Consider the following 245,300-nt stretch of genomic DNA (forward strand, 5'->3'; position numbering starts at 1 on the left):
ATCACCTACATCTCACAATGTAGTCTTTCCTGCAATTGCTTATAACAAAGAATAACAAGAGGGAGGGGAATCAATTCAGCAAAACTAATTAAAATAATGGACACACTGTTCAATACCCCCAGTCCTCTACCTCTGCAAAGAAGCACAAGTAGGTGCAGGAAGGGGCATTTTAAAGAACCACTGAACACATTAGCTGCTCACAGTGCTTACAGTCAGTTTCCCATAGGGGTGAATCATAGGACTATATATATATATATATATATATATATATATATATATATAAAATTACATGATCTTTTTTAAACTACTTCCCTATGACGTAGTGGCAAGAGCACTAGGAGCTAGTTTGGGAGCTAGAGTACCCAGGTTTGAATTCTGGCTCTGTGTGATCTTGGGAAAGCTGCTTAATTTCTCTTCCTTAGTTTTGTCATCTGTAAAGCTAGGGGTTTAGAATAGATGTCTTAGCAATACCGTTTACCTCTAAGATTCTGGGAAACCTCCTCAAATTTATATAGAGGGTAATGCGGCTATGATGTGATTCAGGATGATATATGTATCTCAAATTGATAACGAATATGAAAACAAAAGAATGAGTTATACTGTTCAATATTTATATGTGACCCACACTAAATATTTTGATTTTCAGTATGAAATTATTTCTTTGTCTATGATGTGATCCTATGAAATGTATGACTCTTTCTTTTAAAAAAAATTTTTTTTTTAATTTTTGCAGGGCAATGAGGGTTAAGTGACTTGCCCAGGGTCACACAGCTAGTAAGTGTCAAGTATCTGAGGCTGGATTTGAACTCAGGTCCTCCTGAATCCAGGACCAGTGCTTTATCCACTGTGCCACTTAGCTGTCCCCATGACTCTTTTTCTTAATTGTATAATTTTTAAAAAAAGGAATGAGAGGCAAAAAAAACCTTTTCTGGAGGCAGGAGAGGCATTAAGAATGGAGAATGAATGAAAATAATCCTTTAAAAAATCTTTTAGAGATAATATATTCTCTGTGTGTGTGTGTCTCTGTCTCTCTCTCCCCTTCTCTCTGAAAATGGAAGGAGAAAGTGTTCCTGCTTCCTGATAGAACACTAAGCTTGGAAGTGCCCCAGGATTCTTAGCTCACTCATCATGCTGCTTCAAAGCTGCTGCTGTGGCAGTCACAAAGGATCCCAGGGTATGTTTCTTAAACAGAAGTGCTGCTCCAACTGAAAAGTATTTGTATGTTTGTGGTCAACACTTTTGTTCTCTGTACAAACCCACACAAACCAAAGATTCTCTTATTAGCTGCCAGGCTGGGTGTTACCCCCTGCTTGACAGTACTCCCCGCTTTTTCTGAAAAATTCCCTCAGATCTCAAGACCAACTTGTTCTGATCTCTACCCCAGCCTTGATCTTCCCTCCTCTATCACTTATTTCCTTACATTCCCTTCTTTTCAAATAATGTCATTCTTGTTGTGACATAGTGATTCTTCATTCACCACCCTCTTCTTTCAAGCACAGGCTTCACATCAAGATATACATATAAAATTTCAGTATACTGGTTTCCAAAAAAGACAAAAATTTCCCAGCCAAGTAACTATATTTTTGTTAATGTTCTCATGACCTAATATTAAGGAATGAGAGTAAGCAAACAATTATTTTTAGCATGAACAGTGACAAAAACCAATTTTGAATAGAAGTGATAAGACAGATGTAACATTAGGAAAGAAATAGGCCCATATTATGTGAAAATCCTAAAATATCATTTAATGGGTGTGCTTGCAGTGGAAAAAAAAAGGATCAGTTAAGACCTGCAAGTTGGTTTAAAAAAAATGTAGACTGTGTACTCTACACCATAATAAAAACACAAAGTATGTAAATCTTACAGCAGCTGATTATACAGGAATACATGATGCACCTGGGTTTTAAAAAATCAACACCTTCTGAACACATGTTTTTCTGTACTGTATCAATGGGATTGCTGACATTAGCTGAACAAACTAAGACCAGGAAAAATAGAAATCGCAGAAAGAGTCTCTTTCATTTGCACGTACTAGATTTCTAGACATCTACATCAATTAAAATAATCATTACTTTGAAAATAAATCAAACTCCATTATTTGCATTTTGGTTCAGTCATAACAAGGCAGAACATAGGACTAAGATCATGTTCCTATAGTAATCTATTTCTTATTAATATAGGTGAGTGTTGTTTTCGGCTTCCTATGTGTGATGAGTAATCTCAATTCACAATTCATAAAGAATATTATTGTTCAGTAACTTTTTAGTATGTCTGCCTCTTTGTGACCCCATGGACCACACTGTCCATGGAGTTTTCTTGGCAAAGATACCAGACTCATTTAACATTTCCTTCTCCAGTTGATTAAGGCCAACAGAGATTAAATGACTTGCCTAGGGTCACAGTAAATGTCTGAGGCTGGAATTGAACTCAGATCTTCCTGACTCCAGGCCCAGCACTCTATTCACTAGCTGCCTTCTTCATAAAGAGTAGTTGCATTGAAATCAGAGAACAGTATGAAGACAAGTGAATGTTATAATATGTGGGGAGTTATTAAAAGGGAAAGACATCTGAAAGGTAATGTTCACTAGTTTGCCCCACTGCAGAATTATGTTACAAGGTTGAGGCATAGAGACAATTTGAGATTTAAAAAAATGTTTATTCAATTCAATCATTGGAATCAAATCTAGTCATGATTATATTTTCAAATTTTAAAAATGAAAAATACAATTTAGGCAAAACTCTTCAGTTTTTCTACACTGCCAATTCTACCTCCTTGAAAGGACTAAAAAAATTTCAGTTTTTCCCACAATGAAGCCTTAATTGCAAAGTATAATTCACTACTCCATGAAAGAACATGGCTTAACTACACCCTTCCCTTCCTGCATGCAATTAACTGTATGCTTATAAATAGCATTTCTACTGAATGGATATTGAAACTCACCTTATAAAATCCTCAGCAGTAGAGCATTTCTTGTTGCTAAGGGACTATGACATTATTCCATGATGCAAAAACAGGAGCATTATATAACCTGTCCAAATGCTCAGCAATGGTCAGAATTTTAAAACCTTAAGAGCAAACAGTTCTAGTCTACACAGGGGCAGGAGCCTTAGCATTTTCCTTTATAGCTACTAGCTTGGTCTGAAGATGGCATCAAAGAAACATTAAATAAATCACATAACAACTCATCAGCTGAGTGAGAGCTTAGTCATCTCCTGTAAGATAAGATTAATCACAGAACACTTCAGGTAACATATTTACCCTCTCCCCTAGCCTTGGGTCATCTCAGAACTCATCTGGGACAATTAGGGAAGAGGTGTTGGGCCCTAATTTTTTTTTTTTGCCTTATCCTTGCCTGGGCTGCTTGACTGTCCACAGGGTTTGACTGATATGGAAGTCACCACCCTATTCCTTTTGTTAAAATGAAAGATCACTGTGCCTCACTATCAGTTCTGTGTCTATGCTCTGCAGTCTCCTGACACTGTCCTTTTAACTACTTAAGTAACCTAAGCATCTCTGAGCCTTGCCATCCACCCCACTGCTACTTCCCCATCTGCCTAGAAGCTGTTCTTTTATTTCCTGTCTCCATCACCTAGTGGCGGTCACAACTTCCTTGAGAGCAGGGACTGTCCAACTTTTTCTCTTTGTATCTTCAGCACTTAGTAAGCTCTTAAATGCTTTTTGATTCATACTTCTCATCCCCAAATTACCTTCAACTGACAACAGTCTGCTGTCACTGCAGCCATAACCAAATGATTTAGACCACTATTCTAAGCCTGACCCTCTTTGATAGCCTGGTTTGAGGAAGTGGGCTGACAGTTCACACTGAGTCAGAAAAACTTTGGGTCATATCTTTTTTCCCCAACATTCAATGATTCAACCTCAATTGTGTCCAAATAATTGTGTTTAAAACATAAAAAGAAACAAGACTGTCCAGATGCAACTTGAAACACTATAATTTAACTGTAGTATGAAAGCCCCAAATCCAAATATGTGCATCTTTTTTGTATGATGTCACGTCAATGTTCATAAATGCCCTTTCAATTCCTTCTTTGAAAACAACTTTAAAAGTTTCAGAACAAGTTTACTTGCATTAAGAAATGTAAGTGCTAGGGGCAGCTAGGTGGCGCAGTGGATAGAGCACCAGCCCTGGATTCAGGAGGACCTGAGTTCAAATATGACCTCAGACACTTGACACTTACTAGCTGTGTGACCCTGGGCAAGTCACTTAACCCCAATTGCCTCACCAAAATAAATAAACAAACAAACAAACAAATAAATAAATAAATAAAATGAAGCACTTTGATTTAAAAAAAATAAATTAAATGCTAGCTGGGACTCACTAATTACAAACTATATATTTTTCTGTCTATCAGATTATTTCATGATGGAATCTGGGCCTTTTTGGACCTATTCATATTCCATAAAGTGCATTGTTTCATAGCTTTAATTACGAATAGTACAGCAATGCATGTGCAAAAACTACCGACTTTCAAAGGTAACTGATATGCAGCAGAAACTTACCCTTGACTCAGTACTGTTTCTAGGGTCGGTTATTTCAGCCCCTATTAAAGGACACGGGGAAAGAGATTGATTGATACAGTTTCTACACTGTAAGTAGCTGGTTAAGGAACATTCCTTCATATTCCAGATGGCATTTAAAGATAAACCTGTCTCCATTCCTATAAAAGGTAAAAAAACACACAAACCTTTCAGAAATTCTGGACTGCCTTTAAAATACCAGACTCAACATCTCAGTTTCACAACTTAAAACTCTAGTTGGAAAGCCTTTAAAATATTAATGCTGAGTAATGTGTTAGTAGTAGATAAAATGGAGATTTAAAAATAATTTTAATAAAGAAATAATCAAAACTACAAGAATAAACTCATTGTTTCATGTTTTAAAAAACTTCCTTTATATAAAATTGAGAACACTATTGTGAAAATTCTCCATTTTACATAATTATCCAAAGCTACCTCTTTATTCTAGGTTTATATCAATTGAATGTGAAGAAATTCTATTGTAAAAAGTGGCTATAAAATAGACATTTCTTTTGCTATCATTTGGATTTCCTTCAATAGACCACAATCTTTCAGCACCCCTCTGTTTCCAAGAGGATATTTCTCTCTTTTCTTTTCTTTTTTTTTTTTTTTTTTGAGGCAATTGGGGTCAAGTGACTTGCCCAGGGTCACACAGCTAGTAAGTGTCAAGTGTCTGAGGTCACATTTGAACTCAGGTCTTCCTGACTCCAGGGCCAGTGCTCTATCCACTGCGCCACCTAGCTGCCCCCCAAGAGGATGTTTTTCAAAGAAACATCATTAACTCTCGCTTCAGGGTACTGAAATAGCAAAACAACTTGGTACAATATCCTATCTCAAAGGACATTATCTCCTTTCTGTCACATGTAAATTAGTAATAATAAGTCTTATGACTTCAAACAAGAGGCAGTAAGTCACAGAAAATAGAAAGCTGTCCTGGAAATTAGGAAGACCTGAGTTTAAGATCTGCCTCTGGGGCAGCCAGGTGGTGCAGTGGATAAAGCACTGGCCCTGGATTCAGGAGGACCTGAGTTCAAATCCGGCCTCAGACACTTGACACTTACTAGCTGTGTGACCCTAGGCAAGTCACTTAACCCCAATTGCCTCACCAAAAACAAACCAAAAAAAAAACCCCAACAACAACAACTACAACAAAAAACCACACACACACACACACACACACACACACACACACACACACACACACCCCAAAACAAAACAAACAAACAAAAAGATCTGCCTCTGAGACACACTAGCTATGTGGCCTGGACAAGTCACTTAAAACTCTCAGCAGCCCAGGCAACTCTATAAGGCTCTGAATTTCAGAAAAGGCTCTGATCTACATTAGGAAAGGGAGTTTCTCATTAGGAGATTTCTACATGGACAAAAACACAAAGTCTTGTCCAAAGCAGATTACAAAGATGCCCCCTAAAGGCCAGAAAGCTCTCCCATTTCTCTTTTCCCCCCCATTTTTAAAAATTAGGAAAACCAATTCTCTAATCCTAAATTGGTGAGAACAACCATCTTTGTTTTGTGGCTGCCTTTTGTGTAAAAGTGAGCAGTTCTCAGATTCTCCAGTGGAGGAAGTAGAAGCAACTAGGAGTGAAGAACATTGATGAATGATTTCTAAAGAAGTGTTGATGAAAGTGAAGAATGGTACTACACAATACCAAAAAAATTGTTACAAACAGACAGAGAGAACAGGTGTTGGAGGGCAACTGCAAGACTATGGAGAGAAGACTGTCTCTGGAAACCTGGGTTAGAGTTTTGGCTCAGCTACTGTGTGATCTTATACAAGTCAGTTAACCTTTCTGGTTCTGAGTCCTCCAAGGAGTGCTAGAGAGCAGCCTTGGAAGCAGAAATACCTGGGTTCAAGTCCTGACTCTACCACATACTAGTTCATGACTGTCCATACAAGTCATTTAAAATTTCAGTCCCAGGCAATGTGTGCAAGTTACAGAAAAAACTGCTGATCTTTACTGGTAGAAGAACTTGGAGTTCCCTACACACAAGCCTGGACAAAATTTTTAGCATCCAAGTTAGACTCTTGAAGCTCTCTTCTTCCCTCACTTCCTATAGGGTCAAATTCATTTTTTGTCTAAAGGATAATTTTTACTGCATGTTATGAGAGAGCAAGATGTGATTTTTAAAAATGCTAGATAAGCATCTCAGAAAAATTAACCACATGGCAACCTGTTGTAAGGTTTTGGTTATATTTTGGAAAAGGAAAAAGATTATGTGTTACAATAGGACCCCTATTTAAAGACCTAGTTATTCAGAACCTTATTTCTTCACCATCTTCCATCATATTACTGTCAGACACTAGAGTAAGTTGAGTCAGCCACTGGTGTAGTATAAAAAACATTGGCTTTGTTGTTGAGTTGTTTCACAACTCCATTTAGGGTTTTCTTGGCAAAGATACTGGAATGGTTTGGCATTCCCCTCTCCAGATCATTTTACAGATGAGAAAACTGAAGCCAACAGGTTTAAGTGACCTGCCCAGGATCACCCAGCTAGTATCTGAGGTCACATGTGAACTCAAGAAGATAAGTCTTCCTGGATCCAGGCCTGGCCCTCTATCCACTGTGCCACCTAGCTGTCCATTGGCTTTATTTCCATATTTTTCAGGTCTTGGATATAAAAATATGACAAAAAAGATTTTTAGACCACTGACATAAAAAAAGGTGATGAAAAAAAGAACCACATCCAGAGAGCCATGTGGTCATTCAATAATGTTTTGTTTGTTTGTTTGTTTGTTTGTTTGTTTGTTTGTTTTGGTGAGGCAATTGGGATTAAGTGACTTGCCCAGGGTCACACAGCTAGTAAGTGTCAAGTGTCTGAGGCTGAATTTGAACTCAGGTCCTCCTGACTCCAGGGCCCATGCTCTATTCACTGCACCACCTAGCTGTCCCATTCAATAATGTTACCTTTATTCTTCACTGTAGTCTGAAAAACTGTTAGGGTGGTTTTTAAGTGGCTAAGAGCAGCACTATCACTGATGACATAGAGTATATTTTCGTCTTCTGACCTGCCATCTAATTCATTGGAACACTGACAAATGGATTCTATGACACTGACTTCAACATTTAGGAAGAGTCTCCGGATTTTTGTCAGTTCAGCATTTCTGGAAAACGCTTTTTTCAGAATTCCTAAGAACAAAATAAATTTAAAGAGATTAAAAAAAAAGATGTCACATTGTTTCTAAATTTACAAGATTTAAGTAACGTGATTTTTTTCCTTTTTTACTCATAAACCATTTTTTTTTTTACAGAATCACAGAATTTAAGTGCTAGGAGGGACCCTTAGAGGCACTCCAGACTCACTTCTACCTGAACAAGAATTCCCTCTAAAACATAGTTGACAAGGGCTCAGTCAGCCTTTCCTTGGAAACCTCATGTGGAGTAGAATTCATTACCTCCTGAGGCAGCCCAGTCCACTTCTGAAAGACTCTAATTCTTTGAAAGTTTCCCCTTATATCAAACATAAGCCTAACCTTTGCAACTTTCAGTGTCCTTAGTTCTACTTTCTGTAATGAGAGAGAGCCAACCTAATCTTCCACATAGCAGTTCTTCAAAAACCTGAGGACAGTGATCAGGTCTCTCCTAAGTCTTCTTTAGACTAAACACCCAAGTCCCTTCGACTGAGCTTCAAAGGCATGGGCCCTTCACCATACTTATTGCCTACCTCTGGGGCACACTCCAACCAATCAATGGCCTTCCTAAAATGTAACAGTCAATGCTACAGATGTGATCTGAAGAGGACAAAGTACAGACGGCCTATCTATCATCTATCTTTTATCTATCTTTTATACTCCTGAAAGCTATGTCTCTTGAAGTGAGGTCTAAGATCGCAGCAGCTTTTTTGGCTGCAATATCAAATGCTGACTCTTGTGAAGCTTCAAGTCTACAAAAACTCCCAGAACTTTTTCAGGCAAGATGCTGTATAACTGTGTCCCCCATTCTGTACTTGTGACATTGAAATTCTGAACATATGTCAGCCATTTATTCCTACTGAATTCAATCTTAATCAGTTGAGCCTCATATTCTGTTCTGTCAAGATCTCTTTCTCCCTTGTTATTCGGTCTGTTGGCTATCCCTCCCAACTTTGTGTTATTTGCAAAATTGATAATCATATCATTTATGCCTTCATCCAAGCATTGGATAAACTGTTATAGTTCATCACTATAACCATGTGAGATCGATAATGGAATGAATGGCAATAAGTAGCTCACATGGGTTTTGGCTAATGTGTAAGTCTGACCATGCCACAGTCACCCTTCCCACCACCCCTGGCCTCCCCATTCAGTGTCTCCTTAGAACCTCCAGGATCAAATACAAAATCCTCTGGTTGGCTTTTAAAACCAACCATTACCTGGCCCCTTTGGACCTTTCTAATCCTATTACACCTCATTCCCCTTCATATAATCTGCCATGCAATGGTAGTGGCCTCCTTCCTTGCTTTACCTCAAAGATCCCCCACAACATTCCATCAGCTGATTGTATTTTAGGGGCTATTCCTCCTGCCTGAAATGATCTCTTCTTGTCCCCATTTCCAGGCTTTCTTCAAGTCTCAGCTAAAATGTCATCTTCTATAAATAGGAAGCCTTTCCCGATCTCCCTTAATGCTAATATCTTCTGTCTGGTGATTATCCCCAGTTTATTCTATCTACCTTGTTCAGACATAGTTGTTTGTGAGCTCCTCGAGAGCAGGACTGTCTTTGGCTTTTCTTTGTATCCTCTGTCATCCAATCTCTCTGCATCTCAGTTTCTTCATATATGAAATAGTACCTAACTTCATCACAAATTGTAAATTTGGAATCCTTAGATATTAAAATAACTAGAGGAAGGCCACTCAGGGTATTGGGTCAGTTTTTATGAAGGATTTATGAGGAGAGATGGATGAGAATCACAGAGAATAAGAGGATATGAAGGGGTTGCAATTTGTACATAGTGTCTACATAGTGTCTACACTATGAAAACTTCATCTCCACAGGGTTGGTCACCAGGTCAGTAGTTCCTGAAGCAACCCTATCAAGGCACAGATGGGTGTTGGGGAAGGTGTATCCAAATTGAAGAAATCACAAATTGCTAAAGTAACTCAGACCCAAGGCAGAGCTAATTATAGAAGCAGCTCAACAGAAAGAGTCCCTGGTAATGAGGTTTTTTTTCTGCTCTTGAAATCTAATGTTTATTCTCATCATATCTATTTATGTAAATATAACTCATTCAAATTGGTTGACTTATTTCTTGATGTATTACCTTCATGTAAACAAATGGAAACATTCCTTCCTGAGATCTCTCTCTCTCTCTCTCTCTCTCTCTCTCTCTCTCTCTCTCTCTCTAAAGGAAGGTACAGACTTGGGTCATGTAATGAACTTGACCCAAGGTTAAATTCATGATGATAAGACTCTGTCACTACTGGTAACATCTATCTCAAGGCTCTTAGGTTGAGCTGGGTGCCAGAGGCTTAGGAAAAAACTGGTCCTACTAAGAGCTGTTAATAGGCTTCATTATTTTGTATATTCAAAGCCAGTTCTTTTGACTCAAAATCCAGTTCTCTTTCCACTCTCCCATGAAAGGAATGTGGGACGTGCCTGTACTCTCATCCTTGTGCCCTTGGAGAGGGAGTGGTATAACTTCTCAGCCTGAGAGATGGCAGTGGTGGAGAGGGAACCATGGGGTTCGGATGGTGGGATGGGATAATCCCATCCTCCTAGATAGAAAAGGGGGGAAAGGCATTCTCAGGGCAGCATGATCCTAGGATCCAGCCTCCTTTACAAATAGCATTCCTGGGAAGCACACCTATCTAGCACTCCTACCACTCCCTCCTCCTCCCCAGTAGTTGGATTTGGAGCAAGGGAATAAAGTTATAATACAGGGAAACAAAAGGCTGAGGCTGCCCTCAACTCTTGTCATATTTTTGTTAATTTCCCTTGTGGGGAAGTCTAAGCCATCAGGGTAGAACTATAAGGCTTGAGTTCTGAATGTGTGTCTAGAATGAGAAACACAACAGAATGTTAGAGGGTTGCCCCTCTCAGTACTCCGTTTCTTTTCCTTCGCAAAGGGTGATGTGTTGAGTGTGGAGGATCATGGGGTCTGGGGAAAGGCAGGACACAGTAGAGAGAGAATGGTATTGATTATCTAAGTGCTACTTTGAGTCCTTCATGTGTTTTCTGCATATTCTGTGGCATGGAAGAAAGAAAGGCTATTCTGTGCCTGCTGTACATTGTTAGCTTAAGTGTTTGTATGGGAGCTGGAGATCATTTTACATATGTCTATGGAGATCTGTATATGAGCCAAAATGAGAGGCAACTTTGGGTGGGGGTAGGAGAAGTCAAAGAGAGAGTGATTTGGGGGGGAGGCCCCCAAAATTGAAGGGAATCTACCTGAGACGACAACTTGGGGCACCCAACCATGTGTTATTTCAAACGTAGCCTCTTTGAACTTCCCCTTCCTCCCTCTCACTCTATTAGTGGAGGCACAGAGTATGCAGAAAAACAAGATTAATTTGAACTACAATATTAAAGTATATTAAAACAAGTGATGCAGTAGAGTGGAAAGAGCCCTGGATAGGGAAGTCAGAAGACCTGGGTTTGGCTTCCAGTTTTACAGTAAGTAGCTGTATAACCCAGGGTGACATATTTCACCTTACTGGCCCAGTTTCTTCATCTGTAAAATGAGAAGTTGGGCTGGATGAGAATTTCTAAGGTCCTTTCCAGTTCCAAAGCTCAAGGATTATTTTAACAGAAATGAATATGCCAAAATAGCATCTGAATAATAGTCACTATTATTTTAATAGTAGTGTAATGGAAAAAGCATGAAGTCACTTGTCAGAAGAACTTGGTTCTGGTTCTAGCTTTGTCACTAATTAGTAATCTTGTCTTAGGCAAACCACAGCACTTTGCACACAGTAGGAACTTAATGTTGGATTTGAATTGCTTAACTTATGTGTAACCTAGAAAGAGACTTTCCCTCTTTTCTGTTCCAACTTCAACTTCCCCTTTGATTCTAGTTGTTTATATTTCAGCTTCAAAGCATGCTTTAAGATGCTTTATTATAAGAACAATATGTGGATTCTGAAATTTTTCCCCAACCTCCTTTAGACCTTGCTTCTGCTCCCCCTTAAGCTACTGCCCTATCATTCTCCATCCTCTCCACTACCACACTTCTTGAAATGAGTCTTCTTTACTGCCTTCGTTTCCTTATCATCCATCTCCTCCTTAATGTGCTATAACTTTACTTGTCACCTACACCATTCTACTGAAATTGCTCTTACTCATAGCCAAATCCAAGGGCGTTTTCTGTTCTCCTCCTCTCCAACTTCTGTTATTCCACTGCATAAATTCTTTGAGCCCTCCTGCCTTGGCCTCTGTGGTAGCACCTTTCCAGTTCTCCTACCCTCTGGTTGCTCTTCTTCCTCTTAGGCCTTGGCAGGGGTGTTCCTACACGTTTTTTTCTGTACAAGCCTCCTGATTTCTTGTCTGTCTCTAACTACTCTTCAATCACCAACCCAAATGCCACTTTCTCCATGAAGCCTTTCCTTCATACTAGTTATCTCTGTGCGTGTTGTCTTTCCATACTAGACTAAGAACTTCTTTGTATGCTGCCAGTAATTTTCCCTAAGTGTGAATCCGACCATATCACTTCCCTTACTCAATAAACTCCAGTGGCCTGAATCAAATGTCTCTAGGATAAAATATAAACTCCTCTGTTTGACTTTTATAGCCTTTCACAACGTGGCCCCATTCCAGCCTCATTATACATTTCTCCTTTTCCTGCAATCTATGGTCCAGACAAATTGGCATTTTCTCATTTCCTCACCCATGTTCCTTCCTCCTCACCTCTGCCTCATAGTATCTCTTACTTTCTTCAGGACTCAGCACAAGTACCACCTTCTACACAAAGCCTTTTCTGAGGAATGAAAGAAGAATAATTAAGCACTTAACACTGTGCTAAGTGCTGGGGGATACCATGAGCAGAGCCAAACTGTGCCTGCTCACAAGGCAATAGGGGAAAGGCCACACAAGTAACACAGAAAGGCCTTTAGGGTTCAGTGGTAAAGCGGATGGCAATGCATGTCCTTTAATGTCTCATTTCCATAAATAAAACCGTATCTGTTTGTAAAGCTGAACCGTCTGGTGGTGCCAAGTACTTGGTGGAGAGAACATTCTTTTCTCGCATTCAAAAGCTGTGGTTGTGGAGGAGGCCAGAGCTGCAGCACCTGCAGATGCCCAATCTCACTCCTCCCTCAGCTGCTAGCAACCTCCCTTCCTAGCTACCTTTTATTTAATTAGCTTATGTTTATTTTTATCTATTCTGTATATACTTATGTATGTATATGTCTCCTCTGACAAACTCCCTGAAAGCTGGGAGTGTTTCATTTTTGGTCTCTGTATGCCCGGTGCCTAGCACAGAGTAGGTACTTAGCAGAAGGGAGCAAAGTGGGTCCTGGATGTGTTTTGGATGCCAAAGTACAAATGTTAATTAGGAAAGCACAAAACAAGTTTTTGCACAGATCCTACCTTCCACTTTGGGTAATAATTCTGCTCCACAAGCAATGCAGCAAAGTCCTGACTTGCAAGACTGGTTAATTGTGTCCTTTCACAACAGACAAGAGTAAGGAAGATGTTAACTTCAGAAAATGTTTAACATCTAAATATAAAGATGATAACATTTGTGAAAAAAATAAGCCCCAGGAAAGTGATATTCTAACCAAAATTAATATTAAAGTTATATTTAAGGAATTCATCCTGCTGGAAGCAATAGCAAATCTGAATCAATATTTAATACAGGTGTTCTTAACTTGGAGTCTATGGACCTTTTTTCTGTTTTGTTTGTGAGGCATTTGGGGTTAAGTGACTTGCCCAAGGTCACACAGCTAGTAAATGTCAAGTGTCTGAGGCTGGATTTGAACTCAGGTCCTCCTGAATCCAGGACCGGTGCTCTATCCACTGCGCCACCTAGCTGCCCCCGAGTCTATGAACTTTTAAAACATATTTTTGATAACTATTTCAATATAAATGGTTTCTTTTGTAATCTTATATACTTTATTTTATGTATTTAAAAACATTATTCTGAGAAATACAGATTTCACCAGACTGACAAAGAGTTCCAGGACACAAGGACAGTTATGAACCCCTGATTTGAATGCCTTTAAAGCTCATATTGCACCTAGACGGGATAAGGAGTTATCTTAATTTATATAAATTATAGGCTAGTTGTATAATTTGGTACTTTATGAAGGAAGATCTAAGACTTTAACTGCAATCAGAATATGAGCTTTGAATACTAAGTGGTATGACTGAAAAATAATCATATAGATCACTACATATGAGATCTGTCTCATTACATTATAGTCACACTGAGCTGGCCAGAGAACTAGGAAGGTCTGGGGTTCAAATTCTGCTTCTGACACATACTGGCTATGTGACCCTGGGCAAATCATTTAGCCTCTCAGTGCCTTGGGAAACTTTCCAAGAATATAAATTGCAGAGAAGGTGCTGACCTACATTGGTATGTGGCATTCTTTTTTCTAATGAAATCAAAGGTGCGGTCCCTATCTCTATTTAAAAAAAAAAAAAAAGGAAGGCAAAGACAAAAATTAATAGGAACAGGAACTGGACTTCTGATGTCAATGATAAAGAGAATTCCTACCAATGTGAGTATAGTGGAAAGATCAAAGGATATGGCAACAGGAAATCTGGTCTGAAGTCAAGCTCTGCTGCCCATGAACTGGTGGCCTCTCTGACCATCAGTTTCCTCATCTATAAAATGGGAACAAGCATCCTTTCTACCTCACAGAGTTGTACTGAAGATTAAATGTATTGTTTTATAACTGTCATAAACATAAACATAAGCTATTATCAAATAATAATGTATATATGTAAAATGTATATAAAGTATATAAGATATGTTTTTATATATAGTTATGTTTAAAATTAATAGTAGCTAAAATGTATATATGGCTTTAAATTTTGCAGGAGAGCTAGGTGGGCGTGGAGTCAGGAAGATTCATCTTGAGTTCAAATCTGGCTTCAGACATTCAGACACAGCAAGACCCTGGGCTATTCTCATTTTCTAACTGATGAAACTGAGGCCTACTTTGGAGAAATATGGCCCAAGGCCACATAGGTAGTTAGTAGCAGAACCCAAGTCTCCAGAATCCCAGCACTTTTTATAAATTCCATGGTGGAGGCAGCAGTAACAACATCTTTATCATCATCATCCCAAATGCATGTCTACCTGTTTAAATACTTTATTCTAGGGGCAATTAGGTGGCTAGTGGATAAAGCACTGGCCCTGGATTCAGGAGGGCCTGAGTTAAAATCTGACCTCAGACACTTGACACGTACTAGCTATGTGATCCTGCGCAAGTCACTTAACCCTCATTGCCCTGAAAACAAAACAAAAACAAAAAACAACAACTTTATTCTACCTATGACTAATATGCTTGGCATTTTAATCCATATCAATTTCAATGTGAAATGATTTCCCATTTGAGCAAAAAGTAACATTCAGTTAGGTTAAGACTTAACCAAAATCTGAGAGAACACTTTTTAAAAATGAAGATCAAGGCCATTTTAGTACTTTATTGTAAAGGGCATTCTGATTATTCCTTACTGACAAGAGCATTTATTCTGATAAACATTCCCCTCGTTGTTTTTTTTTTATCCAACCACAGTTTTTATTATTTTGCAAATGCCCTACCTTGCCTCATGATTTTTCTTGTTTTTAATAATAACAACAACAACAAAATAAACAGATAAAGGACCACGATCATTAGGAAAATGGAATTCAGAAAATCTCTGAGTAGTCTCTGTTAGGCTTCTTTGTTGAGACCTTTGGGAAGACTTAGTGTCATGCAACAGCTTTCTGAGAAACTGATCTAGGTCAACATTCACTTTCAAAGGTTAAGCTTCTGGGAACCACAAGTTTCTCTCAGTCCTTTCCCCTTCCAAATTCATTGGAATCTGACTATAACAGTTTGTTACAGAGAGGAATTCGGTATAAGGTAGATTGTCTTGGACTCCATCCAAGAGGGTTTAGTTACTGAAAGCACCTCATTATTAGGTGGTCTCACCAATAAGGTGATCCACTGGCATAAACTCCATGGATGTTATAACAAGGCTTCATTGTAGTTAACACAGGAAGTCAAGCAGCTAATGGTTCTATCAAAAGAAATTTTAAGAAACAAATTTCTTTTGGTAGAGAAAAATCTTATGTGATAGAGGATCATGTGCCTAGATCCATCGCCTAAATATCCATTCCCCACAATATTGCTCTTCGCTGGTTTTCTGATTGTTCAGCTCTCATTTGATAATATATTTGGGATCCTTTTGAGGATTTATCTTCTGACAAGTACTTTTCCTATAGGGACATACATTTAACCACACTTAGAAAATTATAATGGTTAAATGTAATTAGAGGACAAGAAATAAAAAGAAGAAATCCATGCAGGGTTAGGTAAACTTTCTGCTTAAACAAAAGATATTTGAAGTAGGTAGCTGAACATAATTGGAGAATAAAAGCGTGCTAATCAAGTATATGAAGAAAGCCATTACTCTGATGGATTAAATGGGCATATGATAAATAACTCTCTTAAATCATCATATACTTAACAACTTCAATCTGACGAAATGTCTTCATAATGTTTTCTCAAGGACTGAATATTTTGAGTGTTTTATTGCAGGAAAATACCATGTTAGAACCATGCTGTTAGAGAAGCCTTATAATAATAATGTCTTATGGATTAAGGGGCAAGTCTAGAATACAATTCTTAGGGAGGATTTAAAAAAGAAAGCTTCATTCTGATGACAATTAAAAACAAAAACAAACAAACCCAAAATAATCAAATATATTTAGTAGGAACAAAACGAAAAGAACAGTTATTTATTTTAGACACACATCCTAAGAAATTTGGTATAATGTTTTACCCTAAGATTCCAACACTAAAACATCTAACCTTTACTCTACAATTGTACCTTCCTTCCATGAATGAAGCCCTTTCTCCAATGGATAGCTTTCCGGGTTCTTTTTCTGTATGTTCTAAATACTTTTGGGCCTTAAATAAATTCAGGATCAGATGGTTACTTTACACATAATGAGCATATAGAGTGCAAGTTATCTGAAAAACAACTAGTTTATCTTATATACCCCCATATCACCCTAAAATAAATCAGCCTGCCTTCCAACTGCTATAATTTGCAAACAGTTTACAAAGCAATTAGTTATCTTCATTGAAAGCTATTCTTTCTCTTATAAGTTAGGTAGCATTTGCTTTCTTGGTGCTATTCAAAGAGTAAAAGAACACCCTTTACTAGTATACTTGGCTACCTGCTTTATTTTAGTGAATTTTTCAGTTTTAATCTTTCTCTATAGAAGATGGCAAGAAGAAATCATCAGGACCATACCCAAAAAGCCTATGTTCACCAGTATAAACTGTATATCCCTGATAATAATTCTTATATAAGATATTGTTATAACATAGATAGATATTTATGTAACATACACATAAGATATCTTATTTAAGCATTTGGAGACCTAAAAATTGTACCTTAAACTATAAAAACTAACTTCCCCAACCCCTACATCCCACCCCACGCCCCGAAAGGGCAGCAACTTAAATAGTAGAAATAGCTCCAAGAGGTATCCTGATAAAGGAGCTCCATGGTTTATCAATACTTAGAATTTTTTTGTTAATTACATTTCACAAGAACTATTACAACTTGCCAGATTGTAGAGCAATGAAAAATACATAGGGACCAAGTGAGATTCATGATTGTTGCTTTTATTTGACATGGAACACCAAATAACAGGCTGATTATTAAGAAATAGAAGCAGGTCTTTAAGCAAAGCCAGCGTGATCACAGATCTAGATCTGTGTTGGAAGGCACCTCAAAGGTCATCTTGTCCAATCCATTCATTTTATAGATGAAGGTGAGGGCCAGAGATGATAGGTACCTATCTGAAGATAACTCACATATAGTTATTATGTAGCAGAACTGGGATTTGAATTTAGGAACCAAAACTTTCAAGTTTAGTGCTCTTTTCACTGTACACAGTCTATTTCACTTTCCTCAATGTTTATTTTGTTAGAGTTGCATGCAAGTCAGATTCTTGTTATTTAAATCATGTTTTAAATGTTCACTTTTAAAGGAACCCTGTGTAATTCTATTTGAAAGTTGAGAATCCTTCAGAATGCCAAATAATCTGAGACTAATTTAGCAATTTGGAAAGTCCATATATTTCATGTATCTAGTAAGTGATACATAAGTGAGGGCATGCAAAGAGTAGTAAGGCCTCTTCTGGATCTAAGTTCTAGGACCCTATGAATAGTGATGGCATTTTTACAAGCATGCTACAAATGCCCTTCATTGTGATCTCCATGCAGCACTGGACTTGGTCAGCTGGCTTGGGTTCTCATCCCAGCTCAGCTAGGAAGTGAACCTGGATCACATCCCTGGGCCTTTCTTTCTTCCTCTGTAAAGGAAGGAGTTGGTACTAGTTGACTTTCAGAGTCCCTTCTCTCTCTAATTTCTATGACTTTATGATCATTATAAGGCATTACTACAAAGCAATGTGATTGTTTTTCAGTAAGGACACCTGCATTATATTTCCAAAAGACTGCTGTCCCAGCTAAAAGAGTCATTTTAGGGGCCAGTACATAAAATGGTTCTCAGAAGATCTTTGTTGCTACAGATGTAGTTAGAAATCCTCTTTTGGAACTACCTTAATAGCCCATGGACACATCCACCTGAATATTGTCTAAGATGGCAGATTTTCACCTTTGGGGGAAAAAAGCCTCAAAACATTCAATCAGCTGTTAAAGGAAATCAGTGATTAAAGTTAAGTAATATTGCTTGGGGTCAAGAATGAGCACTGCTTCTAATTTAATGGGATGGATTTTGTGTATCTCATAAACTGGCCCAAAGGCTAGAAGAGGAGATCCAGCAAATTTTGAGCAAAAGCAGAATTATTGGGATAAGAGAATAGCAAACCATAGGGCCTGTTCTGACTGGGATGGGATTAATGTAGATTTTATGTTTGAGTATATTTGTTTTTTAAGAAGAATCTGTCAAAATCCAATTCAAATTGATTACTAGCAGAACATCATCAGAATATGGTATTTTTTGCACCCAGTAAGCACTTAATAAGTGCCTGCTGAACTGAATGTTACAGTTAGAAAAAACCGTAGAGATAAAGGAGTTCAAATTCCTCATTTTACAAATGGGGAAACAGGTTCAAAGAGAAGTGACTTGTGCTTGAATTTTTCAAAGCTTTTCATATATTAAATTATTCGGCAGAGTAGAAAGGTTACAGGGTTTTGAATCAGTGGACCTATGTGCAAATCTCATCTCTGCTATTTACTTCCTACGTGACCTAGGGCAAGCCACTTGACTTTTCTATGTCTCAGGGTACTCATCCGTAAAATTACAGAATTGAATTGGATTGGATCTATGAACCCATGATTACAAAAATTACTTTCAATCTATTGTTTATAGTCAATTGTTCACTGATAAATATAAGGAAAAGACAGGGTATCAAGAGGAATCATTTTGGGAATCCAAAACCTTTAATTGGTGAACAATAAAACTAAATCTCTTTAATTAAACTATGTTTAAAACTGTTATGCATAATTTCCTATTACTTGATAAGAAGTCTACTGGTTTCTTGTTCTATAAGATATTAGAAAACACAAATGTGGTCTGAAAGGCACATTTGTGGTGGGATATAGTGGTGGGAAAAAAGCCAGTAGATTTGGAACCAAAAGTTCTAAATCCCAGTTCTAGTACTTAATGCTTGTGTGGTATTGTGTTGATCACTTAAGGCTGTTAGTCTTCAGTTCCTCATCTTTAAAATGAGGGGGCCTGGACCAGATGATCTTTAAGGTTATGACACAGTTTAAATCTTATGATCAGCATCTGTCTGGTGAAAGAATATTTCCTAGAAAAAAGTCAGTGTGTTTTCAGAATGATGATAAAACAAACCATATTTTTCAAAAATTATTTTTGATGAGGAATAAATGTTCATTCATGGACTTTTTTGGACTGTATTTTTGGACTATTGCAAATGAGTGCAGCAATAAGTAAAAGACTATTATGTTCATCTGGCCACAAGGGGGCACATTTCAATTGTACCTTTATCTTTAGGCTCATTTTTCAGCCTGCCTGAATGTGTTAGGGTTGAAAATTAAGAGGTCATTTGACTGTCTATGACTTTACAGAAGTTTGTTTACAAATTCTGTTGGTTAAAAAACAAAACAAAACAAATTCTATTGATTTCAGCTTATCATACAAAAATAATAAAATAAATTTCAATTAAAAATATGTGCAGTACCTTAACTGCTATTTTAAATTTATCACAAGCTGGCAAAAGAATTTGATATGAACTTTAAACAGAGAAGGAACTGCTCTAGGAAATACTAGATTATTATTACATGATGTGTGGTAAAACTTAACAAGTAAATCAGGACTGACATCCATGATAGAGGTATGTTTTGAACTTTATATGTAAATTTGAAATAAGAGGAGGGGATTTTATGAGATTTCAGTGCTAAAGTAAAATTGGAGGAAACCTAAGAAAGTCCATCTATTTTTTACCATGTTAAATGTGGAATCTATTTTGACAACAAAGATTTTCTAGAAAAAACTATTTTGTGTGCATCACCTCAAAAAACAAACTAGAGAATAGCATAATATGCACTTTCAAATAGAAAATAACAGTTTATAAATAAAAATCAGATGCTATTTTAACAGTGATGAAAACAGATTGAAAATGAGGCTGCCTACTGTTTTTTAGAAGCATCTATATCACTTATCAGAGGTAGAGTAATCATTTAATCTGAAGTTTGGTCCAGAAACCTTAAACAACATGGTGGTTATGTGCTGATGTTACCTATGGTTTCCATTTCCTGAGTTCTTTCCAGCTCCCGTTCATGTATATTAGTTGCCTTTACATTATTACTAATGTCTTCAACTTTACGTTCTTCATTTTGCATGATTCTATTCAACCTCACATCTGTGTAATCTGAACCCATTTTTTGGGTACTATCAATTTCCAAAAGGTTTTCTGCTATAACATAATTTGAATTCTCAGTCCTTTGATTTATTCCATCAGTTGCAAGTAGCTGTTCATTTTCCTCTGCATCTGATTCTATGTCATCATAAAGTTCTGGTGTGAAATAGATAGATTCATCTTCTTCCATTGTTTCATTATCTATGTTTACATTGGAAAATTCAGCTTCTCCATGTATAGCACTCAGGTCAATGTCTTGATCCAGGGCTTCTTCAGGAAAGAGCACCAGCTCAGCAGGATCATTTTTACTAACAGAATTGGTCCTTTCTGTCGAAGAGATAGTTTCTGATTTGGGGCTTGGTCTCAGTGGCATGTTTCCTGACAGGGATGAGGACTGGCCTCTACTAGTGAGAGACAGACCAATTGTACTTTCCCTCTTTTCCTTTTTGGAAGGGGAAGTATCAAAGTCATGGTTCTCTGAAAATCTGTGCACAGGTGTGGAAGTCAGTGACTTAGGGGTAAAATATTTCTTCATAGAGTTAGATTTGGGACAGCCATTCCTTTCTGTTTGTTTACTGAAGGTTGGACTTGTGGATCTTGACATAAAAATTTTTTCCCTCTTCATTTTCTGGGGAGAATCTTCCAATAATAATGAATCATCTATGAACATTAAGAAAAAAAGATTATTTTAATTTCTTCCCTTTGCTTATACTGACCATTACTATATTAAGATGATCACATTTTATACACAGATAATTAAAAGCTACATAGTAAATGGAAAATCACAGGCAGATAACATTAAAGACCAGCTATTCATCTTATAGAGATCCTGAGAAAGGAAGTGACCTGCCTAATTTCACAGTTTATGACTTTAAGAGTCAGGGCTGTCTCCTGACCACAATCCAGTGTTTTCTATTTGGGATAGAAGTAAAATGTACAAAATAAATATCCTAATTTACAGCTTGTTAATAAACTATATTAACAAAAATAAAGATTACACAAATAACTATAATACAAGGCAGAATTTGGGATGCCCAAAGTAGAGATAAATAGAATCATAAAATTTAAGCTGGAAAGCACCTTAAAGATTATCTAGTCCAATCCTTTCACTTTTCAGAGGAAGAAACAGTGGCCCAGAGGCTAAGTGACTTTTCCAAGGTCATATACATAGTAAGTGGCAAAGCTGAGATTTAAACTCAAGTCCTATGACTAGAAGTTCAGTGTTCTTTCCAATATACTAAACTGTTCACCACATAAAGTGTTATGAGAAATTTGAAGAAGGAAAGATCAGGGAAGGCTTCAAGGAGGAAGAAAAATCCTGAAGGAAGAGAAGTGCTTCAATAGACAGAAATGGTGGAGAGTGGGGAGAGGAAGTACTCCTCCTGTGTATAGAGTAAAGGCACAAAGACAGGAGAAGGCAGGTAGATTAAACAGTATAGTTTGGCTGAAATACAGAATACATAAAGGATATGATAACTTCAAGGTGGAAAGGCAGGTTGGAGCCAAATTATAGAAGTCTTTGAATGTTGGGAAGAGCGATACACTATATTTGGAAGATAATGGGTAGTCCCTGAAGACTTCTTTAAAGAGTTAAGTGATCAAAGTAGGAAGATTACTTAGGTACGATGGGAAGGATGGATAAAAGACTAGGTAGGAGGCTACTGCTATAGTCTGGGCAAAGGGTACCAAGGGCCTAAAATGGGGTAGTTGTAGTGGCAATGGAAAGGAAGGACAGAAGGGAAGGACTTAAGAACATCGGTTAAGAACCACGATACAGAACATGCTTCCAATGATAAGTCCCAGTTTTTGTTTTGTTTTTTTTTTACTTAATGACTTTAAGGTATTATTTTTGGCAAATGGAACAAATAACAACTCAGATTCTTTGTATCACAGAATTTTAGAGTTGGTAGAGATCTCAGTGGTTATCTAGTCTAACCGTACCCAGAAATGAATCTTCCTCACCTCCCACTCCCCCAGATCATACCCAATAAGTCATTCAGCCTCAGTCTGATGATCTCTAATAAAGCACTGCCCATTATCTCCTTTGGTAGGCCATTCCACTTGTGAACAACTCTAATTGCTAGGAAGTTTTCTTTTTCCTGATATCAAGTCTGAATTTGTTTCTTTACAATATCTACCCACAATTCCTGTTTCTGAACTCTGGGATCCAATGGAATAAGTCCAATCCCTTTTTCACATGAGAGCCCTTCAAATACTTGAAAATAGTTCTCAAATTCTGAGTCTTCTCTTTCCAGGCTAAGCATCTCCAGTGCCTTCAATTGATCCTCAGATAATAAGGGCACTCAAGATCCTTTAATGTCCTGTTTACTCTTCTCTAGATACTCTCTAGTTTATCTAATATCCTTCCTAAACTGTGACACTGATAATTGAACACAATACTACAGCTATGGTCTGACCAGGGCAGAGGACAATGCAATGATCATCTCTTTGTTCTGAGGCCCTACATCACATTTTGGTGAGGTGTGGCATATAATTTTACACTAATGATTTATAATAAACTTGCAGTCCACTAAAATCCTTGTATCTTTTTTTAGATAAGCTGCTGTCTAATCAGCCACTCTCTTATTAATATGAAATAGATGCTTCTCTTAAGAATTAGCAGTGTTCTAGAGTGTAAAAAACTCTTGGACTCAGGGTTAGAAGACTTGATTTGACTCTTGACTCTATCAGGTACTAGCTGTGTGACCTTAAGGCAAGACTCTTAATCTCTCAGGGCCTCAGTTTTTTGATTTATAAAATGAAAGAGGGGCAGCTAGGTGGCACAGTGGATAGAGCACCCGCCCTGGAGTCAAGAGTACCTGACTTCAAATCCAGCCTCAGACGTTTGACACTTACTAACTGTGTGACCCTGGGCAAGTCACTTAACCCCAATTGCCACACACACACACACACACACACACACACACACACACACAAAAGAAAGAGTTAGACTAGGTGAGCTCCAAGCTCTAATGCTGTGATTCCTCCATGACACATACTTTTACTCTTGGCTGTGATTATGTGATGATGATCACTTGGGTGATTATGTAGATTGAACTCCATAGCCATCGTTGCAGGAGCTTGAAGTTCCTGGACAAAAGGTTTCCTTTCATCTTCTTCAAGAACATTCTGTGACAGGTGAATTGTTGATTCCAATAAAGATGTCGAGGACTCATCCTTTAAACAGGCCACTTCTTGTACAAACTCATTACTATTTGGGGATGACACATCAATGACTTTTTGATGCTTTTTAGAAAATGCAGCCAAGGATTCCAGTGCACTTTCAAAGGTTGCATGGTGCTTAATCTGTTGACGAACCCATTTGGAAAGTCCTAGGAAAAAGCAAACCCAGGTAGGATAACCATGTTACAATATCAAATTATTTAGATGCCTTGATTATACTTTCAGAAAGAATATGAAATGAACTCTCAATTCTTTTAAAATAGCATGTTTTGCTTCATAGAAATTCAAAATGTTTTATTTATTATACAGATAAAGGTTGCTTCATATTACATAGAGAAACTGAGAGTGGAGAGAGGGAGGGAGGAGGCCAACAATGTCTCCCACTCCAAGTAAATAAATTCAGTTTACTATTATTGTTGTTGTTGCTGTTGCTATTCATGATAATGAACATTTATATAGTGATTTAATGTTTACAAAACATTTTACATGTGCTATTTCATTTTATCCTCATATAAACCCTGTAAAACAAGTGTTATGATAATCTCCATTGTATATATGAGGAAACTGAGGCTGGGATAAGTTGTGAATTATCCAGAATCATGTAGTTACTAAGTAGTTGAAGCAGGATTTGAACTTAGGACTTGCTATATCTAAGTCCAATACTATATCCATTGTATCACCTATCTTATTCATAGAGATCAACCCAAGATTCCATATTTTCATTAGTTTTGTCACTAATTTTCTTCCAAATACAATTGGACACCTTAATAATTCTGTAGGAATGTCAAAATTAACATAGCTTTATGGACCAACCATTTTATATCAAAAATTTCTGCTGAGTTTGGTTAGTTTGGGGAGAATTTGGCCAGTGCTATAAGCAAATCCCTGCAATAAACCTGGATGCAGATTTTCACAAGAAAGGTTTAACAAGGTGATGTTTCACATAGAATTGGCTGCTAGGATTTGTAAAAAGGGCAGCAATACTGGTTTCAGGGTGATTCTTTTGAAAATCCAGGGGAATATTAAACCAATATTACTAAAAGATGGTCTACCTATATATTATTCCATGTCCTTGGGCTTCAAATTTTCCTTCGACTTTTTTCTTGCTTTAGCTTTTCTATCAATGCTTAATGTGCTATGAAAATTGAACTCGGACATCAATTAGCCAGGATACAGAATGTGTTTCATGGAAGCGAGGTGGCTCAGTAAATAAAGTGCTGGCTCCAGAGCCAGAAAGATCTGAGGTCAAATCTGGCCTGAGACACTTAATAGTTGTGTGACCCCAGGTAAATCACTTAACCTCTGTTTGCTTCAATTTCCTCAACTGTAAAATGGGGTTGATAATAGTACCCACTTCACAGGGTTGCTATGAAGATCAAATGAGATAGCGTTTTATAAAGTGCTTAACAGTATCTAGCACATAGGTGTTGTTTGGTTATTCAGTTATGTCTGACTCTATGTGATCCTATGGACTTTTGTTCATGGGGTTTTCTTGGCAAAGACACTAGGGTGGTTTACAATTTCCTTCTCCAATGTGTACCTATTTTTACAGATGAGGAACTGAGGCAAATAGGGGATAAGTGACTTGCCCAGAGTCACACAGCCTGTAAGTGTCTGAGGCTGCATTTGAACTCAGATCTCAACTCCAAGTCCACTGTACCACCTAGCTGCCTTTAGCACACAGTAAGCACTATATAAATGCTAGCTATTATTATTATTATTATCACCATGCTGGCATTCCTGAAAAATGAAAGAAAACAAAGATGGTGTTACACAGTAGAAAAGTAAATCTCCAGTTCTGCCTACTACACTAGAAATTCAATTTTGGGGGGTGGGGTGGGCAATGAGGGTTAAGTGACTTGCCCAAGGTCACATAGCTAGTACGTGTCAAGTGTCTGAATCTGGATTTGAACTCAGGTCCTCCTGACTCCAGGGCTGGTGCTCTATCCACTGTGCCACCTAGCTGCCCCCTGCCTACTACACTAGAAATCTGTTAGTCATTATCATTTGTGCTACCTTGAGTAAATAATAACCTTTTAGCATCAGTTTCCTCATCTGTAAAAAGCAGCAGGGCTAGGGAATGTTGGACTAGAGGACCTCTCAGATCCCTGAGAGCTCTCAATCTGTGCATGTATAACCCTATTAACATCTGAAAGTTTTTCAATAGGCTTTCTCTGTCTGAGAAAGGTTAAAAAAATATTTTCAGAGATAATATAAAATGTTGCAATTCAATTTTCCTTATGAAAAACCTAAGCCATGTGCTAAAAACTTAAGTTGATCTTGAATTTTAAATAAAGAAATTTGCAAGGCTAACAATGAGTTTCCTTTCTGTATAGTTTATGTTTTTCCTTACGGAAAGAATTGCAATGCAGAAACATTTTAAGTTCTTCCAACTTAAATGTATTTGAATATTAAAGGTGTTTCTTCAGTTCTAGCTTTCTATGAGCAGAGCTGGTCTTCTGCTTTGTATAAAGCTCTTGTTTACTATTACAAATATGAAAGAATCTGAGCTCCACCTGCTGACGAGATATTGGTATTTAACAGCTATTTATCTGCCTTTAGTTATATATTCCTCAGCCCTAAATTAAAAGCTATTGCTTTTTAAATCATCGCTGGCAACAACCTAATACAAAAAAAATTCAACTTTAATATTGATAGTTAAATTTTTTTGTCAATCTGAATGTTTATTAAAAATACTCTGATTACACTGTTGGTAGACCTGTATGCCTGTCCAACCATATCGGAAAGCAATTAGAATTATGTTTTTTTTGAAAAAAAGTGATCTGAATGTCCTTTGACCCAGAGATTCTACTGCTAGGCATGTACTTCCAAGGAGGTCAAACAGAAATGAAATCTTCATATTTACCAAAATATCCATTGTAGCACTTTTATGGTACTAGAAATAAAGTAGGTCTCCATTGACTGGGGACTAGTTAAACAAATTGTAGCACATGAATGTAATGAATTATTTTACTGTGAGAAGCAATGAATATGAAGAATTCAGAGAGAGTTGTTAAGACTTATTTGAACTGATTCAGAGTGAAGTAAGAAAAATCAGGAAAACACAACTATGACAATGTAAGCAGAAAGACTAATAAAATTAAATTGAGATCTGTGCAATTAGATGACCATACTTGGGATCATGGAAAAGTCAAGAAAAGACACCTCTGTCTCTTTCCTACAGAGGTCAGGGACAGGACTATGGGTGGAGAATATCCTGTATATACTATCAGATGGGGTTGATATTGGCTGATTTTGTTGAACTTTTTTCCCTTTTTTCTTTTTTCAAATCTTTGTTACAATGGAAGGCCCTTGGGGTGGGGTGGTTATATTTTTGAGTTATATTAGAAATGGATTATATTTGGAAAGGGTTATATCTGAAAATGAATGATTTGAAAGGAGATAACAATAAACATTTTTTAACATTCTATGACTGATGTTTGGGGGCAACTAAGTGGCGAAGTTTATATAGCACACTGGGCCTAGAGTCAGGAAGACTCATCTTCATGAATTCAAATCCAGCCTCAGACTAGCTAACTAGTGATGTGACCCTGTTTGCCTCCATTTACTCAACTGTAAAATGAGCTGGAGAAGAAAATGGCAAGTCACACTCCAACATCTCTGCCAAGAAAACCCCAAATGGAGTCATGAAGCGTCAGACACAACCAAAAACTGACTGAATAATATGACTGATGTTGGGCAGCTAGGTGATGCAGTGGATAGAACACCAGGCTTGGGGTCAGGAAGATCTGAGTTCAAATCTAGCTTCATATACTTACTAGCTGTGTGACCCTGGGCAAGTCACATAACTCTGTTTGTCTCAGTTTCCTCATCTGTCAAATGAGCTGGAGAAGGAAATGTAAATTACTCCAGTATCTTTGCCAAGAAAACCCCAATGAAAATGTCTATGTAGAATTGGACAAGACTAAATGACTGAACAACAACAAAAATAATGACTGATGTGTGGAAAAAGAAAAATTTAGGTCTACACTTACAATTACAAATATGAAATAAGCTTAAAACTTGGTATCTTGATAACAATAACAGAATAAGTCTAAAGTGAAATTTTAAGTTTTAATGGCAATAAAGTACCAAAATTAATTAAGTACCAAATTTATTAAGTACCAAAGTATTTCCCTCATCCTTGTTCATACTCTACTTGTATCTTTTTTTTTTTTTTAAGTGAGGCAATTGGGGTTAAGTGACTTGCCCAGGGTCACACAGCTAGTAAGTGTTAAGTGTCTGAGGCCAGATTTGAACTCAGGTACTCCTGACTCCAGGGCTGGTGCTCTATCCACTGTGCCATCTAGCTGCCCCTCTACTTGTATCTTTTTAGCATTAAGTTGAATGAGATTATGTGGGTAGTACATTGGGAAGATGAATTTAATAACCTGAACTAAAGCAAAAACACAAATTATCTACTTTCTCTACCATGCAGCTCTACTGGGCAAGGTGGGGAGGCAATTGGGATTAAGTTACTTGCCCAGGGTCACAGAGCTAGTAAGTGTCTGAGGCCACATATGGACTTAGGTCTTCCTGCCTCTTGAGTCACTGTACCACCTATCTGCTCCTGTGTAGCCCCTATTCTCCAAAAAAATAACCCACAACCAACCAAACAAACCTTGTCTTCCATTCAACTACACCCCGCCTCCTGTTCATATATAGCACCTTTTTTTTCTTTTTAAAGTATAGTTATACGTCACTTAGCCAGAGGCCACCTTGCAACTTTATTATCCAGAATGTACTGTAAATCACAGAAAAGAGCACAAATCTTCCTTGAGCAGACAAAATATGTCACAGTCTGTGCCCATGTATTTTATCCAAAGACCCCTCAGATCATTACTTGTTTTATACACAATTTTAACAGATCCTTTTATCTGTTTCCTATCCCATAAGTAGATTAGGCAAATTAGGAGGAGAAGGTGGTAGAAGCAGGCACAGTATCAACAGTAAGAAGTGACAGCTAACAGTTTGACAGCACATAAGTATATTTAAGAACTAAAAGACATGATAACGGCCTGTAATGGTCAATATTTCTCGGTAACTTCAGAAGGCCTCCGATATCTCAGCAAATCATAATAACTGATGTTTACAATTGTGGTAGGAACTGTGTTTTCTGAGAGCCCCAAGTGTAAGACATTGGGGGCCACGACAAAGGAGGGGCTGCTGAGGCTTCTGCCTTCATTCAGTCTCAGTCTCTTCCCCTACTTTTCCCTTTCTCCTCTTTCATCTTACTTTTCTTCTGCTTTGGAAGCTCTGACCCATCAATGGCCTGTATCTAGGGCATAGCTTTTGGCTGGTAACTTAATGGGGTACCCAATATGCTTCTTTACTTCCTGACTTTTAAAAGAGGCCTAGTCCAGGGAGGAATTGTTTTGGAGGTATCCCTGAGCTCCAACTGTTTGAAAGGACCTTCTTCCTGGCTTCCTGACCCAGTGACTGTGTACACTGAGGAGAATAGCATTTTTATATCCTTTTTAATTAAAGGTTGTATGCTTTTAATTGTGTGTGATTACAAAAATTGTTTTTGTTGCATTTTATGCTCCATGAGTATGCCTCATTGCATTTTAACCCTGGAGTCTAAATTGCTGGACTGGCCTAAGGTTAGACCTGAGTCATTTAAAAAAAGGTTAAATTATGTTTAGTATACTGTGTTTAAGAAGTTTGCAAAGGATGTAATATATCTAAGAAACAGTTCCATAAAAATATTTAAAATAGAAAAAGTTTTGTCACTTAAAGAAGCAAGCCTCAATTGTAGGGAAAACTCACCAGTTTGGGACCTATCAGTCCCCTATAAGTTTATCAAATCTCAGATCCTGAAAAGCTGCAGAGGGATGACTTGACTTAAGGTGTACTGAAGAGTAGTTAATAGTTTCTTCACAAAGATGTTTTCAAAAATAGATGATGCTTAAAAGACTGAATTTTAAAACAAAATATATAACATTTTTATATTTGATCTGGGATTTCCAACCCCAAGAAATGTTTGTTTAAATAGATACCACTAAATAACAAAGATTATTATTAATTCCATTATACTGTCAACTGAGCATCTTACCAGCTATATATCGATCTGGGTTGCTCCTAAACCGATCATCAACTAAAATAAGAGCTCCCCAATCATTTTTATGCCGAATACACCTATAAGAAAATGGTGAAAAAGAAAATATTTAAGTTAAATTATATGATGAAACAAAATAAAAATTTTAGTTCAGTAACTAGAAGCATGGAGATGGTCTGAACTTGTCAATTACATATCCCTATAATGGAAACTGAATATTAGGAGAGGGATGTAAAAGTTACCCAGAAAGATAGTTATCAGATAAACTTATTTTAAAAACAAAACAAAACAAATCTGCTTATTCTGGCAGTTCCTGATATCATCACTAAGATAAGTGAAAGTTTCTTTGCATACAAGAGAATGAAATTATTAGGGATTTTTTCCCTACAAAACTACACTCTTCAATTCCACAATTTAAAAAAAAATCTGTATATTTATGTAAATTATTTTAAATAATATTTATGTTTACATGAAGTCTAGCCTGCCTGTCTGTCGGTCATAAAATTATGGGTTTCTAGGTCTAGAGATGGTGGAGACTGCAGAAACCCCTCTTTCAACATGCTTTACAGAACATGAACCTGAAGTTTCTAGAGAGGCCAAGATGAGCCAGCCAGAATGCTGTGAAAAATCTAAAATCTTGGTTTAGCCAGCAAGAAGGTGATTAGCCTAACTGTGAGTGTCATATAGTGGGATGGAGATTTTCAAGAAGTTGTTGGATCACTACTTATTAGAGATATGGTAGAGAAGATTGGTGTTCAGGTAAAGGTTGAAGTCAATCATCTCTGTGATTCAGTCCAAGGTCATGAGAGTAGTCGTTCCTTAACTAGACTTCTTTACTTTGAATAATTTTGATGTTTTATGTTTATTCTGTATATTTCTGTTTTTTCTTCAATTACTATACTTGTATAGAATATAAAATGTAAAATTTTAAAACAATTCCTGATTATTGTAGCATTAAAATCAGTTTTATTTTAACCTCTAATAGGAAAATGAAGTTTGGCCTAATTTTACATGGCAACATTTTGATTGAGCAGAAAATTGTTCCAGGAAAGGAATGATCTAAAAGAACTTTATGATATAACATTGGTTAATCCTTTAAACAATACAAATCCTTTTTTAAAAACAAATTTCAACCCTTCCTAAAAGATTATGGTAAATATACTAGTATACTTTCCTTCCTTAAAAAGTACTGTGCACTGAATGTTAATTGATCTTTCTTTTCTGATGACTCAGCATTTTGCCAACCGTAAGTTCTCAAGGTTATGCTCCTGAACATCAATTCTTATTATGTAATGCTAATGCTACATATATAGATGGCATAGAAGACTGGGTTGCACCTAAACAAATCCCAAGATATATTTTCGAATATATTTTTATGTATGTGTATTTTTGTTATATTTTAATGTATATTTTTAAAAGAAATAGCTTCATCCTTTTAAGTATATATTTTTTTAAATGTATAGCTGATCAACTTTGTAGACCATATGATATTGTTATTTTTATATAAAATTACTTATTAAATCAAAGAATTTCTTCTATCCTCCCTAAGATTTTTCCTGGCCACTTTTTTTCTCTCCTTGCTACTTGTTTCCCTCTTGTAGCTTTTCTAGAAAACCCTGCCAACATGTTCCTACTCCACCTGCCATTTTTCTGCCCCTTCCATAACCATCTCCTGTGATCTGGTACTGTCAGGACTCATTTTTTATAGCTCCTTGCTTGGTCTGACCAACCAATGTACTTTCTGTAGCTTCACTGAATGTTTTTTGAATTTGCCCCTCAAATACCACACATTAACATTACTGGGGGGTGAGGGGGGGGGGGTGGAGAGAGATACCATCCTCCTGGTCACCCAGACTCTACATAACCAATCTGGTGCCAAGTCTTGCTGTTTCTGCCTCTACAACCTATTTAAAGTATGACTCCTTTTGTCTGATCATTCAGCCATTACTCTCCTGGACTATTCAGCACTATTGGTTTGTCTCTCCCCACCTTAAGTCATTCTCTCTCTACTTAACTGGCAAGGTGATTTTCTTAGAATACGCATCTGACCATGGCACCTTCCCCTTTCTTGGATTCAAATTTCTGTAGGTCCATTACCTCCAAAATTAAATAGAAAATCTTCTATGTAAAGCCCTTCACAAATTGGCTCCTTCCCCCCTTTCTAATCTTCTCACACTTTATTCTTTTCCATGTACTCAATATCCAGTGACAGTGGCCTTCTTGCTATTATTCTCAAACAACTCTCCAGCTCCCAGCTCTACACATTTTCACTGGCTATCCCCTCTGCCTTGAATTCTCTCCCTCCTCTGTGCCATGGTTTCCTTCAAGACTCGGCTACAATGCTACCTTCTGCACAAAGCTTTTTTTGATTCCCATCTCCCTCACCACCACTCCCGCCAATGCCAGAGCCTTCTCTGCTGAGTTTAGCTTCCAGTTACACTGTATATATTTTGTATGCTTTGTACATTGTTGTTCCCATTAGAATGTGAGTTCCTTGAGGGCAGAGACTATGGTTTTACCTTTCTTTGTATCCCTAGTGCTGACTCTAGAGCCTGGCACATATGAAGTGCTTAATGAATATTTTTACTGACTTTGTTACTGACTTTGTTTTTTTTCCAGTAATGTCAGCTTTCTAAAACTTTTATACTACAAAATATTAATTGGGTTCTAAGATATTAAGGTTTTATTGTATCTATTTATTATAAGGTGCAGAGCAATATGACTAGTTTTCAAAATAGTCTTAGTGATAGATAGTTCATCATTATATACCTTATATTTCATAATCCCACTTACCTGCCGAGTGCCTGGTTCAGGGCCCTATAAGCTTGAATTTCATACCACTGGCGGCCAGGTAAAAGACCTCTGTCTTTTGAATGCTGGTCATTGTATTTTCTCTTTAATTCAACCTAAAGGTAGGATAGCATATGTTGTTGTTATTTCATTATTACTTTGTTTTACTTTGTAAAAAAGGCTAAAAGGGATAAATAAACCGGTTAGTCTTTAAATTGGTAGGTATAATTTCTAGTTTTCTCAGGGTCTTATTATGGGCATGTATCTCATAATTTAGATCCAGCTATCCACCCTTTTTTAATGTTATAAATGTCAATCAGTGAAAAGTAATATATTAAAACACTGCACTGTATCTCAGGGACACCAAAGTTTCCCAGTTCATCTGCCCTAAAAATGTATCAACCCCTTAAATGTGAACTTTTTTTAAAAAACCACCATTGTTATAAATACACTATCCTAAGTGATTTTTTTTGTTTTCTTTTTGCATATTCTGCCTCTCTAAAAAGATTATATGCTCTCAGCAGTCAAAAACAACATCTTATTCATTTTGTTATTATCACAGAACATTTTGCATGATCAGGATTTGTTGGACTGCATTCTAAATGAGAAATTGTGACTGGCAGTACTTTTAAAAATCTGTAATAAATCACCCATCCTTTCAGGAATTCAAATGTAAGAAAATAAAAAGTGGCCTTAAAAAAGCATGAAACATCTATTCTAAGAATGGTATCTCTAATTATTATTCTCTTCAAATGTATCTAAAGACAGTGACATACCTATGCTTTCTTAGAGGATTTTTTCCCTTAATTTTAATTAAGAATAACATGGAAATGTTTCTCTTCAAATTTACTATGCAATAGTAGGAGTAATAACCAAAAAAAATAGGCTCCACAGACACCTGGCAATTTATTCATGCCCTAAGTTTCCTTAAAAGGCAAATTGAATCGTTCTTAAGATAGCTTAGTCCAGGGGAATTAGGTTTGAACAACAATTTATTGACAATTTCCCTGTCATCTAACTCATAAAAACCCAACACACAAGTAATCAAAACTCAAACTTGATGGATTCCCCACTGCTGAGAGTCTGCTCTGGTTGGATGTTCCCCTGTGAGGACATGGCCTAAAAGGTGGGGGAGAAAGGGAGCTGTGTACAAATGAACTTATTCCGTATTCTTGCTGAGTATCCTTTCCATACTATTGCTGAGTGAACATCCTTTGTTAAATATTATATGGGCTACAAGTATCTCATCTCATTCCAATCCCTAGCTAGAATAACTAGACTGGCCTGAGGCAGGCTTAGCTCCAAACACTTGACATAACTCCCAGGATTGGCCTAGAATGACCTCATGGTGGGAGTGGGGAAAGAATGATGTGAAGGACACAGCTTGGCCCAGCCCTAAAGGTCAAGCTAGGAGATATAAATTGTTCATTTCAGGGGTTTATTGGCCCCTAAAAGGGGAAGATCCTGCAAATGAAAATTAAACTAAATAATTAGACTCTTACAACCCCAAGAAAAGAGGAGTTGGATTTGTTACAAGGCATAAGATATTATGAAACTTTTTTTATTGGCTACAGAAGATGGGTTCTCCAAGCTTGCTCTGCAAGCTGCCCTGACCTTCAACAAGATGCCAATTATAAGCCTCCATAACAAATATCTGCTTGGTCTGTAAACATTGTAGGGTCACTGTGGCACCCAGGCAGACTGAACCCAGATGAAAAATCAACCACATTTTAGAGAGATGTGTTTTTCCACACTAGAATAACAAGGCAATCTAATAAGAAAAAGGCAAAGAATGCAACTGCAATAAATCATTGGTAATATATACACTGAATGCTTTGAGGGAAGGAGAAGTGATTTAAACAAAGACACTATGAAATTCAAGCAGAATTGGTTTCACTACTAAGAGGAAAAGTAATATCTGATCAGAACATATGGCATACTACATATCTGAAATGGACACAGGCATCATCTAAATATTGCACAATACTCTACTTTGATTTTCAATTCAATAAGCATTTATTAAGCACTTACTATGTGCCAAGTACTGTGTTCCTTCCAGATCAGTACAAGCCTCAGCTAACAAAATAACTTGTGATATAGGGTTTTGTGGACTATGAAACATACAAAGCCATAGCCATAAAGAAATAAAGAATTGTGCCTTTTCCACCTGACTTAGACTATTCCATTTAAACTGATGAAAAATTCTATATACAATAAGAAAACTCCTTAATACAGATTTAACTGTTAGTAGTAAATAATAATTTACAATAAGTTACACTAAGTCACAATCTACGAGCCCACATTGGGTCTGCAGGAGTGATAATTCAATTTAGGTCTACATGGCATATTTGAAAAGTTGTCAAATGTAATGTTTAAATTACAAATTGAGATAATTTTATGGGATAAATTCATTCAGTTTTCACATGTTATCCATGCAATATAGTAATGAACTCTAGGTGAAAGTTATAGAAGAAGTTACTATAATTGCTTGCCTCACTTAAATAAAATAGCAAAACTGAAATTTTTTAGATGCAGGCCCAAACACAAACATGATTAATTTGTAGTTAGGTTTTAAATATTAACAGACAAAATTAGTAATGTAAGGAGGAACCTATCTAGTTGTTGTTGTTTGTTGTTCAGTTGATTTCAGTTGGGTCCCACTCTTCCTGACCCCATTTGGGATTTTCTTGGCAAAGGTATTGTGATTTGCCATTTCCTTAAGGCTTCAGCTCATTTTACAGATGAACAAACTGAGGCAAATAGGGTTAAATGACTTGCCCAGAGTCACACAGCTAGAAAGTGTCTGAGGTCAGATTTGAATTCTTATCTTTCTGACTTCAGATTCTCAGACCTAGTATTCAATCTACTGTACCACCTAGATGCCCCAAACACAGCTAGTACTTGCAACATTTAAAAAAATGTTTGGATAGATTAAACTCAAGTAACTAAATTTGTAATGCAGGGGTGTTCATTTAAACTCCATGCAATGGAATTTATTTTAAATGAACCACTATAATTCCCAGGATTCTATCAATGAGCAAGTGAATTAAGATGTAAGTTACTGCTGTGTGACCCTGAGCAAGTCACTTAACCCTCATTGCCCTGAAAAAAAAAAAAAAGATGTAAGTTACTTTGCCTTTAAAAGACTTACAATCTAGTTGGTGAGATAAAAAATATATAAATCCGGGCAGCAAGGTGGTGCAGTAGATAAAGCACTGGCCCTGGATTCAGGAGGACCTGAGTTCAAATCCAACCTCAGACACTTGACACTTACTAGCTGTGTAACCATGGGCAAGTCGCTTAACCCCCATTGCCCTACCCCCTCAAAAAAACATAAATCAATGAGTTGTTTTTGTTGTTATTTATCCTTCATTCTCGAAGAGGACCATGACATCGGGGAGGTATTGTCATAACTTGCAGTGAATTGGATTTAAGTGAGGGAGGGCTGTGCAAGGTCACTAAACTCACTCTCTCCTCCAGAGCCATCTGAGTTCAGTGGCAAGATATACATCAGGACAAATGGAGACGAACTCAGATGTTTTAGGCAATCAGGGTTAAATGACTTGCCCAGGGTCACATAGCTACTAAGTGTCAAGTGTATGAGGCCAGATTTGAATACATGTCCTCCTGACTCTAGGGCCAGTGCTCTATCCTTGAAACCACCTAGCTGCCTCAAATCAATGAGTAAAACAGCAATGAAGACTAAGTGCCAAGGGGGTAACTTATATACTTATGCAAATCTCAATCTCTCTCTCTCTCTCTCTCTCTCTCTCTATATATATATATATATATATATATATATATATATATATATATATATATATATATATATATGTATATTTTAATAATTTTGTGTGGTAATGGGATTGGTTCATTCCTGGAGATCCAATTTGCTGGGTCTTACAATAGGGATGGACATGAAGAGCATGAATGTCACTGTTAAGTCAGTGACAGCAAAGGATTCAGATTATAATTAGACATAGTGACCTCCACAAATGAGGTGACAAGTATTGTGAAGTAAACAAAGATGCTATCTTGTTTTTTCTCACAAAGTTAGATTTTGGTGGTGAAAGTAGGTGCTTAATGTTTGTTTTATTTAAGTGGAGTGAAGAAAAGTGACTGTGTGGCTAAGTGAACTCAGTCATAACTAAGTAGTACACAGTGCACAGAATGCTGAACCTGGAGTCAGGCAGACCTGAGTTCAAATTCAGCCTCAGCTACTTACTAGTTGTGTGTCCCTAGGCCAATCACTTAACCTCCATCTGTCTCAGTTTCCTCTTCATCTGTAAAATGGTGACAATAATAGCACCTATCTCACAAGACTGTTGTGAGAATCAAATAAAATAGCATATGTAAACATTATGCAAACCTTAAAATGCTATATGAGTGCTAGTTATTATTACTGTTGTTGTTGTTATATAGGGGAAGGTCAAGTAATGAAGATATTAAATCCAGGACAAGTGAGTGAACAATGATGTGCCTTACTTTCTCTATTTTTAAAATAGGAAGAATTATTACTCCTGCAAATAAGTGTCAGAAAGGTCACAAAGTTAAAATAACTAGAAAGTTTTTAATGTCAAAATGCCACACAAAATATTGATTAATAATGACAATATTAATAATATTAATAACAGCTCATTACAGATACTATGTTTACCCACAAGCAACCTCTGAGTAAAACCATGGCTGCCTGAAGATACAGACCTTGCTTATCACACCGGATCATCCCCCAAAATCAGACTAATTATAGATGCAAAAGAATTGCTTCCTTGCAAAATTTTTCCAGTTTTGATGTGAATCACTGGAATCAATTGTTTTTAATAAGACACAAAACTACTAAAGAAAAAAGAAAAGAACGTCAATGTTCTTTGGCACAGTATTAACCTTTTTAAACTGACAACCAAAAGAACATGCTTCAAGAGAGAAAACAGAAGGCTCCTAACTGCTTCTGACAGGTAACTTTCAACTTGAATTTGGGCAAGAAATGTTATATTATATTCTTATGCCCTTTAAAAACAGTCTGTCAAATTTCCCAGTTCAAACTTTGTAACTAGAAAATCAATTTACTTTGATTTCATAGATCTAAAATTTGTGTAGTCACAAGTCAACTGCTCAATGAAGAAACATGTCCCCTTAAGTGCTATTGAGAGCTTCCATGCAATACCGTGCAAATGCTAAATGATAAGGTGCTTTAGAAAACAAAACAAAACAAATCTCTAAACTACATATAAAATAGAGAATATACATGAATGAGTACTCAGCAATAAAGCAATATGGGAATGTTAAGAGATTAGAGACTATATGTGTATGAGTGTGTGTGTGTTATGTATGAGTTTAGGAAAAATTCTACTGCATTTGCAAAATCTCATATGTTGAATTTCAGTTGTTTTGAAGACATTCCCTAATTTCATCTTACAATGTAATTTAGGTGGTTTCTCAAATGAGATTTTTCTTGCAGGAATCTGGTATCAATAGGCCTTTGGCCAATGGTAGCTTAAGGGTTTTCAAAGGTTCCTGCCATTCTGATGGACTAGGTATGACACTACTATACGTAAGTCACTTTACCTTTAATCAATGTTAATGCTTAAAGTATATGATTATAAAGTAGCCAGAGATTATATAGCAGTTGCTGGAACAAATAATGGGAATTTACATTTTCCCAGTCTTTCCTTTTACTTTAGACTATAATCCCCTGTTCCTAACTGACTATATTCTGCTTCTTGAACATTTTCAAATACCTTTTTGTAAATCAGACTCCATTAAACCCCATGTTGGAGTGGAGAAACCTCTGTCTGGGTTCTCAAAGGCTATGTCAGTAGAGCACACTCTCTAATAGGCCCACTGACTCTGGAAAAGGGTTAGTGATTGGGGTGGTGACAAAGCAGTCTAACTAAAGCGCGAGGTTCCTTAGTAGACTGGCCAAGAGGTAAGTTTTGTTTTGATTTGGTTTTTGGCTACAGTAACTCATGAAGACTATCTCAAAAAGAAATATTTTAAAGTAATGAAAAAAATTTTCATTATTACAAAAACAATGGAATAATTTAAAATAAAGTGAAAAATACTCTAGTTATCCTTAAGGGTCATGTTTCCACTATAGAGAACAGATGAGTTGAGTCCCTTGAAGGTTAGACAGAAGCCTCATGGTTAGACTAGGTAAGGTGAAAGGCCAGTACATCTCATTTTATGGAAACAGAATCCATTTCATTGTCTAACTATGCTATATCAGGCATCAAAATCCACGCCCAATTCAAAATGGCATGTTGCATATGTGAAAAAGCCAGTTTCTCCTGCAAGCGAATCTTTTAAATGTGCAGTAAACCATAGGCTATAAGGGATTAGTTAAAATGTCAAAAGACAGCCTTTTACTTTTACCTGCTCATCCTTAAAAATATATTCTTAGCTATCAGGCATGCTTTCCAGACAAATACCTTCAGCAGGCAGAAGCAGAAGGCCCATGGCAAGGTCTGCCATATTGTAGCTGTCAGAGAAATTAGTCTTTGATCTGTCTGGGAGGTCACAGTCACATTTACATTAGCTACATAGTCTAACAACATCATACCTGTTACCCACCACTTCTTTTAATGCTTAATGAGACAGACATTCTCTACTGTGGGAAGTTAACTGTGAATGTTTCTTCTAAGTTCTGACAGAAAGTAAACACCATAAACTTTATCTGACTGCAGTTTGGAAAGATGACCTTTTAGAACAGTTAGTATTACATTTCAAATATACTTGATAAGTCCTGTCCAAAATAAAGGGTTATTTTTAATTATAACTCTACAGAAGGGGTTTAACCCCAAAATAAAACTACTGAGGATTTTTGGAAGGGTATTGGAATAGCCAGGGAGGAATAAGGATTAAGTGATGCATTCTTTCCTAAAATTGTTTTCCTTCTGATAGCCAGTTAAATGTTGATGAGAGGTGAAAAGTAAACTGAATTTGGTGGTCTCTAGACAGCAGTGAAAACGTGTCCACATCTAAAGTCCACACGATTGACATGAGCAAAAGTGAAGCCCTGAGAAGAGCAAAAGTCGGACAAGTCAGTGTAGACAGCAAAAATGAGGGCAAAGCCGTCAAGATATAAATTAAGAGATTTCGGGTTCCATGGAGTAGAGTAGAAATAATGCCAAATCTGAAGTTAAAATAAAGGGATTCAAATCCTTCTGCTGGGGGGCGGCTAGGTGGTGCAGTGGATAAAGCACCGGCCCTGGATTCAGGAGTACCTGAGTTCAAATCCAGCCTCAGACACTTAACACTTACTAGCTGTGTGACCCTGGCAAGTCACTTAACCCCCATTGCCCTGCAGAAAAAAATAAAAAACAAATCCTTCTGCTGGCTCATATTCTCAATAGGATCTCAGACAAATCACTTAAATCTCTCCAGATCTCAGTTTCTTCATTTGTAAAATGAGGGAGATGGGCTAGATGACCTTTAAAGTCCCTTCCAGCTATAAATATATGAGTTATGAGGCATAATTTAGCCAGTAACATTATTCAGGTCACACAAAAAATCTTCTGGAACTTAAATGTATTATCTATGGACAGGGAGCAATCATAGTAACTAACATCACAGCTGTAATGGGTAGAATGAGAGAAATAACTCTAATGGACTAGGACAGATATAATGTCAACAAATTTCACTAACATCACAATTCCTACGTTGGACCTTTTCAACTTGGTCACAAGCAACACTTTTATGCCCAATAGTAGCTGTGTACAAGAGCCGTCTTTTATACATTTAATTAATAGCTTCTAAAGAGAAACAAATGGTGTGACAAATACAAGCTAGAACTATAAACCCATCACTTCATTTTATGAGCCACCTCATCATGAAAGACAATAGATTTTGTCCTCGTTCATATAAATATGCAATATGATTTCAGTAATAAATGCCTTCCTGTAAAGCTGCCACATAACCAGCATAATGCTATCATTCTTTAATCATAAGCAAGACTTTAAGACAAGAGTTCAATGCTCCAAATAAGACAAAAAACAAATCAGTTAAACCTACCAATTAAAAGTATTAAGAAAACTTTGCTTCAGTAAAAATAAACACATTGTCTAGCAGACACTCATGAAGAACAGTTTTATCTTTCGCCAAAGTACAGGGCCTGAAACCCAAACATTTATAGCAACCCCAAACTGGAAGACAGAGAACGTGCATTAGGAGCATTTATTGCTTCATATCGCCATAGTGTAAACACATTTATCAGTGCAACTATCACAATATAAATTCCAATGGTTAGAGGCATAACTCAGTACAAGAGCTTATATGTGGAATAATTTAAATAGATAAAAAGAATATGACTGGTTTTATTCCATCTGGCATATTTTCAAGATTTCTCAGGCACCACTTTAACCAAATACAGTACAATATTTTGCTAAAATGGAAAAAAAAACCACCTTGGGTTTCTGCCAAGAGTTAACAAGCCAGGCTCCCTTTTAAATAAAAAAGCACTTCAGGAACGGTTTTTCAATTGTTACTTACTTTCTCTGTTAGATTAGGCCCTGACTTATGATACTATGACCGGCATATTGCAGCAGAATATTGCAGGCCAAGGAGTGACATTACTACACAGCTCATGTGTACACAGGCTGCTTTGGATGAAAAGCAGCCTCTGCAAGAAAAATGAGCAGAATAAACTTTATTCTGTATCTCTATGGTGCTGAGTTAGCAAAAAAAAAAATCCAGTTCAAGGACTAGAATAAAATACTATCCCCTCAAAAGAAGCATCTCCAATTCTGAACATGGTCAATCTCAACTAATAGGCAATTATAGTTATTTGGAACACAGCTACTGCCCAACATTATTTATTTGTTGCCAAGAAACAAAAAGCTTCAGAATAAATGCTTTTTTATTACATTAGTAGAAAAGCTCCTCTCTCCTCTTATTCCCTTTATTAGTATCATTTTTAGTAATATTAAAAATAGTTTATTTATAGAGTACTCTGGTTACAAAGCACTTCATATACATTAATTCATTTGATGAGGTAGGTAGAAAAAAAAAGCATTAACAATTGAAAAAAACATTAAGATGTCTTTAGAGCAAAAGATCCAACAGAATTAAACATTTAAAATCAAAAGAAGAAAATGTGATGGGAAGTTGATACTATAAGAATATGCATTAAACACTGTTTTCAGCATGCTCACTCTGCAAAGTGTCAAGTAAAAAGCATATGCAAACACTGTGGTAACTTAATCAGATTATCCAGGATAAAATAGGGATGGTCCAGGATCCACATGAACTTTAATATATTCTCATAACTCCAACTTCACACACATGTTGATATCCACACTATATATAATCTGTATGGGCTGAGTGGTCCTCAGAACATCCCTCCTATTTGTCCCTTTCTCTCTACTTACAAAGCAACCAGCCTAGTTCAGGTCCTAATTATTTCTTGCCATATTCAAATCACATTGTTTTCATGAAAAATATCTATTATATATTCATATAATATGCAATAATGATTTCAGTAATAAATGCCTTTCTGTAAAGCTGCCACATAAAGCAGTAAAATGCTATCATTTAGGCAAGACTTTAAGACAAGAGTTTTTGTAACATTAATACAAAAAATAAAAATCATTTAAGATATTAATTCACCTTCATCTTAAATTTCTCATTGGTCTTCCCATTTCCAACTCATTTCCATATAGCTGCCAAATTGCTATTCCTAAAGCAGAGATGAAGATAAAATACACACTTCCCCGTTTGGTATTTAAAGCCTTTCACACTCTGACTTGAACCTATCTTTCCAGACTTATTTCACATTACTCCCCTTACAGACTCTAAGCTCCATCTAAACTGAACTACCTGCTGTTCTCTATACAAAACATTCTATCTCCTGACTCCTTAGTTTTCCGTGATCTTTCTCTCCTTGCCCAGAATACCCTCTCTCCTCCTCTTGGCTCCCAAGAATTTCTAGCACTAGTCAAGGGTCAACTCAAGCATTATCTCGTACACAAGGCCTTTTCTAATTCCCCCAGCCATTAGTGATTCCCCCTCCTCCCCAAACTACTTTGTATTTTCTTTTGTATATTTTGCACTTACTAATCTGTGTACATAATTTTCCCTAGTAAAACATAGGCTGCCCCTCAAGGGTAGGAACAATTTTTATTTTTATAGCAAAAACGTAATACTCACTGAATTTAGGTGATGGTAATTTCACCTCTATTTCTTTCTTTTCTTTTCTTTTTTTTTTTTGCAGGGCAATGAGGATTAAGTGACTTGCCTAGGGTCACACAGCTAGTTAAGTGTCAAGTATCTGAATCCAGATTCAAACTCAGCTCCTCCTGAATCCAGGACTGGTGCTTTATCCACTATGTCACCTAGTTGCCCCCCACCTCTATACTTCTAAATCCAACCCATTCTATGTCAGTGTCAGTGGCTACTTAGAGGTTGGCCACAGATCTTGACATCCTTTCAAATAGAGTTCTGTGTTTGGGCAGTTAAGGTCTACAGACTTAACTTTGTAAAGGAGGCCTGCTGGTTAGGGCAGCTCATCTCATAAGCAGTCCGTCTAGTACAAAGATAAAAACCCTTTCTGAAAGAGCTTTTGCCATGCTGATTGATATGTATATGTGACGCTGAATAACCTATAAAATCAGTTTCAAGGTATCTCATGCAAAGGTTGCTTTTTTACACCAGTGAGTGTGCTGAAAGTCTATCCAGTGTATCCAGAGAATCTTATTTTAATAATTTTGAAACCTGACTTTTTCTATGTGACTTGTGTATAGTGATCTTATATTTACTGAGAAATATACTAAGTCCATACCACAAAGAGGGCCAGGATTTAGAGTTCTTTCTGTGTTAGTATTATTGGTATCCATTAGATTGTGAGCTCCTTGAGGGGCAAGGGTTGCCTTTTGCTTCTTTTTGTATCCCCAGTGCTCAGCACAGTGCCTGGCTTATAGTAGGCACTTAATAAATGTTTACTGACTAGTTAGCGACTGACAAGTATATTTATGACATGTATTCTAAGTAAGTACACTCGCCTTCAAAAATACCAGCCTTCTAATCACTTCTTTGTAGAGGTGGCTGCCTCTCAGCTTGCTATCTCCCAAGGTTTTTGTTTTGCTTTTAAAGCATTAGATACTGCTGTGGTCCTGGACTCAGGTCATTCTAGTAGTTCAGGATAAAGACTGGAACAAAATAAAACACTTCTAGGCCATTTAATGGTTAACAAAAAGAAGTTTACTTAGCAGGAACCTGAAAAGGATACCTCTCTACATGCAGCATGCTCTATTTTTTGTTTTTTTAGTGAGGCAATTGGGGTTAAGTGACTTGCCCAGGGTCACACAGCTAATAAGTATTAAGTGTCTGAGGCCGGATTTGAGCTCAGGTACTCCTGACTACAGGGCCAGTACTCTATCCTCTGCGCCAGCTAGCTGCCCCACAGCATGCTCTATTGATTCATTTGTGTATAGCTTTCCTACCTTTGTATCGGCTATGTGGGCATGCTGGTTAGATGCCTGAGAGAGGAGCTACTGACTCCTTGTGCTCTGGCTTTTGAACCTACACCACCAGGAAGCCAAGTCAGTGGACTGAGCCTTAGTTCCCTGGGCCATCTAAGTCTCAAGGATGGTTTCAATATCTTTTAAGTAAAAACTAGCCTAGCTTGCATGGGATACAGCCTTAGGATATTTATTGCTCCTTCCATAGTAGCATATATAGAGTTAGAAAATTAAGTACAGTTATCTCAGGTAATGAATCTATCACCCACTAGGAGCTTCAATATCATTCTATTAAAATATTTCCCCCTTTGGGCCTCTACTTGCTAAGCATGTGTACCAGCTCTTGAACAAGTTTTTCCATACAGACAAATTACCAAAAGGAAATTATCTCAGGGAAGAAAGACAGACAAAGCTATAATGAAGTCATGAAGAATTAGAAGAAGGAGGCAATTTTAGGAGAGAGTACAAAGGAGAAAGGCTAGGGTACCCAGTGTGGGGATATGAAATAAGTCACTGGAAACACTGTTTTTTCGTAACTCCCCAAATGAGATTATGTCTCCCTTGCCATTTAGATTTCTGTTATTTCCAAAAGCATCTTTCCAGCTGCAGTTAAAAAAATACCTCATACAAGGGCATCTTTTCCCTTCAACTATGTAATCTCGGAGCATTATTGTTGTAGAGCACTTAATTCACCCCCAAAGCAATTCAACCCTTCGTCCCAATGACAAAGAGTAAGAAAAGGCTTATGTAAGTCACAACCCCTGAACACTCTCAGTGATGTCAACTATAGCTTGTGGTATCTTGGAGAACTTGAAGCTTTATAGTTTGACAAATCATGTAGCACATTCACCCCAGGCCCATCTACTCATCTCAGCCTTGTAGGCTTTAAGGAACTCTGAACAAGTGGCTTGATTAAAATCTAATACAACCAAAACCTTCCTCGGAAGAAAACATTCAATCTCTTTCCAGTGAAGCAGAAATTAAAAAAAAAAAATCAAACCATTTCCCTTGAGGTACTAAGCTGCTGCATCTGCTCAGTGTGACAGTGTCTAAGGTGAAGTGGTGAGTGTCAGTCATCCTTACAAGTCCTCAGGGTGATAGCTTCATTTTTAAAGGCTTCAACTTATTTTGACAGGAGAGTAAAAACCTAAAGGTCACCATTACTTGCTAACGACAAGATAAATGCAAGAAAATTGCTTTGGAAATTCTTCTAAAACAGAAATGCAACCCAGAAAAAGTAAAAAAGTAGTTTTGGTTTGTTGCAATATTTATCTGACAACTTAACTAAATAACAAATTCCAGCAGATACAGCTCCCTAAAGCTAGTCTAACACAGTAACAGTCTTAAGTCAACAGCAAAAAAAGTCAACTGTACATACATCTTTTTTGAACTTAGAGCATTGGCAGTTATTCCCTCCCAATCACAGTCTACAAGTCTGAAGATTTATATTTCAGGGGAATAATTAGTACAGTAAGGTAGAAGATGAATTACAATAGCATTTTCTATGGATTCTTTACTAAGGGGAACAAGGACCTGAGACCAATGCTTTGGTATCTGTAATTTTTCACTGTCCAGGGTCAATATATAACTTGTCAGCCCAGGTAGTTTAACGAAAGTTAAGCTACTTTTAAATGTTAAAGTCACAAAACATGCTTGGAATCTGTTTTTAATAACATCCTTGGCAAAGCTGTTCATAAAAAAAGGGATCCAGCTGAAAAAATAACTTTGGTGCTCTGAGGAGATAAAAAGGCTTAAAAGATAAAAATAACAATAATAATACTTCACCTAGGTATATAATAGCACTTTATAGTTTATAAAGTGCTTTCATATATATTATTTCATTAGATCTTCCGAACCAGTGGTCTCCAAAGTGGAGTACAGGCACCCTACCATATGTGCACGATGACCCCTTGGGATGAGGGAAGAACATGCTAGAACTTCAATGTATATTAATTTTCATCTGAATACTTTAAAAATATAGAAACAGAATTTTCATTCCTGTCTTTAAAAATTCCAAAGAGCTTTACTGAGTTTTAAACTCATTTATTAAAAGATATAACCCAACATTTCAGTAGTTTGTAAGAAGAACTATTTGATATCAGGAAAGATGGAAATTTATGATGTAAATGTCAACAAAAACCTTTACAGAATTGGTGGATGGGGCACTGAAAAATAAGCAGCCAATGATATACTTCTTCCACTTTGATCAAAGCAGCTTTGCAAAATTTTTTATTCATTTCTGACAGTATCAAAATAAACTGAACTTAGAACCAGACCTTCTGATCACTGAATCACAAAGCATTAAACCAAGATTTTTGAAAATAAAGAAGTAATTCAATTACATCATTTACTAAAAAGTATCATTAACAAAAATTTTAGTGAGAACAAAAAGGGCTTTGTATCATTAATAAAATAAAATGTTATTTAAATATGATTTAATCTTTATCTCATTCTTTTAAAATTTATATTTGTTGTGGTTTGTAATGTACAGAATAAATTAATTTACATTAAATAATGTACAGTAGCACTATATATGACATAAACATAGAGAGGACTAGGTGCTTGAATTTTTTTTTTTACTTATAGGGGTACTCAATAAAAAAGTTTAGAGAACAGTGCCTTAATTAAAACCTTCAAGATAGGAAGGTGACAAAGAAGATTCTAATTAGACCCCTATTTTGCCCCAATCAGTATTAATCAGTTTAGTGTGATTCCTTAGGGGTAATGATTGTTAGCAATTATTAGTGATATACTCATCTAGTATTCACTTAGTCAGTTTAGTCAAATAATATTAATAAGAATAATATGTATTAGTGCATATTTTACATATCTTATATAGGGATAATTAGATGAGACAGATTCTTTATTATAGTAGGCCTCAAACTTTAAAACCTATGAATTCACTGTTCACCACTTACTTCCAAGTTACAAAGTTCACTTGCTTAACCACAAGATTCCTAATAACCAAACTCAGCATGGGTGGGATGTCTTGGCATAATACAGAAAGTCCCCCAACTTATTTTTGTACCTCCGGACCACCCTCTCTTGCCCAGCATGAGGAGAGGCCTATATTATGACCACTTAGGCAATGGAGATGACCCTTGCCTTGTCCATCCTGTGACCACCCATGCTGATGCAATATCTCTGGACCTCCTGGAAGGTCAAACGCAAGGTCTATCAACCAATGAGAACCTGTATTTTACTTTGCCTCTTATGAGTATCTGGGTACCACGCCCTATAAAAGTAATGCCCTGGAGAAAGAGAGCATCAAAGATTGTGAGGAAGATCTGAGGTCCATGTCATTAGAGAGAGCCAGAGATCGTTTAATAAACTGCTAATGGTTCAGAGCTCTGCCTCAGTGATTTTTCTTGCAGACTGGATGGAAACACAACCCCCAAAAAAGTCCGAATCTACTCTAACTTAGTAAGAAAAGTTGTTTTATTAGGCTTTTTATGAGACTACTACTAGTACATACTTATTAATGTTGTCTTGATGTAATAATGCCCTGTATTTCAGTTCTCATTAATTTTCTCATGAATATTCACATTAGCAAGTGCTGTCAAAGCAGCAAGAGTAATGAAGGAACAATTTGGTTTCCCTTAAAAAGAAATCTCAGCCTAATTGACTTGGGAATTCAAATGCTGCCAAAACCATCATCTGACAATATTTTGACACCCTGAGGCCCAGGTTTCATCTGTAGTGTATCTTATTAGCACTGTAAGCCCTTTGGGGTAGGAGCCTTGTTGTTTAGGCAGTTTATATAATGGCACACCACCGACAGGGCTCAATAAATTTACCTAAGTGTCCTTTTTCTAGGGAAGTCTGGCTTTCTATAAAGCCAGAAGCTAATGCAACAAAGCTGAAATAGAGGCCTGTGTTTTTCAACCATGAGAAAAGTAAAAGAAACCATTTGGGAGAGACAACAAAAATCAAACAGTCAAGCATTTTTTGAGGTAAGAAGTTTTCTAAATGTAAAAAGGTAATAAATTTGCAAAAGAAATCTAAAATTGGATGTTTTCTTCAGCAGCAGTAGAGCTAATCTGCTTCTTAAGTTCTCATTTCACTGATTTTTCAAGGAGAAGTCAAGAAAAAGACAGTTTTGCAACTTATTAGTATCCACAGAACTATAAACAGGATATTCTCCTAAAGGGAAAATGAGATGCAAAGCTATGGATCAGTGTAATTTTTTCCCCTGCTTAAGTTTTAATTACTGCAAGGATCCTTCTAGCCCCTCAGTACAACTAGCAAGTTCTATAATAAATTCAACATACAAGTTCAACATGTTTGGGGTTTATATTGTGTCAGCCACATGCCTCGATTTTTGTGATTTTCTCATCAGTGGGGTAAAGAAACATCAACCTCGGAGCTGAAATATTTATATAGACCGCTAAACTATGCTAAGGCCAAGAGATGAAAAGCAAATTGAAAATATAAAATGATGTGTCCCGTCATGGCTCACAAATCATGTACATGGCACCAATTTGAGAGGTGCCTGCCTGAAATATGAAGGGGAAGGCTTTTGTAGTTAATAGTTAGATCATACTGACTGGCTAAGGGATTTATTTTAGATGTTCATTTAAAAGGGCAGCCTTGTTACCACTATAATCTTAATTGCTTAGAAAAATCTAGGTTTTTAAGGTTTTGCTTTTCTTTTTATATTTATTCATGTAAAAGGGTTCAGTTCTTCACCTTTTTTTTGCCATTGCCCCCTCTACCCCTGAAGGGAGAGAGAAAAAACAGCATGCATGCACGCGCACGCACGCACACACACACACACACACACACACACACACACACAACTTTGGGTTAGTGCAAAGTTTTCTTTTTAACTCTTATACGATTAAGTATGTTCTACTATAGAATGATCAGAAGCATCTGGGAAAGGTGGAAGTGAAAAAATCCTCTCTGGGAAAGTTCACTTAATGCCTGCACTTCAGAGCTGCCCATTATCAACATTTCATAGTGAGTTTCTTTCTTTTCAGGTCCCTGAGGTAAGAGCAGTAAATTATGACTTGAACTAAACAAGTCACACTTGGCTCCAAAATCAAATTTTCCTACCTCTATTTTCTGGTCCCCAAGGTGGGCAGAGGAAATCCTGGTCACAGCCAAAGAAGTCATATTTTTGGCTCTCAAATACATTTTCCTGCTTCTCTAATAGCCAAGTCCTACTATTGAGAATACCAAAGCCTTCTGTTAGTGCTTTAAAATTTTCTTTTCATTTTTGCTTCTACCTCCTGAGTTTTCAAAGTTAGGAAGAGATCTTTTTTTGGACCATAAAATTGGTGCCACTGCCCCCTTAGTTTCTACATCTCTAATTTTTCTAACATATTTAGTGGCCAATAGTAGTTGTCTTTACTATGAATTCAAGTTAAAAAGAAGAAAATGTTTCACTGGTGGTCTTTTTCATTTCTACTATCAATAGAGATTGGATCTAGAACTTTGATGAACTTAGTATAAGGAACTCTCAGGTGAGGAAACACCCTCCCCCAATGACCCTTTCCTTTGACTTAGAGTCTTAGAGAACTGGGAGGTTAAGTGACTTGTCTAGAGTCCCACAGCAAGTATGTATTAGAGGAGAAACTTGAAACTGGCTCCTCCTGACTTCAAGGCCAGCTTCTTATCCAATATACCATGCTGCATCTCCATTATGATTAAACAAAATAGCTATGTTAAAATAAATTCCACACATTATTATACCATAGCTTTAATTTAGGGGGAAAATGAAATATGCAAGTCACTAGGCTATAATGATTTCAGTTTGGTTTTATCTGAAATCATCGAATTTAAGATTCACAGACTGAGAGATCATCTGCTAATTTTGCTAATGAGGAAACCGAGACTGTATTTATTTTAAATACTTCACAAATATTTGTTTGACATATCTTACAAAAAAAAAAACATGATAGGAAAGGAGGTTTCACTCACCCTTATCCAACTCCATTTGTATTTATAGTCTTATAACATACAAATTAACAACTCATCAAGACATCTTTTACCAAAATTCTATTCTAATTTCTCATTATGGCACAGTGGTAATCCTGAGGTCTCAAAGGCTATGCCAAGAGAATGAAAATTCTGACTGTGATTATCTGGACTTGCTAGGAAGCCTGTGAATACAGAGAGGGCAATGAAGTATATATCTGTGCCCAAGGAAGAATCCAAATCAATTAAAAAATAAAAGCAAACAACCAATTCTTAAAGTTACTAAGTTTCAGAGAACGTTTACACCTGCATTATTAGGAGTTTCCTATACCAATGAAATCACAGGTTCAATTCCTATCCCTATAAAAAGTTGAAAAAAATAATTTCAATCAAGAGAGAATGCTCCAAAGTGTGAGGATCCAGAAAAGCCTTCTGTAGGGAATGTCATCTCCTGTAGACTAGAGATTCTGAGAGGCATAGGTGCCCTCCAGGCTGGAGGTGTGATGATGCACGGTTAGGAAATGGAAGGCAGTGTATGGGGAACAACTTGACTATTGATCAGTTTGGCTAGAGTAGAGAGTATATGAAGGGGACCAATATGAAATAGGCCTGTAAAGGAAGAGGTGAGCATGATTATGATGGACTTTAAATGCCATGCTGAAGATTTTGTATTTTACCACAGAGATAATAAGGAGTCACTGAAGCTTTTGAGTAGGGAAGTGACATGGTCAGATCCATGTTTTAGGAACATCAGTCTGGCTGCTGAGTGGAGGAGAGATCAGAGAAGAGAGAGGAGAGGGAGACCAACTGGAAGACTATGACAATGGTTCAAGCAAGAGGTGAGGTTGGCCTGAAATAGGGTGGTGTCCTTGTGACTGAGAAAAGGAGAACACGTGCAAGATCTTATAGAGGTAGAAGTGACAAGATCTGACAACTGCTTATGGGAGGAGGGAGAAGAGTCTAAGGCTGCAAATCTTTCAATGGATGGAGAGTGGTGCCATTAATAGAAATGGGAGGGGTGGGTGGAGGAAATATAAACAATTTTCTTTTGGAAGTGTCAAGTTTAAGGTGTGTATAGTATATTTAGCTGGAGAGGACCAGAAGATTGTAGATAATGTAGGATGGGAGAACAGGAGAGAAATTAGAGCTGAATACATGGATTTGATATAGACTTGTGATCTCTTTATAGAGATGACAGTTGAACCCATGGGCACTGATATGATCATCAGGAGAGAGTAAAGATGTGTAAGTTAAAGGCTGTAAGACAGATCCTTGAGGGAAGCACTTTAGAGGATGAGAACATGATGATCTAGCAGAGAAGACTGAGAAGGAATGGTCACACAGGCAGGAGAAGAACCAAGAAATAACAATGTCATGGAAACCAGAGGAGAGAGTCTCCAAGAGGAAGAGAGTGGGCAACAGTGTCAAGAGCCACATAAAGGTCAAGCGGAACAAGAACTGAGAAAAAGCTGAAGAGTATAACAATTAATCACCAGTAATCTTGGAGAAAACAAAGTCAGTCAAGTGGCAGGGTCAGAAACTAGATTTCAAGGGGTTGAGAAACTAGTGGGAGATGAGGAAACAGAACTAAATTCAAGAAGCCTCATTACCAGAAAGGTTGGGCAAAAAACTGGAAATTCTTTGAATAAAGGTCAAACAACGGATTGTATGTATATCTGCTGTCTAAAGAAGAACCAATGTAAGTTCAGAGGAGTTCATCACCAGGGAGTTGGCTACCAGATGATGAACTTTTTCAGCCACTGTAACTTATAAGAACAATCTACTAAGGTATAGAGAGAGGAGTTGCATTCACAGATCAAGTACCCACATTGATGATATAATGGATCATTGAAAAAGCACAGTTATCCCTTTCACATTGTGGGGGTTAAGGGCATTGAGCCCTCGAAATCTGGAAAGTCTGCATAACATTTTTTGGCCCTCCTTTTATACTAGAGAAGTTTGAATTTTTTCTTTTTTTTTTCCCCACAGGGTATTTATAGTACCTTACTGTAAAAGTTGGGTTGGTGTTATATAATACTATACATATATTTTGTGCATTTTTGAGTTTTTAAACTTTTTTCTTCTTTCATCTGTTGGTCTTTGTGTGTCATCTACAGCTTCCACAAAACTCCCCACCACCACCCCCATGAGGATATATTGAAACTGAGACAGGGAAAGTCACGATGTGGAAGAAATAACTATGCCATTACCGTGTGATAGTAATTAAATATGCAGTATTGTCTTAGTCAGATTGTTTTCATACCTGTTTTGTCCTCCTGCTTGTGATTAGGAGCTGTGTCTTATACATCGGAACTTCAGTAAATTACTCTTCAAGGAATAATGTCAGATGTGTTAAAAAGAGAATTTTAAAATACTTTCCCCCAGTTTAAAGTAAATGATGCTGATCCTCCTACCAAATTTGCAAGGTCTTTTCAACTTAATTCAACAGACTTTTATTGACTATCTACTATGTTCAGGCAGGCAGGCATTCCGTAATGTCTTCCCACAGCTCATCTGCCATTACTCACCTGCCTCTTTGTTGCCTATAGCACCTAATATTTCCTTTAAGCCTCACGATAACTTTGGGAGGAAAACTGCAAATATTATCCTCATTTTAGAGATGAGACAATTGAGATCCAGAGAGACAACGTACTCAAAGTCATACAGCTATGAGTGGCAAATGCAAGATTAGCACCTAGGTAACCTGACTCTAAATCCTGTGCCCTTTCCATCATGCCACATTGTTGCACCTGCTACTGCTCCGACCACCACAAAATGCTAAAAAAGGATTTATCCAAAATCCAAACAATAAGAACGCTCGAACGATCAAAAGCGTTAGGGACATAGTGATAACTGATGTTCCTAACAATGGCTCCTAACATCATTCATCTGAAACGCTCTCACCACAGTTATTAATGATCACTTCACTGCCGTATCTAAAACCTTGTTCTCAGTCCTCACCCTTCTTGACCTCTCTGCAGCCTTTCCCATTGTTGATCCCCCTTTTCTTCTTGATATTCTCTTCCCTCTAGGTTTTCATGATGCTGTTCTCTCTTCATCCTCCTTCCACCTATCTGAGCACTCTGTCTCCTTTGCCAGATCTTCATCCAGGTCATGTCCACTAATTATGGATGGTGCCCAAGGCTGTGTCCTGAACCTTCTTCTCTTCTCCTGCTATGCTGTTTCACTTAGTTTCAATTATCATCTCTGCACATGACCCTAAGATCTACTTGTCCAGTTCAAACCTCTCTCCTTACCTTCAGTCTCATACCTCCAGCTGCCTTTTAGACATCTCAAACTAGATATCCCAAAGACATCTAAAAGTGAGCTCATCTTTCCCTTAAAGCTTTCCCCTTCCTAACTTCCCTATTCCTATTGAGGGTACCAGCATGCTTCCAGTCACGTAGGTTTGCAACCCAAGTGTTGCATTCTTCATTCTCTTGCATCACCCACATCCAATCAGTGGTCAAGTCATGTCATTTTTACCTTTGTACCATCTCTCCTCTGTTACTGTCACCATCCTGGTGCAGGTCTTTGCTACCTCATGCCTAAACTACTGAAACTGCCTGATGACTGGTCCCCTCTCTCCACTCCAGTCCATCATCTACTTACCTACCAAACTGATCTTCCTAAAATGCAGACCTGACTATATAGCATTTCTCCATTTAGTGGCTCCCTCTTACCTCCAATCAAATAGAAAATCTTCTCTTTGGTTTTCAAATACTTTCATAACCTGGTCCCTTCCTACCTACCTGTCTTCCTACCCTTTACTCCCCTCTACATGCTCTTTGATCCAGTAAGAATGGCCTCCCTCCTGGCTGTTCTAGGACGACTGGCCTCCTGGCTGTTCCTTGTACACAACATTCCATCTCCCAGCTCTGAGCGTTTTTCCTGGCTATATCCCATGATTGGAACACTATCCCTCCTCATCTCCACCTCTTAGCCTCCCTGGCTTCCTTCAAGTCTCAGTTGAAGTCTCACCTTCTGGTAGAAGTCTTTCCCAGTCCTCCTTAATTTTAAAAGCTTCTCTCTGAGATTATCCCCCATTTATCTTATATATACATAGTTATCTTGTTTGTACATAGTTGTTTTCTTGTGGTCTCCCGCATTAGATTGTGAGCTTCTTGACAGAAGAACTTTTTTGCCTCGAATCCCTAGCACTTAGCATGGTATCTGGAATATAGTAGGTGTTTAATAAATGCTAAATGATTGACCAAGAGGGATTAAAGTATCCCAAGGTTTCTTCTCAATTATAAAGGCATTGAATTATTACTTTTTTTTTTTTTTGGTGAGGCAATTGGGGTTAAGTGACTTGCCCAGGGTCACACAGCTAGTAAGTGTTAAGTGTCTGAGGCCAGATTTGAACTCAGGTCCTCCTGAATCCAGGGCTGGTGCTCTATCTACTGCGCCACCTAGCTGCCCTGAAATATTACTTGTAAATGCTTCAAAAATTTATATTCCGTCATTCCTATAAAACAGTGTAAACAGAGCACCCTAAGTCATTATGGATTAATTAAAGTTTACCACGGCAGCCAAATAGAGGATGAGGCATACATAGAAATTAATTAATTTAGCAAGGCTCCTGATACTATCTTATGCAACACAGTTATTGAGAGACTTTCTGAAAGGGCATAGCAGTAGACTAGCCAAAGATTTCAGCTAAGCCAGAATATAGATGTGGTGGTGAGCCTGGTCATACACTGGTTTTAGAAGCAACTAGCAGACCAATGGAGCAGTGTCAAGACAAACTGGCAGCACCCAGTGGACAAAGTCTGAAGAAGATCATGAGACCAAGGTCAGCAGAAGTACAGTGGCAGAGTACAGTGTTCCCAGGTATTTCCTCAATTCACTCATAGGGGAGTACTCCCATTAGGCTGCCTACAGAAGGATGAACCAACTCAGATCAGAAATAGATCAGGTCAAAGCTTATAGGCTAATAAGTAATGAGATCAGACCCATGTGTAGCTGTTGCACAGCTACAGGGAAACCAAAGAAGGAAGGAAGGAAGGGAAGAAATAAACAAAAACGAAGGGCAAAAGAGAACAAGAAAGAGAAAGGAAAAAAAGGAAAAGAAAAAGAGGTATCAGTTGGCTGCCCTATGGCTCCATTCACCATCTCTGTGACTTCCTAGATGAAAACATCCTTCCCTAGACATGACATATTATTTCTTTCCAGTAAAATATAAGCTCATTGAGGCCAGGAATTATTCCTCTTTTGTATTTGTATTACTAGTTCTTGGTATAGTGCCTGTAACACAGTAAGTTCTTGATAAATGCTTTTTTATTCATTCATAGAAAAACATAGTTTGGCTAGAACAATGAAGTAAGATGAGGAAGTGATTTGCTACTGGTATGATGTCAAATGGAAGGAAGTATCAAGTAGAGTTCTACATGCTTCTGTTCTTTTGGGTAGTGGACAACCTATCACACCAGGAAATCCCAAACCCCAATCCAAATTATTAGACAGCTTTAGAGCATGTGAATTTCCAGTGAGGAAAAATATAAATTAAACCTTTAATTCCTTTAAATAACACAACCCCGAAGGGGGTGTTTTATTTCATAAAAATATCTATAACTCTGGAAAAAAAATTACCCTTCTCTAAAGATAACAATTACACCTCTTCTGATAAATCTAGAAGCTGGATTTCCCATTACAGGGTCATATCGGTATAGTCAACAGGAGCACCCAGAAATAAATCAGTTACACATGCACATTTCATGGCTCTACTTAAAATAAGCTGGTTTGTAATAAGGTTTATGAGATGGGAGAGTGCATCATGTAGGCAAACCAGTTAAAAGTAAGGAAATTTTCCCTTTATATCATGTAATGATATCTCATTTATCCAGCATTGCTGGAACCACTTTTAAAAATATCTGTTTTGATGGAAATTTTTCTGAAATGGATTATACACCAGTCCCTTTTAGCTCTAAATGTCTCTGGGTAGTTTCATTAATTTTATCTGCTGCTACTAGTCTCCTCCTTTTAGCAAATTCCACCATTCCTCCTCCATATCTCACAATTTCTAATCAGCTGTACAGTGTAATCAACAAAGAACCAAAGGCTGCCAAAGGTAACCAGAGAACTAAGCTTATTAAATCAATAATCTTAATTTTCTTTACAATCAAAAATTAATAGGCTCTGACCTAAGAGTGGGCCTATTCCTCTCCTGCAAGTTAATGCACAGACTTTGTGAGAACAATTTTCCTGGCCTATTCAGGGACCCCCTTTTAATTCCACAAACATTTATCGTCTATTATGTGCCAAGTATTATGTTAGGCACTTGAGATAGGGACTAGACCTGTGATTTCACTGGGAAAGGGAACTCCTGGATGAGAAAAATCCCTCTACCAATTCAGGTTGGCACCTACTCTGAAACTTATAGTATCAGAGTTGCCTAAAGTGGAGGTATTAAACTCAAGTAGAAATGGGGGGCACTAATCCAGATCCCTGCAGGCCATGTATTAGCTTAGTATTACAATGTAATACTATTTATGTTTTATTGCATTCTTGTTTATTTTGTTAAATACTTAAATTTGGTTTGAAAGCACTCAGGAGTATTGCCTGTGCTATTGGTTGTTACATGTGTAGAGAAAGGTAAATAAAAAGTAATTTGAGGAAGGGACAAACAGGGAAGAAGGCTTTTGAGAAGAAGTGACATGAGAGTTGAGCCTTGAAGAAAGGTGAGGATTCTAAGAGGTGAAGAAGATAAAGAGGGAGTGCATTTAGAGCATAGAGGCTGGCATGTGTGAATGTAGTGTGGTGGGAAATGGTATACTGATTTCAGGAGCATCTAGCAGGCCTGTCTGGCCAGAAAGTAGAATTTGTGAAAGGGAGTAATGTGAAATAGGGCTAGAAAGAAAAGTTACCTCATCAGTATACTCTGTCCCTCTGATTGGAAAGAGGAGCCCTGAGCTCCAAAACCTCCATTTGAAGAGGGAGCTCAGTCCAGCCATCTCTTCATTTCCTACACTCCCACTGTACCCCCTCCAATATATTTTTTATCCCCAGTGCTCGGCACAGTGCCTGGCACATAGTAGACACTTGATAAATATTTCCTGAAGTGAAAAATACAGTGAAGAATGTGGGAAAGATCAAGAAAAACTCCATAAGAGATCTGAGAAAGGAGGGAACCCTTTTAGTTGGAGGAATTAGGGAAGACCTAATAAAGGAAACAGTTCCTGAGCTGGATCTTGAAGGAAAAGAAGGATTTCAGGGATAGGGATTTAGAAGGAGTTTCCTCCTCCAAGGGAGGAACTCGCCAAGTGCACAGACCTGGAAAAGGGAAAGAAAGGATGGGGGATAACAAGGCCTATTTACCTAAAGCATGAAGCTCATGAGAGAGTTGTACAAAATAAAGCTAGAAGGGTAGGTGGGAATTGGACTTCAGAGGATTGTGAATGACAGGGCAATTCATTTCTCAGTCCCAATTTGAAGTCAAAAAGCCATTAAAACATCTCCCCTCACCATGGCCCACCCTGGTGGCAAAAAAAAAAAAAAAAAAGATTGAACTTGTTGAGCTAGCAGCAGCAACAGCAATGACGCCTTCCTATAAAGCCTAATTCAATGTTTACAACAAACTTGTATGAAATACATACACTGTTACTTGTTTTCTCAGCTATAAAGTGGGGATAATTATCATAGCATCTACCATAAAGGTTTGCTACAAGGATCAAATGAAATACCATGTTTATAGCATTTTGCAAACTTGTCCGTGCTATAGAAATAAAGGTTATTGTTGCTGCTCTTACAGTGTGTAGAGAGAACTCTGCTATGAGCCTGGGGAGACAAAAAGTTTAGATTAAACATGGTCCCTGCCTCCATGGAGCTTACAGGCATGTTTGTAAGTTAGCTGTCCCCCAGGGTGGAGGGGACATCTGCTCACACACATGTATGTATAGGAACAAGGCACAGTATCGGTCTGTAACTCATATGTACAGTACAAGGGTTGTCTTCTATGGTGCCCTATGTTGTCGATCAGCATACTGCCCAGGGTATCTTTCCCTTCTATGCTTTGATGAAAATCTCTGGCTCTTTAGGGCTTCCTCAGTGCAGGGGAGCATGGGGCCGCCATGTTCCTCAGGCTCACTATGGGTTCCCAGTTCTGTTCGAAGTACAGGGGAATCCATAACTATTTGCACAGCTTAAAGCCTTATCCCTATCTGGACTAACAGCCACCCATAATACTGGTCTGTACTTTCACATGACCCAATCCAAGCAGGCAGCAACACTTACTGAATAAACAGCAAGCTCCTATTGTTGGGAATGTCAAAAGAAATGTTTAATATTTTGGAGCTCACAACTCAAATGGAGAGGCAGAACACACATAAGAGAAAAACCAATACTCATAAAGAAAAATATAAAGAGAAATCCCTAGGAAGAAAAATGATCCTCCCCACCCAGATGATTTTTCAAGGCTACCCATCCAAAGCCTGACTTGAAATTATTGATCTTATTTCACCCCCACCCCCATCCTGTAAAATAAATGAATGAGGCAAAGGATGTGTATAGAAAAAATATATGTTCATATATTTGTATGGTCTCTTTACAGTTTATCAGTGGTTAAGTAAAAATATATCATGCCTTTCCCCATTTGTCACTTGAATGCATGGTATATACATGAGATGATCTCTGATTTAAACCCAACTAGCAAACAAAATAAGACAAAAATAAAAATGCACATTAACTTCCATTCCTAATGTGCAACAGGCTTTTAATAATTATTAATGAAAGCTATATAGATTACTGGCAAAAAATGTGGCCTCCCAGGGGCAGCTAGGTGGCACAGTGGATAGAGTACCAGCCCTGGAGTCAGGAGTACCTGAGTTCAAATCCAGCCTCAGACACTTGACATTTACTAGCTGTGTGATCCTGAGCAAGTCACTTAACCCCAATTGCCTCACTTAAAAAAAAAAAGTGGTTTCCCTATCCTAAACTGTGAATGAAAAACCACTTTCAAATAGGACAAATTTCTAAAATGATTATATGACAAAGAAATTTATTGTTATTGTTGTTGTTGTTGAGTCACTTCAGGCATATCTGACTCTTCATGACCCAATATGGAGTTTTCTTGGCAAACAGTGCTCTGCCATTTCCTTTCTCCAACTCATTTTACAGATGAGGAAATTGAGGCAAATAGGGTTAATTGACTTGCCCTGGGAGTGAGGTCAGATTTGAACACAGGATGATGAATCTTCCTGACTCTGGGCCCTTACTCTATCCACTGCGCTACCCAGCTGCCCCAAAGATATCTATCTATCTACACACAGATATATATATATATGTGTGTGTGTATATGTCTATATATTTTTTCCCAAAGAAATTTACAGAAATTTAAAATTTTTTTAAATTTAGGCTATTTAAAACACTACTCACTTAGGTAGGTTCTTCAGTGAACAGAAATGAGAGGGGAAGATTATAAACAAAATCTATAATTTGCTTCAAAGAAGGCTAACTCTTTTTATAACAAGTAAAACATATAAGAGTGTTGATAGCTTACCTGAAGATCTTTCACATTTGGAAATGGGATCCCTATTGTTATGACAGCACGGGCATTCTCATCTGAGAAATCCAAACCTTCACTCACTTTACCTCGGCAAACTGCTACAAGGAGGGCACCATCTTAAAGCAAAAGGGAGTAATTATTTAAAAGAAATATATGTGGGATCTTTCCATTCCTACAACTTCTAAAACCAAATATCTTCAGAATTAGAGTAGCAAAAAAGTGTTAATTTAAAATAATAGGCCATTATGATGATGTATTGCAGAGTTTTAAAGTATTTAAGGTATTTTGTCTTTAAAACTTATAGAACAGCTCTGCTTGGATCTATTTAACAAGTTATCAAAGTCTGGGGAAAAAAGGGGAAAAAATAGGAAAAGTGAGTGACTCCATGACCATCTTCTTGAAAAACCTAACCAATGCAAAAGAGTTTAACCTCAGAAAGGACAAAAGAGCACAGTAACCACCTCAGCCAACAGTCATCCTATTTGCCAAATGGAAAGTTCCAACAGCCAAAGGCAACACTGGCTTAGAGTAGGAGATGATCTATCAAATTTATGAAGCTAGAACATTTACGAAGCAGTACCACCTCACTCCTCTACTTGGATGGATTTGTGAACTTACTGCTCTGTGTATTGTCTACAGCAGAGCAAACAACAAATCAACACTACAGGGAGTTCTCTTGATTAGCTGAAGGTACTCGGTTAGATTTCCTGGTGTTATATAGGTATCATCTCATGGGTCCCCTTTCCTCTTTGGGTTCCACTCCTGACTCTCTGAACTGTCTCTATTTTGCCACAGAAACCTCCTGCCCCTGGATTTTTCTCCCTGAATTATGCCCCTTCCTCTGATTGACCAGTTTCTCCCAGAACCTCCATTTTAAGGAAGGTGTCCAGGCCAGCTATGCCTTCATTCCTCCCTGAGCTCCATTCCTGAGTCTCTGGACTCCCTCTACTGTATATACAAACACTTTCTTCTCCCCTTCCCTCTGTCCTTTCCAGATTCCACTTGTGTTTTGTCTTCCCCTATTAGAATGAATGTTCCCCGAGGATAAGGACTGTTTTTCTTTCTGCTTCTATTTGTCTTTCCAGGATTTAGCACTGCACCTGGTACATAGTAAGGATGTAAAAAATGCTTGTTGACTTGTTATTGTCAAGTTATTTGTTGAATATAAATACAGTGGAGTATTTGGGCATGTTATTCTTATTTTTACCTCACAACCAACCTACCTCTTTTTCTATCTGTACAATCTTTTACATCATTTTTTTGGGGTGTAGAATTCCTTGTTAAAATGCTACAGACTACTCACATCCAACATAAACTTCTATTGTCCTTTAAATGACCTGCCCTTTATTTTTTCTATAGAATTCCATGTTTCACAGCCATACGGCCATACCAGATTTCCAGGAGACTATTTATATTTTTTTAATGGGCCTTTATTTCAGCCTGGGGTCAGTGAATGTATTTCATCATTCCTCCAATGAAATAAAGCATCTTCTTATATGTAAATGTAAAGAAAAACTTCCTGACAGAATTATCCAAAATGGAACAGGATGTTTGGGAAGTTACAGGGTTACTGCTTTCCCCTTATGGGAGGTTTTTAAGCAAAGTTAGATGACTACTTGTTGGGAATGTTGAGATGGGTAATATTATTCAGGTATGGATTGGCCTTGATAAACCTCTAAAGTCCTTTCCAACTCTGAGATTGCAATTTTCATCTAATTCCGGGTGTGGTTCACTATCCATTCATAGTGCCTAAGACAAATGTGCTGGTAGACCAGTTCTATGGGGCCAAATATCCTACTGTATATCACAGTACAGAAAATATGCATTTTTCACCCACTTGGTCTTTTCCCATGTGAAGTATTAAGCCAGTTCTTTTGAGGGATCAGAGATCTCACTTACAATGTGTTATAATGTTCTACAATTTTATGAAAATATGAGAACATGGGCTTTTGCAGATGATTTTCCATATAGAACACATTTTCATCATCATTCAATTTACTGAGAGATGAGAGAACATAAAGTCCAATATGATTATTGATTTGAATATAAAACAAAGTCTTGTAGGCTCTAATTATAAAAAGTATTTCCCATATGAATATCAAAATCATACAAAACTCTATGACAGTTTTGTCATGCAAAGCTCTATAATAGTTGAGATTGTAGCAATAGCTTTGGCCAATGATCTCCTGAGCACTGACACAGAGTAAAGCATTAAACAGGGAGACATGTTCAAATAAGAAGTTCATCAATATTATAAAAGACATCTTATGTAAATTTCAAGGCAAAGGATTCTGTATTAATGGCAAGGTTCTCTAAACACTCCTAAGCACAGATGATATATTAATTGCATAGAACCCTAGAATGTCACAACCCTCCTTCTGTGAAATCCACGGAATGCAAAAGAGATTGGCATGATCATACACATTGCAAAAACAAAGAGGATGAAAAAATATTCACTGCTCAAACTATGACATGTTAAATAAATAAACAATACATTAAATTAGCCCATCATTTCTTGCTACTACAAAAGCCCATCTCTCTCAAATTACTGTTCAAGAGATGCTATATATGGCTGTGAGTCATGGAACATGGAATATTACATGGAAATTACAAGTAATATAAAGACAATGGAAAAAAGGCTGCAGATTTTTTACCAATGAAGACTATGCTATACAAAAGTGGCAAAAAGACACTATCAAGGATATTGTACAGTTAGAAAAGAGGTAGGCTGGTTACATAGTGAGTGCATTCTTCAGTTTTGTTTTTGAACAAGGGTTACATGATACATGAACGTAAGGTCCATAACTTTATCAGAACCCAAATTTTAAGTAATCAATAAAGCAGAAAAGAGAATGCCTAAATGTATTATAAACATACATATGATAGGAGTCATATGAGGCAATGCCATCTGAAACAATTACTCCATTCACCTACGACCAAGAGATAAAATTTAAATATATACAATACATTCAAATATACAACATACCGAGAACACAAATCTGCACTAATTTTATCAATGACAGTATTGAATACATTGGCCAAGGAATACATGTACCTCGGTCTCCTTTACACTTGATTGCATCGTAGTACACTTGCAACACTTCATCAAATGCAGCTTTCTCTCCCCCTTGTGGTTCCGTAATGACTGTCTTCACTAACTCAAGGTTATGCCATAAACCAGTGTGTATCCAACGTTCTTTTAATTTGTCCAATAACTAAAGAGGGAAAATAGGAAAAAAAGAAAAGAAATTTAATAGCTAACTAAATAAATTGCTCTCTTCTTCCCACTGGCACATTTACAATTTGAAACACAAGAAATGGAAACCTAACTTGAGCAATTAGGCTATCAAAATGGCAAAATACAAATAGGAAATTTTCTCCAGTGAGTTTAGGTAAGATAATTTCAATAATCACTGGTCTTAAAGAGCAAATATTCCAGTAGAATATAGACTACTCCAGGGCAAAAAGCTGTCTGCTTCCAGTACCTTGTGCTTACCACATAGTATTTAATAAATGGTCACTGAATTGAAATGATTGCACTAGGAAGTACCAACAGAGAATCAGATCTCAAAACTCACTGTTATATTTCAGTACTACTTAAAATTTGAACACTGGCCTCTTATGGGGGAGCTGCTTATTAACTTACCTCAGATCCTTTCACTGAAAGTGAATGCTTAAGTAGTCTGTTTCAACTTGGAAAACTGTTTTCCATCCCCCTTTATCTGTTCTTCCCTTTTATCTTTTCTTTTTTTGGGAGGCGGCGGGGGTGGGAAGAATGGGGAGGAAGGGGAATTCCATATGACCCAAACATACAAGTTTGGTAGTTGTACCATCTCTAAACTCATAACCTAAATCTCACTTCAATACCCCCTAAACTGAAGCTCAAGACCATTCCTAATCTCATATATTCTATCTGAAAAACTTTCATTTGCTTAGTGAAATCTACATATTCCTTAAAAACAATACTGGAAAAATGGTACAAATACCCAGTACTTGAAAGTTATGTTTATATCAAGCAGCTTTCTCTCCATTTTCAGCAATCTTGATAAAGTGAAATAAATACTACTCACTTCATTATCAAAGGAATCACAAAAATGGTCACTATCCCTATTCCCTATTGTAGTCATCCTATAAATTGTTCTGGTTCTGCTTACTTTGTTCGACATCAGTTCATAAAAGTCTTCCCAAGTTTCTATGAATTCTTCATGGTCATCATTTCTTATGATATAATTGTATTTCCATGATATTCATATAGCACAGTTTGTCCACACATTCCCCAAAGGATGGGCAATTGCTTTACTTCCAGTCCTCTATGACAAAAAAGTGCTACTATAAATATTTTTGTTATACGTGGGACCTTTTCCTCTGTCTTTGATCTTACTGTAGAACACACCAAGTAGTGGGATTGCTGAGTTTCAAAGGGTATGAACAGTTTAGTAACTTCTCTAATATAATTACAGGTTGTTTTCCAGAATGGTTGAATCAATTCACTTTCAGCAGTGTTTTCTCACTCCCTCAGGCATCTCTTTTTAAATTATACATCTGTAGTCATGCAAAGCATTTCCACATCAGTCAGGTTGTGAAAGAAAACAGACAAAAAAATAAGAAAAAGAAACTAAAAACAATATGCTTCAATCTGTATTCAGATACCATCAGTTTTTTCTTTGGAGATGGACTGAATTTTTCATAAGTCCTTCAGAGTTGTCTTGGATCATTGCATTGCCGAGAATAGCTAAGTCATTCACAGCCGATCATCTTGCAATATTGATGTTACTTTGTATACAGTACATCTCACTTTGCATCAGCTTATGTAAATCTTTCCAGATTTTTCCCTCAAACAACTTAAGGGTAGGTAAATTATTTGGCCTTTATCATCCAATTCATGCTCTGCCAGGGGTTCCTGAAGAGGGCAAGGTATATAAAAAGGCTATCCTTTAGTTTGAAACTATAGCCCTTTTCCAGAGACTGACAATACTTAAAGCTTTGCTACCTCACTGTGTACAATACCCACATCATAGGGTTATAGTGAAAAAAGTACTTTATAAACGGTAGAGCACTATATCTATATATTTGTTATTTTTTATTATATTTACTTGATGTGTTTGCTTGGGAAAAGTCCCTGATATTTGCACACTAGGTTGGCCTTGCTACAATACTGCTTTACCGCAAAGTCTACAGTCCTGCAACACTACTAGCTATTCGGTGTGGGGCCCTTAAAGTGTTTTTTTTCTGTTCACTATGCTTAACCCACACCTTTGCTCCTCACTCAGTCAGCTGGCAACTACCATTTAGTGTCTAATTTATTCAAGCTAAGGGCACCGTGCTAAGTGCTAGAAATACAAAGACAATAATAAACCCACTGTCTACCTTTGGTCTTCACTATCACAACCATCAAACTAGTTTATCCTTTCATTACCTTTCACTAGACTACTATCTGACTTATCTCCCATCATCCACATAGCACCAAAGAGATTTGCCCTAAAGTACAGGTCTGACCATGTCACAAATCCTATTCAATAAACTCCAGTGGGCCCCTAATGGCCCCACAATCAACAGAAAGCCCTCTGGTTGGCACTCAAAGCTCCTTATACCTGCCCCTTCCAAACCTTCCCAGTCCTACTCATTCATTACCTGCCCTCTTCCCTTTCTACAGTTGCCTAGTTTTCCTCCATGATGGGAATGCTCTCCCTGCTCAATTCCTTCTGCTGGAATTCCTGGTTTCCTTAATGATTCAGCCCAAGTGCCTCTTTCCTTAGGGAGGCCTTTCCTGGTCTCTTCAACCTTGAATGCTTTCATCTCACAGATTACCTTATATCTCTTTTGCATGTGTCTTTTGTATCCCCCAGGGCTTAGCACAATGGTGTTAAATGGATGCTTGACATATTCATAAGAAAGTATTTAATATATACACAATAAATACAGGTAGATCTTTGGGGAGAGGGTGGAAAGAGCAGCAGCAATGGAAATGGGAAAGGCTTTTGTGTAGAAGATGGTACTTCAGCAAGGTATTGAAGAAAACAAGGGATTCTAAGATGCAGAGGAGACAGGAGAACATTCTAAGTATGAAAGATGTCATGAAAAAGCACAAAAGTAGATGGAGTGTCCCTGGGTAAGGAAAACAAGAAGGTCACCTTGGCTGGACCATCAGGGCAGGAAAGTGAGTAATCTATTTAAGATTAGAAAGTTAGGATAGGGCAGGTTGTGAAACAATTTAGAGGCCAAAAATTAGGTGATTATATTCAAGCCTAGAAGCAAGAGAAGCCATGAATTTTAAGGGATAGCAAAATGACATGATCATACTTGTACTTTAAGGAACTCACTTGGATCGCTCTATGTAGATAGATGGGAGAGGGGGGAGCTTAAGGCCATAAGAGCTTGACTGAGGGTAGTGGCTGTATGAGTAAAGAGAACTGGATAGAAAACAGAAGTAGGCCCAGGTCAAAGCTTGGCAGAGACACAGTTAGAAAATGTAATTTGGGCAACGAACCAGAAAAAGAGACTTCGGAATAGTGGTCAGACAGTAGAAAGAGAACCAGAGAGCAGTACCATGGAAATTCAGAGCTGAAAGCATTAAGGAGGAGAAGACAGTTAACAATATTCAATGATCAGAAAAGGATAAAGACTGAGAAAAGGCCATCAGATTTGGCAATTAAAAGATCATTGGTAACTTGGCGGAGCAGTTTCAGTTGAGTGATGAGGTCAAAAGCCATTTATAAAAGGCTGAGGAGAGAGGGGAAAAGAAAGTAAGGCAATGATGAACACAATTCTTTCTAGGGGTTCGGTTTGTGAAAAGGAATAGAGATAAAAGCTAGATTAAGGGAATGGTAAGATCTTAAGTAAGGGTTTGGTGTTTTAAAAATTACAGATAGAGGATATTTGTGACATATTTGTAGGCAGCAAGGAAGGATGAAAAAGATATGGATAAATTAGAGAGAGGGGATATTGTGTGTGTGGGGGGGTGGGGGTGCAATTTGCTACAAAAGATGGGGGGGGCGGGCATCTAGGTGGCGCAGTGAGATAAGCATCCACCCTGGATCAGAGGACCTGACTTCAAATCTGGCCTCAGACATATTGACATTTACTAGCTGTGTGACCCTGGCCAAGTCACTTAACCCTCATTGCTGCCCCACAAAAAAAAAGAAAAGAAAGGAGGGAATGTGATCAAAGGTACATGAAAAAGGATTGATCTTAGTGAGCGAAAGGGTTACCTCTCAGTTAGAGGCTGGATATAGAGACAATAGGGATGATGCCACACTGCATTCAAGATGTAAAGGGGCTTGATTCTAGAAGCAACATGAATCATTGGAGTTTAATGAATGGGGAGTCAAAGACCCATGCTTTAGGAAAAATCACTTTAGTGGATCAATGGAGGAAGAATTGGGTGGGGAGAGACTTGAGGCAGGCAGACCATCACGCAGAATACTACAATAATCAAGTGTGACGTGATATGGGCTTACCCTAGGGTAGTAGGCAGTGCCAAGAAGAAGAAGTTTTCAAAAGATTGTTACAATTGTGAAGTCAATAGGCCTTGGCAACAGCTTGGATATGGGGGTAAGAGAGAGGGATGAGGGACTGGTTTCATGCGCCTGAGGGACCTGGGAAGGATGGTGTTGCCTTCTATATAAATAGAGAAGGTATGGGTGAAGGAGGGTTTAGGGGGAAAGATAATGAATTCTTTTTTGGACATGTTGAGTTTAAGATCTCTACTGGACATCCAGTCTGAAATGCCTGAAAGGCAGTGGGAGATGTGATTGGGGGTCAGCAGAAAGGTTGGGGCAGGCAAAATAGATTTAAGAATCATCCACACAGACATGGTAATTAAATCCATGGGAGCTAATGAGATCACCAAGTGGAATATAGAGGGAAAAAAGAAGGCCCAGGACAGAACCTTGAGATACATCTGCGGTTAGAGGGCATGATCTGGATGAGGATCCAGCGAAGGAAAGAGAGAAGGCCTGATAAGATAGGTAAGAGGTGTAATGATTGGAATGACGCCACCTATTGGAGACTTGCTGTGGAGAGCTCCACCATGAGGAAAATGCCTCAGAGGCATTGTGGCTTTTCCTTGGCGTCAGGAAATGACGTTTGCTCATGGGTGCTGTCTATCAAGTCTACCAGCCAATCAACTGGAGGAGCCTCCTATGGTCTGAGAGGAGACAGGGAAGGAGGAAAGGAGCCTGCGCAGAGAGCGCTGGCCATTTTGGCTTCCGACTTGATGGTGGTGGCGGCAAGAGGACTTTACAGGAATTTGAGAAAGATAGGAATGCCAGGCTGTAGAATTCTGTTCTCAATCTTTTTCTTTCTATTTTTCCAATAAAACCCTTAAAAACCTAAACTCGTTTTATCAGTAATTTTTAGTCAGTGTCCCCCAAACTGGGGAACACATTAGAATCCACATTTAGAATCTTAAATTACACAGAGGAGAACCAGGAGAGAGTGGTGTAGGATTTTCAAGAAATGCTAGTATCAAAGGAGGTAATGGGTGATCAACAGTATCAAAGGCTGCAATTCAATTTAATATTTACTGAGTGTCCAACTATAGGAAGAAAGGAAGGAAGGAAGAGGAAGGAAGGTGGGAGGGAGGAGGGAGGAAAAATACTTGTTAAATGATTACTGTGTGTCAAATACTGTGCTAAGCAATGGGTGGTCTAGGAATTCTTAGATTTTTCTGACATCTGACCCTCAAGAAAGGGAGCCTGGAGGATAGTGGCCCAATGCTATGGGTAGGGCAGAAATTCTGAGTTCCTCCTTCAGGGTAAATATAGGTTGGATGGACTTGGGAGGATTGTGCCCTGAGAGGAAAGGAAAAGGGGGAAAGAAACATTACCAGGAAGGTTGGGGATGGGGTCTAAGGTGCCTGAAGCAGGGAAGAGAGAGGAATAAAAGGTTTGGTGCTGCTTTTTATGGGGCCTCCTCCAGGCTCTCCCAACAACTAATTAAGAGATAGCATTTTATTCCAAAATGAAGGCAAAAATCTCTTTATCTTCATGCTTAACACTCTCTCTGCAAACTCAGGGGTCTCCAAAACTCTGAGAATAAAAATGACTTCTGATTTCACTGAAGACTGATGGTTCCTGCCTTGGTCAGTGACCAGATGAAGGCCATTGAGCAGTGTTATGACCTGGACTTGAGGATAGATTCCATTTGTTCTACCTACTGTACCACCATTGTTTGCTAAGACCAACTCCTACTACATGACTTCAAAGAACTTCCTCCTAACTAAAAAGGTGTCTGTATATTTTATGGTTTCTATATTTTATGGTCTCCTGCGTTTTAGCACAAATGTATCAAATATGCTGACCCTTTGCATGCCTGACCCAGATTAGAATTAACTAGGAGGGGGGGCAGCTAGATGGCGCAAGTGGATTGAGCACCGGCCCTGGATTCAGGAGTACCTGAGGTTCAAGTCCAGCCTCAGACACTTACACTTACTAGCTGTGTGACCCCGGGCAAGTCACTTAACCCCAATTGCCTCACTAAAAAAAAAAAAAAAAAAAGAATGTAACTAGGAAACATGAATCAAATTAAATGAAAACACAATAAATGTACGTATCATTACATTTTAAAACAAGTCAATATGGGGCCACTATAGATCCTTATGTACTGTTTTAGTGCCCCCTCCTTTTCTATTTGAATTTTCTGGTGTTTTTGCATACTAACAATATGTCCAGTCTTTGGTTGATTAAATCTGGCTGTTGGTTGTTGTTGTTTTTTTAAGACCTTAAACTTCTTGCAAATGATCTAAATATTCTGGTTTGTTTTGTTTTGTTTTGTTTTTGTGGGGGCAATGGGGGTTATAGTGACGTTGCCCAGGGTCACACAGCTAGTAAGTGTCAAGTATCTGAGCGTGGATTTGAACTCAGGTACTCCTGAATCCAGGGCCAGTGCTCTATCCACTGTGGCCACCTAGGCTGCCCCATCTAAAATATTCTGTACAAAATTACAATAAAGCAAGCTGTAAAAATAGATACAAAAGTAAAGTTTCCTCTACAAAGACTACTAAGTGATATTAATGAATTATGCTCAAAAAGCAGGGTGTGACTTCTGTGGCAGTCCAATCTCACACCCATGTATAAATTGACACTAACACCATTTTATATACCATCATTTAATATATGCACTTAAGGCCATGGGAAGCAAATGGATTTTAAATAGCCATTTTCTTAAAAACTAAAAGAAAAACATCGTGTCTACTTATGTTTAGATAGAAATCTCCATTCCATTTAGGAGTAAAAGTATGCACTTTTCAAAGTCAGATGTGAATCTTTTAAAACTATATTTAATTTTTTTAAACCCTATATTTAATTTCAAAGAGTAACAAAATGGTTAGGTAGATTAACTTCAGGAAAATCCAGGAAGCTTTTTTATTAGTACCTATTAAGTTAAATTGCCCGATACTGCTATTTAAGGTTTCTTCACCAAGAAACTGTGCTAAATAAAAACATAAGACAAACAGAAATCATGGATACCATTACAGACCACTAAAAAGCAAATACTGATGACAAGTTTCCTAATTTGTTATTATTGCAGGTAGAGGAGAATAGATCTGGTGTTCATTAGTCTTACAAGTTTCCAGCTAGGAAACCCACTATATAAACCCCCATTCACAATGCAATGACATCTGGCACATAAAACAAACACTGCATAAGAACTGGAAAAGCAAAGATCATTGTTCATCATAAATTTTAGAAATTGGAAAATTACACAAAGCAGTATTTCCCAGTTATGGTTTAAAGTCAGACTTTGTTTTAGCTACATGTTTAAAAAATCTATATGCGATGTGACCAGCTATTACAAAATGAACAACAGGTAAGTGCTAAAAAACATCAAAAAAAAAAAATTCCCTGGAGAACTGAAACTAATCATTTTATAAGATATTTTACCTCCTCAGAATCTTCACCCTATTTTTTTTAATAGTAACAAGCTTCATTGTAAAGCCATAAAGCAAATTTTATCAAATTTATTATCTAGGTATATTAAAGTACTTCACTGGTACTTGGAAAAAAAAAGGCATATCAATCATTGCGCTCCCCTTTAATAACTATTACGGTATCAGTGCTGCTGTTGAGGAAAAAAGTCAGGATTTCCAAGGGGCTGACATTGATCTAGAAGCCTTTTTCTACATAGTTCATATTTATTTGCTACTAGAATTTTCTTTTCGAATAGACTACTGCTTCCAAATCTCCAATGTGGCTGGAAGTTTAAACTAAGTTCTGCACAGTCAGCACCAAACCATTCTCTAATGGGGTGATGTCTTTGTTTCAGTAGGGTAATATTTGAACTCCAACACATCAGAGGGTATCTCACATGGAAATGGGTATGAAAGGTCAGAACCATCATTAAAAAAACACAACACACATAAATATTCAGTGAGGCGCTGGAATATTGTTTAACAACTACAACTTTGGGGGGAAATGTACACCAGACAGACCTTTTAACTTTAATCTGCATTATTAACATTTTCTCTATTACTTTCTTAAGTGTAGACATCAACAAAATAAGAGATACCCTAATTTGTAGCATTTATCAATATTCTAGGTATAAATACACACAAATAGTTTAACAATCAGTTTCTCTCAGCCACTTCAAGCTGCTCCAGCATAACCCACGAATAAATAATAAAGACTCTAATAATGAAATAAGAGGCAGCTTGATACAGTGGATAGAGATGTAGCCTCATTGTCTGGGAGACCTGGGTGTACACTGACACACAGGTCTATATGAACTCTAGGTAAGTCACTTAACCTCGGCAATGCCCCCATATCCTTAAGACTATTAGTTACAAATCAGCTGCCAATTTGTATGGGTGAGAGTTGTCCTCCAGGAATTGTCCCTTTGACATAGGTCTAGACCCCAGAAAAAATAATCTAAAATGAGTTAAAGTATCGACTCTGTATTGGTTTGCTAGTTATAAAAGAGGGCAATTAAAAAGTCTCAGGAGAATTAGTAAAAACCAGACAAAATGTGCTGGAAATCTGCTAATTATTGACACTTAATGGAAAATGATGTAGTGGTATCATTCTATTCTCCCTGCCAGAACTCAGATCACATTTTCAGCTCTGATTCTTACTCCATAAGGTGGTAAGGACTACAATTTGCAAGGTCTGTGCTTAACACCTGGGGGAAGTAGGACTCGGTTTCTCAATGATGACCTGATAATTTCTAAACTGAATACCACACCCAGTTTGAAAAATCCAGCTTTCTAACCAGGAATGTTTAAAAAACAACAGGGAAATCAGAAAAGAAATGCTGATCTGCCGGGCGTATCCACTGCCCAAATAAGAACTCAGAATATCAAATATTCTTCACATGAGAATTTTTTTATTTTGTGTGCAAAAAAATGACTTTCTGACATTCACCCTAAACTTTTATAGGTGTATTCAATTCTTTCATGAGACCAGAAAACATTTCCATAACTCTAGCAAATCCATATTTGTATCTGAATAAATGTATAGGATAGCACAACTATTTCTCCAATATGAGATTTCAGGGAAGACAAAAGATTGTCAGATTGAATTTGTGCTCTCCGACCCATTTTCCAACTTGAAACATGCTGAAAGTGGTTATAATTCCACAGATTCACAAATCACCACAAAGTTTCTAAATGAAGAAAGCATAATAGAAAATAATATTTAGAAAACTTATAAATATAAAATAAAATGATATTTTTATTACCATTACAAGTTATTATCATAACAGATGGTACTGTCTTTGATTTAGAGGGCAATTAACATATCTCTGAAACAAAGGGCTTAGATGAAGATAGCTAAGTTCCTGTTAGCATTATAGTTCTAAGACTATTAAATTATTTAAAAAACTAATTTTTAGGTGTAAAATGTTACCATTTAGCAGAGGGGACAAAAGGAAATAAAGAGGAAAAAAGATAAAATTCTCCATTCATCTTGACAACCTGGGTTAGAGAATTGGAAAATCCATTTCTAAAAGTAAAATTGTATATTTTGGGTAATTTGTGCACATCACAGTCCTTTAAACATGCTTTGATTTTATTCTAAAAATGCTTTTATTCCATGAAAGGTGTGTGAACTTTTAAGTTAATATCCAAATTCTTCTAGTTTTAAAAGGCAGAGCAATGTCATTGCTGAGAGCACGTCCTGAGCTGTGCAGCCTTGTGTAAAACATTTTATCTTTGGGGGCCTCAGTTTCATTATCTGTAAAACGTGGGAATTCATAGAATTATAAATTTAGAGTTGAAGTGGATTTTTAAGGCCATGAACACCCAAACCCTAATTTTACAGAGGAAGAAATTGAGGCTGATAGTGGTTGTGACTTACTCGGGGAGGAAAAATCAAGGGTTCTTAACCTTTTTTGTGTCATGGATTCCTCAGAATGCTTTTATTTTTTTTAATTTTTTAAATTTTTTTGCAGGGCAATGGGGGTTAAGTGACTTGCCCAGAGTCACACAGCTAGTAAGTGTGAAGTGTCTGAAGCCAGATTTGAACTCAGGTACTCCTAAATCCAAGGCCAGTGTCCTTATCCACTGTGCCACCTAGCTGCCCCCCAGAATGCTTTAAATACATACAACTAAAATACATAAGATTACAAAGGAAGCTAATTATATTGAAATTGTTATCAAAAGAAGTTTTCAAAAAAGAAAGTTCACTGGCCCTACATTAAGAACGCCTGGACCAGATTTCTAAGGAACAATCTAGCCAGGCTAAATGTGAGAGCTGTGTATTAAAGGAGGACCCCCAAAATGGTTAGTGGACACATAAAACAGAAATGTAAAATTGAGAGGTCAGAGGTGAAGCATGAAAAAAAGACTACTAACTTGAGGCCTGGGTAATCCAAATTTTGGAAGGTTGGGAGTGGCCTTTCTTTGTATCCCCAGTGCTTAGCCCAGTTGCTAATAAATGCTTTGAAATATAGTGTTCCAAGACCTATGGTCTTTAATGTAGAGGCTGTTAGGTCTTGTGTGATCCTGATTGTATCTCTGCAGTATTTAATTTTTTTTTCTTGCTGCTTGTATATTTTCTCCTTAACCTGGGAGCTTCAAAACTTGGCTATGATATTCCTTTATGTTTTTCTCCTGGTATGTCTTTGAGGTAGTGACTGATGGATTTTTTTTCTATTGCTTTACTTTCCTGTTCTAGAATTCAGGTCAATTTTCCTTAATTATTTCTTGTAATATTATATTAAGATTCTTTTTTGATTGTAACCTTTCACGTAATCCAACAATTCTTACAATTATTTCTCCCCAATCTGTTCTCCCAGATCAGTTGTTTTTCTTTTTTTTCTTTTGTTTTGTTTGCTTTGTTTTTTTTTGTTTTTCTGGGCAGTAAGGGTTAAGTGACTTGCCCAAGGTCACACAGCTAGTAAGTGTCAAATGTCTAGAGGCCGGATTTGAACTAAGGTCCTCCTGAATCCAGGGCTGATGTTGTATCCACTTCGCCACCTAGCTGCCCTCTAGTTATTTTTCTAATGAAACATTTCACATTCTCTTCTATTTTTTCATCCTTTTTATTTTATTATTTCTTGGTGTCTAATAACATCATTGGTTTCCCTTTACGAATTCTAGTTTTCAATAAGTTATTTTCTTCCTTAAGTTTTTGGGTCTCTTTTCCAGTTGGTTGACTTTCTTTTATAATTTTCTTGATTTTCTCAGATTGCTCTTATTCTTTTTTCTCTTATTGATTTTTGAAGTCTTTTTAAGTTCCTCCAATAACTCTTTTTGGGCTTGTGATCATTTGACATCTCTCTGAAAAAGGAGTGGCTCTTTAAACTTCACTTCCTTCTTTCAAATGTGAAGGGGGGGGCAGCTAGGTGGCGCAGTAGATAAGAGCACCAGCCCTGGAGTCAGGAGACCTGAGTTCAAATCCGGCTTTAGACACTTAACACTTACTAGCTGTGTGACCCTGGGCAAGTCACTTAAACTCAATTGCCTCATAAAAAAATAAAAAATTAAATTAAAAAATAATTTAAAAATGTGAACCCAGGGGCAGCTAGGTGGCACAGTGGATAGAGCACTGGCTCTGAATTCAAAGGACCTGAGTTCAAATCCGACCACAGACAACTTGACACTTACTAGCTGTGTGACCCTGAGCAAGTTACTTAACCCCAATTGCCTCACCAAAAAAAAAAAAGTGTAAAAAGAAAATGTGAACCCAGATATTTTCTATCCTCATAGTAGCTATCTATTGTTGGTTGTTTCCTCCTTTGCTTATTCAGTTTAGTTTTATTTTTAGCAGCTTATTATTTAATCAAAGTTCTAGTCCTGAGGTGTGGGGAATGGTGACCCAGGCCTCAGGTCCTTCTTTTTTTTTTTTTTCCACCCAAGCATTTTTTTTTTTTTTTTTTTACATATAAGGTAGTTATTTTTTCCGTTACATGTAAAGATAGTTCTCAACTTTGTTATACAAGCTTTACATTTCAGATTTTTCTCCCTCCTCCCCTCCCTCCCCCCTCCCCTAGACAGCAGGTAATCTGATATAGGTTATATCTATATATCCATATCCATATCCATATAGATATAGATATATATACACACACATATATATACACATAATAACATTAATCCTATTTCTGCATTTAATCCTGTTACAAGAGAAAAAATCAGAGCAGTGATGCAAAACCGTCAGGTCCTTCCTACTATTATTTTCTGAGCTCTGTCCAGGGGCCCAATCTCAGACACTCCTTCCCACCCCTAAGCCACAGTTAGGGCCCCCAGCCACATCCCACAAAAGCTCTTGCTCCCTGCACTCCCTCCCATGGCTGCAAACTTTAATTCTCCCCACTGCCCTAGAACTGAAATCAGGGACTCTGCTTTCCTGCAAGTCCCCATAGCCAGAAAGGTCCACACCCCATTGACACTGCACTCATAGGCCAGTGCTTGTTCCCTCTTACCCATGGCTGGAGCCCAGGACTATATTTGGTCGGCACAGCTGTGCCTGGCATCCTGTGACAGCAGAGGGTCCTTCAATCTTCCCCCATTCAGTTCTCTGACCCCCACACTGTCCATGAAACTTGTTGCCAGGGGCAAACCTCAGCCCCTGGAGGTCCATTCTTTCCTGAAGTTCTCTCAAATTGTCTAGGAGGACAGCTGCTTTATTCTTGACTCTTATTTATTTCTGTCACTCTACATTCACTTTGAGGCAATGTTCTTTTTTATGGAGGAAATTTGGAGAACCTGAAGTCTTCTGACATACTCCACCATCTTCCCAGAATCCTAGTCCAACCATTATGTAGAACAATTTGGAACTATTGCCAAAGGGATATAAAACTCTGCATACCCTATGACCTAGCAATACCACTGCTAGGTCTGTACCCCAAAGAGATCAAAGAAAATGACATATACAAAGATATTAGGGGCATCTAGGTGGCACAGTGGATAAAGCACTGGCCTTGGATTCAGGAGGACCTGAGTTTAAATCCAGCCTCAGTTACTTGACACTTAACTAGCTGTGTGACCCTGGGAAAGTCACTTAACCCTCATTGCCCTGCCAAAAAAAAAAAAAAAATCCAAAAATACAGGGGCAGCTAGGTAGCACAGTGGATAGAGCACCAGCCCTGGGATTCAGGAGGACCTGAGTTCAAATCCGGCCCTCAGACACTTGACACTTACTAGCTGTGTGACCCTCGGTAAGTCACTTAACCCCAATTGCCTCACCAAAACAAAACAGAACAAAACAAAAAAACAAAGATATTTATAGCAGCTCCTTTTGCAGTGGCAAAGAATTGGAAACTAAAGGGATGGCCATCAAGTAGGGAATGGCTGAACAAGTTGTGGTATTATAATTGTAATGGAATATTTTTATGCAGTAAGGAATGATGAAGGGGATGGTTTCAGAAAAATCGTGAATACTTATATCATCTGATGCAAAGTGAAATGAGCCAGAAATTAGGGAGAACGTTGCACATAGTAACAGCAATATTGTTATGATGATAAAACTGTGAAAGACTTAGATACTCTGATCAATTTAATAGTCCATGATATTCCAAAGAACTCAAGATGAAAAATGCTATTCCACCTATATAGAGAGAACTAATGGATTCTGAGTGCAAGCTAAAGCATTTTTTTTTCACTTTCCTTATCTTGCTTTTGGGGAGGGGAGGAAACATGGTAACGATTGGAATGCCGCCACCTGCTAGAGACTTACTGTAGGAAAGCACCGCCATGAGGAGAAGGCGCCTGAGGGCAAGACATGTGGCTTTTGTTTGGCGTCAGAAGTGACATTTGCTTGTGGAGGAAGAGGGGGAGAGGTGGAGCTAAAAATGTGCTCTCCCTTAGATAGATGAATCTAGGCTTTTCTCTCTCTCTCTTTACCAAATTCTTATTCTCCTTAATAAATGCTTAAAAGTCTAACTCTTGCTAAAGTTTATAATTTATTGGCAACCACTCATTAGATATCTTAGACAGACTAGCTAAAATTTAGCCCCTTACAATGGCTAATACAGAAATATGTTTTGCATGACTCATATGTATATTGGTTATAGTATTTTTTTTTTGGCTTTTTAGTGGGTGAAGGGAGGGGTGGAAGGAGGGAGAGAATTTAAAACTGAAAATAAAAATAACAAACAAAACAAAACAAAACAAAGCAATGTAAGCTCCCAGAGGGTAGGTATTCTTTTTTGTCTTTGTATCCCAGTCCTTTACATAGTAAGGTCCTTAATAGATGATGACTTATTTATTCATTCATTAAAGATGGAGACATTTTTAAAGAAGTGACTTTTTAGAATTATATTCTTCAGTATGGAAGCAGGACAAGTGGGGATATAATGAAGCTTTATGCAAGGATAGATACAATGAATATAGTTTTATCCATAAAGTCCTTTAAGAACAAAGCTAAAGAAGAACCCTTTCAAATAATTTTGATATTGGTGGGTTTTTAAAGTACTGCTTTATTCAACAAGTAACAAAATTATAGAATGCCCTAACTCCAAGAGGTAGCACAGGTGGGAAATATGTTTTAGATCTATAATGGGTTAAGGAAAGATGAGTGAATATCTACCTCAAGGAAGATAACCATGCTTTCTCAACAAAATATCAAATGATATCACTAACAGATATAGAATTCATATCGGGCTAGAATAATGTTATGCTCATAGCAAGTACTTAATAGAATCAATGAGTAGAGGAAAACAGTATATACTATCTTCTCCCTTCTCTTTTTTGAGGGAACAACATTACCTACACCTATTACCACTTCTAGGTTTCAGAATGTCCCAAGGGCCACAACACCAGGCATGCACTAATCAGTATCTATGACATAGCAGTCTTCCACCTGGGAGTACTCCACATCACCTGAGTTCAAATCTTAGCCTCAGACACTTGACACTTACTAGCTGTGTGACTCTGGGCAAGTCACTTAACCCTCATTGCCCCCCCCAAAAGAATCTTTGGATTCCCTAAAACTCATTATCAAATGAAAAAACTTAGATGCCACATTTCTAAATCACAAAAGAAAAAAAAATCAATGGAAACATTTATATATGAAAAGCCAACAAATATACAGAAGTGTCCAGGAAAAAAATGTTTTTGATGGATAGGAATAAAATCCAACAGAGATAGAAAAAGAATTTTACAGAATGCATAAAAGTTCTAAGATATGCAGGAATTATATGACTAGAACTAAATTTTTTTGCAGAAATAAAGGAAGACAAATATTGGAGAGACAGTAATTGCTCATGGTTGGGCATCCCAATCTAAGTAAAATTGCATTACTACCTACATTAATTTATAGATTCAGTACCATACCAAAATGCCAAAGAATTACTTTATAAAACTTGAAAAAACAATAATAAAGTTCATCCTGAGGGGAAAAAATCTTTAGAATCTACAGAGGCCTAAGTTTTCTCTCCTCTCTGCTTCTCTCTCGTCTTTTTGTCTTTTTCAGGGTAGGGGGGAAAGGAGGTTCTATCTTTCCTCTTCCTCTTCTTCCTGTCTTTCTTTCTGTTTCCCTTCACCTCTTTAACCGTTCCCCTTTAACCAAACATGATATAAAGTTGAATATATATTTTAAATATTCTGTTTAAGAAAGTTTTGAGTTCCAAGTTTCTTTCTTTTTCTTTCTTTGGTGAGGCAATGAGGGTTAAGTGACTTGCCCAGGGTCACATAGCTAGTAAGTGTCAAGTGTCTGAGACCAGATTTGAACCAGGTCCTCCTGAATCCAGGGCTGGTGCTTTATCCCACTGCGCCACCTAGCTGCCCCGAGTTCCAAGTTTCTAATTTTAAAATGTTATTATAATATTTTCGGTCTTTCTAAAACAAAAACAAAAGAACTTCACTATGATCTTACTTTAGCTTCATAATAAGCCAATGAATATGTAGGACATTAATTAGCACCATTTACAGAGGAGGAAACTAAAGTACAGAGGAATCAAGTGACTTGACTGAGAAATGAGAAGAAAAGCTAGGGTTAAAATAGGATGGTCTCAAGCTCCTTTTTTTTTTTTTAAAGACTCACCAAAGCAGGGAAGCAGCTTTAATAATAATAATAATAATAATAATAATAATAATAATAATAATAATAATAATAATGGCAGAGTCCATAATCTTTTCCTAGTCTCACACCACTCTGGTGCCTTCTGCCCTTATCCCCACCTTCACCCCTTTCTCACATGAGGGGGCCTTACTCCTTACAAAGCCTAAAAGGTCTATTTGTTTAAGTGATCACATTCCACATTCTCTTATTTTCATTTTCTCCCCATCTACTGGCTCATTCCCTTTTATCTACAAACATGTCCATGTCTCCCCATCCTTAAAAAATACCTCACTTGTTCTCCCCCCCACTTTAATATATCTCTTCAGCTCTTTGTAGCAAAACTCCTTGAAAAGCCCATCTACAATAGGTGCCTCAATTTTCTCTCCTCTCCCTCTCTTCTTAATGCCTCACAATCTGGCTTCCAACCTTCTAATTCCACCAAAACTATATTTTCCAAAGTTATCAGTGATCTTAGTCGCCAAGTCCAAAGGTCTTTTTCCAATTCTCATTATACTCAACTTTTCTGTAGCCTCTGACCATGCTGATCATCCTCTCTTCCCTGATACTATCTTCTCTCTAGGCTTTTGGAACATTCTTTTCTGATTCTCCTCCTACCTATCTGACTACTGCTTCTTCTTTTAAAAAAAAAATTTCTGCATTAGTCATAGTGTGAAAGAAGAATCAGAGCACAAGGAAAACACTTCAAAAAAGAAAAGAGAAAAAAAATGGTGCCAAAGTAGAAACAATATGGTTCAATCTGCATTCATAATCCACAATTCTTTTTTCTGGATGTTGAGAACATTTTCTATTATGAGTTCTTTGAAACTGTTTTGGATAATTGCACTGCTGAGAAGAGCCAAGTTTACCACCATTGTTCATCACACAATGCTGCTGTTACTGTGTACAATGTTCTCCTGGTTCTGCTCCTCTCAGTCAGCATCAGTTCATGTAAGTCCTTCCAGGTTTCTCTGAAATCTGCGTGCTCATCATTTCTTACAGCACAATAGCATTCATTACATTCATATACCACAACTTATTTAGCCATTCCCCAATTGATGGGCAACACCTCAATTTCCAATTCTTTGCTACCACAAAGAGAGCTGCTATAAATATTTTTGTACAGGTGGGTCCTTTTCCCTCCTCTATGATCTCTTTGGAATACAAACCTAGCAGTGGTACCACTGGGTCAAAGAGTATGAACAGTCCCATAGCCCTTTGGCCATAGTTCCAAATTGCTCTCCAGAATGGTTGGATCAGTTCACAGCTCCACCAACAATGCATTAATGTTCCAATTTTTCCACAGCTTCTCCAACATTTATTATTTTCCTTTTTTGTCATATTAGCCAATCTGATAGGTATGAGGTGGTACCTCAGAGTTGTTTTAATTTGTATTTCTCTAATCAATAGTGATTTAGAGCATTTTTTCATGTGGCAATAGATAGCTTTGATTTCTTCATCAGAAAACTGCCTGTTCATATCCTTTGACTATTTCTCAATTGGGGAATGACTTGCATTCTTATAAATTTGATTTAGTTCTCAATAATCGGTATACCCCACCTCCTACCTTTTCAATCTTTTTATACTTGACTACCTATCGAATCCTCTTAGATGTAGTGACACCCAATCTCCTGGATGTTCCATAAAAAAGACATTCCATCTCTTGACTCTGGGCACTTTCTCTGGCTGTCTCCCATGTCTGGAAGGCTCTCCCTAGTCATTTCCACCAACTGGCTTCCTTGGCTTCCTATAAGTCTCAACTAAAATCCCATCTTCTACAGGAAGCTTCCCAACCCTCTTAATTCTAGTGCTTTCTCTCTCTTAATTATTTCCTATTTATCCTATATGTAGTTTATTTGTGTACTCGTCTCCATTAGATTGTGAGCTCCTTGAGGACAAGTACTGTCTTTTGCCTCTTTTTGTATTGCTAGTGCTTAGCACAGTACCTGGCACAAAGTACATGCTGTCATCTCATTCATTTTTTTTCCCTTGCGGGGCAATGAGGGTTAGGTGACTTGTCCAAGGTCACACAGCTAGTAAGTTTCAAGTGTCTGAGGCCACATTTGAACTCTGGTCCTCCCAAGTCCAGGGCTGGTGCTTTATCCACTGTGCCACCTAGCTGCTCCCAGAGTAGGTGCTAAATAAATGTGTTTTGATTGACTGACTGACTATATCAATAGCTAGATAAATTTTGTATCTACTACTATGTTTTTATGGTCTGAGTCTTCTCCTTCTTACTATAGATTGTTCTGCTTTCCACCGCATATAATTTTTGGCAAGCAATGTTAAAGTACCTTATGTTGTTTTTCTAATGAACAACAGCTAGGAGCAAGTAGGGAGATACCAATGTGCAACAAGATATGGAGGTGGCATACTTACTTCACACAATCTTAGCACACCGTGCCATATGCTCAAAGGAGTGGGGAAAAGGACTAGAAACAATATCATAGGGATATGCTATAATCAGCTTTAACTGGTTCCTTAGAGCAGATTGCTAAGTTTTCAGTGTGAGCATTTACACCTCAGAAATCAGGGCTTAATGTATTGTTCTGTCGACTGTCTAGATTTAAGAAAGTGATGGAGTAAATGCTAATAATAAAGATTAAACAACATAATCTGTCTGAATTCATTATGCCCTTCCCTTCCCACCAAGCTGGTTGTTAAACATTTACTAGCAGACAACTGGCTGTATACCTTATAACTCCAAAGTAAAATGAAACCCTCAACATGGTGAACATTTGATCTTATAAACTAGATTATGATCACTACTGTGGATACACTAATAAAATAGAAGGTGAATAATTCATATTCATTTTGGAATAAATGTTATACATCACTCAACTTTTGAGAAACATTAGGGATTTCATTGGTATGATTTTTCTTTAGAGACAGAGACAGAGTACCGCTCATCAGCAGGACACTGAAGCACTGAACTGTCTTTCATGTGCCAGGAATCAACACTGAAGCCTAAAGGATGTCTCTCTGGCATGAACATACCATCAATTTTTCAATAACTCCCCTAAATAATGGAAAATGTGAATGGTGACAACAATAATGAAAAATGAAATGTTTTGCTCACCAAAGCTTCCAGAATAAAATGGTTAACTGCGCTTTTGTAATAAATGCAGCAATTTGGATAAAAATATGACATTAACCAATCATGCCATAATGTTTAAAAGACATTTATTCCAATTTCAAAAACAGTTTGGTCTCAACTAACTATATTTTCCAAAGAGTTAGATGAAGAAAATGAATTATCCTATTGTTTTAAAAGTTAAGATATTATTTTTTCTATCCTATGGTTTTGTATTTGGTTACAAAAACAATTGAGATGAATCATCTATGTCCTCCTAAACCCAAAGAACCACGAAGGCAGAGGAAAAGCGCTGGCTTCAAAATCTGACTTTGACACTTACTCCTCAGTGACACCACACTATAGAACCTTTGGTAAATTACTTAAACTCACTGGGCCTCGGTCTCCTCATCTGTAAAATGAGGAGGTTAGATTCAAAGACTTATAAAGTCCCCCTCAGCTCTGCCTCTACAAGCCTATAAATTCATTCATGATTCAAACTGATATTTAGTGTTCAAATTACTGGTTTTTAAAAAGCTAGCAAAATGGGGGCGGCTAGGTGGCACAGTGGATAAAGCACTGGCCCTGGATTCAGGAGTTCCTGAGTTCAAATCCGGCCTCAGACACTTGACACTTACTAGCTGTGTGACCTTGGGCAAGTCACTTAAACCCACTGCCCTGCAAAAAAAAAAAAAAAAAAAAAGATAGCAAAAACTTAAAGTTATTGTTCCTATACATCCCCAACAAAAGTATCATTTTCATTTTTCTCCTCAGATTGAAAACAAAAAATACCAAAGGTGATAAAGTGAAAAAATGTGACTTCACAGTTTTCCCCCTTATATTTCACATCAGAGTAAGAGCTAAGAATTCAAATCCAAATGATCCTAATATCTCCATCTATTCTGTCCTCTAGGTCAGGCAGAGAAACATGCATTGTTGAGAACCAAATGATCAGTACATTAGGCAGAGTTTGGAGCTTCTAGAAATCTATCTAAAAACCCAAGCAAGTATCTGAGTATGATAATGATCAACAATGCTAAAAGAAAGGAAAGCAAATGAGCAGGGGTGTAATTAACTAATTTTCCTAAATCTTGTTTTGACTGTTTTAAAAAATGTGATAAAGTCAGTAAGGGTGACCTGAGTTCAATTCTAGTCTATGCCAGATGCTGGCAATAAGACCTACAGAAGTCACCTAATCTCTCAGTGTCCTGAGGCAACTGAATAAGGAACAAACTGCACAATCACTTCTGGTCTACTTAGGGTAGAAGGTATTTCCTTTCCTAAAACCACAGTTCATCCAAAAAAAATAAATAAATAAATCCAAACCCAACATATGGTCATTTAGAATAAGTAGAATCTTTATAGGAAACATTAGGATAGAAAGGGAATACAAAGTATCATTCCTCAAAGTCAACAAAAAGCTTTTCTTATGGAGAGGAGCAAATTATTTTATATCAGAAACTACTTAGGATATTGGAAGGCAACATTTAAAGTCAAGAAATTACTGGGGGGGGGAAGTCATATGATCAACAAGATAAAGGACTAGATGCAACCTTACAAACTTCTCCAAAATAAGAATTATGCAAAAGAAGTTAATCAATTGTAGCTGTCTCTAAGGTCTAAAACACCAAGAAGACTGCTAAAGTAAACTAAAAGCAGAGAAGGTTAATCTCTTAATCCCTAACACCCTCACTGGAAACCTCTTCCCTACCAATTCCCAGACTCAGTTAGTTTCCTCCCACTTTCCCCTTCTGTCATTCTCAGCCAGAGAACTAAGGAACAGAGGAGAAATTGGGAAAGGCGGTAGCATGTGTGGGGTTCCACAAAAAGGAGAAGAGACTGGCATCCAGCTGAGGCAAATTCTGATTCCTCAGAAGTCACCTGAAGCAAAGAATAAAAAATTACAAAGAACAAGCATGGCTCCAAAGAAAAGATTAAAAACACTCATCCTCTGCCTTCAGAGAGATGGCTGGACCATGGGTGTGGTACAGTGCACCTATTGTCAAACTCTTTTCAATGTATTACTCAGTCATGACTTCATTTTCTTTTTTTTCTTTAAAAATATTTGTTATAGGGGCACCTGATGGTACAGTGAATAAAGTACCAGCCCTGGATTCAGGAGGATATGGTTCAAATCTGGCCTCAGACACTTGACACTTAACTAGCTTTGTGACCCTGGACGAGTCACTTAACCCTCACTGCCCCGCAAAAAAATAAAAATAAAAAATATTTGTTATACAAAATGGCTTTCTGAGAGAAGAGGAGCAAGACAGAAATTCTGGTGATTTTTTAAAAGATACCAAAATTATTTTTTAATCTTTTATTTTTTCCAATTACATGTAAAAACAATTTAAACATTAAAAAAATTTTGAGTTCCAAATTCCCTCCTACTCTTCCTTCTCTCCCCCCTCTTTGAGAATGCAAGCAATTTGATATAGGTTATACATATGCAGTCATGCAAAACATATTTCCATATTATTCATGTTGTGAAAGAAAACATAGACACTCCCCAAAAAAACACACCAAGAAAAATACAGTTTAAAAATTATGCTTCAATCTGCATTCAGACTCCATCAGTTCTTTCTCTGAAGTATATATCATTTTTCATCATGAGTCCTTCAGAATTATCTTCGATCATTGTATTGCTGAGAATAGCTAAGTCATTCACAACTGATCATTGTACAATACTGTTGTTACTATTTACAATATTCTCCTGGTTCTGCTCACTTCACTTTGCATCAGTTCATGTAAGTCTTTCCAGGTTTTTCTGAAAGCATCTTGCTTGTCATTTCTTATAGCACAATAGTATTCCATCACAATCATATACCATGATTTGTTCAGCCATTCCCCCACTGATAGACATACCCTCAATTTCCAATTCTTTCCCACAACAAAAAGAGCTGTTATAAGTATTTTTGTATATATAGGACCTTTTCCCTTTTTTATTTTTAAATCTCTGTGGGGTACAAAACTAGTAGTAGTATTGTTGGGTTAATGGGTATGTACAGTTTTATAACCCTTTGGACATAGTTCCAAATTGCTCTCCAGAATGGCTGAATCAGTTCACAACTCCATCAGTGTCTTGATTTTCCCACATCCCCTCCAACATTTGTTATTTTCCTTTTCTGTCATATTAGCCAATCTGATAGGTGTGAAGTGGAACCTCAGAGCTGTTTTAATTTGCATTTCTCAATAATGATTTAGTACATCTTTTTTACATAACTATAGATAGCTTTTATTTCTTTGTCTGAAAACTGCACATTCATGTCCTTGAACCATTTATCAATTGGAGAAAGACTTTTATTTTTCTAAACTTGACTCCATTCTCTATATATTTGAGAAATGAGACCTTTATCAAAGAAATTTGCTATAAAAATTTTTTCTCCCAGTTTTCTGCTTTCCTTCTAATCTTGGCTACATTAGTTTTGTTTGTGCAAAAACTTTTTAAATTTAATGCAATCAAAATTATCCATTTAACATTTCATAACGCTCTCCTCTTATCTGATCATAAATCAATTAAAACTACTTTAAAAAGTAAAGTCCAAACATGGAAATGTTTTGCATGATTGCACATTTATAACCTATATCTAATTGCTTACCATCTCAAGGAGGGGGTGGGAGAGAAAGAAAGGAGGGAGGGAATTGGTAACTCAAAATTTTTTAAAAGGAATGTTAAAAAATGCTTTTTAGAAAATAAAAATAAAATCTATATTTACATGTAATTGGGAAAATATTCATAGAAAAAATAAAGAAAAAACATTTCTACTAAAACTAACATTAATAGAAAGCTACAATGAAACTAATACTTTAATAATAACTGAAATCAAATAAATAGTTAACTCTAAGACCCTTTATACAAGATCTGAAGAAAAGGAAGCTCTTCCCTTCATCAAACTCAATCCCTTTATCAAATCAATCCCTTTATATTTGTGCCTTTGATCCCATTTCTCCCATCTCCAGGAATTTGTCTCAACAATCACAGTCTGTCTAATTTTCAACCTCTCTCTCTACTAGTCCCTTCCCTGCTACCTAAAAACAGGCCCGATTCTCCCCAGTTCTTTAAAAACTCAACCTCGGGGCAGCTAGGTGGCGCAGTGGATAGAGCACCGGCCCTGGAGTCAGGAATACCTGAGTTCAAATCCGGCCTCAGACACTTAACACTTACTAGCTGTGTGACCCTGGGCAAGTCACTTAACCCCAATTGCCTCACTAAAAAAATAAAAAATAAAAAATAAAAGCTCAACCTCCAGGAACCATCTTTCCTTTCCCAGGGAAACAGATGAGATGGCAATGATAATGGCCTTTAATAGCTTTTACAAGTAAGGAAACAGATTTGATAAAAGAGGTTAAATGACTTGCCTAAAATCATATTAGCTAGTAAATAAGAGCCATTATTCAAACCCATATTCTCTAGCACCAAATCTAGTATTTTTTTTTCCACTGTAGCATTATAGACTAACAACTTTTAGAGCATGGCATGGCATGGCATGGTGTGGTTTCGTGTGGTGGACAAAGTGCTATATTTGGAGTCAGGACAGATTCCTGATTCTGCCACAAACACAATTGTGACTCTAGGTAAATTACTTAACTTATCTGAGCCTCAGTTTTTTCATCTGTAGAGGGAGGATAATAATATCTGTAATACCTATCTGAAAGGATTATTGTGAGCATAAAATTAGATAATGGATATAAAGTGTTTTGTAGGCCTTAAAGGGTTAGCTATTTATTACAAACTTGAACTCAAATTAGCTAACATAGCTTCATCAAAAAATTTTATGAAAATGAACATTATTTGGAAATGAAAGGGACAAGAGGCCCATACTAATTAATCCTAGTTAAGTAAACTGCAAATTGGCAACTCCTGGAACTAACTGACCTAAAGAATTGCTTAGGGGGCAGCTAGGTGGTGCAGTGGATAGAGCACCGGCCCTGGAGTCAGGAGTACCTGAGTTCAGATCCTGCCTCAGACACTTAACACACACTTACTAGCTGTGTGACCCTGGGCAAGTCACTTAACCCCAATTGCCTCACTTTAAAAAAAAAAAAAAAAAGAATTGCTTAGACCACAAAGAAGTTAAATAACTTCCCTAGTTCATACAGATAACATGTCAGGACTTGAACCCTGGTATTTATGTCTCTAAGTCCAGCCATCTTTTCATTTATGTTAAGCTACTTCTTTACACAATTTGAAAGAGATACAGAAACAGAAAAAAAAGAGAAGACTCAAAAGTAGTTATCAACTGAAAATTCTAAAGAAAAAAAATTCATGTCTTTTTTTCATCATTCTAAAGATTTTCTGAAAACACACAATCTAGAGAAGTCACTCAATATTATAATCTTCCTGCCACCACATCTTCTCTTAGTAAGATCTTTTAATGTTCTATAATCATCCCCAGAAGAGAAATTTCTTTCTGAAGCCTAATCTTCCATTACAATTGATTATGATTATGATTTCTGCTGAATATATAGTGAGAAGAAAATAGAAGGTCCCCAACTTTCTCCATAAGGGGATCTACTTTTTATATCCCAAAGTGAAAAATTCCCTGAAGAAAACAATTAGTTAATGGGGTAAAATTGCAGGAAAAATGGAGTAGATGGGGAAAAAGAGGGACATACGACCTCTCGCCTTGGTGGCCTGTTCAAGTCAGTGTTATGCTCCCTTCTCCATGGACTTGGCCGGCCCAGGGGAGGGGATAGTATCAACAGCTTCTATTCAAGACCCCTGCCTTAAAAGCCCATTAGAGGGGGGCGGCTAGGTGGTGCAGTGGATAAAGCACTGGCCCTGGATTCAGGAGTACCTGAGTTCAAATCTGGCCTCAGACACTTGACACTTACTAGCTGTGTGACCCTGAGCAAGTCACTTAACCCCCATTGCCCCACAAAAAAAAAACAAAACCATTAGAGGGGACCAGAGCAGCTGCTAGAACAATAGTGGACCATAATAAATTAATCCATTATGATCTACCAACTGAGTACCTCTGCTTTACGGCTTCTATTAAGGCTTCCCCTGTCAGTTTTCTTTTCTCCAGACTAAATAAACCCAACTATATATTGAAAATTTTGTGTAATATGACAAAACACACCACTGCAGCAAATGACATGGTGGTCTACTTCCTTGTTGAAAGAGAAGCAGGATGTGAATGAATAAATGAAAACACATTTATTAAGCACTTACAAGGGGTCAATACTATGCTAAGCACGGGAGATACAAATATAAAAACAAAGAGAGTTCTCATCCTCAAGGAGCTAGCAATCTACCCGGGAAAGATAATACATATGATAGAGTAGTGGCCGGGGAAGGATAATTTGGTTTGGTAAGTTACAGGGACAGTGAATGGAGCAATAAGGGAGTACCCTTTCCAGGAACAACGACAAAGTTGGTTTGATTAGGGTTTCAGAATTGGATAGCTAGGGTGGGGGATGGAGGAGGGATGGGACAGGGATACTAGTGCTGAAGTACAGCAGCTGGTGAGATGACCAAAGTGTGAAATAAAGAATGGCTAGAATCAGGTGGAGATGAAGTGGGTGACTCTGAAAATCAGTGAGGCTATTTGTTGGGAATTCTATGGCTTGGTAACCTCATATGGCTTGGAATTTTTTAAAAAACCTAATCAAAAAGGTTTACATATCCTCCATAAGAGTGGTGTACACCTTTGATTTGTAATATATCCTTTTGGTTTTATGCCTTGCTTTATATGAATAATCACAGGATCATCAAATAAAGTTATACTTTTGGGCATAATTTTCGACAAATTACTCGACACAAGCAAGGGAGTCACTTCATTGGAGAACAATCTGTAGAATAACATTTTGCTCTGGCCAATAAAAAGCTTTTTAAAAATCAGCAATCAATAAAAAACCCCAGTGAAATCTTATATTCTCTACATCTTTCCCATAACTTTGTGGTTATAAAGTTGTAATCTCTATTGATTGTAAGAGCCTGTTTCATTCCAATACCCTAATCAAGGAAGAATTGGCTTTGCATGCAAATTTTTTTTTAAATTTATACTTTTGGAAAAAGAGACTTATGGGTTGGTAATTCTTAATGCTTCCTCAGTTACCTTTTTAAGGTAATAACAAGGTCCAAGATATTTTCTGCCTCTTTAGTATTTTGTTTTCTTCCTTAAAATACCTTAAGATTTCAAAACTGTGTCACTTCCTCTATGAACCTCCTCTGCAGATACTTGATGTAGAAGAGCTTTTACCATTTTTATTTCTTCAATGATCTCACTCTTTCAAAATGTGCATCTGGGACCGTGACGTTAGGCTATAAATGTGGTAGCTACAATCTCCTTGATGGTCAGAAGAGTTTGTTATAAAAATCTTTGCAGATGTTCTCTACTGTTCTTTTGTTTCTTGTCCTTCCAGTTTCATCCTTTCATGTCCAGTTGGGTCCCTCATCAAGCTTTGTCTACACTTAATTTTCTTGCCATAGATTTTCACTATTTTATGAGGGAATACTGCTCATAATTTTCCACAATCTTTCTTCATAAGATTTTTCAGAATGAATTTATAGTCTAAAGTGGTGGTATCCTTGGCTACCAAACCTCTCTGCCAAGTCAAAAGATTCAAGTGTTCAATGGCTAAGTTCTTTTGGTCTACACGTAGTAGCAGCTGATTTATGCCAGTTAAATTTCTGTATGAAATTATTATAATTGGGCCCAATGTTCTCTCCTCTATCCATTTCACATTTTTCAAAGTCAATTTGTTTTAAAATGTCAACTTGGAGTTACTTTAATTGAACATTAAGTCTCTTCTAATTTTTGTTCTCCTACTTTGATAATGATTTTGACTTTTGCTCTAACAAATCAGAAGTCACAGCTAATTCAGGAATGGCATCACTAGTGGTCATCTTATGTTTGTTAAAGTATATTCAATTTCATTTTTTGTGATGTTATTTGGTACTCTCATGTCTAGAACCTCCTAGTTTTTAAAAAAAAGTATGGGGTGGACATAAGGATTCTGTGTAGTCTATAAGTCTATTTTTTCATTTGTTACATTTGAACTATATTTTTTACTGCCCATGGCTATGCTCATCTTTGCACTGAAGTCAATAAATACAAAAGTATGTATTGGTCTAATCTGTAGGGGCTCATCAAGTTCTTTTACAATTTCTCCATCTTTTTATCCTCTGTAACAGATGTTGGTACACAAGACAATCAATAATTATTTATTATGTGTCTACTAAGTGCCAGGTATTAAGAATACAAAACCAAAAGTGAAACAGCTCTTAACTTTGAAGGGCTTCTGATCTGGCTGTGGTAGGGAGCAGGAGAGAAGGGAAAGAGACAACAACACATACATATATATAGGTAAGTATAGGTAACCAGTAATTATTTTCATTGTGGCCTTTTTCTTATAAACACTTATTTATGAATACTATAATATGAAATAATCAAATGCCTGAGAAATGATGTTTCTTTTAGTTTTTGGATATGTGATAAAACTAACTCCACTAACTCCTCTCCCAAGAACTGCAATTCATTTCCTTTCATCTTCTCATTTCATAAATAGCAAAAATGCCAACATTGATTATGATTTAGTAATTCCAATACTATCTACATTCATTCACCACCTGTATAAAGATCAAATGTTTAGAGTAATAACAGCTAAATTAAGCTTTATATATATATATATTTTTTTTAAACCTGTGATTCTTAACACCTTCTGAACCCTTTTCTACTAACACTACAGAAACAGAAAATAATATTTTGTATTTTGCTTCATTTTATAGGTTTCCATGGACCAGGAATTCATGACCAAATGGATTGGCAACAAGTCCCTTCATACTTAGCCAAGGTCATCTTTGATGAAAGACTATGCTAAAAGCTATATACAGTGTCACCTTTACATCACAATGGTGTGATGCAATGGGACTTTGTGGAGCAAGTTTTTAAATATATAAAAATAAAACAGAAATATATTTTTGTGCTTAACATTCATTAAATTTTTGAATAAAGAAATAAAGAGTAATATTCACATTTTGACTTAAATTTTAACTATGAATGTAAAGAAGATATTCCCACTAATATAAATTGTGTCTTGTTCATTTTCACATTTTCAGTCATATCTGATTCTCTGTGACCCCATTTGGGGTTTTCTTGGCAAAGATACTGGAGTGTTTTGCCATTTCTTTCTTCAGTAAATAAGATATATTTATATCTTATTTATTTATGATATTTATAACAACATATTTATTTATGATATTTGTGATATAACAGTAAGCTGAAAACTCTGTGCTTGAATACATTTACATGTGTTTTTTTTCCTCCCTCAAATAGACATTTAATCATAAACACAATGCTAGGTACCCAATAACTGTATTTTTTAATTTACTACCACAAGGAAAAGGTACTTCTTTATTTAAAAAAAAAGATCATTTTATCATATTGATGATAAAAGTCAGCATTAGTATTACGTTATTGTATTGTACTAGAGTATACTATCAAATATTATCAGAGTAGATAGTTTTATACTTTTAAGTGATATAGTATACTACTAATATTTTTTTTAAAAAACTGCATTTGAGAAATTTTTAAACCATGTATTTTAGGGAAATTTTTTTTAAAGGTCTTGATATCTTTTGGCATCAAAACTGTTTAAGAAAAAAATAATACTCCCAAACTTTCAGGCCTTCAGTCTACATCTTTGGTCCCTTCAAAATATGCAAAGTTTCAAGTAAATTAAGCAAGAAAGAAACAAAAGAATAAAAATAAATATATTGGTTTCAGTTTCAACTCATTTTGTATTATCATTAATCAGGGCATGTTAGCAGAAAAGAAATTATACATCTTTTCATCTGAATTTCTCCTGGAAAGGCAGACTGAAAAGCTGAACTGGAATATTTCCTTCATAACTGATGTAGCTAAACATGAATAGGAGGAACTTCAATTCTTGGAAAGGAAGATCTCTTGGGAGAGACAGCAAGGTAAGACCACTAACAGAAGGCATGGGTCAATAATGATAACAACCATAATCACAATGGTTAACATTTATATAGCATTTTAAGGTTTGCAAAGTGCTTTATAAATATTAATTCATCTTATCCTTATGACAATCATAGGAGGTAGGTTTAGTATCCTCATTTTTCAGATGAGTAAACTGAGGTTGACAGATGTTATGTGACTTGCCCAAGGTCACATACATATTTAGTATTTGAGGTCACATTTTAATTTAGGTCTTCCTGATTCCAGATTTAGTACTCTTTGGACAAGTTATTTAGCCTGCCTAGGCCTCAGAATCCTCATCTATAAAATGGAGCAGTTAAACTGTAAAATCTTCTCTCCAGTTCTAAATTTGTGATATAATGAAGCAGAAATAGAATTCTACCATTTATCACCCAAACTCCAATATTTTAGAAAGCATCTCTTTCAATAACCTTTGGGGGGCGGGGGCAGGGCAATGAAGGTTAAGTGACTTGCCCAGGGTCACACGACTAATAAGTGTCAAGTGTCTGAGGCCAGATTTGAGCTCAGGTCCTCCTGAATCTAGGGCCAGTGCTATATCCACTGTGCCACTTAGCTGTCCCCTTTCAATAAATTTCAGCTGAATCAATAGCTTTTGTCCTAACTACCTTCACTGTGTCGTTGTGAGGAAAGCCATTTATAAACCTTAAAGTGTACAAATGTGAGCTATTATAATTACTATTAATATCTGGGTGGTAAGGTAGGAGGTAGGAGGTAGTCAGCATTTCTGTGTTTCCCCCAAACTCCCAAGGCACTTTTTGTCTGGGGGCTCTGGTTTATATGGCCAATATACATTTAGCATGTGTCAGTAGTTATGTCTTTATTCTACATTGTATGATTTTGTATATTACTTTGTAATTATAGTGCTCAAATTGCTCCCCTAAGTATATTTTGGCATCTGAGCTACATTATGTATTCTCTAAACCAGAGACTCCTGTTTTATAATCTTTTTGTAAACAGCACAGTGCTTTGCACACAGCAGGTGCTCAATAATGCATGTTAGTTTACCTAACATACAAAATTATTTTCCTTTTTGGTAAATAAGACACCTAGTGTCTGCTCTCCTATAATCTATGCTATCTAGAGAGAACTAACACCCTTTCTAGTCTACCTGCTCCAGAATTCTAGACTAGCATTCACAGATTAGGTTTCCAGAGGGCAGCTGCTATCTTAAATTCTAGGGTACACTACAGTTCACAAGTCCTCACCAAGGGACTTCCCATGAACAGTCATCAAGTAGACATAATTAGGTCAAATCAATAGCTTTTACTAAAACAGCATAGAGAGTAGCTCCAAAACATTCTCCCTCCTAAAGCTAGGACACACTTATCACAAATATACATAGTATACATGGGAGGAGTAGGTTCAAACTTAGTACAATGGTACAGTGAGAGTGAGGTATACATACTGGATATCACATGGAGCAAAGGCAACCCTAATACCTCAGGGCCTGAAAGTACTTTTTCTCTTGGTAGTTAACATACTGCCTCCCCTGGGTGCTGCAGCTCAGCTTGGGAGGGTTGCTCTGGAGTGTGACTCTCCTTCAATCCATAACTGGCTCTCTTTTTCTGTTTCCAGGGGTATCATTCCTTGAAACTGCTTCCTTCCTCAAGTGACAGTCTTTCTGTATCCATGTCTGTTAGAAATGTGTATCTCTATCCCCTTAACTGTACCTTGAGCTCTCTCTTGAGCTGACAACACAATCTCAAACTGCTAGATTGAATGCTTCCTTGCTCTGCTATGATCATGGGAGAAAAGAGACAGAAAAATACCTCTCTCCTCCCTCTCCTGCAAGGGTCTTCTCCACAAAATGCTTCCGAGCTGGGCCCCTCAAAAACTAACTGCCTTTTGTGTGAAAAGTGTTTTGTAATTATGTTCATAGAGTTCCTGGATTTGTCTTGGCAAGTAGACTCCCAAGTATTTTATATTGTCTACTGTTACTTTAAATGAAATTTCTCTTTCTATCTCTTGCTGCTGGACTTTGTTGGTCATGTATAGAAATGCTGATGATTTATGTGGATTTATTTTATATCCTACTACTCTGCTAAAGTTGTTAATTGTTTCAAGTAATTTTTGAGTCGATTCTCTAAGTATACCATCATATCATCTGCAAAGAGTGATAGTTTTGTTTCCTCCTTGCCTGTTCTAATTCCTTTAATTCCTTTTTCCTCTCTGATTGCTAGAGCTAACATTTCTAGTACGATATTAAATAATAGAAGTGATAATGGACATCCCAGTTTCACCCCTGATCTTACTTGGAAGACCTCTAACTTATCTCCATTACATATAATGCTTGTTGATGGTTTTAGGTAGATTCTGCTTATTATTTTAAGGAAAGCTCCACCTGTTCCTAAGCTCTCTAGTGTTTTTATTAGGTATGGGTGCTGTATTTTGAGATAATCATATGATTTTGGTTAGTTTTCTTATTGATGTGGTTGATTATGTTAATAGTTTTCCTAATGTTGAACCAGCCCTGCATTCCTGGTATAAATCCTTCCTGGTCATAGTGTACTATCCTGGTGATCACTTGCTGTAATCTCCTTCCTAATATCTTATTTAAGATTTTTGCATCATTATTCATTAGGGAAATTGGTCTATAATTTTCTTTCTCTGTTTTTGCTCTACCTGGTTTTGGTAACAACACCATATTTGTGTCATAAAAGGAATTTGGTAGAACTCCTTTTTCACCTATTTGTCCAAATAATCTGTATAATATTGGAATTAATTGTTCTTTAAATGTTTGGTAGAATTGACTTATAAGCCCATCTGGTCCTGGAGAATTTTTCACACAAAACGAATCAGATCTAAATAATTGGAAAAATATCAATTGCTCATGGATAGACCCGAGCTAATATAATAAAAATGACAATTCTACCTAAATTAATTTACCTATTCAGTGCCATACCAATCAGACTACCTAAAAATTATTTTATAGAGCTAGAAAAAATAATAACAAAATTCATCTGGAAAAACAAAAGGTCAAGAATATCCAGGAAACTAAAAAAATACACAGCAAGGTAGGTTAGCTGTACCAAATCTGAAGCTCTACTATAAAGCAGCAGTCATCAAAACTATTTGGTACTGGCTAAGAAATAGAGTGGAGGATCAATGGAATAGGTTAGGCACAGGAGACACAGTAGTAAATGACTTTAGTAATATACTGTTTGATAAACCCAAAGATTACAGCTTCTAGGATAGGAACTCAGTATTTGACAAAAATGCTGGGAAAACTGGAAGATAGTATGGCAGAAATTAGGTATAGACCAACATCTTACACCCAATACAAAAATAAGGTCAAAATGGGTACATGATTTAGACATAAAAGGTGATACCACAGGGAAATTAGGAGAGGAAGGAATAGTTTACCTTTCAAATCTTTGGAAAGGAGAACAGTTTATGACCAAACAAGAGATAGAGAATATTATGAAATGCAAAATGGATGATTTTGATTACATTAAATTTAAAAGTTTTTGTACAAACAAAAGCAATGTATCCAAAATTAGAAGGGAGGCAGAAAACTGGGAAACAATGTTTATAGCCAGTACCTCTTAAAGGCCTCATTTCTAAAATATATCAGGAACTAAATCAAATTTATAAGAATCCAAGTCATTCCCCAATTGAGAAATGGTCAAAGGTTATGAACAGGCAGTTTTCTGATGAAGAAATCAAAGATATCTATTGCCATGTGAAAAAAATGCTCTAAATCACTATTGATTAGAGAAATGCAAATTAAAACAACTCTGACACCTATCAGATTGGCTAATATGACAAAAAAGGAAAATAATAAATGTTGGAGAAGCTGTGGAAAAATTGGAACACTAATGCATTGTTGGTGGAGCTGTGAACTAATCCAACCATCTGGAGAGCAATTTGAAATTATGCCCAAAGGGCTATAAAGCTGTACATACCCTTTGACTCAGGAATACATCTTTTCGAGGCTCGAGTAGCAGGGGCCCAGGTGGAGGAGGGGCACAGGCTCATCAGAGCTAACAACCACAACACACAAAGCTGGTTGATTAGCAAGTTGGTCTGGGGTCATCTAAGGACCAGGGAACAGACCAGGAGAGTGAAGAACCTGATCCTCCTTAAATCATACCACTTGGGACTTCTTAAGTTTGGGATACTACAGCCTGGAAACAGTGCCCCACTTTAAGGAGCTAAAAGTCAAGTAAAAGAAAGGCAAGATGAGCAGACAGAGAAAGGTGAGGACCAGAGAAAGTTTCTTCAGTAACAAGGAAGACCAAGGGGTACCCTCAGAGGAAGATGTCAACATCAGGGCCCCTATATCTAAAGCTTCCAAGAAAAATATGAATCAGTCTCAGGCCATAGAGGTGCTCAAAAAGGACTTTGAAGATAAAGTTAGAGAGGTAGAGGAAAAAATGGAAAGAGAAATGAGGGAGATGCAGGAAAGACATGAGAAAAAAGTCAACAGCTTGAAAAGTCAAATTGGCCAAATGGAAAAAGAGGTACAAAAGCTCTCTGAGGAAAATAATTGCCTAAGAATGAGGATTGAACAAATGGAAGCCAGTGATTTTATGAGAAACCAAGACACAATAAAGCAAATCCAAATGAATAAAAAAATAGAGGGTAATGTGAAATACCTTCTGGGGAAAACTGCTGACCTGGAAAATAGGTCCAGGAAAGATAATTTGAAAATTATTGGTCTACCTGAAAACCATGATCAACTGTGATGTTTAAAATCTATATTGTGTGATCGCCGTAAATTAGATTCAGCACCAGTCTTTGGGCATTAAACATTTATTAAAGCATACAGATATTCACAAGGAGTTCAGAAAGTTAAGAAAAATCCTATCTAGCCTAGAGTTCCAGCCTGGTTGGGTTCTTCCTCAAGTCCTCCTCCATGAGCCTGCTTTAATCAGGAACTTTCTAGCAAGCTGATTGTGGAAGCTTTTTATAGGTCTGGAACAGAGGCGGTCTTTACACACTGCTTCAAGCTGATTGGTTGGCATCATCCAAATCCATTGGCTTTGAAGGTGTTCTCAAGTTGAGTTCACAGTCTAGCTTCTGAGAATAATACTTTCTTAAGGGCTAGCCAGGCGTGATTACAATTCAGTTAACTTGAAGTAGGCTAATCAGCAGTCAATCACTCTCACTTGATTCAATGAGTCTAGATTAATCTCCAGGTGGGTCTTTGAGTATCTGCTAAATCCCATTATTTCATCACACAAGGAAAGAGCTTAGACAACATCTTCCAAGATATTCTCAGGGAAAATTGCCCTGAAATTCTAGAAGAAGAAGCTAAAATAGAAATTGAAAGAATCCACTGATCACCTCCAGAAAGAGATCCCAAAAGGAAAACTCCTAGAAATATTATAGCCAAATGCCAGAGCTCTCAGGTCAAGGAGAAAATATTGCAAGCTGCCAAAAAGAAAGAATTCAAGTACTGTGGAGTCCCAGTCAGGATAGCACAAGATCTAGCAGCTTCTACATTAAAGGACCGGAGGACATGGAATATGATATTTCAGAGGGCAAAGGAAATGGGATTACAACCAAGAATCACCTACCCAGCAAAACTCAACATAATCTTTCAGTGGAAAAAATTGGACTTTAATGAAAAAGAAGACTTTCAGATATTTGTGATGAAAAGACCTAAACTGAATGGCAAATTTGACTTTCAAATACAAGACCCTAGAGAACCATAAAAATTGGAGCTGGGGGACATACCTGGGGTCATATGGTGGGCGACTGTCTTGTGTCTGAGCCTGGGTTTTGGCTGGGATCCCCTTGGGTCCAGGGGTGATGCTTTGTTACTTAGCTAGGTGATGACATCTTTAGGGTTAAATTGAGGGGTGAAGGGAATTCACTGGGGGAGGGGGAAGGGCAGAGGTGAAATCCTACATGAAAGAAACAGGAAAAGGTTTATGGAGTGGGGGAGAGGAGCAGGGCAGTAAATGAATTTTATACTCATCAGAAAAGGCTCAAAGAAGGAGGGACTAACAGACACACCCAACTGGGTGGAGTAATCTGTTTAATCTGGGCTGTAAATGAGCCTAACACTCATCAGAATTGGCTCAAAGACTTCAATCTCATTAGAATTGGCTCAAGGAGGAAATAATGTACACACTCAATTGGGTGGAGTAATCTCTCTAATCCTGCAGGAAAATAAGAGGGGAAGGGGATAAAGAGAGAGGGACAAAAGAAGGAAGGGCAGAGTGGGGGAGGGGACAGACAGAAGCAAATCCCTTCTGAAGAGTGATAGGATGAAAGAAGATGGATAATAGAATAAATATCATGGGGAGGGGAATAGGATGGAATGGAAACAGTTAACAATAGTAATCATGAAAAAGAGAAAAGGGGGGGAAATTGTACAAAAAATATTTATAGCAACTCTTGGTGGAGGCAAAGAATTGAGAATCAAGGGAATGTCCATCAATTGAGGAATGATGGAAAAAGTTGTGCTATACGATTGTAGTGAAATGGTCTTGTGCTACAGGAAATGACAAACAGGATGATCCCCGAAAAACCTGGAAAGATTAATGAACATCGATGTATAGTGAAGTGAGCAGAGCTGGGAGGACATTGTGCGTAGTGACAGCAGTATTGTTCAATGAGCAATTGTGAATGACTTAACTACTCTCAGCAGTGCAATAATCCAAGACAATCCCAAGGAACTAATGAGGAAGCTTACTATGCACCCCTATAGAAAGAACTGATAAAAAGAATACTTGTGGATTGTAAAAAAAAAAAAAAGGAATGCATCTTTTCCCCAAAGAGATCATAAAAAAGGGAAAAGGACCCACATGTACAAAAATATTTGTAGCTGCTCTTTTTGTGGTGGCAAGGAATTGGAAATTGAAGGGATGCCCATCAATTGGGGAATGGCTGAACAAGTTGTGGTATATGAATGTAATAGAAGTCTATTGTGCTGTAAGAAATGATGAGCAGGCAGATTTCAGAGAAACCTGGAAGGACTTGCATGAACTGATGCTGAGTGAGATGAGCAGAACCAGTAGAACATTATACACAGTATCATCAACATTATGTGTCGATCAACTGTGATAGACTTGATTCTTCTCAGCAATACAACGGTACAAGATAGTTCCAAAGGACTCATGATGGAGAAGGCTCTCCAAATCCAGAAAAAAAAAGAATTGTGGAATATGGATGCAGATTGAACCATACTATTTCTTTTGGTTTTGGTGCTGTTGTTTTTCTTTTTTGGGGGTTTTTCCTTTTTGCTCTGATTCTTCTCTTATAACATGACTAATGCAGAAATATATTTAATGTGATTGTACATATATAACCTATATCAGATTACCTGATGTCTTGGGGAGGGGAGAAGAAGGGGAAGGAGGGAGAAAAATTTGAAACTAGAAATCTTATATAAGCAAATGTTGAAAACTATCTCTACATGTAACTAGAAAATAATAAAATACTTTTATAATTAAAAAAATCTAACTGCTTAAATTCATATAGGACTCAGATATTAAAATTCTACAAAGAGGTACCCAATTTTTGCTTGTCCTAGGAGGTTCCTTTAATTGTCAGAGAAAGAGGCTCAGATTTCAGGAAAGGATCTGGGGGACCAGCCCCTGGAGATAATTTTACAGTTATATTAATACCTTATTATGACATTAAAATTCCCATACCTGTGACTAAATCCTTTGACTAGCACTGAAATGGGGGGGGGCATCCCATCCCCTAATCCTATATAGTCTATTCATTATGTTTATGATGACCAGGAATAAGAAGACATAACCTTGGCAGAAACACTAGGTGGTACAGTGAATTGATAATTTATGAAATTATGAAATAGGGATAGGCATGCCCAGTTCTTTGGGTACTCGCCAGGAAAGACTACGATTGGCAGCAGGAAACAGTGCGGTAATCACATTTTAATTAAACACAGAGGGTATAGAGGCAAAAAGTCCAGAAAGGCAGAGATAAGTGTCAAAAAGTGATACAAAGGTAGACAGCAGAGTGGCAACAGGGAAGGGGATGGTGAGGGGTAGGAGTGTGGGGAGGAGAAGGGAAAGGGAAAAAGTAGAGAATAACACGCACATAACCATGGATTAGAAATGGGAGGTCGAGGCAGCATGGACCTGAGGGAGATGGAAGAATCCTCAGGGGACAGAAGTTTGAGGTCTCATTTTATAGGTTTTTGTGTGTTAAATAGACTAACTCCTATCCATGCAACTTTTTTTTTTCATTAACATATCCAAATCACCTCAGAGTTATCAGTAAAACTTCAAAGTTGTCATCTCAAAGTTATCAGCACCTTTTTGATGTTCTGCTGATATGGAGTTGTTATTGTCTAGATTTGTCTGGAATTTACATATCATAGGACCAGAAACCTTGACAAGCAGCAGCACCTACATGGTTTCCCCTGATTTGGCACATAGTATCAGGATGCAGATTTTAATTAATGATACAATTTGTCAATTATGTTCTTTTGATCTTTGAGGTGGTTTGTATGTGACTTCCGGCATCCCCTTTGCAATCTTCTTGCTTGCTAAAACTTACTATCCTGACAAGAAGGGGGTTGGGGGCAGACAGAGGGACCAGAATAAGATATAATTTTAACAGATGGGGTACTTTGCATATGGCAATAAATGGAAACAGGGTCACTTTTTTAGGGAGCAAGGAGTGGCACAGTGATATAGTACATGCTCTTCCATGATTTGAAAGGTTTCAAAAAATGATATAAAATAATTTTCCATAAAACATTCTACCTCTGCATCTTACTTGCCCCCACCTGCTCAGAATCAACCACTCTTGGTGTTGGCCTTATTATAGGTTTTCATTCAGAGGATCCCAAGATTATTTATCTAGAGCAGTAAGGAACTTCAGGTTCCATCTAGCCCGATCCCTTATTTCCCAGGTAAAGGGCCTGAGGCCCAGGGAGGTTAAGTGCCCAAAGTAATACAGTCAGGATTTCAACCTAGTTCCTTGAATTCCAGGATCAGGGTTTTTCCCTTGTACCATTCCTGCCAGCACACTACAGATAATTGTTAAAAGTTTAGCCTGATAAAAAGGAAATTTAAAAACCACTTTACCCATCAAGTATTTTGTGTATTTGTTGAGATGAAGAAAAGAGTTAAATAAAACACCTGATATAGTCACCTGATTGGATTCAACTTTTTCCATTGGTCAATATTGACACTAAAAATCAGTAGTAATCACCCTCCCCCCAAATCAAGATGACAAATTTTAAAATGATCTAATGTTACAGGAAAAGGATAGGTGGATGGGTTTTTTTAACCTCAAAAGGGAATATCTAACACTTTAAAATTCTAAAGATATCACAGTCTGTAGCCTTTTATTTGAAAATGTCAATTATACCCAAGGAGGAGAAAAGGAGATGATACTCAGACTCCAACAATGGGTATGAAAGAACATGCTATTCTTCAATAAGGCACAGGGATTTAAGTTGTTTTCCTGGTAGTAGTAAGGACTGTGCTTCTCACCTTATCTCTCTCGTAATTCAAAGCTTACCCTTGAGAGATGGTTAGTCTGGGTGCTTTCTCATGGAAAAACTAATTGGATTTTAGTTAACTATAACTGCATGTCAACTAACCAAACATAAAAGGTTATTTTCCTATTTTGTAAGTCAGAAACCTAGCATGTGTTTAGGCTATGGAACTCAACTGTATGGCCCTGGTTTCATCAGCAGCATGGTTTAACCAACTAAACCACTGCAGGCACACCAACACAAGCAGATCCCAAACCATATTCAATTATTAGCAACAGTTCTACACACCTTAATGTGACTGCTAACATAATTCCCCTCCTACTAAGGGGAATACTAAAACACATAGTGAAGAAGGAGAATTATGCAAATAATATAAGTAACCGAGATGGCCAAAGATATACCACTGCCAATCTTTAAGACATTTTTTTTATCAAATATTATTCCCTAAAAACAGTGACTCACTCAAAATTGGACAGCAGTCAGTGACCAAATGAATTATAATCAATATCTTCCCTTCTTTTTGCCAAATCAAGAACTCATATTTAGGTCACTCTGTCTTTTACTGAAAAACTGATTTCTGCTCTTTGGAGGGTGCATGATGGGGTGGGGGTAGGGGGAAGTTGAGGGATACAGATAAAGGACACTGCATTTTTAACTGCAGTGGTTATATTCCAAAGTATGATGCTTGTGATAATCATGTATGCATGCTATTTCCTCTGAACTCCAGGAAGAAATGATTATATTTTCATAATGGAGTCCCAGGGATCTGGGGCTGCTGCTGTTCTAGCTGCCAGCAGTTCACCATGAAGCTTCTGCTGTTGGCAGCTGTGGCAGCTTTCCAAAGGTTCCTGCAGTTGCCAGAAACAGTTTCAAAGCAAAGGAAAAAATGTGCGGGTGGGTGAATTATGTGGAGAAAATATTTTTCCTCATTTTCTTCTCAAATCTGGGGGGGAGGGGATGTGAAAGTAGACCAGGAGGGAAAATTCTCTAGGGAGGAAATGCATGAATAGACATGATATATATGTAGATTCACATTTCCCATTTTCCACCAGGCTTTCTTTCCTTTTATACTCTTGTTTGTATCACAAAACTAAATGGTGGGGAAGTCTAAATGAAAACAACTTTAAGCTTAACCAGCAATGAGTTCCTGAAGCCATTTGTCTATTTCTACCCCCAAAGTCCAAAACTTAAGAGTCTTGTGTTGAAATATCTGAAACAAACTTTTCACAAAACGCTGCTTCCCCAGTGTGCCTTTGGGTGGGTGGTGGGGGTTGGGGGGGAAGGTGTGAGGGGAAGGGAGATGCTTTCTTTTAGGAATTCTATTGTACCCATGAATGTTAACACCAAAGTTTTGACTAGAGATCCATAACAACTTCTGATGAAAAGCTATCTTAGATTCACTTGCAGAGTTATAATTCTCACAGGCTGAGGGTTGCAGAGGTGTGCTGTTAACAGTACAAGTTGCTTAGGGACAGTGAGCAGTAGGAGTAGTTCTCAGCCAAGTGGATTCCTGAGAGCTTATAGGAGAATAGGGAAGAGAGTGGGGAGGAAGGAGAGGGTCATGGTGGCACCAGCCAGAGGCAGCTTGGAGATCAATCAAAGTAAAATAAGGCTTCAAAACTGGTAGATCTTTTTTTGGGGGGGGGGGGTGCAATTGGGGTTAAGTGACTTGCCCAGGGTCATACAGCTAGTAAGTGTTAAGTGTCTGAGGCCGGATTTGAACTCAGGTCTTCCTGACTCCAGGGCTGGTGCTCTATCCACTGCGCCACCTAGCTGCCCCTAAAACTGGTAGATCTTAATCAACCTGTTGAGGACATCTGGCTTGGACCAATTGAGGGTATGGGTTTATTTTATTTTTTCTTAATGTAGAAGCTAGGTTCTTCTGTTCTCATTTCAATGTCTTAATTAGCTAGGGAATCTAAAAAAAAATTTTTTTTAATCTCTAGATCCTTTATTAAGCTTTCTCCTAAGGTGGTACTTTTCTAAAGGCTGTATTTTTATCTTGGGAAAAACATCTACTGAATTATTTCAGTGAAAATTGTCTGTAGCAGCATTCCAATTTTACCTAAAGAAATCTTCCGGTCAAAATCCTTAGGTCTGTATCATTTCTATTCTCATTGCAGTTGACACATAAATTACACATTTATAGATCTTAATTATTTCCACTTCACTGGAGAAATCAACCACATGTTTCCTAAACATACATATAACTAAAGTGATTAATTAAAAACTTTCCCTAAGAAGGTCCCACTGGGTAGAAAAATTTAGAAATTAAATACCTAAAAGTAGAGTATATTAAAAGAGTGATCTGCTAGGATTTAACATGTACTGATTGAAAGTTTTAAGTTTCTTTTTAAAGAAGGTTCTACTTTAATTCTCATCTAGAGCAACTGTACCAGAGTACCAAGATGTGAGTGATTTAATTCACTATTTAGCTTTCATATTGCTTAGACTGCTTAACCTTTGTGGCTTAAAATTTCTTTTGAGTCGCATCTCACAAACATAGAGACACTTTGGAATGTTTACATCCTATCTGGATACTGTCACTTTAGCGGTTCAAACTTCTTAAAACAAGCTTCTCACTGGGGAGGAAATCAGTTAGAATGCAACCTAGTGGGGAAACCCTGCATTTGCTCAATGTCTATAGCTTTTACACAGTTCCAGATGTTCAGTACATTAATAATGCACTAACTCAAAACCTCTTTTTGAAACTTTAGAATGTGCAAATTGCATTAAGACCTCTTTGCCCTCATTAATGGTATTGTTACAATCCCAGTCCTCTGGAAAATGTTTTTTGGCATGTGTTTAACTTTATAATATTGCCATTTACTCACTTTAACAGCCAGTGTTCAAATCTTAATGCTTTTAATAGGACAGCCTAAACAGACTACCATCTTTTGTAATTTTATTCACATAATTCATTCCTCGGGTAAAAATTGTCACATTTTTATAAAGATGACTCTTGATTATACTTTTCCTAATCATTAAAAATTAGGTTAATATATTAAGAATGTAGATTTTCTTAAAACTCAGTTAATATGCAACTACAGGTGGCATATGTTAGAAATCCAATACATTTCCTTTTAAACAATAATGAAAATTTAAAACGCAGTGCTTTCTACAACTGATGTAAAAGAATTCATACTAGAAAACTGATAGACCTTTTATTCTTATATGCATAAAACATTATGTCAAAAATAAAGTTATGGGTCATGCTTAAACTGGAAAAAAAAAGCCTCAGAAATATGAGTTTCTACTGAAACTAAATACCAAATTCACCTTATTGTATTAGGTCTGACTCAGATGGTAGCACAGCCACCTCGGGAGGCTTCCAACCAATCCAGATTGCAGCCATGTACTCCAAAGACAGAACTCTCTAGAGGTGAAAGTGAGCTCCCTTCTAGTTGCCAGTGGTCATATAAGTGGAAATGAAAGTTTCCACAGTCTTTTTAAAAAGTCATATTCCCTCTCAATAAAGTAAGCTAAAAGATTCTGAAATAATTCTAGAAGCACCTACTGACACTTTTACCTAACCAGCCACTCATTGTCACATTCTTATAAAATGCACGATGATACTAAAAAATAAAGGTTTCCAATAAATTGGATTCTAAATAGCATAAACCACAGCTTGCTCCTGACCACCCGCTTTGTTACGTCTTTTAAAAAGAAAAATATTGAGATACCATAACTGAAATTCAGAGTAGCCCTCTAAACACAAACTACAAATTCAGGGAATCTCACTAACTCAATAAATACCTACCTTTAAACAACCATTTGGTTAAAATGTATACATTTGACCTTACTTTGCTATTTTAAAGCCAAGAAAAGTAGTCTTAGGAAAAATATAATTCACTAAAGTACTGGATAAATAAATCTAACCATTTGTCTTAGTTGGCATATATATGAGATGTGGACTGCATGGTGGAAAGGGAGTTGGAGTCAGAAGATATGTCAGCTTGAATCTCACCTCAGATACCTATTAACATCAGTTTTCCCATCTATAAAAATGGGGATAATAACACTTGTAACTATCTCAAAGGGCATGATGATAACACTACTAACTGTTATAAGGAAAGATCTTTGTAAAACCCAAAGTTCTAGGGGAATGTTCTGACAAGAGAAGGCTTCACCATTTTCAACTCAGATTTAAGGATGATCGGAGCACCTGCTTCATTAGGCCCTGGGCTAAAACAATCTAGGATTTCCTCACCCCATGTTATAATGTTCAAACAATGCCAACCTGAACCTACTTTGAACCAGTCATTATAAAACTAAAGTGTTCTGGAAAATGCATTATTCCCCTAAATTCATCTCATCAGTGGATCCCTATTGTTTGAAGCAGCAATTTCTAAACTTTTTTGATCATGTCCCCATCAGAAAACTATTATATGAATGCACTATCAATATATGTGTATTCACTCATAAATTATATAATGTACCAATGTACTACCCCAACCTCCTGGTCAGCCTGGCCATTTGTGCCCATAAGGATCTCGCTCCTCTCCCCTCCTCCCCTGTCCATGATGGGCTTTAGTGCAGTATGTCCATGCTCAGTCCCAGTATCTTCCCCTAATGGTTCCTAGGAAAGTAGAGACTATTTGCCCAGACACACACACACACACACACACACACACTTCCAGGGATCTGAGCAGTGCCCCTGTCCTTGTGGAGGTGAAGTGGGCTACCCAGGAAAAAGAGTTTCCATCTTTTTTTACACTGAGGGCAAGATACATGGTCTGCCTGTATCCCTTTGGTCTCCCACTGTGGGAAAGGCAGAGCCTGGACCAGGAGACTTACAAGATGCTTTCTATTGGATTGGTGGAAATGGGGAGCAAGGGGTGGGCAGGCAAAGAATGACAACCCACTAACCATCAAAGAACCCAAACTGACCATGCATACTGAGCAAAGGCAGGGTGTGAGAGACCACAGTGTCTCCTTCCCCCCTCCCATAGGTAAGGCTAGTTCTTTTGACTGGCCCAGAAGACTAAGTTTCAAGTCACCTAACTATGTATCTTCCTGCTAGCCTTAGGCCCTATGGAGACAGCTCCATGGCCTAATGGATAGAGTGTACTCTGACCGCTCTCAGGAATAACCGAGATCAAATACAGCCTCAGACACTATGAGACCCTGAGCAAGTCACTTAACCACTGATTGCCTGTAAAATGTGGATAATAAAAGCACCTACCTCCCAAAGTTATCATAAGGATCAAATTATATAATATTTGTAAAGCATATTTCAAACTTTAAAGCACTGTATAAATCCTAACTAGTATTATTATTATGTAGCACAGTAGTGAGAATATTGGTCCTGGAGTCAGGAAGACCTGAGTTCAAATATGTATGACCTTGGGTTGGTCACTTAACCTGTTTGCCTCTATTCTTTCATCTGTACAGTGAAGATAATGATAGCACCTACCTCCGAGGGAACCCACCAAATGAGTTGATATTTGTAAAGCACTTTGCAAACCTTAAAGTGCTATATAAAGGCTAGCTATTCTTTTTATTATCATCATTCTTAGTCACCCAAGTGCATAAATAAGGCCTATCAAACAGGGAGTTGGCGCCCTTCAAACCTGGCTAATATGCTACCTTGCTAACAAGACACATTTCCCTATGGAAGTGAGGGCCACCCCCCCTCCCTCCACACTTACCTACCCAAAATGAGGGCTACATCCACGTTGTGTCTTCTTGCGTATCCTCTCTATTCTGTGGCTAAGTAAATCCCCTTTAGCTTAACTGCTGGATGGCCTGTATCTCATTTTGTTCCTATATCAGACCAAAACTACATGAGGCCCCATGTGAGTCAGGCACAAAAACATGAAATTACTTTCAAGGTCTCACAAAAAATCATGGAGTGCCTGGGATTTGAATCCATGTCATTTAACTAAAAATCCACTGCTCTATCTATTGTACCATGCTGCCTCTTTTTTTTTCTTTCGGGGTAATGAGGGTTAAGTGACTTGCCCAGAGTCACACAGCTAGTGTCAAGTGTCTGAGGCAGGATTTGAACTCAGGTCTTCCTGAATTCAAGGTTGGTGCTTTATTCACTGCGCCACCTTGCTGCCCCAATGCTATCTCTCTTTAATGTAAACTATTAATATGTAGGAACATACACAAGTAAAATGCCTTTTGTCAATATGGAGAACTCCCAATTTGGAAACTTACTTCACTAAAACAGATTGCATCAGTCACAAAATGGTCCTATGGAATTGCCAAAGAGGTTCAATGGCATTTGGTTGTGAGCTCCTCAAGGGCAGGGAGGGACTGTCCATCTTTTGCTTTTCTTTGTATCCCCAGGCTTAGTCCAGTGCCTGGCACTTAAGTGCTAAGTAATGGGTTACTGATTGACTGATTTGCTCAAGGATAATGCAGTATTAGAAAGTAGTAAGTCTTAGAGATGAGTTTTGAACAGAGAGCCTCCTGACTCCAAGGCCATGGTGCTCCTGCATATTGTTACTTATAGATAGTAACACCAGAGATTCTGCTTGTTTCTTGAGGCCTAAAATATCTTAAAAGAATTGGGTTTAAAATGGGATCATGATTGAGCCAGAGATAAGACCTCTGGGCAGGGGAATGTGACTGTGACTAAAATGACTAACATGTGATCTATAGTTTTATCCTCATTGAGCAATCATGGACCTCTTGCTCCCAATAACATTTGGCATCTGCAGATGTTAGGAAATTCAGATCTAATGACTGTATTTCTTTTTTTGTTTGTTTGTTTGTTTTTTTTAAGTGAGGCAATTGGGGTTAAGTGACTTGCCCAGGGTCACACAGCTAGTAAGTGTTAAGTGTCTGAGGCCCGGATTTGAACTCAGGTACTACTGACTCCAGGGCCGGGGCTCTATCCACTGCGCCACCTAGCCGCCCCATGACTGTATTTCTGATTGCTACAAAGTTGTATGATCCATTAAGATACAAGATAGTCTTTCTAAATGAATGAAAAAAGCATATTGCCTCATGTGTAAAAATGCCTCAGATCATGGTGATTTCTTTAACAGCTCTAATAGATTGTTTCTAAAAATGCTGGTTGATTGGCCTAAGTTCTCACAAATAACCTACCACACAAAAAGCACTATATTCTCTAAAGTTTTTACAAATGCAGTAGCCCTGGGCACCTGGTACCTGTAACTCAAAGGCAGAATTCCAAGGAGGCTCTAGGCCTAGAATATCTATATTCAAAAGCTTCCTGTCCAAAGTCTTCAGGCAAAAGAAAAATTATTCAGAAGCTATTTTAAGATCTATGATGTGTGAACTGTTAGCACAATAAGGCCCCAAGCAAGAGTGAAGAACCTACACTGTGAAAGGGTCAATTTAAACTGAGTTCTGCTTAACACATTCACCTACAATTTCCCAAGAAGTTCTAACAATTTGCATCTCTTCTTTAAACCAACAAAAACTACTTTCTAAATTGGATTTGGGAAAAATTCACTGAGTGCCAATCTCACTTAATTCTCTTTGGTAGGAGATCCATAGGGAAGTTGAAAGTTACAATTTTTAAATGTCAACTGCATTAAAGCTTTACTTTATTGGCTACTTTTCAATTTGCCTTTCCAGTTTACTGTATTTCTTTTTCTTTCTTTTTTTTTTTTTTTGGTGAGGCAATTGGGGTTAAGTGACTTGCCTAGGGTCACACAGCTAGTAAGTGGTAAGTGTCTGAGGCTGGATTTGAACGCAAGTACTCCTGAATCCAGGGCAGGTGCTTTATCCACTGTGCCATCTAGCTGCCCCACAGTATTTCTAATAAAACTTTATTTTTGAGATATAAGAACACTACATTTGAAGTCAAAGGATCTGGGTTCAAATTCCAGCTCTAGTCATTTGCTATCTGGTTGACCTTGGACAAATCACTTTTCTAAAGCTTCAATTTCTTTATCTGTAAAATGAGTGGACTGGACTAGATGCCTTCCACCTCTAAATCTCTAATTCTATAATTCCTAAGTTTTTGCATTCTACCTACTTGAAGTTTCTGAGTCAAATTTTACTTATACTTTCTACTCCTCAGTTCCCTAGTTTATTCTGCTTAAAGTCATCAGAAATGTTCTTTAGAATTTTTATCAAGTCTGTTTTAGAAAAGTATGTTTATCAAAAGATTTTCAACAATGATTGATAATATAGCTACTTGATTAAAGATATGTGTTTGATAAAGTACTGAATTTATATATATGTGTGTGAATATATAAATATAAATGTGTGTGTGCGTGTGTGTATATATATATGTATATATGTGTGTATATATATGTATATATGTGTGTATATATATGTATATATGTGTGTATATACACACACACACACGCACACACGCACGCACGCACACACATATAATTAAAAGACAAACCAATATAATTACACACCCCTGAAAGAATGCAGGAAGTGTAGGTCCCTAGAAGGGACTTTCAAGCCATCTAATTCAACCCCTAAATTTTAAAAATGGGGCAACCATTGGGAAAGAACTCTGATTCCAAATCCAGATATTTTTTTCTATGGCATCATCCTGCCCCACATCCTATCTAGGAGCTATCTTACCCTGGTAGTTGAAGAAGTGAATTAACACTAATATAATCTGAAAATTCTATAGATCTGAATTAACCTATTATGCAAATGTAAAAGACTTCCTTTTGCCATGGTGAAAACATTATTCTGTATATTTCTTTAAAGTATTACAGAAATTATAATGACTGTACCTCTCCATAGCTTTTCTTTTGACTTACTAGGATGAAGTTTTTCAATTTAGCTTACTATTTTCAGCCACAATATGATATGAACAGGAAAAAATGAGAGTATTTATTATATTTAAACAATACATATGCATTCAAACACATTTGTTCTAAGCAAACATAATAAACTGAATTTAAAAAGAGATTACCACTTTAAATCTAAAACATCTTAATAATATGAATTCTACAATTTAATTGTTTTGGATAATAGCTTAGAAAAAATATCATTTTTCATGATAGTTAAACTACTAAAAACACAGACAAACATTTTTTGTGCTATCAAAACTCCAGGGCAAATTAAACTGCAAAATTCTTAAATGACAAAGGAAAAAAAAATGAACAAATTATAAGATCCTTGAACTAAAGATCTTTAGAAGCCCAATTGAAATTAAGGCATTGATGTGATTGATTGATTGATATTCTCTCAAAAACTTTCAGAAGTAATATATTAGATATTTATAAAAGATATATAGATATATATTTATCTCTACATGCATAAATATAAAAACATACATTTATATACATAAATGTTACATATTCTATAATATAAACACACACATAGATCTGCTACTAAATTCTCTCTCAAATACTTCATCCCAACAGGTATATACAACCCTGGACTTTTCCCACAGAACATATACTTTGGAGAGGCCCTACTAAACTGAAAAGACAAGTGAGCAGAGGCAAGAGCACAAGCCCAAATACATTCCAAAGGCTCATCACCAGAATGAGAGGCAGAACTGGGACTTGAACCCAGATTTCTTGGAATCCAAATCCAATTTAACAAATATTTATTAATGTGTTTGACCATAGCAATTCTCAAAAACTCCCAGACCCCATACTCTTTGCACTATGCTACTCCTATGTTCACCATAAAAAATGTCAGGTAGGTCAAGAATAAAGTTTTATTACAAATACAATAAACTATTAAGGCAATTGAAACACTGTTAAAGTAAAATTTTAAAGAGGATTTTTAAAATGTAAATTTCAAGCTGCCTCTGGGTTTCCTAACAGAGCTATGACTTACCTACCAGGTAATGAATTTGGTTTTGGCTGTGGCAACTCATGAAAGTGTCTGCTAAGGCATAGAGGGGTTAGGATTTCTATCAGTAAATGAAATCACAGGCCATTTAGAGTAATAAAGGGTACAGGAATGTTCTCAGTTTTGTTGTTACCTGGCACCTGTAGCACCTGGCAACATGTGGGTTCTTAATAAATGTTTGTTAACTGACGGATAGTGTACACACACACACACACACACACACACACACACGTACACATGCATCATACATAATACTTTAAGGATTTATTATTTTTTTCTGGCTAGGTACTCCTTCCACCATGCAGACTGTAAACCCTTCTACGACTTGGTATTTAGTCTTTGAAAATTTTCTATGGCCAAATGCATTAATAAATATTTATTAAATTGAATTTGTTTTTAAAAAATTGAATTTGTTCATTCAAACTATAACCTTCATTGGATTTTCAATAAACAACATAACACTAATTTTAAGAAGCATATTCACTGTTCACAAATGATTTAAAGTCATTCAAAATTAAACACTTTTATAGCCACATTTATATTGATACTGTCAATCCACACAGTGAATGGGGGTTTGTTAAATGAAGGTAAACTCCAGCCCAGCCGCTGTACTGCCTATTTTAAGTCTTAGTCATTAAAATAATTCACTGAAGGAAATGCTTGAATTAACATATTCCATTCAACACACATGTACAACACACCTGTTATATGCCAAGTATATAGGTAACTGAAATAAGACTCAGATTCTGCTCTCAAGGAGTTTGGTTGGATAAAGGGCCTAAGACATATGAATAAATAACAATATAGTAAGTAAATAAATTGGCTTAACTTGAGTTGCTTCAATTACTTGAGTTGCTCCATTACTTCAGAGAAATACAATTCCAATTCTTTTAAATATCCTCCAATTCAGATACCTTGCCTTTAAGGTGAATTGTGAGGTTTAGCTGTATCCTCATTGGCTATGGTAAAACTAGCTCTACAGAAGAGAAAATTTCTAACATGTGCTGTCTAAAGCCTTCTTTAAAGGTTCAAAGCTCTCAATTTTTCTTTGTCTTAAATAGGCTTCCTTGGTGAAAATCTACAAGGAATTTTACTCCATTTTCGAAATGTCCTTTGTTATAGCTGTTGATATCACAATACAAGTTGAGTACCCTACACATGGTAGGAATATACAGTAACAGTCAAACTGAAGAAGCAATATCCTAGTTAATTTATTAATTTTTAAAAATTTATTTTGTTGTTTAGTTGTTTCCTTCATGCTCAACTCTTCATGACCCCATATGGGGTTTTCTTGGCAAAGGTAGTGGAGTGGTTTGCTATTTCCTTCTCCAGCTCATTTGACAGATGAGGAAACTGAGGCAAACAGGGTAAAGTGACTTCCCCAGGGTCACACAGCTAGTAAGTGTCTGAGGCCATATTTGAACTTAGGAATATGAGTCTTCCTGATTGCGGGCCTGGCACTCTATCTACTTTGTCACCTAGTTACACCCCTCAATTTATACTTTCTTATTACTTAAACACCTCCTACCCATCTTGGGGCAGCTAGGTGGTGCAGTGGATAGAGTGCCAAGCCTGGAGTCAAGAAGACATTTTCCTGAGTTCAAATCTGGCCTCAGACACTTACTAGCTGTGTGACCCTGGGCAAGTCACTTAACCCTGTTTGCCTCAGTTTCCTTATATGTCAAATGAGCTGGAGAAGAGAACTTCAATGCATTCTAGTATCTCTATCAAGAAAACCCCAAATAGGGTCACAAAGGGTTGGACACAATTGAAAATGACTCAACAACAACAACAACAGCCCGTCTCAAGAAAACCATAAGGGAGAACTTGCTACTATATTTGTACATATGCTTTATGTTGATATAAACATACAGATATAACATAGTGCTTTGCATATAGTAGACATGGAATAAATGCTTGAATTCTGAGCCTCATGTACACATGTATGGAAATTTTGCTTTCATATCACAAGTTACTTAAGGGTGAAGATTAATTAAAAATTCCAAAAAGTTCATGAAGATTATATCCATTGACATTGGCTGCCTTGCTGTTCCTCCAACAAGACATTCCATCTCCAACTCCAGGTATTTTCACTGGCTGTCCCTATGCCTAAAAACTTCTCCCTCCCCATCTCTATATGCTGCCTTCCTTTGCTTCCTTCAAGTTCCAGTTCAAATCCTGTAGAAGACTACATGACGCCCTTTCCAATCCCCCTTAATGTGAAGGCATTCTCTCTGGCCTTCCCCGATGCCTAAAATGCTATTCCTCCTCCTTCCAACTACTGACCTCCCTGGCTTCCTTTAAATCCCAAATAAAATCCCACCTCCTACAGGAAGCCTTCCCCAACCTCTCTTAATTCCAGTGCCTTCCCTCTGTTAATTATTTCTTATTTATCCTGTATAGAGCTTGAGTTTTATATGTATATTTATACACACACGTGTGTATATATATATACATATATATGTATATGTGTATATACACATACATACATACATAAATACATACATACATATATCATTTCCTCTTCCATTAGATCATAAACTCCTTGAGAGCAAGGATTGTGTGTTTTGTCTCTTTTTGTATCCCCAACACTTACTACTGTGCTTGGCACACAGTAGGTACTTAATAAATGTTTATTGTATTAAAGCCTTCTCTCTGCTGAGTATATCCAATTTATCCTGTATTATCTTGTTTGTTCATAATTTTTGTCAATAAGCTCCTGAAGGGGAAGGACTGTTTTTGTTTTGTCTTTCTATATCTCTCCAACAACTTAGCGCAATGCCTGAGACAAAATAGGTGCTTAATAAATACTTGTTGGGGGGCAACTAGGTGGCACAGTGGATAAAGCACTGGCGTTGGATTCAGGAGGACCTGAGTTCTGGCCTCAGACACTTGACACTTACTAGCTGTGTGACCTTAGACAAGTCACTTAACCCTCACTGCCCTATGGATAGATAGATGAATAAATGAATAAATAAGTAAATGAATGAATAAAAGAATAAGTAAATAAACATCAAAAATAAATAGAGAAATGCTTATGCCTATTCAATCTATCAGACTTACAATTCTAGAAATCAAAGTGATTCTATCTATAAAGAATAAGATGTATGAAAGCTAGTTCATAGTTAGTGATGTGGTTGCTCTTTTAAAGTAAGCAGAATGGAATCCAAGTGGAACATTCTCAACAGCTAAGATGAGAAATTTCTCAACATGCAAGTTTTTCATTGAATATTATTACTCTTATAAAAATCATGACAGCATACACACACACACACACACACACGCACACGTACAACCAGTTTGCATTTTGTTTATTATCTGAAATCCAGCAGCAAATGCAAAATGTTCCCTCCAGGGAAGTGGTTTATGCATCAGACTCATAAAGGTGTAAAAGGCAATCAAGCAGAGTCTGCATTGGATATAGAAAAGGATCCAAGTTTGTGCTTTGGCACCAGACAGAAAGTCTCCGTTTCAAAATGATTTAGTGGAAACCTTTCTATCCACAAGGACAAGGTGGGGAACTCTCCTACTTATTTGAATGATAGCCTGCAGAACTCTAAAGCAACAATGTAATTTTTTCCAGCAACAAGAAACAATGGAAATCAAATTTATCTTAATGAAAGAATTTAATTTTAAACTCAGGTTGCTTTAGTCTCAACACTAGAAAGCTGTACAAGAAATTACAGGGTTTTAAGAAAAAAGATGTTTGTGTATACTCATCTTGATTTTAATACTGCACAAAAAGATGGAAAAAATATATCAGGAAATATTCAGTGTTTCTTTAGGAAAAGGAAATTGGGTGTGTTTTTTTTCTACTATAGCTTACTAAATTAATTATTCTAAAGAAATAAGTATAAATTATCCTGAAAAAAAACAGAGAAACAATTTAAATTATTAAAATTCTAAAATTAAAAGTTCTGAATTAAAAACATGGATTTTTTTTGTTTCTTCTGATTGTTTTTGAGTGTCTTGATGTTTTTGTTTTATTCTTCATTGTCATGGAAAACTTAATATTTAAGGATAACATTTTAAGTGGGCTTTCTTGATCTAACTCCAACCTGGCTTTCCAGCTTTATTTACTATAAACAATATCCTACATCCCAGTCAATAAATGTTCTAGATGCAATTCTTTGAACATACACCTCACTTGGGCATTTCTTTTTTTCTTTCTTTTCTTTTCTTTTTTCTTTTTTCTTTTTTTTTTTGCTGGGCAATGAGGGTTAAGTGACTTGCCCAGGGTCACACAGCTAGTAAGTGTCATGTGTCCAAGGCTGGATTTGGACTTAGGTCTACCTGAATCCAGGGGCAGTGCTTTATTCACTGTGCCACCTAGCTGTACTTAGGCTTTCTTTCTTTCTTCCTTTTTTCTTTTCTTTTCTTTTTTTAAACTTGGGCATTTCTAAGCCTGTGTTTATGCTGTTTTCTCTGCCTGGAATGTTCTTACTACCAATTCCTTCCTCTTGAAATTCTACTTTATAATTTAAGTTCTGATTAAAATTTCCTCCATTTCCTCCAAAAACCCTTCCCTGATCCAATTCTACCCAATGGATGCAATCTCATCCTCATCTGATCCCTTTTTGCATTTTGCTTTTACCTTTTTATGGCATACATCTTGATTTTTCCTTGTAAAAGTGGGATGGCTGGTAGCACAGTGGGTACAGTGCTGGGCCTGGAGTCAGGAAGATTGAGTTCAAATCCAGACTTAGAAAATTACTTTACTTGGCTGTGTGATCCTGGGCAAGCCATTTAAGCTGTGTGCCTCAGTTTCCCCATCTGTAAAATGGGGATAATAACAGCACCTGCCTCCCAGGATAGTTGTATGGATCAAATGTGATACTATTTATAAAACTTTTAGCACAGTGCCTGAAACAAAGTAGATGCTATCTAAACATTATTGTTATTATTATTATTGTTGTTAAATATCAAGAAGGAATTTTCCATTAAATATGTGTATGTAGTCTATGACTGTTTAAATAAACCAGCACACTTCCCTTCTTCCCCTTTCCTAGCTCATAAGCTCCCTGAAAGCAAGGACAATATATGGCTTATTCATTCTTATTTCTCCTACAATGCCTTTCATATAGTGGGTACATAATAAATATGTAATGGATGAATGCAAAGGAAATAGAGAGAAATGAAGGAGAATAAAATTATTAGATGTCACAATAAAGAATTCTTAACCGCAACATAATCAAGGTTCCCAGCATAAATCACTTTGATCACTGTTGGTCCTCAGCTAATTAAATGAAAGATATAAGATGCTCTCTATTAGTAAGGCCTAAAGACTAATATTCCCTACTAGCAATCACTGTACAATAAGGTAAATCACAGGAGTGTTCAACTTCCTGGAATTTAACATGGACATTTTTCTAATGTCTAAGGAACCCAGAGATGTAACACTGAGGAGCAGGTAGCATGAACATGTCGTGACTCTTCTTTCATGTTTTTAGGAATTTCATTTCCTTTCATGTACCATACATACTCTATATTCAAAGCCTTGCCCAATAATTGAACTCTCTTATTTATATTATTATATAGTATTTATATTCTCCGATCTCTTCTAACAGTAGATTCTGTTCCCATTTCTAGCGTGGCCCATTATGAAAAATAAGACAAACAAGTTTTTATTGGTTGGCACGAATCCAGTGACACTATCTTTGGGGCAGTACAAGGCATGTGATATTACAAAAAGGGTTATCAGTGTTAGCCTATATTTCAGATACATTGTATCCACAATCTACATGAAAGGGTAAAATTTGGCATACATTTAAAAAGTGAAATTTTAAATCAGATTACAAGAGACCTATATCAAGTGGTCAGAATTCAGGGGTATACAATAATTTTCTGATACAGTAAGTGCTTTATAAAACTGAACTGAATTGAACTTTTCAGATATATAGGGAAGGAGGAGTGTAACTACAAGGGATGATTCATCATAGTAATCTGGAATATAGCCCAAGAAGAAGAGAGAACTAGAGTTTTGGAATCATAGGTAATAATTGCAGGAAATGGCCACTTTCTACTCCAAAGTTGCCCAAATGACAATTCTTAGAGAGTCAATCTGTAGGTGAAGCAGATCTACTGAGGTACCACCCAAATCTATCCTTAGCCCTCTGCTTTGACACACAAAGACACCCAGGATAATTGCCAACAAGAATCAAATAAGTGAAGAATACAAAAAGAGGTTAGCGTTAAATGAAGGATCAAACAATAAAAAGAACTCTTAAGAATGTTCCTGAGGGACAGCTAGATGGCGCAGTGGATAAAAAAGTACAGGCCCTGGATTCAGGAGTACCTGAGTTCAAATTCGGCCTCAGACACTTAACACTTACTAGCTGTGTGACCATGGGCAAGTCACTTAACCCCAATTGCCTCACCAAAACAACAACAACAACAACAACAACAACAACAACAACAACAACAACAACAACAAAAAAGAATGTTCCTGAAATGTCAAATTTCAGGAAGATTGTAAAAGGAATACTTACCAAGAGTCAGAAAAATATTTAGAAGCAAATTAATTTATTATGATTAAGAGTTACAAGAAATTTTCCCACAACAATCTGTATGGCAGATAGTACAAATACTGTCATTCCCATATTTTAGATTGAGAAAACTAAGTCCCAGAGAAATTGTAACCAGAAACACTTACCCAAAGTCACAAAGATACGTGTAGGAGCCAGCTCACCTGATTCCAAGTTTGGTTCTCTTACAACTACAGCAGAAAATTACAGAATTATACTTTTGGGGGGCAACTAGGTGGCACAGTGGATAAAAGCACTGGCCCTGGATTCAGAAAGACCTGAGTTCAAATCCAGCTTCAGACACTTGACACTTACTAGCTGTGTGACCCTGGGGCAAGTCACTTAAACCTTACTGCCCGAGCAAAAAGAGAGAAAGAGAGAGAGAGAGAGAGAGAGAGAGAGGGAGAGGGAGAGAGAGAGAGAGAGAGAGAGAGAGAGAGAGAGAGAGAGAGAGAGAGAATGATACTTTTTTCCCTTTTCTGTGTTGAAAAATAAAATATTCAGAAACTTTAGCTCTGAGCTTTAATTATGCTTTTTAGAACTGTGCAAAATTAATATTTTCAAAATCAGGATTATTTGTATGCTTTTCATTTATATGATTCATTAATAGCAAAGTTATTTTTGAGTACAATACACTCCACATTCACCAACAAATGTATGCTTTGGGAAAGGGAGAGTGCATAGGTTTTGGGAGATTGAAAATATAGATGTAGATTGTTTTGTTAGTGCCTTAGTATTTTCAACTGCTTTTTTAAAAAACAAGAATAATTAAAATACACACCCCAATCTGCTCACCATAACACCAAAGAAAATTTAACTCTACAATGTTTTCATAATCAAATAGTGTTTTGATGTCTTTAACTTTGATTTTTTCCATTAAAAATATATATGTATTTACTCTAAGGCCAGATTAAAACTCCCATTTAAAAAAAAAAAGAGTATTTAAATTCCTGGAAAAAAAAAACTTAAAAGATTATAGTACAAAAATGCATTTAGAGTAAAATCAGTAGCAACTCTAGCAAAAGTACCCTATAAAAGAGAATATCAGAAAGCAAAAAGATTACTCAGAAATCTAAGATGCTTTTAAACAAGATTAAGATAAGGACCATTAGAGTTCATGTCGCCGACCTGTCTGCATTAAGATGTATCTAGCCTGGTGCCTGCAACTCAGATGATTCATTCAATATGTGTCATATCAAAGTCAAAGTATCCAAAGAGGAGAAAAATGCTAATGCTTATAAATTTTAGTGACGATCCATCATACTGAATTACTGACCTTTCTTTGGTAGCTGTTTACAATAAGTTATAAGCTTTGGGCATTATTATTGGGATATCATTTCTACAGGGCTGTATGGAAGAATTTATTCTCTTTGCTATGTCACAATTATTATTTTTTAAATTGTTACGCTAAAGTACTTAATTCAAAAGTGTTGTAGATTCTTTTTATATTTCACATTTTTTTTAAAGTCCTGAAAGGTAATCTGCCTTCACTGGTTCCAACTTTTATCATCTTTGCTCCCAAATAAAAGGTAGAAACACTTAAAAATTTTCAACTTTGATAACAAAGTTGCTTTTAAAAAAAAAAATCTTTGCTTCACTGTTTGCAACATGAGGTATTATAGAATACCTGGTAATTAATAGTATAAAAGTTTATATAAACAATCATCATGACTGCTCTTATTACAATAGGGAATACAATAGGTTGGCTCTCACAGATTATCATATCCTAACCCTTTGAATATGCCCCTCCTTCCCTGCCTGGCTAAGTGTAATCTGTGTTAGGGGGTGGATATTGGTAGGATTATCTAATTTGTCAATTGATGGGGTTTTGCAGCGAGGGAAAAGGATTTTTTTTAACATTAAAACCTAAGTTAGCCAATTGATCTACATGAAATTCATATTCTTTCTTGATAGTAACCTTATATTCTTACTGGTTTCAGATAAAAACATAAAAGTTTTAGCATTTTTAAGGAAAAAATGCTTTTGACATTTAAAAATCTTATTTTTTTCAGGTTTGAATGTTGATATCTACTAAAAAGACGATTAAGAAACCCTCTAGGAACAAAACTCTTTGTAATAAAGTCAGAGGCTTTAGCAAGATTAGAAATGAGAAAATAATAAGAGAGCTCAGCTCCCCTAATATCCACCACAAGAACAGGTACAAATGCCTCCAAATACATTTTTTTAATGCAATGGGAGAAGAGAGGTAACCAGAAATGCTCAAAAAAGAATAACCTCTCAGAAAAGGAAAAGTAACAGCCACAGAAACAAAGAAGCAAGAAAAAAATACTACAATGCCATAAATTAATATTAGAAGTCAAAGATTCTGAAGACACCAGAAGAAAAAATAATGAATTAACATCAATAACAGACGCAAAAATGATGCTGAAACTGTCACAAGACACATTAAATTGGATAATGAATCCTAAGGAAAATAAAGAGGAATGAGTAGCTATAAAGAAGATGACACTGGTAAAGAGAGATGTTTCTTACAAAAAGGAACAAAATAAAATGAATGTTTAAAAAAACCTTAACAACATAAAAAGATCTGTGATAATTTTAAATAATAATATGGAATCAATGAGAAATAGAACTGTTTGGGTAGAAGACAAAATGCTAGGAAGGGCAGTACAAGATCAAAGGTTGACCCAACTGGAAGACAACTTGATAATTTTACAAGCAAAGATGACAGACAGAACTCAGAGAGAAAATTTAAAACTCAATGAACTCCCTGAAAAATGTAAAGAAAGTGCTTGGCCACCATATTTCAGGAAACCACACAATAAAATGTTCCAGGTTTATTGAGATCAAAGAACAGACTACAGATCAACAGATGCACTGGAGGACAAGAAGAACAAAAGTCCGATTAGACACATTCAGCACTTTATCATCAAATAAGTTGGTGAAGGACCCAAAGTCCTAATTTCCTCCGCCTAAAATTGATGAGAAAGCCAACTAAAGAGGAAAAATAGTGGCATGCAATTTTGAGCAGGGAGCTCTCAAAGGCAAGTCAACATCTGGTTTGAGCTGAGGAGATGGCTATATGCTTGGGGAAGATATGATCCAGAAAGGATGCCTAGGAAATGGCTATGTACACATATACTCTGTATCATTACGTGGAGGACTATTCTTTTGTTGTTGTTTTTGCGGGGCAATGAGGGTTAAGTGACTTGCCCAAGGTCACACAACTAGTAAGTGTCGTTTCTGAGGCCGAATTTGAACTCAGGTCCTCCTGAATCCCTGCAGGGCTGGTACTTTATCCACTGGGCCACCTAGCTGCCCCCAAGGACTATTCCTAAGAACAATGAGAATGCCAAATTCTCAAATGGGTAGAGAAGGCACAATCTATATCCTATACCTGGGAAGGAGAAGAAAAGGAAGGAAGAAGTGATGTGCATAGCTCCTATATTATTTCTAACTCTAGCAAAGAAATTTGTGATAAATTGAATCATCTTTGTCAACTGGAGTAAAAAAATATTTTAATATGAAACTTATTTAATAATGGCTGGAGTCTCAATTGCCCCAATGTTTTCATCTACAAATAAGTACTAAGTGCCTACTATGTGCAATGCATCCTGTTTAGCACTAAGGATACAAAGATAAAAAATTATAGCTTCTGCCTTCAAAAAGCTTGTATTCTCCAGGAAAACGGGGAGGGCAAAGGTATGTGAGATAAGAGAAGATATACACAGATAAGCACAATACCAGACAAGGAGAAAAGGGAAAGTAGAGAAAGGGTGTCCTGGGCAAATTTGATAGAGGAGATTAGAAAAGCAAAGTGGCCCTCATGCTGGGAAAATAAGGATTCTGAGGAAGGAGTGATTTTCAAACATGGAAGATGGTCTGTGTAAATGAATGAAGTTAGAGACGGCATGTGGAGTTACTAGCGGCCTACTTTGGTTAGAACAGAGTATGTAATGGAGAATAATGTCAAATAAAGCTGGGAAGACAGATGAGAATCAGATTATGGAAAGCCTTAAATGCCAAACAATGGAATTCTTATTTTATCTTAAAAGCAACAGGGAAATGCTAAAGGAGCTGAGAGACTCAGTCAAATCATTACCTTAAAAAGACTGTTGGCAGCTGGTGAAAGATAATTTGTAAACAAATGAGCATTTTCTGTCACTAAGACTGAATATATGGTTTTTTAATTTGTTCAATTCTGAGACATAATGATCTCTGACTTTTATTAAAAAATAACAATTTCAAACAATGTGTTTTATCACAGAATTTTGTAGTTGAAAGGGACTTCATTCAAAGGTGCACTAGCCCAATCTATACCCAAGGAAGAATCTCTTCTACCACCCTCCTCTCCCACAAGGTTACCTTGTATCTGCTTTCTATGCCTTTTGTATTCATCTCTATTGGTGTATGTTGTTCCCTCTATTTGAACTCAAGTTTCTTGAGGTCAAAGACTGCTTTACTTTTTCTTTATATCTGTAGCCTAGAGCCTGGCACATAGTAAGTACTATATAAATATTTTTGATTGATCAGTGAGCTCTTGCTCTGAACAGTTCTATTTTTTTTTTCAATGATATCTCTATCTTATCATTCAGCTCAAAACCTTGAGTCAGCTTTAAAATCTGGAAAGCTGTAGAAAAGAGAAAGGTCAATTAGCCACCAAATCCTATAAATTCCCCCTTCGCTGTGCCTCATCCATCCATTTCTTCCTTTCTATTGTTCTCATGCCACCATCGAAATCTAGGCCATCATCATCACCTACTATATAGACTAATCAAAAGTATTTAAATTCTTTTTGCCACCAAAATTTCTTACCCATTCTTTTTTTAATCATAAAAGTATTTTATTATTTTCTAGTTACATGTAGAGATAGTTTTCAACATTTTTTTTATAGGATTTCTAGTTTCAAATGTTTCTCCCTCCCCCCTCCCCAAGACAGCAATCTGAATTAGGTTATATATGTCTCTTACCCATTCTTAAAACACTCTCTTTCCCCTGTGAGACTGCAAGCTAAGGCAGATGGATAAATGGACCCTAGGACTAAGAACTACTCAAGAGAATGGAAGTCGGCTGGATTGTCTTCCATGACCTCAGACTTATCTCTGAAACAAAGGCTCGTCTTATTTTGTTTTCTTTTAAAGGTGTTTTTTTTTTGCCTTTTATTTTCACATCATCATAGCTAGCATTTATATATTGTCTACCTCGTGCCAGGTACTATGATAAGCACTTTACAAATATCTAAATTGTTCTTCACAACAATCCTGCAAGGTAGGTGCTATTATTATGCCTATTTGACAGATGATGAAACTGAGGCACGCAGATGTTAAGTGACTTCCCCAAGATCATACAGCAACTAAGTGTCTGAGGCTCAATTTTAACTCGGGTCTTCTGGATTTCAGGCCCTGCACTCTATCTACTGCATCACAATCAATTCTCTGAATGCAGCCCTCACAGATAAACCTTCCTTTGTAATATAGAAAAAAAATATATGTATGACTAGCAAAGCAATTGCAAATTACAGCTTATGCAACATTCTGTTTGTTTGTTTGTTTGTTTGTTTTTTGGTGAGGCAATTGGGGTTAAGTGACTTGCCCAGGGTCACACAGCTAGTAAGTGTTAAGTGTCTGAGGCCCGGATTTGAACTCAGGTACTCCTGACTCCAGGGCCGGTGCTCTGTCCACTGTGCCACCTAGCTGCCCCTATGCAACATTCTGTACCTGATGCCTCTGCCTCTCTAGTGAGATAAAGTAAATATGTTCCATCATCTGTTCTAGGAAGCTAAGATTGGTTATTACAATAAATCAATGTGTTTGCCTTTCAGTGTTATTGTTTATATTCCTATAGTCATTTTATATCCTTCTATTTCTCTTTATCTTACTATGAATCAGTTTATATAGGTCTACTCATGCCTCTCTGAATTCCTCATATTTGTCTTTTTTATGGCATAATAATATTCCATTGCATTCATATGCCACAATTTGTTCAGTCATTATCCAAATGATGTATACCCATTTTGGTTTCATTTTTTTTTCTAAAGGAAGGGAGGAAGAAGGAAGGAAGGAAGGAAAGAAGGGAGGGAGAGACTTGTCACTACTTACTAACCAGAAACTAGGCCCTAAGGCTTATAAATACAAGCAAAAAGAAAGACAGTCACTGTCCTTGAGGGGAATTAAAGGATGGTCAACCTGGGCCACTCCACCAAAGAGAAGAACTCACTAATGGAAGACGAAGAAGGGCAGTCTTGCAGAGGTGAGCAGGGTGTAGGGGTATAGGCTGTTCTAGAGTGAGGAAGTCCCAGACACTGAGAAAAGCTCCAGGATAACCCCAAAGTAAAGAAAACATAGTTTTGAAGTCCAGGAAGTTAGGAACAGGGCCACGAACACAAAAAGTGCTGCTATTTTGATATCTATGAGGCCTATATTTTAAACAACAGTTTTATCACAGAGATGCTGTATAGTTCTAAGACTTAGAATACCAAAGTTTCCAAGGGATTAGGATTAGGGTTCAACAAAAGGACAATGTAGAGGCATGTGGTAGATGTGAGCAAAAAGTTGTATGGGGGAAAAAGAACATGGGTGAGTCATGTGAAAAGAGTGGAGAAATAATCCGTGGATATCCCATGTCCTCAACTGGTATATTTAAGATGTCAAGAGAAGTAGAAAACTAGAACCTGGGCATGTTGGAGTGGTCCTAAACCTTCCTCTGGTGGAGGATTTAAGGGAAGACATGGACAAAAGTCACACAGAATAAGAAGGCACAGATGATTTGAGATCCTCATCACTGGGAGGTATACCTATATCAACAAGATCACAAATCCATCCAAGTATTGAAGTATTTTGTTTTCCATGTGTCAACTCATTTGTCTATGAAGTAGCACTATCAGAACCAAGCCAGTTATCTGGGAAAGTGAGCACCCCACTCAAGGGAATACTGGTGATAGACAGCTTGAATCAAAATTAATTATTCATACAAAATGCATAACAAACAAAAAAAGGACAAAGTATTTGTCAGTGAGATTGTAGAAGCACATTCAAGGAAAGATGATACTGGTAAGGGAGCCAAGTTTAACAAGCAGTATAATAGAAATTAGTAACACTAAGCCACGTTTCTAGTGGGAGAAGGTAATAAAATGCTAGGGGGAAGGGATAAAAACCCAAGAGAAAATGCCTAGGCACAGACCATGCCCCAACTCAGAAATATATTCTCTTTTTGTCTCTACCTCTTAGAACCCACTTCCTTCAAAGTTGAATTCAGAAGACACCTCCTAGTCAAGAGTCTTTACTGATCCACTCAGTTATCAGTACTCTCTCTAACTTCACTTATTTGTTTACTTGTTTACTTGTTTATTTGTTTACTTGTTCTGTCTCCCAATAGAATTTAAATTCCTTAAAGGAAGGAATTATTTTTTTTATTTTTATCTTAGAATTAATTTGATTAGTTGGGTACTTCCCGCCCACTTTCTTTAAAATTGTTTTTCTTTAGCAGGCAACTGGGAAAAAAATTTTTACAGCTAATTTCTCTGATAAAGGTCTCATTTCCAAGATAAATAAGAAATGGAATCAAATTTGTAAGAATAAGAACCATTCTACAGTTGACAAATGGTCAAAGGATATGAACAGGAAGTTTTCTAAGGAAGAAATCCAAGCTATTAAGAGTCAAATTTTAAAAATGTTCCAGATAATTAAAGGTTACTTAGAGGTTAACCCCACTAATAATTAGAGAAATGCAAATTAAAATAATTGAGGTTCCAAAAAGTTGACAAAAAAAGAAAAATAATAAACGTTGGTGGGAATGCAGGAAAACACATACATTAATGTATGTTGGTAGAGCTAGCCCAGCTGTGAATTAGTTCAGCTATTCTAGAAAACAATTTAGAACTATGCCCAAAAAGTTATTTAAATAGTACATTACCATAATGCTGTGACACCCTTATGTTCCAAAGGTATCAAAGAAAGAAGAAAATAATCCATATAAAAAAATATTTAGAGCAGCTCTTTTTGTGCTGGCTAAGAACTGAAAACTGAAGGGCTGCCAATTAATTGGGGAATGACTGAACAAAATGTGATAAATGAATTTAATGGAATAATACTGTGCGTTAAGAAATTATGAAAAACCTGATTTCAGAGAATCCTAGGAAGACCTGTATGAACTAATGCAGAGTGAAGCAAGCAAAACCAAGGGAACAACTTAAACAATAACAACAATACTATAAAGACAAACAACTTTGATCAAAAAACTAGGACTGACACAATGATCAACCACAATTCCAGAGGAATCACTGATGACAGAGAAGCAACATATTTTTAAGACATAGCTAGGAGTTTCTTTTGCTTAACTACAAATATTTGTTACAAAGGTTTTTAGTTTGTTTTGTTTTGTTTTTTTTCCAATGGAGGAGACAAAGTGAAAGAGAGAAAAAATGGATCTCTTCATTGAAAAACTGTATACCTGTTTGGAAAGTAGATTAAATGTTTTCTAGGTGAAGAAATTCCAAGGGTCTCTTGGTTAGGTTATGATAACAACTGATTTGCATAGATTAAATATCCTTATCAAATAGTGATGGTCTGTGTTTAAGTCTGTTCTTTGGAACACTTCCCATTTTTCAGCATCAATAGCTTGTTTAAAGAGGGCACAACACATTCTTAATATGATACTGATTTTGATTATTGCTTTAACAAGTTGATCTGACCATATTCACAAAGCTGACTTATAAATTACTCTCATATTGGAAACCAGTTGGGGGTTTTTTTTGGCTAAAATATAATAATTTCTTTTTTAATGTTGATTCTTTATACGTCCAGCACTTCCTGACTCTCTTCTCAAAGAAAATATTCACAATATATAATAAGCCCAAGGCTTTTATATAGTCTGTAAGTATTTTCCAACACTTTTCCCTATCCTTCCCTATGTTTGCATTTGCACTGAAGTCACCAGGTATTAGTATGCATAGTGGCTACTGACCTCATCATTCAATTGAAACTGTTCTCACCAAAGTTACCAACAATCTCCTAATCACCAAATTTAAAGGTCACTCCACGATTTTCATATTCCTTGACCTTTCTGAAGTATTTGACACTGATGACAACCTCATGGCCCTGGTTATTACTCTTTCATCTCTGGGTTTTTGTGACACTGATCCTTCTTGGTTCTACAAAGGTATTTTGACAATTTGGGAGGTCTAACTAAATTTTTCTTAGAATTCCTCAACCTCCTCATCCTTCTGCAACAGTTTTTAGCACACAACCTGTAATTATTTTCACAATAATATTGTTATAAATGCTTGTTGTAAGCACTGGCATGTATAATACATGAAATACTTTTAGAAGATATAAGTAGAAATGCAAATTAAAACAACCCTGAGGTACCAGCTGACACCTATCAGATTGGCTAATATGACAAAAAAGGAAAATAATAAATGTTGGAGAAGCTGTGAAACAATTGGAACACTAATGCATTGTTGGTGGAGCTGTGAACTGATCCAACCATCTGGAAAGCAATTTGGAATTATTCCCAAAGAGCTATAAAGCTGTGCATACCCTTTGACCCAACAATACATCTTTTTCCCAAAGAGATCATAAAAAAGCTGCTCTTTTTGTGGTGGCAAGGAATTGAAAATTGAGGCGTTGCCCATCAATTGGGGAATGGCTGGACAAGTTGTGGTATATGAATGTAATACCATTGTGCTGTAAGAAACGATGAGCTGGCAGATTTCAGAGAAACCTGAAAGGATTTATATGAACTGATGCTGACTGAGAGGAGCAGAACTAGAAATACTTTGTACACAGTAACAGCAACATTGTGTAAGGATCAACTGTGATAGACTTAACTCTTCTCAGTAATACAATGATCCAAGATAAGTCCAAAGGACTCATGATGGAAAATGTTCTCCACATCCAGAAAAAAGGACAGTGGAATCTAGATGCAGATTGAGCCACACTGTTTCTACTTTTTTTGTTTTTCTTTTTTGCTCTGATTCTTCTTTCACAGCATGACTAATGCAGAAATATGTTTAGTGTGATTGTACATATATAGCCTATATTAGATTGCTTGCTGTATTAGGGAGGGGGGAGGAAGGGAGAAAAATTAGAAACTAGTAATCTTATAAAAACAAATGTTGAAAATATCTCTACGTGTAACTGGAAAATAATAAAAAACTTTTATGAAGAAAAAAAGAAGTTATAAGTAAAAAAATCCAACAAACATAATATCACCCATAAACATGGGTGACAACTAATACTAACAAGAAAAATAAAGGGATTGGCTTTAGAAACCACTATATACACTTGTTAGAGACTGATGAAAATGCCAATAGCTAATAGCCCTGAGGTAATTTTTAAACTATATTTTTCTAAGATGTTCTATTATTTTCAACTAAAGAGTATCAAAAAGCATTTTCAAAGTCTGACTTGTAATTTACTCCTAATTTTCTATCAAAAATTGTAACCAGCTATTGCAAGATATTATTATCGGGGCAGCTAGGTGGTACAATGAATAGAGCACTGGCCCTGGATTCAGGAGGACCTGAGTTCAAATCTAGCCTCAGACACTTGACACTTACTAGCTGTGTGACCCTGGGCAAGTCACTTAACCCCAATTGCCTCACCAAAAACCAAAGCAAAACAAGATATTATTATCTCAATTACCAAACATTATTCCTTTACTCTATAATTATTACAGATTAAGAAATAAAATCTTTTTCATTTTGTACAATTAAGAAATTGCATTGGAAAATAGGAAACTTATCTGTTTTGTTCATTCTTCATGCTATTTCAGCACAGCATATGTAAATTCCCCATTAATACTAGGTATGGATTAACAGAACCTGAGCTACAATTGGATAGGCCTATTAAATCTTTCAAGACACAAAAGCAAATTTTGGGAGGCTGTATAATTACTTCTATCTTAGAAGATTTTTTTTTTGTTTCGTTTTGTTTTTGCAGGACAATGAGGGTTAAATGACTTGCCCAGGGTCACACAGCTAGTGTCAAGTGTCTGAGGCCAGATTTGAACTCAGGTCCTCCTGAAGCCAGGACCAGTGCTTTATCCACTGCACCACCTAGCTGCCCCCTATCTTAGAAGATTTTAAATATTGAGGTACCTCCAAAAGGAGCCAGTAACAATGACTGAATATTGACTGGGCCAGTCTGTTTAGAAGTTGTTTCAAAAAGCAAACTTCATGTTTCTGGCCGTTTTATAGCACTTGTCTATTTCCACTGTCTAAACTTTGCTCCTTTTCACAAAAGCTGTTAATCCCCTTCCTTTGAAAAAAGGGACTGCAAGCAGATCCAATCCAGGTTCAAGATCTCTAGTTAGAACATCCAAAACAGGAGGTATGGGGTCTTTTAGTTTTGAATAGAGAAGGATTATTGGAGAAAATTAGAACAGTGCTATGGTAGGAACACTGGTAAATAACAAAATGTTATCCCATTATATCCACCTGTTATATACCAGTAGATATATCAATAACTTACACTTCATTAATATCTTTCTTTACTATAAGGCAGTTAGGTGGTACAGTGGATAATGCACCGGTTCCAGATTCAGGAGGACCTGAGTTCAAATCCAGCTTCAGACACTTGACACTTACTAGCTGTGTGACCCTGGGCAAGTCACTTAACCCTCACTGACCCACCCCCCAAAAAATCTTTCTGATATTTTATGATTTTTAACCACTGCCATCACCCCAAAGGGAAAGTAAAAACATAATTTACAACAGCTATGGAGAAATCAAATCAAGGAACAATAAGAAGGAGCACAGGACAGGGAGTGTGAGAAGGCTCATAGGACAGGCAGTGTCCCTGCGAAAAGAGCACCAAATGCAGGCTCTTTTATTTCATGCCTGTGATCATGGGTAAGTGGTTTAATCCTTCTGGGCCCATGGGAGAGGTAGGATTAGACACCTTCTAAGGCCTCTTTCAATTCTAAATCTATGATCATATGATCTTTATATGTGAAGAACAGAATCAAAAGTAATATTAATTAAAGCAATAATACACAGAAAAAGTAGCAATTCTAATCAGCTAATCAAAGGAGCAGAATAAGATCCCCTATAGACTCTAGTACAGCTGTGTCTCCAAGTTTAAAAAGAGGCAAAATTCTCTAGTAGGGAAAGGAGGTTCTCAGGCTAACCAATTTATTTGATAACTGAGAAATCTTGGTATCAACATTAGAATATAAAATAAGTTAACTAAGAGAAAAATAAAATTATACACACATACACATATATAAAACACATTCCAATCTTTCTACTTATTGTTGTTCAGTTTTTTTTAGGTGAGGCAATTGGGGTTAAGTGACTTGCCCAGGGTCACACAGCCAGCAAGTGTTAAGATCCAAACTCAGGCACTCCTGACTCCAGGGCCGGCGCTCCATCCACTGTGCCACCTAGCTGCCCCTGTTCAGTCATTTTTCAGTCATGTCTGACTCTTTGTGACCCCATTTGAGGTTTCCTTGGCAAAGATAATGGAGTGGTTTGCCATTTCCTTCTCTGGCTCATTTTACAGATGAGGAAACTGAGGCAAATCAGGTTAAGTGACTTGCCCAGGGTCACACACCTAACTTTTATTTCAAAAAAAATATTTTAATATCAATAAAGAAACTAATTTATGGAAACTAGAATTATTACAATAAAGTTTAGGTTTCAAAACTCATTGGGATCCCCCTAATTTGGAGATTACGAAGGAGCTAAAATGATATTTGCCTTTCACTTTCAACAAAAAAATGCTTGGGAAGTAATTTAATAATACCAACAAGATTTACAGGGATGTTTAAAAGCTACTTAAGCAAGTTAATTGTTTTAAGCACCTTCTGACACTTAGAAGCATCAATTTAAACACAAATAATTGGATATATTAATCCCAAATCATTCAGTTATCAAATCATAGGATTACAGGATCAAAGCTTTAATGTGTGAAGGATGCTCTTAGATTATTTAGTACAGGGTTTTCAAGAAAGACCAGCACTGGGCAGAAGGGGCAGCCAGGCTGGGAGTGGAGTCCAGTCCCTCAATTGCGCCAACACTGGAGAAACTTACCCCCGAGCCTCCAAATCAGCTGCAGTACCAGCATCTTCTGGAACTAAGCTTACAGTCTGGTGAGAGGGCTGAAGGGCTGGGGGAAGGGAGAGGTCTATGGGGGTATATGCAGGAGCTATGGGGGGATTTGGATGTCCTACCCCAGCTGGGAACCAGGAAGAAACCTTGAGCGGTAGCGGCCCAGGTTGAGGAGGGATACAGACTCCTCGGAGCTAGCAACCAGGACACATAAAGTTTTGCTGTCTGGTTAATTGGCAAGTTGGCCTGGGGTTATCTATGTACCACAAAAAGGGCCAGGCAAGTGAAACAACTGCCCCTCATTAAATCATAACACCTGGGACCCCCTGAAGCTTGGGACAGTATATCTTGGAAGCAGGACCCCACACTAAGAAGGAGATTATTTAGTAGAAATCTAATATTTTACAAATGAGAAAACCGAGGCCCATAAAGCTTGGAACTATGACCTTGGAAAAATTTTAGATTTCCCCCCTCACATTCCTGCCACCTCCCACTAAGGGAGGCAGCACAGAATAATGGATAGAATTTTAGAAGGTGGACTTGAGTTCAAATTCCTTCTCAGATACTGTTATCTGTGACTCTGAACAAGTCACTTATCCTCTCTTGGACTCAGTTTCTTCATCTGTAAAATAGGGATGATAATAATAACAACCCCTTCTTCCCAGGATTATTGTGAGGAGCAAATATGATAATATATTGTGAAGTGTTCTCTAAGTCCTAAAGCACTATATAAATGGCAGTTCTTAACTTCTGATGCTTAAGAAAACCTAGCTTTTTTCCAGGTACCACTTCCCCTAGCATTCTCTCCAAGGCTAGCAACTCCTTCTTTCACACTCCCTAATACACAGCTAATACCAAGAGAGTTGACATGCTACTTGCTCCCAACCCCATCATCTTTAGCTAGTATCATATGGCACCCACCTTTTCTCCTATAAAGTTTATTCCATGTTATATAGATCTTTATTGCAGAAATCTTTGACTTCTAGTTCACTTTTTCATTCCCAATGGCTTATATTCATCTCCTCCAACCTAATCCCTACTTCCTTCAAACAACAACACCTTGGCTTCCCAGTTTCTATACCTCGATGACCTCTTTCCAGTTAACCTCAAACGTGCACAGGTCTATCCATATTTTTCTAAAATCAACAAGCTTGGGCAGCTAAGTGGTGTAGTGGATTCAGGAGGACCTGAGTTCAAATCTGGCCTCAGACACTTGACACTAGCTGTGTGACCATGGGCAAGTCACTTAGCCCTCATTGCCCCACAAAAAAGCAAAAAGAAACAAACAAAATAAAATCGACAAGCTCATCATTTCTTGTAGCTCAGTAGTACTCCATCATGATCATACACCACAACTTGTTTAGTCATTCCCAAACTGATGAGAAGAAAAAGAAATTTACATGATAAATTTGTTATATATTTTAAATGAATAGCAAGTTGTGCATAACAGATTTACAGTTTCATGTGAAATCATCTTTTTAATTATTCTACTATGTTATGGAAATCCTCATTTTATTTAGTAAATTAAAAATTAAATTAAATTAAAATTAAAAATTAAATTTTAAAAAACATGCACAGGAATGGTCATACCTTAGACATACCACCACTACCCTCCAAATGAATTTGCTTAAGGTACCAGAATTCCTAGTTATAACTCTACTCTATGTCCAAATTAGTGAAGTTTTATTGAATTTCTTCCTTGAACAAAAACCAAAAAAATAAATCTGTAATATGAACAAAGTATATATAATACTTTTGCATAAAATGTTTTTTAAATCTTTTAAATAATTAAAAAAGGAAGGATAGAGCACAGATCCTGGAGTCAGGAAGACCTGAGTTCAAATCCTCCTCAGAAACTTACTAGTAGTATGACCCTGGGCAAGTCACTTAATCCCAAATGCCTACCAAAACAAAGCAAGAAGGATGGCCAACAGGTGATGAATTCTTTTGCTGTATACTAAGCCTAGAAGTGGTATGATCTGCCTACCACTGGTAAAATCACAAATTTTTGAAATATAATAATGTGTGGGCCTACCTTGTGCTTAGTTTAATCAGTCACTAAACCTTTAATAAGTGCCTACTATGTTCCAGGCATTGGGCTATAAAAAGAAGGTACAAAAAGGGAAAAGGACCCACATGTACAAAAATATTTATAGCTGCTCTTTTTGTGGTTGCAGGGAATTGGAAATTGAGAGGGTAACCATCAACTGGGGAATGGCTGAACAAGTTATAGTATATGAATATAATGGAATACTATTTGCTGTAAGAAACGATGAGCTGGCAGATTTCAGAGAAACCTGGAAGGACGTACATGAACTGATGCTGAGTGAGATGAGCAGAACCAGAACATGGTACACAGTATCAACAACATTGTGTGTTTATCAACTGTGATAAGACTTGATTCTTCTCAGCAATACAATGGTACAAGATAGTTCCAAAGGACTCATGATGGAAAATGCTCTCCAAATCCAGAAAAAAAGAACTGTGGTATCCATATGCAGATTGAACCATACTATTTCTATTTTTTTTTCTTTTTTGAAGTTTTTCCCTTTTGTTCTGATTCTTCTTTCACAGCATGACTAATGCAGAAATATGTTTAGTGTGATTGTACATATATAACCTATATTGGATTGCTTGCTGTCTTGGGGAGGGTCGAGGGAGGGGAAGGAGAAAAATTTGAAACTAGAAATCTTATAAAAACAAATGTGGAAAACTATCTATACATGTAAGTGGAAAATAATAAAATACTTTTATGATAAAAAAAGAAGGTACAGGGGCAGCTAGGTGGCACAGTGGATAAAGCACTGGCCCTGGATTCAGGAGACCTGAGTTCAAATCCGGCCTCAGACGCCTGACACTTACTAGTTGTGTGACTTTGGGCAAGTCACTTAACCCTCATTGCCCTGCCCCTCCCCCCCCAAAGAAGAAGAAGATACAATTCCTCCCTTCAGATATGACATAACCCAAATAGAGAAAACAGATAATATACACATGAAACAACTAAAAAGGACAAATAGATAATATATGCATGAAACAAATGAAAAAGCAAATAACAAATAAATTTGAGTAACAGATGAACAGTATAAAACACAAATAAAAAAATCAACTGTGCTAAGGAAAAACAGAGGACACACAGGTGAGTTACAGGTAACTAAGATAGGTTTCAAGGAGAAAGCAAATGGTGAACTTAATCTTAAAGAAAATAATAGTCATGGATTGGTAAGAGAACAAGTAAGAATCATTCACACCTTTACAGGGAAGGGAAAATTACCTAAATGGCCTTTAAAAGTATTTGATATGAGGAGGAGGAAAACAATGAAAAAAAGTAGGACTTGAAAGAGGACTAGACAAGATAGCGGAGGAAAGACATTAAATGCACAGGGCTCCTGATACAATCACCCCAAAAATAGCAATAAAATAACCCTCGGGGTAGAAAAACACACAAAAATACTGGCTGAGAGTTTTCTCCAGCTATAGATAGATTTCAGGGGGCTGTGCTGGGCCACAAATAAAGCCTAACCCCACAGTCAGGCCGACACACCAGACACCCGCCAGAGGAATTTGCCCCAGTGCCTCTGAATCGACTGCAGCACAGGCATCTTCTGGAACCAAGCACTCGGTCGGGCTGAATGGCTGGCCTGGGTGGTAAATGCAGGGGTACCAGTGGACTAGGGGGAAGGATTCGACTGTCCCACCCCAGCAGGCAACCAGGAAGAAATCCTGAGTGGCTGAAGGCCCAGGTGGGGGAGGGGAGCAGGGGAGCAGTCTCATCTGAAGCTGAGAACCATACCACAGAAAGCCTTACTGGTTGGTTTCTTAGTAAATAGGCCTGAGGTTATCTCCCGACCTGAGAACAGGCCAGGTGAGATTAAAAGCTGCCCCCCCCCCACCCCAAACACCTGGGACCCTCTGAAGCTGAGAACAGGAGCAGAGCCGAGAAGCAACCCCACCTCCCACCACCCCCCATGGAGAGTTTAAAATCAAATGAAAGTGAGGTCAGGCAGACTTAGAAGAAGCCCAACCATTCCCTGGGCCACACTGTAGCTTGAACAGTGTGTCCTGGAAGCAGAGCCACACTTTAAGAAAGAGTTAAAAGCCAAGAAATAGTAAGTCAGGATGAGTAGGCAGAGAAAGCAGAAGACCATCGAAAACTTCTTTGGGGGTAAGGTAGACCACAATATAACCTCAGAAGAAGATCATAACAGGGTCAAAGCTCCAACATCCAAAGCTTCCAAGAAAAATATGAACTGGTCTCAGGCCATGGAAGCTCTCAAAAGGGACTTTGAAGAGAAAGTAGGAGAAATAGAAAGATGTAGAGAAAAGGAGGAAAGAATGGAAAGGGAAATGAGAGCAATGCAGGAGAGTCATGAGAAAAAAGTCAACAGTTTGAAAAGCCAAATGGAAAAGGAGATTAAAAAACTGTCTGATGAAAATAACTGCCTAAGAATTAGGACTGAACAAATGGAAGCTAGTGACCTTATGAGAAACCAAGACACAGTAAAGCAAATCCAATTGAATGAAAAAATAGAGGGCAATGTGAAATATCCCCTTGGAAAAACAGCTGACCTAGAAAATAAATCTAGGAGAGAGAATTTGAAAATTATTGGACTACCTGAAAACCATGACCAAAACAAAAGCTTAGACACCATCCTCCAAGAGATTGTGAGGGAAAATTGCCCTGATATTCTAGAACCAGAAGCTAAAACAGAAATTGAAAGAATCCAATGATCACCTCCTGAAAGAGATCCCAAAAGGAAAACCTCCAGGAATATTATAGCCAAATTCCAGAACTCCCAGGTGAAGGAGAAAATACTGCAAGCAGCTAGAAAAAAGGAATTCAAATACTGTGGAGCTCCAATAAGGATAAAGCAAGATCTAGCAGCTTCTACATTAAAGAACCGAAGGGCATGGAATATGATATTTCAGAGGGCAAAGGAACTGGGACTTCAGCCAAAAATCATGTACCCAGCAAAACTGAGTATAATCTTTCAGGGACAAAAATGGGATTTCAATGAGAAAGAGGTCTTTAAAGCATTTGTGATGAAAAGACCTGAACTGAATAGAAAATTTGACTTTCAAATACAAGACCCTGGAGAAGCATAAAAAGGTAAACAGGAAAAAGACTTCATGAGGGATATTAAAAGATCAAACTGTTAACATTCCTATATGGGAAGATAATACTTTGAAATCATAAGAACTATCTCAGTAAGCAATTCACAGAAGACAGGGCTGAACTGAATATGAAGGGATTATATCTGTAAAGCATTTATATTTTGTTCTTTGTAGGGCAGACAGGGTGGGGTATCTTATGTTGGGGCTGGATTTGGGCTTGGGGCCTCCTGGGTTCAGGGTTGGTGCTTTGTCCACTGTGCCACCTATCCATGATGACATCATTAAAATAGGGTTGAGGGGGCAGCTAGGTGGCGCAGTGGATAGAGCACCAGCCCTGGAGACAGGAGTACCAGGAGTATCCGGCCTCAGACAATTAACACTTACTAGCTGTGTGACCCTAGGCAAGTCACTTAACCCCAATTGCCTCACTAAAAAAAAAAAAAATAGGGTTGAGGTGTAGGAGGAATAAACTGGGGGAGGGAGAAGGGGAGAGATGGTCTGGGGAGAGGTAGTTCACATGAAGGAAACAAGAAAAACGCTAATGGAGGAGAATAGAAGAGGGGGAAGGAATTGAGGAGTGAGTGAACCTTAATATCATCAGAATTGGCTCAATGAAGGACTAACATACATACTCAAGTAGGTATAGTAATAAATTCTTGTCCTGAGGGGAGGGGGAGGAGGGAGAAAAGGGGAGGGGGAAAGAGGGGGAAGGAGGAAAGGGCAGTTTGGGAGAGAGAGCAGTAAAAAAGCAAAACACTTTCAAGGAAGATGAAGATGTTCTGCATTACTGCACCAGTATGACATATTGAATTGCTTGATCTCATAGGGAGGGTTGAGGAGGGAGGGAGGAAGAACAATTTAGAACAAAGAATTAGCTCAGGGACCCTGATCTCATTGGAGTGGGCTCATGGAGGGGATAGCTTTCATACCCAATTGGGAGGAGCAATCTATTTAACCCTGCAGGAAAATAGATGGGGAAGAAGATAAGGAAGGAAGGGTGAAAAAAGGGAGTGCAGAGTGAGGTAGAGGATAGTCAGAAGTAAAATACTTCTGAGGAAGAATAGGGAAAAAAAAGAAGAGAGAGTAAATGTCATGGGAAGGGACTGGGATGGAGGGATATAGTTATGATGAATAGGATACATCAGAAAAATCTGGAAAGACCTACATGAACTGAAGCAAAGTGAAATGTACTGTATACAAAATAACAGCAATAGTCGGGGATGAACTGCTGGGAAACATGTGGTTATTTTCAGCAAGGCAATGATCCAATATAACCCTGAAGGACTTATGAAGATTGCAGCCCATCTGCAGAGAAAGAACTGATAGTATCTGAAAACAGATGGAAACATTTAAATTTTTTTTTTCTTTTCCTCTTTGACAATTCCTTAATCTGAAGTTTTGGGGGGGGGTTTTGACTGTTTTCTCTCACAACTAGCTAATATGGGAATTTTTCCATGACTACTCATTTTGAATTGCTTGAGTTCTTGTGGGTGGGGGGGTGCGAATGGAGGGGGGTGAAAAGAAGTTGGAACACAAAGTTTTTTTAAAATTGATGTTAAAATTTTGTTTTTACGTATATTTTGAAAAATAAAATTATATTCAAAAAAAAAAAAAAGAAAGAGGACTAAGATCTTCCAGGTCTCAAACTATATTACAAAATAGTAACTGTCAAAACTATTTGGTATTTAAAAATTAGATCAATGTAACAGAATAAACAAGGAAAAATCTGAAACAATTTAATTAAATAGCCCAGTAAACTTGGAAACATTAATTACTTAGGAAGCAACTCCCTCTTTAACCAGAGCTGCTGGTAAAAGTGGAAAAGAGTCTGGCAGAAATCAGGTTTAGTCAGTCATTAAACATTTATTAAGTGCCTACTATGTTCCAGGCATTGTGCTAAGCATTTTGAACATAAAGAAAGGCAAAAGCAGTCCCTTCTCTGAAGGAGTTCACAGTCTAAAGTGAGAGACAACATGCAAATAACTATGTACAAACAAGCTGCATACAGGATAAATTGGAGATAATCAATAGAAAGAAGGCATTAGAAAGAAGGAAAATCAGAAAAAAAATGATTGTTTAAAAAATTTATATGTAATTGAGAAATATTTAGCAAAATAAATTTTAAAACATTTTTAAAAAGAATTATTAAGGGACATCAGATAAGGCTTCCTACAGAAGTTGGGACTTTAGCTGGGACCTGAAGGAAGTCAGGGAAGTCAGGAGGTAGGGAAGAGGAGGGAGAACATTCTAGGCATGGAGGACAGCCAGCAAAAATTCCCAGAGTCAGGAGACAAACTGTCATGTGCAAGGAACAATAAGCAGGCCAATCTCACTGGATCTAAGAGTATGGGGTGGTGGATGGGGGGTGGGGGGGACCAGGGGATAAAGGGGTGAGGAAGAGAGCAGGGAAGGAGTTTGAAGGGGGGAGGTAAAGATATAAGAAGACAGGGAAAAAAAGGGAGAAGTCAGGTTACAAAGGGCTTTGAATGCCATAAGATTTTATATTTCATCATGGAAATGATAGCCACTAAAGTTCATTGAAGAGAAGGATAACACAGTCAGACCTGTTCTTTAGAACAACTTAAAATAGATCCAGCAACAAACTCAAAATGGATATATGATCTAAAAGTTAAAAGTCATACTATAAAAAATGAGAGGTGAAACATAAAGTGCCATTCTATCTATAGCTAAGGGATGAATTCTTAAGCAAAAAAGGTTTATAAATGATAAAAACAGATAATTTCAACTAAATGAATCAAAAAGATTTTGCATGAACAAAATCAATGCAGAGGCAGAGCCAAGATGGCAGTGATAAGAAAAGGTGCAGTGGTCTCTGCTCCACAAACTCCTCCAAATAGATCTAGAAAATGCACCAGACCAAATCCTTATGGGGAAATCCAGAAAAGCTGACAGGGAATCATTTGTCTAGCCCTGCTTCACATAGCAAGATAGCAGAGGGGTCTGTGGGCACTGGAGTTAGGCCAGAACAGGTACACACAATGATCAGAGCACAACACCACCCAGGAAGAGGTATAAGGGTCAGGTGTCAGGTATCAGGTATCAGGTCAAAGGGAAGGTCCCACACCCAGAAGAAGGTAGCATAAGACCCATTGCAGGGCACTCCTACTAGGACAGATATGACCGTGCTTCTTTGTCTTCCTAGTTCCAGATCTATGGGTGTGGAACACTGCCAATAAAACAGAACTCTTTCAGAGTCTTGGTTAGTTTTGTTCAACTATTTTTTTACTCATTTTTATTTTTTGTTAAAAGGGATGGCTCTCTAGGAGAAAGAAGAAATATATTAGGAAATGTAAATAATGTAAGATCAAAAGATATCAATGAAAATGTATATTTTAATGGAGGTGATATAAAACTAAAAAGATACAAATTTTTTTTAAATTAAGCATCCGATGAACCCCCCCCACCCCCAGTAAATCTAGACTAAATTTATGGTCGCTGAGTAGACCCACTACAGCAGAGTTCTTCAGTTGCAGATTCAGGTCAAACAAGAAGATGATGGCCTGTGTCTAGCAAAAAGAGTAGAGAATTCATAACAGCCCACAGCAGTAGAGTTCCACACTGCCATTTGCCCTGAAGCTGTGCCCTCCTACATGTGTCATCTCCCTACTATTAGAAGGAAAGAGACTATTCCACTTTAGCATCTGTAACCTTAGTGTTTAGCACAGTGCTTTGCACATAGTAAGTACTTAATAAATGCTCTTCTATTCATTCATTCATTCATTCATTCATTCATGGCCATTATAACAAATGGACTATTTACCCACACTCAATAAATACCTGAAAATAGGCAGAGACACACATATCAAGGAAACAAAATTTTCCTATACAAATATAATTCATAAGATATTGAAATGTAATACAATGAAAATTTTCAAATATGAGAAACAGACTGAAAATTTCCATAGGTAAAAAACCAAATGATCTTTAGTTTTATCAATGTAGGACATTTCTGGTAGGGAACTGCCTCTCTCGACACAGATCATAAGCCATCTGTCACTTGGTGTAGATCATAGATCCACAAATTTATAGCTGAAAGGGACTACAGAGACCATCTACCTAGTCCAACCTTATCGTTCTACAGAGGAGGAAACTGAGGCAAAAAAGGTGAAATGCTTTGCCTAGGTGGTAAAAGGGTTAGAATTTGGGCCCAAATCTTCCTGAATCAATGCCCAGCATTACAAGCCTGCCACTATAAGAGTCACAATAAAATTAAAAGAAAGTACTACAATTTACTACCTTAAGACTTTGAATTTTAACATTTAGGGTAAGTCCCAAGTATTCTTTTACTTGATGGCACATAGGTGGAATGGATAAAACATAGGTTTGCTTCTAAATCAATATATTCTAGGGAAAAAAAGATAATCTGCCAAGAGAAGCAGTATGGTATCAGTCACCTTCTATTACTAAAATTAAAAGAGACATTCAAACTAAAACCAACTCATTAATATTTTTATTAGTAAAGTATTACAACACATTCATCACTAACAATCATCCCCTCAACAAACCTAGTAACAGTAGATGAACAGAAACAGTGAGAAAAATAGAATAATTTAAATCAATTACTGACACCTAAGATTCAGACTTGGCAGCAAGGTGGTGCACTGTACAGAACACCAAGCCTGGAGTCAGAAAGATCTGAATTCAAATATGACCTCAGACACTTAGTAGACAAATGACTCTGGGCAAGTCATTTAAACCCTATTTGCCTCAGTTCCTCATCTGTAAAATGAGGACGCGCTGGATAAGGAAATGGCAAACCACTATCTTTGCTAAGAAAACCAAAGACTTAGACACAACTGAATGACTGAACAACAACAGATTCTGACAAAGTCATGTTTCCTTTCCCTGAAACAAAAAAACTTTCTGAAGCTATTAGGCTAACTATTTCATCACCCTGTGAAATAATAATGGGTCAAAAGACAAAGCTTTATGATTTAAATGTTAGTGTTATTCGATTATATGTACTACCAACTATAATTAGCTCAAGTTTAAAATCTGTAATGAAAATACCAAAGCTCCTCCTTAAAGTGTATTTACACGGCATGTAGCCTGCTCACCAATGAGGAATTGAACATAAATTAAAATCTCAAACTCAATGCTAAATGATAACAAACTGTATTTGAGTTTTATTTCCTGTTTCCTTATCTTATTTATGTGGCTGGGCTCTCATTCATGTGAGATGGGCTCCTCTATAAGGAGAGTATTTCAATTCTTTCGTTAAGCTAGACAACTTGTTTAGTTCAGCAAACCTACATTTTATGGTCTATGTAGTCACCTAATGGTCAATTTCAGTAACTGCAGTATATACTGCTGTCAGAAACATAAAATCCCAGGAGACTGGGCTCCAGAGGTGGCATTTTCTTCCTCTACTTGGCCCACATAACCACTTTCCTTCTGTATAAGTATTGAATTCCACTTGGGTCTCTATAGAACACTCTCTTTTACTGCTGAATACATTATAATGAGAGAAATCTTAAACAAGAAAATTAGTCTTAGATGGTGTGCTGAAGGTCTTCCATCCTCTGGCTGTTTTTCATACTGTGGGTTTTTTCATCAGTAATTACAGTCTCGTGAAGGAGGTTTACATTAGAGCTGGCACAGCTCCACGTGTGCTGAGAAACATGTTCAATTAGGTTGCTGCCATGCACATAAAGAACTGCTATTTCGTACCGTATCTATAGGGGTTTGGCAAATGCTTTTCAATTTGCTCATGCTGTCTACACTATCAGGATTATTTCCTCACTTCCTGACTCCATGCTTCTGATCTTGGTTGGAATGTGGTTAGTAAAAGGTTTTTTCCAACCTGCTTGTGGTTTTGTTTTGCTTTTTTTTTTTTTTTTCTTTCAGATTGCTTTGGGATAATCTGAGTTCCAGTGCTACCACAAAGAACTTCCTTGGGGAAGGAAGTTCCATATTTTAAACTTTGAAAGTTCCATTGATTTTATGTAAGGCCAATTACTTCCTTTGATAAAAGGAAAAAAAAATTACTCTATGGCTTTGAATATAGCCTTAATTACTAGTCTTTCAAACAAACATGCTTAGCTTAGACACTCCACTATAGAAAAAAATCGTGACTTCTGTAAGCATGGCTTGAAGGAAGAAATATGAAAAGACATCCTACCCTTTTGCATAGATTGAAAACTATGCAAATTTATATCTTTCCATATAGTGATCAGTTATGCTGATTTTCTTTCTCTTCTTTTTTGTCTTTAAAAATACTATTTATTATACAGGATGGCTCTTTGGAAGGGGGAGGTATGCTGGGGAAAACTATGATGAAGAAAAAAATAATTAAAATTTTTCTTAAAAGGTGGTTCTTAGATGCTTATGTTTATTTTGTATTTAGTGCGCTTGGGCATATGTAAGTAATTTTATTAAGATCTTTCCTAAGATGATTAAGTTAATGTGACACACTTGCTATGTGACCATGTACAAGTCACTTACCCTCTCAGTGGCCTAAACAACTCTCATGAAATATAGTGGCAAAGAAGGTGTTAACTTGTATTGGCAGAGTTTACTTGAATTAGAATCCCTTATACCAATCAAATCATAGGTCCAGATCCCTAGTTCTAGCCTTATCTACATCTAGAATTGATTGGATGTAGTTCTTGTCCATAAAGCTTAGAGATGGGGGCAGCTAGGTGGCGCAGTGGATAAAGCACTGGCCCTGGAGTCAGGAGTACCTGAGTTCAAATCCGGCCTCAGACACTTGACACTTACTAGCTGTGTGACCCTGGGCAAGTCACTTAACCCCTGTGGAAATTTATTTTGATTTGGAGACCCTACCTTTGGGCTGAAATTAGAAAGCGTTAGGCCCTCAAGGTTTTTTCTGTGTGAAGGGCTGGTGCCCCTCCCCCTCTGCTTCAGCTGAGAAAAAAAAAAGCCCTGTGGGCTGTACAAGACGCCAGGTCAGACAGCTGCAGAGAAAATCCCCAGCTCCCTCCACCCTGAGTGGATCTGTCCGAGAGATCCCGGGCTTGTCCAGGCCAGCCTCTGGCATAGCCCTTGCAGAGGTCCCTGGGCGCACAGCAGGGGCACGGGCCCCTGGAGCCCTGGGTGTGGTACGCATGGGACACTGGAGCCGCACCAGGGCTGCAGCTGGAGGATTAGCTTGGTGTGAGTGGGGGTGCAAAAAGCCCCGAAGTTTGAGTGGAGAGAAGGAGAGTTAGACAGCAGAGGTAGGGTTGACAAGATTAAGGAGGGCTCTGGAGACTAGAGACACTGAAAGGAGGCTGGAAGATTAAGAGAACAAAAGGACACTGGAGCACTAGGAGAATGGAAGGAGAGGTAGGTGAGAGAGAAACACAGGGGTTCAGTGGTGGCAGTACGGAGAGGAAAGTTAGACACAGGGGGATCGACAAAGTAAAAGGGGCTCAAAGTTAGAAGAAAGGAGCTGAGCAGTGAAAGTGGAACATACCCTAAGGCAAGAGGCAGCAAGGGCCCTAATTGTATTAAAAGCAGACAGGTTGTATAATTTGCATTTCTTAACCCTTATCTCTTACATTTATTTTTTATTTTTTGTCTTTTTTTGCAGGGCAATGGGGGTTAAGTGACTTGCCCAGGGTCACACAGCTAGTAAGTGTCAAGTGTCTGAGGCCGGATTTGAACTCAGGTACTCCTGAATCCAGGGCCGGTGCTTTATCCACTGCGCCACCTAGCTGCCCCACATTTATTTTTATAAATAAACTCTGCTTTGATTATTTAGTTAAGTGGCTTCTTAATCTTTTGTTTATCAATTTGGGAGCAGTGTGGAGAAATTTATAAATGGCCCATACTAAGTTAATAGCAGTCACATAGCCAGTTAGTCAAAAATCCCCAGATTAGTCCTCCAGTCAGATTAGTCCCCCCAAATTAGCCCTAGTAAATTAGCAAAAATATTTTACACCCCCATTGCCCCACCAAAAAAAAAAATTTATAGATTAAAAAGTCTGTGAAGAGATCCCAAATCAAATATTCTATATAAACATTTCACTTATGTTTTTATTCTTACTTGTTATAGAAAAATAATTAATTTCCCTGCATTAGAAGCAAGCTTGAAACACAATTAAAATATAATTCTATTCAATTCAACAAGGATGCATTAAATGTCTCCTATGTCAGGATACAAAGGTGAAATCAAACAGTCCATGTCTCAAGAAACTTACATTCTACTGGACAGAAACACCGTGTACACAGAGAAGTAATTACAAAGTAAACAGAGTATTTTCAGAGGAGAGAGGATGGCACTAATGACTAGGAATCAGGAAAGGCTTCCTTTTAGAGGTGGCATGTGAGTTGAAATTTGAATGGAACTAGGGATTCCAAATAGTGGGAGTGAAGACAGACAGCACTCTCTGCATGGAGGGCAATGCTACCAACATTGCTTCTCTCAGGAGATGGGCTATGTTGTTAATACCTTAAGTGGAAGGAGAAAGCATTACAAAATTTCTAATTGAGTAAAGATTGCCAAACATCATTGTAAACCTAAAAACTACTAGAAAGAAAATAGAATTCTGTGTAGAATTCTGTCTTTTTTCAGGAAGTAAGAAACTGACCCCTATGATATGCAACCAAATTCAATATAGTAAAGCCTATAGGGGTATCTATCCTGGGGTCTGTGAAATTGTTTTCTCAATATTTTGATAACTGTCATTTGTTTCCTTTGTAATTCTATGTATTTTATTTTGTGCACTTAAAAGTATTATTCTGAAGAAAAGTCCACAGGTGTTATCAGCCTGCAAAAGCAGTTCATGACACAAAAACAGTTAATAACCACTGAATTGTTGTTGTTCAGTTGTGTCTGACTCTTCATGACCTTGTTTGGGGTTTCCTTGGCAAAGATATTGGAGTTGCTTGCCATTTCATTCTCCAGTTCATTTTACAGATGAGGAAACTGAGGCAAACCAGGTTAAGTGACTTGCCTAGGGTCACACAGCTAGTAAGTGTCTAAGGGCAGATTTTATTCAGGAAGATGAGTTTTACTGACTCCAGGACCAGCACTCTATCCACTGCACCACCTAGCTACCCCAACAACTATGTTAGAGTCAAATTATTATGCCATTCAAAAGTATAATTTTGTTCTTTTTCCCTTTGAGTGTGAAGCTATCCAGACAGATGCTGAAAAGCTGCTGCTTGTGATCCCATGCTCTTGTCTGAGTAGAACCTCTCAAGGCCAAATGAAATCTTATGCTTTCAATCAGACATGATTTCCCAACCCTCCATTCTCCCCTCCCCCACACCCTTGTCTTTCCATTCCCAACACAGACAATGAACTTGTGTATTTGGCAAAGATTTCAAGTTGCTTTCATTGCTTCTGGTCCCAAGAAAGTTAAGATGAGAATTTCATATGATTTTTAAAAGTGAAAAGCACAACCGAGTATTTCCTTACCTTGTAAGAAGGCAAGAAGCACAAAATTCCTTGGCCCACTGTTTGGCACACAGACAAGAGAAGTGCTCCAACTTCATCCTGGAATGCAAAGGTCTCTGTGTGCTGGAAGGTGGCACAGAGAGTCCGACCCTTGGGGCCTGACCCAATAGTGCCAACCCAAACCTATTACAGGAAAAATTCAGCATTAGAAGTATGCTTAAATCAGATGGACAAATAAGTACTTTTAAAAATTTTTTATTTTATTTTTGATTTAAGGAATAAAAAAGCATTTCCATTACAGAGTATGGGGGGAAAAAGAATGATTATACATGAAACTGCAAATCTATTATGTATAATTTGCTATTCCTTTTAAATATATAATAAATTTATCATGTAAATTTATTTTTTCTCCCTCCCCACCCTAGAGATGGCTACCATTAAACTCAAATATGTGTATATATGTGTATATAGCTATATACATATAGATATATACACATATGTATATATGTATGTAAAAGCACTTATTAAGATACCTTAAGGAATGATCAATGGGCCAAAAGGAAATCAAGCAGTACCTCTTTAAGAAATTCAACTAAAATCTGCTGCATTTAACTATCTTTATTTTGGATTTACAGAAGAAATGGAGTTTATAGAAGTTTTCTGATTTTATATAGCTTTAGGCAATATTTACAATCTTATGTTATCTCTATGTAACTTTTTATTTATTGCCTAAGACTTTGCAATACCTTGCACGTAGTAGGTGTTCAACAAATATCTGACATACAAATGCTAATGAATGAACGAATCATAAGCTAGGTCATAGAATCATAAAATTTAGCCTTCTGAAATCAGTCTGCTCAGAGGTTCTTAATTTGGGGTCCTTGAACTTGTTTTCTCAATATTTTTTTTTTTTTTCTTTTGTTTTTTTTTTTTTTTTGTGAGGCAATTGGGGTTAAGTGACTTGCCCAGGGTCACACAGCTAGTAAGTGTCAAGGGTCTGAGGCCGGATTTGAACTCAGGTCCTCCTGAATCCAGGGCCGGTGCCTTATCCATTGCGCCACCTAGCTGCCCCTCAATATTTTAATAATTGTATCAACATAATTGGTTTCCTTTGTAATCCTATGCATGTTATTTTATGTATTTAAAAACACTACTCTGAAGATAGTCCATAAACTTCCACAGACTGCAAAAAGGATCCAGGACCCATAAAAGGTTAAGAATCCCTGATCCAGTTCAACCCAGACCCAAAAATGACTTTCCACTATTACATATTCAATAAGAAGTTGTCCATTCTGTCTACCTGACAACAAAAGATTTAGATGAAAACAGATTACTTGGTGAGTATGATTTGCTACAATTGGTCTACATGACTCCAAATGACAGGCACTATTACTTCTACTTCCCTCACACTAGAAAATCTGTGCTGACCAGTCATGGGGAATTAGCACCACTCCAAGTTCTAAGTCCCTTCCAAGTCTACTATGGTCAAATATACCCTACCTTAGTGTACTGACACAGAAAGAAAGGATGGCATTGAAAGCTAGGAGCAGAAACAAGGCAAATTCTGCCATTTATTGAAAATCTTAATGGTCATGAAAATATTTGAAGGTCTTTTCAAGGACATCTTAAAACGAAATAATTTTTATACCAGATATGCATAAGCTGATGACCCAAAATGGCAGTCACTTGGCTTATTCTAGTAACCACCATGACACTTTATTCTTACCACCTTTCTGAATACACTTGTACATATAGCTCTCCATAAGAATATCTATATTTCTAGAGTTCTGCTTATATATACATGAGGACCCATACCTTAGAAGTACCCATGGAAATAATAGGAATAGCCTAGCCACATTACCTTCTTGCTTCACACCAGGCACCGGGGTGGGAAGATGCTGTAGGGGTGGGAAAAGGAGTGGGATAGAGGACTTGGAAAGACATGTTCCCAGGATTATCAAATTTCCTTCTCTCTAGGGGCTGGACAACTGGAGAGCTAGGGGGCATGGCTGCTTCAATGAAAGAATTTCCCTCAGAGGCCAAGTTCCGATCATAGAGGAGAACATTTATGGGGATGAACATTCCCATTAAAAAAAACAATACCTGGGGGCAGCTAGGTGGCGTGGTGGATAAAGCACTGGCCCTGGATTCAGGAGGATCTGAGTTCAAATTTGGCCTCAAACACTTGACACTTACTAGCTGTGTGACCCTGGGCAAGTCACTTAACCCTCATTGCCTCGCCAAAAAAAAAGAAAAAACAATATCTGAAAGAATGATAGTTCTATAGAAGTTTAACTATACTAAAGTATAATTCCAGGGCAGCCAGGTGGCACAGTGGATAAAGCACCGGCCCTGGATTTAGGAGGACCTGAGTTCAAATTAGGCCTCAAACACTTGACACTTACTAGCTGTATGACCCTGGGCAAGTCATTTAACCTCACTGCCCCACGAAAAAAAAAAAAGTATAATTCCAAGGCAAATTAAAATATCTAGTGTTGTTAAGATTGTTTTTTAATGGCCTGTTGCTGCTGTCTCAGACATTAGAATTTCAAGTTGTATATCATTCTCATATGAAGTCTAGTTTTCTATTTTTGCCTTAAAGAATAGAATTTGTTATCACCTTTTGTTGTCTCTAAAAGCTAACTAGTATTCCTTTGATTCTTAAATTAAAATGTAAAATTTCTTCTCAGGGCCTGTTATAACTTCTCTAGTTGCCACCCCAATTGGTTAACAGGGAATTCAACGTATATTAAAAAGTCTTAGAAACTTCATAAATCTGAAGAAGAAAATACTAACCTGTGAGTTCTTAATGACATGATTAGCCTCTAGTTGTATAGCAAATGTTACACCAAGTTCAGATGAAAAAGATTTCATTGGTGACAGAGTACCAGATGTCAAAATAATCGTCCGTACATTACTATTAATATCTGAAAAGGCCTGAAGGAAGAAAAAATATTAGTTGTATGAAATGGTGATCAAATATTATCACATAATTCTTTGAGCAATTATACTAGCTACAAATTGCCTGATATATCATAACAAGCTTACCACTGCTGGATTCAAGCACCAAAAGTTTAGCACATTTACTGCCATTTTTTGTTTGGAGCGTTTCTTATTTTTAGGCAAAGCAAAGAAACCATTTTTGTCTGGAATATCAATCTGGCTTGTCCAAGAGTAAGTTTGCTGTATAGCAACTTTGTAATCATCTGCAAACCTAAATGAAAAGCAACCAATAATCAAGTTTTTTATTTAAAAAAGCATTTACAACATTTAAAGTCAGTTATAAGTTACATTTATATAGGGGTTTAAAGCTTTCAAAGTATTTTCTCACAACAGCCCTAGGTAATATAAACATTATTATTCCCATTTTACAGAAGAGAAATCTAGACAGGTTAAATGATTGTTTATGGTCACAAAGCTAATGAGGATGAGAGCTGCTAGACCTACTCACTCCAAATATAAATGTCTCTTTCAAAATTCTTAGTCTCATAACCTTCCCTACTACCAACAACAGAGTTTATAAGTCTTGGCACATAAGTCACAGAATCACAGAATTTTAGAATTAGAATAAGTCTCAGAAATTATCCAATCCAAAGGTTCTTAACCTAGGACCCACAGACTCCCAAGTAGGTCCATGGATAAATTTCAGGGAATCCGTGAACTTGGAGGGGAAATAAAATGCATCGTTATTTTCACTAACCACTAACTAGAATCCAGCATTCCTTTCACCTTTTAAAAACATTATTCTAGAAGGGGTCCACAGGCTTTATCAGACTTCTAAAAATAAGAGGTGTATGAAATAAAAAGGTTAAGAACACTTTCTTTTAAAGAAAATATATATTTTTTTAATTCCGAATTTCACAAATACCAAAAAAGGGGGGTAGGAGGAATATTTCTGTATACAGAACAGAATAGAAAGAGAGAATATGTGAAACCATGACCTAAGTATATACAATTTAAATTTTTTTAAAAGCATATAACAATAGCTAGCTTTTTATATAGTACTATAAGGTTTACAAAGCACATTATTTCAGAAACTCACAACATTCCTCTGATGTAAGAGCTATTGCTACCATTTTTACATATGTCAAAACCGAGTTTGAGAGGGGTTAAGTGGTTTGCCTGAGGTGGCACAGCTAGTATCTGAGGCAAAATTTGAATTCAGTTCTTCTTGACTTGAAGTCCAGCACTATTCACTAAGCCACCATTATTAATGTTTCATTAAGGGGCAGCTAGGTGGCTCAGTGGATGAAGCACCAGCCCTGGATTCAGGAGGACCTGAGTTCAAATCTGGCCTCAGACACTTGACACTTACTAACTGTGTGACTCTGGGCAAGTCACTTAACCCCATTGCCCTGCAAAAAAAAAAAAAATTAATGCTTCATTAATAGTATATGTAGGAGGGGCAGCTAGGTGGCGCAGTGGATAGAGCACTGGCCCTGGATTCAGGAGGACCTAAGTTCAAATCCGGCCTCCGACACTTGACACTAACTGTGGGACCCTGGGCAAGTCACTTAACCCTCATTGCCCCCCCCCAAAGTATCTGTAGCTTGTTACTTTCAAAGCTATCCTATGTCTTTTTCCCACTGAACTTCTTTCTCTTCTCTTCTGTGTATTTTTTTAAATACTTCATTGTTCTTGTCTCTTTTCAGCAACACTATCATTTGTTCTCTCCCTGACAAATCCCACCCCAATGGAAAAAAAGAAAAAAAATCTTGAAACAAATACTCATAGTCAAAGGAAAACCAATTCACCCACTTGATGAATCTAAAGATATAAGTTTCTTTCTGCACCTCAAGGCCCTCACCACTGTGTCAGGAGGGGCGGGGCATGCTTCATCAATGGTCTGGCATTAGTGTTGGTTACTGCATTGATTAGAGTTCTTAAATGTTTTAGGGTTGCTTTGACAATGTTGATGTTACTGTATAAATGTCAGCTCACTTCACTCTTTCATTAGCTCATCCAAGTTTTCCCAGCTTTGTCCAAATTGTTTCTCATCCTTTCTTAAAGGCCTCAGAATGAGGGGCATCCCAAGCCAGGATGAACTCTGAGAACTGAGGACCAGAAGCCATATTCTGGTCCTGAAAGGCCTACATATGCGATTGTAAAGGTGGGCGAGGCCTGACTGTGTACTACTCAGTGCAGTGGGAGCCATACCAGAAGCTAGAGGCAACTCAGTACCTGGGAGCCAGTGCTGACAGACTGTGAAGGAGGCTGATAACAGTGTGATCTCTAGGATACCACTGATGCCTGGCAGAAGCACAGCAAGAAACAGAACCAGCTCTCAAATGGGGATCATTGAAGCAGAAAGAAACTGACACTGGCTGAGGCAAGATCCTGCAGTGGACCACAAGGAGACTGAGATAAAAGCCAGGGATTGAGACAAAATGTGGGGTTTAGCAAAAATCATACTATCTAGGCTAACAGCCACAGCAGGGAACAGGATCAAAAATTTACCCAATCCAACCAAGAATATCAGAAGCCTAAGCACAAAATCCTAGCGTAAGAATTTAAGATGAAGGGGGCGAGGGTGTAAATCAGGACTCAGACACATGACACTTATTAGTTGTGTGATCCTGGGCAAGTCACTTAACCCTCATTGCCCCACAAAAAAAAGGGGGGTGGGCGGCTAGGTGGCACAATGGATAGAGCACCAGCCCTGGAGTCAGGAGGACCTGAGTTCAAATCTGGCCTCAGACACTTGACACTTACTAGCTGTGTGACCCTGGGCAAGTCACTTAACCCCAATTGCTTCACCCAAAAAAAAAAAAAAATTAAAGATGAAAATATGATTAAATTGGGAGGAAAAAATTAAGTGTATGTGAAGCAGGGATCCAAATTCAAGAGAACAAATAATTTAATCCTAAAGAATTGGTGGGTAAAATGACAAATCGTAGAAACAATAAATCTTTTAATTAAAGAAAATGACAACAATGAGACAACATACTAAAACTTTGGGATGAAGCCAATGCAGTCCTTTGGGGAAAATTTATATCTTTAAAGACTTTCATCAATAAGAGAAAAAGAAAAAAAAAATCAATAAATTGAGTATGTAACTTTAATTAGAAAAGCAACAAATCAAAAAACATCCCCAACTACTTGGTCAAGGCTTATCATTTCCCTTTCCAAGTTAATTCTCTTTTTAATTTTTCTCCCAGAGCTCTAATTTCATTTTTCATTTTTTCTCTTTTGTTTCATTTCTTCCATCATTAGTCTTTGTAGCCACAGAACATTTTTCTCTTGAGGTTCTGCTTGCAGGTTTTGTGGAGTTACTCTCTCTTTTGGGTTTATTTTTTGAGTGTCTCAAGCTTGAGCAAGCTGTAATTTTGTCTGGAGCTTTCTTCTATTTATTCACATGATCAGCCATCAGACTAGCTAAGATGACAAAAAAAAGAGAAATGACAACTATTGGAGGGACTGTGAAAGGACAGGTATACTATTGTACTGTTGATGGTGTTGTAAGATGGTGCAACCATTCTGGAAAGCAATTTGGAACTAAATTTTGCAATGTAGTAACAAAAAGTTACTGATCTGTGCATATGCTTTTTAAAAAAAATTTTTTTTAATTTTTTGTGGGACAATGAGGGTTAAGTGACTTGTCCAGGGTCACACAGCTAGTAAGTGTCAAATGTCTGAGGCCAGATTTGAACTCAGGTCCAGTACTTTATCCACTGTGCCAACTAGCTGCCCCCTGTGCATATGCTTTGACCAAGTAATAAACACCCATACACTTATAACACAAAGAGATCAAAGAAGGAGAGAACAATTCCCATTTGTACCAAAATATTTCTAGCAGAACTTTTTGTCGTAGCAAAGAACTCTAATAATAATAACAATAATAATAATAAGGTGGGTATCCATCAACAGGGGAATGGTTGAACAAATTATAGCATAAGAATGTAATGAAATTTGATTTCATCTTAAGAAATTTTAAAGAGACCAATTCAGAGAAACCTAGAAGGGCTTCTATAAACTGACAGAGTAACATAACCAGAACTAAGAGAATAATTTATACAATGACCACATCACTGAGGAAGAGTACAACTGTGAAAGGGATCTAATCAACGCAATGACCAATCAAAACTGTAGAAGTCATGAAGATGAAGCATTCTGGCAGAGAGGTGATGGAATAGAGGTGCGAAATAAGGCGTACATTTTCAGATATCATCCTCATGGAGACAGCTTCAGCTCTACCACTCATACTGCTCATCATACTTCTACCCCTCTGACTGGAAGGCTAGAGTATGGTGCAAAAAAATAAATTGCATAGTTTCCTTTTACAGAGGGCTCAACATTCCAGCCACCTCTTTATTTGCCACCAGCTCCTCTGCTTGACTTAGTCTTCACCATTATCTTCATCACACCTTTGCACTAGGTACTCTCTGTCATTGTCCCTCTCACCTTCCAGCTAGATGGCATACTGGATTAGAGTGCCAAGTCTGGAATCAGGAAAACCCGAGTTCAAATCTAGCCTCAGACACTTACTAGCTATGTGACCCTGGACAAGTCATTTAACTTCTCTCTGCCTCGGTTTCCCCATCTGAAAATAAGGATAATAACAATACCTCCCTCCCAGGTTCATTGGGAGGATCAAATGAGATAATATTTCTAAAGTGCTTAACACAGTGCCTGCTACATAGTGAATGCTATGCAAGTTTTAGCTGTTGTTGTTGTTGTCTTCTTCTATTAGACTATAAGTTCCTTGTGGGAAGAGACTTTCTTTTTCTTTTTCTTATTTGTATCCCCAGCACTTGGGGGCAGCTAGGTGGCACAGTGGATAAAGCACAGGTCCTGGATTCAGAAGGACCTGAGTTCAAATCCAGCCTCAGGCACTTGACACTTATTAGCTGTGTGACCCTGGGCAAGTCACTTAACCCTCATTGCCCCGAAAAAACAAACAAACAAAAAATTATTAAGAAGATGTATCCCCAGCACTTAGCAAGTGCCTAGTACATATTAGGCATTTAATCAACTTTTTTTTGTATCAGGTACAGAAAAAGTGGATTTGTTTTCATGGCTACACTTATATGTTCCAAGGGAGGGCAGCAGTTTTTTGAGGTTTGGGGTTTTTTTTTTAGTTGAACAAGTGTTTGGGAAGCAGTGATATTTATATTTGAAAAAAGGAAACAAGAGGGGCAGCTAGGTGGCGCAGTGCATAGAGTACCAGCCCTGGATTCAGGAGGAGGACCTGAGTTCAAATCCGGTCTCAGACACTTGACACGTACTAGCTGTGTGACCCTGGGCAAGTCACTTAACCCCAATTGCCTCAACCCCCCCCCCAAAAAAAAAACCAAGAGAGAAGAACATCAATGAAATATTGAAAAAATATAAGAAAGCAAAAGGATGTTCAGAAGGAGCAATGACAAGCAGGACAAAGTTGCAACTCCTGTGATTAAAAAACAAGCTGTATATAGAAATTCAGTTTCATAGAGGGTCCTCCTTTTCTGTTTCTCATACAGGGAAATGTTCACATTTGTTGATGCTTATTAAGTTCATGGCAATGAAAAAGAAAACCGTTTTTAAGGCATTTATGAGACCTACCTGAGGCTCACAGAACATTATTAGATGCAAATATTTCAAAGGAGAAAAACAGAAATGGTCTCCACTGACCTGCTCTTCTGCCTAAAAAGATAGTCCAGTACCATAAATAGTCCTTTGAGCATAATCTGAGTAGAGGCACTAATGATGGGTATTTCTCTGACCTGCTCTTTACCATTAAGGAGCATGAATTTTTCTTCTTTTTGAAGGACAGCAGTAAAATGTCCCTACGACAGATAAACAGGACATAAACAATGTCTTAGAAAAAAATGTCAATACCAATCACATTCCATATGGAAACATGCAATGGATATCTGGATACAACACTATGAACCATCTATTAAATGATTAGGCTAAGTGCCAACAGTGGCACCATAGTCTGGCTACAGATGATGAGCTAAATTCTCCCTAGAGTCAGTCACTCCCTAAGAGTAAGTTAGGCCTGTAGGAGGCTCATTGATTCTTCAAGCTATTAGGATACCAAATGGAGTCCCAAAGACAGTCACTAAATAGTTACGTACTAAATGGTTATCTAGTGGCTTGAAGGGGTTAAAGCGCCTTGTCAACTTCCAGATAGCACTTAGGCACGAAGAAATCTTTGACTCAATGAAGGCTGATGAATAAATATAGTATTAAATAAAAAATACATGCTATGCAGAGAATACATTGCCTGGCCAAAACACTACATAATAATAGCATTCACTTTTGTATCTACAAGGTGAATTTCACTAAGAGCAGAAAACATCTTACCTGTAATATTGGAAAGGTCACAGCGGTTATGCCCATTTTGTAAAAGTGAGAGATCATTTCATTTCCACTCCACACTTTACAGGATGATTCATAATCTCTTTCTTCAAGATGTTTGGAGTTTTCCTGTAACCAACTAGAAGAAGAAAAAAATTAAACTAAACTAAACACCTCCAATAGACAATATCAGCCTTTCTGCATGTTACTTTGGCAAAAAGCTATGGATCACACATGATCCCTATGTAGCTACTATTTTGCCAAGATGGCTTAATCAGAAATTACAATACCTTAGAGAAAGAATGCTAGTAACTATTAGTTTAGTTGCTTTGCCACACACAGGAAAATAAGCACAGACTGGTGTCATGATTTTATTTTAGAAAAAGAAGCATATATGTGATTCTACTTGTTTTCAAACCACTCATACAGTTTCAAGTCAAAACTGATACCATATGTTTTTCCTATTCGTGAGAGATATTCACACAAATAGCAATTTTTAAAAAATTCCTTGGTGAGGGCACAGACAGGAGGATCATCTATTGTTTACAGCAAATAATCAATCAGTAAACATTTATTAAGAACCCACTATGTGCTGGGCAAGATGCTAAGCACTAGTGATACAAAAAGAGGCAAAAGCCAGTCCCTGCCTTCAAGGAACTTACAATATAATGGGGAAAACAACATATAAACAAAAAATACAAAGCAAACTATATACAGGATAAATATGAAAAAATTAACTGGGAATGGGGGGAGAAGATTCCAGAATTAAGAGGAGATAAGGGGCAGGTAGGTGGCACAGTGGATAAAACACCGGCCCTGGATTCAGGAGGACCTGAGTTCAAACCCAGCCTCAGACACTTGACACTAGCTATGTGACTGTGGGCAAGTCACTTAACCCATATTGGCCTGCAAAAAAAAAAAAAAAAAAGAGGGGATAAGGAAGGTTTCCTGTAGAAGGTGGGATTTAGTTGAGACTTAAAAGGAAACCAGAGAGAGGCGGCTAGGTGGCGCAGTGGATAAAGCACCGGCCCTGGATTCAGGAGTTCCTGAGTTCAAATCTGGCCTTAGATACTTGAAACTTACTGGCTGCGTGACCCTGGGCAAGTCACTTAACACCCATTGCCCCCCAAAAAAAAAAAAAAAAAAAAAAAAAAAGAAACCAGAGAGGTCAGTAGTTGGAGAAAAGAAGGGAGAGCATTCCAGGTATGGGGACAGACTGAAAAAGGACCCCAGAGACGGATTGTCTTGTTTATGGAATGACCAGGGAAACAATGTCACTGGATTGAAGAGGACATGTTGGGGAGTAAAGTATAAAGACTGGAAAGGTAGGAAGGGGCTAGGTTATAAATACCTTTGAATAACAAGCAGAGCATTTTGTGTTTGATCCTGGAGGCAATAGGGAGCTGCAGGAGTTTAATGAGTAAGTAAGGATATGACATGGTCAGACCTGTGCTTTAGGCAAATCACTTTAGTGGCTGAATGGAGGATATCAGGAGAGACTTGAGGCAGGCAGACCCACCAACAGGCTATTGCAATAATCCTTGTGTGAGGTAATAAGGACCTGCACCAAAGTGGTGGCAGAGTCAGAAGAGAAAAGGAGGAGTATTTGAGAGATGTTGCAAAAGTGAAATCAACATTGTGAAGAGTAAAGGATAACTTCTAGGAGGCTGCTGTTGCTTTTCATAGTAATGGAAGATAGGAGTGGGGAGGGCTTAGGGGAAAAGACTATAAGTTCTGTTTTAGACACGTTGAGTTAAAATGTCTACTAAACATCCAGTTTGAGATGTCTGAGAGATGCAGGATTAGAGGTCAGCAGAGAGGTTGGGACAGGCAAGGTAGAAGTGAGAATCATCTGCATAGAGACAGTAATCAAATCAATGGGAGCTGATGAGTTCACTAAATGAAGTAGTATAGAAGGAGAAGAGAAGAGGGCTCAGGACAAGACACTGTCCAAAGAATAAGGATTTGGAACACATACCAAATACAAATCTCAGGGCAGCACTCCAAAGCAACCTGAAATGCTACCTTTTAGAATAAAAAGTAACTTGCTAGAAATTTTGTGCGTGCTTTTTCCACTCCCACTATGAGAGACTTCTAAATGAAAATCTTAAGCTAAAAAACATCAAACAATACATTAGTTTATACTAAAGAACAGTTCTGAAGTATGTGGGGTGGTTTGGGGTACCACAGTTCCTGCTCTCAGGGCATTTTAATGATCAAGAACCATTATTAATAAGTTTACTACACAACTCATAGTTTTATTGTCTAATTCCAAATAACTGATTAGTTTCATTTATCTTACAAACTCCTTAGGGGGAAAAAAAGTTATGTAAGCAAACCATCCAAAAATAAGCAATGTTAAATTTTCCAAATAATTTTTCATGCATCATGGGATGCATTCCAAGTGGAATTCCAAAAGTGACCCTTTGAAATGAAAATACATGTGGTCTATATTATCATTATAGGCATTAGTTACAGTATTACATAAAATCAAAATATTTTATTTAACATCAAAAGCTAAATGAGATTTTCCCCATAGAAAAAAAAGCAAAAAAAAAATTTCAGAAATTTATTTTTCAAAATATTTATTGTCCAAGGGGACAAACAGGAGGAGAATGATTTGTGTGTAAAATTAAATTATTATATGCATATACATGTGTCTATCTATCTATCTATCTATCTATCTATCTATCTATGTTGAGGTTTATCTTAGAAACCAACACAACAGCTTTCATTTTATATAAGAATTTGTTTGGGCTAACTGGCATTAACTTGTCCAGTGCCTACTAAGTGGATAGTATTATATTGAGCTCTTTCAATAACATGAATAATTAAGACCTTTATAGGGGCAGGGGCAGCTATTTGAACTCATTAATGTCAAGGCACTTGACTTCTGCTAAGATAATTTATAACTCTGTAGAGGCTTGAAATTTTAACCATAACTGGGGTGACTAAGAATACAAGGAAAATGTTGCAAAAGGGGTATATACACAAGTTTTAACTTCAGCAAGAGCCAAAGAGGCATATTGAAAAGAGAAATGCCTTGGTTTTTTGTAGGCATCTGCCTGCCAAATACATAGAATTTCTTTACAAATTGTTAGACATACTGAAGAATAATAAACAAAAACCAAAGTTAATTCACTACCACTTCATTTTTAAAAACTCTAAGCCTTTTAATATAATTCAATGATTTCTTCTTAATTATCAATGTTTCAATTGTACCTCAATGCTTCCAGGGCCATGATTTCCTAAGACTGCCATCTCTCCACAACTTAACGAATGGTCTTTGATTAGCAAATGTTATTCTGTTAACACCAGTACCATTCAGTCTGAAAAATTCATGCCCCTACCCCCGGTAAGGTTGCCTCTTAGAAACATTTAAGGCTCAGTTTGAGTGCTAACTCCTACATGAGGCCCTTCTGATCTCCCCAACTGGTAGAAGTTTTTAATATATTTTGTATTTGCTTATTTGTGTACATATTGTGGTCATTCCCCCATCCCTACCCCAATTAGAACATAATAAAGCAGGGACTAAAATGTTTTGTGTGCTTTAGTATTCCCCTAACATTTAACAGATATCTGTCACAATAGGCATTTAATATCTGTTTAATTCAACTGAATCGCACTAGCTCCAGTATTTTAAGCTGCTGAACTAAAATCCAATAAACCACAACCCTCCATTAATTGGAAACTTTTTTCTTTTAAATGCATTACACTTTGAAGAAAAAGGGGAAATCACGATATTTCAGAAATGCATTTTTTAAAACCTTCCGCCTGATGAACTATGATCAGTATGACAAATTCAGCCTCATCTCTTATCTTTAGAAGGGTTTCTTAACCTTTTTAGGGTCATGGGCTCCTTTCACAATCAGGTGAAAACTATGTACTCCTCAGAATAAAGTTTTTAAATGTATAAAATAAAGTACATAGGATTAAAAAGAAAGTCAAAGGAAGTTGAAAGAAAAGTGTAAATTTTTTCCTTTTCAAGTTCACAGATGTCCTGAAATCAATGAGTTAAGAATTCTTTTTTTTTGCTTGTTTGGTTTTTTTGGGGGTTTTTTTTGGTGAGGCAATTGGGGTTAAGTGACTTGCCCAGGGTCACACAGCTAGTAAGTGTTAAGTGTCTGAGGCTGGATTTGAACTCAGGTACTCCTGACTCCAGGGCTGGTGCTCTATCCACTGCCCCACCTAGGTGACCCGAGTTAAGAATTCTTAAAGCACCTGCCCTGGATTCAGGAGGACCTGAGTTCAAATCCAGCCTCAGACCCATGACACTTACTAGCTGTGTAACCCTGGGCAAGTCACTTAACCCTCACTGCCCCGCAAAAAAAAAAAAATTCTTGAAGGCATATTCAATTGTGTGCAACCCACAATGAGTGGATTATGATGATGTTGAGGCACTATAAGATACGAAAATATCAAAATAAATTCAATTACACTCATTACACTTTACCAAAGCAAGAAAGCAAGAAAGGGGACTAATATATTTTAGGAAACTTTAACAATAAAGTATTACTCCACTAAAGTTCTACTGTAATGCCTCACAGTGGCACAGAGATACTCAAGGTTTCTGAAGGCTCTGACAAGGGAGCCCAGATACCGGCAGGCCCTGGAAACAGGTGCTACATTACAATGGAAAAGCTTTGAAGCATCCTGGCAATGTTGGATGAGGACCTGTCAGGCTAAATACAGAGATGCTCACCCTAAAGCTGGCTGCAATCAATCAATCAAAATCAGCAGGTCTTTATGAAGTATCTCTACTGTGTGTTAAGTACTATGTGAGGAACTAGGAAAAGAAAGGCAAAAGTGATACATCCCCTGCCCTCTAAGGACTTACCTGTCACAGAAGAGATAAAATGCACATATAGAGGTATACACAAAACACATACAATGGAACCTTTGGAGAAGGAACTACATTAGCAGATGGGGTAACTGGTTTCCCCCAAAAGCCACTCCTCCATAGCTCCCTACTTCTGTCAAGGGCAGTCTTCCAGTTCCAGGTCCATAACCTTGGTTTTAGCTTCACCCCATATATCCAACAAGTTGCAGCAGCCTCTTTACTGGTCTCCCAGTCTCAAGTCTCTCTCCACTCTAATCTAATACCAAAGTGGTTTTTCCCAAGCATATATCTGACCATGTCACTCTCCTACTCAATCAACTATAGTGGCTCCCTTTTGCCTCTAGGATCAAAACTAAATTTCCACTTAGTATCAAAAGCTATTTAAACCCTGCTCCCAACCTATCTTTGTAGCCTCACTATACATTACTCCCCCATCACTCTTTTTTCCTCTCAACTTCTCTGATGGCCCCAGGTTTCCCAGAACCCATTCAGCAACTGAAATCCCACCTACCACCACTGGAGGCCCTCTCCCTCCATACCTTTATGCTTCATCCCTTCCCAAAGCCAGGACCACCCAGAATCCATCTGGGCTACTTCACTGCTTGCAAAATATGGGTGAAATGGGAGTCACCAATTCTATTCCTTCCTGTATGATGAAGGGCCAGGACTTACTATCTACCATATGATTACCTCCTAAGGTACCATTTGCCCTGCTTCTGCACCTTGCAGACCCCTACCACTGTCATCTGCCCTACTGACATATAAAAGATATCAATTAAAATATATTTAAAAAATAAAAATGCAACATAAAGTAAACAAATGTTCTTAAAAGAAACATCAACTCATACTGGTAAAAACAATTTTCTTACTTTATGAGGCTATAGCACACAGCTCGCAGGGGTTCATGGTCTTTCTTCCTTATATTGTTGCTGACCATAACATCTAGTTCATCTCGAGCAAACCTAAGTTGGATTTCTGAAACACTGTAACTGGCTGATTCACGTGCACAGTCCTCAATATTATGGGCTTCATCTAAAATGATGATCTGCTCTTTCAGACTGATATCCATCTATAACAGAAAATAATTTTCCTGTAAAACATTATGAAAGTGACTCTTTAATCAGCAGTCAGAAGACTGCACTCTTATTTCACCCAGTTTTTAGCCAACAGAAGTATGCACAATCATGTAAAACATTGATTTTTCTGGGGCTTATATAACTTCTGCATTACTGACTCCAACCAACTTTTATTTATTGAATTCTTTGTACACAACATCACCACAATATTTCTATCAGCACAATAGACTGTCATCTAGAGGCCTCAAAATCTTTTGCAAATATATGAAACTGACAACTATTTATGGACACCATCTTGTGTAGAAAATACCATAAGGGCAGGGATCCTATTTTCCTTTAGGAAGCTCACCATTATATTGGGACACAAACATAGCACAAATAAAGTAAAAATAAAATAAACACGTGAGGTGTAAAATAGCTATACAAGACAAAATGTTGGACAACAATCACAAGGCAACACATGATTGACTGTCCAATGAGGAACAGAGATAATAAATGTGTTCAAAGGAAGAAAAGAGTCTTGTGGCCAGGAGGAGTTTGGGAAGGCTTCCAGGAGAAGATACTTGAACTCACCCTCAAAAAAGAAAAACAGAGAAGAGGAGGGGGAAAGAGAATACAGGGATAGGAGAGGTTCTGAGCAAGGCACAATGGGAAAAAAAAGAACAAGGCATGATCAGAGGACTGTGAAAAGACCAGTCTGTCAAAGTGGAAGCTTCAGGTAGGCAGATAAGGCTGGAAAGGTACATTGTAACCAGACTAAAGAGGACCTAAAACGCCAGGCCAAGGAAACTCTATTTTATTTCATACAAAGTAGGCAGACAGTAAAGGTTTTTGAGAGAGGAAGTAAGATAAAAAGGGCTGAAAGCTGGGTGATAAAAGTGATAAATATATACTATCTTCATTTTCAGCCTGAAAGACCATCAAAGCTGAGAACAAAAAGAATTTGCACACATCAAAAAAAGTCAGTTGCAACAACAAGAATGCCAACTTTCTCATGCTCCATCATGACTGTGACCAACAGCTCTATCACTTGATGAGAACTAGATGGCATAAACATACATGCTACATAAAAACACCATTTTTCAAAAGCTCACAAAGTATATCAATATGCACATGAATTTCCCCATACAGCACATTGATTGGCTTTATAAAATACTTCATTTTATGTATAATAACACTAGTCTCAATCTCACTGAAGACATCAGATTCATAAGATTGCTTGTCACTTCAGTTTAAAAAGTAATTTTTATATTTAAATAACTAGTTTTCATCTAATTTCAGGAATTAGTTACTACTACTACTAATGAGTAACTACTAGTGACCATAATGTGCTCATATACTTAGCTTAATTAAACACTGAACAGAACAATGTATATAAAAAGTGAAATTAAAGCACATTTAAAATATTTCTTTGATCACTTAAGTCCTAATTAATAAAGAAATTGTCTTTATAATCATTACACTTATACTTACACTTTCTCTTATTTGTGAATCTAGGAGATAGTTGTAGGGACAGAACACAATGTCAGCATCTTGCATTAGTTCTCGAGCTGCATAATATGGACAGGCCTTTAGTTTTTTCCCCAGGCTCACAAGATCTTCTATATCCCAGGCCCTGCACATCCCTGGAAAAGTCTGTAGAGCATGTTGTTCACTAATCTTATGGACACCGTGGTTGAAATAACAAGATTTACCCTAAAAGTAAATACATATCATTGAAAAGTTAGCCAATATTGTAGTGGTAATAAAAAAACAAAATTTTTTAAAAAAACTAATTTTCCCCTCTGATATTAGGAACATTAGAAAATGGCCAAAAGGCAAGTGTCACACAGAAGTTCTAACACTAAACTAGCAATAATAATTCTTAAGAGTGAATCATTTTTGATCTTTCACATTAGCTAAGAGCCTAACACTTAATGAATCCACAATTAAAAAATATTTTCCCAGACCTACAATTTCATCTTTGTGGGGAACTTCTAGTACTAGGAACTCTCTCTGAAGTTGATCAAAAATTCATTCCATTTCACACCTGAGAGAGCTGCCTTGGACACTGAGATGTAAAGAGACTGATTTGTTTCAGTCACAAAGACACAAATGTGCCTCTCTTTAAATCATACCATCTGGGACTCCCTGAAGGTTGAGACAGCATGTCCTGGAAGCAGTGCTCCACCTTAAGGAGTTAAAAGTCAAAATATAGACTAGCAATATGAACAGACAGAAAAAAATGCAGACCATAGAAAGTTTCTTTGGTGATAAGATAGATCAAAAATACATTCTCAGAAGAAGATAATAAAGTCAAAACTCCTACATCCAAAGCTTGCAAGAAAAATATGAATTGGTCTCAGGCCATAGAAGCACTCAAAAAGGACTTTGAAGATAAAATAAGAGATATAGAGGGAAAAGTAAGAGAGGTAGAGGAAAAAATGGAAAAAGAAATGAGAGTGATTCAGTAAAGTCATGGGGAAAAAGTCAACAGCTTGAAAAGCTGAATGGAAAAGCTCCCTGAAGAAAATAATTGCTTAAGAATTAGAATTGAACAAATGGAAGCTAGTGACTTTATGAGAAATCAAGACACAATAAAGCAAATCCAAATGAATAAAAAAATAAGGCAATGTGAAATATCTCCTTGGAAAAACAGCTGACCTGGAAAATAGATCCAGGAGAGATAACTTTAAAATTATTGGACTACCTAAAAACCATGATCCAAAAATAGCTTAGACATCATCTTCCAAGAGGTTATCAGGGAAAACTGCCCTGATATTCTAGAAGCAGAAGGTAAAATAGAAATTGAAAGAATCCACTGATCACCTCCAGAAAGATCACAAAATGAAAACTTCCAGGAATATTATAGCCAAATTCCAGAGCTCTCAGGTCAAAGAGAAAATATTGCAAGCAGCCAGAAAGAAACAATTCTAGTACTGTGTAGCCACAGTCAGAATAACACAAGATCTGGCAGCTTCTACATTAAAGGATCAGGGGGCATGGAATATGATATTCCAGAGGGCAAAGGAATTGGGATTACAACCAAAAATCACCTACCCAGCAAAACTGAGTATAATCTTTCAGGAGGGAAAATGGGACTTCAATGAAAAAGAACTTTCAGGCACTCATGAAGAAAAGACCTGAACTGAATAGAAAATTTGACTTTCAAATACAAGACCCTAGAGAAGCATAAAAAGGTAAACAGGAAAAAGAAATCATGAGGGAGGTTAAAAGATGAAACTGTTTACATTTCTACATGGGAAGATGATACTTCTAACTCAGACACTTGACACTAGCTGTGTGACCCTGGGCAAGTCACTTAACCCCAATTGCCTCACCAAATGAATGAATGAATGAACAAACAAATAAATAAATGGATAGATAGGTAGACAGATAGACGATAGATAGATAGATAGATAGATAGATAGATAGATAGATAGATAGATAGATAGATAGATAGATAGATGAAATAAATGAAATAAAGTCACAGTCTAATGCCTCATTGGGATGTGGAGGTAGCCCTGAATCCTTGTACATCAGTGGAGCATGAGCTCTGCCAGATTTTATCTGTTTAGAAAGGATTCAAATATAGTACTGTGGAAATTTATTTTGATTTGGGGACCCTACCTTTAGGCTGAGATTAGAAAGCCTTGGGCCCTCAGGGTCTCTTCTGTGTGGGAGGTGCTGGTGCCCCTCCCCCTCACTTCAGCTGAGCTGGAAAGCCCCGTGGGCTGTACATGGCGCCAGGTCAGACAGCTGGGGGAAAAAAAAAGCCCCCAGCTCCCTCTGACCTGAGAGGAGCTATCCGAAAGATCCCAGATAACCCGTGCTGAGGCATGTGAGGCTGAGTGCACTGCCCCCCCACTAGCCGCAGCCCTGACTGGCAGATTAGCTTGGTCTATGGGGGCGCAGGAAGTCCTGAGATTTGAGTGGAGAGAAGAAAAGGTATATATAGACCTGGGAGTTAGATTAGAAAGGATCTGTCAGGGGAGATGAGACAAACAGTAACACAGAACTAGGAGCAAGAAGGAAAGGACGGTGGACAAGATTAGAGGGGTGGCAAAGGCGGCAGAGCAGACAGACAGAAAGTCAGTAAGAGAGAAACACAGGGGTTCAGCGGTGGCAGTAAGGAGAGGAAAGTTAGAAGCAGGAGGATTTACAAAGTGAAAGGGGCTGGGAGTTAGAATAAAGTACCTGAGTGCCCTAAGGCAAGCGGCAGCTAAGGCCCTTATTGTATTCAAGAAGTTCCAAAGAGATGCAGTGGAAAGAGAAGGGCTGCAACACAGTCAGGTTGTACATTTTATTTCCCTGTATTCTTAATTTTCAATAGTATCTCATAAATAAACTCTGCTTTGATTACTTGGTTAAGAGGTTTGTTAATATTTTGCTTATCAATTTGGGAGTAGAGCAGTGTGGTGGAACTTTGTAAACGGCCCACATTAAATGAAAATAGTCAGATAGCCAAACAGTCAAAAGTCCCCAGATTAGTCATCCACAAATTAGTCCCCCCAAAATCAGGCCCAGTCATTAAAAATATTTCTACATTTGAATGACAACCACGGCAGGACTTGTGACCCAATTATAATTTTTCCAAACCTATAATTTTTCATATAATCATAATATTTCATAAGTCTAAAATTATATAATTTTTCCAGGTTAGATTAGCTAGTGAATAATTAATTTTTTTACAGTACCAGAAACAGATTGTGTCTATATTCCAAGGTCTAGCCAAATTAGGTACAAAGAGCCTCATTGCCAATTATGCCAGGGATTTTTCTGGACAAGGCAACCTATGAAACAAAAACACAAAATGGCCCTCACTTTTTTGTGGCCCCTTTTGTGATAGCAGTGGCAGAACAGTGGGGAAGAGTTAGAAGGTTCTAAGAACAGTTGTCATACTATCCATAAATAGTAACAAATCTGGGCACTCTAAATTTTATTGAGACTTTTATATAGTAAATTGTTAATGGTGTTTTCACCATAAATACAAAAAACAAAAGGAAGCTGTAGCTAAAAGGAAAGCTAGCTCATAGATTCTCCTTGGAAAAGCAAATAAGAGAATTTATGGAATAGGATTTACTGTGTATCCACATAAATTAAATCATGTATACTTGAACACAGCAATGGAAGGAGAAAGGCAGCAGAGGACTCAGAAATAAGAAATGAAAAAAAGTCCAAAGTTTGCAATCTAAACAGAAGCCTCATGCTTTTATATTGTGATCTTTCTTCATAAAAAAGAAACAGGTAGAAAGTATTACTAAAAATAAAAATTCAGTATCAGATCTCAAACTGTATTATAAAGCAGTAATTATCAAAACAATCCAGTACTGGATAAGAAACAGAGTGGTAGATCAGTGAAATAGAATAGGTACAAATTACACTATAGTAAATGACTATAGTAATCTAGTATATTAGAAACCCAAAGATCCAAGCTTTTGAAACAAAAACTTATTATTTGACAAAAACTGCTGAGAAAACTGGAAAACAGTATGGTAAAACTAGGTATAGACCAACATCTCAGATTTATGGACAGAGAGAGAATTTAGGACCAAAGAAGATATAAAGAGCATTGCAAAATGTAAAATAAGTAATAGATTATATAAAATTAAAAAGCTTTTGCACAAACAAAACTAATATAACCAACATTATAAGGAAAGCAAAATACTAGGAAAGAAATTTTGCAACAAGTATTGGTGATAAAGGCCTCATTTCTCAAATATATAGAGAACTGGGTCAAATTTGTAAAACTACAAGTCATTCCCCAATTAATAAATGGTCAAAGGATATGAAAAGGTGGTTTTCAGACAAAGAAATCAAAACTATCTACAATCACATGAAAAAATGCTCTGCATCACTATCAGAAATGCAAATTAAAACAACTCAGAGGTATCACCTCACACCTATCAGAGTGGCAAATGAATGAAAGAAAGAAAGAAAATGTTGGCTGTTGGAGGAGCTGTGGGAAAACTGGGACACTGCTTGTGGAATTGTGAATGGATCTAACCATTCTGGAGAACAATTTGGAACCATGCCCAAAGGGCTATAGAATTGTACATACCCTTTGATCCAGCAATACCACTGCTAGGTTTATATCCCAAAGACATCCCCAAATAGAGAAAAAGACCTATTTGTACAAAAATATTTATAGCAACTTTTTTTGTGGGAGCAAAGAATTGGAAATCAAAGGAATGCCCATCAATTGGAGAATGGCTAAATAAACTGTCATAAATGATTGTGACGGAATATTATTGGGCTATAAGAAATGACAAACAACAATTTCAGAAAAGCCTGGAAAAACTTATTATAAACTAATGTAAAGCGAAGTGAGCTGAACCAGGAGAATTTTGTGCACAGTGACAGCAGTACTATCTGATGAAGAATTGTAAATGAATTTAATTATTGTCAACAATACAACGATCCAAGACAATCCCAAAGGAATAATGATGAAACATATTATCTACCTCCAAAGAAAGAACTGATATTGATTGAACAGAGACTGAAGCATGCTATTTTTTTACTTTATTTCTTTCAGGTTTTTTTTTTCTTTTATTTGGATTTTCTTTTACAAAAGGACTAATATGGTAAGATTCATGTTTTTTAAAAAATGAAATGGCTATATCTTGACACATAGGAAATAACTGGTTCCCAACAGAGGAACCCATTATGAATCAGATCTCTATACCAAATCACCAACTAGTAAGTTAAATATAACTTAGTAAGATAGTAAATATCAAAATAAACACCAAAGTAAAATACAAATAAGAAGAGATGGTATGCAATTAAAATAATTTCTATCTGATCTATTAAAATAAGTTATTGCCAACAAAAAATGAAAACTGGATAAAAGAACAAATATAGATGCTATTAACATCTCCTAAGGAAGTTTAACTGATACAAATCAATCACCACAAAAAGGAGACCAAAATAGCTTTCAGAGTGTTTCAGTCACTTGATCATCTTGCCAAACAGAGACATGCAATGATAGTTTAGAATATAAACTTGTTTGTAAAATATAATAGAGGAAAAGGTGGAAGATTTTGAGAAATATAAGAGAGCAAAAAGTCGGGGAAGCAAGTTCACATAAAGTTTGTGGTAAAATCAAATTGAGCCAGATCACACTGAGACAATGAAAGGAAAAAACTAGAAGACAAGGAACTGATGAAAAATGGAAGATCTGTCAAGATTTCTATAACAAATATTTATTGTCATTGACAGAGGAACCACCACATTAGGAAACAGAAAAGACACTAAAGAAAACAAAGATAAGAAAATACAGAAGAGATCAGATATACACTGAGGAGGTTCATGGTAGAAGCAACACAATCTGGGAATGTTTGGGACCTCCTGAAACAGAAGAAGGGTTGGTTAAAAAGTACAGATATTAATACTAATTTTTTTAAAAAAGAAGAAAAAAACCCAATTTTTTCCCATTTCTACAAAATCTTTATGAATAAATGGAATAGCATACATTAAGGGCTTACTATGTTCACTGTGCTAAACACTGGGGATACAAATTTTTAAAAATTATAAAATTCTTGTCCTCAAGGAATTTACATTTAATAGGAGACAACAAAAATAGGGAAGTGATAGCCAAGGAACACTTTGGTCAGAGGAGTCAAAGAGATGATTAGAAAAACCCCAAGGAAATCAATCAAATGACATACCCTGCCCTTCCCAGAAGCAATGGTGCTGTTGATTTGATTACTATGTCCACAGCAAGAAGTTAGGTCCATTGTGTGGGGTGGTAGGATAGATGGCAATGTGCCCATGTGGACTGCTAAATGGGATTTGAAGCAAAGCATGGTCAAAGGGTTCAGTTTGCATTCAGTCAATCCATAATCAAAAAAATTAGCTTCAAAATTAAATGGATTCACTTTCCCAGGAACTGAGGTATGGATTCTGAAGGTCCCAAGATATAAAGGAAGTCAGTTCAGGTGGGAAAAAGTAGGGTGGCAGTGGTAAAGCAGATGGTAACATGAATGGATAAATGGATTGCGTGGAATGAAAATAAGCTAACATACATATTTTGGGTATCCCTGAAGAAAGGGGAACATATAGGAATATATGAATAGGCTGCCACATAGCACAATAAAGAATAACACAGGAGACATGAAATAAAGGATATCATCCAAGAAATGTAAGATCGAAAAAAGGATGGCCCAATTATGTTGCAAAGTGGAGGGATAAAGGATGGATGGGTCTTCAGGAAATCACAATCAAGAATTTTAAGAATGAGAAGGCATGCAAAGACTATGTATATTTGTCACAAGGGTTTTGTTTTTCTTTTTTTTTTTTGCCCTGGGGAGTGGGAATGAAGAGAGAAAATAAATGTTTATTAGTTGAATTTTTTAAATTAATTTTAAAAACATGAAAAAATAAAGGAAAGAAAGAAGCACTATTGTAAAGAGTGTCAGTGATAAGATTATAGTTCCATTAAGTATGAATTAATCAACTAACTTTATCCGCATCATTGAGGCAGCTAGGTGATACAGAGGATAGAGCATGGGAAGATTTGAGTTCAAATCTGGCTTCAGATACTTCCTAGCTGTATGACTCAGGGCAAGTAACAATTTCTATTTGCCTCAGTTTCCTCAACTGCAAAAATGGGGATAATAATAGTACCTACCTCCCAAGACTGTCATAAGGATCAAATAAGATAATATGTGTAAAGTGCTTTACTGAGTACATGATACATAGAAGGTACTGTATAAATTTTGCTATTAGTATTATTATTGTTGTCCTTCATATTAGAAGGGGCCACTACAGGTAGTTGCTATTAGTGCCTTGAACTACAACTGAAAAGCATGAAAAATAGCCTGAAATATTTTCTAGAGAGGACACAAGTAGTTTACTTATTAATATCACTACATCAGATCTGTGTATCTATTTATTTAAAGGAAGATCTAGTTAAAGTACATGAGCTATGCAAACAAAACAAAACAACCCAGTAAAATGTAAAGAATTAAGGACCCATAATTATCCAAAGTTGCACTGATTGGGAAGCTACCTGTTTGGTAGGAAAATGCTAGACTACAAGGAACTGCACTGTCCTCTTCGTTCAACTCATTTTTTACAAAATGTTCATGCCTCTATATTTCTGCTCTTTTTTCCTACTATACCAGCTTCTCCTATGAAACATATATGCTTTGTTTTTAATTCCCCTTTTTTATCATCCTTTTATAACCTTCTCTTCCCTGTGCAGGAATAAATGGTTAGACTAGTTCTACAACAGCAATGGCAAATAGGAGCTTTCACTCTTCTCTGTATAAATGAAAAGATGGCAAAAAACAATCACAGGCCTGACAGGTAGCCTTGATTTAGTAGCCCCCTCCTGTGTTGTAGAATTAAGGAAAGACGGAGAAAAACAAGCCTCCTATATGCCAGGCACCATGCTAAGCACTTTACATATATTGTAACAACTCTAGAAAGTAGGTGCTATTAGTATCCCCAATTTAGAGCTGAAGAAACTGGGGCAAACTGAGATTAAGTAATTTGCCCAGGGTCACAAAGCTAGTAAGTGTCTCAGGCCACATTTGAACTCAGGTCTTCCTGATTCCAGATCCAGTGCTCTAATCATTGTACCACAGAGCCCTTAAATTAAAAGCATTTAACTGAGATTTAAGATACCTGAGGTACTGGTACTAGGTCTGCCACTATAGAGCTGGGCAACTTTGGGCAAATCACTTTCCTTCTCTAGGCCTGTTTCCCTCTGTAAAATGAGGAGGTTAGACTGGATGATGTCCAAAGTCCCTTCCTAGCATTAACATTCTATATGGTTGCTGTGCAATTAAAAAAAAAATGTCAGATGAGAAAGACTTGCTTTCTAAAGTGCACTTAACAAAGTGACATTCATCTAATCTGCCTTTTAACCATCTTCATAGCCTCTTCTCCACTGGTCTTGAAAGCTAATCCATGTATTAGATGTATACCTGGAAAGTTCCACATACCAGGTGGATATCTAATGCATGCTGGGCTCTAAGGTCCCTTCCAGCTTTAATATTCTATTCCTTGATGATTCTCGCCCCTCAAAGTAGCACCATGGGAAGTCTCATCTCAACTGGCAAAGGGCAGCCACTCTTATGTATTTAATTTGTTAGTGTTTATATATCTGGATCTAATTTAATTTTGTTTTCTTAAACTAAACAAAGACTAATTTCATATAGTCAATTGACTTCTTTTTCCTGAAGAGCACTTTAGCAAAGGAAACAGTGAACAAAAACACATGTCCTCTCTGATCAAGCCAAAAATCAGAAAGTTTACACTTTAAAGGCATTTAGACCAACACCCACATGAAGACTGATAGCAAAAGCAGAAAAGCTCATCCATTTTAAGTGTAATACAACCCTAAGGAAAGGCTGTCACTGAAGTGTTATCACACTTTAAGCTCTTTTTACTCAAACTGTCAGATATCTATTTATCTTCCCACTTTGGTGAAACAAGTTCGGTAAACACAGACACCTACAGTGACTGTGTAATTGGCCCTCATTACAATACCAATTACCCTGAGGGCCCAGGAGCAAGAAAAGAAAATGTTCCCTGTGTTCACACCCACCAGTTTAGGCAAGCAGGCATTCTGAGAGCCAATTAGCTTACTAGACAAAAATAACTGAAATTGGTAAATGCTTGAAATGAATTTAAATTAAATGCTAGTACCTGACAAAAAAATGCTTACATATTTACCAATGTCCATAATAATGTCAAAAATTCTGAATATTGCCTTTAATTACTTATTTTACAGGTGATTTCCATTATTCACTACAAATTAATGAATATTCATCACAAATAAGAACAAAGTCAATAATCAATAACTAAATGTGCAGAGTTTTAAGTTTTGAGGGAAAGGTGATTAAAAAGTCTTAAACAGGGGCAGCTAGATGGCACAGTGGATGGAGCACCGGCCCTGGAGTCAGGAGTGCCTGAATTTGGATCCGGCCTGAGACACTTAATACTTGCTAGCTGTGTGACCCTGGGCAGGTCACTTAACCCCAATTGCCTCACTAAAAAAAAAGTCTTAAACAATGTCATATAATCCCAAATTTTTAAAGCTTAATTTAATTGATGGGACAATATTGAAGGCAAAGTTAGTAACATGATAACACTTCCATAAGTGAAGGCAAAGCAATATTGATAACATGCTTTTATACAGCTTTCGTAGTAAAAATCAAATTTTAAACATTTAAGGAATTCAGCAGATCAAGTATACATCTAGAATTGGGAGAAGCCTATCTAAAATAGAATTTTTGGGTCTAAATGAGTAGGCAAGTTCTGTATCTACTTGATCATTTTCAGTATTTCTCTTTCTCTGCAGAATATACATTTGTATACACAACACATATAGTGCCTTTCTTTAAAAACAAAATCTGGAGAGGAATTTCCTCAAAAGAAACTGTGAGTAGGGAATTTCAGAGTTTCTTGGATATTTAGAAAAAACTTAAAAGACAAATTAACAGCCAGCTGGTTTCTGCAATAGACTGAAGAAAAGTCTCAGACTCTCATTCATGTTTCTTTTATTCATTTGCTCTGTTTCTGAATAAGTAACTATTTAGGTCTTTATTTTACATTCTCAAAAAATTTTAAGTCACTGAAGATTATTTTGAGAATTAGGTAGAGTCACTTATTTATCCCTAACAAATAACAATATTGAAAAAGAAAAAGAGTACTCAAGTCATACAGTAAAAAATGTAATAGATGAAATTAAACTTTAGAGACCTTGATTCAAAGGATTCTGGGTATAACTAACATTACCTTGATTTGATTAAAAGCTTAGATGAAAGATAACATTATTTCCATGAAATATTAGGCATTCTGCATATGTAACCAATGCTCCTTCGTCCAAAGTACCTCTCTGCTGATTTCTGGATATAATTCCAGATGTGAAATATTAAGCATCATAGCTAACTAGTAACTGTACTATAGTACAGATTCCCAAATGAATTTATCAACCAACTTACAAAATCTCATATAAATTAATAAGATTTTCTCTTAAAACCACCCAAATTGTATACAGGTTTTTCTAAATGTCTTAAGGAAATCTCAATACCTCTCATAATTTTTTAAAAATCATTTCATCTGTTTATACTGTAAAAAGTTTTCAGAGGCAAAAGCCTGCAAATAAACACAATTTAAAGACAAAATACTTATAGCAACATTTCCCATTCAACTAAAATGATGATATTTATGTTTGGTAGAATTAAGGATGAAATCTAATATTTTTTCAAGATAAACTACTTGCATGTGCTCAGATCAATACCATTTGGGTTTTTTTGTTTGGGGTTTTGTTTTGGTTTTTTTTGGGGGGAGATCAATACCATTTGAAAGTGTCAGATTCTACACTCTAATAACCTGAGAACTGAAGACATTTATTTGGGAACAGGAAGAAAGAAGAATTAGAATTTTTGCAGCTGAACATGTGACTTAGGAATTAAACTATAATATTAGCTTTAATTAGCTTACAATTTTATCCTATTTTGGTCCTAAATCTTACAATTTTAACCTAATTTGGCCCTAAGTCTTACAATTTTAACCTACTGTGCTGATCATCAAGATTTACTGAAAATATACTTTTTCAAAATTAATTAGTCCTAGCAGACACTAAACTTTGGTCATAAGGATTTAATAAGTTACATAAAGGCTGAATTATCATTATAAACATAAATGTGCACATCTTGAAAATGTCATGCCTTATTCTTTCCTAAAACAAAACTGTTTTACTCACATTTTTTCCATCCATCAACTCCATGCATTTTTCATTCCTGTTGAAATTACCGATTACTTCAGGATGTACACAAGTATGATCCCTGCTAGAAAGAATAGTCATTCGGACCCCAGAGTATGCTGTCCTCCGCAGTTCTCTAGTAATCTGAGCTATCTGTTTATGTGTACGAGTCCCAAAAAATATTTTAGGTGTCTTGCATTTTCCCCCATGTTCTTTCTTTGTTATATTATCGTCATCTTGACTTTTCTCACTTTTAATGGAACAGGAACAACGAGTACAAGGACCAGGAAGCTGCAACAACAACAAAAAAGGTTTGTTTATGATATTATCCCCTACAATGTACTCATAAAATCTACTACAAAATGATCAAAAAATGAATCACAGCTGTCAAGTAAAAACAAGTTTTTGAAAAGATCTAAAATTCTTTCCAAAATTAATAAAATATAAAAATAACATGTGTATATAAGTACATATTAAAAACAAAACATAAACTATACTTAAGATTGATCCTTCATCAATCTAAAAAGAACCAAAAAGGAATTTTATATAATTATACTGAACCCTAGACATGTAATACAAATCTATATAAATTTACATTCTAATTTTAACAACTAAGGTAATCATCATATCTTTTCTACTAGAAATACATCAAGAGAAAAGGTATTAATTATAGCATCTACTTAATTCATGTGAATTTTTTGGTACTATCAATTTGTTATTTTACATTTATACCATGGCCCAATATTAAAGACTCCAACCAAGTAGTAGGCAAGACAAATATTCTATAATTTTCCAGTAAAACAAAAACAAAGCTTTCTTTATGCAATTTACAAAAGAACAGTTTAATGTCAAGTTGCCACAGATAGACAATTTTAGCCTTTGGGAAAAAAGAAGACAAACTTAGAAAATATTATAAGATTTATTTCTAGCAAAAGTAGAAAGGTTAATGAAATAATATTAATATTTGACAAGGAATAAAGATTGTTTATTTGATGCTAATATAGCTGAAATTCAATTACCCTTCATGGAAGTTCTTTCCCATTATCATGATCATTCAGAATAGCTTTTCAAAAAAAAATTCCTAAGCATATCAAATTATTGTTCTGAAGAGGATTTTTTTTATCTGTTTCAAATGAAAATTCTATTCCAATGAAATAGTCTATTCATAGTCTATTTCTTCACAAGCTCACCAAAAGGCAACAACAGCTACTTAATCTAGTATCCTACTTCTTACCAAGTATTTCATGGTTCATAGCTATAAGGAACTGAATTCTGAACAAAAAAATTCCAACACTGTATAATAGAACCCAACTGGTTTTCCCACTTCTTGGTCCTTAAGAATAGCTCCCTTTCCTCCCCCAGTCACTGAGACAAAAGTAGCAGACTAAAGCTTCATGTGAGAGAAATGAAGTGAAATGGTATAAAGTCTGTGAAAAGCCTGATTGTTTGTAGAATTTTTCACTGGAGTGAAAAAGCTAAACAGCACATGAGCTTAACAGAGTTTGTATTGGAAGGTTTTAGTTTAATAGGACAGAGAGCAATATGCTATATTTGACAGCTCAAAGATTTTTTTAATTGTAATCAGTAAGATTATCCTTCATAAACAAATGCTAAGTCATGGCATGTGTTACACCACAATATGGGAGATCAAGCTGTCTTTTAGCCTCTACTCTGGAAAAGCAAGTTCAAATTACCCCAGATCCCATTCAACCTTGTCTGCCATTAAATATGACAATACATGATAGAATGGATGTAAATGTGACCCTTCTGGATCTGTCACTCACTGGGATAAAAGGTTCACTGATGTGCCAAATAAACAGCCCCGTCAAAGCAGATAAAGTTACAGCCATGCTGGAATTGTTACACTCTCCTATCAAGTTGCCAGTAACGGCAGATTTCATTACGGTGTGCTGCCACATTAAATAGCCAGTTCCAAATATCCTGCCTTCTATATTGAATAATTACTTATTCACTGAAAGGATAAAAAGAGGAGTTATGAATGGGGCTCTTGTCAGCAGTGAGGCAGGAAACAGCTGACATGTGGTGTATGTTACATATGTGGCAATATCCGACTCAGTTTATGGTCACACAGAAAACTGGAATGCAAATTATATCATGATATTTTTGACCAAATTCTTTTTTTACTCTTTGAAATGATCACACTAATTAACATACTAAAAGAATTAATGTAACTTTAAGCAGCAGAATCAATTTACTTTTTCATACAGCAGACTTTTAAGTCTATCCTCAATCTTTTCACTTAATTCAACTTTCCCCTATTCACACTATAGCAAAATTCATCCTTCATGGGAGAAGAGAGGTTTAGGCCCCAGAGTTTCGTTAAATGCAAAGAATAGATATTACATTTGAACACCAAGGTAATCTAGTACAGCAGTGCTTTCCCAGGGCACAAAGATATTAGCTATTTGATATAATTACTTCAACAACAGCTAAACTGTAAGTAATGACTTTCTTGACACATATTTTGCATTTAAAACTTTTATTTCAGTTTAATTTTTTTTAAAAGGTAAGTCTTGGCACTCACATTGGTGAGGTTATACTTGGGGTAGGCGGGGTTGATCTATTAATTAGCTGCTGTTTAGCTGCTGAAGGCTTCAAAGGACTCAATGTTTAGAACTAACTTCAAAAAGAACTACCCTGACCACAGTAGCTTTAATTTTAGAATTTTTTTTAACATCAACACTAAACGTATCGACTAAGTGGTATTGTATCCACATTCTTTTTTTTAATTTTAGAATTTTTAAGGGTGTGATATTTTGTTTTGTTTTTTAACATATGCTGCATCATAGATAAGGTTTTTTAAATGGCTAGTTTTATACCTCTCAGAGAAAATGTGTTCTTTACAGGGGGCTCTACTGAAGTTTAACATGTTAGAACAATTGAGAAATTCCTTAGAATGGTACAGTGAGTGAGAAGTGGGAACAGAGAAAGCTGGAAAGTTTCTTCATATACATTATTAAAGAACAATTCCTTTCTCAACAAATATATTCCTACTAAAGGCTCCAGTTAAACTCTCTGGTGAACACTACCACAATATTGATGGAGCTGCAAATTGGTACAATCATTGTAGAAAATAATCTAGAATTATGTGAAAAAAGTCATTCAACGTGCCCCTTGCCTCAGATAGCCACTCTGTGGCATATACCTCAAAAAGGTCAAAGACAAAAAGAAAACTATCACATTTACTAAAATATTCCTAGCAGCATTTTTTGTGGTAGCAGTGAATTGAAAATAAGGTGGATAAGTAATGACTAAAGAAATAGTGACAAATGAATGTAACGCAATATTACATGCACTATAAAAAAATGAATAAGAGGAATTCAGAAAAACATGGGGACATTTATGAACTGATAGAGTATTGTAAACAGAAGAGTAAAATACACAATGATTATAATATAAATGAAAAAGATAATCATAATGAAATTGAATGTTATGTGATTATAACAACTAATCCTAGCCCCAGAGAGATCATAATTACCACCTACCCCCTTTTCTTGGAGAGGTGGGGTGGGGATGGTTTGGGGTATGTAAATGTTGCATGTGTTATCAGACATGGTCAGTGTCTCTGATGATTTTGCTTAACATATTTTTCCACTGTTACAAGGGAAGATTCACTTGGGTTGAAAAGGTGAGAGAAGAATGATAGAGTATATCCAGAAATGCAATGTAAAAGCAAAATGTATCAATTAAAATGTTTAAACAAATAAATATATATGAGATATGGCCATGTAAAGGTAGTACTTTATAGTATTCTGTATCATACTTGTCCCAAATTAGGCCACCAGCTAAAATGAGAATTTTTTTTAAAGTCATATACACCCACGGGTATGTACCTACAGAAATATACACATATATATATATATGTATATACATAGATATACATGTGCTGTATTATATGGTATATTATATGTATGTATCATTCTTTTGTGTATATCTACTTCCTTTTTCCATATATGTATATACAAACATACACACAGACACAAATATATGTATATATATATATATACAGTTTAAAATGTTATATAAAATTACTGTTTAAATACATATTTATTCTTTTTTTACATCTCTTGAATTAAAATAATTTGTATCATACTTCTGTCAAAGATGTCATGGGGAATATGGGGAAAATGAGACATTAATATACTCTTGGAAAAGTTGTAAACTGATTCAAACATTCTGTAGAGCAATTTGGAACTATGGCCAAAGAGCTATAAAACCATGCATACTCTTCGAGCTAGCAATACCACTACCAGGCTGGCATCCTAAAAGAGATAAAAAAAATATTTTGAATTTGAAATTGGGATGATGTCCATCAACTGGAGAATGGCTGAACAAATTGTGGGGTAAGATTAGGATGGAACACTATTGTGCTATAAGAAATGATGAGCGGGGGCAGCTAGGTGGCACAGTGGATAAAGCACCGGCCCTGGATTCAGGAGTATCTGAGTTCAAATCCGGCCTCGGACACTTGACACTTACTAGCTGTGTGACCCTGGGCAAGTCACTTAACCCCCATTGCCCCGCAAAACAAAACAAAACAAAAACAAGAAATGATGAGCAGGATACTATCAGAAGGACTTATGAAAAATGCAATCCATCTACAAAGAAAGAACTAATGGTATCTGAATAGACTGAAGTATATTTTTTTGTTAGTTCCTCTTTCTAAAGTTTTTTTTTGTCTGTTTCTTTCACAACCTGACTAACGTGGCGATGTTTTGCATGACTGCACATGTATAACTTATATTGAATTGCTTGAGTTCTCAAGGGGGAGGGGAAGGAAGGAAGAAGAGAATTTGGAACAAAAAGTTTTGAAAATCAATGTGAAAATTTGTTTATACATGTAACTTGGGGGAAATTCTAAATAAATAAATAAATGAGTGAATGAATTAATGAATAAATAAGTGAACAAGTAAATCAATAGATAAATAAATAAGTGAATAGATAAATGAATGAGTGAATTAATGTGGGGCGGGGGGGGGGGTGGAGAACCTAGTTCTGACATTTTTGTTGCTACTCTCTTACTTATCTGCACTCAGTTTTTACATAACCAAGACCTGAAGGGAAAGTATGGCTTATATTTGGACTAATATAGCAGTTATCAATGTGAAACAGAACATAGAAAGAAATTAGTGTTTCAAGTAATACAGAGGTATCAGAAAATGTTATTCATTGTTGCAAAAGGGAGTATAAAAATCAGTGACTTCAAGGTTACAGAAAAGTGGGAAGGGGTCTTGGTGAAAAATGGTCATTAGTAGGACTATCCCCCAATCCATTCAAGAGGCTAATACCTCTATACAGACAGCCTCTGGTCCAGGAGTTCTACACCAATAAGCACTTACAAATTTAATAACACTACATTAAGTTGGCACAGAGGTAAAATATGTAAAAGCTGGTTTGTCTGTTCCATGGTAACAAAATTTTCAACCAGCCTTCTTCTGATAAGCAAACTGTTACTATATGAGGCAGCTAGAAATATTGAAATTATTTATTCACAGCCAATTTGACTCTAGGTGAAGTCAGATAAACATAAAGGCATTTCAATAATTTGTAATCTGCAAGAGTCACATGTGGCTATACTGGGTGGCAAAATCTGCCTTTACTCGGAGAGACTTTTTTTCTTAAAACCAAAGAATTTCTAGAGCCTTTTCATTTCAACCAAAGGCAAGGAAACTCAAACTGCTCTTTTAAAGCGAGTCAGCAAAAGAGGTGCCTATGTGTATGACTTTTGCATTGATTTAAATAGGCAGGAACCAATGATTTTAAATCGTGGTTCAAATAAACCCCTCAGCAGCCAAAACTCATCTTGGAATTTCAGCTGCCAGAAATAATCAAATATGATTTCCTTCACTTAAATTATTATTTTGATCTCTTACCTCTATAGTATCATGAAAGCATAATGGTATAATGGAAGAACACTGCACTTGGAACAAAAATAACCTGGATTCAAATCCTTGTTCTGCTTTTCCCTACCCATGTGAAGTTGGGCATGTCAATTAATCTCTCTAAACCCTACTTTTTAAATTTACAAAATAGAGAAAATTACATGTGCACCTCCTTCTTCACAGGTTTGTCATAAAGATCAAATGAGATGAGTATTAAATGGTTTGTAAACCTTAAAACCCTATGTAATATAGAAATGTGTTTTGCATGACTTCATATTATAATGGGTATCATATTTTTCTTGCCTTCTCAGTGCCTGGAGGAAGTAGTGAAGGGAGGCAAAAATTTAGAATGGAAAATAAAAAATAAAATTAAAAGCCTGTATAGGGGCAGCTAGGTGGCACAGTGGGTAAAGCACTGGCTCTGGATTCAGGAGGACCTGAGTTCAAATCTGACCCTCAGACACTTGACACTTTCTAGCTGTGTGACGCTGGGCAAGTCACTTAATCCTAATTGTCTCACAAAAAAAAAAAAAAAGCCTATGTAAATATGCATTACTACTACTACTACTACTGCTGCTGCTGCTGCTGCTGCTGCTGCTGCTACTACAACTACCACTACTTCTACTACTCCTACAACTACTAGATACAAGGTAACTATGTGAGGGAATAAAGAAGGATCACCATGATTCTGTTCTTCAAAGAAGTCCAATTTCTATGTTCTTGCCATTATTCCTTTTATATAGCTGTGATTAGAAAACAGGCTACAGGCCAATACCCACAAAATTATGTCCCTTAAATATAACCAACCTATTCAAGTATAGTTAAGTATTTTTTTTAAATGAATGATGGGGGGCAGCTAGGTGGTGCAGTGGATAAAGTACCGGCCCTGGATTCAGGAGTACCTGAGTTCAAATCCCGCCTCAGACACTTGACACTTACTAGCTGTGTGACCCTGGGCAAGTCACTTAACCCCCTTTGCCCCACAAAAAACAAACAAAAAGAATAACAACAACAACAAAATTAAATGAATGATGCCGGAGATCTATTTGGAACTATGCCCAAAGGGCTATTATAGCACTGTGCATACCCTTTGGCCCAGCAATACTACTGCTAGGTTTATATCCCAAAGACATCCCCAAAAAGGGAAAAAGACCTATTTGTACAAAAAGATTCATAGCAGCTCTTTCTGTGGTGGCTAAGAATTGGAAATCAAAGGAATACCCATCAATTGGGGAATGGTTAAACAAACTGTTGTATATGATGGTAATGGAATATTATTGTGCTATAAGAAATGACAAGCAGGATGACTTCAGAAAGGCCTGTAAGGACTTGTATGAACTGATGTATAGGGAAGTGAGCAGAACCAGGAGAATGTTGTGCACAAAGATAGCAATAATGTTTGATGAAGAACTGTGAATGACTTAACTATTCTCAGCAATACAATGATCCAAGACAATCCCAAAGGACTAATGAGGAAACATACTATTCACCTCCAAAGAAAGAAATTATATTGCTTGAACACAGACTGAAGCATGCCATTTTTCACTTTTTTTTCTTTTATTCAAGTTTTCTTGTGCAAAATGACTAATATGGTAATTTTTACATGGTTGCACATGTATTACCCATATCTGATTGCTTACTGCCTCAGGGAAGGGAGAGGAGAGGAAGGAAAAGAGGGACAACATTTAGAACTCAGAACTATAAATAAAAATGTTTATTATTAAAAAACAAAGAAAGAAAATGAATGATGAAGGAATAATTATAAATCAATTTCATTAACCAGGGAGAAAGTTATCTCATTAAATTTGAATAGATCCTTGAAAGGAAAGAGTTATACCAACTGGGCAAAGGCTGAACAAATTAAGGTATATTAATGTAATAGGATAACACTATGCTGCAAGAAATAACAAAACATAATTTCAGAGAACCTGGGAAGACTTATATGAATTGATACAAAATAAAGATAGTAGAACTAGGAAAACAATTTTATATAATGACAACATTATAAATACAAACAAATTTGAAAGACTTAAGAACTCTGCCTCTTCCCACACTTTTTTGAATGGGGTGATCAGGACCAGAATTCCCTGACCTTGACTTCATGGACTCCTGCCACTTACTTCCACTTCCCTTTCTGTGTAAATTTGTGGGCATTGACCTGTAGAATGTTTTCTAATCACAGCTATGTAAAAGGAATAATGGCAAGAACCTAGAAACTGGGCTTCTTTGAAGAACAGAATCATGGTGATCCTTCTTTATCCCCTCACATAGTTACCATGTATCTAGTAGTTGTAGGAGTAGTAGAAGGAGTGGTAGTTGGAGGAGGAGGAGGAGGAGGAGGAGGAGGAGTGGTTAGTAGTCATAGTAATGCACACTTACTCTGATCGATGAAATGGAAAACCACAATTCCTGAGGACCAATGAGAAAGCACGTTACTCCTCTCCTGACAGAGAGGTGATGTACTCAAGGTGGAGAAGGAAACAAATATTTTTGGAAATGGTTAATGTGAGATTTTATTTTGCTTGACTATATATATATCAGAGCCTGGAGGTGGCATGACATCCCAAATCAGAAACTGAGACTGGAGAAGGGGGTAAAGATAAAAAGACACAGAGCAACATGTAGAAATATTATGGACCAAAGGATGGCCAAGAGATAAACCCAGAAGAGAGAAACTCCATAACAAGTACAAGCAGAGCCTCAGAGAGAGAGAGAGAGAGAGAGAGAGAGAGAAATGGTTTGGCCACAAAGACTATAATTGTACCTTGAAGAAATGAAGCAAAAAATTTCTTTTCAAAAGATTTTTTAAAAAATGTTATTATAAGTGAAATAAGAGTTTTTGAGGAAAGAATTAGATGGAGAATAAATACCTTAGAAGAGAAAGTGCTTCTTTACCCAAATATTAAATTCCATGAAAATTAGAACGAACCAAGCAAAATTCAAGAACCAAGAAATATTAAAGCAAAAAATGTTTAATGAAATTATTAATTATCAAAAAACAACTGACCCAGAAAATAGGTGTGAGATGAAACCTCAGAGTTGATTTAATTTGCAGTTCTCTAATCAAGTGATTTAGAGTAGTCATCTTTTTTTAAAAAGATTAAAGTAAAGTAATTGAAAAAACATAATACTGTGTCAACAGCAGAAGGGGAAACTTATAATTGACATGAGAAATTATTATTAATAACTGATATCTTAGGGGCAGCTAGGTGGCGCAGTGGATAGAGCACTGGCCCTGGAGTCAGGAGTACCTGAGTTCAAATCCAGCCTCAGACACATAACACTTACTAGCTGTGTGACCCTGGGCAAGTCACTTAACCCTAATTGCCTCACTAAAAAAAAAAAAAGTGATTAAAAAAAAAATAACTGATATCTTAGAGAGATTCAGAGCTTCCAACCTTCCAAAGCCCTGACTTTTAGAGCTCTAATTACTCCTTGAATTAAGATTGCATTGGGGCAGCTAGGTGGCGCAATGGATAAAGCACTGGCACTGGATTCAGGAGGACCTGAGTGCAAATCCGGCCTCAGACATTTGACACTTACTAGCTGTGTGACCCTGGGCAAGTCATTTAACCCTCATTGTCCCATTCCCTGCCCCCCCAAAAAAAGAAAGAAGATTGCATTGAATCTCTTTATCTTGGTCAAAAGCATCCAAAGCTTCTAAGGAATCTAGGGTGGAAGCTCATTGTGTTCTATTCATGCTTGGATGGAAACAGATCTTTTTGTCTATATTAGCTTCTCCATTCAGAGAGGGGTCACTCAGCCCACCCATTGAAAAGGGTATATATTTTTTGAATTGATAGGCCAAAGCTGGGGGTGGTCTATTACAGACCTTCATTTTAATATAGCCTACCTCAAAGCGATGTCAACCAATTAGATTTGATTGCTGTTTGACAAAGCACCTACTGTTTCAAGGGCATATAAGCTGTGAGCCCTGCCACCATGATTGTTTTTGTTCTGAGAGAGAAGGCCAATGACCATCCTTTTATTTATAACCTGCTGGCCTTATTAATGAAATGATTACATTACCCGAAAACTATGTCTCTCAAAACTTTGTCACACTGAGAAGATTCTGCACAGACAACATTAATAGATCTAGGGTAAGAAAGGAATTAGTCAAATAAGAAAAAAAATTGGATAAAATTTCTCTGATAGGGGTTTGCTATATATATAAAACCACATACACACACACACACACACACACAACTAATAGCCATTCCCTGATAAATTGTCAAAGGATATGAGCAAACAGTTCTCAAAAGAACTGCGAAGTATTCACGATCACATGAAAAAATGCTACAAATCACTAATAATAAAAGAAATGCAAATTAAAACAACACTAGGGTTTCACGTTATACCCTGTAAATGGCATGAATGAGGAAAAAAATAACAATAATCAATGTGAAGAGGCTATGGAAAGATAGGAACACTAATACATTGCTGGTGGAGCTGTGAAATAGTATAACGTTTTTGGAAAGCAATTTGGAATTATGAAGATAAATTGATTAACATGAACATAGCCTTTGAACCAGAGACTCCATTACTGAGTTTATACCCCAAGGAAGTAATTGATTAAAAAAAAAAAGTCACTGTATACTTCAAAATATTTACAGCAACACTTTTTGTGACAGCCAAGAATTGAAAACAAAGTAGACACCTGTCAATTAAGGAATGGCTAAACAAATTTTGGTACACAAATGTAATATAATATTACTATGATGTAAGAATGATGTATGTGAAGAACACATAGAAGCATGGAAAGATTTATAGGAACTGAAATGAAGTCAGTAGGGCCAAGAAAACAACATACAAAATGTAACTACAACTATGTAAATGGAAAGAACAATGACACATCAAAAAATTGAAATTAAATTAACAAAATTATAAAGATCAGGTGGTACTCAAATTAAAAGATATGAAAAGATACTCCCAACCTATTCTGTAGATGTGGGAAGGCTTCAGGTGTTATACATTAAACACTTTCAGGCTTTTTCAATGTTATCAATCAGTTCTGTTGATTCTTTTTTCCTCCTCCAAAAAAATACTATCTGTCATACAGGAGGGCTCTCTAGAAGGGTGAGGGAGAGGGATACACGGGATATTATGATGATGCAAGAAAAATAAAATATCAATAAAAACGAGTTCAAATACCAAAGAACTACAGATAAGATCACACAATACCTGACAATTACTAGGATAAAAGAAAGAAAATCTTGGAATACATTTCTGAAATATATTCCAAAAGGCAAAAGATAATGGCTTACAATGAAGGACAACTTACTTTCAAGATTGAGTATACATACAGGGGGAAAAAGTGAATCTTTACTGGAATATAGGATTTTCAAATATTCTAAATGAAAAAATAGTAGCTGAATAGAAAACTTGGAATGCAATTATAAAAGTCAAAGGAAAACTTTCTTTTAAAAAAAGTATATTTGAGTAAGTAGAAGAGGCTAAATGAGAATGGTTGGTTTACTTTCTAATGGGGAAGAAAAGACAAGTATCTTCACACTCAAAATGATTTCAAGGATAATTGGATGATGAAATAAGATTAATGGACAGGGTTCTGATGGTCTTAAAGGAAAGACAAAGAGATATAATAATAATTAATAATCATCATCATCATAGCTAATATTTACATAGAACTTACTATGTGCTAGACATTATGCTGTTTTATAATGATTATCTCATTTGATCCTCACAATAATCCTGAGAGGTAGGTGCTATTACTATCCCCATTTTACAGATGAGGAAACTGAGGCAAAGAGAAGTTAAGTGAATTTCCTATGATCGCACAACTAGTAGGTGTCTGAGCCTGGATTTTAATTCAGGTCTTCTCAATTCCAGGACCACTGCTCTATCCACTGTGCCACCTAGCTGAGGAAGAAGACCAAACTTATCATTTCTCAACCAAGAGGCAGACAAAGAAGAATATAAAAATGAAGATTAAGTATCATCTGAACTAGAGACAGGTTGAACACACATATACACACATACATACTGCACAAAAAGTTTGCTGTGTAACAGGTTAAACTCAACAGGAGGCAGGCAGAGAAAAGGAAAAATGAGAGAGATACTCAAGAGGGATGGAACTGTCCCAATTTCATCTTATGAGGCTATGTCATAAAAGGAATAAAAACGAAAAATGTAGCAACTAGTATTCAGGTTTTTGGCAAGAGAAGGAGAAGTAGAACTAAAGCATATTGCTTTAATTATAGATCAGTAATGCTGATCACATTTGTTCTTTTACCACTTTCTTCTCTGTAAGTAGAGAAAGGAAGTGGGGCAGAAAGAGGAGAGGGTATATAAGAGGATATGATGGAGAAAAATGCATAATCAACAATCATATTTAGCAAAGATGATTCTACCCATAAAACAGGAAAGGAACACCAAATGGATTAGAAAGCAGAATCCAATAGTATTTTTATAAGAAACACACTTGAAACAAAGATTCACAAAGACTTAAAATTAGAGGATGGGGCAGCTAGGTGGTGCAGTGGATAGAGCACCGGCCCTGGAGTCAGGAGTACCTGAGTTCAAATCCGGCCTCAGACACTTAACACTTACTAGCTGTGTGACCCTGGGCAAGTCACTTAACCCCAATTGCCTCACTAAAAAACAAAACAAAACAAAACAAAAAAAAATTAGAGGATGGAGAAATATTTATGCTTCAAGTAGACTCAAAAAAGCAAGATAGCAAGGGGCAGCTAGGCGGTACAGTGGATAGAGCACCAGCCCTGGAATCAGGAGTACCTGAATTCAATCCGGCCTCAGACACTTAACACTTACTAGCTGTGTGACCCTGGGCAAGTCACTTAACTCCAATTGCCTCATTTTTTTTTTTTTTTAGTGAGGCAACTGGGGTTAAGCGACTTGCCCAAAGTCACACAGCTAGTAAGTGTGTCAAGGGACTGAGGCCGGATTTGAACTCAGGTCCTCCTGAATCCAGGGCCGGTGCTCTATCCACTGCGCCGCCTAGCTGCCCCCAATTGCCTCACTTTAAAAAAAAAAAAAAAGCAAGATAGCAATCATGATCTCAGAAAAAACAGTTGTAAAAATACAAAAAAAAGAGAAAAAGGAAATTACATTATGCTTAAAGGCACCATAGACAATGAAATAACAGCAACATATTATATATAATATATATACATATATATCAAATGAAATTGTACTTAATTACTTAAAGGAAAAGTTAACTGAATATCAGGGAAATAAACAACAAAACTATAGGTTGGGGACACCAATGATCCCCTTTTGGACAGATATGTCTTACAAAAAGAGAGTTAAGAAAAAAGTTAAGGACCTGAATATAACATTTTTTGTTGGTAATGACAGATCTCTGGTAATTACTGAACAGAAATAGAAAGTAGAAATGATATATGTATGTCGGTATAGATAGATGTATGGGGCAGCTAGGTGGTGCAGTGGATAGAGCACTGGCCCTGGATTCAGGAGGACCTGAGTTCAAATCTGACCTCAGACACTTAACACTTACTAGCTGTGTGACCCTGGGCAAGTCACTTAACCCCAATTGCCTCACCAAAAAATAATAAAAATTTTAAAAATAAAATAATAATAATAATAAATAGATAGATGTATGGATACATTTAGATAGAGATAGCGATAAATCTTAGCACCTTTACAAAAACTGACTATTGCTAGGGCAGTTAAGTGGAAATATTATGCTTATTCTCTACTTACCAAAACACAAGAAAAATTATAATCAGTAAGGGACCTTTAAAGAAATTTAAAGGATTAAGATTTTAATGGAAACAAAATAACTTAATCCTAAAGAATTTGTTAGTCAAAGAACAAAATATAGAAACAACAGATGTTTTCAGCCAAGAAAATGATAACAATGAAACAACATGACAAAATTTTTGAGATGCAGCCAAAGTGGTCCACTGGGGAGAATGTATATCTCTAAATACTTTCATTAACAAAAGAGAGACAGGACATATAAATCAATTTGTCATGCAACCAAAAAGAATTTTTTAAAACAGGCAAAATTTTTTAAAAATCAAATAATGCAAAAAACATCTTGAGAATAAAAAAAGAAATTAGAAATAAAACTAGGCATTTTTAAAAACTAATCATTATATAATCTTTTGGGGGGAAAAAAGAATCAATATAAAAATGAAAAAAGGGGAACTGACAACATGTGAAGAGGAAATAAAGGAAAATATTAGAAACTAACAAACTCTTTCTACAATACAAATATGGTTTTGATTCCTAAACCAGGGAGAGGCAAAACAAAGAAAGAACACTACAAATCAAGCTCCCTGATGCATATCAACCAAGATTATTAGGAAAGAGGCTAGAGTAACATAGTAAAAGAACTTTGTAACATGACTGACTTGGCTATATAACAGGAATACAGGGTTGCTTCGATATGAAGAAAAGTATAAATAGGATAGACCATATCAATAACAAAAACAATAAAAATCATATGATTATATCAATAAATACAGAAAGGGCTTTTGACAAATATAATACTCATGTCTATTAAAAAAAAAACAACACCTTAAAAAGCATAGGAACTGGTAGCAGCTAGGTGGCACAGAGGATAAAGCAACGGGCCTGGATTCAGGAAGACCTGAGTTCAAATCTGACCTCAGATACTTGACACTTACTAGCCATGTGACCCTGGGCAAGTCACTTAACCCTCACTGCCCTGCCCTTGCCCAAAAAGCACAGAAACAAATGGACCTTTCCTTAATATGATAAATAGTTATATATCTAAAAGGGCAGCTAGATAGCACAGTGGATAGAGTGCCAGGCCTGGAGTCAGAAAGACTTAAGTTCAAATCTGGCCTCAGATACTTATTAGCTTTGTGACCCTGGGCAAGCTCCTTAAGCCTATTTTCCCCAATTTCCTCATCTGTAAAATGAGCTGGAGAAGGAAATGGCAAAACATTCCAGTATCTTCACCACAAAAACCCCAAAAGGGGTCACAAAGAGTCAGACATAACTGAAAATGACTCAACAACAAAAACAAAAAAAATCTATCTAAAACTAAGAGTTGGCATAAGATATTATGGAGAAACCCTAGAAACCTTTCCAACAAAATCAGGAGTAAAGCAAAGGTGTCTATTACTACCACTGTTTTCTGTTGTTCAGTCATGTCAAACTCTTCACGACTCTATTTGGGGTTTTCTTGGAAAGATACTAGCATGGCTTATAATTTCCTTCTCCTGCTCATTTTACAGATGAGGAAACTAAAACAAATAGGGTGAAGTTACTTGACCAGGGTCACACAACTTGTGAGTGCCTGAGTCCAGATTTGAACGCAAGAAGATGAGTCTTCCAGATTCCAGGCCCTGTGCCACCTAGCTGCCTAAATGATACAAATAAAAATTTTATTTATATCATTTATATTTGTTATTCATAATGAACATACTATAAATATTTTTCTAGAGTACAAGAAATGTTCACTATAGCAATATAAGAAAAGAAAATTAAGCATTGGCAAACAGGAAGAAAAATTGTTATCTTTCGCATATTATATAATTATCTGCTTGGAAAACCCTAGAAAGTCAATTTAAACTTAATTGAAATAATAATTATCAGTAAAGTAGAAGAATATAAAATAAACCCACATAAATAATGATCACTGCACATTACCAACAAAGCCCAGCAGGAAAAGATAGAAAGAGGAATTCCATTCAACATAACTACAGAATGTATAAAATATTTCAGAATCCACTTACCAAGAAAGATACAGGAATACAACTATAAAACACTCTTTACCAAAACACAGGCCTAAACAAATGAGAGATGCTCATTGGTCAAATTTTTTACCAACGCAATTAAAAAAAAATCAATACCATACAACCTAAATTAATTTACTTATTAATTTAATGTAATTAGCAATCAAACTACCAAAGAGCTGCTTTATAGAACTAGAAAAAAATAACATAATTGATCTGGGAGAACAAAAGGTCAAGATTCTCAGGGAAAATAATGAAAAAACATAGGAAGGCAGAGGGCTTAGTAGAGCAGATCTCAAACTAGAATACAAAGCAGTAATCATCAAATCTGTTTTTGGTTCCAAAGTAGAAAAGTTGATCAGTGGAATAGATTAGATTCAACTGATCAAAAGACATGAATAAGTAGATTTCAAAAGAAAAGCAAGCTATTAATAACCCTATTTTTAAAAAATGCTCCAAATAAAAGATCTTAAAAGAACTCTGAAATTCCAAATCAAACTCATTAAATTGTCAAAAAAAATTATTTTTAAAGAAAATGACAGTTGTTAGAGGGAATTTGGGAGGGCAAGCACTCTAATATACTAAAAGTTTAGTTTTAAATTGGTCCTGCTATTCTGGAAAGCAATTTAGAATTATACCCAAAAAATCATTAAAGCACATATATACATTTTGTCCTAGTGATACCACTACTGGCTTATACTTCAAAGAGAATAAAATAAGAAGGAAAAGACCCTTATGTACAAAAATATTCCAAACAACATTTTTTGTTGTAGCAAAAAGACTAGGAGCTAAGGGGGTTCCCATCAATTAGAGAATCGCTTAAAAATTATATTCTTTCATTATCATTATCAATAGTATATTAAGGTTGGGGCAGCTAGATGGCGCAGTGGATAGAGCACCAGCCCTGGAATCAGGAGTACCTGAGTTCAAATCCGGCTTCAGACAGTTAACACTTACTGGCTGTGTGACCCTGGGAAAGTCACTTTAAGTGAGGCAATTGCCTCACTTAAAAAAAAAAGTATATTAGACATATTAATACAAAGGAATATTACTATGTTGTAAAAAACAAAAGACAGTCCCTTTCCTTGAGAAGTTCACATTTTAATACTCACAACCTAACAAAATAAGGGAGTGGGAGGTAGTGATAGAAATAGAAAAAAAGAAAAAAGAAAAAATAGCAACATCAAACAAGTACTTAAAAATGCAAAGAAGAGAACAAGAGGAAGTTCAAAAGGAGAGAGAGACAAGTAGGACAGGCTTAGAACTAACAATCTTAATTTATTACATATTATATTTTATTTTTTAAAAATAACAAGCTATATGTAAAGAAAATTTATGGTTTGACATAACGTCAGTAAACACACATTTAGTTACTTCTTGGTATGTGCTAGGCACTGGGGATACAAATAAAAGCAACAACCATGCCTACCCTAAAGGAACTCACATTCCAATGAAGGAGAGAACACATAGAAATCTACATGGACACATGGTAATTAATTACAATGTAATACAAGTCAAATTAGAGGTAGTCTCAAAGGGAAGGCACCTGGCATTAAAGGAGAATGAGAAAGACTTCTTGCAGAAGGTAGGATTTTAGCTGAAACTTATATATAACATGCATACATATATGTATAAACATTTTAATATATGATATAAGCTAGTGTCAGAAGTAGAATTGGAACCCACAACCTCTGATTCAGAACCACTCCCTCATTTTACAGATGAGGGAATTGAGACTCTGGAAGATTAAGAAAACTGTTCAAGGATACACAGGTCTATATAAATGCAGTTTTTTATATTAGAGTACTAGGTTTTATTCAAATAATGAATAATTTTAAATTATTTGTATAATTTATATAATCCATATCACATTCTTACTTACAACAAAAATCCTTAAAGTATGCTATAACATTATTTCACAATTATAATCTTATTATTAACATTTCTCACAACTTAGTGTCTGTACCTCTTACATTCATACAGTTAACACATAACAAAAGCAACGAATAACCAATAGACTATATGCATATTCCAATAATATCCTCCCAAAGTCAAGAAAACTCACTTGAAAAAGATACGCAGGGGCAGCTAGGTGGCTCAGTGGATTAAGCACCGGCCCTGGATTCAGGAGTACCTGAGTTCAAATCCGGCCTCAGACACTTGACACTTACTAGCTATGTGACCCTGGGCAAGTCACTTAACCCCCATTGCCCCGCAAAAAAAAAAAAAAAAAGAAAAAGATACCCAGAACAGTGGGTAGACTACCCCACATGGTGAAGTTATAGAGGGAAATGGATAAAAGTCACAAAGAGAGGCAAGCACAAATAGCGTGCAATCTGCATCCCAGAAGGAAAATCTTACTGTTTTAGAACACAGATCCAAAAGAGTGATTTTCTATCCATTATTTCCTTTAATCTTCACAACCACCATATAGGATAGGTATAGTTGTTATCATTACCCCCATTATATAGATGAGAAAATTGAGGTTCAGAGACCTCGTGATCACATTTCAGACCTAAACGTGGGTCTTTGGAATGCAGATCCAGTGATCTTTCCACTCTATACAGCAGATGTCCAAAAGGAACCCAAACAAGATTCAAAACACATTCTTTAAAATATCATATGCTACAAACGAGATTCTTCAGATTAATATCAATTAACATTTGTAAAGCTTATGTTAGCTATAAATAAGGAAAGTGAATGGAATCTCTGTTCCTACGTTAAGAAGTTGTTTCATATGGTGTCAAATATCCTGTGCTTCTCAGTTGGCAGAAGCTGAATTCTGCACCATATTTTCAATTTGAAATTACTTAAAATACTGCTTGGAGACTTCAGGGCATGAAATGTGAACTGGTAACATTAAAATGGTACTGTAACAATACATTTTACCCAACTAAATAAAATGTAACTTAGTTATTTGGAAGGGCAGATATCGTTCATTTTAAGTAAAATGAGACATTATGTGGAATTTAAATTTATGCAATTGATAAAACAGGGAGCTAATTTGCTTTACATAACCTTTTTGGACTGAAATACATCAGATTTTAGCTACTGGTATTTACTATTAAAATAGGATATCATCAAGTTCATTTGACATTAATCACCCGGACAAAACGTAGGGAAAAGCAACATTCTGGAAATTGAACATAAAATTAGGGGCTTGCCACATACAAAAGATAGCGTAGCTACAAAGGAAAACTGAACTAGTATGCAGGGACACCACTATTCAACCTAATACAGATCCTGTACTTCTTATGCTATGGTTTCTCGATCTTCTCCTGGCAAACTATGTACCAACTATATTAAACCCTTTCTGAACATAACATCTCAACTCAATAGGGGTCTTTTCCTCATGAGAATTCACAGGGACCACTAAAGGATTTAGAACTGAAAGAGATCTTAAGAAACTGTTCCTATTCCACTTCTCTGGTTTTATAATTCAAGTCAATGGAAAAATAGTATGTTTCATATAGTCAACTTGGACAGAACACATCTCTTCTGTAAAATAAGGGATACAAGAGTCAGGGAGAAACCACTGTGAATTAGTTTCTCATATCTTTAAACATAAATACAATACACATTATGAAAATCTGTCTATAAATAAAGAGCTTATCAGAGGTATTCTCTTAAAAAAATAATAAACATTTTTATTTATAGTTTTGGGTTCCAATTTTTCTCCTTCTTTCCCTCCCTCCCCTCCCCCCTTCCCGAGGTGACAATCAGATATGGATTATACATGTATGATTATGCAAAACATTAGCATATTTGTCATTTTGTACAAGGAAACTTGATTAAAAGAAAAAATATATAAGAAAGTGACAAATAGCATGCTTCAGTCTGTTCCATCAATATCAGTTCTTTCTTTGGAGGTAGATAGTATATTTCATCAAAAGTCAGAGGTATTCTTTTAAAGATTAAAAAAGAAAGAAATTGCATGATTCTCATTCAATATTATCTCATTAATAGTTTAATCATTGTGCATACCCTTTGATCCAGTAATAGCACTGCTAGGTTTATATCCCAAAGACATCCCCAAAAAGAGTAAAAGGCCTACTTGTACAAAAATATTTATAGCAGTTCTTTCTGTGGTGGCTAAGAATTGGAAATCGAAGGAATGCCCATCAATTGTGGAATGGCTAAACAAGCTGTGGTATATGATGGCAATGGAATATTATTGTGCTATAAGAAATGACAAGCAGGATGACTTCAGAAAGGTCTAGAAAGACATGTGTGAAATGATATGTAGTAAAGTGAGCAGAACCAAGAGAACACTGTACACAGAGACAGCAATATTGTTGGATGAAGAACTGTGAATGACTTGACTATTCTCAACAATACACTGATCCAAGACCATCCTAAAGGACTATTGATGAAACATACTATCCACCTCCAAAGAAAGAACTGATATTGATGGAACAGACTGAAATCGGAACCCAAAACTATAAATAAAAATGTTTATTACAGAAAAAAATAATTTAGTCATTTTAACATTCACATCAAACCAGAAAATTACAAAGGCATTTAATGATAGTGTCTATTTAGCTTATATACAACATGATGTGAGTTTGTATTTTAAAATTCCATTCTACATGTGGAAAAAGTAAAATGTGGATGAGTTAAGCGATTTACCCTCAAAACCATAGCAAATGAAGTTAAAATGTCTAACCTAATATCTTCTAGGTCATGCTCTAGTCATGTTTTTCCTTTCTCATTTCACTTGGCAAAGACATAAAATGTCCTCTCCCCTACTTCCCTCCCCCCCAAAAGCCAAAGGCACAAAGAGCTTAGGGTAAAAGACAATAAACACACACCTACACCATGATCTTTGAAGCATATAAGAAAAGGGCTTATTGTTATCTTTATCTCCCTTCGGCTGGTTACCAAGCCATCTAAATGATAGAGTGCTGAATGCCAATTGTGTGAAATCTCACACAAGCACACTCTGGTAAGATATCAAAAGTGACATAACTATAGCTTTTCAACTATTCTTTATAAAAAAAAAAACCTCTTTAAACAGGAGTAGTGCTCAGCTGCTACAGTCTCATGATTAAGCTGCACAAAGCAGCTGTTTATCCACTCACAGTAACCAGCAGGTGAACCCGATTCAATATTTATCACAGGCTTTCACAGATCACTGCTAACCAAGCAAACGTTTTAATTAAGCTGGAACTTGCTTCAAAGAGCTCATTCAAGATGTCAATCAGCAAGTAAGGGATCAGATACAGTGTCAGGTGAGAGTGTGTAATACAAATCCACAACTTTCTTCATCCCATCACTGTAAGCTAGCCCACTCTAGAGTTGGGACTCTGATTGTAACAGACTGCCAGTCTCCTGGAATGTGTAACTGAAGTCACTCAAATTCTATTGTGAAGGTTGTAAGCAATATGTTAAACTGCAATGGGCTAGCACATTAAGACAGATTCTTTTCACAGTCGTTTTTTGATACCCCAAGTGTTTGTTACCTTACTCTCCATTTACTGTTTACTTTCCTACAGAGTGTAAATGGGGATTCCTTAACAGAGTTGCCCCAGTTTCTGAAAGTCTGCATTTCAGCAGAATTTAACGACAAGAGTGTAATTTTCATCCAGGTTTAGATGAGACAACTTATTTTGTAGGAATCCTCAATTAAAAATCAAATATGGCTTCACAGAAGTTAGGCTAAAGGAAACTAAGTGTGTCAGGAAGATGCCCAATCTGCTTTGGGGCAAGTCTTCCTGGCAAAATAGCACTCTCTACACTCTCCTAACACATAAAATTCACCAAGAATAAATATTATCATCTGCATAAAATATTATGGGAATAAACTAAGAGTGAAAAAATAGCAGATTATTCACATAGTATTCATCACAGTTACAAAGCTCTAGTACTATCTGATCTTTCATCCAAATGACTTAAGCAAAGAAATAATAGCCCATAAATGCCAAGATAAAATCAGTCAATCAACAAGAATTTAATCACTCAATAAGGGGAGAGGGGAGGAAGGGAACACAAATGTATGACATGGTTGGAGGGATTCAGTTCAATTCCATAAACATTTATAAAGCACTTTCTGCGTGTAAGACACTTTAAATAAGACTAAAAACTAGGAAACAATTGCAAACAGCACAATGCAGAAAAATAATTAAGGGCTAAATTATTTACTTTGGAAAAAGAAGTGTGCTAAGAGTTTAAAAAAAAAAAAACTTTGGTGCACAAGGTAAGACTTATACTGGGCCTTGAGAGTAGGAAAGATTTGAATAGACAAAAGGAGGCCATTCCCCAAGAGAATTAGCAAGACTTTAGAGGCAGGAATGAATACATCCTTTTTCTATGACATCAAGAAGACTGACCTGACTTGAAGCAGAAAGGACAAATTAGGGAGGTATGGGAATAAAGTTGAACAGGCAGGATAGGGCTCCTTATGGAAAGTCTTAAAAATCATGGAATGCCATGACAGAAGTTTAGGGGTTGGTCAATAGGGGCCCTCTTCTGAAGTAAAAAGACAATAATAACAACTCACGGGGCAGCTAGGTGGTGCAGTGAATAGAGCACTGGCCCTGGAGTCAGGAGGACCTGAGTTCAAATCCAGCCTCAGACACTTGACACTTACTAGCTGTGTGACGTGGGCAAGTCACTTAACCCTCATTGCCCTGCCCCCCCCAAAAAAAAGATATGAGGGATGACAAGAGCAAAATATCATATATACTGTTAGGAGTTGTTTCATTGGTCAGTCAGTTTGCTTGAATTGTTATGTGTTAGAAGGGAAGAGTTCAATGGAGGGGTTATATTAGGAAATGATTGGGATGTAGAAAACAAGACTTATTCAAATCTATTTCAAAATAAATAAAAAATAACAAAATTAAGGTACCTAAAAAGCTTAAATCAATTATTAAAATGCTATTTGGGGACAAGGAATTAAAGAGCAAAAAAAATCCAATGTTCCTTACAGAATGTTTTCATTAAATTGTGAAGAATACTTACACTTTCAATATCTCACAGTAACAAGAAGGATCACAGATTTAGAGTGGGAAGAGACCTTAATGATCATCATGTCCAATTCCTTCAATTTATAGATAGGGATACTAAGGCCTGGAGAACCTGAGTGGCCTACCCAGAGTCACACAACTAGTAAGCATACCACTTCATACAGCACATAAAAAACTTTGCAACCATAAAGCACTATCAAATGGGAATTGTTCTTCTGTGGTCATTTGTCTTTCTATTACTCTTTGTAATTCCAACATAATTTCATAATACATTACAAGTTTGCAGACTATTTTCTGAGTGACTCTTTATTCTGGCTTACTTCCTGTTGACATCCAAGCACCTTAATCTCATCAATCAATCAACAAGCATTTATTAGGCACCTACTACATATGTCAGGCCCTGTGCTAATAACTTGGGGATACAAAGATAAATGGGAAACTGTCTCCTTAATAAGGAGCTTCAATTCTGGAGAAAATATGCACATATATGAATATATAAGATATATACAAAATAAACAAATATTGTTTGGGGAGAAGAGAGAGGGACCAAGAAAAGCTTCATGAAAAAAGTGATACTTGAGCTGAATCTTAAGAAAAACCTTCAAGGGATAGAGGTAAGGAAGGAGTGCATTCCAAGTACAGGAGATGGCCAACACAGAGGCACAGAGACTAGAGATGAAGTCTTGTGTGTCTAGAATAGTGAGTGGGCCCAGATGAGGAGTGTATGAGGAGGGAAGTAAATAATAAGAGGAATATAAAAGTAGGCAGGGACCAGGTTTTGAGTGGTAATGGAATATAATATTTTATATATATATGTTTGAGTATGAGTCATATTTTGAAAGAACTCTCACTGTTTAATTTTATCATTGACAATCCTATGCTAAAGATTAGTAAAAATCCAGCAGTTCAACAGCTAAAGAAGTGAATCCAGCTTTCCAAACCAGAGTCCAGACCAGAGTCCAGCTTTCCTGATGAGTCCAGACCAGAGTCCAGTTCTCTTGATGACATCTTACCACTCCAAGAAGACGAGAGCTCAGGGACTTTAAATGAACAGTTTTGTTTTGTTGTTTTTCTTTTTTCCTTCTGTTATTATATACACCATCTGTAACATGTACTCTCTGCACAGGCCCTCCCTCTGCAGGCCAATGTCAAAGTGCCGGTTCACAAGAGACAGCCCCTCTGGAAAAAACTTTTCTCTCTCCCTTTTCTATATTGTTATTAATATATTGTTTGCTAGCATAGGGTATTATACTCTGTTATTTCTGGCTCTTTCATAGAGCAAACCTATATGTGTTTTCCAAAGAAACAAAGGGGGGAATGTGGTAAAAATTATTTGTGATAAAATTATTATTGCAGTTTTTAGCTGACTCATTTGGGAGGGGCCACACCTGGCCCACCCTGAGGTTACATATGCTACTGAGGTCAGAAGGAGAACTCTCCATAGGCAGTTTTTGAAGGACCTCCCCTTTTGGAGGAGGAAAGATTGAACATTCCCTGAAGGGAAGTGGAGGCTCTTCTGGAACGCTAGGTCTCTTCCAGAACGTGCTCTCTCTCTCTGGTGGCTGCTCCCCTTCCAGTGGTGGCGTGAGTTCTCTATCTCTTGAGTGGCTGCTTTTTCCCAGTGGCCTGCAACTGTAGACTGTCCAGGCGTTGGTGACTTAATTATGGAAAACCCTAAATTCCTTTGAACTAGCTTAATTGGAAACAGTCTGGGGATTGCATAGGTTAGAGTTAAGAGTATTTATCTGGGGCAACTAGGTGGCACAGTAGATAGAGCACCGGCCCTGGATTCAGGAGGACCTGAGTTCAAATCCAGCCTCAGACACTTAATATTTACTAGCTGTGTGACCCTGGGCAAGTCACTTAACCCCAACTGCCTCACAAAAAAAAAATAAAAGCAATAATCAAAAGAAAAAAAAAGAGTATTTATCTGTATCTTTTTTTCCTACTTCCTTATCTTTGATTTTCATTAGTTTCACCTTTGTTGTTTAATTAATTCCCAAGTAATAAAATCTGATCCTTCTGTGAATTAAAGCTGTGAGGTTTCTTTCTTATTGGTCTGCAAGAAATATCTAAAAAGGGTAGTTCATAGGGGAGGGTGAACCTAAAAGGTCCCTCATTATTTCCGGGACCCCAATATTAAGGTGAGTCACCCAAATAACGCTCCGTATATCAAATTTTGGCCCTCACAGAGTATTTTTCATAGTCAAACAGAGGAGTTTAAATTTCAACTTAAGAAGTTGAATAGGGAGTTAGTAGAGTTTGTTGAATAGTGGAATTGACAGGATTAGGCCTGTACTTTAAGTAAATTACTTTGGCAGCTATGTGGAGAATAGACTGGAGTACAAAGAATTAGGGAGACCAAAAAGGAGGCTGTTGCTGTCATCTAGGAGAGATGGAAAAGGGCTGAACTTCTAGAGTTCAGCCTCTGTGCTCTCAACTTAGTTTTATAATTGGATAACAAGAGCCCCTAGACACAGAGGCTGAATGAGAGGCTGAACACAGAGGGCTGTGTAAGTGAATGGGTGGGAGAGTATGGGAGAGATATTATAAAGTTAGAAATGGCAAAATTGACCAGTAATCCAGATCTCTGCTGAATCCTAATCTAGCAATGTTTCTTTAATCAAAATATCTTTCAAAAATGAACCCATTTTGCAGAAGGAAGTATATATTTTCAGACTCAGTCAATGTGTTGATTTGTTTTGCTTGATTATATTAACTGGTTATATGGTAGGTTTCTATGGGGGGACAGGGTGGATGAGTCATTGCAAAGAGATAATGTAAACAAAAAGAAAACATTTAAGAAACATGAATGGCAAAGAAAATTAAGCCATTGTAAGATGTTATGGTTCTGAATAACATTTTTTTCATAGGAAGAGACAATAGAACTATAGTTCCCACTTGTGCTGGGGTCTGCTCATTTTACCTATCTCAAGTCGGAGCTAACATTCTCTATGATTTTCATGACACTAAAAATGGCTCTCCTTATTTGGCCTGGGCTGATACAATCTATCTGCAAATAAGCAGATTCTTATAGTACTGATCATAAAAGATACACTTTCTGAACAAAACTACTCACCTAGTGATAAGTCACAGAAAATATGGGAACATTTCAATCAACAGATCACAAACCAATATTTAACTCTCCAGTCCATTATTCTTGTTATCAACAAACATACTTTCTACCTTTCTTTTTCCCCACATGACTACTTTAGATGTAAGTATTTATTAAGCACTTACTAGGTGCCAAGTACAGTGCTGAAGGTACAAGGAAAAAGCAACAGTTTCTGCCTTCAGGGAACTTATATTTGAATGGAGGAAAGGATGCATACATTTATAGGTATTAAGAGGCTGGAGGGGAAGAGGGGTAGTTGGGACCCAAGTGCTGAAGCAGCTGGGGCAGCAGGGCAAAGAGCCTCAAAGGGCACAGGGAAACAAGGAGCACCCTAGGGGAGGGGCAGGGGGCAGGTCTGCAAAATGGTGCATTTATGGTAAGGGAGAACTGTATATAGGATAGCTGAAAAGCAAGAAAGGCAACAGCTTTTGGGTGTAACAACAAAAGGAAAGGTCTCCTACAAGAGGGTGAGGCATGAGCTGAGTCTGATAGACTTTCATTTATTATGGAAGGAGTAATAAAGACTACTTAATTACAGCCACTGCAGCTGATATCCTTGAAATACAAATAGCCTTCCACACTTCTGATTTTCATTTCCTTCCAGCTGGCCAAAGTGTTCACAAATGAGACACTGGCCTTCCAGTGTTTTGGTTTTATTTTTTTTTAATGATAAACTATAAATCAAGAAGTTTGTGAATACATGTATGATAGGTATTATATTTCTTGCCTTCTCAGTGGATGGGACAGGGATTGAAAGGAGAGAGAGAATTTGTAACTCAAAGAACTTTTACCAGAAAAAATAAGTTTATAAATAAATGTGATATGTTTGTCTTTTCTTTTTTAAATTAAATAATGGCTAACGCATTCTTTAAACCACGATCTATAATAATAACTATTAATAGTATTATTATAGTTATAACTATAAGGTTTGAAAAGCACTTTACATACATTATCTCACTTGATCCTTTCAGCATCCCTATGAAGTAGGTTTTATTATCCCCATTTTAAAGATAAAGAAACTGAAGCTAACCTCTGTTAAAAGGACTTGCCCAGAAATACACAGTAAATAAGTGTCTAAGGCAGGATTCGAACCTAGGGTCTTCTGACTTTATATCTTGTTACTCAATCTTTTATTTTTTTTAATTTTGTGAGGCAATGAGGGTTAAGTGACTTGCCCAGGGTCACACAGCTAGTGTCAAGTTTCTGAGGCCCAGTTTTGAACTCAGGTCTTCCTGAATCCAGTGCCGGCGCTTTATCCACTAAGCCACCTAGCTGCCTGTACTCAATCTTATAGTCCAGACTAACTCTCCAAAGCAAACATAAGAGCTGAACATAACAAATGGAAAACTGAAAAGTGGAAGCAGAAGTAAAAGAGACATTTATGAAAATGTAGCATATAGCAAAATTGAAAGAAAATTTATGGGGAATTACATACAATTTAAAATATAATCTTTTTTCTTTGATGGACTATTATAAATATTTTGTTCAAAGATGGTAAGAATGCACTATCCAAGCCAAAGTTACTAATCCTTAGCAGGGCTTTATGGGTTATAAAATTCCCACAATTACCCCAGAAAGCAAAATTCTTTCTAAGAATAACAATAATGCCTAATCTGAAAATAATATGGCAGTTAGACGGGAACAAAGAAAGGGTAGTAATAGAACATAAACAGACCCTGAATATATTAGGTACATAGTTGGTACTTAATAAATACTTGTGGATTATCTTTTGTTGACATTATTGCTTTTTTTTTCCTGTAGAGAGACAGCTATATATGTGTGTAAACACAGATATATGTATATACATGTAACTATAAAAAAACCTAGGCAAATAGACAGACATATAGATAGCTATAGCTTCGGTTCCCCCATCTATAAAATGGGAATTATAATATTTTAACTGGGCAGCTGGGTGAAGCAATGGCTATAGTGCTGACCCTAGAGTCAGAAAGACTCATCTCCGTGAATTAAAATCTGACCTCAAACACCTACTAGCTGTGTAAACCTGGGCAATTCACTTAACCCTGTTTGCCTCAGTTTCCTTACCTGTAAAATGAGCTGAAGAAGGAAAAGACCAACCACTCTGGCATCTTTGCCAAGAAAACCCCAAATGGGGTCATGACACAACTGAAATGACTGAACAAGAAAAAACAATATTTTTACTATTGCAGAGACCCACACAAGATAATGTATGTAAAGTACTTTGTAACCCTGAAACATTATATAAATTACCTTTATCTGGTTTAAGATATATATTAAAAAAGACTGATGGTCTTTAAAAAAAGATCATGTCCTTTATTATCATAAATCCATCTCCTATGAAAAAGTCATTAACCAAAATGGCTAAAGGAATCCTTTTTCAAATGAAAATTTCACACAATGCTGAGGAAATGGTTATTATTGAAATCTAAGATATTTCTATTTTTCAAGTTACATCCTTATATGATTCATTCTCTCTCTAAAACATCAAAAGGAAGGCCTTAGGTCCACTTGCCACAATATTACTCAGAAAATGAAAATGAAAATTTATCAGAATATTTTAAGATGATATTTAAGATGCCAAGATAGCTACTCTTTTCCTTCCTGGTCCAAAAATGGAGCATATGTGGGGCAGCTAGATGGCGCAGTGGATAGAGCACCGGCCCTGGAATCAGGAGGACCTGAGTTCAAATCCGGGCTCAGACACTTAACACTTACTGGCTGTGTGACCCTTGGCAAGTCACTTAACCCCAATTGCCTCAACCAAAAAAAAAAAAAAAAAAAAGGAGCATACGCCATTTTTCTGAACACTTAGTTCTGTAATGAACTAGAAAAAAAACTCTGAGATGTTAAGCCTAAATTTAATATAAATTCTTATAAAAACCATTTTACTTCGATGTATAGCATAACAAAACTGGGACTACTTTCCTTCTGCCTAAGACTCAAATATATGTGCCTTTAATGTATCTTTGCTATTATTGAGATACATTACTTTTAATCCTGTAAATCCTATCAAAATAGCTCCAATTGCTAAAAATTTGTTTATTATCAAAATCCAAAGTGACACTTGTTCATGATGTCGCTTCATCTACAGTCATTCTATTAACGGCTGATCACTTTACTAAGGGATTGAAGTTAGACTAAGCAGAGAGCTGGCAGGGTTATGCTTTGCCCTCTTTAAAGGCAGTCTGAGATGCCCTAGATTACACTAGGACACAATGAAATCCCTGTTCTCTAGCCAGGAACATCAAGTACAGTGGTGGTGATGGAGGTTTAGTGCGTCTTGCTACTCAAGAATGCCTGTTCTTTCAGCTGTTCTCATCTTAGGTTTTCTAAGTGAGTGACTTACATAATAACACAGGTGCAAGATGGCTGCAGTTTCAAAACCCTGGCAAAGGGTGAAGCTCCAGTTATTTATTTTAATATTTTCTTTTAATATCTATAGAGATGGGTGGATTTATTGCAATATATCATTTGTTTTATCATGTAAAAATGTCTGCATATTTTAAATATGAATCATCAATTAGACAATTCTTTCAACATCTAACACCTGTTTTAATCATCCCAAATACCATGTGTTCCTTTTGCTAGGGAAAGGGGGATTATATTACTGAGACTTGTTTGGGGGCAATCTGATCAACTCCCTATAGTGAGCTTTTGTCCCTTGGGTCTGTCTTCCCATTCTCCTAAGACGTTAAAGCTTAAGCAACTGCTAGGCAGTAACTAACTACAAATACATTTGGCTTTGCGATTCATTTTACTATACCATTTTCCTCAACAACTGACACTTGCTGAGTGTCGGGCATTGAACTAAGCACTGGGTAAACTTCAGGGGTTCCTTAGTTTGGCTGCTTTTTTCTCTCCTCATTTGCACTGACTTTAATATACTTATTCCACTTACACTAAGTCTACCCAAAACATAAGTGAATTTTCTAGAGACATTTTTTAATGGTATAACACAATTAGCAAGGAGACTACAGCCACATATCATACTATGACCAGGCCAGGGTCATATATACCAGGAACCCAGGGTCTATTAGGAAAACCATAAACATAACTGACAATATTATTAGAATATAACTAACAATAAAAATCACATATAAATAAAAATCAACTGGGGCAGCTAGATGGCACAGTGGATAGAGCAATAGAGCACTGGCCTTGGATTCAGGAGGACCTGAGTTCAAATCCGACCTCAGACACTTAACACTTACTAGCTGTGTGACCCTGCGCAAGTCACTTAACCCCAACTGCCTCACCAAAAAAACAAAAACAAAAACAAAAACAATAAATAAATGGGGGCACCTAGGTGGTGTAGTGGATAAAGCACCAGCCTTGGATTCAGGTGGACCTGAGTTCAAATCCAGCCTCAGACACTTGACACTTATTAGCTGTGTGACCCTGGGCAAGTCACTTAACTCTCATTGCCCCACAAAAAAAAAAAAGAAAAAAAGAGAGAGAGAGAGTGTGTGTGTATTTAGCACAGTGCCTGGCACATAGTAAGTACGCACTATATAAATGTTAGCTATTATTAGCATTACTAACTTGAGACTACTTTGTAGAGTTTGATCCAGTAAAAGATTTTTTTCTTTCCCCTTTGTACCAGACATTTAAAACAGCTACAAAATCCTGCTACCTCTCCCTCTGCATACTGACCCAAATGCTATAAATTGAACTTAGTTAAAATACTATATAGCAGGGGACAGCTAGGTGGTGCAGTGGATAGAGCACTGGCCCTGGATTCAGGAGGACCTGAGTTCAAATCCAGCCTCAGACACTTAACACTTACTAGCTGTGTGAGTCTGGGCAAGTCACAACCCCAATTGCCTCACCAAAAAAAAAAAAAATACTATATAGCAGCTTCAAAACTAATGACAGGGTTGTTGGTGGAGCTGTGAACTGATCCAACCATTCTGGAGAGCAATTTGGAATTATGCCCAAAGGGCGAAAAAGCTGTCCATACCCTTTGACCCAGCAATACCACTTTGGGGTCTTTTTCCCAAAGAAATCATGGAAAGGGGAAAGGGACCCACATGTACAAAAATATTTATAGCTGCTCTTTATGTGGTGGCAAGGAATTAGAAGTTGAGGGGATGCCCATCAATTGGGGAATGGCTGGACAAGTTATGGTATATGAATACAATGGAATACTATTGTGCTGTAAGAAATGATGAGCAGGAGGAGTTCAGAGAAACCTGGAGGGTCTTGCATGGGCTGATGAGTGAGATGAGCAGAACCAGAAGAACATTGTACACAGTATCATCAACACTGAGTGTTGATCTACTGTGATGGACTATATTCTTCTCACCAATGCAATGGTACAGAAGAGTTCCAGGGAACTCATGATAGAAGAGGATCTCCAAATCCAAGAAAAAAAAAAAGAACTGTGGAGTATAGATGCTGAATGAACCATACTATTTCTTTTGTTTTTGGTGCTGTTGTTTTTTCTATTTTGAGGTTTTTCATCATTGCTCTGATTTTTCTCTTATAACATGACTAATGCAGAAATAGGATTAATGTTATTATGTGTGTGTGTGTGTATATATATATATAACCTATATCAGATTACCTGCTGTCTAGGAGAGGAGGGAGGGAGGGGAGGGAGGGAGAAAAATCTGAAATTGGAAAGCCTGTATAAACAAAAGTTGAGAAATATCTTTACATGTAACGGGGAAAAAATAAAATACTTTATTAATTTTTTAAAAAAGAAAACTATCTCTACATGTAACTAGAAAAAAATTTAAAAACTCTTATTATTAAAAAAATTTTAAATAATTAAAAAAAAGAAAATGAAAGACAAAAAAACCTAATGACAGGGGCAGCTAGGTGACACAGTGGATAGAGTACTGGCCCTGTATTCAGGAGGACCTGAGTTCAAATCTGGCCTCAGACACTTAATACTTACTAGCTGTGTGACCCTGGGCAAGTCACTTAACCCCAATTAACCTCAGCAAAAAAAAAACAAAACAAACAACAACAACAACAACAACAACAACAAAAAACCTAATGACCGAAGATATTACTAACTCACATTTGCACAACATCTTAAGGATTGAAAAGCATTTTTTTCACAACCACCAGAAGTAAGTTACACAATTATATTATTACCTCCATTAAAAAGAGGGAAACCAAGGCACAGAAAGACAAAACAATCTGTCCAGCTAATAAGGACTGAACTTGAATAATAACTCAGGTCTTCCCAAAAAAAAGTATGGTTCTTCCTAATACACCAATCTTCTTTTCTGATATTAACTCATCTCAGAAGCTGGCAAGTAATTGTAGGAGACTGGCAAAAGTCACACTATGTGACTTTTATATAACTTGTGCAATGCTCCTTTTCATGGAAACATCGACAGTGTTTATGTTTATATTTGTCACAGTCCCAAGATAAGAGTAGACAGCTCTCTGTCAAAAACTGAATCCAAATAATGTTGAGGCATATTAAAATTCTGTCTGCTTACTAAAGATATTATGGGATGGTAGGTATTTTTAAAATTCTTTATCTGGCTACAAAAGAGAAGTGGTACATTTTCCAGCAGTCCTGTTCACACTACACTGTATACGCAGTAATACCTGGAGAGAACATCTCTCAGCACAGAAAAAAACAATACCTAGGTCTCGGAAAGGTGATGATGAAACATTGGGAGAAGAAGCCCAGTCTTCCAGGCACTCTCTGCTCTCTCCATTCTTTTCTGCCAGAGATTTTCCAGCTGACTAGCAAGACCCAGAAAAAGAAATGTCAGAATACAGGGTCCATCTACACACAGGCACTTTTCCATTAATAGTCTCTGAGACCATATTCAGCTATCTCCTGCCAAAAGTGGAAAAAAGGCTTTTGCTTTTTCTAGCAGTCACCTCTTTCTGCCTGAGGCCACCACAATGTGTGTGTGTGTGACTGTATCCTGATTTAGTTTGGTTTCTGTCTTGTTTCCACTTATTTTGCAAGCTCTCTGAGAACATAATGTCCATGTGTGTGCTTTCTCCAGCACGCAATATGTACTTCAGTCCTTTACTGATAATAACAGTTTTCAACTTTCAAAAGTCTTGGAACAGAAATGCTAATTAACTATCTCAAGCACACCACATAGCAATCAGTCCATTCCCTTCTGGCAAGATAATAAAAAGGACAATAGAACCAACCTCCTCTCCCCACAGCAGCAACAACAAAAAAATCCCCACTATTTGTTAACTTGAAAATGTTCATAAGGGCAAGTATTCAAATAGAACAAGATTGCTTTTTATTTACAAAACTGGAAATGCATAACTTCAAACAGTACATCCTTACTTATAGAAATAAGATTTGTTACTTCGATGGATTTTTCCATGGGCAAAGCCCCTCTTTACAATCACCTCATACACTCAGACAATGTCAGAATATAAAGGAATTAGAGAAGATCTTGTCCAAACCCTTACTCCACAAATTATGAAACTGAGGCCCAGAGCAGGAAAGTGATGATCCTCAGGTCTCTCCAGCTGGGCAGATTGTTTCCTCTTTCTGTGCCTTGGTTTCCCTCCAGCCAGTATCTGAAGAACTAGGACTAGAACCTAGGTCTCCTGATTATCAAGTGTTCCTTCCATACACCAAAAGGAGTGGGATATGAAAAAATGGAACTGATAACTGTGAGGAAAGTTTTGTAAATCATATGGTACTATATAAATGGGAGTGGATATTACTGAATATAAATATGCACATTACATATTCATTCTACCACATTCTAGTCTACCATTCTACCAAAGCTTACTTCTAATCCTAAAATGATACTACACTTATTATTACTTCTGTGTCTCTCGAGTTTAATATTACACATGAGTGGGGCAGCTAGGTGGAGTAGTGGATAAAGCACCAGCCCTGGAGTTAGGAGGACCTGAGTTCAAATCCGACCTCAGACACTTAACACTTAATAGCTGTGTGATCCTGGGCAAGTCACTTAACCCTAATTGCCTCACTAAAAAAAAAAAAAGATACAGTAGTAGGTAATACTTCAACACTTTAAGAATCCATGATTTCATCAGTGGGGGTACTCCTTTTACCAAAAGAGACTGTTGTCCCTCTTTTTACAATTTAGTTGGTGGTTTTTGAGAGTTGCTGCAGCCAAAAAAATATATTACCCTACCTTTTGCTAATCTGGACCTAAATGGGGCCTGAGATAAAAGACAAAAAATCCATCACGGGGCCCATGCTCAAAGTATCTCCATCTTGGCAGTATCTGTCAGAACTTGTGCTTTACTGCTGTAACCCTACAAAAGTCAGGGAGGGCTGTACCATGAAAAAGAATCAACATATCCAAGAGAAACTCACACTAACTTTCCCTTCCAACCTCCCCATTTCCTGAAATTTCACTACTACTGAGATATCATTCTTACAGTCATCTGGGATTTCCAACTTTGGAGTCATCCTTGCCTCTTCACTGTCCCTGATCCATCATATCTAATCAAGTACCAAGTTACCTTCACACTCATCTCATTCTCTCCACTCAAATGGTCACCACCTTCTTTACGCCCTCATCCCCTCTCACTTAAGTTATTGCAACTGCCTCCCAGCTGGTCTCTAAGGTTGCAAAGAAGCCTATTGTTTAAAATATATTCAATAATAAATATATATCATATATGCCAAGAACGTAGCTCAACACTTACTAAGCGACTCTGAGCAAGTCACTTAACCTTTGTCTGCCTTAATTTCCTCAACTGTATGATGAGGATAACAAGAGCACCTACCTCACAGAGTTGCTGTGAAGGATCAAACAAGATAATATTTGTAAAGTCCTTAGCACAATGACCAGCACATAGTAGACACTCAACAAATACTTACTCCCTCCCTTTTCTGTACTCACTATATAAGAGGGCATGAATATATTCTTATAATATGCCCTAAAAATAATGAATTAAGCTAGTACAATGGCTTTCACGCTTGTATTCCTATTCAAGAACAATATACTATACTATAATTTCAGAAATAGCAAAGTAATGAAAATGAGATCAGATTGGTATCCTAGTGTTTTATGTTAGTAATGTTTCTCCACATTTGGCAATGTGCAGGAGCTCAAAAGTTAGAATTATTATAAATTGGGTCTATATGGTACTAATTTAAATGCTTCTTTTCAAAATTAAAACACCAGTATTTGTTTCACTGTATCATCAAGAATATGGTAGTTGCTGATTGATTTGCTTTTCTTAATCTATTTACATTATTATATAAATAAAAGACATTCAGTATAATTATCTAGAAGCCAAAAGTTATTTCAAAGCATTTTGCTAGAAAGGAACCATCTGGGCACTGATGGCAATGTGAAGAAAAATTAATGAGTACTACAGACAAGAAGAAAAAAAACCTTAATCATTTCAAAAAGAAAAAATATTCAAACTTTTCCCAGAACTGCCAAAACCCCAAGCCTAGGTTACCCCCACCATCTGCCCTGACTGCCCTTACTTGCAGTAGTGCTGAACACAGTCATGCAACCAAGCTGCCTGGGACCAGTACAAATATATGTTATCTAATCTCCACAAGCACCCTCACTGTTTGGTGACAATCTTTTTTTCTTCCCTGATTGATTCTTCCATGTTCTCCACTATAGCAATTTGAAATATTCTCTTCTCTCCTCCAGCCTCCTATGCCATGCTCTCCACTCTCTTTACAGAGGAACTTTACTAAGAAAAGAGGCCATAGGGGCAGCTAGTTGCGCAGTGGATAAAGCACTGGCCCTGGATTCAGGAGGACCTGAGTTCAAATCCGGCCTCAAACACTTGACACTTACTAGCTGTATGACCCTGGGCACGTCATTTAACTCTCAGTGCCCTGCAAAGAAAGAAAGAAAGAAAGAAAGAAAGAAAGAAAGAAAGAAAGAAAGAAAGAAAGAAAGAAAGAAAGAAAGAAAGAAAGAAAGAGAGAAAGAAAAGAGGCCATCCATCATGAGCTCCCCTTTTCCCCTACTTTCCACCTGAAATTCCTTTACATCATCTCCCCTTCTCTCTTTTTTTACTCCAGTACCTGAGGGAAAAAAGGAAGCTGAAGAGTTTGTATTTTACCTAGAAGTAATAGAGAGTGAGGCACCTGGGTGGTACAGTGGATAGAGCACTGAGCTTGGAATGAGGAAGACTCATCTTCCTGAGTTCAAATGTGGCCTTAGACACTTACTAGTTGTGTGACCCTGGGCAAGTCACTTCACCCTGTTTGCCTCAGCTCCTCATCTATAAAATGAGCTGGAGATGGAAATGGTAAACCACTCCAGTTTCTTTACTAAGAAAACCCCAAATGAGGTCACAAAGATTCAGACACAACTAAACAACAACAAGTAGAAAGTGACTAAATATTCTTGAGTATGGAAATGACATGGCTAATCCTATGCTTTAGGAAGATTATGTTGGCAACTGTTTGGAGAATGAAAAGGGAGAAGAGTGGCAACACAGAGACCAACTAGGAAACTATTGCAAATTCTGAGTGAGAGGTGATTAGGGCCTGTACTAGGATGGTGGTCATGTGAGTGGAGAGAAGGTGACAGATGGCAAGAAATGCCATTGAAAGAGAAATCACAATAATGGTTAGATTTGGGATTTGGGAGGTGAGTCATAATGAAGAGTTTAGAATAACTCTAAAACTGTGTACCTGTGTGACCTGAAAACTTTAAACAGAAATAGGAAATCAAGAATGGCCAGATTTAGGAGGAAAATCATGGAACAGGAATGGAGGAGAAATAATAAATCTGATAAATTTTGAAATAGCATTAAGCTGGAGGAACTCATTTGAGATGGTCTCAATTTCAATAAAGTAGGAAGTATAGTTACCTCCTGAGAGTAAGAGGAGGAAAAAGAATAGAGTTAAGGGGCTTAATAGCATGACATTTTAAAGGTGGAGGATACCTTGGACATCACCTAGTTGAGGGACAGCTAGGTGGCGCAGTGGATAAAGCACCGGCCCTAGATTCAGGAGGACCTGAATTCAAATTTGACCCCAGATACTTGACACTTACTAGCTGTGTGACCCTAGGCAAATCACTTAACCCTTACTGCCCCCCCCAAAATATATATATATAAATGTGTGTATACATATATATGTATGTGTATATATGTATATATACACACATATACATATACAGTCAGAAATCACCTAGTTGACTAGATCACACAATCATAAATTAGAGTTGGAAGAGGTGTTGGAGGTTTCTTAGCTCACCCCTTCATTTTATAAGTGAGGAAACTGAGATCCAGACATGTTGAGTGACTTTTCCAGGGTTACAAAGTGGCAGAGTCAGAATTCAAATCCAGTTCTTCTGACTCAACATCTAGCATTTTTTATTTGCAAAGTGACGGGGTTTGAAAAGCATGGTGGTGCAGTAAAAAGAAAATAAGATTGTGAGAAGGCCAGTGAGCTGTACCAAATCACAAAGCTAGTTAGTGGCACAATTGTGGCACAGATAACGTTATGCTCATTTTATACAAAAAATCTGGAACACATGTTGCTGCTAATAGGATGCAGGCAAGGGGAATGTCAACTACATATGACCAAAAAGATTACCAAGCAATAGTGACATGAGACATGGCCACTCGAGACCTCTGTAACATACATTACATAAACGATTTCATGACTCAGTATGCCCTCTACTCATAGATACCCAGCCTACTATTTCCTGGAATTGCAGCTTTCTAGGATTGCATCCCTCATCTGATCTAGATAAACCTTCCAACCCCAAGGCAAATGTTATTTGATATAATACCTATCTTCCCTCATGTGTCTGGATAGTATATCACATGATGCAAGAAAATGCCTTCATCTGAGAGACAATGAAGAACTCTATAATGCTTGTCTACTTATCAGAATGCTCTATAATGCTTGGCTTAGGAACAAAATTAAAATGGTAAAAACAGTTGAATGATTCAACACTGGCTTATGCCACTAGAAAACATAAAAACCAATGTAGTCAGCTAACTCTACTGTGGTACCTGCCTTTGCACTCTTATCCTAAGTTGGATCAAGGCCAGAAAAGCTATAACACCAAGAGCCTGCCTGGGGTAATTGTCCTTTTTTGTCAATTTAATGGCTGGTAGGTGGAACCTCAGACTTGCCTTAATTTGCATTTCTCTAATTATTAGATTCGAAAATTTTTTTCAAGTGGCTATTGAAGGCTTGGATAGATAATTCCTCAGAAAACTGCCTATTCATTTCCTTTGACCAATTGAGGAATAGCTCTTTTTCTTATAAATTTTAATCATTTTCTTACAACTAGTGGAATTGTACATTAGTCCAATCATTCTGGAAAGCAGTTAGGAAAACTATACTTCAAAAGTTACTTAACTGTTTGACCCAGGAATACTTCTTCTTTTTTTTTTTTTTAGTGAGGCAATTGGGGTTAAGTGACTTGCCCAGGGTCACACAGCTAGTAAGTATTAAGTGTCTGAGGCCGGATTTGAACTCAGGTACTCCTGACTCCAGGGTCAGTGCTCTATCCACTGCGCCACCTAGCTGCCCCACAGTAATACTTCTACTATAATAAAGAGATATAAGGAAGAAAAGGACTCGTATGGATAAAAAGATTTATAACAGCTCTTTTCATAGTAGCAAAGAATTGAAATCAAATGAAGTGCCTATAAATTGGAGACTGGCTAAACAAATAATGGTATGTTGATGTAATGAAACACTATTGTGGGGAGGCTAGGTGGCACAGTGGATAAAGCACCAGCCCTGGATTCAGGAGTACCTGAGTTCAAATCCGGCCTCAGACACTTGACACTTACTAGCTGTGTGACCCTGGGCAAGTCACTTAACCCCCGTTGCCCTTAAAAAAAAAAAAAAAAGAAACACTATTGTGCCCGATGACAAGATAAAAAGGATAGGTCCAGGGGCAGCTAGATGGCGCAGTGGATAGAACACCGGCCCTGGAGTCAGGAGTACCTGAGTTCAAGTCTGGCCTCAGACACTTAACACTTGCTGGCTGTGTGACCCTGGGCAAGTCACTTAACCCCAATTGCCCCCCCCACCCCAAAAAAAGGATAGATCCAGAGAAATCTGCAATTTGTATGAACTGATGCAGAGTAAAGTGAGCAGAACCAGAAGAACAACTTATGCAATAACAACTTTATAAAAGAAAAAAAAAACTTGTGAAAGACATAAGAACCCTGATCAATGCAATGACCAACCACAATCCCAATTCCAATGATGAAACACGATATCCACTCCCAGACAATCAACCAACCAATAAACAATTATTAAGTGCCTAGGCAAGATGCTAAGCACTGCAGATGTAAAAAGAAGCAAAAGACAAGTCCGTGTTCTTGAAGAGCTCACAATCTAATAGGAGAGACAACAAACCAATAAATACAAAAAAAATTAATGGAATGAAGGCACTAGAATTGAGAGGAGTTGAGAAAGGCTTCATGTAAAAAATGGGATTTCAGTCAGAACTTAAAGGAAGCCAAAAAAGCCAATAGAAGGAGTTGAGAAGGGAGAGCCTTTCAGGCAGGGGGGTACAGAGAGAGATGCAGTGTCTTGTATGTGGAACAGACAGAAGGCCACTATCACTGGTTCAAAGCATTTCTGGCAGGGAGTAAAGGTGTAAGAAGACTGGTAGGCTGAGGCTAGGTTATAAAGGGCTTTGAATGCCAGCTAGACCATTTTGTATTTGATTCAGGAAGTGATAGGGAGCCACTGGAATTTACTGACATGGTTGGACCTGAACTTCAGAAAAATCACTTTAGTGGCTGAATGAAGATGGATTGAAGTGGAGACAGACTTGAGGTAGGCAGACCCACCAGCAGGCTACTGAGATAGTTCAGGCAAGAGGTGATGAGGGCCTGTATCAAAGGGCAGCATCAGAAGATAGAAGGGGCCCTATAAGAGATGTTGCAAAGGTGAAATCAACAGGAAGATAATGAAAGAAAAACAGCCCAGTGTGTGGGGCAGAATCTCCAAGGAGCATTATAAAAAATATGGACTATAGTCTCATATGATTAGAAAACATGGTGGGGAAGAGGGGGCAGGGGGGTGGCCAGTATCCATGAAGGAAGCACCAACATGATAGAATCACAGATCTTTCAAAGTAAGTATTCTTCCATCTCCATAGTGGAGGAAAGGGCTGTTTTTAGTAGATATTTAATACTGCAACTTTTTGCCTTTCTTGCTAGTGTTAAAAATAACACAGAAGATTGTACATATAGGGGACAGGGAGAGGAGGGAGGGAGAAAAATTTGAAACTAGAAATCTTATAAAAACAAATGTTGAAAACTATTTCCACATGTAACTAGAAAATAATAAAATACTGTTAGGTGCTGTTATTATTCTCATTTTACAGATGAGGAAACTGGAGCAAAAAGAAAAAAGTGACTTGTTCAGGGACACACAGCTAGTAAGTTTCTAAGGCTGGATTTGAACTCAGGTCTTCCTGACTCCAGGCCCAACAATCTGTGCACTAAGGCACCACCTGACTCCCTGAGGCACCATAAATAACATCCCTAGGGGGTATTGTAAATGGCAGTGATATCTAGGGCTGCCAAAAAAGCCATAAGCATTTAACTTCCATTTATAATGAACAATCCTACTTAGTTTAAAATTCACAGACAGAAAAGGTATTTCAAATCAGGGGCCTGATTTTGGATAACAATTGTTTCATAGATGTTAAAGTATTAAGTGTCTCTTGATACTTGTCTCTTAACCAATGATTAACTTATAAATGCACTAAATGCATTAGCACCAATAAAGTCCTAGTCTGATGTCTCATCCTGATGAGTGGAGCTAATCCTGAGTTCTCAAAAGGCTATGGCAGCAGGGCACAACAAGCTCTGGTAGATGCTATGATGTTGCTAAATGTTTGTTGCCCAAGGACTTGCCAGGCCAAACGGAGATGCTCATTATCACTTTGGCCACCCCACGATCTCTTTTTCAGCTTACATAAATAATGAAATATGGAGAGGTTGCAATCTATATTGGTAGAGGAAATACCTACACCAATGATATAAACTTACAAAGTAACATACAACTGTATTATTAAAAAATTAAGTAGCCAACGTACTTAAAATTCTTTATGCATCAATACTAAAAAAATAACAATAATAAAGTCAAGCCAGAACTAATCAGAGTCTCAAGTTACTTACTGGTTTACTGCTTGTCCAACCTACAATACACTGGGCGGGGGGGGGGGGGGGGGGGGGGCGTCACACAGTCAGTAAGTGTCAAGTGTTTGAGGCTGGATTTGAACTCAGGTCCTCCTGACTCCAGGGCCAGTGCTTTATCCACTGTGCCACCTAGCTGCCCCCCCCAACCTACAATACAAATAGGAAGGTTCCACTCATCAAGTACAGGGGAGAGGGTCTCTAAACAGATCCCTCTTTAAGCTCTATGATCTACATAAGACCCAACTAGGCTAGCTAGCAGCCTGGGGGTAAGGGGGGTATCAACCTAATGCAATGTAAAACAAATGAATCATTAACTGATATCACATCCCAAGACTAATACTTTTTTTTTTTTTATTTTTTTTTTTTTTAGTGAGGCAATTGGAGTTAAGTGACTTGCCCAGGGTCACACAGCTAGTAAGTGTTAAGTGTCTGAGGCCGGATTTGAACTCAGGTACTCCTGACTCCAGGGCTGGTGCTCTATCCACTGTGCCACCTAGCTGCCCCACTAATACTTTTTTAAAACAGGTTTTCCCTTTCTCATTCACTAAAATTGATTATCCATCAACCAGTCAACCAGTGTTTGCTTTAAATGCCTGAAAATCACTCAGAAATACACAGGGAGTAGTGGTTCAAAGACACTGAAATTTAAGATTTCATGTGGCAGTATGGTTGTGAGGAATAATTAGCAAATCCAACAATCACCTAACACTCTGCTATAAAATTCATATGAACGCTAGATAGCCACAAATCATTTTAGTATACCTCTATCTTGTAACATTCTAATACAAAGCTATAAAAATGTATCTAATGAAATAAAAAGTAAGGCATATGTATTATCATTGCTTTTGAATCCTGTTCCTCTTGCTTTAAAAATGGCACATGCAGAGAAAAACATCTAAGAAACATGAGGAAGAAGGTACATTTTTGAGGAAATGATGGTTTCTAGTTAATTCAAAATTGTTTCTGCTTCTCTCCACCAGTACTTACATTATTTGGATTCATCTTTTCTAAATCATCAATTATAATAGCTATACTACAATATTCTCTCAATTTTTGTATCAACCTACCATATAACTCAACCTCTGGTTTTCTTTTCTGGCCTTCTAATAAACCAGAACAAAAAATAAATAGGCAATTGTGTAAAGTTACTATCTAGCTATTGTAAAAATTGGAGTGATGCCACCTGCTGGAGAGTTACTGTAGGAAAGCTCCGCCATGAGGAGAAGGCATCTGAGGGCATGCCAGGTGGCTTGGGAGGTCAGTTCCTAGTGTCAGGAAGTGACGTTTGCTCGTGGGTACCGTCTATCAAAGCTACCAGCCAATTAGCTTGGAGGTGTGTGCGCGTGTGTGGATGGGATGTTCCCAGTTTCACAGGAGGCTTGTGGGATGAAGGAGGGGCGAGGCTTATTCTCTTTCATGAGGACTTCAGGGGGGAGAGGAGCTGGAGATAGATACCTGAGATAGATACCTGAATCTAGGCCTCTTTTTCTCTCTCTTCACCAAATTCTTATTCTCCTTAATAAATGCTTAAAAGTCTAAACTCTTGCTAAAGCTTCTAATTTATTGGCGACCATTCATTAGATATTTTAGACAGTATAGCTAGATAGCAACTTTACACTATATTGTCTAAGAATCTAATGAGTGGTCGCCAATAAATTAGAAGCTTTAGCAAGAGTTTAGACTTTTAAGTATTTATTAAAGAGCATTAGCATCTAATGATCAGAGAGAAAAGTAAAAATCTAACTATTTCTAAGAGACCCCAACCGACCTGCCATGGCAAGGTCAGGAACAAAAAAGACCCAACGCTTCCTTCTTCCTCCCAGAAGCCTCTCCTCGAAAACCGAAACAGCCCATCCCCACCCCCACCCCAGTTCCAAGCTAATTGGCTGGTAGCTTTGATAGACAGTACCCACGAGCAAACATCACTTCCTGACACCAGGAATTGACCTCCCAAGCCACATGGCTTGCCCTCAGACGCCTTCTCCTCATGGCGGAGCTTTCCTACAGTAGCTCTCCAGCAGGTGGCGTCACTCCAATTGTTAGAATTGTGAAATGGCTTACATTCCAAGATTAGCCTTTCAGAAGGACCAAATTTGACCCTGCTGCTTTTGGTGGGTCTTTTTGTTTGTTTTGTTTTGTTTTTGCGGGGCAATGGGGGTTAAGTGTTTGCCCAGGGTCACACAGCTAGTAAGTGTCAAGTGTCTGAGGCTGGATTTGAACTCAGGTATTCCTGAATCCAGGGCCAGTGCTCTATCCACTGCACCACCTAGCTGCCCCCCTGCTTTTGATGTAACAACATTAAGCAAGGTAACTTGCTTAAAGGTAAAAAATAAGCTGAATAGGGGCAGCTAGGTGGCACAGTGGATAGAGCACCAGCCCTGGAGTCAGGAGTACCTGAGTTCAAATCCGGCCTCAGACACTTAACACACACTTACTAGCTGTGTGACCCTGGGCAAGTCACTTAACCCCAATTGCCTCACTGAAAAAGAAAAAAAGAAAAAACTAAAAAAAAAAAAAAAAGCTGAATAACTCAAAGAAGGTTGCCTTTTATCTTTTTAGGCTGATAAAATACACAAAACATCTGAAGTCACAAATCTCTGAGAGAGATATTTTTCAATGAGCTATTTTGCCATGCTATATATTGTTAATATAACACTACATTTCCATTACAAACCTTTATAGAAAAGTGCTTGGGGCAGCTAGGTGGCACAGTGGATAAAGCACAGGCCCTGGATTCAGGAGTACCTGAGTTCAAATCTGACATAAGACACTTGACATTTACTAGCTGTGTGACTCTGGGCAAGTCACTTACCCCTTATTGCCCCGCAAAAAGAAAAGAAAAGTGCTTGTCAGCAATTTCTTTAAACCTATTTTAATTGATCATTTAAGCTACTATATGCCTTTATTCATAAAATTCTTAAGCCAGCTGGCAGTATAAACCAATTGTGATAAGTGACACTATTACTATCCCCCACCAAACAACAGACTATCTTTCCCCATGCAAATAGCTCTAATTCCAAAGAGGAAGGATGAATTCAGAAGCTACTTCTGAAACTCGTTTTAAACTAAGCAATAACTTGAAATCACTTTTTGGCCTCTAGTCAGAGTGATCAGTCTGTGTAAATAAGCAAAATGCCACAGAAAAGTGCTAAAATAATTTGCTTTGTGGTACTGGGGGGTAAAACTAGGTTTAATATTGCCTTGCTAAGTCACCAGTATAAACACTAGTATCATTCCTCATTTAACTGACAAAGCAGGTTGAAAGATGTGATGATAATAAGATAGTAGTTTAAATGTTCCTTAAACTCCACTGATTCAAAAACCACCTAACCCAAAGCCTCCTTTTGAAAAAAGGGCCCTACTCCATAGTGTGTCCTATGACAGTTCAAAAATCAACATATCTTATCCAAGTCCTAACATTTTTAGAGGACATGATTCAGAATCACTAAAAAATGATTTGTAAGATTCAACTTAGCTGGGTTTTTTTTTGGAATGCTAGAATTAATGTTGAAACCCACTCCAGCCTCCCACCCAGAACTAGATGATCTCTAAGGTCTCTTCCAATGCTTTCATTTCATCAATGAGGAAATAGCAAGAAGCCTCTCTCCAAGTCAGCAAAGTTTAAAAAAAAAAAAAAAGACTCTATCTGAACATCAACAGCACACTCTGCTGGCCTTGAGCCTCTATTATACCAACCAAAAGTTTAAAGCCTGAATGAACTTTCAACTGTTTTCCCTAAGTGAAAATACCCCAGTAAAAAAATTATCTCCAAAACTAAACCCAACAGTATGATTTTTTTATTTTATTAAGAATATGCTTTATCTATTTAAAAAATACTCAAAACAGACAGAACATTAATAGATTGTACAGTTAAATGACGAACAATATTTATTTTTTTAAATAACAAGAGTCTGTTGTGATGAGAGAGTATCAGAATCCTGGAAATAAAATGGAAAAGAAAAAAACTCATGGGCTGGAGGATAAACTTCAGTTAAGAAAAACTGTGAAAGTTGTAAGAGGATTTAAGTTTAGCCCAGTGCCCAAAGCAGGGGGTAAGTGAAAAACCTGAAAAATCGCTGTTGTAAATAATCAAACTTTCTCTTATGCATAAGGTAAGTATGTGGAAAAACAGCAGAGCTGCGGACTTCTGAAAATGAGGAAAATGTCTCTGCCATAGCTTTTTTTAGGATAAAAAAAAATGTGGGTTATATGTAAGGTAACATAATTAATTTATGGGTCTGAATAATTTTCCCTTATTTTTCTTTTAATTCCACCCAATTTAAATAAAGTAGAAGAATATCATTTTTTACATTCTCTAGATGAATGTAATTTTTCAATCTAAGAAGGATGCTCCTGTGTTAAAATATATCTAATCAACTCCTTTACTTTGAGCTGTTTGAAGTTGAATTAATTTCAGACTGAGCAAAATATGCCACACTAAATTTAATGAAGACATCATACCCAAAACCATTTGTATTTCTTCTATTTTTCAACAAAATATTTTCTTGCAAAACCTGGTATAGCAAGATAGTTGGTGAAATTCTACTGGTATGCTGTGAGGAAAAAGGCACATGAATGCACTACTTGTAGAACTTGAACTGGTATAGCCATCCTAGAAAGCAGTTTGAATCTATGCCCCAAAATCACTAAACTATGCATATCCTTGACCCAGCAATTCCGCTACTGGACCTATTCACCAAAGAGGAAAAGAACCCATAAGTACAAAAATATTTATAGCAGGTTTTTTTGTAGTGGAAAAAAATTGGAAACTACAGGGGTGCCTATAGATTGGGATATGGCTTAAGCTATTATGGTATATGAATATAACGCAACATTTGTGCTATAATAGTTGATGAAAGGGAAACCTAGGAAGATGTATATGAATTGATATAGAATGAAGTAAACAGAACTAAGAAAACAATTTATGCAATAACAACATTGTAAAAGTCAACAACTTTGAAAGCTATAAGGATGACTAATCATTATCTCAAGGGACTGATGATGATATATGCTTTTCATCTCCTGACACAGAGGTGATGGATTCAAGAGGCAGAATGAGACATATATTTTCAGACACAGTCAATGTTGGATATTTTTTTTGCTTAATTATGCATATTTGTTACAAGTGTTTGTTTTTTTATTTTTTTCCAGGGGTGTTGGGGGAATAGCAGAGAAGATTAATGCTAATTAAAAAATGAAATGAAAAAATAATTCTACTGGAAATCAGAGTGACCTTGTAGGGAGAAAAATATATTTTTTATGATATACAGGACATCTATGGCCTCCAGGATCAAATATTAACTCCTCTGTTTTACATTTAAATGTCCTTACCACTTTGCCAGTCTTCTAAAACTTCTTTCCTCACCCTCATTATAAATATACTGATATACCATCTCTCACTTCCGTACCTTTCCACTGTGGCTGTGCCTAAGCTTAGAATACACTCCTTCCCCACCTCCACCTCTTGGAACCCATTTTCCCCCAAGACTCATCTAAAAATCATTCTCTAGTTGATACATGGTCAAAGGATATAAACAAGAAATTTTCAGAGGAAATCCAAGCTACCAATATCCATATTAAAAAAATTCTCCAAATAAGTAATAATTAGAGAAATGCAAATTAAGATGAGTCTGAGGTTCCTCACACCCAGAAGAGTGGAAGAGTTGACAAAAATAGAAAATGCCAAATATTTGAGTGGCTATGGGAAAATAGACACATTGATGCTAAAGAATGGTTCAGCCATTCTGGAAAGTAATCTGGAATAATGCCCCAGAAGTTACAAAACTGCATTCCCTTTGACCCAGCAATACCACTAACTAGACCTACACCCCACAAGATGAAAGAAGGAATAAAAGAGCCTATATGTACAAAAAAAAAAAATGTATAGTAGCTCTTTTTTCAGTGACAAAGAATTAGAAACTAAAGGGATGTCCATAAATTGGAGAATGGCTGAATAAATTATGGTATAAAAATGTGATGAAATACCATTGTCTTGTAAGACAAAACTGAGGAAAAAGTTTCAGAAAAACTAGGAAAGATGTGTATGAACTGATGGAGAGTAAAGTAAGAAGAAACAGGAGAACAATTTATGCAATAAAAACAATGTAAAAATGAGCCATTCTGAAAGAATTAAAAACTCTGATCAATGCAATGATCAACTATGTTTCTAGAGCAGAAATGTCAAAAGCCCAGCCCTGAAGGCCTGCAATGTTCACTACAGCTGCCAAAACCAGATTAAATGTAAATGGTAAATATTCAATAAATAAAAATACAATAGAATACAGATAATATTACTATGTGGTTTTCTAAGTCAGTATGTGGTCAAAATAAACTGAAGATACTTTGACAGGTCAGTTTTCAGAGCTCATCAGAACTCTATTAATGTTTTCTATTCCAGGAAAAGTGATAACAAATAACAGTGATTGGTCAGATGACAGGTCACACTTTTTCCCCCAAGTCTGGCTTGTAAAAAACAAACCTAAGTGTGTCCTATAATCTGTGTAATTCTTCAGTGAATACATACATTTTTTTCTCCTTTTAAAGAGACCTCATTTTATAGATGTCCCTTATATTCAGTGATGGCCCATGTTCATGGTTCGATGGCCTCTGTTTCTTTCTGAGTTTGACACCATTGTCCTGGAACAATGGTATCAGACTTGCAGGCAACATATTGATTTAGAAAACTACAAATTAACAGTATCTATGTTGTACTGTATTTTTATTAATTTTGGTAAACATTTCCCAATTACATTTTAATCTGGTCCCACTGGAGTTTTACTGGCGACATACAGAGAATTTGACACTTCAGTTGTAGAGAAGATAAAAAATGTTACCCACATACCTGAGAAGTGATGGACTAATATGCAAATGGGAATAGACTATACTTATTTGTTACAAGAGTTTTATTTTGTGGGATTTTTGGAGGGGGATGGGTTGGGGGATGTGGGAGAGAAAGTGAGAAGGAGAAAGAAATAAATATGATAATTGAAAAAAATTTTAAGCTAAAAAATAGAAAAATAATCAGCTCAAATAACATCTTCATGAAGCCTTTCTTTGTCTCTTCAGATGTTAGGGTACCCCTTCCCCAAATCTACCTTTTTTGCATTTTATATATGTACTCATTTGTACCCAGATCCTCCTGTTCATTAGATCTAAGTATCTCAAGGACAAGAACTGTTTCACTTTTTCCTTTGTATAACCTGCACTTAGCACTATGATTGACATATAGAAAGTACTTAATGCTTAATAAATGCTTATTGATTAAATGATAGTCTAGCAAAGAACTAAATGGTTCTAAAAGAATTGCTTTAATAAAATAAATGTAAATATGTTTTACTAAAATAGCTATTTTAGTATATTATTTCTAGCCTAGTTTCTGGTACTCATTTTTTCCATACCAAGGGACCAGCTTAATGGTTAGTACCCTGAAGATTTAGACTTTGCTGTTGCCAATCTAATCATTTATGATATCTGCTGCATTTGTGATATCATCATTCTCCTCTTTTTAATTAAAGACATGGATAAACAGGAAGAAATGTCTTATATTTCTTTCTTGCCAAGCTTACCAAAGCACTTATTTAAAAGGGGAGATATTTATAATGCCATGTCACATTCATTCCAAGTATATTTTTGCAGCGATTATATTTCACTCGTAACTGTTATCTACTCTAGTTTGTCCAATGCCAGGGAAAACTTTCAGATTTAAAATATGAATTACCTTGCCAATCTAGGTATTGGCTTTCAACTGACTAAAACCAGGCTATTTCCTTTTTTAAAATGAAAGTATTTATGATTTAATTGGGTTTTTTTAGTACTATACAGCCAGAAAGGAGAAGGAACACAACTTTTCAAGATACCACATTTCAAATCTATGTTCCTTTTGTCACCATTTTATAATCCAATAAATTTATTATATAGCTGTTTAATTAACATGGCATATATCATTTATGCCTCTGAACAAATAGAAATTTAGTGTCACATTATTGAAAGTTTATCATCTGACTTACTGGGTTTAGCTGAGAGATTTAATTTGTTCAATAAATCTACAACCTTAAGAGAAATGGCCACACACCCACAGCTTTAACATTATGATGAGTAATAAATCATTCAACTTATGAAAAATAGTAGAGTAATAGTACATGGAGGAAACACAATAATACTTTCTTTTCTAACTATATTATAAGAGAAAGAGTCATTCGTTTTAATAATTTCACTATTATATAAGCTTATGACTTACTATGTGATCAACACACTCCATACTTTAAAGAGGAACTCAAGTTGAAACACAACTAAAGAATAGTAAATTTTATTCTACATGTACTTCAAAAGTTTTCCACATCTCAAAGGGAAACCACAAAAACACTAAAAAAAAGTTTGGAATTGTGAGTGAGTCAACAAGGAGACAAAGGTGTTTCCTATAACTCATCCGAAGAAAAGGAGTTTACTCCTTCAGAACCCATTAAAGGACACTGAAGGAGCTTTTAGAAAACATTTTAAGACCTCTTCTTTTTTTTTTTTTAAATTTTTAAGTGAGGCAATTGGGGTTAAGTGACTTGCCCAAGTTCACACAGCTAGTAAGTGTCAAGTGTCTGAGGGCACATTTGAACTCAGGTCCTCCTGAATCCAGGGCCAATTCTTTATCCACTGCACCACCTAGCTGCCCCGAAAACATTTTAAATGAGACATTTACCTATAACACAGAACTAGGAAATTCCAAAGAATCTCTTCTTTAACTGAACATCAACATGGGAATTATAATACATACCTTTTGTGAGAAAAGGTTATCTTTTTCCCACTGGAGAACTTGGCTTCACAATCCTTTCTGGTGCAACTTTTATATCTAAATCCTCTATGTCTTTTGCAAAGCAATGACGCTTTCTAACCTGCAAAAACACACCAATCCAGAAGTCAAAATAAACTGAAGATACTTTGACAGGTCAGTTTTCAGAGCTCATCAGAACTCTATTAATGTTTTCTATTCCAGGAAAAGTGATAACAAATAACAGTGATTGTCAGATGACAGGTCACACTTTTTCCCCCAAGTCTGGCTTGTAAAAAACAAACCTAAGTGTGTCCTATAATCTGTGTAATTCTTCAGTGAATACATACATTTTTTCTCCTTTTAAGAGACCTCATTTTATAGATGTCCCTTATATTCAGTGATGGCCCATGTTCAAATTTATATGGCATCAGTGACAAGCAAAACTGTTTATGTTCTTGCCAAACAAAATGCATTGCCACATGACCATAATACTTCTTTACTCACTAAGATACAAAACGAAGGTTCATCTTGAACTGAATAAAAAGCCATTATATTATAATATGGTACCCCCTATAAAATAATCCCACAAGGTGAACCCCAAGGACAATGTTAATGCAAGGTCCCAATGTACACAACAGTAATCAAACAACTTTGAAAAATAAAGTTCAAAACACCATCCCATTTTTTTTCAAGCTTCAGTAAAAAAGAAACTTTAAGGAATGGATTTGATTATTTTTTATTTAGATAACTGGAACTTCTTATTAGGGGGGAACTGAAGTTTAAGTTGAAAGTACTATCACAAAGATAGTTCAAAGGACTTATCATGGAACATGTTCTCCAAATCCAGAAAAAATAGAACTGTGAAATACGGATTGCAGATTAAGCCATACTATTTCTTTGTTTTTGGTGCTGCTGTTTTTTCTTTTTTTGAGGTTTTTCCTTTTTGCTCTGATTCTTCTTTCTCAAGACTAATGCAGAAATTTGTTTAATGTGATTATACATATATAACCCATATCAGATTACTTGCTGTCTTGGGGAGAGGGGAGGGGAAGGAGGGAGGGAGAAAAATTTGAAACTAGAAATCTTATAAAAACAAACTTGAAACTATCTCTACATGGTACTGGAAAATAATAAAATACTTTTATAATTTAAAAAAAAAGTACTATCATAGACTTGGGAAAAATCTGACTAACTTATTGTCTGCTGCTTTAAATCGCCCCTCTGAATCCTGTTTCTATTACCCATATTTCTCAACAGCAGCCATGCCTCTTCCTATTGGAACTGAAGCTAGGGAGAAAAGGGAAAATGGTGCAGTTCCAGCATGATATGTTTCCAGTACTTTAGTAGCCCTAAAGGAGAAAGTGGGGTCATTGTAGAACGAGGGAGTCAATGTTTTATGATATGCCCAACCCCACATCATCTATCTTTCAGGTCCCTGCCCACATTTTATCACAAAGTAAATACCAAACAGGTTTATTTTCATTATTAATTATATGCTATTTACAAAGTACATGTGTTCGAAATAAATTAGAAAAAGTAAACAAGAACTCATAACAATAATGATCTATTTATTCAAAAAATGCTTATATTTCACAAATTATACTTCTAAAAAAGTAAGGTTTTACATACAATAAAACTACATAAATTTAGACTTCCAAATAATTGGGAACATGTGGCAATTCAAGGATGGATTGGACCAGTTTACCTTTTCAATGTTCTTTTTTTTTTCCCTAAAAGTTTGTTTAAAGCAAATTTATAGCATTAGCAAAACTCTACGGAGAAATTTTCAACGACTTAAGAAATAAACTGCTCACTTTCTGTGACAACAATGACTTGGAAACAAAGTAGATGCCCAATGACTGGGGAATAGGTTAAACAAACTGTGGGTGCATGAATGTAACTGTGGTTATATATAGCTAAAAGAAATGATTGTGCTTAATACAGACCTATAGAAAAATACATGAACTGATGCTGAGTGAACAAAGCAGAGCCAAACAATATACACAATGACTGTAACAATGTAAACAGAAAGAACCACCAAAAAAGTTAATCTTGCAAAAGATATATAAAAAACGTATACAGCTTAAAAGAAGAGATCCAAGAGGACACTCCCCCACCACTTCATGGTGGCAGGAAGGTCCAAAGGTGTTGCACACTGAATGGTTTTAAACATTTTCAATGTACTGATCACTTGTGCTGATTTTTTTCCTCTTCCTTCTTTTTGCCTTAAGAAAACACTATTTTGTTATGTAAGATGGTCTCTGAAAGGGTAAGGGAGAACAACAATGGGGAAAATTATGGTAAGATATCATTGACTTTATTTTTTTTTTAAACTGCTTTGGAAAGTCTCCTGTACTTTATTTACCAATAAATGACAAACTGAAAGAGTGAAATGATATTAGAATGTACATTCTTTTTTTTTATCATAAAAGTATTTTATTATTTTCTAGTTACATGTATAGTTTTCAACATTTGTTTTTGTAAGATTTTGAGTTCCAAATTTTTGTCCCTCCCCCTCTTGCCTCCCCACTCTAAGACAGAAAGCAATCTGATATAGATTATATATGAACAGTCTCATAGAATGTGAACTCTTTGAGATAGATAGACCTGTTTTTTACTTTTGGTCTTTATTCGCCCAATACCTAGCAAAGAGCCTTGTATGTGGTAGGTGCTGTAAGTTTCCTGATTATGTTAAATTAATTATAAATCATCTTAAGGATTTATTCCTTAAAAAGGCAATTCCCTAAGAAACTCTATCAAGTCATACATAGTTCTACTCTATGTACAATACAAGTAATGCTTCTTCTATATTTTAGAAATTCAGACTTTCCTCTGAGTTAGAATGGCCTTTCCCCTGACTTAGAATGGTCCAACTTACTGAGGTTTACCATAGGGAATATCAAACAGTGGGAAATAAAAACTAATAAAATATGCATATGAGCTAACATGTAAGCATTTATTTTTGCATCTGTTTTCTTCTTAGAAAGCTAAATACGTCTAGTCATACACCAATATTTAGATTCAGCAATAATGCTAATCACAATATATTCCAATGTTCAGTACAATAGCCAAGAAAATACACTCCATTTCTAGCGGGGGAAAAAGTCGACAGATGAATTTCAGGGCATATATCACCAATGCATGTACTTAAAAATGTAGTGTATAAGGGTCCTGTTGGGATTCTGTTGGAATTCTTTTCCTTGATGGAACATTGGACTGTCATCGTTAGCGAGTAGGCTCCACAGACATAAAATGTATAAATTCCTCATGTACAACTAGCACAGTACAATTTATCTTAATGACATGTTATTATGAATAATCTGACACAACAATGGACTCCTTTGTAAAAGAAAAAAATGAAGCTAAAAGAAATAGTCTGATTTATGGCTGGTGATATGACCCAACTAATCTCTCTGATTCCTACTGAAATGTTGATTGAATTCTTGACAACCATGTTCAGCTCTACCTGGGTATTTCACTGCCAATAATACTTTGCTCACCTGCTGCTTGTTTCTAAGGGACGAATCCTTTTCTTGTCTACTTGAAAATCATCCTTTTCATTCGCTAAGCAAAGATGCCTGTTTCTTGGCAGATAATTCGCAGCTAGTGTGATTTTTGGAGTGGAGTCTTCTGTAATGGCACATATAAACAATTAAATTGCCAAAAGCCTTTCTCAAACATAACTCAAATATGCTACTAAATATTACACCTTGGTTCCAATTCTATTCTTTATTTTTTTGGGGGGTGGCAGGGCAATGAGGGTTAAGTGACTTGCCCAGGGTCACACAGCTAGTAAGTGTCAAGTGTCTGAGGCCGGATTTGAACTTAGGTCCTCCTGAATCCAGGACCGTGTGCTTTACCACTGTGCCACCTAGCGCCCACCAATTCTATTCTTTTTTTTTTTTTGCAGGGCAATGGGGTTTAAGTGACTTGCCCAGGGTCACACAGCTAGTAAGTGTCTGAGGCTGGGTTTGAACTCAGGTCCTCCTGAATCCAAGGCTAGTGCCTTATCCATTGCGCCACCTAGCTGCCCCCCCAATTCTATTCTTTTTTTTTTTTTTTTTTTTTTTTTTTAGGCAATGGGGGTTAAGTGACTTGCCCACGTCACACAGCTAGTAAATGTCAAGTGTCTGAGGTCAGATTTGAACTCAGGGTACTCTTGAATCCAGGGCCGGTGCTTTAACCACTGTGCCATCTAGCTGCCCCTCCCAATTCTATTCTTAAACAAGATGGCCAGTTCTTGAAAGATAATTGTACAACCATTGTGGCCTTTTGTACTGTTGTCTTCTGTGACAGGACATGTAAACAAATAATTGCCTGAAGCAATTCACAAATACAGCCTGCCAGATTTTCAAAATAAAACTGGAATCAAGATGCAACATACAATAGATTAATTTAAAGATATTTTAGGTGAAAATATAAAATGTTTTAAATAATTTATTTAATAATAAGATTTAACAAAGATATCAAAGACACTGATATATCCCTCAACAGAAAGGTTGAATTAAATAATATTTATGACCACTCTCTAGCTAAATATAAGACATTTTATAATTTAGTTGAATAATTTTAAATGACTACAATGGTAGAATGCCTTGTCAAATTACTGGATGGTGGGGGTGGGGGAAGGAATCTGGGCAGTGAGATTAAATATTGATATTCAATGAGACCTATGAGATTTTATTTGCAATTATAGCTAAAAGCAATGCTTCCAGGATAGATGAGCCAAAACAGACCAGTAGACTCATGACCCTGAGATGGGGAAGTGACTGGATCCCTGTGACCAGGGGACAAGGCAAAGTATCCTTACCTACTATTTCTCAACTCTATTTGTCACCTGAGCTCAGGCCAGGGCAGGCCCATAAAAATTCACAGATTCTTAAAGAAGGGACTGCCAAGTAGGCAGAGGAATGTAATAGAGTCCAATATATAGTCCCAAGTGAGGGAGAAACCATTCTCCTGAAGTTGCTCATTCATTCATTGTTAAATAATTCTGATTGTTAGAAAGTCCTAAAATCAAGCCAAAATCAAGGTCAGGATGCAAGTATAAGTTAGCCAGGGGGAAATTTTAAAAAAACCTAGACTTAGGGAGAACCTGGGGCCTGTCTACACAATTATGGTACTGCACCCCATGAAGAAAGTGGAAATGGAGACTGGTACATCAAGGGCTAAAACAAACAAACAACCAAAAATGGCCTGCATAATCTGCTTCAAAGAACTAGCAAGAACAGAGAGACAGGCAAAGTAAAAGTCTATAGTTTTCTAAAGGGGCCAAAGTAGGCAGACCTCCAAGATAAGGTAAGAGTTATCATGGACTAAAATCTTAGAGAAATAGTTTTCTAAGGGCCCAATTAGGAAAGAGTTATTTCATGTAGGAGAATCATGTAGGTGAGAAGGATATGTTTCTTTCTTTTTTTATTTATTTATTGCGGGGCAATGAGGATTTAAGTGACTTGCCCAGGGCACAGATAGTAAGTGTTAAGTGTATAAGGCTAGAATTGAACTCAAGTCCTTCTGAATCCAAGATCAGTGCTTTATTCCACCACGGGCCACCTTAGCTGCCCCCAGGTGATATGATTTAAAAAGCTTGCTCATAGATTAAGAATAAAGTGACCCTAAATGAAAAAGCTGGAGGGATAGCAGAAAGTAAGTCTCTGCTTAGGCCCTTTCTAAGAACATAGGAATGCAGATTCAAAGAGATGGGAAAGGGAATCTGAACAACTAATTCCATAGCAATACATCAAGAACTGAGTTACTATCACAGCCCAAGGTGAACAAGAGCTTTAGGTAGGAGGGACAAATGTCCTACAGTTGGCAGAAGACCAGGATTAAACTATAAGGACCTTTGTATACCGCACTGTTAAGCTTTTTCGTCTACCAACCCCTACACCCACTTCTACCTTGGATATGCCCCTGTAGTATACCATAGTAAATTCCCTTTAAATACTTAAAGAGAATAATTGCTGCTATCAGAAAAATAAAAAAGAAATGGAGGCAAAGGACAGCCCCTGGCCTTGTCCCCCAAAAGTGGCATAGGCTTTGGAAACCTCAGTAAGCCAGCAGAAGCACTGTTCATCTTTTGTTTTTTGAAGAGGACCAGTGACATCACAGTGACTTGCATGTGAACTAGATTTAAGTGAGGCAGGGTTGTACAAAATCATCAGCCCCACTCTCTCTTCCAGAGTCACTGAAGTCCAGTGGCAAGACAAAAGTCAGGATGACTGGCCCTGACCCGGCATGCAGTGGACAATCTTGGCATTTTCAATGTCCGACCCAGCTCTGGGAGCTCCACAATGCCTGCTTCAGCCACCTTCATGGCCCTCGGAACAAACTGTCCTCATTCGCCTGTTCCACCAGGGAAAGTCTGTATGTGCTGGAGCAGACATCCCTCTAGCTCACTGATGGGTTTGAGGACTGTTGGTTACCCTCAAACTGCTAAGACAGTTTACCAGGATGTGGCCACTGCACGTGCTACAGTTTCTTGGAGCCACAGGCGAGAGGTGAAGGTGGACAAGCAGCCCTGAAAAGGGCTCAACAAGCCCTCACACCAAAGGTGCTAGTCCTCCCTGAACACCCCATACAGCAAGAAAAAGTAGCAACAGAATGAAACCTGAATATCTTAGCAACAGGAAGTCAAGACCTGACCTTGCCAGGAGAAATAAGTAAAAGAGGGCTAACACAACTGGCCTGTTGTATACTATGGCACCACAAGCATCAACATACCATATAAGAATTGTCATTGAAAGTTCCTCAGGAAACTCTTTTAAGTTTCTACTTGGAATCTTAGAGTGAGAGAGCTGAAAGTCATTTAGAAGGCTGCCAGATACAGTAGGAAAAACTCTGATTCTAGTCAGAGAACCTGTGTTCAAATACTGCCTCTCACACTTACCACCTCTGTGGCCTTGGGCAAGTTCTTGTCTATGTGTCTCAATTTCTTCATCTATAAAATAAGGGGGCTGTACCAACTGGCCCTGCAGTCCCTTCTGGAATTAGCTATATAATTCTATAGTCCAAATTCCTATCTAATACCTGAAACTCCACCCTCCCCCCCCCTTCAGCCTCTACTTCAAAACCTCAATTGACAGGTAACCCAGTATACCTCCCAAGGCAGTGCATTCTATCTTGAAACAACTCTCATTGTTAGGAAATTCCTTCTTACATTAAGTCAAAATCTGCCTTTATTTACTTTCAAGCCTTAGATCCTAGATTTGTCCTTTGAAGTCACACAAAATAAGTCTTAATTTCTCTTCCATGTGGTAACCCTTCAAGTACTATAAGTCAGCTAGCATGTTCCTTGTTGAATCTTCTCTGTAGGTTAAGCAATTCAAGTTATTCCAACCAGTTCTTATGTGACAATTTAGTGGCTCCATGCCCTCTTGGTCACCTTCCTCTGAAGGCTTTCCAGGTTGACAGCTTTTAAAATGTGGCACCCAGACCCAAACACAACACTCCAAGTGTGTATGGTCTAAGTAGAGCAGAGTACAATGGGTCTGTTACTCTTTGTCTGGGATACTATACATGTAATTAATGCAGCCTAAGACTGCATTAACTTTTCTGGGAGCCATATCTCATTATCTGTCTCACACTAAGGTTGCAGATGAAGAAAAACCGCAGTCTTTTTTACAAATATACTTAAATATGAACCCCTTTCCAGTATCTCCCCGTGTCCTTCCAACTAGGCTTTTCAATGTCTATCTTGCTAAAATCTAGTGTAAACAAACCTCAGCAACCTGTCTTTTGTCTTCACATTATAGAAAAATCATCAATAACCTTCTAATCACCAAAGCCTAGCTGGCGTTTTTCTCAGGCCTCATTTTTTCTTAACATTATTAACTACACTTCCTTTCTTGAAATGCCTTTCTTCCTTGGCTTCTATGATACCTTACCATAATAGTTCTCCACTTCTCTGATAGCTCCTTCTGGTTCATTGATGTGCAATGTTTTTCTTCCTTCTTCTAAATCTGGGCCTTCCCTAAGGTTCTGTCCTCAGTCCTCTTGTTCTTCTTTCTCCCCTCGGTCTTCCTCCCTCACATACTTTCATGACGTCAATTGTTCCTTTATAAAGCCAGCTCTCAACTCTTTAAGTCTCTATCCCAAGTTTTAGGACAAGTTTTCCAACTACCTGCTAAACATTTCCACTTCTCACTATCATCTCCAACTATTTAAAACCAAATTCATCCTCTAACCCCTAAAATGGTTCTTCCTGATTTTCTTATTCGTCCCATTCACCCAGGCCTCATCTTTGGCTCACATCCAGTTGGTTACCATGTCCAGGAAGATTCTTCCTTTGTAACAATCCTCATATCCACTCCATGCTTTCTATTCCCACTGCTTCCAGCCCAGAAAAGGAGTTCTTAATTGGGGTACTTAAAATTATTTGTTTGGTTTTGATATTTTATTAACTGTTTCAATATAACTGGTTTCTTGACATGATTCTGCAAAGGAGTCCATAAGTTGCACCAAACTGCCAAAAAGGTCAATGACCAGAAAAAAAGCTTAAGAAGGTGACAATGCAATGAATGGAAGGATCCCTGGACTGGAAATCAGAAGGCCTACAGCTGTTTAGCCACAGCTAACTCACAGAACTAGGAATAAAGAATCACAGCTTGAAGGCATCTCTGAGATGCTAGATGACATCAGTATGTTTACCCAATCAGAAATCCCATAAAATACAGCATCCCTGTCAAATGTTTACTCAATTTTTAGTCAAGGACCTCCAAAGATTAGGAGCCCACTAACTTCTAAGGAAGCCTGGTCCACTTTGGGACAGCACTAGTTGTTAAGAAATACATGAACTGAATGGAACTCTGCCTCTCTGCTTCTACCCTTTCCTCCTGGCTAATTTCTCTAAAGCCAAGCAAAATAAATCTAATCCCACTTTTATATACCCTCGGGACACCCAAAGGATGCTATCATGTTGTTCACTCCAAGTCTTTTTTAGGCTAAACACACCAAGATCTTTCAATAAATTCTCACATGGTGTGTTCTCCAGCTTTCTTACTACCCTAGTTTCCTTCCTCTAGACATAATTCAGTTTGGTGTCAATATTCTTCTTAAAATACAACGTCCAGAACTGAACACAATTTTCCATTTGAGGTCCATCCAGGACACAGAAGAGCAGGCCCAGGGTATAAATCAGATCCTGGACCTCTTCTACTACAGCTTAGGTTCACATTAGCTCTTTGGCTTCTGTGTTGTACTGCTGAATCATACTGAGTCTGCAGTCCACTATTATGCAAACATTTTTCATAAGGACAGATCCAGCCACATTGTGACATTCTGTCATAACCATCTGGGTGTGTTTCCTCATCTGTAAATAGGAGTTCCAAACTATTATGCTGGAAGCTTCTTAAGGGTAAGGATTGTGTTGTTTTTATAATGGGCACCTAGAAAAGATTTGTGGTTGAACTGGAGGACTGGACTAGATTGTCAGTAATGATCAGAGCAGTGATTTAAGATCAATTTAGTAGCAGGATACAGGATGGATTAGAGGGATAGAGAATGGAAGCCAAGCTGAGATAAAAGACAACTGCAAAATTCTCAGTGAGCTGAGGGCCTAAACAAATGTACTGATAGTGGGAACAGAGAATAAGAGAAGACAGAAATAATATGATGAAATCAAAACTGACAAAACTTGAAGCCTGATAAAATATGCAAAGGAAGAGACAGAGATGATACCAAACTTTCAAGTCTAAGTAAGAAAGAAGTCAAGAAGACAGACAAGTATGGGAGCCATGGGAGGAATATGATTAGTTCAGTTTCGGACATGAGGTGATAACAGGTTAGTCCACCTGTCCAGCAAATAGTTTGAAATGTAAGCATGAGGCCTGAGAGTTAGAAGCTTGAAACAGAGATTAGTTCAGGGGTTTCTTAACCTTCTATGTGTCATGAATTCCTCTGGGAAATTTGGTGAAGCCTATCTACCCCTTCTCAGAAGTAAGTTTTATTTTATTTTATTTTGCGGGGCAAAAAGGGTTAAGTGACTTGCCCAGGGTCACACAGCTACTACGTGTCAAGTGTCTGAGGCCAGATTTGAACTCAGGTCCTCCTGAATCCAGGGCTGGTGCTTTATCCACTGCGCCACCTACCTGCCTCAGAAATACGTTTTAAATGTTTAAAGTAATATTTTTTCCTTTCTGTTACAAAGTAAACCAGCAACTACTATGTGCATAACCTTTGACCCAGTAATAGCACTAGGTCTGTATCCCAAAGAGATAATAAAAAGGGAAAAGGACCCACGTATAGAAAAATATTTATAGCAGCTCAATTTATGGTGGCAAAGAATTAGAAATGAGGAGATGCCCATCAATTGGGGAATGGCTGAACAAGTTGTGGTATATGAATGTAATGGAATACTAGTGTGCTATAAGAAATGATGAGCAGGCAGACTTCAGAAAAACTGGAAAGAGTTAAGTGGACTGATGCTGAGTGAAGTGAGCAGAACCAGGAAAACATGGTACACAGTAATAGCAACATTGTATGATGATCAACTGTATTAGACTTAGCTCTTCTCAGCAAAGCAATGATCCCAGACAATTCCAAAGGACTCATGAAGCAAAATGCTCCCACATCCAGAAAAAAGAACTGTGAATCTGAATTCAGATTGAACGATACTATTTCTACTCTCTTTTGTTTTCTTTCTTATTTGAGGTTTTTCCCTTTTGTTCTAATTCTTCTTTCACATTAATGACTAATGCAGAAATGTGTCCTAATGTAATTGTACATATATAATCCATATCAGATTGCCTTCTGTCTTGAAGAGGAGGAGAGGGAGAGAGAGAGAGGGAGAAAAATTTGGTACTTAAATCTTATAAAAATAACAGGGGCAGCTAGGTGGCACAGTGGATAGAGCACCGTCCTGAGTCAGGGGAGTACCTGAGTTCAAATCCACCTCAGACACTTAACACTTACTAGCTGTGTGACCCTGAGGCAAGTCACTTAACCCCAATTGCCTCACTAAAAAAAACTAAAAAAAAAAACAAGGGCAGCTAGGTGGCACAGTGGATAGAGCACCACCCTGGATTCAGGAGGCCCCTGAGTTCAAATCTGGCCTCAGACACTTGACACTTACTAGCTGTGTGACTCTGGTCAAGTCACTTATCCTCATTGCCCTACCAAAAGAAAAAAAAATTATGAAAACTATCTTTACATGTAACTGGAAGAAAAGAAAATAAAAATATTAAGACTGAAAAAATGCAGCTATTAAATATAAAAAAAACTCCACGGGGCCCTTAGGTTAAGAAACCCTGCTGGTTAAAGATGTGGGAATAAATGAGAGTGTCAAGGCCATAATCTTGGTGAAGAAGAAAAAACTGAGGATATTTAGGAAGCACAAGAAAAAGAGACACTGAAGGGAGATAGAAAAGAAATTATGCAGAGATAGGGAAAAAGTGATATAATGAAGTGTCTTCAAAGTCAAGGAGTAAGAGAAAATGAAATGTGAGGTAACACTTGGTTTTGAGCATAGGTAACTGAGAGGACAGTGGTGTCCTTGACAGTAAATAGGGAAGATAGGAAAAGGGAAGAGTTTGGGGGGAAATATAATCAGTTCAATTTTAGATATGCTGAGTTTAAGTTGTCTAGAGAACACCCAGTTCAAGATGTCTAATAGGCAGTTGGAAATACTGAAGTCAAGAGAGCGATTAGGGCTGGATAAATAGATCTGAGAGTCATCTGAACAGAGAATACTAAATCCATGGGAGCTGATGAGATCATCAAGAAGAAAAAGTATTAAGAGATAAGAGAAGGGGCAGCTAGGTGGCGCAGTGGATAAAGCACTGGCCCTGGATTCAGGAATACCTGAGTTTCAAATTTGGCAGACTCTTGACACTTCCTAGCTGTGTGACGCTGGGCAAGTCACATAACCTCCATTGTCCTGCACCCCCCCAAAAAAAAATTTAATTAAAAATAAATAAACAAAAGAAATTCCCATATTGGTTAAAAAAAAAAGAGAGAGAGATAGAGAAGAAAGCTCAGGAGGGAGCCTTAGGAGATACCTGCAGTGTAGGCAGGAAGTAACCTGTATAAAGACCCAGGAAAGGAGACAAAGAAGGAAGAAGAACCAAGAGAGATCAATGTCAGCAAAGCTAAGAGAAAACACAGTATCCTAGAGAAGGTGATTAGGAGTGTCAAAGACCATGAAGAAGTCAAAAAGGATGAGAGTGAGGAAAAGGTCACTAGATTTTGGCAATTAAGTAGATCACTGGTAAGGAGGGATAGGGTGAAAGAAGATAGAAAAAAAGAGAGAGCACCTGGTAACTCTGGAGAGAGCAGTTTTAATCAAATGAATGATATCAGGAACCAGATTACATAGAGGTAAAATGAGTGAAGGGCACCAATTATACATTGCTTTTCTCCAGGAGTTTGGCCATAAAAGAGAAAAGAGATATAGGATGACAGATGGTGGGGATGTATTGAACAACTGAGGGTTTTTTTTGAGAATGGCAGCGATAGGGGCATGTTTGCAAGCAGAATGGAAGCAGTCAGGAGATAGGGAGAGAGAGACAATTTTTTTATTTATTTTATTTTATTTTTTAGTGAGGCAATTGGGGTTAAGTGACTTGCGCAGGGTCACCACAGCTAGTAAGTGTTAAGTGTCTGAGCCAGATTTGAACTCAAGTACTCCTGACTCCAGGGCCGGTGCTCTATCCACTGAGCCACCTAGCTGCCCTGTAGAGAGTGACAATTACCGAGAGAGTGGAGATAAGAGAGGGGGGCAATCTGCTGGGAGAAGACAGGATGGAATGGGAATCATCTTGTGCAGATAGAGAGGCTAACCTTGACAAGAAAAGCCATCTCTTCATGTGAAACAAAGGGTAAAGGCAAGAGATGGTAGAAGAAGCACCTGAGTGATAGAAGACAAGGGAGTAGAAGGAAAGAGGGACCTCTTGGCTTTGTTCAGCATCACATGAAACAGGAGGTGAAGGCAGGAGATGTGAGAGTAATAAGAAGGCTGGGAAGGATTGGGGCCGCTAGATAAGGGGACAAGGGATCTGGAGAGAATAGGACAGTGCAGGGTTTGAACTGGTCAACAAGGGGTCAAGAAGGAGAAAGGGAAGAAAATTTAAATAGTACAGGAGTAATGATCTGAGAACGAACTGAGGGACAGAGGGACTGGAGTCATGGAAGGATAAGAAGAACAAGATTAGGTTATACGGAAGAGTGAAAATGGAATGACAAAAAAATTAATGATCAGATAAAGGGAATTTTAGAATTCATAAACACGGAAGTGAAAACCTATGGGAGATGACAAGATCAAGCAATGATCATCTCTAATGTAGCTGAGGTAAGGGGGGAGGAGTAGGTCATGGGAAAAGAACAAGTTGAGTTTTTATGTAATCATACATGTATAACCTATATCTGACTGCTTAGCAGAAGTAACCTATATAGAAGACCCAGGAAGGAGACTAAGAAGGGAAGAAGAACCAAGAGAGATCAATGTCAGCAAAGCTAAGAGAAAACACAGTATCGGGTGGAGAAAAGGGGAGGGAAGGAGGGATTAAAAATTGGAACTCAAAACTATAAATAAAAAATGTTTATTATATTTTTTAAATTAAAAATAAAATAAAAAGAAATTTAGAAATGACTAAGTTGAGATACTAGGAGATTAGGTTTTTTTGAGTAAGCCTCAATATGCAAGTTTAAGTCCCCTGCTATAAGAGTAGGATCTGGGAAGGAGAGAAAGACTGATGAAGAATGAACTACTCATAGAAAAGGGTGGCAGGCAAAAACTCTCCATGGGCAGTATATGAACCCACATTGCCTTTGATCATCTCATTATGAAAAATCCTTTCTTTCCCTTCCCTGCCTCTCTAGAAGTATTTTAGCTTATAAAAAAGCACATTAGCTAAGGTGAAGCCCCCAAAGCAGATCCTAATGTCCTAGACAAAAGGTTACCTTGGCAAGCTGAGGTTTCATTTTCATGGAAGATGTCATGTTTGGCATGGTGAAAGAACATGAAGCTCCTTGGTTCACATTAACACCGATATCATTAGTAGGAATTGTCCAAATGGGCAAGAGCAACAAGCATGGCAAGGGTACTTCAGTCTTTTTACTTTACTCAGTTCTCCTCTCCTGCCTTTTCTAAAAATAAAAATAATATGTGAATTTTTTAAAAAATGCACACGAACACCTACCAAAGATTTTATACATCAATGGAGAAAAGAGAAGAACTCACAAACAAATAAAAATTTCCGCCAAAAAAAGATGTGTTCTATTTACTTAATCCAGAGCAATCCAGTAATTCAAGAGTTGGCGGATGATCATTTAAAACAATGCAATCAGATTTCTCACTTATAAGAAAATGAAAGCAAGAGGGGTTTGAGCAAATGTATAAAATAGGTTCTTTCTTACTTGAGATATTTCTCCAACCAAATAAAATTTTGATAACAGCAGCATCCTTGAATGCTTGATAAATATTAAGTAATAATGTAAGCCACAGGAAGAACAAAATCATCCCCATACATTAAGCTCTTCCTTTTGCATAAAAGTATTTTTTTTAATATGAATAGCATTTCAAATGTGGTATTCTGAACCACACAGTGGAATAATTTTCATTATTACACTGTATATTAGAATCAGCAGTCATTTGAATCTGAAAAAAGGACAGATCTCAAATAAATCAAAACACATTTTAATCACTATTTAAATTCAATAAAATCATCAATATTTTCATGCCTAAATACACCATTTACAGATTATCGCCTCTATGTGATTTTAAGATTCTGAGAGTAGGACAATTGTCCTGCTTCACCTCTATATGCACAGTGGCTACCACTGTATATTGCACATAGTAAGTATTTAATAAATGTTTTCTGAATTTAATTAAATAAGAAAACTTCAGCTCAGAGAATCATTAACCAAAAATTACCAGTAAATGTGACAGAGCTAGGACCTGAACCAAAATCTTCTAACTTTGATATCAGAAGAGACATTAATCCGTTCTTGAAACCAGTTTTTCTAAAGTTACCCATAGACCATAAGTATTACTACTATAAACTCCCCCCACTTTGGAAGATTACAATCAGGAAGCCCACCTAGAATCATTATATACTGGAGTGGAAAGAATTTGGGGGGTCATAAAGGCGACTTAACTTTATGAGAAAAAGGCAGATCATAAATAATCATATTATATAAAAATATAAATAAGCAAGTAAATTAGGGAATTTATTTCCAAAAGTACACTTAGTATCTTAGAATCAGTACAGATTCTATCGCCTCTACTTTCTCCATCTATAATTAGCATTCAGCGACAGTTATAATGATTACTTAGAGACACGGAAAGATCCCGATATACCGCTAAATAATCAAAAAGATTATTTCAGTGATAGTCACCCATCTGTACAGTGACAATCTATGTAGAGTACATAACGTATATCTGATACACCATAACTCTTTATAAACAGAGATATTCAGAATCACCTATTCCTAGATCATTCTAGATAAAAAGTAGTTCCTTATTCTTATTCCTTCAGTACTTCCAAGGATCCACAATTTCATCTGTATAGGTGTCCCCTTCTGCCAAAAAAGACTACAACTCTCCATACCCTGCTACAACCATCCCTTGAGTTACTCTGGCCAAAAAAAGTCAACACCGGGGCAGTTAGGTGGCACAGTAGATAAAGCACAAGCCATGGATTTCAGGAGGAGCTAAGTTCAACTCCAGCCTCAGACACTTGACATTTACTAGCTGGGTGACACTGGGCAAGTCACTTCACACTCATTACCTCCCACCCCCACCCCCCAAAAAAAGTCCATCACCTGGGGGCAGCTAGGTGGCGCAATGGATAGTGTCACTGGCCCTGGAGTCAGGAGGACCTGAGTTCAAATCCAGCCTCAGACAACTTAACACTTACTAGATGTGTGACCCTGAGCAAGTCACTTAATCCAACTGCCTCAAAAAAAAAAAAAAAAAGTCATCACCTGGTGGCCAATTCTCTAATGATGAACCTCTGAGGTTAGCTAAGCTGTCTTCCAGTGAAAAAGAGACCACTTCTAGGCTGTTAACTGAAGTCTTTTCCAACAAATGTTTGAGAACCCAGGGTTACCTCCATGTTATACTGAATAGAGAGCATAGAACCTTTGGAGCGAATTATCACTGCTAGCATTAGTAGCATTGATCCTCTCATCATCACAAATAATACTGTTAAGGGACGACAACTCCTTTATATAGCCTTCTGTGTCTTTATACAAAGTGAGGGACCTAAGATTCAGGAACTTGCCCAAAGTCACAGGTAAATACTAGAAGCACAACTTGAAAGCAGTTTTCTGAATCCAAGCACCACAGGCTGTTTCCACTCTGGCACTCTGGCCTCTGTATTGTAGATTCAGAGCGATAAGGAGATATCAATAAGCTACTCACCACGAGAACTGCTGCCATGCAAAGCAGAACAAAGTAAGGCTAAGCTCTTCCCACTTCCGTGGGGCTCTCCAACAAACAGTGCTGCTTACTGTTTAATCCTCTAACAATCTATGGGATACAAAGAAAAATGGCATGATCAACTTAGGTAGGCACCAGAACCTGCCTTCATCAAAATGGGAACTGAATACCAAGTATGAAGTGAATAACCAGGTAGGAAAGTCATGCATGCAGTAGAGGTTTTATTACCCTTTACCTCTGCCAAAGGTTCTGAAGGATCTATCCTTACACTTTGCAGTGCAAGAGGAAGAATAAAAAGCAGTATTTGTTTTGTAAGGACAGGCATTTTCACAAAACCATTTAGCCCCATGGTATATATACAGATGTGCTTCCAATAAAAACTAATAGTAGAGGGGCAGCTAGGTGGTGCAGTGGATAGAGCACTGGCCCTGGATTCAGGGAGGACCTGAGTTCAAATCCAGTCTCAGACACTTGACACTTACTAGCTGTGTGACCCTGGGCGAAGTCACTTAACCCCACTGCCTCACACACACACACAAAACAACTAATTAGTAGAAAACTATAGTCTTTGTAACAAATGGCAAAGTGTCTAGTCAAAAGTAATATATTCCATAAAACAGACAGAAGCCCTAACTTATTCAAAAAACAATTTTTATAAGAGCACTTTCATAGTCCTAGAACCTGGTACCAATCACAGTTATAGCTGAATGGTGATCAAAATTGTTTGTTTTCAATGATTAGTGCTTAGCACAGTACCTGGCACACAACAGGCACTTATATCTGTTTACTGATTGAATACTTTCCCCCACACTCACATTCTTCCTAATAATTCAGGGAACATTTTTTTTTTTTGCGTGCAATGGGGGTTAAGTGACTTGACCAGGTTCACACAGCTAGTAAGTGTCTGAGGCCAGATTTGAAACTCAGGTACCCCTGAATCCAAGGCCGGTGCTTTATTCCACTGCGCCACCTAGCCGCCCCAACAGGGGAACATTCTTGATCTGATTATTCCTATGAAGAACCGAAGTAGATTATTTTAATAGAATCCGTATGTGCAGTGGTATATTCTGACTGTCTTTACTCTAATAACAATGTAAATGGTCTTCTGGAAACTACTTACAGAATTCATCATAGCAAGCTGCGATGGGTAAGCTTTACATGGGAAGTGGAATCTTCACTTCCACCAATAATGTATTCAGATACTGTCAAAGACATTGTGATTTTTTTTGCTTGTTTCAGATTCCTTCCTGCAACACAAAACTTAAATTAATATTAAAACAATAAAACAAAACCCCAAAGACTTTAAAAGACATTGACCTAAACAAAAAAAGAAAATATGGGAACTGTATAGCATCACAAAAGAAATCTCAGAATAATCATTTAATGGATGAGGAAATTGAGGCCAAGAGAGGCTAAGTAATTTGCTCAGGGTCACATAGTTTATCAAGTGATAGGCCTTATATTTGAAACCAGGTCCTCTGACTCTACAAGACAGCCTCTCCAATTGGCTGGTCTGCCTCCACTGAAGTCCTGCTCCTTCATTTGATTTGGTAACCCTGGGTTCTTAAAAAATCTAGGTTACACAAGCTTTGTGATAATTGGAAAAGTATTTTCTAGAGAATGGAAAAGGGAACAGCAAAATTCAGAGAAGTTATTTGCCAGGTCAGCTTCAGAGTGATGAATTTCTCAGTTGAGTAACTCAAAGACGTCTGCAAAATCACAAAAGGGCATCTCTAAGGTCCCCTCTTGCTCTAAATCTATGAAACTCAGCTCTTGAAGATATTCTTGGTTTTTGAGAACTTACTCTTCACCTTTCCTCCAGCACCTCTTCCAGAAGCAGTAATGGAAATGGGTGGCAGAAGCCTATGGTCAAATGATATGTTGCCTGCATGTAGCCTGAGAGGGGAATTCAAGCACACTGCTTCCTGAACCCCAACATTCTGTGGAAAGGAGAGGTAATTCTGAATTCCCTCAACCCTATAATCTTGGCCTCTAGCCCTTTATCAGAGAAGGGAGATTTCTAGAACAATGTCAACTATGAGAGTTTCTTCATAAGAAACCCAAGTTCAACAGTTCCTGAGTTTCAGTTCCAAACACTGGATCTTCTGTAGAGCAGGGGTTCTTAAGCTGATGCTCTGTGAACATTTTTTTTCTTAAATATTTTGGTAACTGTATTTCAATATAATGGGTTTCCTTTGGAATCCTATGTATTTTATTTTATGCACTTAAAAACCATAAGGGATCCATAGGTATTACTGGACTACCTGAATTCATTAGAAAAAAAAAAGTAAAGAATCTCTATTCTAGAGAAATGTCCTAGAGCATCCTGCTCCTTGGAGAAGATTCCTCACAAAGGATTATCACTGAGCCAAAAGGCAGAAGTAGTGGAGATTACAGCATCTGAAAGCAGCCAGCAGAATGGCATCACAGCAAGAACAGTGCAGAGGGATTAGTGGTCCTGTACCACACCAGTATCAGAGATAGTTGATCCTCCTCACCAGCTCTGACCACCAGTTCTCTATGTGTCTGCCACACCCCTCCTTCAATTAGGCCACACGCTTTCCCTATGTGTGTGTATCTCTCCTCATGTCCTCTACATGTCTACTTCCTCTGCTGAAGCTGGGTGTATTTGTGGGAAAATGCATACCAGTGGCAATTTTTTCATTGCAACACTGTGCCATTTCTGTAAGTGCATTTGAATGAAGTGTGTCATCTGGTTAAATACTTAAAGGTAAATATAGTAGTAGGTATTCATGACCTATAGTTTAAGGGATGAGGATGGACTAAGTACCTTGAGACTGTAGTTGCCAATCTCCAGGGGACCTATGCTACAAATTAGGCAGATTCTCCACTACTGAAAGACTGAACCCTGGAAACTAGTTCTTAAAGCACTAGTTCTTACATTATTTCAGTGGTGTTAGATTTCAGATATAAGTGAAATACAAAATAATTGACTTTAGAGTGTTCAAATATTGTTCTTTTAAAAAAAAAAAGGATCAATAAATCCAATTTAAGTCTTTGTTCTTTTTTTTTTCCAAGAGGGAGGATTTATTATCAGAATAAAAAAGTATTCAAGAGCAGGGTATCAGGGGAAGAGAACGAAGTTTTACAATTAGTCTTTGACAATTGTGAAAGCAGTTCTTTCCAGCAAAGTAGGTACCATACGTTTTGCCATTATAATCAATCATCATAACTATTTCCCTCCATCCTACTCACTTCCCATGACATTTACGCTATCTTCTTTTTAATCAACATATAAAAATCTTTTATTTTCCATATTGCTACAGTAATACCCTTGCCTCCCAGTATATGTTGTCTTCCCCAATAGAATGTATGTTCTTTGAGGAACTGTTTCATTTTAGATTTGTATCCCCAAGCCTAATACAGAGTCTGGCATATGGTAGGTGCTTAATAAATGCTTACTGATTAATAGATGTGCAGGTTGATCCTCAACTCTTCTCTTACCCTCCCCCCACCCCCATATCCACTCTGCTACCAACAACTGTTAATTTTACATTTTTTTTAATATATGCCCCCTCTCCTCTAATACCACCCATTGCACTGCATGCCTGGGCTGTTGCAATAACCAGCTGGTTGGTCTACCTGCCACAAGTCTCTCTTCACTTCAGTCTATCCTCCATTCAGCTATCAAAGTAAATCCTAGGGGCAGCTGGGTACAGTGGATAAAGCACCAGCCCTGGATTCAGGAGATCCTGAGTTCAAATCTGGCCTCAAACACTTGACACTTACTAGCTGTGTGACCCTGGGCAAGTCACTTAACCCCCATTGCGCTGCCAAAAGAAAAAAAAAAAGTAAATCCTAAAGCATAGATCTGACCATGTAAGCCCTGCATTTTCGGTGTTTAAAGCCCTTTATAACTTGCTTCTTCTTCACCTCCAGTCTTCTTTATACTTTCCCCAACAAGTACTCCTAAATCTAGTGATACTGACCTCTTTGCTGTCTTCCAAAACAAACTCCACCTCTCACTTCCAGGCATTAACCCCATGCTTGGAATGTCCTCCCTCCTCATCTCAACCTACTGCCTTCAAGTTCTTCTGGCTTCCTTCAAGTTCCAGCTAAAATCCCACCTTCTACAAGAAGCCTTTCCCAATCTCTCTTCATTCTAATGCCTTCCTCCTGTGGATAATTTCCTATTTATCAGATAGATAGATAGATAGAGATGGAGATATATATAGATTATATATTTTGCTAGTACATATTGTTTGCTTGTCTCTCCCATTAGACTGTGAGCTCCTTGAGTGCAGGAATTGCCTTTTCCCTTTCTTCAATGAATTCCCAACACTTAGCAAAGAATCTGGAAAATAACAGGGGCTTAAGAAACATTTTACTAACAAACTTACTGATTTGCATCAATGAAAAAGGTAGTGAGAAATCAGGGATCCTTGAAGTAGTCACCTTTGCTTGAAGATCTCCAATAAGGAGAGAAAACCATCACCTCCTAATGCAGCCCATTCATTCCACTTTTGGACAGCTCTAATTGTTAGATAGCTTTTCCTGAAGTCAAGCCTTGATTTGCTTTTCTGAACTTCCACCTCTTGTTTCTGGTTCTGCAATCTGGGGCCAAAAAGAACAATCTTATCTTCCACCTGAGAGTGCTCAGATATTAAAGATGCCTATTATGTTCCCTCAAGTCTTCTCTTCTCCAAAGGTAAACATCCCTATTTTCTTCAATCAATACTCCTATGACATGGACTCAAGGCCCTTCACCACTCTGGTTGCCTTCCTTTCCAGATTTTCAGGATCCATCCATTCCCCCCTCTTCTCTCTAATCACACAACTATACTAATCCAGGTCTTCATTACCTGATGCCTAAACTATTGCTATAGCTTCCTGATGGGTCTCCCTGTCTCCATTCTCCATACGGATGCCAAATCAATATCCCTACAGTACAGATTTGACCATGTCATTCCCCTGCTTGAAAACTTTCAGTGGCTCCCCAATGTATCTAGGATAAAATACTGGCATTTGGAGCTCTTCCCAATCTGGCTCTGCCTATTTTTTCCAGACTTATTTCACATCATTCTCCTCAACCATTGTAGATATCATCCAAACTGGTCTACCTGCTGTTCCTCTACACAAGTCATTTCATCTGACTTCCTTTCTTACCCTATGCCTGGAATAATTTCCTCCTTCAACTTCACCTCTTGAGATCCCTAGTTCCCTTCAAGACTCAAGTCAAGTGCCACTCCTTCAGGAAGCTTTTTTCCTGATCTCCATAGATATTAGTGACACACCCTCAGCCCCACAATGTATTTATTTTGTATTTACTTATCTGTGAAAATGTAGTATTCTCCCAATAGACTGCAAACTCCAGAAGGGCAAAGACTGTCTCACTTCTCTCTCTGTAGCTCCAGGCCCTAGCATACTACCAAGCCCTTCCTAACAATGAGAAGATGCTTTAATGAAATGCTTGTTGATTGGTGATTTTGGGGGGGAGAAGGGAGGAGAGGAGTCCACCTTTGTACATTTCATCAGCAGGGATGGGAACATGCTCCACTGATTTGGATCAGCAGCTAACTGGTGTAAACTCATGGTCGGGGTGGTGGGCACCTTGTCCATACTGGTGACAGTAACAGGTTTTCCGGCCTCCAAGGTGACCTGGCCCTAAGCCCACATAAAAGGGCTCCGTAAAATTCGGCTGAATTGAATAAAACAGTTTAAGAGGCAGGTCCCAGGGGCAAGTCCTAATGACATACTATCAATCCCCCTTCCCTCCATCTCCCGAACCTCTCCTTCCCCTCTTTCATTTCCCACTCTCACCCGCACCCTCACTCTTTTCACTTTCTCTCAACAGCCTCCCCCTATCCCACTCTTTTCTTTTTTTCCCCACGCCCAGGTTCTTCCCCCTCAGAGGCCTGGCCTCCCTCCCCTGGGACTAGGGCTGGAGAGTGCGCTCGCGCAGCTCTCCCTCCACCAGAGTTCAAATCCCTGCCACCTCACGCGTGGAGCTGCGGAGGCGCGAGTGGGTGAGCGCGACTCCCGTTTTCCGGGGTCTCCGAGGCAGGTCCGAGGCAGAGGAGAACCCGGCTCGGTGACACCGCGAGAGTGTTCCCCGCGTCCTATCCGCGCACGTCCAGGGTGAGAATGAGGAAAGAACGTGAAGGCGACCTAAGAGAGAAGCCCCTCTGTGCCCAGCGGGAAGGATGACTCCGGGACCCTGTCGGCCCCAGACCCGCCCCGTTACCTCGCTCCGCCAGCAGTCCGCGGCTGCCGTTCTCCCAGACCCCCTAGAAAGCGAATCTTCCCAGACACTTCCCGCCTCCCGCCCCGCCAGCGCTCCCTGCCGCCAATCCGAGGCGAGAACAGGCAATAGCCAATCGCGGGTGGAAGTCCGA

At 37.2% G+C, this 245,300-nt stretch overlaps 1 protein-coding gene across 1 annotated transcript; it reads right to left on the reverse strand.

The window, feature by feature from the left end:
- Positions 1-17,261: 17,261 nt before the first annotated feature.
- BRIP1 (BRCA1 interacting helicase 1) lies at positions 17,262-240,159 on the reverse strand. The gene is given in 23 exon segments (XM_043999497.1): positions 17,262-21,210; positions 23,550-23,882; positions 29,789-29,871; positions 32,585-32,697; positions 59,453-59,574; positions 62,514-62,673; positions 145,161-145,322; positions 147,936-148,076; positions 148,188-148,353; positions 153,750-153,904; positions 154,428-154,560; positions 160,131-160,330; positions 161,811-162,032; positions 173,035-173,325; positions 219,039-219,064; positions 222,594-222,691; positions 226,070-226,196; positions 236,463-236,486; positions 236,489-236,643; positions 238,923-238,986; positions 238,989-239,034; positions 240,065-240,118; positions 240,121-240,159. Coding segments are annotated over 23 exon segments (3,711 nt in total). The 3' UTR covers positions 17,262-20,413.
- Between the last annotated feature and the right edge of the window lie 5,141 nt (positions 240,160-245,300).

This window comes from Dromiciops gliroides, chromosome 4 (genome assembly GCF_019393635.1).
Source record: "Dromiciops gliroides isolate mDroGli1 chromosome 4, mDroGli1.pri, whole genome shotgun sequence".
In the NCBI taxonomy this organism is placed as follows: domain Eukaryota; kingdom Metazoa; phylum Chordata; class Mammalia; order Microbiotheria; family Microbiotheriidae; genus Dromiciops; species Dromiciops gliroides.